General features: G+C 43.5%; 10 protein-coding genes and 2 non-coding genes across 33 annotated transcripts; 7 read left to right on the forward strand and 5 right to left on the reverse strand.

Annotated features, from left to right (window-relative positions):
* Nucleotides 1-41440: 41440 nt before the first annotated feature.
* Nucleotides 41441-44484, reverse strand: LOC106563106 (zinc-binding protein A33-like). Its single transcript, XM_045689912.2, has 2 exons — nt 44319-44484; nt 41441-44022 (listed from the first exon to the last, which is right to left on the reverse strand). Exon 2 carries the CDS (start codon nt 43832-43834, stop codon nt 42413-42415), a length of 1422 nt encoding a protein of 473 aa, XP_045545868.1. The 5' UTR covers nt 43835-44022; nt 44319-44484; the 3' UTR covers nt 41441-42412.
* Nucleotides 44485-49685: 5201 nt separating this feature from the next.
* Nucleotides 49686-51354, forward strand: LOC106563105 (complement C1q-like protein 2). The gene is made up of 4 exons (XM_014128330.3): nt 49686-50075; nt 50403-50444; nt 50554-50688; nt 50918-51354. Exons 1-4 carry the CDS (start codon nt 49775-49777, stop codon nt 51205-51207), a joined length of 768 nt encoding a protein of 255 aa, XP_013983805.2. The 5' UTR covers nt 49686-49774; the 3' UTR covers nt 51208-51354.
* Nucleotides 51355-84776: 33422 nt separating this feature from the next.
* On the forward strand, nt 84777-122155 carry LOC106563031 (ceramide transfer protein). Of its 2 annotated transcripts, XM_082958128.1 has the most exons (16): nt 84777-85432; nt 88713-88847; nt 103573-103689; nt 107832-107913; nt 112653-112756; nt 112842-112977; nt 113866-113949; nt 114159-114409; nt 114553-114639; nt 114760-114852; nt 115629-115724; nt 115887-116019; nt 116151-116221; nt 116352-116480; nt 116715-116844; nt 119913-122155. In XM_082958128.1, exons 1-16 carry the CDS (start codon nt 85316-85318, stop codon nt 120038-120040), a joined length of 1893 nt encoding a protein of 630 aa, XP_082814254.1. In that variant the 5' UTR covers nt 84777-85315; the 3' UTR covers nt 120041-122155. The 2 variants fall into 2 exon arrangements, with proteins under 2 accessions (XP_082814254.1, XP_013983713.1); XM_014128238.3 differs by lacking the exon at nt 107832-107913 and having other exon boundaries at nt 112649-112756.
* Nucleotides 122156-127010: 4855 nt separating this feature from the next.
* On the forward strand, nt 127011-139438 carry atp6v1g1 (ATPase H+ transporting V1 subunit G1). The gene is made up of 3 exons (XM_014128235.3): nt 127011-127240; nt 137734-137834; nt 138676-139438. The coding sequence occupies exons 1-3, from the start codon at nt 127159-127161 to the stop codon at nt 138847-138849; spliced, it is 357 nt and encodes a 118-aa protein (XP_013983710.1). The 5' UTR covers nt 127011-127158; the 3' UTR covers nt 138850-139438.
* A 4085-nt stretch (nt 139439-143523) lies between these two features.
* slc31a1 (solute carrier family 31 member 1) lies at nt 143524-157465 on the forward strand. 5 transcript variants are annotated; one of them, XM_014128234.3, is made up of 6 exons: nt 143534-143759; nt 144980-145088; nt 154083-154206; nt 154466-154538; nt 154693-154861; nt 155317-157465. In XM_014128234.3, exons 3-6 carry the CDS (start codon nt 154096-154098, stop codon nt 155516-155518), a joined length of 555 nt encoding a protein of 184 aa, XP_013983709.1. In that variant the 5' UTR covers nt 143534-143759; nt 144980-145088; nt 154083-154095; the 3' UTR covers nt 155519-157465. The 5 variants fall into 5 exon arrangements, with proteins under 5 accessions (XP_013983708.1, XP_013983709.1, XP_045545869.1 ...); XM_014128233.3 differs by lacking the exon at nt 144980-145088 and having other exon boundaries at nt 143524-143759; XM_045689913.2 differs by lacking the exons at nt 143534-143759; nt 144980-145088 and adding an exon at nt 146468-146689.
* Nucleotides 157451-158947, reverse strand: cdc26 (cell division cycle 26 homolog). Of its 2 annotated transcripts, none has more exon segments than NM_001140845.2 (3): nt 157451-158091; nt 158257-158357; nt 158845-158919. In NM_001140845.2, coding segments are annotated over 2 exon segments (267 nt in total). In that variant the 5' UTR covers nt 158338-158357; nt 158845-158919; the 3' UTR covers nt 157451-157905.
* Nucleotides 158948-159002: 55 nt separating this feature from the next.
* prpf4 (pre-mRNA splicing tri-snRNP complex factor PRPF4) lies at nt 159003-170740 on the forward strand. Of its 6 annotated transcripts, XM_082957507.1 has the most exons (15): nt 161038-161358; nt 162166-162343; nt 165357-165563; nt 165650-165836; nt 166106-166193; nt 166304-166383; nt 166497-166590; nt 166684-166778; nt 167190-167248; nt 167392-167515; nt 167775-167864; nt 168082-168204; nt 169075-169182; nt 169378-169496; nt 170164-170740. In XM_082957507.1, exons 3-15 carry the CDS (start codon nt 165404-165406, stop codon nt 170355-170357), a joined length of 1521 nt encoding a protein of 506 aa, XP_082813633.1. In that variant the 5' UTR covers nt 161038-161358; nt 162166-162343; nt 165357-165403; the 3' UTR covers nt 170358-170740.
* LOC123725287 (small nucleolar RNA SNORA47) lies at nt 168782-168918 on the forward strand. The gene has a single exon (XR_006757788.1). It is a non-coding gene; the product is annotated as a small nucleolar RNA SNORA47 (small nucleolar RNA).
* On the forward strand, nt 169893-170026 carry LOC123725286 (small nucleolar RNA SNORA47). The gene has a single exon (XR_006757787.1). It is a non-coding gene; the product is annotated as a small nucleolar RNA SNORA47 (small nucleolar RNA).
* Nucleotides 170741-170970: 230 nt separating the features above from the next.
* Nucleotides 170971-186206, reverse strand: LOC106563026 (uncharacterized). The gene is made up of 4 exons (XM_082957562.1): nt 186074-186206; nt 184978-185314; nt 172626-172902; nt 170971-171553 (listed from the first exon to the last, which is right to left on the reverse strand). Exons 1-4 carry the CDS (start codon nt 186204-186206, stop codon nt 171254-171256), a joined length of 1047 nt encoding a protein of 348 aa, XP_082813688.1. The 3' UTR covers nt 170971-171253.
* pisd (phosphatidylserine decarboxylase) lies at nt 183562-238991 on the reverse strand. Of its 8 annotated transcripts, XM_045689915.2 has the most exons (10): nt 238761-238991; nt 237135-237205; nt 233325-233500; nt 206168-206333; nt 201980-202216; nt 196043-196190; nt 195602-195751; nt 194217-194377; nt 185818-193033; nt 183562-185442 (listed from the first exon to the last, which is right to left on the reverse strand). In XM_045689915.2, the coding sequence occupies exons 3-9, from the start codon at nt 233333-233335 to the stop codon at nt 192809-192811; spliced, it is 1098 nt and encodes a 365-aa protein (XP_045545871.1). In that variant the 5' UTR covers nt 233336-233500; nt 237135-237205; nt 238761-238991; the 3' UTR covers nt 183562-185442; nt 185818-192808. The 8 variants fall into 8 exon arrangements, with proteins under 8 accessions (XP_045545871.1, XP_082814256.1, XP_013983696.1 ...); XM_082958130.1 differs by lacking the exon at nt 206168-206333 and having other exon boundaries at nt 183562-185314; XM_014128221.3 differs by lacking the exon at nt 206168-206333.
* An 11679-nt stretch (nt 238992-250670) lies between these two features.
* Nucleotides 250671-271662, reverse strand: LOC106563022 (uncharacterized). 4 transcript variants are annotated; one of them, XM_082958131.1, is made up of 9 exons: nt 271533-271662; nt 261389-261774; nt 261242-261302; nt 260637-260966; nt 258402-260376; nt 254997-255207; nt 254397-254530; nt 254115-254186; nt 250671-253143 (listed from the first exon to the last, which is right to left on the reverse strand). In XM_082958131.1, exons 2-9 carry the CDS (start codon nt 261764-261766, stop codon nt 252873-252875), a joined length of 3432 nt encoding a protein of 1143 aa, XP_082814257.1. In that variant the 5' UTR covers nt 261767-261774; nt 271533-271662; the 3' UTR covers nt 250671-252872. The 4 variants fall into 4 exon arrangements, with proteins under 4 accessions (XP_082814257.1, XP_082814259.1, XP_013983692.3 ...); XM_082958133.1 differs by having other exon boundaries at nt 254997-255204; nt 271297-271659; XM_014128217.3 differs by having other exon boundaries at nt 271297-271659.
* Nucleotides 271663-288358: the final 16696 nt, after the last annotated feature.

Below are 288358 nucleotides of genomic sequence, written 5' to 3' on the forward strand. Positions count from 1 at the left end.
GTCATGTGTGTGTGTGTGTGTGTGGGCTTGAAATGAGGGGTAGGGGCCGTTTTTGAGAAACGCTAACGCGCGCCACACACACACACACACACACACACACACACACACACACACACACACACACACACACACACACACACACACACACACACACACACACACAAAACACCTGTGGGTGTAAAAAGAGGGGGTGATAATTACATATTGCTGGTCCTCTTGTTTGCCAAAAACTCTCTTCGTGTCTCTCTTTACTTCCAACCCACCGCACTCACACAGTTTCCACACATAATAAACTCATGGCAATAAAAAACTCAACCCATCTCTCAATGCATCAAAGTAAATAGTTTGAGGTCATCAATACCATCAGCTTCAACATAATTGCTGCGTTCAGATAGCCCGTATCCTATAGGGGCGGCAGGTAGCCTAGTGGTTAGCGCTTTGGGCCAGTAACCAAAAAGTTGGTAGGTCAAATCCCCGAGCTGACAAGGTAAAAATTTGTCGTTCTGCCCCTGAACAAGGCAGACCCACTGTTCCTAGGCTGTCATTGTAAATAAGAATTTCTTCTTGACTGACTTTCCTAGTTAACAAAAATTCTGTTATGAAAGCCACTCTGTTGATAAAACTGTCAATTCATTAATACATCCATATATGTTGATATCGATAGTGTGTTTGATCTCTGTTCATCTGTGAATTCATTTTTCTTTCCTCTTAATGTGAAGAGGAAGCTTTAAGCCTCCAGCACTTCACCTCTGACTCCGTGATATTGTAGTGCGCGTACTGAACTGACAGACACTCATCACTATCCGGCAATGCTGACAAAACGATAGAGCCTTCCCTCCAAAAAAATAGATTTGAACCACTAGCTCTAAATCTAATGTAACCGTACTCCTAACCAACAGTGAACGAGTTTTAAGAACAAATAGCATGTACCTGCTACTCACTTCTGATTACAGTCTGCTAGTGATTACAGAGAGGGTCACAGCGAATAAAATCTACATTCCCATTCACACCAAGGCTCCTTGATGGGTGTTCCCATCCATAAATTCCTATGTTCCTTCAGCCCATCATTTCCTATCCACCTCTAGCAGGCATTTGATCCATCGCTTTCCTCATTCCACAGTTCCCAGACCAGGGCCTATAAACAAGCCTCTGAAGGCTGAGTGATGCATACATAGCGTTAAGTAGTGAGACAAGCGGCACTATAGGATAGCAGCTGGGGGGGGGGGGGGGTTACAGCAAGGTTAACTACATCTGTTAACACCCAGAGGTCCAGAGTCACTGAGGAGGGGGAGGAGAGAGGAAGGGGGGAGTGTGGAGGAAGAGAGGAGAATAAAGAAGGAGGGCTGTGGAGGAGGGAGAGAGGAATAGAGATGAGGAGAAAGGGTGAAGGGATCAAAAGGAAGGCGATAGATCTCTTCCTGTCTCTCTTTTTCTCTCTCCCTTTCAGCAGTCCTTAGAGAACAGAGATGTTATGTAGTGGTGGGGATGTCCCTGTTCCTTTTATTTTCCTCCAGAGGCAGAGAGACACATTGCTGCTTTAAGAACCAGACAGAGTCACAGAAGACAGCTCTTTAGAACAGTAACAGACTCAAGAGGCAGCCTCACTATGCAACACCGAGCAGTCTGTCAGACAAATGTTCTTTATACGTGTGTATCCACATCATGCATATCATTGATATTTTTCTCCACTGAGGTGAGTGTGTGTGTGTGTGTGTGTGTGTGTGTGTGTGTGTGTGTGTGTGTGTGTGTGTGTGTGTGTGTGTGTGTGTAACTCTAACCCTTTACATTTGCGAACATGCTATGAATTAATTACTTACATTTAACATTTACATTTTTTTTACATTTAAGTCATTTAGCAGACGCTCTTATCCAGAGCGACTTACAAATTGGTGCATTCACCTTATAATATCCAGTGGAACAACCACTTTACAATAGTGCATCTAAATCTTTTAAGGGGGGGGTTAGAAGGATTACTTTATCCTATCCCAGGTATTCCTTGAAGAGGTGGGGTTTCAGGTGACTCCGGAAGGTGGTGATTGACTCCGCTGTCCTGGCGTCGTGAGGGAGCTTGTTCCACCATTGGGGTGCCAGAGCAGCGAACAGTTTTGACTGGGCTGAGCGGGAACTGTGCTTCCTCAGAGGTAGGGAGGCGAGCAGGCCAGAGGTGGATGAACGGAGTGCCCTTGTTTGGGTGTAGGGCCTTACAGACACAGAGAAACATATCGATGCTTCATATGCAGTCTTCTCTCACAGACTTGTCATTGAACAGCTGTGAACAAAAACGCTTATTCATGCTCCGTTCTGGAAAGTTCCATGACAACAAACAATTCACTCTGAGCGATGTGATATTTAGCATTGTCGCATTTCTAAACGTTAAGGAGAGAGGATACTTTTGTCCGAGAGCATTCTGGCTCTGCAAATGCCAAAATGTCAAGCAGCTCCCAGAGGTTTTCCTCCAGACGTCAGCAGCTACTGGTCCAGAAATAACAACAAAGATACATTCAACAGATAGAAGGATGTTTTTACCTGTCTAAATGTGTGTGTTGCTTACAATAATTGGCTAATCTTATGGCCAGTATACATAGCTATAGGTCTGGTTTATAGCTTCTATTATTTGCCTATTATTAGTCTTTTTTTATACATACAGTGAAACATAACTTGTAAAACTATGTACATATATATATATATATCTTTCTCTCTCCCTTCTCTTTCTCTCTTCCTCTCTCAGGATTGTTGTCATCTTGTGCTCTGTATCTTTAGATTTGCAACAATGATCTCACTCTGTGTCTGAGTTCTGAGTAACAGAGTGGTGTGTGTGTGTGTGTGTGTGTGTGTGTGTGTGTGTGTGTGTGTGTGTGTGTGTGTGTGTGTGTGTGTGTGTGTGTGTGTGTGTGTGTGTGTGTGTGTGTGTGTGTGTGTGTGTGTGTGTGTGTTTCTGTGTGATATGCAGTGAGTTAAGGTCATGTTGGCTGTTGCTTGTCCTATTTTCCTTTCTTCACCAAGGGAACTGAGCATCTTCTTTCATTCATTATCCATCATTGCCTAAAGTAGAACAAAACACATTACACTCATATGTGGTCCATAACCATACTTTCTTTTACACATGTACCGTATTTCGACAATCACATGTAACAATAGTATCTAAACTACTGCAATGAGCTAAGTACATATTGGCTGGCTTGACATCCTGGTTTTATAGCTACAGTGTGTAATGTATTTCAACTAATGTATGGTGTGTCTGTCCTTCCTAATGCAATCCCAATGGGAGACTGTAAGGGACTATACAGTGAGCTGTGAAAGGACCATCTCTCACTACAACACAAACCTGATGATGCTCAAATATCTCCCTAGGGGATAACCTCTCTTACGCCCTGCCCTCTCTTTTCCCCACTCTCCCTTCCTCTCTTTCCCTTCTCTATCTCCTATCTCCCTCTCTCCCTCTCTTCTCCCATTCCCTATTTCCCTACTGTCTTCCCCCTCCCTCTCATCCCTTCTCTTCTTCTCTCCCCCCATCTGCCGCTTGTCCCCATTCTCCTTATGTTCTCTCTTTTTCCTCCCATCACCAGTAAGGAGGGAGGAGAGGGGATAAAGGAGATGAGGCAAGACGAAAGGAAGGGAGTAGAGGGGAGAGGAAGAAAGAGGGGGATGGGAATGTGGTGAAGAGGGGAAAAGAGGAAATTAAAGGAAGTGGGAGGAAATGAGAAGAGGAGTGGAATCCACCTCAGGCTGTCCAGTCTTCCTTTACAAAATCCAACAACCACGGGAAGCACTTAGCTTAATGTATGACCTGCAGGAAGAAAACTACTGGTGTGTATGTATGTGTGTGTGTGTGTGTGTGTGTGTGTGTGTGTGTGTGTGTGTGTGTGTGTGTGTGTGTGTGTGTGTGTGTGTGTGTGTGTGTGTGTGTGTGTGTGTTTCCACCAGGGTTTCCCAGTTAGCACCACAATATAATGTGTGTGTGGATTCTCCACCGGTGTCCCATACAGCCGTGGGTAAGTGAGGGTAGTAATGTGAAATGTAATGCAATGAGGCAGGAGTGGGTGGTGTGGCTACTAGTCATATGAGGGACACATCAATCATCACTATTGTGTGTTTGATCAGATTGGATCTCTTCACTTGACCTTTAGGTGCAACGTGGTCTCAGGGAAATTCTTCTTATTCTGTACGTAAATCTGTGACACTCTATTTAGTATGATATATTACCAGTGCTTAATTTGAGCCGGAACCTGCTGGAACAGCATCCAGCACCTCTCAGTTTTGGTCTGTTTCGTTCCAGAACCTGTTTGGCCGGATCCGGTACCTCTCGTGGGGTAAAAAAATAATTTTCACTGTTTGCATAATAAATATTCTAATAAAAACGATCAGAGTTAATTTGAGTTGCCTCCTCGTTAATTCTCCTCCCCCCTAAGAAAATGCCATGTGATAGCCCGCGCCTGATAATCTAAGAATTTATTTGGGTTAGGCCACCCATGCTTAGGTTTGCGTAACATTTTATCCATGTTTAAGACCTCAGGCGTAGCCATTGCGTTAACACAAGAGATCCACATAGCATGTTGGGGGAGACTAAACAACGATAGTCTTCATTTTCAATGAAGGAATCAAAGTGGGTGGGGGACCATTGGGCGAGGCAAGCATGGGCAAGGTACCTGAACAAGGCAGGACCAAAGTTGGGGAAAGCTGAACTTTATGCAAATACTCCACAACATTGCTTTGATATTGACCAATAGAAGCTCGTTATAATTTCCAGCCCCTACAGGATTGGCTGTTGGTACCTAGCACTAGCTAGCCTACTTGTTAGCCTGCTAGAAACAACATGATGGCAGAACAAGCGTGGCTATCCGAATTTACAAGTTAAGAGGATCTCAGCCGTAAGAGAGAGAAGCGAGACAGCATCTCTCTCACAGAACTAGAATGAGATTCACTTTCTTCGATCTCTCTCCTTCTCTGTTCTAATAGACAGGAGACTGCAACTCTAATTTCTCCAGCTTTGCAATTCAATGACATAGTGATTACATGTTTTTAGAGATTTTAGCAAATTTGTTTTTAATTGTAATCCAGAAATATTTGTTTTTAAGGAACTCAGTCCGGCTTTTAACTTACTCCTGAAAGTTGTAATAGTAGAATGCACAAGGTGCAATTTGTAAATTGGGTAGTACATCATCAGTTCCTCTTGTCATGTCAGCCATTGCAGACCTTACAGAGTTAACCTTAACCATTTTAGCTAACCCTTCCCCATAGCTCCCTTCGCCTGTCCTCCCAGAGTTGCCGTTCCATCTCCCATGTCCATCCTTCCCCCAGATGCTAAACCACACTCCTTGGTCTTCTGTTGGTGGGTAGTTCTGTAACGGGTGTCGTAGGGATTAGACCAAAACGCAGCGGGAACGTGTAAACTCATCTTCTTATTTTATTAAAGGAAAACAAAAGAAACACGTATACAAAAACAACAAATGACAGCTAAACAGTCCCGTCAGGTGCACGAACACAAAACAGGAAATAACCACCCACAAACCCCAAAGGAAAACAGGCTGCCTAAGTATGACTCCCAATCAGTGACAACGAAGTACAGCTGTCCCTGATTGAGAGCCATACCTGGCCAAAACAAAGAAATACAAAGCATAGAAAAAAGGACATAGAATGTCCACCTAAATCACACCCTGACCAACCTAAATAGAGACATAGAAAAGGCTCTCTCAGGTCAGGGCGTGACATACATCACAGAAGACTGAATTATAACAAATCTGTTTCACATAGAACACCGGATTTTCTGTGTTTTTTTATTTATTTATAATGTTGATCAATTATAAAATTATGACAAATATTAATAACATTCCACCCACGAGGCCACTAGGTCATTTGACTGCATGAAAGGGCTACGGATTCATGACTGTTGGGAGTGTCAGTGGCATTATCTTTAGCTCCCAGGTGCAGCAGAGCCATCCTCTGGCTGTTCTCTAGACAGGCAGTGTTTGTGGCCACGTCACCTCCTTCAGAACCAGTGAATATCTCCAGGTTCTTACAGTGGGGCATCAGCATAATCTATAGAGAGGGCAGAACAATACAGGAGATGGAATTACATTTAGTATGGAGTCGAAGTCCCAACCTGAAATCCTTGTACAATCCATAGACAAAAGGTAAACAAAAGTAGGGAACTGGAGTTTGAGGAAGGTGGAGCGATACATATGTGCTCAGTTGTGTAAGGCGGAAGATGAGTTGGTGACTGGTCCAAACTTGGTGTCCTCTGCCTCGTTGGTGTAGTGGTCCAGGGCAATGAACTAGAAGCCTGACTCTACCTGATCAAACGTGTTCCCTCTACACACACTGACCTGTCTCCTGAGAACAGCTGGAGTGAGAGAGAGAAGAAAGTAAGACGTCAGGAAACGTAACAGACAAACTTCAATTGGAGTTTAAATGTCTTAATGCTACATTCAAGGTAACAGTCCATTTTAAGACTGCTGTTGCTGTATCAAAAGAGGCAACTATGGATAACCATTTAGCCAAATAAGTGATAACACACAATGTGGAACTGGACTGAGCAGAGCTGTAGGGCAATTCTACGGTAACAGGGTGATGCTGACGCTCAGACTTTTCACATTAAAAATGATGTCAAACAAAAACCAATGATCCTAGTGAAGCAAACCAAACATATTACAGACACACTTATCCAGAGCAACTTACAGTAGTGAGTGCATACATTGTCAAAAAAATGTTTTATTTCATACTGGTCCCTCATGGGAATTGAGCACACAATCTTAGTGCCATGCTTTACCAACTGAGCCGCACAGGACAAAATCTATGCACAAGGTCTACATTTCACAATTTGCAATCATTTGGTTTGTTTGACATACATTTTAAAGTGACAAATAGGAGTCTCAGCATAATTTTGTTATCATGGAATTGCCCTGTACCAACCCACACCACTTGTCAGTCAGCATGGCTCAGTATTGAACAGCCTGCTGTCATTTCAGGCCCAACCCACCTCGTGGAGAGCTATCCTCCTATTGGTTTTCCCTTTATCCCTTACCTACACTACTCATAGAGTTAAGCAATGACTATCACAAACACTACATGAACACCTGCTCGTCAAACATCTCATTCCAAAATCATGGGCATTAATATGGAGTTGGTCCCCCTTTGCTGCTATAACAGCCTCCACTCTTCTGGGAAGGCTTTCTACTAGATGTTGGAACATTGCTGCGGGGACTTGCTTCCATTCAGCCACAAGAGCATTAGTGAGGTCAGGCATTGATTTTGGGCGATTAGGCCTGGCTCGCAGTCCGCCAAACCCAGATTTGTTCGTCGGACTGCCAGATGGTGAAGCATTTCCACTGCTCCAGAGTTTTACACCACTCCAGCCGATGCTTGGCATAGCACATTGTGATCTTAGGCTTGTATGCGGCTGCTCGGCCATAGAAACCCATTTTATGAAGCTCCCGACCATTAGTTATTGTGCTGACATTGCTTCCAGCACTACACGCTTCAGCACTTGTTGGTCCCGTTCTGTGAGCTTGTGTGGCCTACCACTTCTCTGCGAGCTTATTCTGTATCTAAAGGTAATGTTAGCCTATTTATTATGAATATATATATATTTTTTAAAACATTTTTACTAGGCTATTCAAAATCAAATACAAATTCGGTAGACTATATATTGTGTAATGGCGCAATCATTATTTTAATTCAGATTTGTTTTTCAGGCTTAGGCTGATATATACTGTAGGCCTATGTTTATGCATAAGCTCTAATATGCATATGAGGGTTTTGAATGAATCATCACCTTAGAAAGCGCTGTCCATTTCATTGTTTTAGGCTTTGAAACAACATCCACAATGACCATATTTCCCACTCCATTTCAACCTGTTGGTGAACTTTCTTCAAATTGAGGTGAGTTTTAAAAGCGCATACTGTTTTGATGATAAGTGCTTGATGTGATTATCCATTGCATTTGCATTGACGTCAGAGTGGTTAGAGGGACAACAGAGCCCTGAGTACCCGGCCATAAGGACCTGATGATCCTGAGCCAGTTGGGTACTCACGACTAACGCATGTCCAGAGTGCATAAAATGAAATTACCGTGACTCAACGGTCATGACTCATGACTGCCGGTGTGGCGGTAATACGGTCACCGCAACAGCCCTAGGTATGCACACATCAACTCCATCATTCCAGATAATAATTTATTGCCACCATGGCCCGCAGGTGTAACCGTTAACCTCTATGGGCTAGGTGGGACGCTTGCGTCCCACCTACTCAACAGCCAGTTGAATCCTGTGGCGCGTTATTCAAATACCTTAGATATGATATTACTTAAATTTTTCAAAAATATGACTATTTTACACCATTTTAAAGATAAGACTCTCGTTAATCTAACCACACTGTCCGATTTCAAAAAGGCTTTACAACGAAAGCAAAACATTAGATTATGTCAGCAGAGTACCGAGCCAGAAATAATCAGACACCCATTTTTCAAGCTAGCATATAATGTCACATAAACCCAAACCACAGCTAAATGTAGCACTAACCTTTGATGATCTTCATCAGATGACAACCCTAGGACATTATGTTATACAATACATGCATGTTTTGTTCAATCAAGTTCATATTTATATCAAAAACCAGCTTTTTACATTAGCATGTGACTAGCATGTGACTAGCATTCCCACCGAACACTGCCGGTGAATTTACTAAATTACTCACGATAAACGTTCACAAAAAGCATAACAATTATTTTAAGAATTATAGATACAGAACTCCTCTATGCACTCGATATGTCCGATTTTAAAATAGCTTTTCGGTGAAAGCACATTTTGCAATATTCTCAGTAGATAGCCCGGCATCACAGGGCTAGCTATTTAGACACCCAGCAGGTTTAGCACTCATCAAAGTCAGATTTACTATAAGAAAAATGTTATTACCTTTGTTGTCTTCGTCAGAATGCACTCCCAGGACTTCTACTTCAATAACAAATGTTGGTTTGGTCCAAAATAATCCATCGTTATATCCAAACAGCGGCGTTTTGTTCGTGCGTTCTAGACACTATCCTAAAGGGTAAATAAGGGTGATGAGCATGGCGCAATTCGTGAAAAAAGAATTCTAAATATTCCATTACCGTACTTTGAAGCATGTCAACCGCTGTTTAAAATCAATTTTTATGCCATTTTTCTCATAAAAAAGCGATAATATTCCGACCGGGAATCTGCGTTTAGATAAACAGACAAAGGAAAAGAAAGCATTCGGTCGAAGCGGGCACGCGCCTATGCCCATAGTACTCTGAGTGGCCACTTGCCAAAAGCGATAAAGTGTTTCAGCCAGAGCCTGCCTCGATATCGTTCAACGTTTTCCCGGGCTCTGAGACCCTATGGAAGACGTAGGAAGTGTCACGTTATTGCACAGATCCTGAGTCTTCAATAAAAAGAGCCAAGGTGAAACACTACTTCTCAGACAGGCCACTTCCTGCTTGAAATCTTCTCAGGTTTTGGCCTGCCATAGGAGTTCTGTTATACTCACAGACACCATTCAAACAGTTTTAGAAACCTTAAGGTGTTTTCTATCCAAAGCCAATACTTATATGCATATTCTAGTTACTGGGCAGGAGTAGTAACCAGATTAAATCGGGTACGTTTTTTATCCAGTCTTTGTCAATACTGCCCCCTAGCCCTAACAGGTTAAACTGCTTGCTGTACACTGTACTGCGTGATTGTAAAGGGTTTTCCAACGTGTTAGTAGCTATGTTGACTATGACGTTAACTAATATGGTGACAACAATTTAGGCTGTGTGTTACGGTTAGTGGTTATGGTATGAAGGTTTGGTTTGGAAAGTTTTTTTTGCCTGGTCACAGACAGCTGTTGTGTTGTGCTCAAGTGAAGGGCACAGGTGAGAGGTGGAGATGCGAGAAGGAATTATACAACGAGCAAAGTCATCATCCTGTTTGTATAGGCCTGCTATGAAAGTGAACTGTGTTTGCGGGTGATCAGGGGTGTATTCATTCCGCCGATTCTGTTGAAAAACATTTCTTAAACGTAAGCAAACGGAAAGAAACAGAGATAAACATACCTGAATTAGTCCAATAGAAACTCTCGTTTGCAACTGTTATGACTATGATTACACCCTAGATCAGCTAGACGCAGGCGAGAGTGTGCAAGGCGGTACTGAATGTGTGTCACGCCCTTGAGCCCTTGTTTCTCTATGGTGTAGTAGGTCAGGGTGTGACTAGGGGGTATTCTAGTTTAAAATGTCTATGTTGTGTTCTAGTTTTATTTTCTATGTTGGTTCCCAATTAGAGGCAGCAGTTAATTGTTGTCTCTAATTGGGGATCATATTTAAGTAGATATTTTTACCACCTGTGTTTGTGGGATATTGTTTTGTGTTTGTGCATGTGCACCACGTAGTCACGTTTCATTGTTCGTTTATTGATTTATTGTTTTGCTTAAGTTTCACTTTGTAATAAATATGTGGAACTCAACATCCGCTGCGCCTTGGTCCCGTTCTTACGACAACCGTGTCAGAATATCCCACCTACAAAGGACCAAGCAGCATGAAAATGAGGTAAGGGAGTTTTGGACTTGGGAGGACATGAGAGGACATGAGACCCTTCCTTGGCGGGAGTCGCCAAGGAGCATAGGGGGACAGCAACGACGCCGGGGACCGCGGCCACAGAAACCCCAAGATTGTTTTTGGGGGGGGACATGGAGCTGGCGGCTGAGCAGAGGGAAGAGCCAGAGACCGTCAAGGAGGCGATAGAGAAGTGGTCGGTCGACCCAAGGAGAGTGCCAGAGCTCGCCTGGGAATCGATGGAACAGTGTGAGGAAGGATACCGGAGAATGAAGTTAGCTAGGAGTATGCGGCAACGCAGGCGTTTGGAGGAGCGTGTCATCAGTCCGGTGAAACCTGAGCGACGGTCAATGGTCCGGAGAGTCCAGGCATGGCGTCCAGTCCAGCTCCAGGGCAGGAGCCTTCCTCTGCGCCGGTGCCAGTCCAGGCACGGTGTCCAGTCCCGCTCCAAGGCCGGAGCCTTCCCCTGCGCTGGTGCCCAGTCCAGGCATGGCGTCCAGTCCAGCTCCAGGGCAGGAGCCTTCCTCTGCGCCGGTGCCAGTCCAGGCACGGTGTCCAGTCCCGCTCCAAGGCCGGAGCCTCCCTCTGCGCCGGTGCCCAGTCCAGGCACGGCATCCAGTCCCGCTCCATGGCAGGAGCCTCCCTCTGTGCCGGTGCCCAGTCCAGGCACGGCGTCCAGTTCCGCTCCATGGCAGGAGCCTCCCTCTGCACCCGGTGCTCAGTCCAGGCACGGCGTCCAGTCCAGCTCCAAAGCCGGAGCCTTCCTCTGCGCTGGTGCCCCAGTCCAGGCATGGCGTCCAACCCAGCTCCATGGCCGGAGTCCTCCGGGGTCTGGGCGGGGGCTACGACCTACACCGGAGCCGCCACCGACACTAATCACCCCCCCTACCCTCCCCATTTGGTTTCAGGTTTTGCGCACCTTTGGGGGGGGGGGGGGGGGGGGGGGGGGGTACTGTCACGCCCTGACCATAGAGAGCCCTTGTTTCTCTATTGTGTAGTAGGTCAGGGCGTGACTAGGGGGTATTCTAGTTTAAAATTTCTATGTTGTGTTCTAGTTTTATTTTCTATGTTGGTGTTTTGTATGGTTCCCAATTAGGGGCAGCTAGTAATTGTTGTCTCTAATTGGGGATCATATTTATGTAGCTATTTTTCCCACCTGCGTTTGTGGGATATTGTTTTTTGTTTGTGCATGTGCACCACGTAGTCACGTTTCGTTGGTCGTTTATTGATTTATTGTTTTTGCTTAAAGTTTCACTTTGTAATAAATATGTGGAATTCAACATCCGCTGCGCCTTGGTCCCGTTCTTACGACAACCGTGACAATGTGTCAATGTCTGTCACCTTGACTACTCAAATTTCTCTCGACCTGTGCACCTACGTTGTAAACTTTCATTCGTAGGCTAGGTTGTAGCAACCTCATGATGGACATAGGGAAACATTTTGTTACGTTGAGCTGGGTGATCGGAATATGCATGACAGTCATCCAATATGCTGTAATATAAATAAGGCCATGTTCATAATTTTTTTATCTTAAGCCATGTTCATTAAAAATAATTCTTAAACGGCGTGTACACGCACGCACACACACAAACATACAATCTTAATTTACGCTGCCGCTACTCTGCTTATCATACATCCTGATGCCTAGTCACCTTACCCCTATACATATCTACCTCCATCACTCCAGTATCCCTGCACATTATAAATATGGAACTGACCCTGTATATACCGGAGCTTCTTACTTTCTTATGTTCTTCTTATTTCCTACTTAAATTCCTTGTGTGTTTTTGTTCTACCTTGTTATTTTTAGTACTACACTGATGTTGATTACTGCATTGTTGGGTTTAGAGCTTGCAAGAAAGGCATTCACTGCAGATGACATTAAAACATGAAATTTGGAATCAGTAGAACTGTCAGGTGTGCTCCCTCTCCGGCCTCTAGGTCACCAGGCTGCTCGTTATGGCGCACACCTGTCACCATCGTTACGCGCACCTGCGCGTCATCAGACTCAACTGGACTGCATCACTTCCCTGATTACCTTCCCTATATATGTCACTCCCTTTGGTTCCTTCCCCAGGCGTCACTGTTTCTGTTCCAGTGTCATGTCTGTGCGTTGTGTTTCCTTGTTTTGCATTTAGTTGTGTTTATTTATTAAAACTCTCACTCCCTGAACTTTCTTCCCGACTCTCAGCGCACTCGTCACAAGAACAGGGGTCAGTTTGGGGTGTAGCTCTGTTTAAACTAATACTATTCCTTTTCAAAGGTCACGTGGAAACTTGTAATAACCTATACATGCTTGGTTAGATCAGGGGTTCCCAAACTTTTTCACTCAGGTCCCCCTTCCACCCTTCTTTCTGACCACCATATGACCAGTTTGTCCAAATTGTGACCTCTATCTAACCAGCTGGTCATAATTCTGACCACACTATTATGTACTGGGGATAGTTAAGACCTAATCATAACCTGGTAATAACCACCTGACTACAGCTTATTACCTACTGTAAAACGTATTGCCGAGGGAAAAGTTGGATATTGAAAAAATGGTTGATTACATTTCAATTTGTTTCCATAGGCACCAATTAAAGTTTAAATCTGCAACATGTTCTTACATTTAAAATAGATCAAGCAATGGCAAAAAACGAATCTACATCGCAATTTCTTGCCCATCTGCATGCAGTAATTGTTTCATAATTCACCCACAGATATTACATGCATTGAAATACTGGGACACAGAGTATATGAAGGCCCATTGTTATATTTGATGAATGATTAATAAGAGTGGTGTGATGGGGTAGATCCTCATCAAGGACCTCTGAGCACAGAAGTTGACCTGGAGCCTAATGGCCCTCTTAAAGAGTCATGTGATGGGTCAGATCTGCAGTGAAGACAATCAGTGATTTTGAAATAAAGGACATTCCTGAAAAAACTTTGTGGACTCAGCTGGCTAAAAGTATTTCCATGGAGGACTCTAAGTTGAAGAAGGTTGTGGCAGTTAGAGCTTAGAGATGTCTTCGAAAAATAGCAACTTGCTCATATACCTACTTTTTCGTCCTCCTCCACCACGGTGGTAAGAGGCATATTTAGGACTTTCCAGAAGGCCCGCAACACATCAACTTCCTGAGTTTTCTGGCTTTTCTGAGGTGGCAGGTAGCCTACCGGGGAAAAAAAGAGTTAAAATAGGATTTTATTTGCTTTACAAACTAATATTACTAGAAGTGGTGCTATTTCAATTTACTTACACTAAAATCAGGTAATCATGGGCAGATGAATAGCATGCCTCTTGGGGAATCCACTCTCTGAGACCTGATGCAGAGCAAAAACATTAATGATCATCAGCATAGCTATTACATACCTAGATCTTACCAAGCTGGTTAGTGAGAATCAATACACATTTAAGATCAGATGATCTGGTAACTGAGTGGGTGGCCAAGCACTACTGTAGAGGCCATGCATCAGGTCATTGACATGTTTCTGGAACTGTAAAGACAGAGAAGAATCATGATTAACCACTACCTGGCCTCTAAGCATTACTGAACCGTTTCATTACGCACACCTGGTTCCCATTTTCCTGGATTAGTAGTTGTATAATTGTGCCCTTTGTTCACAATTGTCTTGGTCGGCTATTGTTTCCATGTCTGTTGGTCTTGTGAGTACCTGTGCTTTGTTGTTTCGGCTTTCGTGCTGCCTGTATTAATGTGCACTTGTTATTACAGGTCTTGTCCCGTGTATTTATTAGAGGTTTAACCTCGCTCTTTTGTTTGGGTCCCTGTGTTTTTGTATACGTGTTTGTTTTGGGCTTCGTATTTAAAAAAAAATAAAAAAAATACGATTACGATTACGATTACGTATTCCTGCGCCTGTTTCCAATCATTTATACAACGTGACAGGGAGGTTACTGTATTCATACACTAAAACATACCACTATCCAATGAATACACAATTCCTACTATAGATTCAGCTGGGGATTTGTGCATCTACAATAAGGAGGTGGTTGATGTGACAGTTTTAGCTGTTTCTAAAAGCACATCAAATGTGCTTCTAGGAGTGTCCACTTGACTTTGATGTGGAAAGATCCTGTCACTCAACCTTACACTGAAGCCCACATAGTCACACACGCGAACACACTTTCAACTAGGTGTTTGGACATGTGTTCATGTCTAATCTACTACAAAAGGTGACTTGAACAACCCAAAGAGGACTTGACATGTTCTATGCTATGTGTTGAAAACACAGATGTGTTGTTTTGAATCACTCTTCCCACAGTGCCTCTCTAACCTCCTCTTGTCCTCTCTTTTGTTTCTTTTCAAGTAGCCTTGAAGCACATAGCCAAGGCTTTATGTTTACTGCATGTACCATCTGTTGGCTGAATCAAACATGCAGGGTTCCACGCCAAGGGAAATGTCTTCAGAAGTACTACTGAGTAGCTATGTGCCCAGAAAGGAAAGATGAGAAGAGATGGAACAGTACAGCCTTGATAGGGTAGAGAATCAATTGGTCCATGCGCAGGTTACCTTAAGCAAAATGTTACAAAGGTTGCCATGGGCTAATGTGAAGTTGAAGGTTCATATTCTGTATAACAGTAATATCTGCTAATCAATCGTGTTTACAAAACTACACAAGGAAAGTATTGTTCCTCTGTAATGCTGTTTTTCAGTGTATTAGTTGTTGTCCAGATGGACACGGACACACACACACACGCCGAGTGGGTGGAGGACTGTGATGTCCAATGCACTCCATAATTTGTCATCTTCCATTAAGGTGTTGGTTAATAGATAGTGACACTGACGATAATTGCCTTTTTCTGTGAGCTAGTGGTGGGAGAGAGAATGAGTGAGAGAGAGAGATGGAGAGAGGGAGAGAGAAAAGGTGGAGAGTAAGACACTTTACAGATCCCCAATCTGCTTCTCTCATTTCTCATCTCTCAGACATCTCTCCCTTAGTCTCTCTGAATATGAGCCTCTTCAGTCTCTCAGTTGGAGGTTACTTTGCCATTCTCTTTCTCGTTCTAAGTTCCGTGCTGTCCCTTTCCACCTCCCTATATCCTCTCTTTCTCTCTACCCTCACTATTGTTCTCTCTCTACCACCATTTAACCCCCCCACCCTTCCTCCCGATCTCCCTCCCTCTCTTTCTCTGTGTGTAAGCAGTTGAGTAATGTAATATGTGATCCTGCATCTCTCTAATCTCATGTGTTATTAAGTCTCTGCATGGCAGCGTGTGTGTGTGTGCGCGCGTGGGTGCGCCTAAGAGACAGATCTAGGATCAGCAACCCAGACCACATGACCTTTTTTTTCAGCAATTACCTTATGTGCTGTTGTTGCGCTTTGTGGGGTTGGGTTACCATGACAACAGAATGAGACTTCACTGCGTTGTTGTCGTGGGAGAGAGTTTAGTTGACTCGGAGACTGAAGGTGAGTCACCTGGGTTTATAAAAAGGTACCGGAGAGAAGCCTTGAGCAGTTTAGCTTACTGATGCACGCAGAGAAATCATCCAGCATGACTGAATGACTGCTGGGGTCTTGGGTTGGGTTTTGCTCACACCCATACGTCACTGGAATGAGTAGACTGACGTCATCGCTTTCAATGGAAGAGAAAGAGCGGTTGGCTTTAGTTGGTGAAGAACATTAGCGGTGGCTTCAGAACAGTGCCCCTGTCTGTCTAGAGGAGCCCAGTTATTGGGTCATTGCGTATGGTGAATTTGACTTTGAAACTGCGCAGTCACGCTGTCTGCTCTAAACAGCACCCAACCCAACGCTGCAGCGGTTTGAGCCATAATGGACTCAGGGCCGGCCACTCCAATCTCTGTCGCTCCCTCTTCCATACAGTCAGTGAAGCTGCTCTGCAACATGGCAGAGCACAATGAATCTCCCCGCTGTTGTCATTAATAGGACACAGCTCCAAATGTAATTGAGTACTACAGCCTTTTTGAGTCGTAATGGACCCAGTGGCAGCTGCGCCTATCTCTCAGCGGCTCTGCCCGTCTCTTTGACTGAGCTGTGGTTAATGAACAGCCAAGAACACTCTAAGAAAAAAGGTTCCAAAAGGGTTCTAGGCTGTCCCCATAGGAGAACCCGTTTTGGTTCCAGATAGAACTCTTTCAGGTTCCATGTAGAACCCTCTTTGTAAAGGGTTCCAGATGGAACTTAAAAGGGTTATACCTGGAAGAAAAAAGGTTCTACCTGGAACCCAAAAAGGTTCTCAAAGTGTTCTCCTATAAGTCAGCTGATTAACCCTTTTAGGTTCCAGATAACACCTTTTGTTTTGTTTGTTTGTTCTGAGAAATGAAGGCTATTCCATGTGAGAAATTGCCAAGAAACTTAAGATCTCGTACAAAGCTGTGTACTACTCCCTTCACAGAACAGCGCAAACTGGCTGTAGCCAGAATAGAAAGAAGAGTGGGAGGCCCCGGTGCACAACTGACCAAGAGGACAAGTACATTAGAGTGTCTAGTTTGAGAAATAGATGCCTCACAAGTCCTCAACTGGCAGCTTCATTTAATAGTACCAGCAAAACAACAGTCTCAACGTCAACAGTGAAGAGGTGACTCCGGGATGCTGGCCTTCTAGGCAGAGTTGCAAAGAAAGAGCCATATCCCAGACTGGCCAATAAAAAGAAAAGATTAAGACGGACAAAAGAACACAAACACTGAACAGAGGAACTCTGCCTAGAAGGCCAGCATCCCGGAGTCTTTTCTTCACTGTTGACGTTGAGACTGATGTTGAAGATCAGCAGAGTGGAGGGGATGTTTCCTACCTTCACCACCTGGGGGCGGCCCGTCAGGAAGTCCAGGACCCAGTTGCACAGGGCTGGGTTCAGACCCAGGGCCTCAAGCTTAATGATGAGCTTGGAGGGTGCTATGGTGTTGAATACTGGGCTATAGTCAATAAACAGCATTCTTACATAGGTATTCCTCTTGTCCAGATGGGATAGCGCAGTGTGCTGAGTGATGGCGATTGCATTGTCTGTAGATATATTGGAGCGGTAAGCAAATTGAAGTGGGTCTAGGGTGGCAGGTAAGGTAGAAGTGATATGATCCTTGACTAGTCTCTCAAATCATTTCTTGATGACAGAAGTGAGTTCTACAGGGCGATAGTCATTAAGTTCAGTTTCCTTTGCCTTCTTGGATACAGGAACAATGGTGGCCATCTTGAAGCATGTGGGGACAGCAGACTGGGATAGGGAGAGATTGAATATGCCCGTAAACATACCAGCTGGTCTGCGCATGCTCTGAGGACGCGGCTAGGGATGCCGTCAGGACCGGCAGCCTTGCAAGGTTTAACACGTTTAAATGTTTTACTCACGTCGGCCACGGAGAAGGAGAGCCCACAGTCCTTGGTAGTGGGCCGCGTCGGTGGCACTGTGTTATCCTCAAAGTGTGCGAAGAATGTGTTTAGCCTGTCCGGAAGTAAGATGTCAGTCTCGGTGACGTGGCTGGTTTTCCTTTTGTACTCCGTGACTGTCTGTAGTCCCTGCCACATGTCTCATGTCTTAGCCGTTGAATTGCGACTCCACTTTATCTCTATACTGACGTTTAGCTTGTTTGATTGCCTTGCAGAGTGAATAACTACACTGTTTATATTCTGCCATATTAACACTCGCCTTGCCATTGTTAAATGTGGTGGTTCCTGCTTTCAGTTTTCCACGAATGCTACAGTACCATCTATCCACGGTTTCTGGTTAGGGTAGGCTTTAATAGTCACAGTGGGTACTACATCTCCTATACACTTCCTTATGAACTCAGTCACTGTATCTGTGCATCTGGTTTATTTTTCAAATGCTACCCAGAACATATCCCATGTGATCAAAACAATCCTGAAGCGTGGATTCTGATTGGTCAGACCAGTGTTGAATAGTACGAAGCACGGGCACTTCCTGTTTGAGTTTCTGCCTATAGGACGAGAGGAACAAGATGGAGTTGGGGTCGGATTTGCCGAAAGGAGGGCGGGGGAGGGCCTTGTAAGCATCCCGGAAGTTTGAATAGCAATGGTCGAGAGTCTTAGTAGCACGAGTAGTACAGTCAATATGTTGATAGAATTTCGGCAGCCTAGTCCTCAGATTTGCTTTGTTAAAATCCCCAGCTACACTAAATGCAGCCTCAGGATATGTGGTTTCCAGTTTGCATAAAGTCCAGTGAAGTTTTTTGAGGGCCCTCGAGGTTTCGGCTTGAGGTGGGATGTAAACGGCCGTGGCGATGACAGAGGAGAATTCTCTTGGGAGATAATATGGTCGGCATTTAATTGTGAGGTATTCTAGGTCGGGTGAACAAAATTACTTGAGTTCCTGTATGTTCCTAGAATTACACCATGAGTTGTTAATCATGAAACACACCCCCTGCCATTCTGATTCCTGGAGAGATATTTATTCCTGTCTGTGCGATGTACTGAGAATCCTGCTGGCTTTACTAACTCCGACAGAGTATCCCGAGAGAGCCATGTTTCTGTGAAACAAAGTATGTTACAGGCCCCGATGTCTCTCTGGAAATACTTGCTCTAAGCTCATCAACTTTGTTATCCAAAGACTGAACATTAGCGAGTAATATACTCGGAAGCGGTGGGTGGTGTGCGTGCCTCCCAGGTCGAACCAGCAGGTCACCTTGAGTGCCTCTCTTCCGCCTGCGATGTTTTGGGTCGGCCTCTGGAATAAGTTAAATTGCTCTGGGGAGAGTGAACAAAGGATCTGCTCCATAGAAGTCATATTCCTGGTTGTAATGCTGGTAGTTCTGGTGAGTTACCGCCTCTAATATCCAATAGTTCTTCCCGGCAATATGTACTGACACACAACATTTCCTGAGCTAATAATGTAAAAAATAATACATAAAAAAAAAAATAATACTGCAAAGTTTTCTAAGAGCTAGTCGCGATGCTGCCATCTCCGTCGGCGCCATCTTAACATCACCATTAATCAAAGGGCTATTTTCAGATAGTCTGTTCTTTTTCCTTAAGACAATTCAAAACAACACCGTGTCCATGTGATTTATTATAGCCCCCAAAAAATGGAATACAGATGTACAGCAACACGTTAGCTGGGTGTTAGGCCTATGCAGTAGTACACTGCCAGAGAGAGAAAGAGAGAGGTTACGAACACTGCGAGGACAGAGTTGATATATGACTAGCAGCAAAATGACAGCAGCTGTATGAGGTATTGACCACTCCGTCAGTCCTCACTGAGACTTGCACCTGATTTACACACTGAGGCGGACGGTGGGGGGGGGGGGGGGGGGGGAGAGACATGGAGAGTATAGGGCGAGGAGAGGGGTGGGGGGGACTGAATGAGGAGAAGGTGGGGTGAGACAGAGTGTGGGTGATGTTAGATAGGGAGTAAACAGTAGCGAGCTACCGTAGTGATGTAGAATATTAATCTTCAGAGAGAAAGGAAGAGGAGAAACAAAGAGAAAAGACGGAGAGGCGAGAGCTATGCCTCTTGTCATCCATTAGCTCCATTTTCCTGTCAACTACCTCCCGCTCAGGAACTGTGTGTGTTTCCTATCAGATTGAAGAGCAGAGAGTGTGCATGCGTTAATATGACCATACAGTGAATTCAGAAAGTATTGAAAATGTATTACATTTAGATTTTGTGTCACTGATCTACACACAATACCCCATAATGTCAACATGGAATTATGTTTTTAGCCATTTTTACAAATTAATAAAAAATGAAAAGCTAAAATGTCTTGAGTCAATAAGTATTAAACCCCTTTGTTATGGCAAGCCTCAATAATTTCAGGAGTAAACATTTGCTTAACAAGTCAGATAACAAGTTGAATGGACTAACTCTGTGTGCAATAATGGTGTTTAACATGTTTTTTGAATGACTACCCAATATCTCTACCCCACACATCAAACTATCTATAAGGTTTCTCAGTCAAGCAGTGAATTTCAAGCACAGATTCAACGACAAAGACCAGGGAGGTTTTCCAATGCCTTGCAAAGAAGGGCACCTATTGGTAGATGGGTAAAAAGAAAAGCAGACATTGAATATCCCTTTGAGCATGGTGAAGTTATTCATTACACTTTGAATGGTGTATCAATACACCCAGTCACTACAAATATACAGGTGTCCTTCCTAACTCAGTTGCCGGAGAGCAAGGAAACGGATCAGGGATTTCACCATGAGGCCGATGGTGACGTTAAAACACTTAGCGTGGATGTGATAGGGGAAAACTGAGGATGGATCAACAACATTATAATTACTCCACAATGCTAACCTAAATGACAGAGTGAAAGGAAGGAAGCCTGTACAGAATGAAAATATTCCTGTTTGCAATAAAGAACTAAAGCAAAACTGCAAAAAATGTGGCAAAATAAATTAACTTTATGTCCTGAATACAACGAGTTATGTTTGGGGCAAATCCAATGCAACACATCACTGAGTTACCCCTTTTTTCAATCATTAAAGACTGCTTTTCATGAATCTGTGCTTTTCAATCTTAAAAACTTACCCAGAAAGACTCACAGCTGTAATCGCTGCCAAAAGTGGTTATGTCAGATGTTCTATGTGATGTCAGGAGGTAAGGAGAAGCCACATTAGAATAGTGAGATTCCCTCCTTAGGGTCAAGTTGGGGCACGTGTGTATGTGTGTGTGTGTGTGTGTCTCCTGTGGTGAGACGTGACCCAGCATGGTCCCTGTGCATCGTGACTGGAGTGGGCGGGAGAATCTGCCCTGCGCTAAACACGACCCCGGAAACGCCGAGTGCGTTTCATTTTCTACTGCCGGTGACTCTTATGTGTCCCACCTCCACACACTCTCCTCTCCCTCATCCCTCTCTGTGTCGCTCAGAGAAGAAATCCTCAGTGACATCTAAATCAGCCCCATTCACCACCATGCTGAGTAATGGCGGCCCGGAGGGATAGAGGGAGAGAAAGTGAGAGGGAGAAAGAGAGAGAGGGGGAGGGACAGAGAGAAAGAGGAAGTCCCCTCTCACAGAGAATACTCCCCTTCCTTTCTCTCTCTGACACACTCTCACAAAGAATACTCCCCTTCCTTTCTCTCTCTGACACACTCTCACAAAGAATACTCCCCTTCCTTTCTCTCTCTGACACCCTCTCACAGAGAATTGTCCCCTTCCTTTTTCCTGACACACTCTCACAGAGAATACTCCCCTTCCCTTTCTCTCTCTGACACCCTCTCACAGAGAATTGTCCCCTTCCTTTTTCCTGACACACTCTCACAGAGAATACTCCCCTTCCCTTTCTCTCTCTGACACCCTCTCACAAAGAATACTCCCCTTCCTTTCTCTATCTGACCCCCTCTCACAGAGAATACTCCCCTTCCTTTCTCTCTGACACTCTCTCACAGAGAATACTCCCTTCTCTTTCTCTCTCTGACACCCTCTCACAGAGAATACTCCCCTTCCTTTCTCTCTCTGACACCCTCTCACAGAGAATACTCCCTTCCCTTTCTCTCTCTGACACCCTGTCACAGAGAATACTCCCCTTCCTTTCTCTCTCTGACACCCTCTCACAGAGAATACTCCCCTTCCTTTCTCTCTCTGATACCCTCTCACAGAGAATACTCTCCTTCCTTTCTCTCTCTGACACCCTCTCACAGAGAATACTCCCCTTCCTTTCTCTCTCTGACACCCTCTCACAGAGAATCATCTCTTTAACATTTTATCAAGCTCACTCTCTTTCCACAGAGAAATGGGCTTTTTATTATCACAGTCCAATGAGAGAATATCACTCTCTTTCTGTCAATTCCCTACCCCCGTTTCCCATCTCTCTCTCTCTCTCTCTCCCTCTCAGAGACTCTATTAATCTTTCCCGCTGTGCTATTCGTAATTCATAAGGATTCCCCGCATGTATCTACTACCATGTGTGACTGAATTCTGAGTACCCTGCATCCTTGTCTTTTTGCTACTGAGAGCAGTGATAGGGTAACAGGTACTAACTGTTGAAGTCATATTCCTTGAATAACAGTGTGCAATAAGGAGAAAAACTAAAGATCTCAGCTAGTTACATCTGTCACAGTGTTGGCTACGGATAAGTGAATTACAGGGATGTGTGGGAAAGTAAGCTTTGTGTGTGTGTACGTGTGTGTACGGGGCATCTGTGAGGGTGTATCAAGACCTCTCTTCTCTCTGTCTGAGTCACTGTTATTTAACCAGTTGTTTTAGTCATCCACCCTCTGTCTATCCATTGTGTTAGTCTGTGCACTTGAAGTTACTTTCAGTTGTGTTTCATATGGTCTGCTTGAAAAGTCCATGTTCAAAACAGAATAAACAATGTGTTTCTTTTGAACTTAGTTGTAAGAGTACAGCCCATCTCTTTTTCAATGAGGCTATATTAATTTAGATACTGTTTCATCTCTTTTGAAAGAGATTCCTGTCCTGATGAATAAGGGTGGTCTTGCTAGGAATGAGAAGGGATATTGGAGAATATGGTAAACTGCTAAACGCTAACATGACAAATCCACTCAGCAGCTTAGCGAAATATTGTCTCTGCATTACTCAATCACTCAATTTCCACACACACACTATAGACACTATACAAACTATACACACTATACACGCTATACACACACACTATACACACACACACACACACACACACACACACACACACACACACACACACACACACACACACACACACACACACACACACACACACACACACACACACACACACACACACACACACACACACACACAGTCTTTTACAGCTAACCTTGTGGGGACACAGAATCCAGTCCCATTAAAAATACTATTTTCCCTAACCCCTAACCCTAACCTGTAACCTTACCCTTACTCTTACCCTAACCCTAAACTTAACCTTAACCTTAACCCAAAACCTAACATTAACCCTAACCCTAGCTCCTAACCCTAAAACTAACCCTAGCTCTTAACCCTAATTCTAACCCTAAACCCCATAGAAATAGCATTTGACCTCGTTGACTATTCTTGTGGGGACTTCTGGTCCCCGCAAGAACAGTTAAACACGTCCACACACACACACACACCACACACACACACACACACACACACACACACACTGCTGCTCACACTCAGCAGTGTCTTTGGCCCTCAGAGAGAGGGATATAATGGAGTGGATTCATTTCTTGTAGTTTGCAATGAAACCATCGGAAACGGTCAAGTCAATCAAATGGAAATCAGCAGGCCTAGTTGAACGGAATGGCACCATGCGGACCTACATACTTGGATATGTCCCCAGTCTGGCCTAAGCTCCATCTCCTCTGACCTACTTGGCTTTAGCCAAGGGGCTGAACGGGCGAGAGATACTCTGCGATCGATAGCATTGTAATCTAGAGATATGGATGCTGGCTGCTTATGCAGAGTGTTTCATTCATGCAAACATTGATCTGTTTACTATGGCAATACTACAAACACAAACCAAACCAATCCAGCAGAACGTTTTCAGAGAGTCTCCAAAGAGAAATCTGGCCCCAGGAGCAATCTTAACATAGACGTTCTACAGGGGTGACATGGCCTTCAGGTCACTTCAGCTTTGAGAGAAGTAGAGTGTTGAGGTGTTTATCTGTAACAGAAGATGCCAGATAAGGAAGTAAAGAGGTTTGATTATTGTTGATGGTCAAAGTAAAAAATTCGAACTGCTTCAAGTGCTATTCTGTTTCAGAGTGGAAGAGGGGAAATGCAAGGGCAGTATATTTCCATGGTAACGGAAGTTGTTGAAGCATTTGTTTTTTTCTGGTGTTACTGTGGGGACAATAGTAATGGTATGGTACAACAAACACACACACACACACACACACGCATAAACACACAAACAGCCACAGGTCATGCCTAGATGTCCCTCTTAATTATGTGGATGCTGAGTTATTGTAGGCTGAAATCAATGGCTGTCATCTCTGGCTGAGTTGACTAATGTGTACAGGACGCTGCTGGAAAATATGGCACGTATCGCCTTTACCTAATGCTGCACCCACACACACACACACACACACAAACACGCACACAATACAGAGTTTCAGACCTTTATCTATTATTAGCCAGGTAACTGCAGCAGCAGAAGACGGAGCCTGGGTCTTGTCATTTTAGTATGGCTAGGTCTCCTTAGTACACAGCGTTGTACCAGAACTTCAGTTTCTTGGCAGTTTCTCGCAAGGAATAGCCTTCATTTCTCAGAACAAGCATAGACTGAGTTTCAGAAGAAAGTTCTTTATTTCTAGCCATTTTGAGCCTGTAATCGAACCCACAAATGCTGATGCTCCAGATACTTAACTAGTCTAAAGGCCAGTTGTATTGCTTCTTTAACTAGAACAACAGTTTTCAGCTGTGCTAACATAATCGCAAAAGAGTTTTCTAATGATCAATTAGACTTTTAAAACGATAAGCTTGGATTAGCTAACACAACGTGCCATTGGAACACAGGAGTGGTGGTTGCTGATAATGGGCCTCTGTACGCCTGTGTAAATATTCCACAAAAAATCAGCCGTTTCCAACTACAATAGTCATTAACAACATTAACAATGTCTACACTGTATTTCTGACCAATTTGATGTTATTTTAATGGATAAAAAAAAAGATTTTCTTTCAAAAACAAGGACATTTCTAAGTGACCCCAAACTTTTGAATGGTAGTGTGTATCCCGTGCCGGCTCCGCGGTGCCTACAATATGACTTAGCATCGTTTCGACTTGGAGAAGAAAATCTCTCAAGTCTAAAGGTTTTGGCTAGAACAAGGGTCTAGTGTCTTTCGCTAAAGCAGTGATCAGTGATATCCATAACCTGGCCAGACTACCAGACAAATGTGTGGCTGGTGATTTCTTAGCAATGTAAAAAGTCCCTCTGGTGGTATACAGTAGTTCACTCCCCAGACCAGGTAGACAGTTAACCTTTGAGCCTGTCCTGCTTGTATACAGCGCCTGGATTTAATGCCTCGTCTGTAACGATCTGGTGGGATGTCATCAAGCCATCTTCCCTGGTCTTTTGGTCGTTAATCTTGTGTCCTCTGCTTGGTCATTTAATTAAGATTGGATCAGAATTAGACAATCTGCAGAGGAGAGGAGAGGCCATGAGCCTACGCCCCTTCGTCTATGCCCCTTCGTCAGTGATTGGTCAGCAGTACTACTAGTAGGATTGGGAACAATGGACTGGATTCTTCAATGAAGTGTTTGTTGTCATTCAACGAGAGGCGTCTAGTTTTCCTGCTCATTTTTTAACTTGAGAAACACTGCACCAAACATCTTAGTTAATGTAAAATTGTGTGACTAAGACCTCCTTGGCAAAACGTGAACATGTATTACAGATTTTTTGATTGATCTTAGATTAATTCTGACTATTTTGAGGAAGTGTATACTAGATATGTTGTTGCTACGGCGTCTCAAGAGGGACAAACAGTAATATTGGCGCTTTTTTTCTCGTTTTTCATTGAAGGGAGTATGCAAGGCATAGACGTTCCCTTAGCCTAGCCGAGTTCTGATAGGAACAAACCGAACCTGGTATATGGGCACCTTTAATAATACACTTTCTTCTTTTCCCCTGTAAAATCAACTCACTTTATTCTTAAAGTAGACAATGAAATATGTTATTCTTGTAAAATATATCATATATTATAGAATAATTGACTACAGAGTTGTTCCATATGAATTCAATATCTTTCCAACTGAACCCCTTTAGAGTTGAACAAAATCTTCCAAACATGTCCTCCGTCGTTAACACGTGGAAAGTGCGTGGGCGACAGAGAGAAACAAAATAGTGCAGTTTGAGGGCATGTGGTCGGAGAGCGATGCGGACAATGGAGATGGGGGTGTGAGCAAGTAGGTCTGGGCAGGGATGATGATGTGGGTGTTTGTGATCGTCTGTATGGTGTCATTTGTATGTGTATGCTTTGTATTGCAAAAAAAGAACAAAAGAAAGTGATTGAATCATATGGAATGACCTTACAGTATACAACTTTGCATATACAACTGTTTTCATCCTGAATCTTGGCTCTGTCTCTGTGTCCTGGTCTGTTTGTATCCTCCTGCCCAGGGTGGCAGGCTGGCGGAACGGCACTACAAGCTGGGTTTAGAGAGGTGTGTGTGTGGGTCGGGTGGCAGGGCCTATTCAGGGCCCGGTGGAGGCAGAAGGTGGAGAGGGAGAGCCACGACAGGTCAGAACAGATCTGTTGACAGCTTGGCTGAGGACCACAACACCAGGATGGAAGAGGTAGGGAGTCTTATTTATATTGATGTGTGTACATTGTGTGTACAGTATGTGTTTTTGCCTTCAATTGTGTGTGTGTGTGTATGTAGTGTGTTAGACACGAACACGTTACCCGTGTGAGTGAATCCCCAGAACACGACACTCATCTGTGTGGAGTCTCCTCTGATGAATGGCTGAAAGGCCCAGAGAAAAGAAGAGGATGAGAAAGTGATGAAAAAAGAGTGCAAGAAGGCCGCGATGTAGACAGGTGCATCAGCAACCTCGGTGAATTTAAAATGACTTATTTTCTTTTCTCATTCAGTGGTTAGAAACTAGAAAAAAAAAGCGTGAGCTGGCGCACACCCAGGGACAATTATTCAGTGTAGAGGTGCTGACTAACGGCGAATAAACTGTAAGCTACAAAAACTAGAAACGAGAGGGGAACACGCAAGTTTGCGGAGAGAGGGAGAAAGAAAGAGAGAGAGAGAGAGAGAGAGAGAGAGAGAGAGAGAGAGAGAGAGCAGAGAGAGAGAGAGCAGAGAGAGAGAGTGCAGAGAGAGAGAGTGCAGAGAGAGAGTGCAGAGAGAGAGAGTGCAGAGAGAGAGAGTGCAGAGAGAGAGAGTGCAGAGAGCGAACAGTGCAGCAGTGTAGCCTAGTGGTTGTTCATTAATGCGCACCACTACTGTCTGGCATAAGGAGTTGCATGTTACAGACTGGTACCCAGACTTACTCGCCTCTGCACATGCGCTGACGTATGATGTACAAATACTAGTGTAAATGTGATGCTGTCACCAACAGAGGAACTCAGCCAGGGGAAGACCATTGACTTTAATATCCAACACTCACAGTGGGTGGCATCATACAGGTATAGGTAAGTGCATGAGCATAATATACACACTTCAGGAAGCACACAGGCATTATATAGTAACTATAGATTCAAACACATCATTAACATATACAGTACCAGTCAAAAGTTTGGACACACCTACTTATTCAGGTTTTTATTTTTACTATTTTCTACATTGTAGAATAATGGTGAAGACATCAAAGCTATGAAACAACACATTTGGAATCATGTTGTAAACAAAAGTTTTAAACAAATCAAAATATATTTTATATTTTTGACTCTTCAAAGTAGCCACCCTTTACCTTGATGACAGCTTTGCACCCTCTTTGGCATTCTCTCAACCAGCTCCACCTGGAATGCTTTTCCAACAGTCTTGAAGGAGTTCCCACATATGCTGAGCACTTGTTGGCTGCTTTTCCTTCACTCTTCGGTCCAACTCATCCCAAACCATCTCAACTGGGTTGAGTTCGGGTGATTGTGGAGGCCAGGTCATCTGATACAGCACTCCATCACAGCACTCCATCACTCTCCTTCTTGGTCAAATAGCACTTACACAGCTTGGAGGTGTGTTGGGTCATTGTCCTGTTGAAAAACAAATGATAGTCCCACTAAGTGCAAACCAGATGGGATGGTGTATTGCTGCAGAATGCTGTGGTAGCCATGCTGGTTAAGTGTGCCTTGAATTCTAAATAAATCACATACAGTGTCACCAGCAAAGCACTCCCACACCATCACACCTCCATGCTTCACGGTCGGAACCATACATATGAAGATCATCCGTTCACCTACTCTACGTTGCACAAAGACACGGTGGTTGGAACCAAAAATCTCAATTTTGGACTCATCAACCAAAGAACAGATTTCCACCGGTCTAATGTCCATTGCTCTTGTTTCTTGGCCCAAGCAAGTCTCTTCTTCTTATTGGTGTCCTTTAGTAGTGAAGCATTTATTGGGCTGCAATTTCTGAGGCTGGTAACTCAAATGAACTTATCCTCTGCAGCAGTCCATAATATGGACTTGGTCTTTTACCAAATAGGGCTATCTTCTGTATACCACCCCTACCTTGTCACAACACACCTGATTGGCTCAAACGCATTAAGAAGGAAAGAAATTCCACAAATTAACTTTTAATAAGGCACACCTGTTAATTGAAATGCATTCCAGGTGACTACCTCATGAAGCTGGTTGAGCGAATGCCAAGAGTGTGCAATTTTATTTATTTATTTTTATTTCACCTTTATTTAACCAGGTAGGCTAGTTGAGAACAAGTTCTCATTTGCAACTGCGACCTGGCCAAGATAAAGCAAAGCAGTTCGACACATACAACAACACAGACTTACACATGGAATAAACAAACATACAATCAATAATACAGTAGAAAAATCTATATACAGTGAGTGCAAATGAGGAAGGATAAGAGAGGTAAGGCAATAAATAGGCCATGGTGGCGAAGTAATTACAATATAGTAATTAAATTGAATGTGCAAGTAGAGATACTGGGGTGCAAAGGAGCAAGATAAATAAATAAATACAGTATGGGGATGAGGTAGATTGGATGGGCTATTTACAGATGAGCTATGTACAGGTGCAGTGATCTGTGAGCTGCTCTGACAGCTGGTGCTTAAAGCTAGTGAGGGAGGTAAGAGTCTCCAGCTTCAGAGATTTTTGCAATTCGTTCAAGTCATTGGCTGCAGAGAACTGGAAGGAGAGGCGGCCAAAGGAAGAATTGGCTTTGGGGGTGACCGGTGAGATATATCTGCTGGAGCGCGTGCTACGGGTGGGTGCTGCTATGGTGACCAGTGAGCTGAGATAAGGCGGGGCTTTACCTAGCAGAGACTTGTAGATGACCTGGAGCCAGTGGGTTTGGCAACGAGTATGAAGCGAGGGCCAGCCAACGAGAGCATACAGGTCGCAGTGGTGGGTAGTATATGGGGCTTTGGTGACAAAACGGATGACACTGTGATAGACTGCATCCAATTTGTTGAGTAGAGTGTTGGAGGCTATTTTGTAAATGACATCGCCGAAGTCGAGGATCGGTAGGATGGTCAGTTTTACGAGGGTATGTTTGGCAGCATGAGTGAAGGATGCTTTGTTGCGAAATAGGAAGCCGATTCTAGATTTAATTTTGGATTGGAGATGTTTAATGTGAGTCTGGAAGGAGAGTTTACAGTCTAACTGTAAGGGGTGCGTAACTGGTGGCAGAGTCAAACGCAGGAGAGCAGAACTTGGTGAATAGCCGGAGCAGTTTAATATATAAAACTAATGGCATAAAAAACAACAAACACATGGGTACAAAACCCGTAGCGCACCAATAACACATAGCATGAGTACTTACAAAATAAACAATTCCTGACAAGGACATGGGGGAAACAGAGGGAAAATATACAACATGTAATTAGGGAATTGAAACCAGGTGTGTTGTGAAAACAAGACAAAACAAATGGAATGTGAAAAATGGATCGGCGATGGCTAGAAGACCGGTGACATCGACCGCCGAACACCGCCCGAACAAGGAGAGGAACCGACTTCGGCAGAAGTCGTGACAGACTCCCCCTTGACGCGCGGCTCCAGCAGTGCGCAGACACCTGCCTCGGGGACAACCCGGAGGGCGAGGTGCAGGGTGATCCGGACGGAGACGGTGGAAATCCCGCAGCATAGAAGGTTCCAACACGTCCTCCTCCGGAACCCAGCATCTCTCCTCCAGACCGTACCCCTCCCAGTCCACGAGGTACTGAAGGCCCCTCGCCCGACGTCTCGAATCCAGGATGGATCGAACTGAGTACGCCGGGGCCACCTCGATGTCCAGAGGGGGCGGAGGAACCTCCCAAACCTCAGATCCCTGGAGCGGGCCAGCCACCACCGGCCTGTGGAGAGACACATGGAACGAGGGTTTAATACGGTAATCGGGCGGAAGCTGTAACCTATAACATACCTTGTTCACTCTCCTCAGGACTTTAAATGGCCCCACAAACCGCGGACCCATCTTCCGACAGGGCAGGCGGAGGAGCAGATTTTGGGTCGAGAGCCAGACCCGATCCCCCGGTGCGAATACCGGGGCCTCACTGCGTTGACGGTCAGACGGCGTGCTGAAGATGGACATGGGCTGCATCCCATGTTTCCTCTGCGCACCGGAACCAGTCATCCACCGCAGGAGCCTCGGTCTGACTCTGATGCCAAGGAGCCAGAACCGGCTGATACCCCAATACTCACTGGAAAGGAGAGAGGTTAGTAGAGGAGTGGCGGAGCGAGTTCTGGGCCATCTCTGCCCAGGGCACGAACGCTGCCCACTCCCCCAGCCGGTTCTGGCAATAAGACCTCAGAAACCTACCCACTTCCTGGTTAACTCTCTCCACCTGCCCGTTACTCTCGGGGTGAAAACCTGAAATAAGGCTGACCGAGAACCCCAGACGTTCCATGAACGCCTTCCAGACCCTCGACGTGAACTGGGGACCCCGATCAGACACTATATCCTCAGGCACCCCATAATGCCGGAAGACGTGAGTAAACAGGGCCTCTGCAGTCTGTAGGGCCGTAGGGAGACCGGGCAAAGGGAGGAGAGGACAGGACTTAGAAAAACAATCCACAACGACCAGGATCATGGTGTTACCCTGTGAAGGTGGAAGATCGGTTATAAAATCCACCGACAGGTGCGACCACGGCCGTTGTGGAACGGATAAGGGTTGTAACTTCCCTCTGGGCAGGTGCCTAGGAGCCTTACACAGCCTTACACACACACCAAGCAGGAGGAAACATAAACCCTCACATCCTTAGCCAAAGTGGGCCACCAGTACTTCCCACTAAGACAGCGCACAGTCCGACCGATCCCAGGATGACCAGAGGAGGGTGACCTGTGGGCCCAATAGATCCGCCGGTCGCGGACAGCAGACGGAACGTACAGATGCCCAGCTGGACACTGAGGAGAAGCGGGCTCTGCACGTGACTCCCGCTCAATGTCCGCGTCCAGCTCCCACACTACCGGCGCCACCAAGCAAGAGGTGGGGAGTATGGGAGTGGGATCCATGGGCCGCTCCTCTGTGTCATACTGCCGGGACAGTGCGTCTGCCTTAACATTCTGGTAACCTGGTCTGTACGAAAGGGTGAAAACAAAACGGGTGAAAAACATGGCCCACCTTGCCTGGCGAGGGTTCAGTCTTCTCGCTGCCCGGATGTACTCCAGATTGTGGTGGTCAGTCCAGATGAGAAAAGGGACAATGTCTCCACGCCTTCAAGGCCTTGACGACAGCCAACAGCTCCCGGTCCCCCACATCATAGTTTTGGTGGTGTACCCGAGCTTCGGTGGTGTACCCGAGCGCTGAGAGAGCACCGCTCCTATCCCAGCCTCGGACGCGTACACCTCCACTATGAACAAAGAGGGATCCGGATGGGCCAGCACGGGCGCCGAGGTTAACAGAGCCCTTAGCTGCCCAAAAGCCCTGTCCTCCTCAACTGACCATTGCAGATGTACAGGACCCCTTTCAGCAGTGAGGTAATGGGAGCAGCCACCTGACCAAAACCCTGGATAAATCTCCAGTAGTAATTGGCAAACCCTAAAAATCGCTGCACCTCCTTTACCGTGGTGGGAGTCGGCCAATTACGCACGGCTGAAATGCATTCACTCTCCATCTCCACCCCTGATGTGGAAATGGATACCCTAGAAAGGAGACAGCTTGCTGAAAGAACAGGCATTTCTCAGCCTTGACGTACAGGTCATGCTCCAACAGTCGTCCAAGTACCCTGCGCACCAAAGACACATGCTCGGCGAGTGTAGCGGAGTATATCAGAATGTCATCAATATACACAACTACACCCTGCCCGTGCAGGTCCCTGAAAATCTCGTCTACAAAGGATTGGAAGACTGATGGAGCATTCATCAACCCATACGACATGACGAGGTACTCATAAGGCCCTGAGGTGGTACTAAACGCCGTCTTCCACTCGTCTCCTTCCCGGACACGCACCAGGTGGTATGCGCTCCTGAGGTCCAGTTTTGTGAAGAAGCGTGCCCCGTGCATTGACTCAATCGCTGTGGCGATAAGAGGTAGCGGGTAACTGTACCTCACTGTGATTTGATTGAGACCTCTATAGTCAATGCACGGGCGCAGACCTCCATCCTTCTACTTATTTGAATTCTATGACCGCGTAGAATTTGCATATAACCGCATCCAAATTCAAATACAAAGGTTTACAAACACAAATGTTTATGGCTCACTGAGGAGTGTGGCTTTAAAACTCAGGGACTAACAGGAGAGATGATAGGAGGGGCTGAGTTTTTATCGCCATTATTGTTATAAGGGCGGAACCATGCATAGAGTTTCTCAGTGAAGGTGCAGCCAGTGAAAGAGTAGATCTGAGACCTGGCCTCCACATCATAAAAGGAGACCATAATCTACAAATACCCCCACCTTCTGGGGCTTTTCTCTCAGGGGGCAAACAGGAGTGGAGGTATTGGCGTGGCACTGATTCCATTCCTCAGCCACACACTCCAGTATCCATTCTGAGGGCTCAGTGTAATCTGCCCCTTCCCGTTGCTGGACTCTCTGGTCACTCCTAAATCCCAGTCAGTCTACCCCTTGATCATCACCTCATAGTAAAATCTCCCTGAGGAGAAGCCCTTCTTTCCTAGGATACCGGTACATGAGGAAAATGTCTTCGGGTTGATAGGGAGATTCTGTCTTCTGTCTACATGCCTCACTTGTTTCCTATACTCAGACCGGTTGAGACCAGAATTTGCTGTATCAGGGTCCAGAGTCATATCCACTGCATAAAGCTGAACCCTCTTCATTTCAGTATCACAAGTCAACTTCTTCACTTCACTCCACTCCAGAGTGTCTGCTCCAGCTTAGACACAACTCTCCGCAGTTTCCCCACACCCAGACCTGCACACCATCTGATATCTCTCGCTCTGCTTCTCTCTTGCGGAGGTCTATTGAGTGTATGATCTACTGAACATTCTGCAGTACTTCTGCCTCTGTCTTCCCTTGCTGAGCCTTCCTCTCCCCACACTGTTCCAGTACGGCAGGGTTTCCCAAACTCGGTGAACATTTTAGTTTTTTCCCTAGCACTACACAGCTGATTAAAATAATCAACTAATCATCAAGCTTTGATCAATTGAATCAGCTGTGTAGTGCTATGGCAAAAACCAAAACGTGCACAGAGTTTGGGAAATGCTGGTGTAGAGGGACAGTGTAGTGAGTCTTGTGATCTGTTTTCATGCACAAGACACAAACACGTCTGGTCAGTCCTACAGAACAGTTCCAGGAGTTTGTCATGCTCCTTACACATCCTGTATTCCAGGTTCTCCACAGGGTCGATCAGCTTGTGTCTCTTCAGGGCTGGGACTATGTGAGGCTGCAGATGAGTCTCTAAGTAAGAGTTCAGATATTCCAGGCCGGACTGCAGGGCCTGGAGCTTCGTTCCCATGCAGACATCACAGGCCACTCCTCTAAGCTCGGTAGGGCAATGGTCTGGGCTGCTGGTAACTTTCACTTGAACTGACTTCCTGAACTGAGCAGCCATCTCAGAAAAAAAAATATTGACAAAGAGATCTGGTCTCCTATCAAATATCTTTTACACATTGGACACTGGCACAAGTCAGTGACATCGCAGTACTTTCTAATACAGATCTTGCAGAAGTTGTGTCCACATAGAATGGCTACAGGCTCAGTGAACGCATCCAGACAGAGCACAGGAACTGCTCTTCAGACAGACTGCTGGCGGACGCCAAATCTACACACCTGTGTTTGTGACTGTTCTCTCGGTTCTGTCCCACTGGGCCCACACTGGTTCAATCAAGTTTGTCTCCATGTCATTTTAATAAAATTGCATTGAACCAAAGTGGAATAGACGTGGTGGGGGGGGGGTCTGTCTGTATTATCAAAGGAGGTTGCGAGACCGTTCTTCTGTGAACAATACACACTCCGTCTCTTGACGTTAATATACTACTTACTCCCCATCTGATACTGTTATGCAGTTTCACTGTTCTTCCTGGGAGACGGAATCCTTCACATGGGTGAACCCTCTTTGATAATCTGGTTTAATAGATTAGTTCTTCTTATCCATCATTTTCAATCATCTTATGACACACAGAGAGAGGGGAAAATGTAATGAAAAAGAAGAGAGAGAGAGAGAGAGAGAGAGAGAGAGAGAGAGAGAGAGAGAGAGAGATGACAGTGCAGCAGTGTAGCCTACTCTAGAAAGAGGCACGATTTCCCGACTTGCAATTTCGAGTTGGATGACCGTTCAACACGTATCTTCCCAGTCAGAGCTCGACTTTGTCTGAGTTCCCAGTTCTCTTGAACTCACTGAAGTCTGTGATTTCCCAGTTCTAAGTTTCCAGCTGTTTTGAATGTGGCAAAAGTCTTGCTGGATTGACAGCATGGCCAATGTTGAATGTTAATCCTTTAAAGCTTGGAAAAGAGACCCTTAAACCCGGACTTGGACCACACACCCACTCCACTGAATAGCTGGCTAGTGATGGCTTTGCAATGCTTGCAGTTAGCCACTGATTCCTTCCAAACAACTCATTGTTGAATTTGCGATTTCCAACTTGTTGTGTAATGTTCATGCCCAATGGCCGATGAGCACCGATACATTTGATCTATAATTTCTGTTCCTTATTTCTCTTCATGTGACAACGATTGAAAAGGGTTGGCCTGTAGATTGTCAACTTGATTCATGATGATGACTGCTAGATTGTTAGCTAAGATTGTTTTAATTGTGATGTTGACATGATCAGTCCAATCAAAGCTACTGTAGACATAACGTGATTTGACATCATTTTATCTGTGGCCAATGACCTTGAGCCTTCTAGGATGGGCACTTCTAATGTAACTCTATGGCAGCTTGAATTTTCGAGCTCTACCCGTAGATTTTGTGGTGACATAGAGAACATTACCAACCCTGACACTCCATATTTTCTGTTGGCTGCCCCACCACCACAGAAAGCACTGAGCTGGGCTGAAACACCTGCATTTTGGAGCTGCTTTACTCAAGAAAGAAAACAAGAGACGAAGTTTGTATGTGGCTTTATTAATTCAATGATTTGCAGGTGTACTACACAGAAGGTTGGTAGCACCTTAATTGGGGAGGACAGGCTCATGGTAATGGCTGAAGCGGAATTAGTGGAATGTTGTCAGATACATCAAACACATGGTTTCCGTGTGTTCGAGGCCATTCTATTTGCTCCGTTCCAGCCATTATTATGTACTACTACAGCTCTTTTCCGCAAACACTGGCTTTACCGGCTCTCTCCCACTAGGTGGCACCACATCCACTGTCAGACATGTAAGAGTCACTGGTTGTGTACCAAATCTGTCTTGCCACTACTTACTAAAAATGCACTGTTTAGTAAAAACGTATGAATTAAGCAACAAAACATACTTCTCATTCATACTGAGAAGGCGTCATCTAATGCATAATCCCGCTTCTTCCCCATCATGCGTTCGTTTTTGTAGAGCTCGTCCCCTATTCAGATTATCAACTGTTGTCAACAGCATGTTGTCAAATTTCACATAGCCAGGGCTGCCAACTTTTGAAGAAAGCTTGGAGTGAGATTTGCTATGTGAATTTCATTGTCCCCTGGCACAACCCCTAGACAAAAAAAATTATACTGTTTTAAAGATAATTTCCTGCAATTCTACTTATTTTGATTACACTTAGGCATATGACCAGGGTGGAAAATGTAAAAATAAAATCCACAGGTCAGGTGTATTCAGGCTGCTTCAAGCATTAAATTAACACTCAAAATTAGACGACTTTGTTACTTTGAGATTTTTTTGGGGGGGGGTGAAATTTAAAGTAACATTTTTATATGAATGGTCGATGACAGTGGGTAATCAAATCGTAGATTGCAGTCTCCTTATCCATAGACTGCTTTCAAGTTAAGGACACAAACATTTTGTAATTTGGGTGACCTATCTCTTTAAAATGGGGATGGAAGAAAAGAAAGAAGTGCTGGCTGTTTGAAAATGTTCTTGTTGTAACAATTAATTTCTCGATTCAAAAGGCACTCGCACATCTGAGCAATCTTGTTGCAGGTGCATGGCAACAGTTGAAACAGGATGAAGGAAAAAAGGAAACCGCACACTGCTCTTGATAGTATCACTGATATTTAATAAGCTTACGTATCGGCCTAACGGCCTTCGTCAGAGCTTTTGTGAATTTTCTGAAAACAGCACTTCTATGTAGACCTAGCCCCACCCACATCCGTTCCACGTATGGAAAGGAGTTGGAGGCAAAGGAAAAATAAATAAGTGCTACCAAACATAACAATATGCATTTCACAAACACTACAAAACTGTATAGACAAGACGCACCGAACACGTCCATAAAATCACAACGAGGACATAGCAAGTTTTCATTAATCATTGGGTACATCATACGGAAAAACTAAGTAATCTTAAATAGGAACATATTTTAAATTCACAACATAACATACATAGGCATTTCATCATTAAGTCCTTTAGGAAATAATGTCTGGAGGGTGAAAATCCAGAAACATTCTCTTTTGCTCAGAGTATTACTAATATCACCTCCCCTGTCTGATATCTTGACTTTCTCTATACCACAAAATCTAAAGGTAGAAATGTCATGCTTTAGGTCATTAAAATGTACTGCGACTGGATAATCCCTGTCGTTTCTCCTGATTGAACTTTTATGTTCACTAATTCTCTGTTTGAGAGAGCGGGAGGTTTTACCGACATAGCAGAGCCCACATGGACATTTAATAATGTAAATAACATGGGTGGTGGTACACGTGATGATATCGTTAATTTGAAACCGTTTTCCTGTGTGGGGGTGGCAGAAATATTCACACTTCATCATATTGTTGCACTGTGCGCATCCTCTACATTTATAGCTACCATTTGGTAGAGGGCGTAAAAGAGCCTGGATGATTTTCTTTCGTGGCTGGCAGTTGGCATGAACCAATTTATCGCGTAAATTGCGACCTCTCCTATACACAATGAGTGCTGGATTCTTAAATTCAGCCGGCAAAGCTGGGTCCGATGATAAAATATGCCAGTGTTTCTTAACCACACCTCCCACTTTTCGCGAATTCAAAGTATATGTGGTTGTGAACATAACGGAGTGTTCTTTTGCTTTAGCGGGTCTTTTTTGTAACAATTCATCTCGTGTTTTTCCCAATGCCAAATGAAGGGCTTCATCCACACATTGTGGTGAATAGCCTCTTCTTAGAAACCTAGTGCGCATCTCCGCTGCTTTTTCTAGATAATCATCATTGGAGTAGCATATACGGCGCAGTCTGAAAAACTGGCTTCTAGGAAGTCCTCTTTTTAATGGCTCAGGATGGAAGCTGTCCCCCTGTAATAGAGTATTTCTGTCTGTTTCTTTTCGATACAGAGTTGTAAACAGGGTTCCATTTGATTTCTCAATCCACATATCGAGGTAATGAACGCGTTGAGTGTCACTTTCAATAGTAAATTTGAGATTGGGATCCATGTCATTGAGTAGTGCCATAAAATCTGACAGCTCTTGTTCAGTTCCTTCCCATATGCAAAAAATGTCGTCAATATATCGATACCACTTCAGGATTTTATTCAAAAATGGATTTTCTTTTTTGTTATTGACAAAACGTTCTTCAAATAGACCCACATAAAGGTTAGCATAGCTCGGAGCGAATGTGTAGCCCATCGACGTTCCATTCGTTTGGAGGTAGTATTCATCATCAAACCTAAAATAGTTATACTGGTGGGAGGTACTACTAATCTCACTGCAACTCCCCTCCAAGTCTCCGATCACTACCTTGTATCCTTTTCCCTCTCGCTCTCCTCCAACACTACTCACTCTGCCCCTACTCAGATGGTATTGCGCCGTCGCAACCTTCGCTCTCTCTCTCCTGCTACTCTCTCCTCTTCCATCCTATCATCTCTTCCTTCTGCTCCATCCTTCTCCAACCAATCTCCTGATTCTGCCTCCTCAACCCTCCTCTCCTCCCTTTCTGCATCCTTTGACTCTCTATGTCCCCTATCCTCCCGGCCGGCTCGGTCCTCCCCTCCTGCTCCGTGGCTTGACGACTCATTGCGAGCTCACAGAACAGTGCTCCGGGCAGCCGAGCGGAAATTGAGGAAAACTAGCCTCCCTGCGGACCTGGCATCTTTTCACTCCCTCCTCTCTACATTTTCCTCCTCTGTTTCTGCTGCTAAAGCCACTTTCTACCACTCTAACTTCCAAGCATCTGCCTCTAACCCTAGGAAACTCTTTGCCACCTTCTCCTCCCTCCTGAATCCTCCTCCCCCCCCCCCTCGTCCCTCTCTGCGGATGACTTCGTCAACCATTTTGAAAAGAAGGTCGACGACATCCGATCCTCGTTTGTTAAGTCAAACGACACCGCTGGTCCTGCTCACATTGCCCTACCCTATGCTTTGACCTCTTTCTCCGCTCTCTCTCCAGATGAAATCTTGCGTCTTGTGACGGCCGGCCGCCCAACAACCTGCCCGCTTGACCCTATCCCCTCCTCTCTTCTCCAAACCATTTCCGGAGACCTTCTCCCTTACCTCACCTCGCTCATCAACTCATCCTTGACCGCTGGCTACGTCCCTTCCGTCTTCAAGAGAGCGAGAGTTGCACCCCTTCTCAAAAAACCTACACTCGATCCCCCCGATGTCAACAACTACAGACCAGTATCCCTTCTTTCTTTTCTCTCCAAAACTCTTGAACGTGCCGTCCTTGGCCAGCTCTCCTGCTATCTCTCTCAGAATGACCTTCTCGATCCAAATCAGTCAGGTTTCAAGGCTGTTCATTCAACTGAGACTGCTCTTCTCTGTGTCACGGAGGCTCTCCGCACTGCTAAAGCTAACTCTCTCTCCTTTGCTCTCATCCTTCTAGACCTATCTGCTGCCTTTGATACTGTGAACCATCAGATCCTCCTCTCCACCCTCTCCGAGTTGGGCATCTCCGGCGCGGCTCACTCTTGGATTGCGTCCTACCTGACAGGTCGCTCCTACCAGGTGGCAGGGCGAGAATCCGTTTCCGCACCACGTGCTCTCACCACTGGTGTCCCCCAGGGCTCAGTTATAGGCCCTCTCCTATTCTCGCTATACACCAAGTCACTTGGCTCTGTCATATCCTCACATGGTCTCTCCTATCATTGCTACGCAGACGACACACAATTAATCTTCTCCTTTCCCCCTTCTGATAACCAGGTGGCGAATCGCATCTCTGCATGTCTGGCAGACATATCAGTGTGGATGACGGATCACCACCTCAAGCTGAACCTCGGCAAGACGAAGCTGCTCTTCCTCCCGGGGAAGGACTGCCCTTTCCATGATCTCGCCATCACGGTGGACAACTCCATTGTGTCCTCCTCCCAATGTGCTAAGAGCCTCGGCGTGACCCTGGACAACACCCTGTCGTTCTCCGCTAACATCAAGGCGGTGACCCGATCCTGTAGGTTCATGCTATACAACATTTGCAGAGTACGACCCTGCCTTACACAGGAAGCGGTGCAGGTCCTAATCCAAGCACTTGTCATCTCCCGTCTGGATTACTGCAACTCCCTGTTGGCGGGGCTCCCTGCCTGTGCCATTAAACCCCTACAACTCATCCAGAACGCCGCAGCCCGTCTGGTGTTCAACCTTCCCAAGTTCTCTCACGTCACCCCGCTCCTCCGCACACTCCACTGGCTTCCAGTTGAAGCTCGCATCTGCTACAAGACCATGGTGCTTGCCTACGGAGCTGTGAGGGGAACGGCACCTCCGTACCTTCAGGCTCTGATCAGGCCCTACACCCAAACAAGGGCACTGCGTTCATCCACCTCTGGCCTGCTGGCCCCCCTACCTCTGCGGAAGCACAGTTCCCGCTCAGCTCAGTCAAAACTGTTCGCTGCCCTGGCACCCCAATGGTGGAACAAGCTCCCTCACGACGCCAGGACAGCGGAGTCAATCACCACCTTCCGTAGACACCTGAAACCCCACCTCTTTAAGGAAAACCTGGGATAGGATATAGTAATCCTTCTAACCCCCCTCCCCCCCCCCCCCAAAAGATATATAGATGTACTATTGTAAAGTGGTTGTTCCACTGGATGTCATAAGGTGAATGCACCAATTTGTAAGTCGCTCTGGATAAGAGCGTCTGCTAAATGACGTAAATGTACATACAAAAGACCATTGTTTGCACAATAAGTTGGAAACAAATAAAATATCACAGCAACAGTATTGGTAAATATATTGGTTGTCCTTTGTGACAACAGATATGATTTCCCAAGTTAGATTTGATCTCTCTTTTGAAGAACATATCAAGACTGTTTCAAGGACAGCTTTTTTCCATCTACGTAACATTGCAAAAATCTGAAACTTTCTGTCCAAAAATGACGCAGAAAAATTAATCCATGCTTTTGTTACTTCTAGGCTGGACTACTGCAATGCTCTACTTTCCGGCTACCCGGATAAAGCACTAAATAAACTTCAGTTAGTGCTAAATACGGCTGCTAGAATCCTGACTAGAACCAAAAAATTTGATCATATTACTCCAGTGCTAGCCTCCCTACACTGGCTTCCTGTTAAGGCAAGGGCTGATTTCAAGGTTTTACTGCTAACCTACAAAGCATTACATGGGCTTGCTCCTACCTATCTTTCCGATTTGGTCCTGCCGTACATACCTACACGTACGCTACGGTCACAAGACGCAGGCCTCCTAATTGTCCCTAGAATTTCTAAGCAAACGGCTGGAGGTAGGGCTTTCTCCTATAGAGCTCCATTTTTATGGAATGGTCTGCCTACCAATGTGAGAGACGCAGACTCAGTCTCAACCTTTAAGTCTTTACTGAAGACTTATCTCTTCAGTAGGTCCTATGATTAAGTATAGTCTGGCCCAGGAGTGTGAAGGTGAACGGAAAGGCTGGAGCAACGAACCGCCCTTGCTGTCTCTGCCTTGCCGGTTCCCCTCTTTCCACTGGGATTCTCTGCCTCTAACCCTTTTACAGGGGCTGAGTCACTGGCTTACTGGTGTTCTTCCATGCCGTCCATGGGAGGGGTGCGTCACTTGAGTGGGTTGAGTCACTGACGTGGTCTTCCTGTCTGGGTTGGCGCCCCCCCTTGGGTTGTGCCATGGCGGAGATCGTTGTGGGCTATACTCGGCCTTGTCTTAGGACGGTAAGTTGGTGGTTGGAGACATCCCTCTAGTGGTGTGGGGGCTGTGCTTTGGCAAAGTGGGTGGGGTTATATCCTGCCTGTTTGGCCCTGTCCGGGGGTATCATCGGATGGGGCCACAGTGTCTTCTGATCCCTCCTGTCTCAGCCTCCAGTATTTATGCTGCAGTAGTTTATGTGTCGGGGGGCTAGGGTCAGTCTGTTACATCTGGAGTATTTCTCTTGTCTTATCCGGTGTCCTGTGTGAATTTAAATATGCTCTCTCTAATTCTCTCTTTCTCTCTTTCTGTCTTTCTCTCGGAGGACCTGAGCCCTAGGACCATGCCTCAGGACTACCTGGTATGATGACTCCTTGCTGTCCCCAGTCCACCTGGCCGTGCTGCTGCTCCAGTTTCAACTGTTCTGCCTGCGGCTATGGAACCCTGACCTGTTCACCGGACGTGCTTGTTGCACCCTCGACAACTACTATGATTATTATTATTTGACCATGCTGGTCATTTATGAACATTTTAACATTTTAACATCTTGACCATGTTCTGTTATAATATCCACCCTGCACAGCCAGAAGAGGACTGGCCACCCCTCATAGCCTGGTTCCTCTCTAGGTTTCTTCCTAGGTTTTTGGCCTTTCTAGGGAGTTTTTCCTAGGGAGTTTTTCCTAGCCACCGTGCTTCTTTCACATGCTTTGCTTGCTGTTTGGGGTTTTAGGCTGGGTTTCTGTACAGCACTTTGAGATATCAGCTGATGTACGAAGGGCTATATAAAAATAAATGTGATTGATTGATTGATTGATTGATTGATTTGGAGGTTGCAACTCAGTCTGTGTATTCGACAGGACATATGATCAGAGGGATTGAGTTTTTACCACGATTGGAAAAATAAGGACTGAAGTATGGATAGAGTTTCTCAGTGAAGGTGCAGCCAGTGAAAGAGTAGATATGAGACCTGGCCTCCACATAATAAAAAGAGACCTGACCCTCCTCATAATCCACAAACACCCCCACCTTCTGGGGCTTCTCTCTCAGGCAGAGGGGGACAACAGAGTCTTCATTAGCATTATACTCGTTCCCATTCCTCAGCACAACAGCCCAGTATAAATCAAGAGGGCTCAGACAAACGTCTCCCTTCCTGTTGCAGGACTCTCCGGCCACTCCTAAATCCCAGCTATCCCCTTTCACTTGTACCTCATAGTAAAATCTCCCTGAGGAGAAGCCCTCCTTTCCCAGCACACTGGAACACTTGGAAAACCTATTTGGGTTGTCACGGTGATTGTTTGGTGTGTTTGACTGTCTCACTTGTTTCCTGTCCTTAGACAGGATGAGACACCTGTTTGCTGTATCAGGATCCAAAGTCACATCCACTGCATACTGCTGAATCATTTTCAGCTCAGCATCACACAACTTCTTCACTTCACTAATGAGTGTCTCCTCCAGCTGAGACACTGCTCTCCTCAGAGTGCCCACGCCCTGACCACTGTGAACACTTATCTTAGACCTGTCCTTGGTGGGGGGAAGGCTGCAGAGGGATGTGGAGCTCTGGAGGAGGTGGAGGTGGTCCTCAGTGTGTGACAGCTGCTCTAGCTCAGTGCGTCTCCTCTGTAGCTCAGTGATTTCCTGCTCCAGTTCTTTAATGAGGCCTTCGGCCCGCCTCTCCGCTGCTTTCTGCTTCTCCTCGACCACCTCAATGAAATCAGCCTGGCTTCTCTCAATGGAGTGCACCAGAGCAGTGAAGACCTGCACGCCGCCTGCTATCTCTCTCTCTGCGTCTCTCTTGCAGAGCGCTATTGAGTATTTGATGTCCTTAACCTTCTGCAGTTGCTTCTGGATCATCTGCTGCACTTCTACCTCCGTCTTCCCCAGCCGGGCTTTTTTCTTTCTGTACTCTTCCTCTAGAGGGACGGTGTAGTGAGTCTTGTGGTCTGTTTTTATACACAAGACACAAACACACGTCTGGTCAGTCCTACAGAACATCTCCAGGAGCTTTTCATGCTCCTTACACACCCTGTCTTCCAGGTTCTCCACAGGGTCGATCAGCTTGTGTCTCTTTAGGGCTGGGGCTATCTGATGAGCCTCCAGGTGAGTCTCACAGTAAGAGGCCAGACACACCAGGCAAGACTTCAGGGCCTTGTGCTTCGTCCCAGTGCAGACGTCACAGGCCACTCCTCTAAGCTCAGAAGGGCAATGGTCTGGGCTGCTGGTAGCTTTCACTTGAACTGACTTCCTGAACTGAGCAGCCATCTCAGAAATGAAAGTATTGACAAAGAGATGTGGTCACTGGCACAGGTCAGTGGTATCCCAGTACTTTCTGATACAGGCCTTGCAGAAGTTGTGTCCACATAGAATGGCTACAGGATCAGTGAACACATCCAGACAGATAGAGCACAGGAACTGCTCTTCAGACAGGAGACTGCTGGAGGACGCCATATCTAGACAGAGACCAAATGAGAAATCATGAGACATTTAATAGAATGAGTCCACTCACAAGACATTATGTTGGTCATAGTGCATAAGCTGATGTAAAGTGTCTTTGAAAGGCACATACAAATACAATGTAGCTTCAACTCTATAGTCGTCAAGGTGGCATTATGATACACTAACTTCCCAATTCTAATAGATATTTTACCATGTTGCACAAGGAATAATCCTGAAATAATCTCAAAGAAAACAGGTGAAGACATAAACACTAGTTAATCAGTTCTACATCTGTCCATGTAATACTTACCTTTCTTTAACTGGAGCTGCTTTCTCAGCTCTTTCTGTTTGTAGTATCAAACAAGGCCTGGAGATTGTATGCAGTTATTCCCAAAAAGATTTGTGAAGAGAACGCAAGACTGTGCTCATGTGTACAATAAGTCTCTTAAATTTCACTTCAGCATAGTGAAACTAACATGCTCCTCCCCAACTGATACTGTCAAGCAGTTTTTCTGCACTTCCTGGTAGACTTAACCCTTTACATGTTTAGACTCTTTGACAAGCTAGTTTAACCAGTTAAATGTAACTAAATGTCATCAAATGTAATCTAAGTCATCCCCAAAAGTAATTATTCATCATGAGAACAGTGGCGGTTCTACACCATTTCAGCTGGGGGGGGGGGGGCCAAGCTGGGGCCAGTTGTACTGTTAGAGGGGCCAGTTACATTAGATGTTATTGTTGTCATATCGTTATCTTCAGGCAAATGACCAAGTTCATAATCATCATCGTTGCCACTGTCTAATAACGGATGTAAAAAAAGAACGATAGCAAAATTAGTTGTGTAAAAATTATTTCATACTCCACATTTAGGGGGGCCACAAGGGGGTCCAAAATTGTCACAGGGGCACTGCCCCCCCCCCCCCCCCTCCAGAACCGCTAGTGCATGAGAGGACCATAAACATGAACTAGTAATGCTGCACACTCAAAGAAAGGTTAAAATCTCAGGTTTCCAGTGTAAATAGTTATAAATTGCTGTGGCGTAGTCACCTTTGAGGACACAAGCTCAAGTACACAGTACAAATATGGTGAAAATATGAAATGTTTTGTGTGATGTATTTCCTATTCAACAAAACACCCTAAAAAATTTAAATAAAAAGAATGTATGAATAAGGCTTGACATGACTTATGTGCTTTATAAATATAGTGTAATCAAATTATAAAACTACTAACTATAATATTTCACCTTTCACCTTATAACTGTAAAATACATATTATTTGTATGTTTAGTGTTAGAGAATATTTGCATATTTTCTAAAGGTCCCTCTTGATCAAAACATCTGCCCCCATCGCTGTGAACGTCTGACAGAGCTCCTGCTTGGCTTCCTGAACTCGTTAGGAACTCGCCTTTCATCTCATATTAATCTTGTCTGTTTATGACAAACAAAGTGTTTTTTGTTTAATATCTATAAATTATTTAAGGTGAATGGCTATAAATCGATCTCGGAATGTCCGACTGTGATGAAACCACTCTCCCCTGCTAAGCTACGATGTAACGATTGCAGGCGTGGGTTCAGCCAGGAGTTGGACAGTCGGAAGAGCGAATGAAATGGTAGGAGGGACATCCCAGGGCTCTGTGCAGGCAAGTTCTTACACACCGTTCTCAACAAACCATTTCTGTATGGACCTCGCTTTGTGCACGGCGGCATTATCATGCTGAAACCGCAAAGGGCCTTCCTCAAACTGTTGCCACAAAGATGGAAGCACAGAATCGTCTAGAATGTCATTGTATGCTGTAGTGTTGTAACGAGTGCGCTGAGAGTCGGGAAGCAAGTACAGGGAGTGAGTTTTTTAATAAATAAACAAAACAATATACACAAACCACCAACAACGTACCGACATGAAACAGAGTCAATAACACCTGAGGAAAGAACCAAGGGGAGTGACAGATATAGGGAACATAACCAAGGAGGTGATGGAGTCCAGGTGAGTGTCATGAGGCGCAGGTGTGCTTGACGATGGTGACAGGTGTGCGGGATAATCAGCAGCCTGATAACCTAGAGGTCGGAGAGGGAGTATACGTGACAAGTGTTAAGATTTCCCTTCACTGGAACTAAGGGGCTTAGCCCGAACCATGAAAAACAGCCCCAGACCATTATTCCTCCTCCACCAAACTTTACAGTTGGCACTACGAGTTCTGGGAGCAAACGTTCTCCTGGCATCTAGAAAACCCAGATTCGTCCGTCGGACTGCCAGATGGCAGAGTCCAATGGAGGCGAGCTTTACACCACTCCAGCCAATGCTTGGCATTGCGCATAGTGATCTTAGGCTTGTGTGCGGCTGCTCGGCCATAGAAACCCATTTTATGAAGCTCCCAACGAACAGTTCTTGTGCTGATGTTGCTTCCAGAGGCAGTTTAGAACTCGGCGGTCCCGTTCTGCGAGCTTGTGTGGCCTACCGCTTCCTCGGCTGAGCTGTTATTGCTCCTAAACGGTTCCACTTCACAATAACAGCGCTTACATTTGACCAGGGCAGAAATTTGACGAACTGACTTGGTATCCTATGATGGTGCCACGTTGAAAGTCATGTAGTGTATAATACAGTGGAGACATGGCCTCACTTATCCAATGACCTACAGATTAGTTAAGAGTTAGGGTTCTTTGAGAAAAGTAGGAAGTAGCCATTCGTTGCACACAACACAAGTTCTTATCATTTAGTCATTATGCTCCATTCCACCGTCCACTGTTCTGATGGTCGCTAGGCAACTCTCCTTTATGGTTGGACGTGAAACCATATTGGCCCCCTCTCTCTCTGGGTGATTGGTTTGTGTACTTCCATGTAGACAGGCGGTCTGGTTAAGTGGTGTGTGTGTGTGTTAGGGGACCTGTTCTCACTCATGCAGGTGAGGAGTGTAATTCAGTGGGAGAGGCAAAGTGCTGAGTGGGCTGGGCCTGGTTGGGAAAGGTCACAGTGCTCCCTGTCAGTGACAAACCCTCTGTACTCCACACCAACACCCACTCACTGGCCTTACACACACACACACTCTCTTACTCTCTCACACACTCATACTCACCCACACAGACTTGCGCTGTCATACACATACCCACACGCATACACTCACATTGTCACACACACAGATTCTCTCACACTAATATTCTTTCTCTCTCACTCACACACACACACACACACACACACACACACACACACACACACACACACACACACACACACACACACACACACACACACACACACACTCCTGTACACACTCTTCTCCCAGACAGCGGAGCCCTGCAGCGTGAGGGGACAGTCAGTGTGGTTGTGGTTCATCTAGCTGGACAGCTCCTCGTTACTTCTAATTAACTCCTCATTAATCATCCACTCAGCACTATCTTATTCTCTATCATGACAGACTACGTTTTGATTTTCCTTATTTTTTTTGTTCTTTTTTTTTTTAACGTTGTCCATTAAAAGGTTGGTTATATCTGTGGCCTCCTCCTCTGAGCTCAACCTTGGGCTCTCCTCTGACTCCTCTGTCACACACAGACACTCACCACAGACACTCGCCACAGACACTCGACACAGACACCCGCCACAGACACCCGCCACAGACACCCGCCACAGACACCCGCCACAGACACCCGCCACAGACACCGCCACAGACACCTGGCACAGACACCCGGCACAGACACCCGGCACAGACACTCGCCACAGACACCCGCCACAGACACTCGCCACAGACACCCGCCACAGACACCCGCCACAGACACCCGGCACAGACACCCGGCACAGACACCCGGCACAGACACCCGGCACAGACACCCGGCACAGACACCCACCACAGACACCCACCACAGACACTCAGCACAGACACTCAGCACAGACACTCACCACAGACACCAGTGATTGCAGCCCTCTACTGATTATTCTACAGATTTCACCTTTGTTTAAACCACAAGAATCTCTTTAGGTTGAAACACTATTTTTCGAGAGAGAACCTGGCTAGAAACTTACTAAAGACGTGGGATGAAGAGGAGCGTTAGGGTGGGAGATGCACCCCGATGTGCCCACTCTGTCGTCAGACTGTGAGGACAAAACTGACTTTTTGCTACAACCTAGAAAACATATCATTGGTTGTGATTATTGGTATGTTATTAATCACTGTTAATTCTTTGCTTTCTGCCCTGCATCTCTCATATAGTGATGTCCACCACCTCTGAGGCAGGGGGAGAATGAAAGGGAGAGGAGGAGAGGAAGGCACTTCCAGCACGTGTGCAACGCCTGGCACACAGATCTTCTCCTGACACACTGGCTTTACCGACTCTCGCCCACTAGGTGGCACCACATCCACTGTCAGACAGGTAAGAGTCAGTGGCTGTGTCCGAAATCTGTCTTGCCACTACTTACTAAAATGACATATCGTGTACTAATAGTACTACATACTATTTAGAACGTACTGTTTAGTAAAAATGTATGCATTAAGTAACAAATATCAACATACTTCTCATTCATACTGAGAAGGTGTCATCTAATGCAACCATCCCACTTGTTCCCCGCAATGTGTTTATTGTTGTCAAACACGTGAGTGTGAAAAGACGATTCTCTTCCTCGAAGGAGTGCAGCGAATTCTACTTGATGAAAAGTTGGAATGACATCCTGGCATTTGAAGACTACTCAATTTTCGAAATTTCACATAGCCGATTATAAAACGTTCTATTTTCATACACACAAAAAGCCTACCATTTAGAACTCAAGCAGCGTACTGTTATTCCCCATATGGTGCAGTTTAAAATAGCTGATGATCATTTAGGACTACTATGAAATCATACTATGACATAAGGAGGTCATATGTGCTCATGACAAGTCTTACATTACTGTATCATAACGTATTGTATGTTTTGGCTGTAGTGTTACATTACTTGCAGACAGCAAATGAGGAACGCATAAACTGGAGTGTATCTGTGAATCGACTTTGCTCTCTCTGAATCAGCTGGCTGTCAGTCAAGTGGTGGTGGGTAGGTTTGGCTAATCAGCACAGCCAATTCAGAGCCCCTCCCGCACCAACAGGACACACCCCTCTTCCGCACAAATACCCACCATCAAAGTAGTGAAGTAAACACACACACACAGCACATGCACATAACTTGTGTATACCTCTGTACACACGTTATGTATACTCTGCACCTCACACATCGCACACACAAACCAAACTACAGCTATAACACTTGTTTGTTGACATTTCAGGTGAGTATACCTTTTTCCAGACAAATGAAGCATGCACAGCTTAAATGTTGTGTGCCGGAATAATTTGGTCCAATAACATTACTAGTATCTTGTGGATACCATGATCGCACATATAAACAATCTAAAACATAGATTTCTAATGTTCTACAATAAATGTGAAAATATTCCATGAAAAGGGTTTTAAAGTTTCCGGAATTTCACAACCCTCCACAGACACAAACCTGACAGGTTGGCAATATATAAACACAAGAAGTGTGCTTGGAAATTGGGGAGTTTTTGTTCCTGCCTCATATGTTCAGGAATTACACTTAATTACATTAAAGTAGACGAGAGTTTCTCAACCCTGCACACACATACAATGTTATCACAACATAACTTTGAGTGACGTAGTCCTCTCTGTCGCCAGCCCCCTTTATAACCCTGGGTAGTGGGACAGCATAAAGAGGAGCACTCGAGCTACGCAGAACAGTCAGTTCTTTAAGACTACGCAGAACATTCTAGTCTTTTGCAGAATATATAATAAGAATGAAGGAAGTTCTAGCCTTGCTACTGCTGTCTCTGTGCTGCTGCCTGTCCAGGGGACTGGGTGATAATCGGGACAGTGAGGGGTACCAGGGGACTGGGGCTAGTCTAGCTGTCTGTCTGCCCGACACCTGTGCCCTGTTCAGGGAACTTGCAGCCATGAAAGAGAGATTAGGAACCATGGACCAGACGCAGGCTGCCCTGAAGGAAAGTTTTGGGGCCATGGGACAGAAACTGGGAGCTGTGGAGACCAAGCTACAGGGCAGTGAGAGTCAGGTGGAGGAGCTGAAGAAAGTGAATACAGGTAAGTAGCACAGAGATTTAACAAGCAAAGCATTCTGTGAAGTGATATACAGCTTCATACACTTATTCTTATTTCATTGATTTTAACTTTGTCTTATTGATTACTATTTTGAATACGATTCCCATAGGGCGGTGCACAATTGGCCCAGCGTTGTCCGGGTTTGTCCGGTGTAGGCTGTCATTATAAATAATAATTTGTTCTTATTTGACTTGCATAGTTAAATAAAGGTTCAATTTAAAAAAAATGATAATAATAATAAAAATTTGTTGAGTCTTTACTACACTGTAATGTTGAGGTTTTATTACGAAATATTTTCTGTTATAACAGCTCAAGAGGAAGAACTGAAAGCCTTGAAGAGCTTATCACCTGGTAAGAGCAAGGTTCCACTCTTCCTCAAAGTGGCATCTATCTATCGATGTCCTTCTTGATATCTACTTGACTGTTCGTTCATTAATTCATTCCTTCATTCGTTCCCCAGCCCAGGCAAAAGTGGCATTCTCTGTTGCTCTCAGAGACTCTGGCGGTGGGAATATTGGACCCTTCACCACCAATACCCCTTTACAGTACAAAAGAGTCTTCTCCAACTCCGGCAGTAGCTACAATCCTGCTACAGGTACTGTGTGTGTGTGTGTGTGTGTGTGTGTGTGTGTGTGTGTGTGTGTGTGTGTGTGTGTGTGTGGTGTGTGTGTGTGTGTGTGTGTGTGTGTGTGTGGTGTGTGTGTGTGTGTGTGTGTGTGTGTGTGTGTGTGTGTGTGTGTGTGTGTGTGTGTGTGTGTGTGTGTGTGTGAGTGTGCGTGTGTGTGCGTTGTCAATCAGGTAGTGTTATTTATCTTCCTTCATAGGCATCTTCACAGCCATGGTCAGAGGGATGTACTGCTTCCGCTACTCCATGTACAGCAACAACTCCGGCCGTCCCAACTCTGTCGTGTCTCTGATGAAGAACAGTGAGAAGCTGGTTACTACATGGAACACTGATGACAGTATGAATGTCCACGAAAGCGCTAGCAACGCAGCGGTAGTGCAATTGGAGGTGGGAGACAGTGTTTACATCCAGCTCTGGGCTAACAGGGTCGTCTACGATGACATTAATAACTATAACACCTTTACTGGGTTCCTACTGTTCACCGTGTAACAAGACCAGTTGATTTAACTGAGGTTTTGTAAAGATTAGACTTGATTGACAAGATATTCATTTGGCCACACGGTATAGGTTTTCAAAACAAATACATCATAACTGTATAAGAGTGAAACGAAAATTAAAGTGAATTGGCTTACTGTATTTTATCTGGTGGTTTTCTGGCCCCTTCCTGACTAAAGTGTTGAAGCAGATTTATTTGGATCTGTAAATTTCTCCTGAGGCCACTAGCTAGGGCATTACCTAATGTAATGTTATGAGAGGGTATTAGTGTGCTGCTGGTCCCTGTGCTGTGACAGTCAGTTGACACCATGGAAATCCTGTGGGCTGAGCTGCTCGCTGCTGCTGCCAGAGAGGCTGAATCAACGACACGACGTCTAAACAACAGGCCCGCTGCGGCCAAGGCCATTGTCTTACCTTTGTACTGACGTTGTGTGTGTATCCTGTGGATGCGCGTGCACACGTCATATATCACCACAGAGGAGCCATAATGACAAGCTGCAGGAACACTGAATGCATATAGTCGCTGGTGAAAGTCTACACACCCCTTGCGCAGTCTTAACATTTTGCTGCCTTCAAAATAAATCTTTAAAGGGATTCAATTCAACAAAAAAATCCTACCAATATACACAACCTACTCCACATTATCAAAGTGGAAGAGAAATTATAGAACACCCCCCCCCTCCCCCCCAAAACAATAATGTCTATATTACGTATGTCGTCACACCCCTGAGTTAATACTTGCTGGAAGCACCTTTGGCAGCCATTACAGCTGGGAATCGTTTTGAATACGATTGTGCCAACTTTTCACAACTCTTAGGGCAACATAAACTCAGCAACAACAAAGAAAATGTCCTCTCGCTCGCAACTGTGTTTATTTTCAGCAAACTTAACATGTGTAAATATTTGTATGAACATAACAAGATTCAACAACTGAGACATAAACTGAACAAGTTCCACAGATATGTGACTAACATAAATGGAATAATGTGTCCCTAAACAAAGGGGGGGTCAAAATCAAAAGTAACAGTCAGTATCTGGTGTGGCCACCAGCTGCATTAAGTATTGCAGTGCATCTCCTCCTCATGGACTGCACCAGATTTGCCTGTTCTTGCTGTGAGATGTTACCTCACTCTTACAAAAGGCACCTGCAAGTTCCCGGACATTTCTGGGGGGAATGGCCCTAGCCCTCACCCTCCGATCCAACAGGTCCCAGACGTTGCTCAATGGGATTGAGATCCGGGCTCTTCGCTGGCCATGGCAGAACACTGACATTCCTGTCTTGCAGGAAATCACGCACAGAACGAGCAGTATGGCTGGTGGCATTGTCAAATCTGACCATTACCCCTGCCTTGAGACAAAACCGCGACTCGTCAGTGAAGAGCACTTTTTGCCAGTCCTGTCTGGTCCAGCGACGGGGGGTTTGTGCCATAGGCAACGTTGTTGCCGGTGATGTCTGGTGAGGACCTGCCTTACAACAGGCCTACAAGCCCTCAGTCCAGCCTCTCTCGGCCTATTGCGGACAGTCTGAGCACTGATGGAGGGATTGTGCGTTCCTGGTGTAACTCAGGCAGTTGTTGTTGCCATCCTGTACCTGTCCCGCAGGTGTGATGTTCGGATGTACCGATCCTGTGCAGGTGTTGTTACACGTGGTCTGCCGCTGCGAGGATGAGCACTGTCTCCCTGTAGTGCTGTCTTAGGCGTCTCACAGTACAGACATTGCAATTTATTGCCCTGGCCACATCTGCAGTCCTCATGCCTCCTTTTAGCATGCCTAAGACATGTTCACGCAGATGAGCAGGGACCCTGGGCATCTTTCTTTTGGTGTTTTCAGAGTCAGTAGAAAGGCCTCTTTAGTATCCTAAGTTTTAATAACTCTGACCATAATTGCCTACCGTCTGTAAGCTGTTAGTGTCTTAACGACCGTTCCATAGGTGCATGTTAATTAATTGTTTATGGTTCATTGAACAAGAATGGAAAACAGTGTTTACCCTTTAAAATGAAGATCTGTGAAGTTATTTGGATTTTTACGAATTATCTTTGAAGACAGGGTCTTGAAAAAGGGACGTTTCTTTTTTTGCTGAGTTTATATCCATTGTTTTTGTCAAAATGTCTCATATTTAGTCAATTTGGTTGGGAATCATTGATGGACAGCGATATTCAAACCTTGTCTCTGATTTTCAAGCAGATTTAAGTCAGGACTGTGACAAGCACATTCAGGTACACTCAACAACAATTGGAAAGCCATTCTGGTGTGTCTTTGGCACTCACATTTGCATAATTGTCCTGCTGAAAATTGTAATTCTATCCCAGGGTTTTCAGAAGACTACGGCAGGTTTTCCTCTAACTTTTTATCTGGGCTTTGCTCCTCATATTTATTTTGATCCTGACAAACTCCCCAGTGTCTGCAGGTGATAAGCATACCCATAAAATGATGCTGCCACGACAATATTTGAAAATACAGACTATCAACAACATTGCATTCACTCCTCACTACTGGCCTGTATGACAAAGTGAAAAAAAGGAGGCCTGTGTTAATAAAATCCATTCCAAATAATAAATTATGTTTGCATCAAAGACATTAAGTAATACTGCAAGACAACACAGCAAAACAATTACATTTTTGGCCTAAATGAAAAACTACAGGTTTGGGCCTGTAGTACTCAAGGAAGACTGGTGGACAAAAAAAGGGATTGATTCCACCAGTCAGCAGGGTATTGAGGAAGAGAGGCCCTTCACCAGTGGAGATTAAAACCATGTATCTCTTTCTTTCTCTCTCTGGCCCCCATGGAGCAGCAATCTAAGGCCATCTCCAAACAAAACAAAAGAGATTAAGAGAAAAATGGATGGAAAGAGAGATGAGGAAAGAGTCACTGACTGGGACCGTAGAGCGATCACACATACGATGGTATAGTAGATGTGCTGGTGTGTCATCTCTCTCTTCCTGCAGTGATGTAGCCCAGACTGATACAGATCAGCGACATGGTTAAAAGATACTGAAAAGAGTATAATCTGCACGTTACATTTCAGCCGTACATCATTATTCCCACATCGTCAAACCTGTTATTCTATCTAGTTTAAAACATTCCCTTTTTATGCCGGTTGTACTCACATATTGGTTCTTATACCAGATATTGTTAATTGTATTTGTCTGTATGTGTGTGTATCCAGGGGGGGGGGGGGGAATCCTTTGTGTCCCCTGCCCAGACTTGCCCTGGTCAGACATTGGGGTAATATTGGCCAAACATTCCCCTCACCAATGATGGAGATGTGGAAATTACTATCAAGAATCCATAACGTATGAGTCCACAGAAATGGATCTGATTGGCTAGTCTGAGTGGACAGAAGGCAATTTATGGTTTGTTCAGAATTGGGGGCAATATTTCCAGCCTGGCTTTCCCATGCCACCATAGCAGCCACCCCCAGCCTCTGCCCCTCTCCTCACACAGACATACACAAACCAACACCTGTCCCTCCATGCTCACCCCCCTCACTAGGGAAATTCTATACTTGTCCCTGTCTGACCGACCGGCCGCTCCGTTTGGCTGGTCGCACTAGCAACAGCCTGCTCGTTGCCAACGGCAGCAGAGGATAAATAAAGTGTGTGTATGTGGGATGAGGATGAATGAGGCCGACAGACAGCCTTGCCATCGTCAGTAAACAGAGAGAGAGAGAGGGAGGGGGAGAGTGATAAACACAGGGCTGAAAAGTGCAGGAGCAAGACAGAAAAGGGGGGGAAGGGGGGGGGGGTGTTGCTAAAGATGAGGATATTATAGATGGCTGTATTTCCTGTCTCTACTGCTGTGTCGTATACAATACACATAATACATCAAGGAGGTAGAACGGAAAGGGAGATTCCACTACATTTTTCTAGAAATTAGGCAGATGCTATGGCCATAGAAATCTAACCCAGCTGCTCCCAAATGGATTATGTAAACCAGTTGCATTATCACATGATGATGAGGATGGCTGGCTGTAAATTACAATGAGAAGAAAGTTTGTGGTGTGCTATGCAGACATAGATTATCCCAACTGTTTCCTCTCACTACCTGTGATTCTGACTGGGTAACATCTGGTGTCTTCATATCGGGCAATGAGGCCACATGCACGCAACACACACACACACACACACACACACACACACACACACACACACACACACACACACACACACACACACACACACACACACACACACACACACACACACACACACACACACACACACACACACACACACAGTGCAACAAGGTTTTATTTCATCCCTCTGTCTTGCCAAGTCAATCAGCTCAGTGATGTAATCGTGTCAGTGTGCCTATGCAGGATTACTGCCACAGCTGTTGTACCTTACTGAGATCCAAAAATACACACACAAACAAACACACACCCTTTCAACTAGACATAGGCTACAGTAAAAACAAAGCGCTGATAAACGAATGCGCACATCTCACACCGACGGAGAGTGAAGATGGACAGTAACGCTCACGTTCCTGCTCAAGGATGTAGACTCACTCCCCATCAATGATTACATCAACAACAAAACAGCACCATCCCAGCAGTGTGAGAACTAAATAATATATCTTAGGAGTAAGGGGCATAAGACGTGTCTGAGGAGGGTTGGTGTGAGGTTCTCCTCCATGCTGTGATCGTTTAGGGAGGGTTAAAGAACCCTAAACACCCGCTGGGTGTGAGTCATTAAGCAGGAGGAGTGTGTGAACACACACATACACACTGGGCCCAACAGCCAGGAAATGAGGAATATGCAATAAGAGTGGGGGTGTGATTGAATCAGCCTGCTGCCTCTTGGCTCCCAGCTCTTGACTCACAGCCCATAACTGAATAACAATGCCAGGGAGTCCAGGGTGATTTGCAACTCATGGTGATTGATTCAGATTCCTACTCTCATCCACTCTACTACAACACAGCAGGTAATTTACGAGCGCTCCCGTTGGCTATACTATCAGTATCAGTACTATCAGTATTATTAGATTTTGGGAGGATTTTTAGTGGCACAAAAACTAGAGCTGACCTCAGAATTTGGAGAGGTGGTGTGTCTCACTCTTCTACCATGAACTCTGGCCTGAAAATAGTTTTTGGATTGCAAACATTCACCCTGGCTTGCGCTGCTCCTTTCTTTCTCTCGCTCTCGCTCTCGCTGTCTTCCCCCCTCTCAATTCAATTCAAAGTTCTTTATTGGCATGGGAAACATACATTATGTTTACATTGCCGAAGCAAGTGAAATAGATAAACAAAAGTGAAATAAACAATAAAAAAATGCACAGTAAACATTATACTCACAAAAGTTACAAAGGAATAGAGACATTTCAAATGTCATATTATGGCTATATACAGTGTTATAATGATGTGCCAATAGTTTTGATTTAAATTTGATTTGAAGTACAAAAGGTAAAATAAATAAGCATAAATATGGGATGTATTTACAATAGTGTTTGTTCTTCACTGGTTGCTCTTTTCTTGTGGCTACGGGTCACAAATCTTGCTGCTGTGATGTCACACTGGTATTTCACCCAGTAGATATGAGTTTTCCAACATTTGATTTGTTTTCAAATTATTTTTGGGTCTGTGTAATCTGAGGGAATTATGTGTCTCTAATATGATTATACATTTGGCAAGAGGTTAGGAAGTGCAGCTCAGTTTTCACCTCATTTTCTAGGCACTGTACACATAGCCTGTCTTCTCTTGAGAGCCAAGTCTGCCTACGGCGGTCTCTCTCAATAGCAAGGCTATGCTCACTGAGTCTGTATATAGTCAAAGCTTTCCTTAATTTTGGGTCACTCACAGTGGTCAGTTTTTAGGGCCTTCCTCTGACACCGCCTGGTATAGAGGTCCTGGATGGCAGGAAGCTTTGCCCCAGTGATGTACTGGGCCATACACACTACCCTCTGTAGTACCTTGCGGTTGGAGACCGAGCAGTTGCCAAACCAGACAGTGATGCAACCAGTCAGGATGCTCTCGATGGTGCAGCTGTAGAACCTTTTGTGTATCTGAGGACCCATGCCAAATCTCCTGAGGGGGAATAGGTTTTGTCGTGCCCTCTTCACGACTGTCTTGTGCTTGGACCATGTTAGTTTGTTGGTGATGTGGACACCAAGGAACTTGAAGCTCTCAACCTGCTCCACTACAGCCCCGTCGATGAGAATGGGGGAGTGCTCGGTCCTCTTTTTCCTGTAGTCCGCAATCATCTCCTTTGTCTTGATCACGTTGAGGGAGAGGTTGTTGTCCTGGCACCACACGGCCATGTCTCTGACCTCCTCCCTATAGGCTGTCTCATCATTGTCGCTGATCAGGCCTACCACTGCTGTGTCATCGGCAAACTTAACCTCTCTGGGCTAGGTGGGACGAAATCGTCCCACCTACGCAACAGCCAGTGTAATCCCGTGGCGCGATTTTCAAATACCTTAGAAATGCTATTACTTCAATTTCTCAAACATATGACTATTTTAAACCATTTTAAAGACAAGACTCTCGTTAATCTAACCACACTGTCCGATTTCAAAAAGGCTTTACAACGAAAGCAAAACATTAAATTATGTCAGCAGAGTACCAAGCCAGAAATAATCAGACACCCATTTTTCAAGCTAGCATATAATGTCACAAAAACCCAGAAGACAGCTAAATGCAGCACTAACCTTTGATGATCTTCATCAGATGACACACCTAGGACATTATGTTATACAATACATGCATGTTTTATTCAATCAAGTTCATATTTATATCAAAAACCAGCTTTTTACATTAGCATGTGACGTTCAGAACTAGCATACCCCCCGCAAACCTCCGGTGAATTTACTAAATTACTCACGATAAACGTTCACAAAAAAAACATAACAATTATTTTAAGAATTATAGATACAGAACTCCTTTGTGCAATCGAGGTGTCCGATTTTAAAATAGCTTTTCGGTGAAAGCACATTTTGCAATATTTTGAGTACATAGCCCAGCCATCACGGCTAGCTATTTAGACACCCACCAAGTTTAGCCCTGACCAAACTCCGATTTACTATTACAAAAGTTTGATTACCTTTGGTGTTCTTCGTCAGAATGCACTCCCAGGACTGCTACTTCAATAACAAATGTTGGTTTGGTCCAAAATAATCCATCGTTATATCCAAATAGCGGCGTTTTGTTTGTGCGTTCAAGACACTATCCGAAGTGTAAATAAGGGTCACGAGCATGGCGCAATTCGTGACAAAAAAATTCTAAATATTCCATTACCGTACTTCGAAGCATGTCAACCGCTGTTTGAAATCCATTTTTATGCCATTTTTCTCGTAAAAAAGCGATAATATTCTGACCGGGAATCTGCGTTTAGGTTAACAGACGAAAGAAAACAAAGCATGAGGTCGACTCGGGCACGCGCCTGAGTCTCACAGTACTGTAACCAGCCACTACCCAAACGCGCTACTTTTTTCAGCCAGGGCCTGCAAAGCCACGATTCAGCTTTTTGCCGCCTTCTGAGAGCCCATGGGAGCCGTAGGAAGTGTCATGTAACAGCAGAGATCCTCTGTAATGGATAGAGATAATCAAGAAGGGCAAGAAATTGTCAGACAGGCCACTTCCTGCATGGAATCTTCTCAGGTTTTGGCCTGCCATATGAGTTCTGTTATACTCACAGACACCATTCAAACAGTTTTAGAAACTTTAGGGTGTTTTCTATCCAAAGCCAATAATTATATGCATATTCTAGTTACTGGGCAGGAGTAGTAACCAGATTAAATCGGGTACGTTTTTTCTCCAGCCGTGTCAATACTGCCCCCTAGCCCAAACAGGTTAATGATGGTGTTGGAGTCGTGCCTAGCCATGCAGTCATGAGTGAACAGGGAGTACAGGAGGGGACTGAGCCCCTGTGTTGAGGATCAGCGTGGCGAATGTGTTGTTACCTACCCTTACCACCTGGGGGCGGCCCGTCGGGACGTCCAGGATCCAGTTGCAGAGGGAGGTGTTTAGTCCCAGGGTCCTTAGCTTATTGATGAGCATCGTGGGCACTACGGTGTTGAACGCTGAGCTGTAGTCAATGAATAGCATTCTCACATAGGTGTTCCTTTTGTCCAAGTGGGAAAGGGCAGTGTGGAGTGCAATAGAGATTGCATCATCTGTGGATCTGTTGGGTCTTCAAATTGGAGTGGGTCTAGGGTTCCTGGGATAATGGTGTTGATGTGAGCCACGACCAGCCTTTCAAAGCTCTTCATGGCTACAGACGTGAGTGCTACGGGTCGGTAGTCATTTAGGCAGGTTACCTTAGTGTTCTTGGGCACAGGGACTATAGTGGTCTGCTTGAAACATGTTGGTATTACAGACTCGGACAGGGAGAGGTTGAAAATGTCAGTGAAGACACTTGCCAGCTGGTCAGCGCATGCTCAGAGTACACGTCCTTGTAATCCGTCTGGCCCTGCAGCCTTTTGAATGTTGACCTGTTTAAAGGTCTCACATCGGCTGCAGATGTTACGCCCCTGAAAAAGGGGAGAAATAATCATGAGAGTGATACGGTATTGTTTCCTCACTGAGAACTTTTACTGAAATCATTTTACAAAAGTAACACATTTTACAAAACAACAGATCTACAGGAAAGAGCTAGTGTTGTAGGGTACAAGGCTTATTCAAGCCACAACTGTATACACTGTAATTCACTGAAACATACACTAATTTCAATATAACTGTCAAGCACAAAGCTTTAACTCAGTAAACCATAACTCAATTTATCAACAGTCAATAAAGTGTTTGAAAAACCATTATACAAATAACACCGCAAAATATCTTATTAACAACGCACATGTTCATTCACGATCGACATAAAATGGCAGCTACTCTCAGTACGAAGCTAGCCTTCGCTGCAACCGAGCAGGGCTCATATTACTCTCAGCAAACTTAACTCTAACTTCCTCAAGATGTTACTAAGACACACCTTAAACACTCTTGACATGTTAGTGAGTTATTACATTTAAATGACTCTGTAATCAATATAACGTTTACACATTCCTTTTACAATTCTTACCCTTTGTACGCTTGATGGATTTTAACTTTTTAACCCAATTATATGAATGTTATCAATCTCTATCAACTAATACAGAATGCATGATCTTTTTAACCTTAGATGTTTTAAGATCCTCACATACTATGAACTTACTAATACTTTTTAATGTATAACAGGCTATGAGTATTTCCTTTAACCTGTCACACTCTCCCCGACAAAATAAATGTTGTCCCAACATTACCAACATTGTCTTCAACAGTCTGTATGCACTGGACTTGGGAAATCCTCTTCTGTAAGGTAGTACTTGAGCAGAGGTCAAGGGTCACAGTTCGAATATAACTAACAAGTTATTTTCACAGTCCATATCTGTTGACCAGCTGTATAAACAGTCCATAAGCAGTCTTTTCTCATACTATTGATCAACAATCCATCAATTTTAATGATCTATATGCATAGTCTGCAAATTGTCTCTTGTGACAGTCTGTGAAATCAGTCAGTAGTCCATGGTCAAACATGTCAACTCTGTAGCCTCATGTTTGCTGAAGCCCATACATGTAAGGTGGCTGAAAGTAACATTGCTGTAGTGATGGCAGCCATGGAACCATTCCTGGTGCAGAGTAGACAGGGAACAACTGTGGCTGTGGCTGGATACTGTAGCAGGAAGGGATACCAAGCTGATCATAGGTGATACGTCTTGGAGGGTGTCTCTCTCTTTGTGGCAGCTGGTAGGCTGGTTCCTCAGGTTCAGCAGCAGCAGTTAATGAAGGAAAGGCACTTGGTGGACGATTATCAGGCAAATTTTCAGCAGGCAAGTTCAGCTCCTCAGCAGGCAGATCTTTAACTGTTGTTGTCTCCTCCAGCCGCTTTTCAACAAGAGGCTGTGCTGGTAGCGTATCAGGGACTGTCACCGCAACTGTCTGTTTCACTGGTGGGGGCCTGTGTTCCCACTCTCTCGCTGGTTCAGCATTCCTCTCCTCAGGTACTGTAGGAGATGTGGGAACCTGTAGCGGCTCATGATGAAGGTCATATTCATCCCCGCTGTCTTCATCAGAATCTAGAGGCTCTGATTTAGCCTGATGTCTCCTTTTTTTCTGACTTTTGTCATTTTTGGTCATTTCTGGTTGTGTCTCAAAAGGTAAGTGGTCACAGGACATGAGCAGGTTTCTGTGCAGGACCCTGGAGCGTCCCCTACCCTTTTCTGGTCTCAATTCATAAATCGGCAGGTCTGAACCCATTTGTTTCACTACTGTGTGAATTGTATCTTCCCAATAGTTACGGAGTTTTCCTGGTCCTCCTCTTGGTGTCAGGTTTTTAATCAGAACTCGCTCGCCAGGCTGTAGCACTGAACTCCTAACTTTAGTGTCATAGTACTTCTTACTTCTTTCAGCGGCTTTCTGAGCATTTTCATTTGCAATGGCGTATGCTTCTTCCATCCCTCGTTTCCAGTTCTCCACGTAGTCTCGCTGGTTACTGGAACCTGCCTCTGTGCACAATCCAAAGAGCATATCAACTGGAAGCCTGGGTGATCTCCCAAACAGAAGATAAAATGGTGAATAGCCAGTCACTTCGCAACAGGTGCAGTTATAGGCATAAACCAGTTTGTTCAGAGACTCCTTCCAGTTTGACTTTTGTGTCTCAGTTAGTGTCTTTAACATTTGCAACACTGTTCTGTTCATGCGTTCCACTTGACCGTTCCCCATCGGGTGGTAGGGTGTTGGTCTGGACCCCGCCAAGCCCCTGAGTTTCTTTAACTGATGAAACAACTGATTTTCAAATTCTCCCCCTTGGTCATGGTCATGGATGCGGGACGGGAACCCAAACTTCACGGCAAAGTCATTGAAGATGAGATTTGCAGCAGTTTTACCTGACTTTGATGTGGTGGTATAGGCTTGAGTGAAACGTGTAAAATGATCAACAATCACGAGGATGTACTCATATCCCCCTTTGCATCTGTCGAGATGAAGGAAGTCTATACATACCAGTTCAAATGGCTGTGTCGTCACAATGTTTGTCAGAGGAGCTCTTGTTTCATGGGCTGGCTTTTTCTGCTTGACACAGCTACAAGTTTTAGTCACATAGTGCACAATGTCAGATTGCATATATGGCCAGAAGAAGCGGTCACGTACTAGTGATACAGTCAAATCAAATCAAATGTATTTACATAGCCCTTCGTACATCAGCTGATATCTCAAAGTGCTGTACAGAAACCCAGCCTAAAACCCCAAACAGCAAGCAATGCATGTGAAAGAAGCACGGTGGCTAGCAAAAACTCCCTAGGAAAAACTCCCTAGAAAGGCCAAAAACCTAGGAAGAAACCTAGAGAGGAACCAGGCTATGAGGGGTGGCCAGTCCTCTTCTGGCTGTGCAGAGTGGATATTATAACAGAACATGGTCAAGATGTTAAAATGTTCATAAATGACCAGCATGGTCAAATAATGATAATCATAGTAGTTGTCGAGGGTGCATCAAGCACGTCCGGTGAACAGGTCAGGGTTCCATAGCCGCAGGCAGAACAGTTGAAACTGGAGCAGCTGCACGGCCAGGTGGACTGGGGACAGCAAGGAGTCATCATGCCAGGTAGTCCTGAGGCATGGTCCTAGGGCTCAGGTCCTCCGAGAGAAAGACAGAAAGAGAGAAAGAGAGAATTAGAGAGAGCATATTTAAATTCACACAGGACACCGGATAAGACAAGAGAAATACTCCAGATGTAACAGACTGACCCTAGCCCCCCGACACATAAACTACTGCAGCATAAATACTGGAGGCTGAGACAGGAGGGATCAGAAGACACTGTGGCCCCATCCGATGATACCCCTGGACAGGGCCAAACAGGCAGGATATAACCCCACCCACTTTGCCAAAGCACAGCCCCCACACCACTAGAGGGATGTCTCCAACCACCAACTTACCGTCCTAAGACAAGGCCGAGTATAGCCCACAACGATCTCCGCCATGGCACAACCCAAGGGGGCGGCGCCAACCCAGACAGGAAGACCACGTCAGTGACTCAACCCACTCAAGTGACGCACCCCTCCCATGGACGGCATGGCGGAGATCAGTTGGGTCAGTACAGTGCGGTCAGTACCTTGGTGTCCCATGTTATTGTGCAACTCTTCCATTACTTTACCTTTGTACTGCTCTGGTAGAACTAACTGCTTGCGGGCTGTAGTGATTCTGTACAGAATGCCATCACTGTCTATTGTCAATTTGTCCCATTCTCTGAATAGGCATTTTGTCTTTGGACTGGATTCCTTTTGCTCTTTAACTGGCGGTTTGGAACCAGACAGTTTGAAATTGAGCACAGGACGGATGACCGGATCAGATTCTTGTGCTTCTCTTATCCCATCTTTTGGGATCGAGCTGATTGTTGCAGTGGTTGTCTCACCTTCAGCTGATACTGCCATAGATGCAGCTGAAAGTGACCAAGGTACAACAGCCTCTTTCTGTACCTCAACTGCTTGTATCGTGGTGGCAATGGTGTCTGGTGGAAGCTCCTCAGAACATTCTTCCATCAGTGACTACATCCAGTGGCATCCTTGACAAAGCATCGGCATCACCGTTCTCTCTGTCTGGCCTGTACTTTATTGTAAAGTGGAAATCAGCCAATTCTGCAACCCTCCTGGAAGTGGTTGCGTTCAGTTTTGCAGTAGACAGAATGTAGCTGAGGGGGTTGTTATCGCTGTATACAGTGAAGGTCGGAGCATAGTACAAATAATCATGGAACTTATCAGTGATTGCCCATTTTAGAGCTAGAAATTCTAGCTTGCCCGAGTGGTAGTGATAGTTCTTCTCAGCTGCTGTTAAGGTTCGAGAGCCATAAGCAATGACCCTAAGCTTCCCATCTTGCTTTTGATACAGAACTGCTCCCAAGCCTTGGTGTGACGCATCAGTGTGTACAACAAATGGCTGAGTAAAATCAGGGAAACCTAAGACTGGTGGGTGAAGCAAACACTCAATCAGCTGTTCAAGTGCCTGTTGATGCTGGTCAGTCCACAGGATTGGCTTGTTTGAGGGCACCACATGACTTACTTTCTTTGTTTTTGTTTTCCGTGGGTGGTCAGGTAATTTCTCTGAATCTGCTTTCAGGAGGTCATACAGGCAGCTGGCCCTCCTAGAAAAGTATTTGATGTACTGTCTGTAGTAAGTGAGTAAACCAAGCATTTTTCTGAGCTGGCCCACAGTCTCTGGTCTGATTTCTTTCAATGCTCTTACTGCTTCAAAATCGGCTGGGTCAACTCGGCTGCCCTCTGCAGACACTATTCTGTCAAAATACCGGACCTGGGGTTTAAAGAGATCACACTTACTTGGTTTGAGTTTAATGCCATACTCTCTGAGACGCTGCAAAACTTTTCGCACATCATTCACATGGCTGTCGAAGGTTTTACTGAAAACTAGCGTGTTGTCCAGATAAGGAATGCAGATGTTATCCCGGAGCCCTTCCAAACACTCCTCCATACACCGCTGAAAAGCTGCAGGAGCGTTCATGAGGCCGAATGGCATATGTATCCACTCATAGAGTCCCCATGGGGTCACAAATGCTGTCAGTGGTCTGCTTTCTTCAGAGATGAACCCCTGGTGATACGCTTTTCCCTGATCTAGGAGGGAGAACCAGGAATTACCACCTAAACTGTCCATGATGTCTTGGACCCGAGGGATAGGCTGGCGGTCGGGATGTGTCTTTCTGTTCAGGTCTCTGTAATCTATACACAACCGGAGGGTCCCGTCCTTCTTCCGAACGCACACGACAGGTGAAGAATATGAAGAGTTTGACTTCCTAACCCAGCCCTGGGCTATGAGGTCATAAAGGTAACCCTTCATCTCCTGATACAGTGGCCTGGGCACTGACATGTATGTGCGCTTGACTGGTTCAGAGTCCTTTAGAGAAATAGTCATTTTCAATCGTTCAATGCCTAACAATTTACTAAATTACTCACGATAAACGTTAACAAAAAGCATAACAATTATTTTAAGTATTATAGATACAGAACTCCTCTATGCACTCGATATGTCCGATTTTAAAATAGCTTTTTGGTGAAAGCACATTTTGCAATATTCTAAGTACATAGCCCAGCCATCACGGGCTAGCTATTTAGACACCCGGCAAGTTTAGCACTCACCAATATCAGATTTACTATTATAAAAGTTTGATTACCTTTTGTTGTCTTCGTCAGAATGCACTCCCAGGACTGCTACTTCAATAACAAATGTTGGTTTGGTCCAAAATAATCCATCGTTATATCCGAATAGCGGCGTTTTGTTCGTGCGTCCCAGACACTATCCGAAATGGTAAATCAGGGTCGCGCGCATAGCACAATTCGTAACAAAAAAAATCTAAATATTCCATTACCATACTTCGAAGCATGTCAACCGCTGTTTAAAATCCATTTTTATGCCATTTTTCTCGTAAAAAAGCGATAATATTCTGACCGGGAATGTCCATTTAGCTAAACAGAGGAAAGAAAACAAAGCTTTCGGTCGACGCGGGCACGAGCCTGAGTCTCACAGTACTGTAACCAGCCACTACCCAAACGCGCTACTTTGTTTCAGCCAGAGCCTGCAAAGCCACGATTCAGCGTTTTGCCGCCTTCTGAGAGCCTATGGCAGCTGTAGGAAGTGTCACGGGACAGCTAAGATCCTCACCCTTTAATAAACAGAGACAAGAAGAACGACACCTTGTCAGACAGGCCACTTCCTGCATGAAATCTTCTCAGGTTTTTGCCTGCCATATGAGTTCTGTTATACTCACAGACACCATTCAAACAGTTTTAGAAACTTTAGGGTGTTTTCTATCCAAAGCCAATAATTATATGCATATTCTAGTTACTGGGCTGGAGTAGTAACCAGATTAAATCGGGTACGTTTTTTATCCAGCCGTGAAAATACTGCCCCCTAGCCATAACAGGTTAAGCTTCTCTAGCAAAACCTCATCTGATGTTTCGCTATCTAGCAGGAGAGGCTGCATGTCTATCCAGATACTGTCACTCTGGAGACCTGTAAGGACTGTGTGTAAACACATGTGCTGGACTAGAGCAGGGTCATACTTAAGCCCTGATTCTGACTCCTGGGATGCAAACAGTACTTTCTGCCTCAAATCTAAGACACGCATCAGGAAGCTTTGAGGGGTCTCCTTGCTATGCTGTGCTTCTGAAGCTAGCTGTTTGTAAAGCTCTGTTGCACTCTTCTCTTGGAAGTGGGAATGCAGGATACATCTAACTGTGGGAAGAGTTAGCTGGGGTTTACCTTCCAAGTAGCTGCGTAGCTGTGAGCCTGGAGAAATAGCCCTGACTACTGCGTCTACTATTTCTACCCCAGGATAGCCTCTGTTAAGTCCATTCTCGATCTGATGGGCAAGGCTGGAAAAAATCTTTCTGGCCCGGTTCACCTATCTGACCATAAATTTTAAACTCTTTGCGCCAGTATGAGCTGGGCTGTGCACTGGGTGAGAGCGGCACGCTCACCTGAAGATTAGCATGGGGTTGGGGCAGACGCAGAGAATCACTGGCTTTGGCTGCAGTAATCTGCTCAGTTCCCACCCCTTGTTGTAGGGTTGCAGTTCTCAGTTCCTCTATTCTGTGATGTGTTCCGGCTGTTTCAATATCATGGTCAGTTTGCCCTGTTTTGTTATCTATGCCACTGATCATCTCTGTCATTTTGTCTTTAAGTAGCAACAATTCCGATATGTCGCCACCTTCTAACTCTGCAACTTCCTCTCTTTCAAGGAACATCATAATGTGAGTCATCAATGATAGCTCTCCTCGAACAGCAACACTATCCTCACTGCAGCCTGCCTGATTTGTCTTGAACATCTCTTCTCTGTTCGCCTGAGATGTCAAGGAAATCACATATCTCTAGTAACTTGTCTTTAGTCAGGGTGTGCAATTCTCCTACTACCTCTTCCTGTAGTTCTTCCAAGGCGGTCGTCATGTTGACAGAACAGGAGGAACTTTTACTGTGCAGGAGTTGACTCTGAATTAGATGGTCCTTACTGTCTCTGATGGTCGGTCAATGGCCTCAGCTGACACGTACTTAACCACCAACTTCCAGCTCTCCTCGAACAGCAACACTATCCTCACTGCAGCCTGCCTGAGTTGTTATGTGGGGATTTAGCTGGCTCGGAATTCAGCAACATCATAATGTGAGTCATCAATGATATGCGGGATTTGTCTTGAACATCTCTTCTCTGTTCGCCTGAGATGTCAAGGACATTGACACCTACGGAGAAAGGATATGCACAAATTGAAACGGAGTGCCTAGTCATAGTGTTAACCTGTGAGCGTTTTGATCAATACCTTCATGGTAGGGACTTTATCACGGTGCACACTGATCACAAGCCACTTGAGGTTATCTTCAAAAAACCTCTTCTGTCTACCCTGAAGCGACTTCAAAGGATGATGCTAAAGCTTCAGCATTATCGACCACAGGTAGTATGCAAGAAAGGAATAGAGCTTCACATTGCAGATTTCTTGTCTAGAGCAGCACTACCAACAAGTCACCCGCAATATCGGACAAATTAGACGGTATATGCTGTACAAGCTGAGTTTGAAGATGTGAACCATGCTACTGATCAAAACCTCTCCCCGCAGACACGGGATGCTATCAAAGCTCATTCAGCAGAGGACAAAGACTTCTCGAATGCTTCAGTCTTTTATCCTAAGAGGCTGGCCGGACACAAGAAAGAGTACGCCCATCCTGGTGAGGGACTAAGACGAACTCACAATGCAGGGAGAGGTTGTCTACAAAGGCGACAGGGTGGTAGTGCCAGAAACTCTACGCCCAACGATTCTGTCTCGTATCCATGCAGGGCACTCAGGGGTCGAAGCCAGTCTCAGGAAAGTCAGAGACTCAGTATTCTGGCCGAACATTACCCAAGAATTGAAACATTTTGTGGCTGTGTGCAGCATATGTAATGCTAATCTACCTAAGCAGCAAAAGGAAACACTGCAGCCACATGACGTACAGTACCAGCACGTCCTTGGTCTAAAGAGGGAATAGATCTGTTCACAGTAAAGAACGTTCCTTTTCTGATTATAGTGGACTACTATTCAGATTTTTGGGAGGTGGAGAAAGTGATTGACACAACAGCCGCTTGCATCATCGACTGTAATAAGCAGCAGTTTAGCAGCAGATATGGCATACCTGACAGTGGTATAGTTCACGAGTAGTGGCCCCAGTTCACGAGTCAAGACTTCGCTTTGTTTGTGCCCTCTTCACCATACCACAGTCAGAGTAATGGTGAGGCGGAGGTCAGCAGTGAAAATAGCAAAGACTCTCATCACTAAGGCTATGAGGGAAGGCACAGATGTGTGGTAAGCCATTTTGGCATGGAGAAATACTCCCACAGAGGGCTTCAGCAGCAGTCCAGTACAGCGCTTAAAACCTCTTACATCTAGACGTTCCGCTAGCGGAACACCTGCTCCAATATCCAATGATAGGCGTGGCGCGAATTACAAATTCCTCAAAAATACAAAAACTTCCATTTTTCAAACATATGACTATTTCACAGCATTTTAAAGACAAGACTCTCCTTTATCTAACCACACTGTCCGATTTCAAAAAGGCTTTACAGCGAAAGCAAAACATTAGATTATGTCAGCAGAGTACCAAGCCAGAAATAATCAGACACCCATTTTTCAAGCTAGCATATAATGTCACAAAAACCCAGAAGACAGCTAAATGCAGCACTAACCTTTGATGATCTTCATCAGATGACACACCTAGGACATTATGTTATACAATACATGCATGTTTTGTTCAATCAAGTTCATATTTATATCAAAAAACAGCTTTTTACATTAGCATGTGACGTTCAGAACTAGCATACCCCCCGCAAACTTCCGGGGAATTTACTAACAATTTACTAAATTACTCACGATAAACGTTAACAAAAAGCATAACAATTATTTTAAGTATTATAGATACAGAACTCCTCTATGCACTCGATATGTCCGATTTTAAAATAGCTTTTTGGTGAAAGCACATTTTGCAATATTCTAAGTACATAGCCCAGCCATCACGGGCTAGCTATTTAGACACCCGGCAAGTTTAGCCTTCACCAAAATCAGATTTACTATAACAAAAATGTTATTACCTTTGTTGTCTTCGTCAGAATGCACTCCCAGGACTACTACTTCAATAACAAATGTTGGTTTGGTCCCAAATAATCCGTCGTTATATCCGAATAGCGTTTTTCCCGGGCTCTGGGCGCCCATGGAAGACGTTTTTCCCGGGCTCTGGGCGCCCATGGAAGACGTAGGAAGTGTCACGTTAGAGCAGAGATCCTTTGTAAAAGATAGAGATGGCAAAGAAGTTCAAGAAATGGTCAGACAGGCCACTTCCTGTAAAGGAATCTCTCAGGTTTTGACCTGCCATTTGAGTTCTGTTATACTCACAGACACCATTCAAACAGTTTTAGAAACTTTGGAGTGTTTTCTATCCAAAGCCAATAATTATATGCATATTCTAGTTACTGGGCAGGAGTAGTAACCACATTAAATCGGGTACGTTTATTATCCAGCCGTGAAAATACTGCCCCCTAGCCATAACAGGTTAATGTCTAGATGCACTCGCTCTCTGTCGCCAACAACTCCCAAGCTCCTCGCACCAAAGGTCATTAGGGATGTTCAGGCCCACAAACGTGCACGTCAGGACAAGTCAAAACATTTCTATGGCCAGCATGCAAAACATCTGCCTGTAATAAAACAAGGCCAAGCTGTCAGAGTGCTCCGGTGTGGGCAGGACACATAATGAGGAGACGGGGAAGACCCCACCAGGGCAGTTCTCTGCCGACCGTGCCTCCACAATTTCAGGAGGCTGTGGAAGAGGAAGGAGAGGCCCTAAGGCTCCCAGAGGTGCCCAACATCCGAGAGGTGCACAATATGCTACTAGTGCGACACACTAGGACAAGGGCGAACATAGGGCGAACATCCATTAAGAGATGAACAATAAAAAATGTTTCTTATGTTTTGGTTTTATTTAAGTGTTGAAAAGGTAAATAGGTATTTTCACTGTGGTATTAAAATGGTATGAAGTGCTCGAGCTAATTATACATGAAAGGAAAATGTTAAGATAAATGGGTATAATGCCAACCCAGAGATGGCGCTAGTGGGGCACCTATCTAAGATATATAAACAGGTGCATTATGAGTGTTTGATTAGGATGTCATGACCTGTAACATGTAATAACTGAGTAAAGGATTATGCAGTGGTGTAAAGTACTTAAGTAAAAATACTTTAAAGTACTACTTAAGTCATTTTGTTTGGTATCTGCACTTTACTATTTTTATTTTTTCCAACTTTTACTTTATTACATTCCTAAAGAAAATAATGTACTTTTTTACTCCATACATTTTCCCTGACCCCTGAAATTACCCGTTACATTTTGAATGCTTAGCAGGACAGGAAAATGGTCCAATTCAAGCACTTAGAAAGAGAACGTCCCTGGTCATCCCTACTGCCTCTGATCTGGCAGACTCACTACACAAATGCTTTGTTTGTAATTATGTCTGAGTGTTGGTGTGCCCCTGGCTATCCATAATTTAAAAAAGATAATGGTGCCATCTAGTTTGCTTAATATAAGGAATTTGAAATGATTTACACTTTTACTTTCGATACTTAAGTATATTTAAAACAATACTTTTAGACTTTTACTCAAGTTACATTTTACTGGGTGACTTTCACTTGAGTTATTTTCTGTTAGTTATTTTCTATTCCATTTCTTTTTCAATTTTTTTCAATTCAAATTTTTCAAAACTCGTCATAGTCAGCATTACCAACATGCATATTGACGAAACAGTTAATCTCACATCCAAAACTCACTCAAACCACCAAAACACTTCATACAGGTCTCAAAATAAGCTTGTTCGTCCATAACACTGGCAACAATTCTCACTCGGAAAGCATGCATCACTCATATCACACTGACCTAAAACACACTAACAGGTAGCAATACATAAATGATGAACTTCTCTTTGAAGTTTGAATGATTTTTCACATAAATCAGTATTTCATTATAGAATAAGAATAACACTGTCACGTCCTGACCATAGAAAGATGATATTTTCTATGGTAGAGTAGGTCAGGGCGTGACAGGGTTTTTTTCCCTATGTTTTCTATTTATATGTTTAGGTTCTAGTTTTGTATTTCTATGTTGGGGTTTTGTTTGGGATGATCTCCAATTAGAGGCAGCTGGTCCTCGTTGTCTCTAATTGGAGATCATACTTAAGTAGGGGTTTTTCCACCTGGGTTTTGTGGGTGATTAATTTTGAGTTGTGTATGTGTTCATCTCTGTCACAGTTTGTTTTCATTCAGTGTATTTATGTATTGCATACAGTATAAATAAAATGTGGAACGACACACACTTCACTTTGGTCCTCTTCTCCTTTTGACAGCCGTGACAAACACCTTATCACTTTATTGACTGTAGTAAAGTATATGTAACAAGAATGAATCAGAAATGCAGCAATTTGCTTCAATAGCCTTTATTTGTTCTATATCTTTGCAAATAGTCATTTACTTGTGAAAAATTTTTTAAATCCTGAAATTCCAGGGCCGCAATAATAATTACAAAACAATCATCAACATATATAGTATAATCACTCATACTGTACAGTGCTGTGAGGGTTCTAGTTCTCCCTCTCCCCTGCATTTGGCCACAAGTTCTCATCAACATCACATCTTATGTCTTCTCTGGCAATGCATCTTGGAAAGTATCTTCTGGAATGTCTAATCCAACCCTGGCAGTCTTCAGGAGAAGTGTCTCCACACCCCGCATTCATGTCCAGTGAGGACATCTGGTCATGTGGAGGGTGGTCATAAACCTTCCACCTCCACGCAGAGAAAAACTCCTCTATGGGCTTTAGGAAGTGGGAGTATGGAGGCAGGAATAGTTCTTACATCCTGGGATGTGCAGCAAGCCAGTCGGTGACTGCAGCAGAGCGGTGGAATGCCACATTATCCCACACCACAACGAAGGTAGGGGAGTTTCTTGCCCCTCTCTCCTCCGCTGGCACAAGTCAATCGTGCAGGTCATCCAGAAAAGAAAGAGAGCCTGTCTGTATTGTAGGGGCCAATGAGTGGTTTGTGTAACAGCAAACCATCATTGGATAGTGCTGCACTCATTGTGATGTTAGCTCCTCTCTGGCCTAGGACATCCACGGTTGCTCTCTGTCCAATCACATTTCTTCCCCTGCGTCATTTTTGCCAGGTTGAATCCAGCTTCATCCACAAAGATGGAAGCCAGGCAAACTGCACATACATTCATCTCCATTACTGTAAAATACAGTAAATCCAGTACTTTACATTATGCATAGCTGTGTATGTACCCTGTTTGGTTATTGAACACACATCTTACCTGGACATATTGATACCGGAGTTCTTTCACACGTTCACAGTTTCTCTCAAAGGGTACAGTGTAACAGATCTTCTTAGAGAAGTGGAGGAGTCAGGCGCAGGACACAGGGATGAAGGTAAACAAAACGTGTTTACTAAAATTATTCAATCCATCTTCTCATAAAAATACATAGTCTGGAGAAAACAACTCCAACTACACTAAACGGACAAACAATCACCGACAAGACAAACAGGAAATGCAGAGGTTTAAATAATGAACATAATTAGGGAAACTCAAAACAGGTGTGCACAATAAAGACAAAACCAAACAAACAGTGAAACATCGATCGGTGGCAACTAGTAAGCCGGTGACGTCGACCGCCGAACGTCGCCCGAACAAGGAGAGGGGTCGACTTCGGCGGGCGTCGTGACAGTACCCCCCCCCCCCCTGAAGCCCGGCTCCAGCAGCGCGCGACACCGGCCTCGGGGACGATCCGGAGGACGGAGAGCAGGGCGATCCGGACGGAAGCGATGAAAATCCTGGATTAACGATGGATCCAGGATGTCTTCCGCCGGTACCCAGCTTCGCTCCTCCGGGCCATACCCCTCCCACTCCACGAGGTACTGAAGGCCCCTCGCCCGATATCTGGAGTCCATAATGGCTCGTACGGTATATGCCGGGGCCCCCTCGATGTCCAGAGGGGGCGGAGGAACCTCCCGTACCTCCGACTGCTGGAGCGGACCAGTTACCACCGGCCTGAGGAGAGACACATGGAACGAGGGGTTAATATGATAATCAGGCGGAAGTTGTAACCTATAACAAACCTCGTTCAATCTCCTCAGGACTTTAAATGGCCCCACAAACCGCGGACCCAGCTTCCGGCAGGGCAGGTGAAGGGGCAGGTTTCGGGTCGAGAGCCAGACCCGATCCCCCGGTGCATAAACCGGGGCCTCACTGCGGTGGCTGTCGGCACTCGCCTTTTGCCGCCTGATGGCTCGTTGCAGACGTACATGGGCAGCATTCCATGTCTCCTCCGAGTGCCGAAACCATTCATCCACCGCAGGAGCCTCGATCTGGCTCTGATGCCATGGTGCCAGGACCGGCTGATACCCTAGCACACACTGAAAAGGGGTAAGGTTAGTGGAAGAGTGGCGTAAGGAATTTTGGGCCATCTCCGCCCAAGGGATAAATGATGCCCACTCTCCCGGCCGGTCCTGGCAATAGGACCACAGAAACCTACCCACCTCTTGGTTGACTCTTTCCACCTGCCCATTACTCTCGGGGTGGAACCCTGAGGTAAGACTGACCGAGACCCCCAGGCGTTCCATAAACGCCCTCCAGACTCTAGACGTAAATTGGGGACCCTGATCAGAGACTATATCCTCAGGCACCCCGTAGTGCCGGAATACATGGGTAAATAGGGCCTCCGCAGTCTGTAGGGCCGTAGGGAGACCGGGCAAAGGAAGGAGACGGCAGGACTTAGAAAACCGATCCACAACGACCAGGATCGTGGTGTTCCCCCGTGACGGGGGAAGATCCGTCACGAAATCCACCGATAGGTGTGACCACGGTCGTTGCGGAACTGGAAGGGGTTGTAATTTCCCTCTGGGCAGATGTCTAGGTGCCTTGCACTGTGCGCATACCGAACAGGAGGAGACAAAAACCCTCACGTCCTTGGCTAACGTGGACCACCAGTACTTCCCTGTAAGGCAGCGCACCGTCCGACCTATACCAGGATGACCAGAGGAGGGTGATGTGTGGGCCCAACAGATCAAACGATCGCGAACATCAAACGGCATGTACACGCGCCCAACGGGACACTGGGAGGGAGTGGGTTCTGCACGTGACGCCCGCTCGATGTCCGCGTCCACCTCCCATACCACCGGTGCCACCAGGCATGAGGCTGGAATTATGGGAGTGGGCTTTGTGGACCGCTCCTCTGTATCATACAGCCGGGACAGTGCGTCTGCCTTGACGTTCTGGGAACCTGGTTTATAAGAAAGAGTGAAAGAAAAGCGTGTGAAAAACATAGCCCACCTAGCCTGGCGAGGGTTCAGTCTCCTCGCTGCCCGAATATACTCCAGATTTCGGTGGTCAGTCCAAATGAGGAAAGGGTGTCTAGCCCCCTCAAGCCAATGTCTCCACGCTTTCAGAGCCCCGACAACAGCTAACAACTCCCTATCCCCCACGTCATAGTTTCGCTCCGCCGGGCTGAGCTTCTTCGAAAAGAAAGCACAGGGGCGGAGTTTTGGTGGGTTACCCGAGCGCTAAGATAGCACAGCCCCTATTCCAGCTTCGGATGCATCCACCTCAACTATGAACGCTAAGGAGGGATCAGGATGCGCCAGCACTGGAGCCGTGGTAAACAGAGCCTTCAGGTTACCAAAAGCTCTGTCCGCCTCAGCCGACCACCGCAACCGCACCGGTCCCCCCTTCAGTAAGGAGGTAATGGGAGCCGCCACCTGGCCAAAGCCCTGGATAAACCTTCGGTAGTAGTTGGCAAACCCTAAAAACCGCTGCATCTCCTTTACCGTGGTTAGAGTCGGCCAATGAACAGTGAAACATCGATCGGTGGCAACTAGTAAGCCGGTGACGTCGACCGCCGAACGCCGCCCGAACAAGGAGAGGGGTCGACTTCGGCGGGAGTCGTGACATACAGTGTACAACTGCTTCATCCTTATTTTATGTTTCTCTAGGACTCTGGCATTCGTCATTGTGCTGACTGTATTCACATTCCCAAAAGTGATAGTCTGCCAGCACTCTGTCCCGAATTTCCCCCAGTTTTATTTTATTGTTGCCAACTACCATTTGAACAATGGCAATTTCCTGCACATCTGATAATATTCTGCCTCTCCCTCCTGTGGGAGGCAACCTTTGGATCCTACTGAAAAACACAAAACAATCAATATATTTCAAAATGTCAGTACATGTAAAAATGTGAACATACTCTATTGTACTGTAATATGTAATATTATCATGTAATATTATCTGTAATATGTAGTACTGTAATATGTAATATGCCAGAAAATTCATACTATTGATGCAACTGTTGAACGCTGCAGATTTGGTTGCACCCTTAAACTGGCCTCTCTCAAAGAGAGACGATGGTTTACAACATGGTCAATAATTGTGGCCCTTATCTCATCAGTGACCACCTCTCTTGCTCTCCTTTGTCCTCCACGCATTCTCCCTCTCCCTGCCACTCTTCTTTCCCCACCAACCTGTCTTCCTTGATCCATGTTTCCAAACTAAACCATTCCGAAGCCGTCCTCTTTTGTCTGTATGGTAACGAGACTTAAAACAGGACACTTGGGTGGGCTTTTAGCTGAAATGTGTTTTTAACAGTTTTGGAAACAGTGTGTTAGCATTTGAAAACATGTGCTGCAAATATATCGTTTTGCAGGTGTTGAAGTATGAATGAGAAGAGTTCATGGATTTCGAAGAATGTGGTCATTGAATGCATTTTGTGTGAAAGCAATGAAAAAGGATTTACAGTTTGGTCCACATACACTTCTGTTTCGCGGACTGTGTGAAGTTTTGACAACTGTAACATATCTTTACTTTTACTCAAGTATGACAATTGGGTACTTTTACTACCACTGGGATTATGCTTGCATTTTACCAAACTCTCTGACGTGAGTTATCCACATAAGCATAATAACACTAACGTTGCTAATTTATGCTGAGCTTTGCCTGGAATCCACAGAGCTGGAGGGAATCTGCTGCTTCCTGTGAAGAGGGATGGTATTGTTGTTTGGCTAACAGAGGTGTGTGTGTGTGTGTGTGTGTGTGTGTGTGTGTGTGTGTGTGTGTGTGTGTGTGTGTGTGTTCAGCTAATGGAGGTCTTGTGGTTTCCTCTCACAGGTCTCATGATCGCACTGAGCTCCAAGTCAGAGCCATGGAACCCATGACACAGCTACATGGTGACCTGCTAGTAGAGGAGAATGCCCTCAGGCTCAGAACTAGGATCAGTTCACCCTCTCTAAATGCCCGTTTTAAATCCACAAAACTGACCCTAGATCAGTGTTTATGGGTAATTTAAACACAAACACGTACACACACTTGGCTGCATACCACTGTGATATACCACTGTGATATACATATGGTTCTAAGTAGAATAGAATCAGAGGGACCCATCTAGCTGAGCCATTCTGGAAATCATAGCGTAGCGTAGCATAGGCCATCTCATCTCAGACTGGAGGAGAGAATAAGGATAGGTATATCACTCAGGCGTGTGTGTGTGTGACAGGGAGAGCAGCCCAGCCGAGCGAGCATGGATTGTCACATGACTGTGACTTATATTTAAAACTCTCCTTTGAGTCAGCTCATGTGTTCTTACCAATATGACTGGTACAGTGAGGGAGGGACAGAGAGGGAGGGGGTGCGACAAGAAGATGAATGAACTTGGGGCTTTGGGGATGTCATTGACGGTTAGAGGGAGGGCTTTAAGAATTGAGTAAGGGATGTTGTCAGTGGGTAGGCTATTTGTGTGTGTGTGTGTGTGTGTGTGTGTGTGTGTGTGTGTGTGTGTGTGTGTGTGTGTGTGTGTGTGTGTGTGTGGTGTGTGTGTGTGTGTGTGCTTCTACATCTGCATTGCTTGCTGTTTGGGGTTTTAGGCAGGGTTTCTGTTTAAGCACTTTGTGACATCCGCTGATGTAAAAAAAGCTTTATGAATAAATGTGACTGGTTGATTGATTACTAGGCTCACATAAATCACTACTTTCCACTTATATGACAACACAGGTATTATAAAGGTAGGTGTAGGTTTCCTCAGTGGGTCTGTTCTAATGGGTTGTTACTGAAACACAAACACACTAATCTACTGTCATCAACAAATAGAGGTGTACTGTTCCATTCATACCAGGTCATACTGATCTCAAGTGACATTTTAATTTACAAAACCTGTTTGTTCATTGAGATTGTAGCAAATAGCTAACTAGGGCTTGACCCTTGACCAGGTGACCCTCTGGGCTAGTCACTCCCACCTGTGCCATGAAAATCCAGACCTCTTGGCAGATGTTTGTTTGTCTGTCCTATAATAGACACATAAGATCAAATGGAGCATGGCATGTGAATGAGAAACAATGCATATTTTTATTTTATTTATTTCACCTTTATTTAACCAGGTAGGCTAGTTGAGAACAAGTTCTCATTTGTAACTGCGACCTGGCCAAGATAAAGCATAGCAATTCGACACATACATCAACACAGAGTTACACATGGAATAAACAAAACATACAGTCAATAATACAGTAGAACAAAAGAAAACAAAAAGTCTATATACAGTGAGTGCAAATGAGGTAAGTTAAGGCAATAAATAGGCCATGGTGGCGAAGTAATTACAATATAGCAATTAAACACTGGAATGGTAGATGAGCAGAAGATGAATGTGCAAGTAGAGATACTGGGGTGCATAGGAGCAAGATAAATAAATAAATACAGTATGGGGATGAGGTAGGTAGATAGATGGGCTGTTTACAGATGGGCTATGTACAGGTGCAGTGATCTGTGAGCTGCTTTGACAGCTGGTGCTTAAAGCTAGTGAGGGAGATATGAGTCTCCAGCTTCAGAGATTTTTGCAGTTCGTTCAAGTCATTGGCAGCAGAGAACTGGAAGGAAAGACAACCAAAGGAGGAATTGGCTTTGGGGGTGACCAGTGAGATATACCTGCTGGAGCGCGTGCTACGAGTGGGTGCTGCTATGGTGACCAGTGAGCTGAGATAAGGTGGGGCTTTACCTAGCAGAGACTTGTAGATAACCTGTAGCCAGTGGGTTTGGCGACGAGTATGAAGCGAGGGCCAACCAACGAGAGCGTACAGGTCGCAATGGTGGGTAGTGTATGGGGCTTTGGTAACAAAACGGATGGCACTGTGATAGACTGCATCCAGTTTGTTGAGTAGAGTGTTGGAGGCTATTTTATAGATGACATCACCGAAGTCGAGGATCGGTAGGATGGTCAGTTTTACGAGGGTATGTTTGGCAGCATGAGTGAAGGATGCTTTGTTGTGATATAGGAAGCCAATTCTAGATTTCATTTTGGATTGGAGATGCTTAATGTGAGTCTGGAAGGAGAGTTTACAGTCTAACCAGACACCCAGGTATTTGTAGTTGTCCACGTATTCTAAGTCAGAGCCGTCCAGAGTAGTGATGCTGGACGGGCGAGCAGGTGCGGGCAGTGATCGATTGAATAGCATGCATTTCGTTTTACTTGCGTTTAAGAGCAGTTGGAGACCACGGAAGGAGAGTTGTATGGCATTGAAGCTCGTCTGGAGATTAGTTAACACAGTGTCCAAAGAGGGGCCAGAAGTATACAGAATGGTGTCGTCTGCGTAGAGGTGGATCAGAGAATCACCAGCAGCAAGAGCAACATCATTGATGTATACAGAGAAGAGAGTCGGCCCGAGAATTGAACCCTGTGGCACACCCATAGAGACTGCCAGAGGTCCGGACAACAGGCCCTCCGATTTGACACACTGAACTCTATCAGAGAAGTAGTTGGTAAACTAGGCGAGGCAATCATTTGAGAAACCAAGGCTGTCGAGTCTGCCGATAAGAATGTGGTGATTGACAGAGTCAAAAGCCTTGGCCAGGTCGATGAATGCGGCTGCACACTATTGTCTCTTATCGATGGCGGTTATGATATCATTTTGGACATTGAGCGTGGCTGAGGTGCACCCATGACCAGCTCTGAAACCAGATTGCATAGCGGAGAAGGTACGGTGGGATTCAAAATGGTCGGTAATCTGTTTGTTAACTTGGCTTTCGAAGACCTTAGAAAGACAGGGTAGGATAGATATAAGTCTGTAGCAGTTTGGGTCTAGAGTGTCACCCCCTTTGAAGAGGGGGATGACCGCGGCAGCTTTCCAATCTTTGGGAATCTCAGACGATACGAAAGAGAGGTTGAACAGGCTAGTAATAGGGGTTGCAACAATTTCGGCAGATCATTTTAGAAAGAGAGGGTCCAGATTGTCTAGCCCGGCTGATTTGTATGGGTCCAGATTTTGCCGCTCTTTCAGAACATCAGCTATCTGGATTTGGGTGAAGGAGAAAAGTTGGGGGCTTTGGCGGGTTGCTGTGGAGGGTGCTGGGCAGTTGACCGGGGTAGGGGTAGCCAGGTGGAAAGCATGGCCAGCCGTAGAGAAATGCTTATTGAAATTCTCAATTATAATGGATTTATCAGTTTTAACAGTGTTTAGTGTCCCAGAACTTTTTTGAGTTAGTACTACAGGATGCAAATTTCTGTTTGAAAAAGCTAGCCTTAGCTTTTCTAACTACCTGTGTATATTTGTTCCTAACTTCCCTGAAAAGTTGCATATCACGGGGGCTATTCGATGCTAATGCAGAACGCCACAGGATGTTTTTGTGCTGGTCAAGGGCAGACAGGTCTGGAGTGAACCAAGGACTATATCTATTCCTAGTTCTACATTTTTTGAGTGGGGCATGCTTATTTAAGATGGTGAGGAAGGCACTTTTAAAGAATAGCCAGGCATCATCTACTGACGGGATGACGTCAATGTCATTCCAGGATACCCCGGCCAGGTCGATTAGAAAGGCCTGCTCGCAGAAGTGTTTTAGGGAGTGTTTGACAGTGATGAGGGGTGGTCGTTTGGTCGCAGACCCATTACGGATGTAGGCAATGAGGCAGTGATCGCTGAGATTTCGATTGAAAACAGCAGAGGTGTATTTGGAGGGCGAGTTAGTTAGGATGACATCAATGAGGGTGCCGGTGTTTACGGATTTGGGGTTGTACCTGGTAGGTTCATTGATAAATTGTGTGAGATTAAGGGCATCAAGCTTAGATTGTAGGATGGCCGGGGTGTTACGCATGTCCCAGTTTAGGTTACCTAGTAGCATGAGCTCAGAAGATAGATGGGGGGCAATCAATTCACATATGGTATCGAGGGCACAGCTGGGGGCAGAGGGAGGTCTATAGCAAGCGGCAACAGTAAGAGACTTGTTTCTGGAAAGGTGAATTTTTAGAAGTAGAAGCTCGAATTGTATGGGTAAAGACTTGGATAGTAATACAGAACTCTGCAGGCTATCTTTGCAACACCGCCCCCTTTGGCAGTTCTATCTTAGCGGAAAATGTTATAGTTAGCGATGGAGATTTCAGGGTTTTTGGTGGTTTTCCTAAGCCAGGATTCAGACACGGCTAAGACATCCGGGTTGGCAGAGTGTGCTAAAGCAGTGAGTAAAACAAACTTAGGGAGTAGGCTTCTAATGTTAACATGCATGAAACCAACGCTTTTATGGTTACAGAAGTCAACAAATGAGAGCACCTGGGGAGTGGGAGTGGAGCTAGGCACTGCAGGACCTGGATTAACCTCCACATCACCAGAGGAACAGAGGAGAAGTAGGATAAGGGTACGACTAAAGGCTATACGAACTGGCCGTCTAGCACGTTGGGAACAGAGAGTAAAAGGAGCAGGTTTCTGGGCACAATAGCATAGATTCAAGGCATAGTGTACAGACAAAGGTAAGGTAGGATGTGAGTACATTGGAGGTAAACCTAGGCATTGAGTAATGATGAGAGAGATATAGTCTCTATAGACTTTTAAACCAGGTGATGTCATCGCATATGTAGGAGGTGGAACAACATGGTTGGTTAAGGCATATTGAGCAGGGCTAGAGGCTCTACAGTGAAATAAGACAGTAATCACTAACCAGGACAGTAATGGACAAGGCATATTGATTTTAGAGAGAGGCATGCGTAGCCAAGTGAACATATGGGCAGACCGGGGCTAGCAAGTTAGCCTTTGAGGGACGTCACGATGGGGGTAAGTCTGTTTTTGCCTCTTCGTGCGGTGACGTCGATAGACCAGTCATGGAATTAGTAGGGTTCCAAGTAGCTCTAGGTATCTAGTAGGCCGCGGTTAGCAGAATGGGCCTTCAGCGGACGTCGCGCCTGTGGGGCCTGTTTGAATCCTCTGGCAGATTATGTCGGTATTCCAGTCGTAGAGGATCGGCGGGGTTCCGTTCCCCGTACCGGCAGTAGAAGGGGTCCGGATATTGTAGCCCAGCAGTGGACTTCAGTGGTAGCACTGGAGCCCTGGCCGGGCTAGCTTCAGGCTAATTGGTGCTTGCTCTGGGATGGAAACGCTAGCCAGGAGTAGTCACCCGGGATTGCAGTTAGCTAGTTGCGAAGATCCAGATTAAAATGTTCAGAGTTTGTGGTAGGAATCCGGGGATATGGGGGGAAAAAAATAATAATAATAGGTCCGTTATGCTCTGGTTTGAGTCACGATGTTCGAACTGGCGAGAGCTTTCCGAGCTAAAGGTTAGCTGATGACCGCTAGCAATGATTTGCTGACTGATAGCTGGTAGGTAGTTAGCTGGCTAGCTTCAGTTGAGGGATTCCAGATCCAAAGTAAATAGAAATACTTTAGAAAAAAACCCAGATCCACACCACATTGGGTGAGGCGGGTTGCAGGAGAATATTTAGGAGTTGAGGTTTAGGAAAATATTTTAAAAAGATATGCGAAGAAAAATATGTAAAAAGATATATACAAGGGACACAACAGGACAAAGACAAAGACGTCTGACTGCTACGCAGTCATTGACATGATGTGCCATGCTATTTAGGCCATATCTATTGATTGCTGCAGCTGTACATAGCCCATTGAGTGGCTGCTGCCAACATACTGACTCAACTCTAGCCACTTTAATAATTGAAAAATTGATGTAATAAATGTATCACTAGCCACTTTAAATAATGTTTACATACCCTACATTACTCATCTCATATGTATATACTGTACTCTATACCATCTACTGCATCTTGCCATCTTGATGTAATAAATGTATCGCTAGCCACTTTAAACAATGGCGCTTTATATAATGTTTACATACCCTACATTACTCATCTCATATGTACAGTATCTCACAAAAGTGAGTACACCCCTCACATTTTTGTAAATATTTGAGTATATCTTTTCATGTGACAACACTGAAGAAATGACACTTTGCTACAATGTAAAGTAGTGAGTGTAGAGCTTGTATAACAGTGTAAATTTGCTGTCCCCCTCAAAATAACTCAACACACAGCCATTAATGTCTAAACCACTGGCAACAAAGGTGAGTACACCCCTAAGTGAAAATGTCCAAATTGGGCCCAATTTGCCATTTTCCCTCCCCTGTGTCATGTGATTCGTTAGTGTTACAAGGTCTCAGGTGTGAATGGGGAGCAGGTGTGTTAAATTTGGTGTCATCGCTCTCACACTCCCTCATACTGACTGGTCACTGGAAGTTCAACATGGCACCTCATGGCAAAGAACTCTCTGAGGCTCTGAAAAAAAGAATTGTTGCTCTACATAAAGATGGCCTGGGCTATAAGAAGATTGCCAAGACCCTGAAACTGAGCTGCAGCACGGTGGCCAAGACCATACAGTGGTTTAACAGGACAGGTTCGACTTAGAACAAGCCTCGCCATGGTCGACCAAAGAAGTTGAGTGCAGCATCATATCCAGAGGTTGTCTTTGGGAAATAGACGTATGAGTGCTGCCAGCATTGCTGCAGAGGTTGAAGGGGTGGGGGGTCAGCCTGTCAGTGCTCAGACCATACGCCGCACACTTCATCAAATTGGTCTGCATGGCTGTCGTCCCAGAAGGAAGCCTCTTCTAAAGATGATGCACAAGAAAGCCCGTAAACAGTTTGCTGAAGACAAGCAGACTAAGGACATGGATTACTGGAACCATGTCCAGTGGTCTGATGAGACCAAGATAAACTTATTTGGTTCAGATGGTGTCAAGCGTGTGTGTCGGCAACCAGGTGAGGAGTACAAAGACAAGTGTGTCTTGCCTACAGTCAAGCGTGGTGGGAGTGTCATGGTCTGGGGCTGCATGAGTGCTGCCGGCACTGGGGAGCTACAGTTCATTGAGGGAACCATGAATGCCAACATGTACTGTGACATACTGAAGCAGAGCATGATCCCCTCCCTTCGGAGACTGGGTCACAGGGCAGTATTCCAACATGATAACGACCCCAAACACACCTCCAAGACGACCACTGCCTTGCTAAAGAAGCTGAGGGTAAAGGTGATGGACTGGCCAAGCATGTCTCCAGACCTAAACCCTATTGAGCATCTGTGGGGCATCCTCAAACGGAAGGTGGAGGAGTGCAAGGTCTCTAACATCCACCAGCTCCGTGATGTCGTCATGGAAGAGGACTCCAGTGGCAACCTGTAAAGCTCTGGTGAACTCCATGCCCAAGAGAGTTAAGGCAGTGCTGGAAAATGATGGTGGCCACACAAAATATTGACACTTTGGGCCCAATTTGGATATTTTCACTTAGGGGTGTACTCACTTTTGTTGCCAGCGGTTTAGACATTAATGGCTGTGTGAGTTATTTTGAGGCAACAGCACATTTACACTGTTATACAAGCTGCACACTCACTAATTTACATTGTAGCAAAGTGTCATTTCTTCAGTGTTGTCACATGAAAAGATATACTCAAATATTTACAAAAATGTGAGGGGTGTACTCACTTTTGTGAGAAACTGTATATACTGTACTCTATACCATCTACTGCATCTTGCCTATGCCGTTCGACCATCACTCATTCATATATTTTTATGCACATATTCTTATTCATTCCTTTACACTTGTGTGTATAAGGTAGTTGTTGTGAAATTGTTAGGTTAGATTACTTGTTAGATATTACTGCATGGTCGGAACTAGAAGCACAAGCATTTCGCTACACCCGCATTAACATCTGCTAACCATGTGTATGTAACAAATAAAATGTGATTTGATTTGTAAATAGCCCTTCCAACTACCTACCTCATCTCCATATTGTTTTTATTTACTTTGTTGCTTTTTTGCACACCAGTATTTCTACTTGCACATCATCTGCACTTCTATCACTCCAGTGTTCATTTGCTAAATTGTAATTACTTCGCTACTATGACCTATTTATTGCCTTACCTCCTTACTCCATCTGCACACACTGCATATAGATTTTTCTATAGTGTTATTGACTGTACTTTTGTTAAGCCCATGTGTAACTCTGTGTTATTGTTTTTTTGTCGCACTGCTTTGCTTTATCTTGGCCAGGTCGCAGTTGTAAATGAGAACTTGTTCTCAACTGGCCTACCTGGTTAAATAAAGTTTGAAATAAATAAAATAAAATAAAAAACGATGTAGTATACAAATAAATTACTCTATGTAGTACACGAAGGAGGTACTTGCTTTATTTTTCGGGAATAGTTTAAGTGACGTCACCCCAGCAGCCAGCGCCCCTTCCACACAAGCCCTAACTCGCTCTCCACTCGAATTCTACAGGCGTGTACATGGTGTTTGGTAGAGCTGTCAGCCGCAATATAAATACATATCTACTGGTATAGAGCGTTTCTTTTTTTGTCGTAGTAAAGTAGGGATTACATTACCAAATCAGTTAGAAGAGCGACATTCTTTATTAAAACGAGCTACTCGTGTTTTGAGTATTTCAAACTGGACCGTTTGCCGCTAGAAGAAGTAACATAAAGGGGCGGGTGCGATTCATTGCTGGCTCCAGTCCTGTGCAACACCTTAGCTAATCTGACGTTACAGTCTGGTGAGAAATACTGTCACTGAGCCTGCCAGGTGAAGAGCCAATTTGGACGAACACTAGCGGTGAAATAATTATCTAGGACATTTTTATAGCTATATGTGTCTTTCCTAACACCGAGGTGTCACGCGGATGATATTGCGCTGTCATTATTTGACTTTCATTTTTTGATATCTGTATTTATTCCATTGGCAGTCAGATAACGTTAGCTTGTTAGCAAGATAGCTAGTTAAACAACAACAATGTCGGATAACCAGAGCTGGAATTCTTCGGGTTCCGATGAAGATGTGGAGACGTCGGACTCGGGAGTCGGGCAGCCAGTTGTTGGTATCGCCGAGCTCGGTGGAATCATCAGCAAGGTAACTTTAACGTCTAAACTGGTTTTAGGCTCACTCCCCCTCTTCATAAGATACAAAAATTATACAGGTTGATGATTTGAGGGTACTTCGCCTGTACGGATGTGGGCTCGTTCAACGAAACAGTGTTGGTTTCCCCCCTCGGCTCACGTAGAGCCAACTGTGGGCGAATGTAACCGCTGAAAGATGTTACATGAAATATTTTCAATAGCTAACTAAGCCTTATAGAATCAGTTATTGCCTGATTGATTTTATTTTGTTTCACCTTTATTTAACCAGGTAGGCAAGTTGAGAACAAGTTCTCATTTACAACTGCGACCTGGCCAAGATAAAGCAAAGCCGTTCGACAACATACAACAACAGAGTTACACATGGAGTAAAACAAACATACAGTCAATAATACAGTAGAAAAATAAGTCTATATACAATGTGAGTAAATGAGGTGATATAAGGGTGGTGAAGTAAATACAATATAGCAATTAAAACACTGGAATGGTTGATTTGACAGTAGATGAGTGTGCAAAGTAGAAATACTGGGGTGCAAAGGAGCTAAATAAATAAATACAGTAGGGGAAGAGGTAGTTGTTTGGGCTATTTATAGATGGGATAATCTAATTGAAAGGTGTGTCGGGTTGTCATTCTAAAGACATTGTATGCCTGACCTGCTAACCCAAGCATGTTGAGAGCATAAAAATGTAATTAATTAAATGGGGTTGGAATCTCTAACCCTGACAATTTGACTGGTAAACTCATGGGTACACTTGCAATGGCTGCCTGGTATTTCCATGATAATGTAGAATGTTCATTCAAATTATGCTAACTAATGTGGCTCATGCAATGGAATGTATACTGAACCAAAATATAAACGCGGCATGTAAAGTGTTGGTCCCATGTTTCATGAGTTGAAATAAAAGATCCCAGAAATGTTCCCTAAGCACAAAAGCTTATTTCTCTGAAATGTTTTGCACAAATTTGTTTATATCCCTGTTAGTGGATATACCTTTGCCAAGATAATCCATTTACCTGACAAGTGTGGTATGTCAATAAGCTGATTTAATGGCATGATCATTACACAGGTGCACCTTGTGCTGGGGACAATAAAAGGCCACTCTGAAATGTACAGTCTTGTCACACAACACAATTCCACAAGATGTCTCATGTTTTCAGGGCGTGTACAATTGGTATGCTGACTGCAGGAATGTCCACCGGATCTGTTGCCAGAGAATTGAATATTAATTTCTCAACCATAAGCAGCCTCCAACGTCGTTTTAGAGAATTTGGCAGTACGTCCAACCGGCCTCACTACCGCAGACCACGTGTAACGACGCCAGCCCAAGACCTCCACATCCAGCTTCTTCACCTGCGGGATGGTCTGAGACCAGCCACCAAGACAGCTGATAAAACAGTGGGTTTGCACAAACAAAGAATTACTGCACAAACTGTCAGACACAGTCTCAGGGAAGTTCATCTGGTTCTCGTCGTCCTCACCAGGGTCTTGACCTGACTGGAGTTCGGCGTCGTAACCGACTTCAGCGGGTAAATGCTCACCCTCGTTGGCCGCTGGCACGCTGGAGAAGTGTGCTCTTCACCGATGAATCCCGGTTTCAACTGTACCAGTCAGATGTCAGACAGTGTGTATGGCGTCGTGTGGGCGAGCGGTTTGCTGATGTCAACATTGTGAACAGAGTGCCCCATGCTGGGGTTATGGTATGGGCAGGCAGGCATAAACTACGGACAAGGAAAACAATTGCATTTTATCAATGGCAATTTGAATGCACAGAGATACCGTGACGAGATCCTGAGGCCCATTGTTGTGCCATTAATCCGCTGCCATCACCTCATGTTTCAGCATGATAATGCACGGCCCATGTCGCAAGGATCTGTACACAATTCCTGGAAGATGAAAATCGCCACGGTTCTTCCATGGCCTGCATACTCACCAGACATGTCACCCATGGAGCATGTTTGGGATGCTCTGGATTGATGTGTACGACAGCGAGTTCCAGTTCCCGCCAATATCCAATAGCCATTGAAGAGGAGTGGGACAACATCCCACAGGCCACAATCAAGTCTGATCAACTCTATGCGAAGGAGATGTGTCCTGCAGCATGAGGCAAATGGTGGTCACACTAGATACTGACTGGTTTTCTGATCCACACCCCTAACTTTTTTAAAGGTATATATGACCAACAGATGCATATCTGTATTCCCAGTCATCTGAAATCTATAGATTAGGGCCTAATGAATTTATTTCAATTGACTGATTTCCTTATGAACTGTAAAATCTTTGAAATTGTATTTTTGTATAGTGCATTTTATGTAATTTGAGTTGATTCAACAAATTACAGCACAGATTGATGGGTGTACTTTCTGCTTTTACTTCCTGCTTTGCTCCTATGGGCTAGTTGAAAGATGGCAATGGGATTCTAATATACCATAATTCTGCAAAAATGGGACCAGCTTTGCTAGTTAGCAGCGTTGCTAGTAGTTATCAATAAAGGTCCAATAAATGTGTTTTATTTTCTAACGCTGCTGCATGGAATTATTACATTGTCTTAACCTGTATATTTTAGACCTAGCCTAGTATGGGCGCACATAACAATGGCCGCCAGTCTTCCCTTTATGCCGTCATTGACTTGAATGGGGACACCCGTTCTATTCATTCTATTTCTATGGCTTGGGAGATTATTGCACGTCGTCATGCTAAACTCACCTGCGCGGTCATAGTGAGCCCCTTACACATGATACATGAGTTTTAGATGGATGAACATTACATTCCTTATATTCTCGTGTGTGTGTGTGTGTGTGTGTGTGTGTGTGTGTGTGTGTGTGTGTGTGTGTGTGTGTGTGTGTGTGTGTGTGTGTGTGTGTGTGTTTGCCACAGATTGTTACCTCAGATTGTTGCCACAGTAGACGATTGCAACAAATGCATTTTGTCAAGAATCGGATATGAATGTAGATGTTATAGACTTAGCCAGAGAGCTCAAAGCACAGTAAGTTTACGGTTTGTGTCCCCGACTGGCTATCCTAATCACGACTCTCCCTTCCTAGTGTTTTATCACCTACCCGTTGTGTGATTTGAAATGGTTGTTTTCATCCAATTCAAATGTCTCATTTAGTGGGGGGGGGGTTTCTCAGATTGCTTGAATTGTCAGTGTTTCTGTTGTAGCCAACTAATGTGTTCCAGACTGTCGTGCGCATCCTCATAACATTATCACTTTGTAAATTCCTCCCTCATAGTGAGGTAACTTTTTATTTATTTTACGTTCTCCTCTCCCTTCAGTGGACTAACTACATCCACGGCTGGCAGGATCGCTGGGTGGTCCTGAAGAACAACACTCTGAGCTACTACAAGTCTCAGGACGAGAGAGAGTTCGGCTGCAGAGGGTCCCTGTGTCTCAGCAAGGCTGTCATCACTGTGAGTATGCTACCCTGTTCTATAGACCAGTGGTTCCCAAACTGAGGCGGGCCCCCTAGCAGGGTTCTACGCTGACCTTAAAAAAAAAAAGAAGGGGGGGAAAAAAGGAAAGTTTTTTTTTTTTACTACAAGGTGTGCGTCTAAGTTGAAAAATGTAGGCGCGCATAAAGAAATTTACGAGCACAATAAAAAATATTTGAGGTAATAATTGGGTGCACCTAAATAAAAATTCCAGGTCGCACAGCGAAATATTTAGCATATGCTAATAAAATGGTCATACTGTGGGGGGGTCGATGGGTAGGCGGGGGGAATGGTAGTGCATCTGCAGCTTTCCTCTTGTCATGTCAGTCATTGCAGAACTTAGAGCTATTTATAACTTGTCATAAATGTCCAGATCAATTAGCCCATGTCAGCTAATGTTTTTAAGCTAGGTTTTTTAGCCCATTGCTTTTGTTGTAATGTTTGAGTCACTGATATCACATGAACACACACAAGAAATTCCAAAATGTGTAAAATTGAAGGAAATGAGCTTTGTTGGCTGGCGGGATGTTCCCCAATGATGGAGGGGGGCCTGAGTGGAAAGGTTTGGGAAACACTGCTATATACTTTAGTATGTTACTATACTACTTTATAAATGCTGAAGACGAAGTAAAGAACTGTCCGACGACAGAGAGACAGTTCGGCTGTAGAGGTTCCCTCTGCCTCAACACGGCTTTTGTCCCTGAGTACATATAATAGGTAATACTGTACCACATTACTATTCATGGTTTCTGATCTACACTGTTACGAAGAGAGCAATAGAGAACAGCTGTAGAGGGTCCCTGTATGTCAGCAAGGCTGTCCTCCTTGTGAGTAGACGTCCGAGCTCAAACCTACAAGACAAATTCTGCCGTTTTACGGCATGACAACAAAATTCTGAGGAATGGTCTGGCTTTGGGACATTGGCCAACAGATCTGGACCTGGCTAGCACAAATGGCAATGTTCCAAGGTGTAGAGATGGATGGATGGAGCCAGCCGAGCAAAGATTAGGTGCACAGTGGTATCTCCTGACTCAAGCTGCCTGCCAAGTCAACACACACACAGCGTGGCGTGTGGAAGTGCGTTTGGGTCAGAGAATGACCTGACATGTCTAGCGCTGTGCCAAGATCACAATTCAGCACATACTTCTGAGCTCTTGTTGATTTCTGACTCCAGTTGAATTAGTGGGTATGTGAATGATCTGGACGTGGTATTTTATGGGCAGCGTAACGAGCTAGCGAGGGATCAGCTATTGACAACGACAGTACATTTAACATGGACTCTGAGATGTGCATTGGATCCTGAATTTGCCCTCTTAATCAACTGAGGAAAAACTAGCTACCAAAAGCATCTTATGGCTCAAGTTCATAATTAGAATCATATGGTTCTAAAGATTAACTTCAACTTAAGATGCCCTTGGGGAACTGGGCCCAGAGCTATAGCTGAGTGTATGACTGAGCAGAAGAAACTGTTTTCATTTAAAAACAAAAACAACACAAAACTCCTGATTGCAACTTAGTGCTGGAGGGTAAGTAGCTCATCAGGTGACTGCTGGTTTCAACACAACACTCTGAGCTGGGATAAACTTAAGCCCTACTCAGACCTACTCAGATCCTTTCACAATGCGTCTTTCCTCCCTTCCTTGAAGTAATCACTGATCTAAGGCCTAGATTCAATCAGATCGAGCGTTAAACGGTGATAGCCGACACAAGCATAGCTGATGTTTTGGTAGTGTCGGAGGTTTAACTGCGTTGGAGCTGTCAAATTGATGAGCAGCTGATTGTCACGAAGCTACACCCATCCCACTCGCCTCAGAAGTTAAGAACGAGAAAGTGACGACTATAGGCCTATAGAAATAATGATGCGAAAATTGAAAATCGTTCAACGAAATAATGAGGATTTTCTATCAGCCTAATTGAGGTGTAGATCACATCTCACATTCCAGTGTTCGGACTTGTAAACGAGGGGAAATGGGATTTCTCTTAATGCAACCCCGTGCAGCCAATGGCAATGTCCACTTTAGGTATAACACCGGGAGCCACTTGTGGATTTGACAGCTCTAACGCAGTTCCACCTCCGACACCGCCAAAACAACCATTCTGTCGTCTAACGCAGATCTAGCCCTAACACTATTTGAGCAAGGCAAGGGGGAAAGCTATCATAGCTTTTACCAATCCAGTCATGTCATCCACTGACCATAGCAGGATGATGACATGAATGAGAAAAAAAGGATGGGTTCAAAGGTCAGGTTGTCATGGTAACTGATGAACGTTGAAGACTGATTCCTCAGGGCTTTGAACCCTGTGAACCGTCACTGTCCTGTAACTGGCAGCTCAGTGGTTTGCCAAGCACATTATCATATCCCACCACCACACACACACACACACACACACACACACACACACAGCATGATGAATGAGTGACTGTTCCCAGGCTGGTCAGAGTGGTCAATCTATTCAGTCTGTATTTATTCAGCTTCATCCATTCTCTACCACTGTAAATATTAACTTCCACTGTGTGTGTAAATTAGTCTATGTTCCAGACCTGGGGAGCAAACTTTCCATAACGGAAGCTTCCATTTGATCATAAGAAATCAACAATGGAAACAAACAAAACAAAATATTCCCCCTGGCTCAGACACAATATGATTAGAATGTAAAATGTTTGTGTGTGTGAGAGAGAGACACTCGCCAGTAGAGCTGTCCCCCGACCCAAAACATTTTTTAACCTTATTTTTCCCATATAGACAGACACACCCAATGTGTTTGAATAAAATCAACTACATATGTATGCACTGAGCTTGTCTGATGCTTTAAGCATACTGATATATTAAATAACTAAGACGCACAAAGGACTCAAGAGCCCGATAGTCACACTGTTAAAAAAATGACAGCGAGTGCCTGCGAGGCTGGCGCACGTTGTCTCGCTCTCCTCCCTACTGCATCGAAAAAGCACCACAGCAAGTGTTTGTGCTGAAGCTCAACATTTCAGTCATTTAGTTTCTTGCTTGTTTCTGACTGAAAGGTTCTGTTACCAAAATCTGTAATTTGTTTAGAAAACCATTCCCTCAACCCTTGCTCTCTTCACGTGATATGTATGCATCGCATGCATGTGGCCAATAGGGCCTTGACCTATAGGGCCTTGACCTATAGCCTATCATAATCACATTAATAAATTGGTTATAACCAAACTCCGAACACAGTAACAAGTGACAGCAAAATGGATGCAGAGGACGTGAAAAAGAAACGCAAAGCGGGCGAATGTTTACTGGTTGCTCAGGAGGGAAAGGGGAAGTCAGATGTGTGAAAGACATTTGACTTAGTTGTGGAAACTACTGGGGATCCAGATAAAGTAGGGTATAGGAGCAAGCGTTGTGTGAGTATTATATACGCCCAACAGTTGCTGTTAGATTACAATATTATACTTTTTTATGACCATTTGTAACAGTGTAAACGGCACTAAATTAATAAGTGTATGAGAGTCTGTTAAAACAAAATTATAATGCCTTTATTACAGCAGACTAGAAACGGTTGCATTGCATTCGTGAATGTCTGTTTTATGAATTGTTTAGGATAATTATTCAAAGCTCTCTTTATTTAATTTTAAAACTAAAATGCTTGATTGCATTTCGAAGCATGAAGGTCTCGTATGCTGTGAGATGGCATGAACAAATGATTGATTGATACAGTAGACTATATATTGAAATATAGGCCTAAGTAAGTTACGGTATTAAGACTAAACAGGCCTACAGCACGATGGTTACACAAGGATACTATACCAAGCGTACTAATGATAACGACATCACTGATGATTATAATGATGATCATCATAATAATTGGAATAATAACAATAAGGAGATCAAGAAAAAGGAGGGTATAGGAGCGAGAGCTGTGTGCATATTATGTGACAAACAGGTGCTGTTAGATTAAAACAATTTTTCTTTATGTAATACTGAAATATCGCATTTACATAAGTATTCAGACTAATGCACCGCTGTGACATTTTTGGCTGATATCCGTTATTTTCCTTGCCCAAAAAATATATACCGATATCCCAAAATAAAACATTTTTGCAGCCTTTTAAGCATTCTAGTACAGTTAAATAGTTAACACATGGACGCAGCGGTCTAAGGCACTGCATCTCAGTGCTAGAGGCGTCATTACAGACACCTTGGTTCGAATCCAGGCTGTATCTCAACCGGTCGTGATTGGGAGTCCCATAGGGCGGCGCACAATTGGCTCAGCGTCGTCCGGGTTTGACCGGTGTAGGCCGTCATTGTAAATAAGAATTTGTTCTTAACTGACTTGCCTTGTTAATTGTTAAATACATATTTTTTTTAAATGCAGGAGAAATCAATTTATTGATAAAATATTTGATAATTTCAGTATCACATCTTACATGCTGACCAGACCACTTGTGCGTCATCGCGAGCATGTTGATTTTGTCCACCCACACCAGACGTGATCAGGACATGCAGGTTTAAATATCAAAACGAACTCTGATCCAACTATATTAATTTGGGGACAGTTGCTAGCTAATTTGTCCTGGGATATAAACATTGGGTTGTTATTTTACCTGAAATGCACAAGGTCCTCTACTCCCATAATTAATCCACAGATAAAACCGTAATCCAAGTTTGTTTTCTAGTGATCTTTCCTCCTTCAGGCTTCTTCTTCTTTGGACTTTATATGGCGGTTGGCAACCAACTTTAAGATGCATTACCACCACCAACTGGACTGGAGTGTGGACCTCAGTTCATCTTTCAATCACCCACGTGGGTATAGAGTGAGGGAAAAAAGTATTTGATCCCCTGCTGATTTTGTACGTTTGCCCACTGACAAAGAAATTATCAGTCTATAATTTTAATGGTAGGTTTATTTGAACAGTGAGAGACAGAATAACAACAAACAAATCCAGAAGAACGCATGTAAAAAATTGTATAAATTGATTTGCATTTTAATGAAGGAAATAAGTATTTGACCCCCTCTCAATCAGAAAGATTTCTGGCAGGTGTCTTTTATACAGGTGTCTTTTATACAGGTAACGACCTGAGATTAGGAGCACACTCTTAAAGAGAGTGCTCCTAATCTCAGTTTGTTACCTGTATAAAAGACACCTGTCCACAGAAGCAATCAATCAATCAGATTCCAAACTCTCCACCATGGCCAAGACCAAAGAGCTCTCCAAGGATGTCAGGGACAAGATTGTAGACCTACACAAGGCTGGAATGGGCTACAAGACCATCGCCAAGCAGCTTGGTGAGAAGGTGACAACAGTTGGTGCGATTATTCGCAAATGGAAGAAACGCAAAAGAACTGTCAATCTCCGTCGGCCTGGGGCTCCATGCAAGATCTCACCTTGTGGAGTTGCAATGATCATGAGAACGGTGAGGAATCAGCCCAGAACTACACGGGAGTATCTTGTCAATGATCTCAAGGCAGCTGGGACCATAGTCACCAAAAAAACAATTGGTAACACACTACGCCGTGAAGGACTGAAATCCTGCAGCGCCTGCAAGGTCCCCCTGCTCAAGAAAGTACATATACATGCCCGTCTGAAGTTTGCCAATGAACATCTGAATGATTCAGAGGACAACTGGGTGAAAGTGTTGTGGTCAGATGAGACCAAAATGGAGCTCTTTGGCATCAACTCAACTCGCCGTTTTTGGAGGAGGAGGAATGCTGCCTATGACCCCAAGAACACCTTCCCCACCGTCAAACATGGAGGTGGAAACATTATGCTTTGGGGGTGTTTTTCTGCTAAGGGGACAGGACAACTTCACCGCATCAAAGGGACGATGGACGGGGCCATGTACCGTCAAATCTTGGGTGAGAACCTCCTTCCCTCAGCCAGGGCATTGAAAATGGGTCGTGGATGGGTATTCCAGCATGACAATGACCCAAAACACACGGCCAAGGCAACAAAGGAGTGGCTCAAGAAGAAGCACATTATGGACCTGGAGTGGCCTAGCCAGTCTCCAGACCTTAATCCCATAGAAAATCTGTGGAGGGAGCTGAAGGTTCGAGTTGCCAAACGTCAGCCTCGAAACCTTAATGACTTGGAGAAGATCTGCAAAGAGGAGTGGGACAAAATCCCTCCTGAGATGTGTGCAAACCTGGTGGCCAACTACAAGAAACGTCTGACCTCTGTGATTGCCAACAAGTGTTTTGCCACCAAGTACTAAGTCATGTTTTGCAGAGGGGTCAAATACTTATTTCCCTCATTAAAATGCAAATCATTTTATAACATTTTTGACATGCGTTTTTCAGGATTTGTTATTCTGTCTCTCACTGTTCAAATAAACCTACAATTAAAATTATAGACTGATCATTTCTTTGTCAGTGGGCAAACGTACAAAATCAGCAGGGGATCAAATACTTTTCTCCCTCACTGTATGCTCATAAAAACCTATGGGAGAAGCGGGACTTACAGAGTCTCAAGTGTCACAAATAGAACCAAGTTCTATTTTAGCGCCTGGCTACGCGGACGCTCGCGAGCATTGTGGGCGCAATGAAAAAAACTGTGCACCATGGAAGAATTAAAAAAATAATAATAATTGCGACTGCTCGACTAAAGAAATCTCGGTCGACCATAACGTTTTTAACCAGTCAACTAAATGGGCCCAACCCTACTCGCCAGCTAGGCAGTGGAGGATGGTTGGCAGTCAGGACAATTGGGTTCCCAGTTATTGTGACCTGGATCGAATACGATCTACTGCTCTCAGCTCTATTCAATTGAACTGATTCCATTTATTCTGGAATACACCAGGTTTTTCTCGCTCGGTCTCCCTCTCCCTGTATATATGTCCCTTTCTATATACGTCTCTCCTTTATGTATATAATATCTGCCCTTGCTACTCTGCATGTGGCTCTGGCGTACTCCCCTTGCCTTGAAATCACTGAGTGACTCCCAAAGAAGGTCCACACTCCCCAGTTACACAAAGTGTGTCTGTCTCTGTCACGCTCACTGAAGTGGAAGACGTCTGCTGCTTGCCTCAGGCTGGTTCGGCAGGCAAAATATATATATTGTCATTCTCCAGTGCTTAGTGATTGTCACCAGTCAGGTTAGGTCATGCAGAAATGTGGCTTTACTTCCCTGTCAGTGTTAATAGACATGTTATCATGTCATTGAAAGACACTGAGGTAGGTGTGTGTGTGAGAGTGAGAGAGAGCGGTCACAGGGTTCCGCTTCAGATGAAATCGCATCGTGCAGTGTGTGTCCGTTCCCTGAGGGAAGCAGAGAAGACAAAGAAGAAAGAAACGACCCAGGGAAAGAGGGAGAAACTCAGAGGGGGCTGACAATGGGTCTGTCTGCCGTCTCCGCTGCTGCTCTGCACCGATTCAATGAGCTAGCTTTTTTTTTTTTTATCCCCTCTCTCTCGTGTGTGTGTGTGTGTGTGTGGTAAATCAGAGATTTGAGCCAGTATATCTGTTGAGTGGTCAAGCAGCACAGATCCTTGTGGATCTGCAGCATGGGAAGTTCTCTAATTCTCGCTCGTCATTTTTTCTCTCTCTCGCTCTTTTCACTCCCATTCTCTCTCTCTCCTATATTCCTCTCTCATTCAGTGGGGATTATATGTTCAGTTGAATGCTATTAAAACGTGACTGCTCATTGTCAGGCCACTGCTTAAGATGTCTGCATGTATCATGACATTTCTTCAAGCTGAAGTCGGTAGCCGAACTCTACGCCCATTTGTCTGTGATTGGTCAACAGTAAGGATTCTTCAGTAAAGTCTTTGTCATTCATTTTCATGCACATTTGTTTTCATTTACTGCACCAAACATCTTGTAAAATTGTCCAACTAAGATCTCGGCCCAAAAAAAACGTCAAAACTCAAGAAATCTGAAATCTGTCATTGACTATTTTGAGGAAGTTTGTACTGGCTACAGCGTCTCACAATAGACAAACCATACTACTGCCTTTTTTTTTCAAGTTTTTGAAGCGTATGTCTTTTAAGGGAGTATGCAAGCACACTTGATCACATAGCCGAACTGAAGCATGCTGACACCTTTAGCCAGTGCATACAAACGACTGAACAGAGCCAGAGTGTGTTTGTGTGTGTTGGTCAACCAGTTGGTCAACGAGTTTCTGTTAGAACTAAAACTGGAGTTGCTCAAGCCCACTTCAGCCTGCTGTCCTGGCACACACACACATTCCATCCGTTAGACATTGAGGACGAATTTCAAGGAAAGCACCTTTTCTGTTGTCACTCTCGCTTTTCATAGCCTTCCTAGAAAAGCAAACGTGAAAATAGTAGGCATGTAAATATTACAGCCATTCAACTAACATTACATAATAATACCGTAATATGCAGCTACTGGCTGGATGTTTTGGGACTTTGGCCTATTTGTTTTTTTCATTTGAGTGGTCCATGAATTAAAAGGGTCCATTTGTTGTTATTTTCTCAGGACAATGGGGAATAGAATGTGTTTGTGTGTTTTAGGAGTTAGTTTACCCTGCTTAAGACAACAACAACAACAAAAGGACACTTTAGGTAGCCTTGCTTGTAGGAGCGTTGGGCCAGTAACCGAAAGGTTGCTGGATCAAATCCCCGAGCTGACAAGGTAAAAATGTAATTCTGCCCCTGAGCACGGCAGTTAACCCACTGTTCCCCGGGCGCCGACGACGTGGACGTCAATAAAGGCAGCCCCCCGCACCTCTCTGATTCAGAGGGGTTGGGTTAAATGCGGACGACACATTTCAGTTGAAGGAATTCAGTTATCCAACTGACTAGGTATCCCCCTTTCCATTTAAGGATCAATTCCTCAGTTCAAAAGGCTGGAGAGTAGCCTAGAGCCCTAAAGTAGTAGACCTGGCCTTTAGCCTCGCCACTCAGAAAGCCACGAGCATCCATTATTAGCTCCAGATTTAGCTTCAACTCTCCTCTCTGCTCCCCTCAGGGGCTTGGAGACAGACCACACAACAGGGAGGGTCTGTTGATTGGTTCTCTTTCTCTCTGGTTCTTTCTCTCTCGTTCCCTCGCTCGTTCTCCTTCTCTCTCGTTCTTTCAATCTCTCGTATGTTCTTTGGTTCTCTCTCTCTCTCTCTGACGTTCTCTTCCTCTCGCGTTCTTTCTTTCCTTCTCTCCCTCTTTCGCCATCTTCTCGTTCTTTCTATCGTGCTCTCACGTTCTTTCGTTCTCTTACTTTATCTTCTCTTTTTCATTTTTTTCTGGCATTCTTTTTCTCTCATGTACTTTCTTCACTTCTCTCTCTCTACATCCTCTTTTTTCTCTTTCTTTCTCTCGTTCTTTCTTTCCTTTTCTTTCTCGCTCTTGTTCCGCTTTGCGCTCTACCTTTCTTTCTTTCCTTCCCCCTCTCTCTATACATCCATCTCCCCCTTCTCTGACTCTCTCTGCATATTTGATAAAGCCAAGGCCATTGGCAGTGATACTCTGAGGAAGGATGGCAAAGCAGAGGTCAAGATAATTGACAAATGTAAATTTGTGCAAAATCAGACATCTTCTCTTTGCCCACCTCAAACCCTTCAGCCTATTTATGTTGCTATTGCAGAAGGAAGCTCTTTGATGGGTTTAATCTGTCCAAGGAATGGCTGAATCTGTCGTTTATTCAGTGATATTGCAGTTTGAGGGAGATGGGGTGATGGGGAGGAATATAAGGGACAGGGGCAATCAGGGTTGATTTTCAAGGGTTTACTAAGAGAGATTGGAGGGTAGGATGGAAAAAAAGAGGGCGAGACAGAGACCAACAGAGAACCGGAGCGACAGACAGGCTATGGGGGGAGGTGTTGAAAGTGTTAGAAAGTGTTAGTTGAAACAGGAAATGGGTCTCTTCATCCTGTCTGGTTCTCATGTCATCCTGTGGGCTGATATCACAGGAGACGAGTCGTCTCTGGCCCACTGTCGTATCCTGCTCTCTCCCGTCCTGTCCTATTTTTATTTATTTCACCTTTATTTAACCAGCTAGGCAACTTGAGAACAAGTTCTCATTTACAACTGCGATCTGGCCAAGATAAAGCAAAGCAGTGCGACACAAACAACAACAGAGTTGCAGTCAATAATACAATAGAAAGGTCTATATACAGTGTGTGCACTGTATATAGACAGTCCTGTCCTATTCTGCTCTCTCCCGTCCTGTCCTATCCTGCTCTCTCCCGTCCTGTCCTATCCTGCTCTCTCCCATCCTATCCTGCTCTCTCCCGTCCTATCCTGCTCTCTCCCGTCCTATCCTGCTCTCTCCCGTCCTATCCTGCTCTCTCTCGTCCTGTCCTATCCTGCTCTCTCTCGTCCTGTCCTATCCTGCTCTCTCTCGTCCTATCCTATCCTGCTCTCTCTCGTCCTGTCCTATCCTGCTCTCTCTCGTCCTGTGCTGTCCTATCCTGCTCTCTCTCATTCAGCTAGATCAGTGTCTTCCATTATAGTCTCCTTTCCCCAGTGACCCCACCCATCTACCCTTTTAGGATTTGAGTGTTTGTACCAGAACACAGATTTATGCTCAGTGTTGTATACACCGCAGTAATACTGTCTGTGAAATGCTGGAAGTCTTGTTTATATATGTAGATTGGTTTCTCTTAGTGATGTTAACGGTTTACTGTTAATCGGTTAGACGGCGAAAATACATTTGAGCGTCATGCTTATTGATCTATAGGATAATTTGCATAATTGAGTGGAATTAAATTGATGGGTGTTGTTTTCTTAGTTTATCATGTAAATTATTTATCACACGCACACAGCATATGTTACAGAACCTAGTAGCCCATGAGCTGAATAATATCACCTGTCGGACAGTGCAGCTCTCGAACAGCTGGATGCTGCTGGAGTGAAAAGTGTTCTAATTCGAAGCCCAGTCATTGTGCAACAATTCTAAATGCAATCGCATGTTAAAAACAGGTTGGGCCGGCCGCTGCAACAGCACAATGGGGAGTTTGTCTTGGGAAAGAGAGGCGTGAAAGAGGCCTCAGCCTTAAACCTGTCCTTTAGAAGTTTCTGGACTCCTCCCTACATGCTTCAGACAGAACTTTTAAAGAGAACATTGGAGGAGAGTGTAACTAAGTATTCACTTGCGTGTGTATGTCCGTCAGCTGAGAGATCCACTCTTTGCCTCTTCCAGAGGAATGGGTGTTTATTTTAACCCTGCTTCCCAGTATACCCTCCCAGTTTACCCACGCCCGGCAGACCATTCCAAGTAGCCCTCTCACCATATTCTCCCATTCCTAGCACCCTAGAGTATCGTCTGTCGGGATATTTGAAAATAGCCACGGGATGTTTTTAATACCGTCAATACTGTTGAAACTATTTTGTTGATGTTTTTCAGTACATTTTCATGTTTGTAGCTACTTTTTAAGTAAATACCTGCAGTCAACTTGTGCAATACGTTAGGAGATGAAGCAGATTGCGTTCTTCATTTCACCTGTCACATTATTTTACATTAGGAAGCTTACTGTAGTTCCCCAGAACAGTTGAGCCAGTCATGTTTGTTTTAAAAACAGCACAACGGGAGGAAGCAGGAGCAGATGAGTCCATCTGTGTATTTACAGGGGTTGCGTTTTTATATTAAAAGTCAAGTGTTTTGCTTCGAGTGATCAGGGAAGTACAGCTATAGTTTTCCTTCACAGAAAATACATTAGTGCAAAACATTTGGCTGGCAGCCACACAAGTAAATGAGCTTACAATTGAAAAAGTACGGTCTTTATTTCCCCAAAAACGATGCACGGCCATCATATTTCTAATGTTTATCGTAGAAATAATGTAGACCAATATACATTTCCTAATGTTTTGCTTAAATTTAATCTTGCATAAGTCAGAGCGCTGTTTGCTGATATGCCCGTTCGTGAATTCTCATCCGAGTGGAGAAGTGCATCTGAGGCACAAAATCAGTCCGATGCCGAGCAGAAATTACAATAAGAAGCATTTTCGATCTGCGTTTACAGAACGCAGCAAGATATTTCTTATGCGTTTTTTTAACCTTTTTTCTTTCCTGCGTGAAAAAACGAAGAATTCTGCGTTAACTAGCAAGTTATATTTAGGGGTCGCCTTATCTAAGAAAGTATCTGAATTATTAAGGGGACGGGGCATCATAATGTGTTAGCTTTCTGCCATGTTTGAGAAGTCAAAGCCCTTTTGGATGAGTTATCTGTACAGCTGCCACTGCTATATTTTGGATTTCCTTACGCTCCTCCCCCGTCTTCTCCGAGCAGGCGGGCTCCCGAGTGGCGCAGCGGTCTAAGGCACTGCATCGCGGTGCTAGAGGTGTCATTACAGACCCTGGTTCGATCCCGGGCTGTATCACAACCTGGCTGTGATCGGGAGTCCCATAGGGCGGCGCACAATTGGCCCAGCGTCATCCTGGTTAGGGTTTGGCCGGTGCAGGCCGTCATTGTAAAATAAGAATTTGTTCTTAACTGACTTGCCTAGCTAAATAAAAGTTGCCCTAGCGAGTCCAGACTCCAAAGCTAGTACTCTACTTCCTTCAGATAAACACAATGTCTCTCGTTCACATTCACTTGTAAATGTCCAAACTCACCAAAAATAACATTCGGTAGCTCTTTAATTTCCCACGCACGCACGCACGCACGCATAGTCACTTTAACCATATCTACATGTACATACTACCTCAATCAGCCTGACTAACCGGTGTCTGTATGTAGCCTCGCTACTTTTATAGCCTCGCTACTGTATATAGCCTGTCTTTTTACTGTTGTTTTATTTCTTTACCTACCTATTGTTCACCTAATACCTTTTGTGTACTATTGGTTAGAGCCTGTAGGTAAGCATTTCACTAAGGTCTACACCTGTTGTATTCAGCGCACATGACAAATAAACTTTGATTTGATATATAACTTTATGAGCTGGATTGCCTGTCTTTGCAATTTGTTTATTTTCATTTGCGCTCGTTAGCATATTTAGCTAGTAGCCTCCATGGAAATTCATTATTACTTGTGCTAATTTTGTTAACATTCTGGTAATAGATGGCCAATGGGCTTTTTTTGTGTCTTTTGAGGCCCCATGCGTGCTAAACCGGTAATACCATAAATCCCGGGATGAGAGAAAGACGGTATGATGATATGAAAATCTGGATACCACCCCTTCTCCTCTCCCCTCAAACACACAGGTTTTCTTTAAGGCTAATGGTAGATTATTAGTAAAAAATAGAGAACAATAAAGGACCAAGACTGCTGCCTTGCAGAATACCACACTTTACATGTTTTACATTAGAGAAGCTTCCATTAAAGAAGACCCTCGATGTTCTAACGTATAGATGGCTCTCAACCCATGATATGGTAGAGAGGATGTAAAGGCCATAACACTTAAGTTTTTCCAATAACAGACTATGGTCAATAATATCAAAGGCTAACATTATAGCTCCCACAATCTTATCAATTTCTTTCAGCCAATCATCAGTCATTTGTGTCAGTGCAGTACACGTTGAGTGCCCTTCTCTATAAGCAGGCTGAAGGTCGGATAAATTGTTCACAGACAAGGTTTGGCTAATAGTCAATCAGTCACTGAGTGTCAGTTGGTGTGTGACGTGGGGCTGAGGCTACTGAGCAACACGAAGACTGGAGATTGACGTTCTGCAGACTTCAGAACGTTAACTTCAGTAATGGACAGCAACGTTGAACGTGTGTTTTGTATGCCATTTACTATTACGTTATTTCTCACCCAAACTGAGCATCTGGTCCTATCCTCTTTCCTGTCCAGGTTTCAGCACAGCTAAATTAGACTCTTTCACTGAGCCCCCATTCTATAGAGCTGATGCTGGCTGGCTGGGCTAGAATGACTCTGCCAACTCACTAAAATAGTCCCGTTCTGCTGTGATGCACACACACTCTCTCATTCCATTAGATCTGCCAGTGTGAGGTGTGGTATTGGAAGTGGGGTGTTGTAAAATAAATTGACCATCTTACGAGGTACTAGTCTGGAGGGGCTTAACATTAGTTCACCCCCAAATAAATGTTTTTTGCCATAGCTCTCCAAGAATGTCTGAGCCTACTGTCAGTGTTTACAATTTATGTGGGATTGAGGCATGTAGATTTCTACTAATGAATGAATTACAGAACAGGATTATAAAACCACTTTTAATTAGCCTAATGTCTGACGTTCAGAATTTGGACAGGTTTTAGGGGTAAATGAAGGAGCCATCTTATGTTGTAGCTTGGGGATGTGGACATTTACCTTACTCTCTATCACTCGCTGTCCTAAACTGCCCTTGACCAAACCCACCCCTCACACACACACACACACACACACACACACAGTCCTCTGGCTGTGATTAGCCCTGGTTTGTGATTTAGCGTTTGGCTCCTAGACTCTCACTGCAGATGCGTCCTTCAGAGGGCCTGAAACGGCTCATAAACGCCACAGAGAGAGAGAGAGGCAGTGCCAGCACATCAGTTTCTCAGATTTGAGCAATAGGGAGAGGAAGGCCACTGGAGAGACATTAGGGGTCTGTTCACTTCTGCTGATCGGCTACTTCAAAAGCCCATTTGTCTCTCGCCTGCCTCATAAAATGGAGGATGTTCTGATTTTGAACTCTGATTTCTCTCTCTGCCTTTTTTCTCTTTCTTTCAATGGCCTGCTATATAAGCTACAAAACCGTACAGCTTCACTGTCCCGTGTGAATCGCAAATAAGTATGTTATTCCCAGGACTATGGCTTGTGCAATATTTAAGTGTTTTGTTGCTGTACATTTGACAGTTTTTCCTCCCATTCTCTTTCCTCCCTTCGTCTCTCTCTCACTCCCTCAGCCCCATGAGTTTGACGAGTGCAGGCTGGACGTCAGTGTTAACGACAGCGTGTGGTACCTGAGGGCCACAGACCCAGAACACAGACACCAATGGATCAACTCCATCGAACTACACAGGGTAAGACTTATAATAATAAACACACACACACACCACTGGAGTGTTCAATATGTCTTTCTGTTTTACCTAGGCTGCATGTTTCTTATCGTCACATCTTATGAGTGCCAGGTCATAAGATATGTAGGTCATGGTTGCACACAGTCCAATCAGAGATGTGGTACATATACTGAACACAAATATAACCGCAACAATATTTCAAAGATTTTACCAAGTTACAGTTCATATAAGGAAATCAGTCAATTGAAAGAAATTCATTAGGTCCTAATCTATGGATTTCACATGACTGGGAATACAGATATGAATCTGTTGGTCACAGATACCTTAAAAATACATTTTTAAAAAGTAGGGGGCGTGGGGAGGGGACGGTCAGTATCTGGTGTGACCACCATTTACCTCATGCGGTGCGACACATCTCCTTCTCATAGAGTTGATCAGGCTGTTGACTGTTACCTGTGGAATGTTATCCCACTTTTCTTCAATGGCTGCGCAAAGTAGCTGGATATCTGCGGAAACTGGAACACGCTGTCGTACACGTCAATCCAGGGCATCCCACACATTATTAATGGGTGACATGTCTGGTGGTGAGTATGCAGGCTATGGAAGAACTGGGAGATTTTCAGCTTCCAGGAATTGTGTACAGATCCTTATGTTATGGGGCTGCAGACCTGCCAACATGCACGCATTTTGCGTACCAACTACACAATTCTCTGTACATGTACGAGATTCGAGTTAAAAGTACGCAGAAATGAATAGCGCCTAATTTGTTTGTTTTTATTTAAAACATTTTAATAAAAAATAAATCCACTGAGTAAATCTGACATCCGATTCTCGAGCTGCAACACGCAGATGTAGGAGTTTGTGCCAACCGACATGGAGATTAACCTCTAGGGGACCCCTTCCCGTTCTTATCCCGTTAACGGGATTGATTTTGACAACAGCCAGTGGAAAATCAGAGCGCCAAATTCAAAACAGCTAAAATCTCATAATTCCATTTCTCAAACAATCAACTATTTTACACCATTTTAAAGATAAGACTCTCCTTAATCCAACCACATTGTCCAATTTCAAAAAGGCTTTACGGCGAAAGCATAAAATTAGATTAGGTTAGGACAGTTCCAACACAAGAAAAACCACACAGCCATTTTCCTAGCAAGGACAGGCGTCACAAATACCAGAAATTCAGCTAAAATTATGCACTAACCTTTGACGATCTTCATCAGATGACACTCCTAGGACATTATGTTACACAATACATGTATGTTTTGCTCGATAAAGTTCATATTTATATCCAAAAACAGCATTTTACATTGGCGCGTAATGTTGAGAAATGTTTTCCCTCCAAACCTACCGGTGAATGAGCACACATATTACAGAAATACTCATCATAAACTTTGATCAATATAGAAGTGTTATGCACAGAATTATAGATACACTTCGCCTAAATGTAACCGCTTTGTCAGATTTCAAAAAAGGTTCACAGCGAAAGCACAATTTGCAATAATCTGAGTACAGCCCAGAAGACACCAACAACAAGCAAACAGAAACCCGCCATCTTGGAGTCAATAAAACTAAGAAATTACATTGTAAATATTCACTTACCTTTGATTATCTTCATCAGAAGGCACTCCCAGGAACCACAGCTCCACAATGAATGTTCGATAAAGTTCATATTTGTCCAAATAATCAATTTTCTTCGCGCGTTAGGTTCACTATCCAAATCCACAACGCGCATGCTTACTTAGTCCAGACGAAAAGTCAAAGTTATACTACAGTTTGTAGAAACATGTCAAACGATGTATAGAATCAATCTTTAGGTTGTTTTTATTATATATCTTGAATAAAATTCCAACCGGACCTATCTGTTCTCTTTAGGAGTGAATATGAACTCAGCTCGCTCCCAAGTCCTTGCGCGTGACTGAGCCCATGCCTTATAATGGGACACCTACTTCCTTGTGCTGTTATTCCTATCAAATTCACCATAGAATTTTCAAACACCGTTCTAAAGACTGTTGACATCTAGTGGAAGCTTTAGGAAGTGCAAAATGAACCCTAAGTCACTGTATACAGTCAAGGCAATCACTTGAAAAAACTACAACCTCAGATTTTTCACTTCGTGCTTGACTTTCTCTCAGGTTTTTGCCTGCCATATGAGTTATGTTACACTCACAGACACCATTCAAACAGTTTTAGAAACTTCAGAGTGTTTTCTATCCAAATCTACTAATAATATGCATATTCTAGTTTCTGGGCCAGAGTAGTAACCTGTTCAAATTGGGTATGTTTTTCATACTGCCCCCTAGCCCCAACAGGTTTTAATACATAATTATTCAACGTAGTTACCCAGTGTCTGCCCTTCCTCCTGTTTGTTGTGTTGCTGAGTTTGCCGACTGTCATCTGTACGTAAACACATGGACAAATCCCTTATCGGCTCCGTGTGTTGTGGAAAGGTAAACGTTAGAGAAGCTAACGTAAGATGGACATTCAGTGGGCTCTAAAGTGCCAGCAGTTCACTCACGTTTGCTAGTAAAATAAATTAAATGCAAATACGAAAAAGAACTGGACGCATTTGTGCGAGTGTGATACATTTCATTCTACGTCCCGTTAGTTGTATTTTCCACGTAACATTATGAGGATCACCCAACCTGATAGACTAACTAATTATGATCCACGTCACAAAAAGCATTATAAAAGTATAATCAAAAATAAATCTAAACATCTTGGCATTAAATGGGGTCTGGAGTTTAGAAGACTGTGCAATGAAGAGTGAATGAGTGTCCAGTATTAACTATAGAGGCAATGCTTTTAAAATGCCTTTGCGCCAGATTTGAGATTTTTCAAATTTCTAAAATCTGAAATGATGTATGCGCTGCAAAGAAATCCAATAGGTACCTTTTACATAGGCTGAAACAGCGGACTTTTCAAGCGATCAGCGGTCAGATTCCCTTTGCGCTAGCCTACTTAAGCTTTGTGTAGCCAGTTTGCAGTCTGTGTCGACGCGATCATTTGTTTTTATGTTTTCAAAATGATTTGCTTTTATTTGTTGATTAGGAACCGTGTCTAAAAAGCCAATACTTGTGATTGGCCCTGTTTGAGAGGTGACAAGCTTTCTTCTACTATAGAGACTAAACTTGGGGGCATGTGCTAAGAAAAACATTATAGATACTTATCTCCATTCTACACTGTACATTTAATGGAATAAACATAGACAATCTGTGCTAATTCCACAAAACATATATTTATTTTATATGTCCTGTACTTAGCAGTATGAATCTTTTTTATTTCTGTTTTGTAAAATACCTTTTCAGAGGACTGAACTGAACCACGTGTGATCCATAATGTTTGTCAAAGCACAATTTGCCACACGCGACAGGGTTGGCAGGTCTGGGGCTGTGCATTATCATGCTAAAACATGAGATGGCAGCAGATGAATGGCACGACAATGGGCCTCAGGATCTCGTCACGGTATTTCTGTGCATTCAAATTGCCATCGATAAAATGCAATTGTGTTCGTTGTCCGTAGCTTATGCCTGCCTACACCATAACCCCACTGCCACCATGGGCACTATGTTCACAACGTTGACATCAGCGGACCGCTCACCCACACGTCTCCATATACGTAGTCTGCGGATGTGAGGCCGGTTGAAAACGACGTTGGTAGAGAAATTAACATTTAAATTATCTGGCAACCGCTCTGGTGGACATTCCTGCATTCAGCATGCCAATTGCATGCCCCTTCAAAACATGAGACATCTTTGGCAATGTTGTGTGGCAAAACGGAACATTTTTGTGGCCTTTTATTGTCCCCAGCACAAGGTGCACCTGTGTAATGATCATGCTATTTAATCTGCTTCTTGATATGCCACACCTGTCAGGTGGATGGATTATCTTGGCGAAGGAGAAATGCTCACTAACAGGGATGTAAACAAATTTGCGCATACAATTTGAGAGAAATAAGCATTTTGTGCATATGGAAAACTTTTTTTATTTCAGCTCATGAAACATGAGACCAACACTTTACATGTTGCGTTTATATTTTGGTTCAGTGTAGATGGTTGAGTTGTTTCATTCATTTCGTATCAACCTAGCACTCACTCCCTGTTACAGTTGTGTGTGTTTTACCTGTGTGTGTGTGTTTCTATCAGAGTCTAAGAGAGGGGAGGATAGACAGTGGAGTCATCCAGAGGACATCACTAGTCCCTCCAGCAGCAGTGTGTTTAATGGCAAGTCTACCTATACTAAACCAGCTACTGTGTGTTCTACTACCATTTAGCACAGTGCCCTCAATCTAGTGTGTGTGTGTGTGTGTGTGGGTGTGTGCGCGCTTTATCCAGACTTGTCATTTTCTGTTCTCACCATTGAAAGCAGGTCAGGTAATGAGTGGCACCTATTGTTTACACTCCGGTGTTAAAGGATAAAGTTCCAAGGGAGGGGTTCTCACTGACACATGCACATACGCAGTAATAGCTTGTACAGGGCTCTGCATCACTGATCCAGTTTATAATTGTTTCCAAAGACGCTCTGATCCTTCTGGAATTAGGTCCTGTTACTCATCAGAGAGGGGGGAGAGGGAGGGAGGGAGGGAGGGAGGAGGAAGAGAGGGAGGGTGAAAGAGGGAGTTGTGGATGGATTAGCATAGAGTGTAGGATAGAGAGGAAGGGTGGGGGAGAGGCAAGATGTGGAGGAGGAAGAGTGTATGAGTGGGAGGACAATAATAGACAGAAGGGATTCCTTACTGACAGTCTGAGGCTATCTTCTAGGGAAGGGATATGCTTACGCAATGGTAATGGGTTGTGAGAAGGCTTTGGTGGGATTTACGGTATTACTGGCATAGCAAACAAGGGGGCGCTAAAAATGCAATAAAAGCCCATTGGGCCTCGATTACCAGAATGCTAACAAAATGAGCACAAACTAATAGTGAAATCACATACACTGTTAGCTAAATGCTAACAAGTGAAAACAAACAAACTAATTCCAAAGACAGGCAAATTCAGCTCAAAGTTATACAAGCTTAGCTAGTAGCTACCACAAGCCGAAGTGAACGAGAGAAATTGTGCTAGTGAACAAAGTTGTGATGCTTTTCTGAAGGACGAGCAGCATGTGTACATGAAGCAGAGGGGAGAAGAACGAAGGAGGGGAAAAAACGCTAGTAGGAAGCACAGGGAAAAATGGCAACTGTACAGACAACTCATCCAGAGCTCTTTGGCAAAAAACCAATCTAAGATATCTGATGGCAAAGATTTTACTAGTGAATTGCATACAAGCGTAACTTCATCACCTCATGTGCGCCGCTCAGCAGAGACTCGCTGATAGATAGAACACTACGGACTCACCAGCTCCCGCAGTCTCCCGTTGTGCTATTTACAAACAAACACGTGACTGGCTCAACTGTTCTGGGGAACTACGGCACGCTTCATAATGTGACCAGTGAAATGAAGAAAGCAATATGTTTTTATCTCTTAACGTATTGCGCAAGTTGACTGCAGGTGTTTAAAAAAATTGCTACATATATTCACATTTTATTGAAAAACATCAAATAGTTTGGACGGTTTTGAAAAACCATCCCGTGGCTAAATACCCTGATATACGGCATACTGCCCAAGCCTAGTTGTGAGGTCGCAGATAGTTTGAAGGAAAGGGTGTTTGTGAGAGCCCGGAACACAGCAGAACAAATGGTAGACCTTGTCCTATGACCATGTAATGAACATATTTAAATAGTGAACATTGTGTTTGTATGTGGTGTCGGACACTAATGCTTCAGAACATAATGCTGAATTTGTTCTTGAAGGCAGAGTAGCCACCCTTAAATGGATACTTGGGGATTTTGACAATGAGTCCAGTATGAAGGAAATTTCGCCAGCCAAAGCCCGCACAATGACTGGAAGTCAATGGGTATCTGCTAGCGCGCTAATGCTAGTTAGCCGTTGCACTAGTGCCGGCTAGCGACTTCCTTCCAGCTGCACGCAGAGACATACAAATGGTATCCGCCGAGTTCGTCTGACTCTGGGGAAGAAGGAAAAAAGGGCATCATTCTCAAAATCCCGAAGTATCCCTTTAAGGTTTTTTTTCAGCTGTTCGTGCACACATTTTGTCTCGAGGCATGCTGAAGTCTATGCCCCCTTCGTCGGTGATTGGTCAACCGTAGGGATTCTTCAATAAGTGTTTGTCATTCAATTAGAGACGAATGTTTTCATGCACATTTTTCCCCTTGAGAAATACTGCACCAAACATCTTCATGTAAAATTGCGTAAAAATGTATGACAAATTTCTTGGGTTATCTTAGATGAATTCAGACTATTTTGAGGAAGTGTATACTGCCTACAACATCTCAAGATGGGAAAAACGAAACTTTTGCAGCTTTTTTTCTCGTTTTTTCAAGCGAAGGTCTTTTCAGGGAGTATGCGAGCACACTCGTTGGGTTCGCCTAGGATGGGCGCCAGCTGAACCGACGCATGCGGAAGGCTTTCTCCTCTCCCTCCCTCCTTTCCTCGCTCTCTCCTCTCCTCCTGACACATGCTAGTCATTCCTGGCAGTGGGTTTTGGGAAACCCCTCTGTCACACTCTCCCCCTTCCTCTTGTTCCTCCCAGCCCCAGGGTGACCCTCTGACTCAGCCAGAGCAGGAAGGAATGAGTCACACACACACACACACTACACCACACCTTCTCCCCACAGTGAGTCACCAGTCAGAAACTCTCGGCCTGTGAGGAGGCCCTTCTGTCCCCCTCTCTCTCCCTCGCAATCTGTCTCCCTCTGATCACTCTTCAGACTCACAGCAAAGTGTCAACTCTCGCTAGAGGAAAAACAATCTGGTGAGGGCTAAAATGTAAAATTTAAACAATTTAAAAATGTATATAGTAAATAATATTATGTATTGCTCTTTGCTTCATGAGTCAACATGGTCTGGGTGTGATTGTATGGAAAGTTCCACGTCTGTCCTGTAAAATATTCTTATCTGTTAGTATTCCTTGAGAGACAGCTAGTTTTAAATAATCAGTCCACATCTCTCTCTCTCTCACACACACACATCGACACAGACGTTTTAGTACTGTAGCAATGTGTGTGTTTAAGTTATATTCAGACTCGGGGCATTGCATATTTACTCTTTCTCCCTCTCTGTCCTCTTCTCCCTCTCTCTCCTCTCTCTCCGTCTCTCTCTTCCCCATCTTTCTTGGTTCTTGAGTGGCACAGCAGTCTAAGGCACTGTAACGCTACAGACCCGGGTTCGATCCCGGGCTGTATCACAACCGGGAGTCCCATAGGGCGGCGCACAATTGGCCCAGCGTCATCCGGGTTAGGGGAGGGTTTGGCCGGGGTAGGCGGTCATTGTAAAATAAGAACTGACTTGTCTAGTTTAAAAAAATGAAAATACAATTTCTGTTGAATGTGTTTGTATAGACTGATATCAAACACACCGCTTCTTTGGCTTCTTTGATCCTGTGGGCGATTGTCTTTATCAACCAACCAGATAAGAAACTGCATTATATTCAATAGCAGCTCTGCGATTTGGCAGATGGCGGCTGTATTGAACGGTCATTGTTGAAATGGGTACAGCTGAGAGGGCGACAGTAGTATTGAAAGCTCTGGTGGAGGCAGGAAAATGGTTACTCCTGGTCATTGACCGACAGTAAGCTCTGGGTGGGTGATGCAGGGCTAGGCAGCACCCATGGGAACAGTCTCCCACCTGGTGGTGAAGAATGGAAGCACATGCCGTCTTCATCTTCGTTGGAAATACTTAACTAGGCTACAGGGCTCGGTTCCACTTGAACCCTTAACCCTGTGTTATGGCCCCACACAGTGTCTGTACTCTTTTCTGAGTGCTAATTCACACAGGGTGAATCACTATGTCCTCTCCAGACAGATCTTCCCTCTTTTCCCACCTTGCTCGCTCTCTCTATTTTAAGTATCGGGGTTAGGTAAGAAGTCAGAGCTGTAGAGACCAGAGAGCTTCTATCCTCTGTTAGAGGATGTCACCCAATACTCCATTCTGTGACAGTGTTCCATGGTCGCCGTGGTCACTGTTGCCATGGTCCCACTGTGTTGCTGTGTCAGGGTCATAGAGAGAAGTCTCTGTGTGGTCAGGGTGATGTTGTTGCGCACACACTTCTGAAACACAGGGGTGGTAGAAGATTTTACATTTTTTACATTTACATTTTTAGTCATTTAGCAGACGCTCTTATCCAGAGTGACTTACAGTAGTGAATGCATACATTTCATTTCATGCATTTAAAAAAAAAATAAAAAAAATTGGACTGGCCCCCCGTGGGAATCGAACCCGCAACCCTGGCGTTGCACACACCATGCTGGCATTGCAAACACCATGCTCTACCAACTGAGCCACAGGGAAGACTGGATGTGTTCCTCATTTAACTTAAGACGTTGTTTTCAAGTGAAGTATAGCGGCGTTATAACACATTTTCTTAAACAAGATGTATTAGCTAAACCTTGTTTACCACACCCGTAGAACCGTGGACATATGAAAAGACACGTGAATAACATGCACACAGAAGAAATAGTCATGGGAAAATGTGTCGTTACCTAATCACAGAGGAAGTTACATTTGATTCATGACTTGTCAGAAACACAGGAAGTGATTGATTGGGAGGAAAGGATAGAGGGAGGGATGGGACAAACGGAGAACAGAAATGGGGACGGAGAGTGTTTAACTCTGTCCCAGTGTGACAAGTAGCGGGGAAGGTGCTTGGGGGATCAGGATGTTTACTGTCGGAAGTGTTTGACTGAATACACCATGGGTCTGTCTGACTGGGTGATGGGTGAGTTTAGGTGTGTTACATGTGGTGGTAGATATAGTGGCGTGATACGGTGACTTGTATGTCACCTCCCCATGCTGCTGCTGACGAAACGCTTAGGACACTTCATGTTTGGCTAATGTGTTAAGTTGATAACAGATAAGTATATATCCACATCGTTAACGTCTCTCTCTCTCTCCCTCCCTGTGTCTAGGCAGAGTCTGGGTATGGGTCAGAACCCAGTCTGAGGAGACATGGCTCCATGCTATCTCTCACGTCTGCTACCAGCGGCTACTCTGCCACTTCCACATCCTCCTTCAAGGTGAGACTTGACCTAACACACAAACACACACACACACACGCAGAGTGTTTGCTGACCTTGCCGTTCCTCTGTTTGGATCCGAAAGGGTCACAGCCTGAGAGAGAAGCTGGCAGAGATGGAGACGTTCAGAGACATCCTGTGCAGACAGGTGGACACGCTGCAGAAATACTTTGACGGCTGCTCCGATGCTGTCTCCAAGGACGAGCTGCAGAGAGACAAAGGTAAGACGATTTAATTAATCAGTCAATCAATCAGATGCTTATGTCAGACAATAAAACCTTAAGTGCTGGACAGCCACAGGTCTACGATCCTTTGTGTAACCGTGGAGGAAGATGCTTCCACATGCACTCTGTGACAGCAAAACCAACACGTTCCTTCCTACATATTGCTTGACTTGCAAATGAACAGAAAACACCTCAACAGCTACCTCAAAAAACAATGGCAAAGTGCCACAAAATGCCTCTAAACGTTATTTGGTGTTCCCAGCAGAAATGCTAAGCATGTGCTTTGGGGAAACATTTGCAGAATCTTCAACGGAATGTTTTCCGTCAGCCCCCTCATTGAGATGCAGTCATTTCACTTTCCCTCTCTCTCCCTTCCTCACTCTCTCTTTCTCTCACCCTCCCTCTCATTCTCTTCCTCCACTCCCCCTCTCTCTCACCCTCTCTCTCTCTCCCCCTTTCTTTCTCCCCCTCTCAACCTCTCTCCCCCTCTCTCTGTCTGCAGCCAGAACATTTGCTCATGGTGGAGTTTGCGCTTTGTCACCGTGCCGAACGACGGCTCTGGATGACCACGAACAATCAAACCGTTCCTTTGTTACCCATCAAATCCCTTCCTCGTTCCCTCCTCTCATGCCCCCTCCCTCAGTCCGTCCATCCCTTACTCCTAAGAGGCCAGGCCATTGTTGTTGTTCTGAGGACAGTAGAGTTCTGTTAGCGTGCCGTGCTGGGTGGCTGCATAGGCGACTCTTGGCACTACTCGGGCTCTATTGATGACTCTTTGCAGGGGCTTTGTCGGGACTGGTGTACTACTGTTTGACGATTGCCGATCTCTCTCTCTCCCTCTCGCGCTCTCGTTCCCTCTTTTTCTCTCCCTCCTTCTCTCTCTAGTTGTTGAGGATGATGAGGATGATTTCCCCAACACTCGGTCAGACGGAGAGTTCATCCACAACAACAACGGTAGCAAGGAGAAGCGTGAGTACAGTAGAATCACTTCTATGGAAAGGTTACATGGCTTGCCAGGTTCAACCTTTTTGAGGCTATTTGTGCTTTTGAAAACCATTGTTGAAAATGAAAAACAATTTCTAGTCCATGTGTGTATGTACGTAGTAAGCATGAAATAAATGTTTCAAAACACCTAGCTATGTTAAAACGTGTTTTTACACACACATTCCTCTGTGCAGTGTTCCGATCTCTGAGCCCTAAGGGCATCAATGGAATAGACTTTAAGGGCGAGGCGATCACGTTTAAGGCCACCACAGCTGGGATCCTGTCCACCCTGTCCCACTGCATCGACCTGATGGTGAAGAGAGAGGACAGCTGGCAGAAGAGACTGGACAAGGAGACGGAGAAGAGGAGGAGGATAGAGGAGGGCTACCATTCCGCTCTCTCTGAGCTCAAGAAGAAGTCTCACTTTGGAGGGCCTGATTACGAGGTGAGACGACTGGGTCGGTTCTGATGGTTTTGAGCCAGGTGGAAAAAGACACCTGTCATTCCCGTTCTCACTAGGTAATGAGCGCCGTGTTGCTCTTCCCTTTTCTTATCCTTCTTTTCCTCCTCCCTCTCCTCTTCCTCCAGGAGGGGCCTAACAGCCTGATCAATGAGGATGAGTTTTTCGATGCCGTTGAAGCAGCTCTTGACAGGCAAGACAAGATGGAGGAACAGGTACAGGAGCCAGGGCAAAATTCCTCCGCTTCTATTGATAGAGATGAAATCCAATTCTATGATAATAATGATCAATCTTCGTATTACATTGAGTGTTTCATCCTGGCCGTGTGTCTCTAGTCTCACACCGAGAAGTCGAGGATACAGAGATCCAGTCCAGTTCCCCCGGGAGATGTCTACTCCACCATAGGATCACACAGATTCGCTGACAAGGTAATTCACCTCATTTAGTCCATGAACACGTTACTTGAACAGTCACCATCACGCTATGCTCTCTCTCTCTTCCTTTCCCCCCTCTCATCTTTTTCTCCTTCCTTATCTCACTCTTTTTTTTTTTTTTTGGTTGTGTGTCCTCTTGTTTTCCTTCCTCATCCCTCTTTCTTCTCATCCTCCCTGTAGCCCCATAGTCACTGTCCTCTGATACTCACTGCCCCCCCCCCCCCCCCCCCCCCCCTTGCACTTCGTGGCAGAGCAATAGCGCCCCCTCCACTACTGGCTGACTTACTGCCCCCCGCCCCCCCATCGCATCTGTCTAGCTGCTTTCTTACCTGGGTGGGCAACTCCAGTCCTCGAGGGCCTGATTGGTATGTCACTTTTTCTCCATCCCTAGCAAACACAGCTGATTAATCAAATTGCATTCTAAACTGAAGATTGTGATTAGATGATTATTGGAGTCAGGTGTGTTAGCTGGGGCAAAAGTGTGACACCAATCAGGCCCTCGAGGACTGGAATTGCCCACCCCTGCATGATATTATTGGTTGCCACCCTGAGTCACTACACTATATTTAGCTAGCATGCTTTTGTCTTTCTGTTAGTACAGAGATTGACTGGCCTTTGCAGTTTGCATGTCATAGCTGTTACCTCACCACAGTACAATTGGTGGTTTGTCTTTTCTTTAACACGTTTGTGTTTGTCAGTGAGCTGTTATTTCCATCTGACATTTAACCCCATCTGTCCCTCCTGTTCCTCTTCCTGGTTGCTTTTAATAGGTGGAGGAGATGGTGCAGAATCACATGACCTACTCGCTGCAGGATATGGGCGGGGACGCCAACTGGCAGCTGGTGGTTGAGGAGGGGGAGATGAAGGTAGGAGGGAGGAGAGAGAGAGAGCAGTGATTTGATTTATGCATGTGCCTTATGTGAATGAAAGAACCTTTGTGTTGCCAGCACTTCAACTAAGCCATTCTGTCTTCAATCCCATAGTTGAAGTAAAGTAGTAACCACGGTACCCCTCTCTGTTTTGTGTAGGTGTACAGGAGGGAGGTAGAGGAGAATGGTATTGTCCTGGACCCCCTGAAGGCCACCCACTCTGTGAAGGGAGTCACGGGACATGAGTTGTGTCACTACTTCTGGGACACGAACGTACGCAACGACTGGGAGAGTAAGTCTCATCTGAACAATGTAATATAGTGGAGCAGTATTTTAAATTCTGTCATTTCTTGCTATGTTCCTTATTTTTAGTGGACATGTTCTAATTTGTTTCTCTGTTCGTCTCTCTTTTCATTCATTCAGCCACCATTGAGAACTTCAACGTTGTGGAGATGTTATCGGACAATGCTGTAATCGTCTATCAGACACACAAAGTAAGAGGGAACGTATAAAACACACACACAATCTATGGGCTCTGAGAAACGATTGGGTTTTTAAAGGAAGGAGACAAAGCCAAAACCTGAAGACTTGTGATGTAAAGCATACATGTGAACTGTATTGCAGAGGGTGTGGCCAGCATCCCAGAGAGACGTGCTGTACTTGTCTGCTATGAGGAAGATCCTGGCTAACAATGAGAACGACCCAGACACCTGGCTGGTCTGCAACTTCTCTGTGGACCACGACAACGCCCAGGTCATTTGACCCATCCTACCACTTATGAGCTCAAAGATTTTTGGATGTTGTATTGATTAATTAAACTCTTATTCATGTCTGTCTTTGGCCAGGTCTCTCTGGCAATAAATATTTTTGTCTCAATGGGACAACCCAAATAATGACAACAAAATGATGCTTAATTAAAATATTAAACTTGGTAAGAATCTCCTATGCTTGTAATTGATCTTCCTCCATGTCATTGTCGCCCTGCAGCCCACCAACAGGTGTGTTCGTGCCAAAATCAACATTGCCATGATATGCCAGACCCTGGTTAGCCCACCAGAGGGCGACAGAGAGATCAGCAGAGACAACCTTACCTGTAAAATCACCTATGTCGCAAATGGTGAGCTCACCTCTTTAACCGCTCTAATAGGCACTAGAGATGGCCATGCTGGAACGGACAAAATAAGCAGTATTACAATAGCCATGTAGTACATTGCCAGTAACTACGTATTCTTCAATTAGGATTTGAGTGACTTCCTTTTCCGGAATAATAAGGTTAGGGTCCGGGTTAATGTTATAGGGTTAGTGAATGTTAGGCAAGCCAACAAGCGCCGAGGCAAGCTAGCTACTACTAGCTATTCCTGCCTCCCCGCGGTGGCGTTGCTTGGGGTAGCTCTCTTGTTTAGTATATGTAGCGTTAAGTCTCTTGGTTATTCTAAATGGGCCGCGCTGCGGTCAGAGGCTAGCTAGCTTAGACCAAAGAGCCTCCTGGCTAACGTCCGCTAGCATGCATAACTTCCGGTGAATGAAGCTTATTAACATTCCCCCAGCGCTATGGCAACCCTATTCCTATTTTAAGTTCCTGGAGTTGGAGGGATTACATAGAGCAGGCTTTTGCGCGTAGCCCCCCTGAGCAGCTGCACCGCTACACAAAAACACAGCTGCGATGACCGTGCCCCCCCCCCACTTTTTATTACAGCAAACGGGGCACTGAGTCAGCCGGGCTTCATGCAGGCTACACAGTCTCACGGAAGCACAACGTGTTTTGGAAGTTTGTCCATGTTTAATTACCCTCTGGCACCCTGCATTCCATGATGTTCACAGGGTTCATCAATCTCCCCAGCGTGGAAGTAATAAATTGGGCAATTTGCTCTGTGTCCACAAGGAGGCATCCTACTCCATGGGTGGTTCATCACTGGGATTTATTGTGGATTCCTGCCTTTAGCTCACTAGTCCGTATGAGGTGTCCAGGGATGCAGGTTATGGGCCCTGTAGGCGATTGGTGGTTGGTAGCGGAGTTGAGGGAACAAGCAGGGTTGGACACAACGATGCTATTGTCCCACACGGTCTAGGTGGTTCATATGAACCCTGAAATGAGCGGTCTTTCTCCAGTTTAGCGCTTTTCATTCCTGGGAATTAGATTTGATTATGAATCACCCCTAAAGGTTACCATTCCAAGCTAGGTTACAAGGCGCTTTGTCGCCAGTACCTTTGACTGGTCAGTAGTGTAACCTCTGATGTTTTTTTTCACTGGGTCTATTTTACATTTTTTACCGGAACGCATCTTACCGGTTTAGGCGGTAATCGGGGTACGTCACTGATCTCCGGAGCCCTTGTACCCAGAGTGGGCCGAGCTTTAGGGAAACCTTGGTACATAAAATTCTTTTCAACCTCAAGTTCCATAGCGGTCATGTGACAAAAGTGTTCTCTCTCGCATGTGAGTTTGATGAAAAGTGTTCCTTCTCCACGTTCAGACACACTTTTCACAAGAGTGGTGAAAATGGAAGAATAAGCAATCTCTCCTAGTCCACAAGGTGGTGTCACACCCTTTCCGATGGCACTTCACGGGAGGCTCGCTGTCTGCTCCGACCAATGGCAAGCATGCGCACTGTCGCCCTGGATCGTCCGAACAGTGACGTCATGGTACAGGCTACAATTTGTTGTGGATCCCCCACGCTTCTGCAGCTTCACCACGTCGGCTGTTCCTGAGGCCTCGGCACCCGTTTTGAGGTAGGAAAGGTCCTCCCGTCTCCAGAAGCAGGCAATCCAAATGGTTTCTCGAAGATCCAGGATGGCTGGTACAGACGGTATTTCCTGGTTCCGAAAAGGGAAGGGACTTTGCGTCCCATTCTAGACCTACGTGCCCTCAGCGAGCACCTCAGTCTACAAACTCAGAAAGCTCACGAGCCGCCGGCTATTACAGCTGATTGGTTGGTGGTGGCAGAATCGAGGGGGCAAACGGTGTTATACACATCCATGCTACTGTCCCGTATTCAGTCTCTACGCTTCATAAGAAACCAGAAAAAGAGCTGTCTGACGCCATCACAGCACATTCTGTTTCTGGGTCTCGAGCTAGACTCACTTGTGGCTCCCCGTAACCCAGGCAGCCTTGGTTCGCTGAGATCATTCGCCTTTTAGGTGAAGACCGTTGTGCAGGGACCTGTTGTCCCAGGAGCACAAGCAGGTTTGGCAAGCGAGGCCGGAGATTTGGTTCCTACGGGCCTGGCCCCTGAGTGCCAATCTGATAGCTAGAGGTTTACCTCCGAATGTTATTGCTACCATTCAGTCTGCAAGGGCGGCCTCCACGAGAGGGCTGTATACGTATAAGTGGCAAGCATTTTGAGCTCTGGTGTCAAGATAAAGGACTTCCATTTCGGTGTTCTCTGAGGTTCATCCTTATGTTCCTACAGGAGCTTTTCGAGCAGGGACGGGCATTCTCCACGTTAAGTGTACATGGCTGCTATCTCAGTCCTGGTTGTGCAGTTCCTGAAAGGTGTACGTCGTCTCAACCCGATCTCAACCTACATGGGACTTGGCGCTGGTTTTGGATGCACTGTGTGAGCCTCTGGAATCTGGATCTCTGCAAAACCTCTCTGCTCACCTCTCCTGCAAAACCTCTCTGCTCATGGCTTTGGCCTCAACTGAACGTTTTGGAGACCTCCGCGTTATCAGGTACTCAGTTCGCCCGGGGCGACTAAGGGGATGTTGCATCCAAATGGGCAGGTTTGGCAAGTCATGGATATGTCCTACAGGTCCTTAGCTTTTGAGCTATAATTTTTTCACCTCCACCGTTTGCTTCTCAAGAACAGCAGAGGTTACATGGCCTGTGTCCTTTGTGAGCTTTACGCACGTAGATTGAACGGACCCAGAATATCCGGTTATGTGACCTGTTTTACTAATCCAACTCGCAGCATGGCACTCCCTAAGCAGCATCTCTCCCACTGGATTGTGGAGGCTATCTCTCTAGCATATAGCAGCAAGGGTTACCTAGCGGTGTACGCACCCACTCCACCAGGGGTGACTATAGGAGATATTTGTACTGAGGCAAGTAGTTAACCACAGAAAACCATGTGATTAACTTGATTCTTTATCGTTTGACAGCCCTAATTAAATATGAAGGTGTTGTGAATTCAACTGTTCTCTGTGATATCCTGTGTAACGTGCATTTCCTCTTCCTGTCTGTCACAGTGAACCCGGGAGGCTGGGCTCCTGCATCAGTTCTGAGGGCTGTGGCCAAGAGGGAGTACCCCAAGTTCCTCAAACGCTTCACCAGCTATGTCCAGGAGAAGACAGCCGGGAAACCTATCCTCTTCTGAGTCTCACAGGACTCACAGCACCCCTGTCCACACAACAGACTGTTCCGAACATTGTGTACCATTGCAACCCAACTCTAGCTAGCCCTCATGCTAAGTGCTAGGGTACAGCTAGGCCTTTTCAGACTAGCTTCCATGCGAGCTCTCTTGCTCGGTCTTCAGCTAGCTTCAATATAAGGCCTCATGTTAACTTCAATGCTAGTTTCCCATTCTATACCTCATGCTAGTTCTTTATACTAGCTCGCTCCTCATGCTAGTTTCCTATACTAGCTCTCATGCTAGTTTCCTATACTAGCTCTCATGCTAGTTTCCTACGCCAGGTCTTATGCTAGGTCCTTTGCTAATTCTCATGCTAGTTCTTATGCTAGCTCCCATGCTAGTTTCATTAGCTAATGCAGAAAGACCTGTAAGAAAATGTCAATTGCGTTCCCTTTTCTGGCAGAGATATATTAATATAATATATAAATGTATGTATATGTCATAAGAAATTTATAAGAAAGCCGTTTTCAAGACTGGAAGACAAAACATTACTCTATTTTAGTCCTGCTTTTTGTAGTCCTTTTTTAAGAGATGGAGTTTGTTCCTATTTTGTGTTGATTTAGCTTTTTATAATAATCAGTGGTTACAGCTTATTCTCACGCTGCTAATTGTCTTAGTACAACAAAATCGGATCGCCTTTTTTCCAGAATGATCGTCTTGTTTGTAAGAAACAAAAAACGACAAAATTCCAGAAGGCTGTCATTGAACTATGACCCCTATGACATAAGACTTTTTGTTCTGTCTCTCTGGTGAAAACACTACTTTGCTGGTACTGATGGAGGGACGAGGCTAAAAGTTATTTTATTTTCAAATATTGAAAATGTATTATCTTAACATTTCTTTATTTTGGGGTTGTACTTGGGTTTCAATGTTACACTATAACACTTTCGATTTTAGATATCTGGATTATGATTGTATATAATGTCAACAACCATTTCTGCTTCACAGCCAGCTGTAAAAATGTTTGCAAATGCTTTTTGTGACTGAATTGACTCTATGCCTTAGACTGGGGGAGATGATACAATACGTTTTGGGTAGGGGGAGAGGGTGCTGATAGACAGTACACCCATATTAAATCACTAGAGACGTGCCAGGGGCCTAGTTCCAATACCTGACTATCGTCCCTTTCCCTCCTGCCATCCCTGATATGACTGAGTGGAAACCTGAAACTTGACCCTTATCCAATCAGAATGATGTCAGGGCTGTTATTAGTAGGAAGGGAGGAAGTAAGGAGGTCCTTTTTTAAGCAAGGCATGGGTGGCAAACTCATTCCATGGAGGGCCTAGTGTCTGCAGGTTTTTGGTTTTTCCTTTCAATTAAGACCTAGAGGACCAGGTGAGGAGAGTTCTTTACTAATTAGTGACCTTAATTAATTAATCAATCAAGGGAGGAGCGAAAACCCCCAGACACTCGGCCCTCCGTTTAGACAGTTTCTACATTTTACAGCAGACTGAGGCTTTGTCGCCTGCTGGGTACTTCAGTGAAAACAATGATGGTCTCCACACAGTGAAGACTTGTCTTTAATTTCAGACTACCTATTTATATGAAACTAAGGGGTTAATACGATATCTAAATTAATTTCATACCTTTTTAATTCAAACATTGTGATATTGCAGTCAGCAGAAACTGATGTTCACCGAAAGGCCAGGTCATTGGAGGAGCTATATGCCAATCAACTTTTCTGCCCAATTGAGAGATTGGTTCAAATTCTTAGAGGATGATGGTGTGGCCTGTATGCTGGCTTTCATTCCAACTGATCCTTGATTTGGTCAAGTGATTTTACCTTTATGTTCACCCCTTTGTGAAGAAGTCCAATAAATTATTTCTAGACTAATGTATAAAGCCACGTGGAGAAATACCTGGTTAGAAAGACATTTTAAAGGCTGGTTTCCCAGACTCCCAGATTGAGCCTACTTCTGGACTAAAAGCATGTTCTACATACAATTTAGTCCTGGAATCAGCATAATGTGGGTCTCGCAAACTGTCCCAATAAGTTGTCCCTCTCCTACGAATGAAGTTACATTTGCACTGAATGTAAAATGTTTGGAAAATTGTGTAAATAAAAGTGTTCACGCTAAAGCTGTTGGGATTGACTAAACTGTACTGTGAAATTGTGGCACTTATTTAGTCCTGTTTAGAAAGAAATGTTTGACATTTCTCCAGTTTGGTGTGCTTTGAATCATTGTTTTCCCTCTTCTCTCAGGTTCTAAAAACTCAGGATTTCACTAATTATACAGAAAGCCAATCAGTTAAGGTTTTGATTGGAAACATATTGCATTAGTGTTTGTTTTTGTGACAAAATACATTTGAGTAGAAAACCAGTTGACAGTGACATGGATTCCGACATAAGCCGTAAGGCCAAGTGTCCCAACAATCGATAGGCCACTAGCGAGCTACTTTACTTTGTAAAAAAATTAATTGCAATCATGAAACCTTGTCATTGTCCAATAAATAAAGTAAATGTCTATTGTTGGAGCCAATTTGGGTGTATCTTATAGTCTGGTAATATTCAGGCAATTACACTACAGACCACTAGTTGCAGATAAATGGTGGTGGTAAACACACATCAGGTGACGTGTGTGTGAGCTCATGGTTTTTACCGCCAGGGTGGCACCTCACTGGGGACATGCGCCGCCCCCCCCCCCCCCCCCCCACACACACACACACACATTCTGAAATTGCATTTTTGTCCCCCCCAGTTCTATCATTGGAATGTGATCCAAAACAAGGCAATGGTGTGCTTTAGGACCATGCAGACGCCACCGAGCGGTCGGGTAGGCTGTTCAGAGTGTTTATCCGACTGGATTTAGGACCACGCAGACACCTGAAGGCAAAGCTTCTGGAACGCTGGCTGGACCAGCACGGGAGAGTTGAGCATTCAGTGTATGCGTTGCACTCTTTCACGAGATGTAAAAAGAACAGAAACGGGCTACTCTGTAGTTAACTGATGTAGCTGGCAAGGTAACGGCTGTTTAACTTAACAAAAGAAAAAAACTAAACTAGTGTTTGCAGTGCTGAGCTAATATTGTAACTGACGTAACTTTAGCTAATGTTTCATCCCCTCTCGACTGAGGTGAATGAATAAGCTACGCTAGTGAGTAGCTACCACAGCCAGGGCAGCTCTAGCCTCTAGTTATCTGTCCGATGGTGATTATTGTTGTCTAACAGCCGTTGTTTGTATGGACGTTTTGTAGCTTCTTTTTTGTCACGTTTCAGAAGTAAAAAAACTTGGCAAGCTTTCGCCAGTTGATGTACTGTTAGAGAAAGAGCTGGCCAAAAGTTGGATTACATTTGTTATTATTTTTGCCTTAATCAAACTAGACCTGAATCAAATGATGAAACCATCAGCCAAACGATTGAAGATTTGATATTCTGATGTTTTTTCAGTGCAATGTGAGTTGTATTACTCAGTATGCCAATGTAACGTTACTGATCTGTCAGTTTCCCTAGCCAATTCCCTACTTTTCACAGTGACACAGTAATAAATTGTAAATATATATAATTATAAATGTAAATAAACAGCTCTAACATTACAGGCTTCACTGTCATGGTGCACAGTAAAAGTCTGCGGGAAGATTTCTTCATCCTGCCCGCACCAGCTAGCTTCTGCAAGAACTGGTCCCAACGGTTGTCCAGCAATGATATTTTAGGCGTATTTGACACAGCTCACTTGCCAGCCACGGTCCCAGCAATTTTGTGCCCTTTAATAAGCAATATCAAATGTGCAAAAATAGATTCTCACATGGCCCTTACATTGTATTACTGGGCAATATCAGCCAATATGCTAGATGTAGTTTGAAGAGAGCAGAGTTGGAGAGACTTGCACTTTCTCTTGAGCTATTTTTATAACCTACCTTTTAGGAGTGGGAAGATTTTCAGACTGAGAAATATGGGTGATCAATATTTAGGCGTATTTCTAGGCAATGTAGTAAACTATAGCCTAATCATAGGCCTATTTAGGAAGTACATTTCCATGGAAAGATGACTGTCCTGTGATTCTTTGCCCATGTACAGTGCATTCGGAAAGTATTCAGACCCCTTGAGTTTTTCCACATCATTCTAAAATGAATTGTTTTCCTCATCAATCTACACATAATACACTATAATGACGAAGCAAAAACAGGTTTTTAGAAATGTTTGCAAATGTATAAAAAAAAAATAACAGAAACCCTTTATTTACATAAGTATGCAGACCCTTTGCTATGAGACTCAAAATTGAGCTCAGGTGCATCCTGTTTCCATTGATCATCCTTGAGCTGTTTCTACAACTTAATTGGAGTCCACCTTTGGTAAATTCAATTGATTGGACATGATTTGGAAAGGCACACACCTGTCTATATAAGAGCCCACAGTTGACAGTGCATGTCAGAGCAAAAACCAAGCCATGACTAAAGGAATTGTCCGTAGAGCTCCGAGACAGGATTGTGTCGAGATCTGGAGAAGGGTACCAAAAGATTTCTGCAGCATTGAAGGTCCCCAAGAACACAGTGACCTCCATCATTCTTAAATGGAAGAAGTTTGGAACCACCAAGACTCTTCCTAGAGCTGGCCGCCCGGCCAAACTGTCAGGGAGGTAACCAAGAACCTGATGGTCACTCTGACAGAGCTCTAGAGTTCTTCTGTGGAGATGGGAGAACCTTCCAGAAGGACAACTATCTCTGCAGGACTCCAACAATTAGGCCTTTATGATAGAGTGGTCAGAAGGAAGCCACTCATCAGTAAAAGGCACATGACAGTCGACTTGGAGTTTTCCAAAAGGCACCATGAGAAACAAGATTTTCTAGTTTGATGAAACCAAGATTCAACACTTTGGCCTGAATGCCAAGCGTCACGTCTGGAGGAAACCTGGCACCATCCCTACAGTGAAGCATGGTGGTGGCACCATCATGCTGTGGGGATGTTTTTCAGGGGCAGGGACTAGGAGACTAGTCAGGATCGAGGCAAAGATGAACAGAGCAAAGTGCAGAGATCCTTGATGAAAACCTGCTCCAGAGCGCTCACCTTCCATCAGGACAATGATCCTAAGCACACAGCCAAGACAATGCAGGAGTAGCTTCGGGACAAGTCGCTGAATGTCCTTGAGTGGCCCAGCCAGAGCCCGGATTTGAACCCGATCGAACATCTCTGGAGAGACCTGAAAATAGCTGTGTAGTAACGCTCCCCAAAGCTTGAGAGGATCTGCAGAGAAGAATGGGAGAAACTCCCAAAATACAGGTGTGCTAAGCTTGTAGCATCATACCTAACAAGACTTGAGGCTGTAATCGCTGCCAAAGGTCCTTCAACAAAGTACTGATTACTTATGTAAATGTGATATTTCTGTTTTTTTATTTTTTATAAATTAGCAAACATGTCTAACCTGTTTTTGCTTTGTCATTATGGGGTATTGTGTGTAGATTGATGGGGAGAAAAAAACGATTTAATCAATATTAGAATAAGGCTGTAACCTAACAAAATGTGCAAAAAGTCAAGGGGTCTGAATACTTTACGAAGGCACTGTAGGTCAGATAATATATCTATACTTTAAAGTATTTAGGTGTGCTTGATATACATTGGTTAAAATTCTTGTTATTAATCAAAGAAATTGAAATTATGTCAATTATGAGATAAGTTAATCCTGTCTCTACCAATGGGAATAGATTCCTTTGTTTCCGGGCTTGAGCACCATTGGTCTGTTTTTCAGGCTTGTAAAAGGCATTAGCTGGCATGAGCTGACTACCTGAAAGTAAACTGTAGGCTATAGAAATAAAAAGTCACACACTATGCTCCCAGAAATGTATTGGGTAAACCACCCACGTTTCAGCATCACATTGCCTGCTTTAGGCTTAGAGTTTTTCACCCTCCCTGAAGAAGAAAATGTGATGCCGAAACATTGGTGGTATACCCAATACATTTCTGGGAACTTATAAATAGTGTGCAACTCTCTTTATTTTTTATTGCCTACTGTTTATTCAGGCTGCAATAAGTTATGCATCCTCCAGGTGAGGCTGTTTCATATAATTTTACAATATTAGTCATTCTTTCAGTCTTTGGCTGTGCATACAATGTCCATAATGTGTTTGTTACAGTATAAACTGCATTCTGTTGACAGTTTAGATTACTGTACTCTATTTCAGAAATGCTTGTTTGTAGCCTATTCGAATGGATGCTGAATGAATGTACACAATCTGTGAAGAAACCCTATTTATTAAACAAACATTTTATGCTGAAGAAAGTCAAGGGAAACATTGTTGGAACAATGTTTGTTATGAGTGGGGGAAGCTACTACTGCTACTCAGGCTAGATTTTTCTGCCCCAAACTGATGTAATATGGCACCTGCACCCACTGAAGGGATAAATCAACAATATCCAGCTGCAGCCCCTTTCCTAGATTCCTTTACTCCTTTCCTCACTCCCTTTCTTGTCCTCCTTTCCTAGCTTCCTTTCCTTCCTTTCCTTCCTTACCTCCCTTTCGCGCCTCCTTCCCTATCTTCTTTCATCTCCTTTCCTAACTCCCTTTACTTGCTCCTTTTCCTCCTTTCCTTGCGCCCTTTCTTTTCCTCCTTTCCTAAGATTAACCACAGCCAGTAGAGAGGAAAGTAAGAAGGAAAGGAAGTTAAGAAATTAAGCTAGAAAGAAGGAAAAGAAAGGGAGCAAGGAAAGGAGGAATCTAGTAAAGTAAAAGAGTTCACATGTATGTGGTAGGGATTAACCACAGCCAGTAGAAAGGAAATGAGGAAAGGAAGCTAGGAAAGGAAAGGGAGCGCTGAAAGGAAGCTATGTGAGGAAAGGAAAGGTGGAAAGGAATCAAGGAAAGAAAAGGTGGTGTTCACAAGTATGTGGTAGGGTTTAACCACGGTCAGTATATGGTTATAGTATTGGTTTTAGTGACAAGGCTAGATTTAGTCACAGGCTGCTGCGGGGTGCATCTCGGATACGCCGGGGGGCAAATCGACCGCACTCCCAGTCACGTGGTTTGAGCATGACAAAGGTATGATGCGTTGTCAGCTGACTGCAGTAAATTCACCGACCTTCTCTGCAAACACAGACCAGCAGCTGGAACACCATCTTCTTGTCCATCTAGACCTCTCTCTCCGAACCGAATAATGGCTAGCCAGTCCCAAGGTATCCAGCAGCTACTGCAAGCTGAAAAACGAGCTGCAGAAAAGGTAGCAGAAGCCCGTAAACGTAAGTTAAAATCTGATATTCAACGGTTTAGGTAAACTAGACTAGCTCGATTGCAGTTAACTGACTTTAAATTGATTGGCTAACATTTTGCTGGAAGGTAACGTTAGCTAGCTAATGGCATAACAAACAGTTTATCAATAAATAGCTACTCGAATATACCCCAGATTAGATGGGAATACATTCATTGATTGGGTAACGGCAGAATGTGGCGATGTACAGATGGCCTACAAAGCCTTGCTTCAATCCAAGCTAACTAGCTAGCAACATCGGATAGCTAAGTTAGCTACCAGCGGTATGTTTATTTATTTTTATTTTTTTAACCTAACTAGCTAACTGTTAAGGTCTCTGTGGTTTGTTTTTTTTAGCAAATGATTGCCACCTGTAGTAACTTAGACCTTTACTAGAAATAACAGTAGCTATCTATGCTCAAGGGTGTCGTGCACATGATGGATGCCAACCAAATAGGCCTAGTGCTGTGTTTTTTTACAATTGGCATTGGCTGGCTGTTCCATATCATACACAACTGAGTTAGTAAGATGTGAAATGTTCTATAGTGGTGGCAATTAAGCGACAGCAATTGGTGTGTACGGGTAACTCACCTATACTGTCCCCTTAGTAAATTATCTTGGGAAAAACACACCTAGCCTACATCTAGTGAAGATACGTAGATCTCATCTGATCTCACACTTACCATATGCCTAGCTCTCAAGAACCTGGTAGGAGGCCTGTCAGACCTAACGCTTCGATCACACCGACAGCGTCATTGCATTTTGGTACACCAGATCGTGGACCACAGGAAAAGGCAGGGTGAACAGACCATTTTTTTTCTCACCTTTATTTAACCAGGTAGGCCAGTTGAGAACAAGTTCTCATTTACAACTGCGACCTGGCCAAGATAAAGCAAAGCAGTGTGACAGAGTTACACATGGAATAAACAAACAGTCAATAACACAATAGACAAGTCTATATACTGTGTGCAAATGAGGTAAGATTAGGGAGGTAAGGCAATAAATAGGCCATAGTCGTGAAATAATTACAATTTAGCAATTTAACATAGGAGTGATAGATGTGCAAGTTAACCATTAACATCGACAGGGCTGTAGTGGAGCGGGTCGAGAGTTTCAAGTTCCTTGGTGTCCACATCACCAAAGAACTATAATGGTCCAAACAAACCAAGACCGTCGTGAAGAGGGCACGACAAAATCTTTTCCCCCTCAGGAGACTGAAAAGATTTGGTATGGGTACCCAGAAGGCCAGCATCCTGGAGTTGCCTGTTGATGTTGAGACTGGTGTTTTGCAGGTACTATGTAATGAAGCTGACAGTTGAGGACTTGTGAGGCGTCTGTTTCTCAAACTAGACACTAATGTACTTGTCCTGTTGTGTACCGGGGCCTCCCACTCTTTCTATTCTGGTTAGAGCCCGTCTGCACTGTTCTGTGAAGGGAGTAGTACACAGCGTTGTACGAGATCTTCAGTTTCTTGGCAATTTCTCGCATGGAATAGCCATAATTTCTCAGAACAAGAATAGACTGACGAGTTTCAGAAGAAAGTTCTTTGTTTCTGGCCATTTTGAGCCTGTAATTGAACCCACAAATGCTGATGCTCCAGTTACTCAACTAGTCTAAAGAAGACCAGTTTTTTTATTGCTTCTTTAATCAGAACAACAGTTTTCAGCTGTGCTAACATAGTTGCAAAAGGGTTTTCTAATGATCAATTAGCCTTTTAAAACGATAAACTAAGATTAGCTAACACAACGTGCCGTTGGAACACAGGAGTGATGGTTGCTGATAATGGGCCTGTGTAGACATTCCATGGAAAAAAAAAAAAAAAACGAATAACAGCCGTTTCCAGCTACAATAGTCATTAACAACGTCTTCACTGTGTTTCTGATCAATTTGATGTTATTTTAATGGACGAATTTGCTTTTCTTTCAAAGACATTTCTAAATGTCCCCAAACTTTTGAACGGTGGTGTACATTTTTTATTTATCAGAATTGTCTGTGATTACACTAAAGAGGGTTTTTATTCTCTCTTATTGTAGAGAACACTTGGTTTGGTCAATTTTCTGTTGAGTTGAATTTCAAGAGCTGGATTAAAAACTAGCTCCGTTTATGGTATAAGCTATTGTCACATTAAGTTGACTAAAATGGTGCAGATCTCGATTCCTTAAAGCTTATGTTCACTGCTCCTACGTTTTTGACTCATCCTGCAGTTTATACTTTTTTGTCTTTGTCTATAGTTTCGCTTAATGCTAGGGGGTTACGAAACAATGTGAAGTGCAAGGCCTTTTATTTGCTAAACAACTTAGAACAGATTTATTATTATTATTTTTATTTTTATTTTTTTGAAGTCTCTAAATTTTGGCTGATGCCAACTTCTGGAAGTCACAGTGGGGCAACGATATTTGGCTTTCTCGTGGCTCTGAACGCTCCGCTGGGGTAATTACAATGAAAAATACCTTTGGGAATATTCTACACTTGGACTGTGTCACTATTTGTCTTGTAATCAGTTCAATGACATTATGCTCATTACTGTCAACTTCTACGGGTACAACACCAAACATGAGAATGAGTTGCTTGAATCTTTAGAGAAACAAACTTCATTGGTTATCTAAATGTCCAAATTTGTTATCATTGAGAGGACTTTAATATTACTATAGATAATTCAACTGATAGATGGCCCCCAGGTAGGCCAAACAATCAGAATTTGGGTTTAATACTTTTTATGGGAAAGTTTAATCTTACTGATATATGGAGAGAGGTTTCTGGCCGACAGATCATTCACTTGGATTAACAAAACAGGTTCCTTACAGTCCAAAATAGATTTGTCTTCTGTCGAAATGGATTGATGGTGAATGTGTTGCTACAAATATTTGTACTACTCCCCTCAGACCATAGGGCCATTTTTTTATATTGATGTCAAAAATATTTACCCCTGATACTACCCTTGGTAGAGCATCCTACTGGAAGCTAAATAGCTCCTTATTAAATAATGATATAGTTAAGTTTGAGGTTAAAGGTCTGCTCTCACACTTGGGAAAGAGCTTGTGACGAGATCTTATTACAAGAACCGGGAGCTCTTTAAATTTGAAATGGCCAAGTACCTTAGAAAATATGGTAGTAATCTTGCGAAGACCAGAAGGGCTGAGGAGGAAAAGGTGATCATTTAACTTCCCTTTTCTCAGAGGTCCCCAGCCAGCCTGTCGGGAAGAGGACATGGAACTGAGTTACAAAATAAACTGTTTTTTTTTTATATATATATATATAAAAAGCAGAAGAAATCTTTTATTAGATCTATAAAGGGAAAAAATGGCTTGAGGGAGAACAGAATTCATCCTATTTCTTTAGACTTGAGAAATGTCACTTTACAAATAACACTATCCATAATTTAAGCATTTATTACAGAGGACCAAAAATTAATCGCTAACTACTGTAGCAATTTTTACAGGAAATTGTATAACTCTACGTACTGTCAGGAATCCAGATGTTTTTTGCCTCCCTGAATAATGTTCACTCTATCAGTGATATAAAATCTAAACTGTGAGATTAACCCATCCTAGTTGAAGAGATTATCGAGCCTATCAAACATCTAAAGAACAGTAAATCCCCATATATTGATGGAATTATGGCAGAATTGTACAATTTATTTTCTGACCAAGTAGCTACTTGAAGTCTTTTTACAGTATTAAAACAATGTTCTCCCTCCTACAATGAATCGGGGGTTAATAACACTGATACCTAAGCCTAAAAAAGAACTGCTGCTCATCGATAGCTGGCGTCCAATTTGTCATAGTCATTATTAAAATATTAGCTTTACTACTTGCAAAAATAAAGAAGTCCTAGATGCAATCATTGAAACGCAATCTGGCTTTATGAGGAACAGACATATTTCTAACAATATCAGACTAGTATTACGCATACTTGACTACTCAGACCTAATAACTGAGGATAGCTTCATATTTTTAGGTTTTTATAAAGCATTTGACAGTGGAGCATTAGTTTCTCTTCCACTCCCTTGAGAAATTTGGCTTTGGGGAAGTTTTCTTCTGTAAGGCTAAGACTATAGTCTATACGAATGGTAAACACTCAAACTGAAACATGGCACCTCACCTAGATTTAAGTTTAGTAGAGGAATTAGGCAAGGTTATGTCTCACCGTATCTATTTTTATGAATCACCCAACTTCTTACAAATGCTTAATAATAATCCTGTACAAGGTATTTCCATTTCTGTTAAAGAAATTATTATAAGCCAGTTGGCTGACGATGCTAACCCATTACTAAGGATCAGAAGTCTAGAGGCTTACTAAATTTTAAACCTCATATAACAAAACAGAAGCTAAATCAATGGCTACAGAGGGACTTACCTTCAGCCTTGGTTATTAGGGCTCTTCCTTTTAAAGATATCTCTAGAGAGCGGCATGTTAGTCTTTATATCTTGACGGTAAAATAAGCAAATAGCGAGACCAGATGCTTTTCAACTTTCTGTGGCAAAACCGTACCCATTACATTAGGAAAACTGTTGTAATGAACACTTATGAGTATGGTGGGCTGGATTTTTGAGCTTTACTACCGTAAATAACACTGAAGATCAATTGGATAAAACAATTCCTAAGAAGACCCACTTCTATCTGGGACTTTATTCCTCATGTCTTTACTTTTGGTGGCCTTAACGTCATGTTGGTTTGCAATTTTAATATTGACAAAGTTCCAGTGAAACTCTGCTTTCCATCAGCAGGTGTTCTTGTTATGGTCCTTAATTCATAAGCATAATTTTCTGCACACAGATATTATAAACTCAGCAAAAAGAGAAATATCCCTTTTCAGGACCCTGTCTTTCAAAGATAATTTGTAAAAATCCAAATAACTTCACAGATCTTCATTGTGAAGGGTTTTAAACACTGTTTACCATGCTTGTTCAATGAACCATAAACAATTAATGAACATGCACCTGTGGAACGGTTAAGACACAGTTATGAAAACTTAGGACACTAAAGAGGCCTTTCTAAAAAGGAAAAGATGCCCAGTGTCCCTGCTCATCTGCGTTAACGTGCCTTACACGGAACCCAAACCGGCTGCGCTCAAACTCTGAACCATGACAGTAATTTGGGGACAGGTTGAAAAACATTAAACATTTATGGCAATTTAGCTAGTTAGCAAGTACAAGCTAACTTGTTCTATTTAGCTAGCTTGCTGTTGCTTGCTAATTTGTCCTGGGATATAAACATTAGGTTGTTATTTTACCTGAAATACACAAGGTCCTCTACTCCGACAATTAATCCACAGATAAAACGGTCAACCGACTCGTTACTAGTCATCTCTCCTCCTCCCAGGCTTTTTCATCTTTGAACTTATATGGTGATTGGCATCTAAACTTTCATAGTATTACCACGACAACCGGCAACACAGTTCGTCTTTCAATCACCCACGTGGGTATAACCATTGAGGAGATGGCACGTGGGTGCCTGCTTCTATAAACCAATAAGATGGGAGAGGCAGGACTTGCAGTGAGATCTGCGTCAGAAATAGAAAGGACTTCTATTTTAGCCCTTGGCAAAGCAGACGCACTCAATTATTGAATAACATAGATTTCAAAAATGATTTTGCAATGCTCACGCACGTGAGCGGTGTAGTCAGGGTATTAGGCATGCTGCAAGGAGGCATGAGGACTGCAGATGTGGCCAGGGCAATAAATTGCAATGTCCGTACTGTGAGACGCCTAAGACAGCGCTACAGGGAGACAGGACGGACAGCTGATCGTTCTCGCAGTGACAGACCACGTGTAACAACACCTCCACACGATCGGTACATCCGAACATCACACCTGTGGGACAGGTACAGGATGGCAACAACAACTGCCCGAGTTACACTAGGAACGCAAAATCCCCTCCATCAGTGCTCAGACTGTCCGCAATAGGCTGAGAGAGTCTGGACTGAGGGCTTGTAAGGCAGGTCCTCACCAGACATCACCTGCAACAACGTCGCTTATGGGCACAAACCCACCGTCGCTGGACCAGACAGGACTGGCAAAAAGTGCTCTTCACTGACGAGTCGCGGTTTTGTCTCACCAGGGGTGATGGTCAGATTTGCATTTACACCGAGGCCTGTACTCTGGAGCTGGATCGAGGTGAAGGGTCCGTCATGGTCTGGGGCGGTGTGTCACAGCATCATTGCCTGCAATGACAAGCTCAGTCCAATCTCAACGCTGTGTGTTACAGGGATGACCACCTCCTCCCTCATGTGGTACCCTTCCTGCAGGCTCATCATAACATGACCCTCCAGCATGACAATGCCACCAGCCATACTGCTCGGTCTGTGCGTGATTTCCTGCAAGACAAGAATGTCAGTGTTCTGCCATGGCCAGCGAAGAGCCCGGATCTCAATCCCATTGAGCACGTCTGGGACCTGTTAGATTGGAGGGTGAGGGCTAGGGCCGTTCACCCCAGAAATGTCTGGGAACTTGCAGGTGCCTTAACATCTCACAGCAAGAACTGGCAAATCTGGTGCAGTGCATGAGGAGGAGATGCACTGCAGTACTTAGTATCTGGTGTGGCCACCAGCTGTATTGACTGTTACTTTTGATTTTGACCCCCCTTTGTTCAGGGACACATTATTCCATTTCTGTTAGTCACATGTCTGTGGAACTTGTTCAGTTTATGTCTCAGTTGAATCTTGTTATGTTCATACAAATATTTACACATGTTAAGTTTGCTGAAAATAAACACAGTTGAGAGCGAGAGGACGTTTCTTTTTTTGATGAGTTTATATGGAATACGCTGGACATATTGTTGAAATATATTGCTCAAAAAAATAAAGGGAACCCTTAAACAACACATCCTAGATCTGAATGAAAGAAATAATCTTATTAAGTACTTTTTTCTTTACATAGTTGAATGTGCTGACAACAAAATCACACAAATAATCAATGGAAATCCAATTTATCAACCCATGGAGGTCTGGATTTGGAGTCACACTCAAAATTAAAGTGGAAAACCACACTACAGGCTGATCCAACTTTGATGTAATGTCCTTAAAACAAGTCAGAATGAGGCTCAGTATTGTGTGTGGCCTCCACGTGCCTGTATGACCTCCCTACAACGCCTGGGCATGCTCCTGATGAGGTGGCGGATGGTCTCCTGAGGGATCTCCTCCCAGACCTGGACTAAAGCATCCGCCAACTCCTGGACAGTCTGTGATGCAACGTGGCGTTGGTGGATGGAGCGAGACATGATGTCCCAGATGTGCTCAATTGGATTCAGGGAACACTTAAACAACACAATGTAACTCCAAGTCAATCACACTTCTGTGAAATCAAACTGTCCACTAAGGAAGCAACACTGATTGACAATACATTTCACATGCTGTTGTGCAAATGGAATAGACAACAGGTAGAAATTATAGGCAATTAGCAAGACACCCCCAATAAAGGAGTGGTTCTGCAGGTGGGGACCACAGACCACTTCTCAGTTCCTATGCTTCCTAGCTGATGTTTTGGTCACTTTTGAATGCTGGCGGTGCTTTCACTCTAGTGGTAGCATGAGACGGAGTCTACAACCCACACAAGTGGCTCAGGTAGTGCAGCTCATCCAGGATGGCACATCAATGCGAGCTGTGGCATGAAGGTTTGCTGTGTCTGTCAGCGTAGTGTCCAGAGCATGGAGGCGCTACCAGGAGACAGGCCAGTACATCAGGAGACGTGGAGGAGGCCGTAGGAGGGCAACAACCCAGCAGCAGGACCGCTACCTCTGCCTTTGTGCAAGGAGGAGCACTGCCAGAGCCCTGCAAAATGACCTCCAGCAGGCCACAAATGTGCATGTGTCTGCTCAAACGGTCAGAAACAGACTCCATGAGGGTGGTATGAGGGCCCGACGTCCACAGGTGGGGGTTGTGCTTACAGCCCAACACTGTGCACGACGTTTGGCATTTGCCAGAGAACACCAAGATTGGCAAATTCGCCACTGGCGCCCTGTGCTCTTCACAGATGAAAGCAGGTTCACACTGAGCACATGACAGACGTGACAGAGTCTGGAGACGCCATGGATAACCTTCTGCTGCCTGCAACATCCTCCAGCATGACCAGTTTGGCGGTGGGTCAGTCATGGTGTGGGGTGGCATTTCTTTGGGGGGCCGCACAGCCCTCCATGTGCTCGCCAGAGGCAGCCTGACTGCCATTAGGTACCGAGATGAGATCCTCAGACCCCTTGTGAGACCATATGCTGGTGCGGTTGGCCCTGGGTTCCTCCTAATGCAAGGCAATGCTAGACCTCGTGTGGCTGGAGTGTGTCAGCAGTTCCTGCAAGAGGAAGGCATTGATGCTATGGACTGGCCCGCCCATTCCCCAGACCTGAATCCAATTCAGCACATCTGGGACATCATGTCTCGCTCCATCCACCAACGCCACGTTGCACCAGACTGTCCAGGAGTTGGCGGATACTTTAGTCCAGGTCTGGGAGGAGATCCCTCAGGAGACCATCCGCCACCTCATCAGGCGCATGCCCAGGCGTTGTAGGGAGGTCATACAGGCACGTGGAGGCCACACACACTACTGAGCCTCATTTTGACTTGTTTTAAGGACATTACATCAAAGTTGGATCAGCCTGTAGTGTGGTTTTCCACTTTAATTTTGAGTGTGACTCCAAATCCAGACCTCCATGGGTTGATGAATTGGATTTCCATTGATTATTTTTGTGTGATTTTGTTGTCGGCACATTCAACTATGTAAAGAAAAAAGTATTTAATAAGATTATTTATTTCATTCAGATCTAGGATGTGTTGTTTAAGTGTTCCCTTTATTTTTTTGAGCAGTATATTATGTTTTCCATGTACTTTTTGTATTGATTTGTTGTTAATGGCCTTCCCTGTGGCTCAGTTGGTAGAGCATGGTGTTTGCACACTCTTTCTGTGCTTTTAGGGTCCTTAATGCAATTCGTCAGAAAATGGGCATGGCTTCGCATCATTTTCAGATTTGAAGAAAATGGCGTAAAATATGCAGCCGATGTCCGAGAGCGGATACCAATTCATTGCTTTAACTAATTATGACAAATGTTGAGCAATGTAATGACTTTTCAAATAAGGTACCTTACACATTATGTTGGCTGACAATTTGTTAGCTACACTATCCGTACGAACCACATAGCATATCATTACAGCAGTATGTGGCGGTGGGTTAGCTCGCTACCTAACGTTAGTTGGCTACTAATACAAACTTGCCAGTATATGAACTATATGCGATCTAACTACCTAACGTTTGACTTGATTATTCATGTCATTCTTAGTTTAGCGAAGTTGTATAGTTGAGTGTTCTCAATGGACATTTGGGTGCTTTCGTAAATTCGCTCTGGCTGTCTGCTCTGATGTCAGAGCAGTCTTGTCTGACTGTACCGGAGCGCAGAATAACTGAATTTACAAACGCTCAACACCTGCTGAATTTGGCCGGTGTTGGCAAAAAAAGCGTAAATAAATTGTTGCCAGCAGCACAGTTAGTCACCAACCCTCTGGATAACATAACAGCCTAACCAGCTCTGATAGGGCAAGTAAAATAGTCAGTGAGGTGTTCTCTCATTTGTGCCTGGAAGTAGCTAGCCAACGTTAGCTTGGGTGCTTGACTGCTGTTGTAAGGTCAGAACGCTCGAATCAACCCTAATCCGCGGCATGAGCGTCCAGTGTGCGCTCTGAGAGAGAAACGCCTTAAATTTGCAAACAGCCAATCTGACAATGCTCTGAATTTATAAACACCCAGAGCGCACTCTGGCACATGCGAAGTTGTAAAATGTCTAGCTAGTAATTTGTTATGCTAGCAAGATATTGCATAGCAACAGCATCAACTTCCGGTAGACAGGCGAAGCGGTAGGACGCTCAACTGAAAGGATACCGTTTGTTTGCAGTATACTAAAATGAACTTGTAGTATGGGTATTCAACTACAGCTTACATACTGAGCAGACCTGACCAGTCCTGGTAATACTATGAAAGTTTAGATGCGATCACCATATAAGTTCAAAGATGAAAAGGCCTGGAAGGAGGAGAGATGACTAGAAACGATTCGTTTGGCCGTTTTATGTGTGGATCAATTGTCGGTGTAGAGGACCTTGTGCATTTCAGGTAAAATAACAACTCAATGTTTATATCCCAGGACAAATTAGCTAGCGACAGCAAGCTAACTAGCTAAATTGCCATAAATGTTTAATGCTTTTCAACCTGTCCCCAAATTAATGTCATTGGTTCAGAGTTTGTTTTGATATTTCAACCTGTGTGTCGTGATCGCGTTTGGTGTAGGGGGACAAAATAAATGTATGCACGATGGCGCACGCGCACAGCCGGTTTGGATTCCGTGTTGGGTCTCATTTCCCTAACAATAGGATTTCCCACTTCCTCTGTTGCCAGGAAGCACACAACCAACTGCATAGTTATGGTAGACTTCATGGGACTGGGAATTCAGTGTCTGCTCCAATGCATTTGACTTACTAAGCCTAAGTGCAGATTTGTTTGTTTTGATCAGGTAAGAACCGTCGGCTGAAGCAGGCCAAGGAGGAAGCCCAGGCAGAGATTGAGCAGTACCGTATGCAGAGGGAGAAGGAGTTTAAGACCAAGGAGGCTGCGGTGAGTCACTGGGGGGACGGTTTGAATTGGCAAAGGAGAAACGAGGCATATGCTTTCCTAGTCAAGGAACTGTAGTTGGTAGCGATCAGAGTGAGGGAAGCAGCAGATAAGCTAATTGTTTTTGCTACTTTATTAACCAGAGCTACGGAGAAAGGGAGAGGAGGCACAGAGCGAGCAGCTGTCGCTACTAGGGAGCAGGGGAAGAGGTTTGAATGTGGAAGACGCAGGAGGTTCAGATCACCAGAGGAAGAGAGACAGCAACCACTTAACTTCTTGCTAGTTATTTATCATCCCATCCGATTACATAATACCTGTCTTGACAGGTACTTTCGTTCTCATTTTCCATTGATTAGAAATCTCTTGACTTGCTTGCTACACAAGCATAGCAGCCATGCAATTCTCTGTGGGAAGCGCAACGATCAGAGCGCATGCCCTTTTGCAACTTTTTCCAAATCATCAACAGAGTAGCATCATGCAGCCCATATGTTCTAAAACATTGTTCTATCACAACTAAAGTTACCAATTAACTTTGATTTAAGTGTAGCCTATAAGACCTGTTTCAAATTATATATATATTTTTTGTGATCGTGTATATTAAATGGATTTGACTGTTTTAAAATGGATATGTTCCAAATGTGCGCACCAGCAGCTTGTATACATAGAAGCCTGGAGATGCTAAATGTGTGTTAATTTATGGTCAATGAACATTAGACTGCCAGTCATTTGACTGAGTTACCTGTTGACTTTCATGACTGCCACAGCCCTACTTTATACTCACTGTATGTTTGTGAAGTGGTTTGTCTTGTTGTAAGGTGGCCTTAATTACTAATTTCTCCATTAGGCTCTTGGATCCCATGGTAACTCTGCTGTGGAGGTGGACAAAGAGACGGTAGGCAAGATGGGCAGCATCCAGACTAGCTACCAGCGGAACCGCGAAGGGGTGCTGGGCAATCTGCTGAAGATGGTGTGTGACATCAAGCCAGAGATCCATGCCAATTACCGTTTTGCTGGTTAGAATCCCCCCCATCCCTTAAACTAAGGAAGCACTGACACCCTCCCATTGCACTGCCATCAGTTTACATGCTTCATTGATAAGTCTACTACACCCATGGAGCAAACTCCTTTCTCTGCCTACTCACTTGAATGCTCTATTCATAAGTCTTATTTTCTCTAGAAATTGAATCATCAGATGGGTATAAGATTCACATAGGTAGGCTATACATTTATCTAGTCTAATATAAAGCATATTGACTCAATTAGTTAATCGAAGCAGGCAGAGGTTGTTTTGGTCTGATGCAGTGCAATGTCTCTGTGGTTCTGTCTTATTGGCTTCTAGTATCAATGTGTTTCTGTGATGGTTAGTGTATATGTGTGACATCTATTTATATGGACTTATTTGTGGAGATGAATAAAGTACTAATTCTAATTAATAGAATTTTAGCCCAAAAATAAGCAATTCAATTTTGAAAATCAATCTGTTTTGTTTTAAGTGTTTTCGTGCTATGAATATAAGATCCTGTGTGTGTGTATAGTGGACATTCTTCTGTTTAGACATTGTGACATTATGAAACTTTAATAAAGTGTTCTGGTGACTTTCATCTCAATTGCTGAAATGACCATATGTGGTTTTCTTAATTTATACTCAACAAAAATATAAACACAACAATTTCAACAACCAAATTCTCAAATGAGGGCGAAATGAACATTAAATTCTCAGGCAACAGCTCTGGTGGACATTCCTGCAGTCAGCATGCCAATTGTATGCTCGCCAACTTGTGACAACTGCAGATTTTAGTGGCCTTTTGTACCCAGCACAAGGTGCAATGATTATGCTGTTTCAGCTTCATATGCCACCTGTCAGGTGAATGGATTATCTTGGCAAAGGAGATGCTCACTAATGGATGTAAACAGATTTGATTTGTGCACACAATTTGAGAGAAATACGTTTTTTTTTGTGCATATGGAACATTTCTGGGATCTTTTGTTTCATGGAAAATAAAATGCTGCTGATGCTCCCAGGTGATAACGTTTCCACCCTTATGTCTTCATCTTTTATTTCAGCTCATGGAACATGGGACCAACACTTTCCATGTTGTGTTTATATTTTTGTTCAGTAGATTTCCTCAGGCTACCTTACGGGCTATTTGTTTCCTAGGTTACAGCTAATGTAGAATTAGCTAAAGGTTGTGAGATTTCTCCCTCCAAGTACCTTGTGGAACCAGCCAGAGGGGTAGCCTATGAAGCAGGTTTGAGGAGTTAGCGAGGTCATTTTCATCAACTCGTGATAACCGGTAATACGAAAGTGGCTCACCTTTTTAGCCAGGTAAATTTCATAGCCTGCCCCGGAGCAGTTTAGTTTATTAACTCCACTTGGTCAGTGTTATCCAGAATCCTTGGGACATCTTTACCTTAATCCTTAACCATTTTAAATGTCAACCTCAATCAGGTATAGACCAACTCCACTTACCTTGAATTAAATGACTGAGCCACAAGTTTGACAACTCCCTGCCTCTTGCAAAGATTTTCATAATTCCCTTCATTTGAGGACTATAGATTTAAACATTTTATTAATCAAATGTTTTTTGGGTTAAATAGTAATGTTAATCACATTTAGTAATGACAGAATGCATTTTAAACTTAACGCAATGTAACACTTGTATGATTTAATAAAAAAAATCTATAGGATTGGGAAAATGTGCTTGTGCAAAGGCGGCATTAACGATAAAATAAAGACAGCACTTTTAAAAGCCTATTTCACACCATAGCCTCATTGCATTTGAACGAACTTTAATTTTGATTTGGGCACAAATTAAAATGTGGCGCTTAATCACCCATGGATTGATGTTTCACCACTGTCTCAATGAAAATAGCTTGGAGTTCGGCTAGCCACGTGTGACATGCACGTGCAGTTACAAGCCTGGTAGAGTTAGTGGCCTGGTGGATTAGCAATATCCACCGTCGTAGTACAAAGGGAGCCTGAGCTGGAATCTGAAGCTGGTTAGCTTTAGAAAATCCTGAGTAGATCTAGCTTGCTATGTAGGATACCCCTCTTGATTGCTGTGTTCACTGAAATAGAATGGTGAATGCAGTGATCAGGCTGCTTCCTCCAGGCTATTGTTCAGCAGCCCAATCCAGGCACACAGGAACGGACCAAAGAAAGCAGAACAACTGCAGCCATGTCTGTGACTTATAAGACAATTTGTTATGTACATCTAGGCAAACTCAATATCTGCCCCTGCTGAGGTTTACATGCCACTGTTGTTCTCAACTATTCAAGTACCCAAATAGTTCCTCCAGAGGTCACTACAACTTGCCTGACGACTCAAACTAAATTCTTCTACTGCTCTATTTGTTACATATGTCAGTGAGACTGCCATCATTTAAGTCGTTTGTGGTGATGTCAAAAAGAGGGGTGTTGTACAAAACAAAGTCATCAGCGATTGGATCAGCTCTAACCAATCAGAGTATCAAAGCCAATGACACATTTTCAAAACTCTGCTTTACCCACGTGTTCTGGCCCAAACCAATCAGAACGGTTAGAATGTGTTTGCATTCTTGGGGGGGTACTCGGATCCAGACTCAACTGCGGAGAAGAAACTAACGTCTGTGGTTGTGGCGCAGCATTTGGCCGGAGCCAGTTGGCCCAATTTGTAGTTCCAACAAAGACAGTACAGGATAAAGATAGGCAGAAATCAAATAGAAATAGAATCAAAGAAACTGCTTCAATAGAAATCTCCAACAATGCTTGTAGGTGATATCATGGCAACGTTGGCTAGCTAAGCCACAGAAACGTAATCGGGGTCGATGCATATGCATTTTGTTTTGCCGGATGTTTAGCCTGCATTTTCCATACTTGACGCACATGTGCTTCGCTTTTCAACTAGCTAAACCCTAGCTAATTGGAGTGGTGTGTGTACTTCTGTTTGTACCACCGCACGGTATTTTAAAGGCTTAATTTTAGGGGCTTAATCTGTGTCCGGGAAACCTGCCCTTAATGAGCAAGTACCCCAGACACCAGTCGTGGGGTCAATACCAAGTGCATTTGACTGCTTAGCATATTGTTTACACAGTAAATTATGTGAACTGATGTATAGTACATGTAGTCTAATCCTTTTCATATTGTTTAACCAGTAATTTATGTGACCTGATGTACATGTATAGTCTAATCCTTTTCTGTACAGTGAGTGTTTTGTACATGTGATTGAATCAAATTCTGTTCTTTACATGTTTACTGACAAAAGCTACATAAAGGTTAAAAATTACTGCCGGCTGTAGTGATGCTGACATGCAATCAATTACCGTACAGTAAGAATATTTGTGGACTGTTACAATTCCATGTTGCACAATCACAAATAATAATGAGGAAGGTGCAAGGGCATGAAGTAATGGCAAACCCATATGCGGCAAATCCCATATGCTGCAAAAACACCTCTCATTCTAGTAGCCTATGCACTCACTACTACCTGGTTATATTTTGAGAAAACCATCACAAACATACAAAACAAGTCTTGTGAATGTTAGAAAGAGTTTGGGCTGGTATGTAATTTCCTTATTAAGATATGCATGTCTTGGACCGTGTTGTTCATGTTCAGCTTCGTGTAGGAGAAGTGGAATTTCGATGGCATCCACTTCATCGGCAATAAAAAAGGCGAATTCCATGTCTGCCATTTAACATTTCCTAGAAAAAAACAGAAGTTGTCAGACAGCAAACTGTCAGTGCATAAATATGTACCTCCCTGACTTTACTCGTTGACTTACGTCTACAGTCGGTTTACCACTCAAACGCGCACATTTACTTCTCAATCCTAGGCCTGGTCTGTCTGCTTGGTCTGTGTCGCAGGCATTCCCGGAAGTCTCACAATGTTATGCTTCTGGTTTAAGAACGCAGTAGGCCAGCGGTACTAATATTGGTACTTGAAATTATTCTCATCATATATATTTGTTAAAATGAGGTAATTTAAAATGTGGAGTGAAGCAGCCTGGTCTCTAGATGTAACATAGTAAAAGTAAATCCGGAATTCTAAAATAGCATTATATATTGTGTTTAATATGGTTACATAAAACAGATGGTTACTTGAGGCAAAACGAAAGTAGATTGGTTGTTCTGAATGGGTGTACAATGCAAATGAATAGCAACCCAAAGATTGTAAATTCGTATCTCTCTGGACAATTTAAGCTTTTTAGCTAATTAGCAGCTTTTCAACCACTTACCTACTTTGCAACTATTTATTATGTTAGTTAACCCTTCCCCTAACGTTAGCCAGCCAGCTAGAATTAGTAACATATCATATGTTTTGCAAATTCGTTACATATTATGTTATGCAAATTCGTAAAATATTGTACGTTTAGCAAATTGGTAATATATCATACGAAATGGGTGATGGAGTTCTACAAATTAATACATGCCATATGAAACGTAACATATCATCCTAAATGGAGTGTCTCGGATTTACATACAGAATAATACGAAATACTCTGAGACCAGGTTGCCATCCAACCCAGCCATTGAAGAGACCACCACGAAAATACACACATTTTCTGAGAATATCTGTGAATAAAAAAAAATACATTCGGTGGTATTTTGAGGGCTACATTAAATGTAAAATACACACAGGAGATGTTATAAGGCGTTATGTAGGCTTACGGGCTGCCATGTGGCGGCGGAAGTGCCTACCCTGAACGGGGTCGCCTGATAAGCTACTACATGAAAACATCCGTGCTACGTCTACATTTTCCTGCGCTGTCAAATGTCAGCTTACTTGGGCTGTCTGCGTTTTGCCAGTAGAATAAACGTGAGTCTGAAAGCTCATAGTTAATGATTAGGTTGTGAGTTATCTTGGCCCAAGAAAATCACGCTGGAACCACAGCTTTTCTGAACGTACTGTACTGTCGACGTTGCAGGCACCGTGTTATCTATATTGTGAGGTAAGCGCGTGCGTGCTTTCCCAGACTAAGTTAAACTTGTTCTTTTGGACTTGTTTGACCTCTGTAGCTACTAGATAAGCTAGTTGGCTAGCAAGTACAGCGACTATCTAGTTCATTAGTTAGCAAAGTCGTTTTTTGGTATTATGCAACTTGAGCCATCTCACAATTTCAAACAAATGTGCATATGTTAGATCCCATTTTTTAAATGTGTGTATATATATATATATATATATATCTCATTTCTTTTTTTTCTTTTTTTAAGACAACCCCATACAGCTAGTTAGCTGCCACCAAAACAGATTTCTAGCCTTTGACTATAATTTTACTATGCAGACGGTCAGTTGTTGAGAAACACTTGGCTTTTGTATTTGCTACACAGCTACAGTACACAAAACTCTACATTGTTTGCCAAAGACTCATTGATCTTAGTCTCTCCACTACCTCAAGGTTTTACTGTGCTCTTTTTCATCATACTCTCATATTGTGAAACAATTAAGCTATCAATATCTATCACATTGTCATGCTCATGAACTTGTCATGAAGCACAAACGTGCAATATTCCCTATTCCAATGTCTTACCTGTTCCACAACTAGAAATTAAGCTACAAATATGCAAAATAATATTTTTTTTCAAGCTATTTCAATTGTAGCCTTTTCAGAGCATTGTGTTGTGCGTTGATGATGATGCCGAAACAGAACCAATTGTACTGTGGTCCTTTTATATACTCTTTTCAATTACAGCTTTGAACACATTACCTGTCAGTTATCCCCTTTATAACAGAGAAAAAAAAGTGAGCCTCTCTAGAGCCAGAAAGTTCCATGACCTGGTAGTCATTATTTATGTCAATCCAAAAGTACATCAAAAAATGGTCAAGGCTGGTCAACCACAAGAAATGTATGGAACTTTTATCTCTCAAATGGTCGGTGCTCACTGATCTTATTGTGGGAAGTCTGCTATTGAGTGGCACTCAACAGCCACGACAAACTCTGCCACAAGACTTGAACCCCAATGCACAAAAATCTATGCAACTTAGATGCTGTTATAAAGATCTGCTTTTCACTTTTGGATTTCGCTTTCAATTCGACTGCTCTGGGAATAACAGGGTCACTCATAGTTAACTGACTTTGTTATATTTTCATTTACTCACAGATATGTGAATGGGAGGAATGTTTATGAGTGGGTCTGAGTGAAACAGTGCCCAATTGTCTTTATGTATCAGGAGGACAGGGACAGTATCCAATGGGCCAGGCTGTCCTCCAGCTATGCTGCTGTAGTTGGCCCTCCTTCCCTTTGGCATCACTCCTACATGACTGAACCGTGTTTGCCTGGTAAGGGTTCTCATTCTCAACAACCAGTTTACTTTACAGACAGACTTATACTTAGGCTAGTTGATGATGAAGGCGGCAGGGACCAAGTGTATTTGAATACAACTTGTCAGACCTCCGCCAAGCTTAACTGACCACCTTAAAAGTTGAAGTGGATTGTAAGTAATTGTTTTGATCTTGGTTATTGATTGAGATTGCGTCATAGTTACAGTAGAGAAAATCAATCCCCTCCTGGACCAAGATCCCTGCAGCCTAAATTTGTTTTTCTTACACTTAAAGTAATAGCGCCCCTTGTGTCCACTGCCAGTAATACAGTATACCCCGGGATGCTACAGGAACGGTATGCAAATCTGGTGACCGCCCAACCCTAGTCACATACAACATTCCATGAATGGAAAGCAGTGGATTGATAACACAGACATGACAGGTAAAATAAAACAGGGCTAAAACAACACCTGTAAATCAAAGATGGATTGATGAGAACATGATCAGAATCTAATGGAGAAATTCAAGTTTGAATTGACAAACTTTTGGTTATTGTACCTCAACCTGTATTGTTCTGTACCATCTTGTTTTAAAAGTCGGAAAGTAGGCTAACTTTGCCATTGTACACTCTTAGCTAGCCTGTGTACCCTTTACTGTACTGTATTTGCATCAGGTAGTGGGTCTTGTGCATTCATTAGGAATGTGTTTAAAGTCTGGCAATTATGTAGCAAAATTAGGTCAGTGGTGTACTGTTAAATGTGAAAGAATTAGGCTTAGGTCTACGTGATCATGTGAGGCCAGTTAGGGTAACTGATGGCGATATCATACAGTTTATTTATTTAGATAAGACTGATTAATTGCACACTTTCAAATTGCAGGTCAAGGGTTATCTTTACTGTCCACTGAAGTGATTAGTGAATTAGGCAGGCCTTTCCAAATGGCATGTTGCCACATTGACAGACACAGGCAGAGAATGGTTTTGAACGTTGTCTTCTCTACTCAGCCCTTCTTTGTTCCATCAAGGTGTTGAACTTGATGCAGCTTTTACTAAAGGCAAGAGCTGAAGAAAGTTAATCTCGCTCTCTGAACAAAGCTACAGTGTACACACACCACACACACACACACACACACACACACACACACACACACACAAACTGTTGAGTAAATAGTAGGCTTCACTGAGTAATCATCACCTCTGACCTCTAATCACAATGTTTGAGTTGCACAATCATGGAATGTTTTGTTGGTCAGTGGTTGTTGATGCTCTTTTTTCCGTTCCGTAATTTTGTACATTGTGCTATTTACTGAACATTTCATCATTGCTTCAGTCACTTTAATCTTCGGCGAGGATTATTATGAGCCCGTTTTATCAGCGCCTATGGCTTTCATATAATATGCCTACGTCGGCCTTGACTTGACATGCACTTTTACGTCGTGTTCCACAAAGCTGGAGGTCGGACTGTTCTGTCACAGTCACACTGTAACTCATTTTAGACTAAAGGTGCAAGTACATTACATGTACAGTGCCTTCAGAAACAATTTGGCGGCAGGTAGCCTAGTGGTTAGAGCGTTGGACTAGTAACCGAAAGGTTGCAACATCAAATCCCCGAGCTGACAAGGTAAAAATCTGTCATTCTGCCCCTGAACATTACATTTACATTTTTACATTTTAGTCATTTAGCAGACGCTCTTATCCAGAGCGACTTACAAATTGGTGCATTCACCTATAATATCCAGTGGAACAACCACTTTACATGGCAGTTAACTCACTGTTCCTAGGACGTCTTTGTAAATAAGAATTTATTCTTAACTGACTTGCCTGGTTAAATAAAGGTAAAATAAAAAAACGTTACTTTTTCCACATTTTATTGTTACATTGCTTAAACTTGAGGTGTTGTGTTACTGATCTACACACAATGCCCCATATTGTCAGTGGAATTTTGTTTGTAGAACATTTTCCAAATTGATAAAAAATGGAAAGCTAAAATGTCTTGAGTCATTAAGTATTCAACCCCGTTGTTATTGCAAGCCTAAATAAGTTCAGGAGTAAAAAAGTTGGTTAAAAAATCACAAGTTGCATGGACTCATTCTGTGTTCAATAATAGTGGTTAATGTCTTTTTTGAACGATACCCCATCTCTCCCACATACAATTATCTGTAAGCCCCCTCAATCGAGTAGTGAATTTCTAGCACAGATTCAACCACAAAGACCAGGGAGGTTTTCAATGCCTCGCATTTTTCATCCACTTTGACCTTACAAAGTATTTTATGTAGATCGTTGCCCAAAAATGTCAATTAAATCCATTTTAATCCCACTTTGTAACACAATAAAATCTGGAAAAAGTCAAGGGGTGTGTATACTTTCTAAAGGCATTGCATCGCTGCAGTGTATCCATTATCCTTTATCTTTGTCTCCGATTGGTCGCCATAAAGTCTAATGATTAACAATTCCCTGTACGTGGACCCAAGCACAGGAAATGGCATTATTAGTTGTGTTCTATGCATCAGCATTCAGTTTATGATCAATTATTTTGATCAGGAAAGTGTTCTTGTGTTACTGTATAGGCTAGCTTATGTGGGTTTTACCGAACACTGATGAACACAAGCCTACACTGTTTGGTCCTGACTGTTTGTCTGGTCAAAGGACAGTTTTATGAAATATAAAAGATTGTCTGAGCAGCAAACAAATAAGTGAGTGGACATCCCATTATTTCGTCAGCTAATGTATGTTTTGTCCAGCACTTGTAGGGTATGTTTTGGATGTGTTTTAAAGTATTTGCTTTTGAATTGGCTCTTTTCCTCATTGGGGGGGGGGGGGGACCCATGTGATTGGCTGGATCAGAGGAAATAAGAGGCAGATGAACAGTCACATGAGGAGGGCAGTCATGAGAGAGAGCAGTTTATTGCACAACACACAGTCACTTTCCCAGACTCAAGCAGGAGAGCACACTCAGGATCAGACCACACACCTATACGCATTGATAGGTTGCATGAACACACACACATTGACAAGTATCTTGTCATTGATTTGGCTGTAACAGAGACATTTGGGTAAGTTTTAATGTGGTGAGACATTTGGGTAAGTTTTCAAATTGGGTGAGATTTTATCTGGAATGAAACTATTTCATATAAATTATCGAATCAAGAATGTTTAGGCTACCATTTAATAATGTACATGTTCCTTGTATGAAATGTAATTCAGCTGTTTTTACTTCTGCATGCTCCAAACAGTCTGACTGTTCTGGGGGGGAGCATGGACTCTGTTAATTATGTGTTTCCTGTTTTTATGTCTAGCTCAACCGAGTAAGCGAATATATGCAGGGTTTAGGCTTTTAATTTGTAAGTCGCTCTGGATAAGAGCGTCTGCTAAATGACTTAAATGTTAAATGTTTTATCCACAGTACTTTGAGAGCAGTCGTTTCTAATGTGAGTCCTATCTATATGATGATCACCGTTGTTTTTTATTTAAGGGGCTAGATCAGCTTTAATTTTGCAGAAAATGCTGGGTTCTATCAATGTCATTTTTGGCATAATTTCCAATCCCCCCCCAAAAATATTTTTTTACATTTCCATATTTTTAATTTATTTTACCCTAACCCTCCCCTAATTGGAGTAAACCAAGGACAACTATACTTAGGCATCTACTTCCAGCTTATACATACTAAATACATTTTACAGACACAGTAAATTTTTTTATATTGGTTTACTTTTTTCATTTTTATTTCATCCTTCAGCCACCCTCAACCCCTAAAAACTATCCAGTCTTGACTTATTTCTGCTGTGCTGTTTCACAAAAGTTCTGAACCTTTCTATTCTCAAGTTTCCACAGATTCTAAATGAAAGATGAACACCTTTACTAAAAGTACAATTATATTATTGATCGACTGACCATGGCTTTTCAAGTCACCCAGCAGTGCTATTTGCAAAGATAGATTTAAGTAAATGTTGTGATTTATTTTTGTATTATTTTTCTCAGCCATTCATGAACCTGCAACCAAAAACAAGCTACATAGGGGCAGTACCAAAATAAATGATCTAATGATTCTCTCCTCTGCACGGCCAACAATCTGCAGACGCCTCCGGCGCCATGGTTGTATCCTCCATATGAACTCAGCAAAAAAACAAACGTCCTCTCACTGTCAACTGCATTTATTTTCAGCAAACTTAACATGTGTAAATATTTGTATGAACATAAGATTTAACAACTGAGACATAAACTGAACAAGTTCCACAGACATGTGACTACAATAAATGGAATAATGTGTCCCTGAACAAAGGGGGGTCAAAATGAAAAGTAACAGTCACTATCTGGTGTGGCCACCAGCTGCATTAAGTACTGCAGTGCGTCTCCTCCTCATGGACTGCACCAGATTTGCCAGTTCTTGCTGTGAGATGTTACCCCACTCTTCCACCAAGGCACCTGCAAGTTCCCAGACGTGTTCAATGGGATTGAGATCCTGGCTCTTCGCTGGCCATGGCAGAACACCAACATTCCTGTCTTGCAGGAAATCACGCACAGTACGAGCAGTATGGCTGGTGGCATTGTCATGCTGGAGGGTCATGTCAGGATGAGCCTGCAGGAAGGGTACCACATGAGGGAGGAGGATGTCTTCCCTGTAACGCACAGCGTTGAGATTGCCTGAAATGACAACAAGCTCAGTCTGATGATGCTGTGACACACCGCCCCAGACCATGACAGACCCTCCAACTCCAAATCGATCCAGCTCCAGAGTACAGGCCTCGGTGTAACGCTCATTCCTTCGACGATAAACGCAAATCCGACCATCACCCCTGGTGAGACAAAACCGCGACTCGTCAGTGAAGAGCACTTTTTGCCAGTCCTGTCTGGTCCAGCGACGGTGGGTTTGTGCCCATAGGCAACGTTGTTGCCGGTGATGTCTGGTGAGGACCTCAGTCCAGCCTCTCTCAGCCTATTGTGGACAGTCTGAGCACTGATGGAGGGATTGTGCGTTCCTGGTGTAACTCGGGCAGTTATTGTTGCCATCCTGTACCTGTCCCGCAGGTGTGACGTTCGGATGTACAAATCCTGTGCAGGGGTTGTTGCATGTGGTCTGCCACTGCGAGGACGATCAGCTGTCCGTCCTGTCTCCCTGTAGTGCTGTCTAAGGGTCTCACAGTACAGACATTGCAATTTATTGCCCTGGCCACATCTGCAGTCCTAATGCCTCCTTGCAGCATGCCTAAGGCATGTTCACGCAAATGAGCAGGGACCCTGGGCATCTTTCTTTTGGTGTTTTTGAAAGTCAGTTGAAAGGCCTCTTTGGGGTCCTAAGTTTTCAGAACTGTGATCTTAATTGCTTAGGAGTGGGACGCCCCGGTGTACAACTGAGCACGAGGAGAAGTACATTAGTGTCTAGTTTGAGAAGCAGAGTTGCAAAGAAGAAGCCATATCTCAGACTGGCCAATAAAAATAAAATATTAAGATGTGCAAAAGAACACACACTGGACAGAGGAACTCTGCCTAGAAGGCCAGCATCCCGGAGTTGCCTCTTCACTGTTGAGACTGGTGTTTTGCGGGTACTATTTAATGAAGCTGCCAGTTGAGGACTTGAGGGGTCTGTTTCTCAAACTAGACACTCTAATGTACTTGTGCTCGGTTGTGCACCGGGGCCTCCCACTCTTTCTATTCTGGTTAAAGCCAGTTTGCGCTGTTCTGTGAAGGGAGTAGTACACCGCTTTGTATGAGATCTTCAGTTTCTTGGCAATTTCTCGCATGGAATAGCCTTAATTTCTCAGAACAAGAATAGACTGACGAGTTTCAGAAGAAATTTCTTTGTTTCTGGCCATTTTGAGCCTGTAATTGAACCCGCAAATGCTGATACTCCAGATTCTCAACTAGTCTAAAGAAGGCCAGTTTTATTGCTTCTTTAATTAGCACAACCGTTTTCAGCTGTGCTAACATAGTTGCAAAAGGGTTTTCTAATGATCAATTAGCCTTTTAAAATGATAGACTTGATTAGATAAACAACGTGCCATTGGAACACAGGAGTGAATGTTGCTGATAATGGGCCTCTATACGCCTATGTAGATATTCCATTAAAAATCAGCCGTTCCCAGTTACAATAGTCATTTACAACATTGTCTACACTGTGTTTCTGATCAATTTGATGTTATTTTAATGAACAAGAAATTTGCTTTTCTTTCAAAAACAAGGACATTTCTAAGTGACCTCAACTTTTGAACGGTAGTGTATGTAAATAAGGTATCTGTTTTTGTATTTTTATAAATTTGCAAACATTCTGAAAACATTTTTACGCTTTGTCATTATGGGGTATTGTGTGTCGATTGCTGAGGATTTAATTTTTTTTTTTAATCAATTTTAGAATAAGGCTGTAACGTAACAAAATGTGTAAAAGTCAAGGGGTCTGAATACTTTCCCGAAGGCACTGTACGTTTGTGTAATGGCTAACTTCTCGCTGTGGTAGTAACTGAGTCTAGCAGAGCAGAACAATATGAGGCAACAGATGTTTTGACTGGAAACCAGCAGTTTAAAAGATGTGGTTTTTGTGTCTTCATTTAGATTCTCGATGTCTGTTTTGCTGATGCCATTGGTTTCCCCCTCTGGGTGTTCCAGGCCTTTTTCATATATCTTGTGTTTCTCAAATTAATTGACATTGTCCATTTAAGTGGGCATTTATTGTGTTATAAAGGCAGTTTTTACAGATGTGGCCTTGGGTTGTTTAGACATTAGATTAGTAAGGGTCCTAATGGCGCTCTCGACTCAAGTGGCTAATTCTTCCTCTTCGAATGATTGCTCTCTTAAGTAGGGAGTGAAGGTGATTTTCAAAGTGACATGTATAGTAGATTTAGATTTAACCTGAAGCCGTGTATGAAATAGCCTTGGCACACACTGGTCCGAACTGGCTTCACAGGGACCATGTTGTTCTATCTGTAGCCTAATATGTGTCTGTTCTTTCCTCAATTTAGGTACTCTTCAGATCTGACAAATGCAACTATAATTAGCCTAACTATTATAATTGCATTATCAATAACTCGATTACAAAATGGCAACGCTGTAATCGTTATTTTGACCTATATACGTTTATGGTCTGGATACTGTGCTTCCTTTTGCACGTACTTAATGTCCAAGAAAACCGTTTCAATTAGCGTTTACAATAGACCCCGGCCACCAGTGGGTTCAGTACAGTAGGTTGAGGTTCATGGTTAAAACACCTCTCAACTGAATCGCACCATCACCGTCTCTCCATAGCAATAACACTGGGTACTTTGGAGACTTTGACTGACTCGTTTTAATTACGGTCCTAACTTTTTCAATCGGTGCTAACCAAGGAGCATTAGAGAGGATCTGGGGCTTGTCCTCAGGCTAGTGGCATGGTGCCAAGCCAAGGACCAGGCTACTCCAATTCTGAGGGATTACCCACTTCATCCCTCTTTAAGCTCACAGTCAAACACGGACCTGTGTCCTTACAAACCTGGAAAATTTAGCTTGAGAGGACCTAAATTCGACGTGCAGGCCTACACCTGGAAAATTGCACACTATGCATTTTTCCTAGACGATAATAAGCAGGAGTCCTACACTGTGCTGCTAAGGGTGGGGCAGTGTTCCCTCTAAGCTGTGTGCGTGCGTGGGGCTGCGCAGCTCCCCGGGACTGCTGTGCAGAAGAAATATCAGCCCACAGAGAGAAGCATGAGATTTAACTTGACTTGAAATAAGGGCTGTGTTTCATGTAGGCTTACCCTGGCATGATGTTTTGATAACCATGTAAATCTCTCTCAGACAAGGGGGACTTTTTTATCAATATATTCGTCTATATTTCCGAAAATGCTAATTAGCATCAGAGTAGACATCATGCAAGACTACAAATCCCTGCAAGCTCCTGCACGTCATCTCTAGCTGACACCTTTGCTAACGGGTATTGTGTCAATTAAAAACTTGCACAAGACAGTTCATAGAATTGTCAATTTAAAGAAATATTTCCAATTTATTAATTACAAAATGTAGCTAACTTTACATAGTTAATCCAGAGATTCTTACCTTTGCCTTGAATCAGGCTGTCGCATCCAGATCATGGCATTTGTTATAGCCGCATTAGCAGCTAATTTAGCATTTCAATTTTGGGGGGTAAATACAGGGAACTATGTTGATATAAATCACCTTGTCCTAGAGAGATTTACACTTATCAAAACGTCATGCCAGGGTAAGCCTACACGAAACGCAGCCCTTATTTTAAGTGTTTCTAAAATCCCCTATAGGAAAAATGAATGGTGGAAAAACGATTAGACCCATTTCCTTGTTTGACCCCAAGGTTTTATGGGTATTATGACTCAGACTCTGGTACTCTATAGGCAGCAGGTAGCATAATTTGTCTGATTCTCTGTAATAATGGAATGGGCATAATGCATTTTATTTTGTAAAGTGGTTTCCTGCATCAAACAACACATTTTCAGTCACCTCCTTGTCTATTGGACAAGTGGATAAACAGGTTAATATCAAGCCTTGCATGTTTTTTTACATAAATCTCAAGGAATGTAGGCCTACATTGAACACACCACATTGGCTGCTACTGTAGGCTGAATGATAGAACAACTATTTCCATGTTAAAATGTTAAGGGATGCATTTTTCTCCATTGTTTTCAATGGTAGGCCACTCTGGTAGCACTACATTATGATCAAATAGCCACAGTAGCCTACTTGGCCACTGTTAAAACTGTAACTTAAAGCGGGTACAGCCTCAGTGTTCACAGTAAACGTGTGTTGGAAGTTGCACAGAATTTTCACAACGTTCAAGTTTGGGCTCAGCAGACCTTAAATGTGCTCAGTGCCCAATTTATTTTTAGTGAACATTTGGGGTGGGGTTTGTTTTATTTTTGGCTTGATGTCTGTTTCCGTCTTGTCTTCACAAGAATTTTCTGAACACCTTTGGCACTGCCAAATACCTACCACAAAAGCCACCTGTCGTGGTCTGTGTGGAGATGTGAAGTGTGTGTGACTGATGTGTGTTTTGTCTCTGTATTTCCTGGTTCTTGCAGTCCTACAGTACAGATGAACATGGACATGCACCATGATCACCACAACCACGGCACCATGGCTCCTCCCACGGGGACAGACTCCCATGAGGATGGAGCAGTACACTGTGCAGGAGGAATGATGATGGTGAGTGGGCCTGGCATTCAGAAATATGTCACACACTAATTTCTCTCTGTTACAGTGTGGGATTTACTTAGGCTTGGCACCCTGTCACTGCACTTTCTACCACCAAAGTTGCAAATCTGATTTTAAGATGAATGGTTTTAAACTCTTAATTCAAATGGCCTGCTTGACATTTCTCTCTGCTGTGTGAGCTGAATCACTGTAAACCCCTTGGCTCTGTAGATGTGTGTGATACAATTTGTTTTCTGTTCCTCTTCTGAAGCAAATGACCTTCTACTTTGGCTACACAAACGTGGAGCTGCTGTTTGCCGGTCTTGTCATCAACACACCTGGAGGTAAGAGTGTGTGTGGTTTCCAGGATGCATTTGTAGACTTGAAATGTAGTGCAAAAAGTATTTTATGACCATGGCCATTAACGATTCATTATTATCCCCAAAAAGAAGTTGAATATCTAACCAACATTAACATCTCAATCATGTCTCCTCTCAGAGATGGCAGGGGCCTGCATTGGTTGTTTCCTGCTGGCTGTGCTCTACGAGGGGCTGAAGATCGGCAGGGAGTTCCTGTTGAGGAGGAACCAGGTCAACGTGCGCTATAACTCCATGCCTGTCCCGGGAGCAGACGGTACCATGCTCATGGAGACCCACAAGACTGTAGGGTAAGTGAGACCAAATATGCAACAGGCCTCCTCACTAAACGGACACACAGTAGTACTGCAGTGAAGTGTTCCGATTTATACCCCAAATGTGAGACTTCTAGACATGGCAGCCAAAAAGGGCTACTGGCTCCACATTAACTTGTAGTAGGACATTTTGAAGCTTATTTGTCCCATTTCACACATGTACACATGTGTATTAATACACGTGTGAATTGTAAATGTGTTTTTTTGCATATCCCAACTCTCCCTGAGACACACTTGTAGACTGGCCCAATGCTCTAACCACTAGGCTACCTGCTGCCCTGCCTTACTGTTTGTGGGGAATGTTGTAGCCATAACAGGAATTTTAAAAATGTCTAAGTAGCCACTAACACCCGACTTGCAGAGTGCTGTGAATGAGTTGATTGAAAACATGACTCTCTTAATATTCCTGTTTCCTTCTCTCTCCCCTGCAGCCAGCGGATGCTGAGTCTGTCCCACTTGCTGCAGACTGTGTTACACATCATCCAGGTGATGGTCAGCTACTTCCTTATGTTGGTCTTCATGACCTACAACGCTTACCTGTGTATCGCCGTGGCAGTGGGGGCCGGGGTGGGATACTTCTTATTCAGCTGGAAAAAGGCTGTGGTTGTTGACATCACCGAACACTGTCACTGACACCCCCACCTGGTCTATTCATCCTACCACACACGTAAAACACACACACACATACAGGCATTCTCCTTTCAATCCCCATCGTCATGCATCCAGTTTGTTTTGTTGCATGTATCACATTTAGACAGTTCACTTTGTCACACTAACGCTTGATGGTAAATCTAAATTATGACCACGAGCTTTTACATTTGTGAGTCTGTCCTATTGGTAGCTCTAGATGACTACCCGTGTCACCGTAACACGATGTTGGTATTCCAAATTCTTACGCCTCCTGTCTCAATCTCCACGTCTCTGTCAAAAGAGCTGAACGTTCACTCTTCCCCCAATCGTGCCATTCTTAATCAGTATTTTTATTATTGCACAACAATCGGTGCACGTTCATTCTTACAGCATCGGACCTAGGGTTTTCTGCTCACACAGGGCATTTGTGACATTTACAACTACTTTCTCCTTGAAGAACAGTGTGCTGGTACAAGCAGTCATATGAATAGGGCCTACAGTATCTCCTGACCAGGGAACAATGCTGGGCCCTAGTTGAAGCATTCTGAAGCCAAGTCCTCTGCATTCCATCTGACAGTCCGGTGGGGGCCATACATAATCAGTGTCTCACAACAGGAGTCAAAGGTCATACTTGAGATTGGCTGTATAACTGAGCCTTAGTAAACCCTTTGCCTTAGAGGAAAACATGTGACAGCCTAGGCCAACTGTAGACAGGACCCATAGTCTACTGATAAGTGCGAGCACCATTTTAAAGAAGTTTGTCCTTGTACTCGTCACGTGATTATATTAATTAGAATATAATGCAGCAGAAAGTGACAACCCTTAAAACCCTCATGATACACACTGCTATGCAATGTTCAATTTTGGATAGATTAATTTTTTTTAAACTCAGTATTTACAAATAACGCTTCACTTAAGCATAGGCTTGATCTGACCCATAAATGTACAATAAAAATGTGCTCTTGCACATTAAGAAGCCAATGTAATTACAATATGTACATGTCAAACAGACCTACTGCTAGTATCACTTCCAATGAAGATCATTTCACATCTAAATTCAAGTGTCTGCCTTTCTAAATCTTTACTACCATAAATTGTTGCTGGACAAATCTTTAATTTGCTTGTTTCAAGAAACGAATTCATGTTGAACAGATTACTGGGTCTAATCTGAGCACATAAGGAGGTCCCTAAAACCTCAACCTAAAAAGAGTTAACTTTATCACTTCATGAAGTGGGATTCCCCGCTATAATTAGGGAGTAACTTTTGGTGTGTTCATTCAATAGGCTTAAAGTAGTGCATGTCAACACAACATGGACACTAGTGTCCTTATTGGAGCAAGTGCTCAGGTCCCAAGGACAAGCAGAGAACTGGGAAAGTAGCAGGCTGGATCCAGTGCTTTCTCAGACTGGCCTAGTAACACATGATTTCTGCACTACTTTGTGACCCATCAGTGTCACACACTACAGACCGTACATACTTTGACAGAAGGGTGATTTCTATGAAGTAGAACCTAAAAGAGAAAATATTTCACTTATATAGGTATGTCTTTTTAGTTTCTTAATGGTGTACCTTTTTTCCATTTGAGATAAATGACTGTAGTACATTTATCCGTTGCCTGAGTGACATTGTGTTGTGCCTGGTTTGGGGATCAAATTCCCAGTTGCTATAACTGGATTTAACAGCCACGTGTTCTCATTACATTACAATAAAGCCAGGGACATTAGTATATACTTGAACATAACCGTTTCTGCTTTACCATGTGGGATCATGTATAAAGAGGATATATTATGGTCTACTGTACAAATGGAGTGAATTGGCCAAAAACAACAGTGGGAATCTGACCCCCAATCCAGCACAGCCTCAGTGTGAACATGTCTGTATAGTTTTACATATTTATAGTGCTGTAATCTTTTTAGAGAAAACAAGTAATAAATGGTATCATTCAAGAACTGTATTTGTTCAATTCTGTTGCAGTCTCCTGTCCTTGACAACACAGCCTTGAAGGCAAATAAAAGTACAATCATACCATTGTAAGTAATGACTGATTTAGTTAGTCCATTCAGTTAATCCGTCTTTCCACAGATGCTACCAAGTCCGGATGTTTGTAATAAAGGAGGAAACCACTGTACACGACCCCTCCCATCAAACATGACATTGTACAATAGGCTACCCTTTGCATCACAAGTCATAACTTTTCAGGTAAATGTAGCAACATTACTTTAGACTTATGAATGCAATATGATCCTCAAAATACACATTTCTTTGTAGAGATAAACTTCTCAGGTAAACAAATACCCCTGACCATGTCAAGAGCAGTCACGGTGCCAACCACACACCAATGCTGGAGGGGCCAACCATTTTAGCGGTCTCTAATGTGCCCATTAGGAACCTAAAATTGCAGGTTTCCAAAGAGCGATGGCAAGGTGTTGGGTTTAGGATGGGGCTTGTAGCCTATTCTCTCATTGATCATCTGTTCCCGTGTCTTCCCATCCCCTGTTCCACTACCGGCCCCCACCATGTCACTCGACATCGCCACGCCAACAACATCCACCTCATCTCGCTGTTTCTTCCGACTCTGAAAGAGGAAAGTGTGGGTGGTAGTTAGACACATGGAAGTTCTGCTAATCATCAAGCTTTTCTTGCAAAGTTAATAGGGAACTGCATTGTTCATACACTAATAAGATAGCATTTTATACCTGCAAATACTATAGAGATTATTCATGATGGTGTGGCTACTCACCTCAAGCTCTTTCTTGACACTCTCAAACTCCTCCGTGTCGTCCAACTTCAGCTCCAGACGGGTGGGCTTTCTGCGCAGCATCTTCTACCCACTAACGTTAGCTGGGAAGCAGATGTGCCGTATCAATGAATACTTATTCACACAAGTGCCATAGGAAACTGTTGTACTATTATAGCTGGCTAAAGATAGAGAGAAAAGGTGACAAGTCAAGTGCTGAGTGCAATAGGTAACGTTAGCATTAAATCACTTAGTGCTGCATATGAACATATGAAATTACAGAGTAATTGTTAACTCTGCATTGTTGAAAAAGGACACGTAAGTATGAATGTCACTGTTAGTCTAGACCTGTTGTTTACGAAGCATGTGACAAATAACATTTGATTTGATTTAGGCTGCCAAAGAAATTAATTGCACTAATATCTCTGCAACGTCCTACTCCTAGCTAGCTAAATAGCAAGCTGGCTAACTAGAACTAAGACTACAGTGACGGACCAAACTTGGCAAAGGAGACCAAAATAGCGAGCTTCCCACGTCAATACTTTGTCTCTGAGACCCAATGAAACAAGCAAATCGTTCATATTTACTTACATTTTGTTGTTTATTTGGATAGTAGCTAGCCACGCTCTGTAGAATCCGCCATAAATTGACGAAGAGCTTCTGGGTAAAGTAGTTTTTCAGCTGTGCCTTGCTTCGGCGTGTTTGACCCTTGATTACAGTCAGTCGGCTTGTTCGACATAGAGATCGCCATCTTGTAGTCCTAAAACCCAGAAATTAGTTACCTCTGGTTCGTTCAGCCATACATATGGCGAAAATGAATTGGAAAGAATAGGGTTTTGGGATCAATGCCGAAAATAATGTCTGAGGTTAACACAGGCTTAATATCAGTCAGTTAACATGACCTTTATGAATTCTTTCCCCATACATTTTTGTCATTTGAATGGCTGAACGAACCAGATGTAACTCATTTTCGGGTTTTTGGATTACAAACTGGCGAGCTCTATTGCAGCCGACTTTAAAGGTGAGTCAAGACTGACTTATTTACAAATCACCTTATAACCAGTGGTGTAAAGTACTTAAGTAGCACTTTACTATTCATATTTTTGACAACATTGACTTTTACTTCACTACATTCCTAAAGAAAATAATGTACTTTTTACTCCATACATTTTCCCTGACGCCCAAAAGTACTAGTTACATGTTGAATGCTTAGCAGGACAGGAAGATGGTCCAATTCACGCCCTTCTCAAGAGAACATCCCTGGCATCTCTACTGCCTCTGATCTGATGGACTCACTTAAACACAAATGCTTTGTGTTGGAGTATGCCTCTGGCTATCCGTACATTTCAAAAACAAGAACATTGTGCGGTCTGGTATGCTTAATATAAGGAATTTGAAGTGATTTATACTTTTACTTTCAATCTTTAAGTATATTTTAGCAATTTCATGTATTTTTGATACTTAAGTATATTTAAAACCAAATACGTTTAGACTTACTCGAGTAGTATTTAAGTGGATGACTTTCACTTTTACTTGAGTCATTTTCTATTAAGGTATCTTTACTTTTCCTCAAGTATGACAAATTGGGTACTTTTTCCACCACTGCTTATAACTTACTCAATGGGCGCGCGAAAGTAGACGACTGTAGACAGAAGTCGATGAATGAACCAACTGCAAGTCGGACAACTTCAACTGTTTCTAGGAAACGTGACAATGGCAGACATGGCATTCGCCTTTGTTATTGCCGATATAGTGGATGCTATCAACATTATACTTCTTCTACACAAAGCTTAACATAATCAACATGGTTCAAGGAATGAATATCCTGATGATAAAGAAATTAGATACCAGCCCAAGCTCTTTCTAACATTTACAAGACCAGGTAGTGAGTGCATAGGCTATTAGAATGAGAGGTGTTTTTGCAGCATATAGGACATGCTCTGTTGTTTGCCATTACTTCATGCCTTTGTACCTTCCTCATTATTTGTGATTGGGCAACATCAAGATTCAACACCAAGATTCTTACTGTATGGTAATTGCTGCATGTCAGCATCACTACAGCATGCAGTGTATGTCTTTAATACTCAACCTTTATGTTGCTTTTGTCAGTAAGCATGTAAAGAACAGAATTTGATTCAATCACATGAAAGACAAAACACTCACTGTAGAGAAAAGTATTAGACAATAAATGTACACCAGTTCACATACTGGGCAAACAATACGTATACGATCACTTCATATAAGTTACTGAGTAAACAATATGCCAAGCAGTCAAATGCACTTGGTATTGACCCCACGACTGGTGTCTGGGGTACTTGCTCATTAGGGACCGGTTTCCCGGACACAGATTAAGCCTCTAAAATTGCCAGTGTAGAAATGCATGACAATAACCCATGTGTAGCCTACAATATGTATTCAATTTTATTCACACTTAATAGACAATCAACCAATTACAATTTGTTTGGTGACAACAATATTACAAACAAGACAATTGTAGGCTATAACATTGGACACATTACAGTAACATCTAGATAAATACATTAGCTAAATTGTCACAAGTGGGATATTTTATTTATGTTAGAAATGTGGATCACATGTAGGCCTATGCAATTAGCGAATCCAAGATGGCGTAGTAGTCGGACATGCGTGTTTGTCTTGTCCCATGTAAATAGTCGGTCTCACTGTTTTTTTTTCATATATATTTTAATCTCACTTTCCACCTAAGATCTAAATATACTTTCCTGCAACCCGCCCCATCCATTGTGGTACGGATCTGTTATTTTTATACGTTATAACTGGAACCTCCATCAGAAGCTAGCCAGTTAACTAGCTAATAGTCACTGTTAGCCCTGCTAGCGGACTTAATCTTTAGCTCGGTCACCAGCCAGCTTTAGCTCGGTCAATACCTGCAAGTCTGCACAGCGCGATATCAGACTGCTTTTCTCCACCATGTCATCGGATTCCTGCTGCAAGCTCTGAGCCATTACACCGGATCATCGCAGCTAGCTAGCTGCAAATGATTGGCTAACGCCTCTGTCCCGAAGCAAGCACCAGTTAGCCTTGAGCTAGCCTCGAGCTATGCCCATCTCCCGGCTAGCCGAAGAGGTATACCCGCTAATTCATGGGCTACAATACCTCTTTTGCCAATTGGCCTGGACCCCTTTATTGCCGACACGGAGCCCCGCCGGTCCATCACGACTGGTCTGCCGACGTAATCATCCGATGTGGTTTCAACAGGCTTTTCCGTTGCTTTGTCACTGAAGACCCTTCTGCTATCCCCGGCCCGCTACCTTTCTGAACGCCGTGCCTCCCGCTCGCCTAGCATAGTAGCGACTACCGAACGGCTCCCGGACTCATCTATTGCTGCTCATTGAACCCTATGGTCACTCGGCTACACATGCCTCTCTAATGTCAATATGCCTTGTCTTCTGCTTTTTCAGTTAGTTATTGTTTTATTTCACTGTAGAGCCCCTAGTCCAGCTCAACATGCCTTAGATTGCTCTTTTGTCACACACCCCACACATGGGGAGACCTCACCTGGCTTAGCTGGTGTCTCCAGAGATGCAAGCTCTCTCATCGTCACTCAATGCCTAGGTTTACCCCCACTGTACTCACATCCTACCATACCCTCGTCTGTACATTATGCCCTGAATCTATTCTACCACGCCCAGAAATCTGCCCCTTTTATTCTCTGTTCCCAACGCACTAAACGACCAGTTCTTATAGACTTTATCCTACTCGTTCTCTGTTCCTCTGGTGATGTAGAGGTTAACCCTGGCCCTGTAGCCCCCAGCATCACACCTATTCCCCAGGCCCTCTCATTTGTTGACTTCTGTAACCGTAAATGCCTTGGTTTCATGAATGTTAACATCAGAAGCCCCCTCCCTAAATGTGTTTTATTCACTGCTTTAGCACACTCCGCCAACGATGACGTCCTAGCCGTGTCTGAATCCTGGCTTTGGAAGGCCCCCAAAAAGTCTGACATTTCCATCCCCAACTACAACATTTTCCATCAAGATAGAACTGCCAAAGGGAACGGAGTTGCAATCTACTGCAGAGATAGCCTGCAGAGTTCTGTCATACTATCCAGGTCTGTGCCCAAACAGTTCGAGCTTCTACTTTTAAAAATCCACCTTTCCAGAAGTAAGTCTCTCTCACTGTTGCCGCTTGTTATAGACCCCTCTCAGCCCCCAGCTGTGCCCTGGACACCATATGTGAATTGATTGCCCCCCATCTATCTTCAGAGTTCGTACTGTTAGGTCACCTAAACTGGGAAATGTTTATTACCCCAGCCGTCCTACAATCTAAGCTAGATGCCCTAAATCTCACACAAATTATCAAGGAACCTACCAGGTACAACCCTAAATCAGTAAACATGGGCACCCTCATAGATATCATCCTGACCAATTTGCCCTCTAAATACACCTCTGCTGTCTTCAACTAGGACCTCAGCGATCACTGCCTCATTGCCTGCGTCCGTAAGGGGCCCGCGGTCAAACGACCACCCCTCATCACTGTCAAATGCTCCCTAAAACACTTCAGCAAGCAGGCCTTTCTAATCGACCTGACCCGGGTATCCTGGAAGGATATTGACCTCATCCCGTCAGTAGAGGATGCCTGGTTGTTCTTTAAAAGTGCTTTCCTCACCATCATGCCCAATTCAAAAAATGTAGAACTAAGAACAGATATAGCCCTTGGTTCACTCCAGACTTGACTGCCCTTGACCAGCACAAAAACATCCTGTGGCGTACTGAATTAGCATCGAATAGCCCCCACGATATGCAAGTTTTCAGCGAAGTCAGGCACAAATATACACAGTCAGTTCAAACAGAAATTTGCATCCTGTAGCACTAATTCCAAAAAGTTTTGGGACACTGTAAAGTCCATGGAGAATAAGAGCACCTCCTCCCAGCTGCCCACTGCACTGAGGCTAGGAAATACTGTCAAGGCCGATAAATCTACAATAATCGAGAATTTCAATAAGCATTTTTCTACGGCTGGCCAAGCTTTCCACCTGGCCAGCCTTACCCAGGCCAACAGCTCTGCACCCCCCGCAGCAACTTGCCCAAGCTGCCCGCACCTGCCCGCCCGCCTAGCATCACTACTCTGGACGGTTCTGACTTAGAATATGTGGACAACTACAAATACCTAGGTGTCTGGTTAGACTATAAACTCTCCTTCCAGGCTCACATTAAGCATCTCCAATCCAAAATTAAATCTAGAATTGGCTTCCTATTTCGCAAAAAAAGCATCCTTCACTCATGCTGCCAAACATGCCCTCGTAAAACTGTCTATCTTACCGATCTTTGACTTCGGCGAAATACAAAATAGCTTCCAAAACTCTACTCAGCAAATTGGATGTATTCTATCACAGTTCCATCCGTTTTGTCACCAAAGCCCCATATACTACCCACCACCGTGACCTGTATGCTCTCGTTGGCTGGCCCTCACTACATATTCGTCGCCAAACCCACTGACTCCAGGTCATCTCTAAGTCTTTGCTAGGTAAATCCCCGCCTTATCTCAGCTCACTGGTCTCCATAGCAACACCCAACTGTAGCACGCGTTCCAGCAGGTATATTTCACTGGTCACCCCAAAGCCAACATCTCCTTTGGCTGCCTTTCCTTCCAGTTCTCTGCTGCCAATGACTGGAACGAATTGCAAAAAATCACTGAAGCTGGAGACTTATATCTCCCTCATTAACTTTAAGCATCAGCTGTCAGAGCAGCTTACCGATCACTGTGCTTTTACACAGCCCATCTGTAAATAGCATACCCAACTACCTCATCCCCATATTGTTATTTATTGTTGTTGCTCTTTTGCACCACAGTATCTCTACTTGCACATCATCATCTGCACATCCATCACTCCAGTGTTAATGCTAAATTGTAATTATTTCGCCACTATGGCCTATTTATTGCCTTACCTCCCTAACCTTACTACATTTGCACACACTGTACATAGATTTTTCTATTGTGTTTTTGGCTGTACATTTGTTTTTCCTATGTGTAACTCTGTGTTGTTGTTTTTGTCGCAATGCTTTGCTTTATCTTGGCCAGGTCGCAGTTGTAAATGAGAACTTGTTCTCAACTGGCCTACCTGGTTAAATAAAGGTGAAATACTTTTTATTTTATTTTTATTTGATTGTAAGGATAAAGATATACTTAAGCTCTAAATAGTCATCCATCTAAAACAGTAAACATGCACTGATAATAACCAATGATAGTTATGCGACATCAACCATTTATGAGCATGTAGTGCCCTTTGCTTCCAAAAAACAGAAGCCTGTCTCCTACAATGCTTTAGTTCCGACTTCATGTTGCAGTTGGTGAGGGGCAAATGCAGAAATTTCCAGTTGACTGCAGTCAAAAGTGTATTACCTTTGATCACATGGTTGTTGTAAAGGTCATGCAGTCGACATGTCATCGCAAATCTGACCTATACCCATAATGCAACACACTTTCAAAAGTGGTGACCAACGTTGGTCAACGTGATCTGCTTGTTTCTAGATCAATCAGTCAGAATTTACAGAATTTAACGTCACGGTTTGGATGCTCTCGAACACGCCCATTGATTTGACCCAGAGGAAAATATTTGGTTTGACTCCTTTACACTAGATGTCGCTGTGAAATTTCTAACCAACGTTTTCGATTAACAACTTCCTGTTCCCAGACCGAGATACAACGCGGCTACCACTTCTGTAATTTGATTTTGATAGTTACTTTTCTTTTGTAGTTGCTTTGTTATTTGAAACCCAAGACTGAAATACAGCTAAACCAATCCCCGTAATGTTGAGCATTTTGTTTGGTTGGGGATGCTTTTGCTGTTGGCAAACTCTTGAGTATTGTTTGCTAACGTTAGCTAGCCAGTTTAACTAGCTAGGCTATGTCGACGTGCTCTTGTATAGGAAGGCAGCACGAACTCCCAATATTTTGTCAATGCATCTTATCCATTTGATTTACTGATTAGGGACTTGGCTATTGTTGGTCACCAAATTGCTTGGTTTAATAGCTTTACACTTTGCCTCATTAACTATAGCGATTGAGGTGGTTGGCTATCAAGTACTCAAATCATTAATCTGCGTATGTCTTGTCTATTCCAGGGCAGTATCTTTGTGGTAAACAGTGGGACTATACATAAGGACCAGAGATGTCTGACGATGAAGAAGCTCCGCTGGTGAAGAAGACCAGGATCTTCTATGGCAGTTTGGAGGAGAAGGAGAGGGAGAGGCTGGGACGAGAGGCCTCTGGGTCAGGCAAAGATTCTGTCAAAGCAGGAATCGAGGCTGGCAACATCAACATCTCCAGTGGTTAGTATACCAAACCCAAATCTGTATTTGAAAAGAGTTATGAAGAGTTTGTTGAGGTATCATCTAACTTCTCCTCTCCCCTCAAGGCGAGTCCCTTGAACTTGAGGAACGTGTGACTGAGCGCCAGTCTGAGGTATTGGCTGACTTTGAGCGCAGAAAGAGAGCAAGACAAATCACAGTATCCACCGACGACGCAGAGGTCAAAGCCTGCTTACGGGCCCTCAGGGAACCAATCACACTGTTTGGGGAGGGGCCTGCTGAGAGACGAGAGAGGTGAGGGACACAAGCATGGCTCTGTCCACCCCTTCAAATATTTGAATGTGTGAATCAACAATTAGACAACAATCCACACATCTGTGACCCTTTGATGCTTTTACAACATGTTAACTCACCATTTAAAACAGCCGTTTTGAGGAATTGCCCTAATGCTTTAACACACTGTATCGATAGTTATTTCACGTGCATTATGTCCACCTTTTTAATCATTGCTCACAATCTCTCTTCCCCTCTCCTGCTCAATTTGTACTTGCTCTCTTTTCCAGGCTAAGGAATATCCTCTCTGTAGTGGGTCCAGATGCATTGAAGAAATCGAAGAAGGACGATGAGAAATCCAAACGCTCCCAAGAGGAGGTGTGATATGTGGCTTGACTCTCCTATATCTTTCTCTCACTACTACAGTCCGTATTCATGCAATATGGAGACACACGCGTTTGATGTCTTCTCCTGTTCCCCCCTTTCAGTGTCAGCAGACATGGTACCATGAAGGGCCGACCACTCTTAAGGAGGCAAGGCTTTGGTTGGCCAGATACTCTCTGCCCAGGTACAGCTTGATTCTAATGTTGGACCATAGTTACCATGATGACAATGATAGTTTCAAAGGTTGTTTTGCAGCAAAATCGTATTGATAAAAAAGCGCGCGCGATGTCTCAACAGGGCCGTCAAAAGGTTAGAAGATGCCAGAGCTCACAGGGAGATCCCAGAATCTACACGGACAGTCCGGACGCAAGAACTTCACAAGACGCTCAGGGTACGTCCTCCATCAGTCTCCGAAAGCATTAAAGGACTTGTCTTGTTTGTGAAAAACAGTTGTAGAATGACATGATTTTCTCTGTCTATCTAGAACCTGAATAACTTCTGCAGTCAGATCGGTGACGACAGGCCTATATCCTTTTGCCAGTTCAGCCCCAACTCCAAAATGCTGGTGACCGCGTCTTGGTGAGTCCCTTCTCTCACTCCTCTCTCAGTGCACCGCACAGGCAGCAGTGAGCATGATTACGTGCACACAATAATACGATTATTGTGGATAGTAAGATGAATATAATAGTTTGTTTTAAAATGTTTACGTACTTCTCCAAACTCACTTCACTCGCGCACAAGAGGAAGGCTTGAGCTACCGTTGCAGGCACATGCACAGATCAGATACACCGTTGGAACGCTGATTTTATTAAAGCTGTTTACATGTCCTAATAATTCTAAAGATTGTTCAGAAAACCGTTTTAATATCAAATTGTTCGTTTGCATGTAAACGTACTGTTTGACTTTGGGTGTTTTTTGTATTTAAAATGTTGCCATCAATAAAGGTATTTGACTTTTCCTCATCTCTTCCTGACTTGTTCTTTTCTCTAGGAGTGGCCTGTGTAAACTGTGGAATGTTCCTGACTGTACCCTTGTCCGTACCCTTCGAGGTAAGAAGGATCTCTTGTTTTCCTCTTTCTTATCCCTTTGCAATTCCTCTTTGCTTGGGCAACGGTAGTCCGTAATAATTGTAAGTATATCCAACCCTAATACATCCTTATCATCGCGTGATCTTCTCTTTCCCTTCCCACAGGCCACAACACCCATGTGGGGGCCATCTGTTTTCATCCTCAGGCCACTCTGACTCTGGAGGACTCTGATGTTAACATGGCCTCCTGTGCTGCCGACGGCTCCGTCAAACTCTGGAGTCTGGACAGGTCTGCTCCGATTGCTATCGTTACTGTGTTTCTGTCTTTATTGCCATCTGTCAAATAAGGAAGGCTACCAAATATTATTCAGGCATAAAAGGGTGAGGGGTCGACCAAGAGCAGTGAAGCTTATTCCCAAATGTTCCTCGGGTACCGTCATAAACAGTAGCTGAGGTTGTGGAGTGAGCTGCTGAAATCAATGGTGGCCATTTAAAAAAAGAAAATGCATGTTGATGTGTTGTAACCGTGGTAACCCCTCTCTTCACAGCGACGTGCCTGTCGCTGACATCGAGGGCCACTCCATGAGGGTGGCAAGAGTAGCCTGGCACCCCTCTGGAAGGTTCCTGGGCACCACCTGGTGGGTGAATTTATTCCCAAGCATTATTTAATCCGGCAACGCCAGTTGAGAACTTGTTCTATTGTTTTTAGAACGGCCCATCCAGGCAATACAATAAAAACAAACATGATCACTTGCCTCCACCATAGACCATAGATAAATTGTATTCTGGCCGGGCTTGTGTTGTTCAAAGTGAATCTAAAGTGGGGCTTAATCCTCTCTCCCCTCTCCCTGGCAGCTATGATAATTCGTGGAGGCTGTGGGACCTGGAGGCCCAGGAAGAGATCCTGCACCAAGAGGGACATAGTAAAGGAGTCCATGACATGCAATTCCACCCTGATGGATCTCTGGCAGCTACTGGGTAAGATCTCACTGGATATGCTATGAAAGTCAATGTCGGTTGTCAATATTTGTTCACAATACGTCATTATTGGAGAGACGGTTGAAAATATCTCTGAAACGTCTAAAACAAATCGCATTCATTTCTGTGTTCTCTTTTGCTTGTCTCTGTTGCAATGTATGTTGCCAGTAAATCTAGCACTTTTGGAGAGTATTACCCCATTATTTCTACAACAAACCTTGGCTTCAGATAACTGGGATCTGTGTCCTCCCCGAAACGAAAGTACTATCTAGAAAAGGCTTTAATCAACCCCGTAATTGAAGTGCTGTCAGGTCAAAGAGCAGATCTAGATTAGCCTATTAAAGGGAATGGTTGCTATAGTAAAACAATGGTTGGATTCAGTAGTCTGTTTTAATGAAGGCCAGTAGATGTCCACCCAGTTTTCTCAATTAGAGGTTTGGCAGAACGAGAGCCTCTGTGGCTGGCTTGGTCTGAAACATACAGGGATGTTCCCTTCATGTCCCCTAATGATAACATGCTTCCTTACACACACCCACACACACGCTACTCTTTCAGTGCACATTGTTGCTGAACAATTTGGAGGACCGAGAAGGTTTAGCAGCTTGTTCTGTGCTGTTATAACTGGTTATAACCTCCTAAATGGAAAATTAGGCAGATGCAACAAACCGGCTGCATGTTACACATTAGAGCTGGCGTTGTGTTTGTGTACAGATCCATCTTATTGTTTGTTGTAAAGCTTCTTGACAGGTGCAATTCAGCACAGAATCATTTACAGTCGAAAGAATTACAGATCCCTATTTACCCCTCATCAGCAGTACTGTTGGCTGAATCCTAGTTTGCCTCAGTACACAATATTCATCTCTCTCTCAGGGGTCTGGATTCATTTGGCCGTATTTGGGACCTTCGGACCGGGCGCTGTGTGATGTTCCTGGAGGGCCACCTCAAAGAGATCTACAGCATCGACTTCTCTCCCAACGGGTAAATGACATGGAAGATGTTGTGTTATTCATATCTTATGGATGGGGTCAGATATTCCTCAAACATATGATCTAGAACTACAGCCTGGAGTTATTCAATGGTCAGGAAGAACTCCTGGCCCTACGTATTGATGATGATGATGATAAGCCGGAGTGTGTTTATAGGTCCACTAATGAAACCATCTTCTCCGTTTAGCTACCACGCAGCAACAGGAAGTGGGGATAACACCTGTAAGGTGTGGGACCTGCGTCGCAGGAAGTGCATCTACACCATCCCCTCCCATCAGAACCTGGTGTCCTCTGTCAAATTCCAACGTGAGTTTCTCCAGGTCCCACAGACCTCCATTTTTTAAAATATTTAATCAAGCAATTGAGTAATCACAGGGTTCAAAGTTGTTAGTCACTGCGACGGATTTCTGCCATGTGGATGACCCGTCAGGTTTAAAACGTCTACAACTGGTTAGAAAGTATGAGGAAATGAGGATGGACCTATATATTTTCAAATAGCTGCCGTTTTCTGGCCTGCAAATCCAATTTTGACCGATAAATCGGACATAAAGACATCTGTGCTGCCCTATGTTGAATTGTGAAATCCCAAATGTGGTCCTCAAGCCAAAAACGTTTGAGATGGACTTGTTTGTCATGGGATTTTTTTTAGATATATTTTTTGCGTTAGACTGAGCTGATTACAGGGGTTATCTCACACACTTTTGGAGGACTGAGAAAGTTTAGCAGCTTGTTCTGTGCTGTTAACACTGGTTATAACCTCCTAAATGGAAAATATGGCAGACACAACAACCGGCTCTGAGACACTTAAGAACTGATGTTGTGTTTGTGAACATCATTTTGGACTAGTAATACCACTGTCTTTAACCAGTTTAAAAAGTCTGGACTGAAAGTCTAACTGGATTTATAAAAAGAAAAAAAGTTTGTTGCAATATTTCTGTGCTCACATTTCCCTCCATCAATCTCCCTCTGTTAGCCAATAACGGTCACTTCCTCCTGACTGGGGCCTATGACAACACAGCCAAGGTGTGGACCCACCCGGGCTGGTCCCCGCTGAAGACCCTGGCGGGCCACGAGGGAAAGGTGATGGGCGTGGACATGTCCCCTGACGGACAGCTCATCGCCACCTGCTCCTACGACCGCACCTTCAAGCTCTGGATGTCAGAATGAGGAGGGGAGGGAGGACAACTCGTAGAAATAGAATGTACCATAGAATGTCATTCTATTTCTATGGCAATACCTGACTGTCATTCCATTCAAGTAGAAGAATGTTGAACCAAGATCTGTAAAATGTTAACTTCTCGATTGATGGATTAATCTGAACATCCTAAATATTCGGAATTTGTCTTGACATTTAGTAGATTGTTCGATTTATTATTGAACAACATTTGAGGCTATTAATATCTACAACTTTGAAGTTGTGGGTATACTTTGTCCTTTCTCCCAGATATTTTTGTTTGTTAATAACATTGTTTTAGGTGATTTTTAAACACGAGTAATTTGGTGTCAAGTTGATCCAATTGCCTTTTTTTAAATAAAAACAAACTCACTAATATCTTTCATTATTTTACACTTGCACATGACAAAATGGTTACATATATTCATTAAACACACTTACAAATAGTACTATAACTCAACAAGGTGTGCATATAATGATTCAACAGTTGACTCCCACAAGGTACCAATAGCCCATATGTCCAGTTGCCTATTTGAAAGGAGGCAGCAGAGGATTCTTTGGGTTGTAGGCGAGCTTAAAAATGATGTCCTTATCAAGCATCCCATTTTGAGTGCTGAAACATTTTTCTAGGAGTCTTCAAATCGTAAACGGACAACAATGTAAAAAAAAAAAAAAAAAGTATCTTTGTAAAACGACAGACTCAATGTTGTCTCCCACACAACTAAGGCCTGTTGTCTTGGTTAGGTCGGGCAGACAGGCCCTAGGTATTTTCCACTTTGTAGCCTTGGAAGCCCAGGCATCCCTATAATCAGCTGCAGGAGGTATTGTAATGGGAACTCTTGGCCAGATGCTTTAACCAACTCCTGTCATTCATACATGCCTGAGCAGCCTAGCAGCACCACCAGCAGCAGAAGAAGCGCCTGCAGCAGGGGCTCCTATGGAAGCGAGGCTCAGCCAATCCTCCATGGTTCCAGGTGGCCTGAGGCTGCTCTATGATGGACTGCTTCCCAAAAGAGGGCTTGTGCTCCAGCTGGGTGCCTAGCTCTCTTCCTCCCTGCCGTGAGCAGGACCTCTGGTTTTCCATCTCGGCCTTGACCCCCAAGAAGGCTACTAGGTCCAGGTCCAGGGCTGTAGCACCCCCGCGTGGGAGGGGGGTGTTCTGCCGACACTGTGGACAGGGGATCCACATCTGCTGGGAGTAGAAGAGAGGGCAGGGTAAGGGTTGTCACTTGGGACACGTTAGTGTCAAACTGAACAGACCTCTTTTCTAAGGTTTTCTAAGTGGTCTGACTGTTGTGCTCAATACAGAGTCCCTCCTTAGAAAAGTACAGCTGAAGTCAGAAGTTTACATACACCTTAGCCAAATACATTTAAACTCAGTTTTCACAATTCTTTTGCTGTTGTTCTGGGATTGATTTGCACTTTTCGCACCAAAGTACGTTCATCTGTTTGGAAATTGCTCCCAAGGATGAACCAGACATGTGGTCTACAATTTTTTTCAGAGGTCTTGGCTGATTTCTTTTGATTTTCCCATGATGTCAAGCAAAGAGGCACTGAGTTTGAAGGTAGGCCTTGAAATACATCCACAGGTACACCTCCAATTGACTCAAATTATGTCAGTCTATCAGAAGCGTCTAAAGACATGACATAATTTTCTGGAATTTTCAAGATGCTTAAAGGCACAGTCAACTTAGTGTATGGAAACTTCTGACCCACTGGAACTGTGATAAGTGAAATAATCTGTCTGTAAACAGATCATGTTGGAAAAATGACTTGTATCATGCACAAAGTAGATATTATAACCGACTTGCCAAAACTATAGTTTGTTAACAAGAAATGTGTGGAGTAGTTGAAAAACAAGTTTTAATGACTCCAACCTAAGTGGATGTAAACTTCCTGCTTCAACTGTATCTTGACGCGGCAGGATCTATTGTGGGACCGGTGTCGTGACAGTCAGTCAGACCCACCTGTTCATTGAGGATGGTGTCGTGACAGTCAGTCAGACCCACCTGTTCATGGAGGATGGTGTCGTGACAGTCAGTCAGACCCACCTGTTCATTGAGGATGGTGTCGTGACAGTCAGTCAGACCCACCTGTTCATTGAGGATGGTGTCGTGACAGTCAGTCAGACCCACCTGTTCATTGAGGATGGTGTCGTGACAGTCAGTCAGACCCACCTGTTCATTGAGGATGGTGTCGTGACAGTCAGTCAGACCCACCTGTTCATTGAGGATGGTGTCGTGACAGTCAGTCAGACCCACCTGTTCATTGAGGATGGTGTCGAGGCGTCTCAGGCAGGCCTGGCAGAAGGTGTGGCTGCAGTAGAGTTTCCGTGGCAGCCTCTCAGTCAGGTTGAAGGCACAGTAGCAGATGATACAGTCCAGTTTACGGCTGTCTCTGGATGGCTGAACTCCCCCTCCCTCCACACCACTCTCTACTGGGGGATCTTCTGGGGCCTCTAGGTCAGGGGACTCCGCTGGGTCCTCTGAGGCAAGAAAGTCTGGGGCATTAGGAACTGGGGCTTCCTCCTCGTCCATCCTGTACAGGAGAACAGATTAGGAATGGGTGCTTATTGCTATGGCCCAGAGTTTCTCCTGGTTAGGTTGGATTCTCAAGAAAAACTCAGGGCCCTTTAGTGACATTACTACTACTACTACTACTACTTTATAGTTAGCATTTCAAATAATCAAACACACATGCAACCATGATTGAAGTAAACAGTTACAGTTGATTAATACAAAAATAGAGATATTGAATTGCTAATAAATTTAGACTCAAGAAAAGGATTGAGACCCAGATGTTTGATGTTAGCTGTGAACTTCTGTTACGACATTCTCTGTCCGTTCAGTCAGTTGTGGGATGATACAACACAACAGGTTGGTTGTAAGCAGAGACACATATCTATTTACTGGCTGAAACGATGTCACTGAAAAGGGGAGATGGTTATCCTGATGTGCTAGGCTAGGTGCTTCTCCCTTTCTGCCGTGTCCGTGTCTAATACTTCATTGAAACGTTCATACTATTTTAAGTATTTTTAAACTCATAGCTAACAATCTGTTGGAAATGTATTCAATACATTTGGACGTCAACTCGGTGAGAAAAACGTGTTAGAAAATCGAATGTGTCAGTCACACTCAGATCTTCTTTACCACCTGTTGATAGAAAACTGGCCTCAACCAAAAGCATGCGTAACAGAACTGAAAACCTCCATAACAAAACATGACATACCTTCTAGTTTGTCCTCCAAACCCCCTGAAGGTCCTTGGTAGTTCTCTGGAGTCCTGCCATGGCTTCTGTTTTCAAAGCAACCTCCTTCCCAGGACTAATCCACTGTAGTTTTCCTTTACCAGTTTTCATTATGACAAACTAATGCTACACTACTGATGTACATTATAGGATCAGATAGTAGCGAGAGAAACTTATTACCTAGTCCCTGTGGATCCCTAGCACAGCTCACTAGAGGGTACGTCCTCCCTTTATCTCCCCCGCTGCTCTGCTCTGCTCTTCCACAGAAACTGCTCTCCTCTCTAATGAAGGGCAAACAATGCGAGCCTGCAGCAGGTCATCAGGCCCTTTAATATTTCAGGCCGCCCTTCCGTGTGAACTCCCGCTCATAGGCCTGTCAATGGAGCGGGTTACATATTAAAGAGGCCCCAGAGAACAATGGGGTTCTCCGGGGGAGAGGGAGCTTATTATCCGCATCTATGGGACCCGATGGGATGGGCCCTCTGCTTCTCTGCCCTAGCATGTATACAATCCAGCGCACATTGGCACAGGTATGCACATTGGCACGTGCACGCAAACACGTGCGTGTGTAACCGATGTGAAATGGCTAGTTAGTTAGCGGTGGTGCGCGCTAATAGCGTTTCAATCGGTGACGTCACTCGCTCTGAGACTTGAAGTAGGGTTGCCCCTTGCGTTGCAAGGGCCGCGGCTTTTGTGGCGCGATGGGTAACGATGCTTCGTGGGGTGTCAGTTGTTGATGTGTGCAAGGGTCCCTGGTTCGAGCCCGGGTTGGGGCGAAGAGTTGTTACACGTGCTAACAACACTCACACACACGCGGACGGACGGAGCTGGTTGTGTGACAAGTCCTTTTCCACCTCCTACTTCTTGTTGTGAGTATCCCAACAGTCTGGCCAGCTGAAAGGCGAGCCAGGCTCACGTTCCTGTATGGAGGGAGCAGGCAGCAGATCAGCTTACACTGGCAACAATAGACAAGCAGAAACCCTACACTCTCGATCCACCAGCACTCACAGGAGCCAGTTGCCAGCACAGTGGGTTGGCCAGCTGAGTCCATAAGAACCAGTCACCCAGGGCCATAAAGCAAAATACTGCAGGTATCCTAAAGTAACCTTTACAATGTGATATTGCCTTGTCCAGGCTGAAAATCACCCTAGCCCCCATTAGCCTCTTCTCCCAGCAAACCACATTCAGTTCTGAAGAGACTGGATAAGTGAAAGCAATTATATGGCGATGGACTTCATAGAACTTACACCTATCCAGTTCCTAGTGATCTGAAAACACCAGTGTCAGGAACAAGGTTACCCTTCATTAGGTTACCCTCTTGTCTATGCCGTAAACTCCCTTCTTGTCTATGTTGTAAACTCTAGGTTTGTTCATAATCAATGTACAATATAGACATGCATACAAGTACAAAGCATTGTTTAATTGCAGGCTTGAGGAATGTTTTAAATGGACTGTCATGAAAAAAAAAACGGTGCTTGATATGTTGGTGTTCAGACACTAGATGGTAGCAAAGATTAGATAGACAGCCAGAGATGTACATTTCAAGCCAACTCCACAGCATGTTCAGGGATGTCGGCGGCCGAGCTGAGTGGAAGATGACCGCGACAAATGGACTGTCTACACAAAGACTGACCACTGCAACATATGATTGAGGGAAGTTACTGTTGTTTGTTGTCGAGTGCGTTCCTTGCTTGTGACCGTAAAACAGGTCTATGAAAGATGAGTAAAGGATGAAAACGGTTGATTCTCATCTTGGTCTTTCCCTGTCCCTCTGAACTTCTGTAAAGTTTCAGTTCTCACCAAGTTTTCCCAGAGAGTATATTGTAGGTAGTTTATTAGCTTACTGTAGGTTATTGTACTAGATTAAATTGGGATATATATTTTTTTTTTATAGCGGAACAGTCCTTCATATAACAGAAATATGATTAATTTCCACCATATACTGTCTGCTATGTGATGGAAAAACATTGTACTTGATTTTTAATATATATTTTCAATGAAGCCAATGTTCCATCCTACAAAGTAACACCCGAATAGCACTGTTAATGTTTGATAGACGGTCACCTCCAAAATTATTGGCACCCTTGATAAAGATGAGCAAAAAAGATTGTATAAAATAAATAATACAAATACTGAGCTATATTTTATGCTCAATTTTATTTTATACTAACGCAATTGCTCAGAGAACGAGATTTTGTCTCTTTCTTTAAATGTAAAAAAAAATCTAAAAGATAGGTGTAAAAAGTATTGGCACCCCTGTTTTCAATACTCCGGCACCCTCCCCTTTCGAGGATAAGGGCAATGAACCTTTTTCTGAACTGTTTTTTTTTTTAGATTGGAGAGGGATCTTAGTCAAGTCGTCCGTACAGAATCTTCCCAGAGCCTTGATATCCTTCAGTCTGCGTTCATGGACTGCCCTCTTCAATTCAAACCACTGGTTTTCATCTTGTTACTGTTGTCTGTGAGATAGCGTTGCAAAATATTGATTTTGTGGTCAATTAACCATTTCTTTGTGGATTTTGATGTGTGTTTGGGGTTATTGTCTTGCTGAAAGATCCACTTGGGCCAAGTTTCAGACTCTTTTAGTATCAGGAAATATTCCAAATGTGTGCAAAGCAGCTTTTGTGCTACCATTCCATGAGGGTGGGGATAGTAGTGATCTTGATAATTATTGACCCATTTCCAGGCTCCCTTGTCTTGCGAAAATACTAGAATCACTGGTTAACAAACAGCTACGTTATTTTCTATCTGTAAATTGTAGTTTTACTGTTAATCCATCCGGATTCAGACCTAAACGTAGCACCACTACAGCTACGGTGCTTGTTGTAAATCACGCGTCAAACTCATTCCACGGAGGGTCGAGTGTGCGGGTTTTCGCATAATTGACTAATTAAGGTCACTAATTAGTAAGGAACTACCCTCACCTGGTCCTCTAGGTCTTAATTGAAAGGAAAAACTAAAACCAGCAGACACTAGGCCCTCCGTGAAATGAGTTTGACACGTGCCTTAGATGATTGAAATAATTGTGCTGCCATGTTTGTAGACTTGTCAAAAGCTTCTGATACTGTACACCATGTTATTCTGCTGAATAAGATGTCCACGATAGGGTTGGGTACTGTTGCTTGCCAATGGTTTCATAATTATGTCAATGACAGAAATCAGGCCATCAAGGTAGCTGGGGTCAAATCTGAGGTCATTGAGTTACATAAAGGGCTTCCCCAAGGTTCGATACTTGGCCAACTACTGTTTGCAATCTATATAAATAACATTGGTAATGCTGTAAAAAAAATTATCAATATTCATTTGTATGCAGATGATGCAGTGTTGTATTCCATTGCTCCATCGTTTGACCCGTTGCTCCATCGTTAATCTCATCCCAGATCAGTGGTTGGTTGGGCACAACTTCTCCCTCAGTCCACGTCAAACCTTACCCGTCACGATCTCCTGTACTGCACAGCTGAGTGAATGAACGGCTAACACACCTCACAAACTTTATTACGAAAGAACCGACCAAGGGTACTTCCAGTGCAGCATGTGTGCTAGTGTCATGGGGAGGAGTGTTTCAGTAGCTGGTGAATTGTATATTGAAACTCGTATTTACCAACACTTAAACAGGCTTTACATGAGCACACAAAGGACAAAATGTGAGCTAGTGATGATTCCCTAATGTAAAACACATTCATGTATGAAACATGTTGTGAGCCAAATAGTCCCTATACTGAGAGATTTATACCCACATTGGGTCAGCAAAGATGAAATGTTCAACTATCTCATTTGTTAATCATTTACCCATACAGACCACCCAATTTCTTTATTTGCTTATTTGGATCCCCGTTAGCTTATGCAGAAGCAGCAGCTACTCTTCCTGGGTTCCACAAAAAAAAACAAAAAAAACCCATGACAAGTAAAAAAACACTGATAGACAAGGACAGTCACACAAATTTACGCAAAGACTGGTCCAAATTGTCAACCCCTAATAACTTCTAGGTCTCAATAGCTAATAAGGCAGCAAGAGCTTCTGTTTCTGGGAATTGCCAAAAATAAAAACCCTGACTACCATTTCCCCAGTCACGTGAGGTGACTGGAGGCCGTATGTGGGAAGGACCGTCAACTGACTGGCCAAGACCAGTATGACCACCATTTCTTTCAAATATGAAACCAGTTGAAATAAAATGCAGATTAAAAGCATCACAAATCTTAACTGATCAGGGTGACCTATGTTGTATTGAATGCAAATGTGAATCGTGACGTCATCTTGAGTCTTACTCCTGCCACAGAATTTGACTGTACAATCAAGCCACTGCCGATTGGCTTTGGCATCACAGAGATTCATAACATATCCTATAGGCTGTGTGTGGGTTGCTCCACCAATTTGGTGCCTTTTGAGAAGTGTAACTTGGTAAAAACATAAAAAATATGTTTGATGTCACCTAATTTAAACCATCTGTCATAAAGAACACATGGTCAACTTCATAAAAAAAATGTTTTTTCCATTTCAAGAGGTTAAATTTAAAAAATGACTAGAATAAGTGCCAATTAAAGTAACAGGTTGACCATAACAGGGTTGCGATTTCCTCTGAAATCAGCCACGAATCCTCTTGTGACAGAGGAAATGGAAGCGTCTTGTGTGCAACAAGGATGGGTAATTGAATGCAAGCTTAAATGTATTTTATTGTTAAAGGTCCAGTGCAGTCAAAAACTTTATTTCCACAATATGAGGTTGGAATAATACTGTGAAATTGTAAAATGCTGATAATGCCCTTTTAAGTTTAAGCCTTCCATGGCGACATCACAATGCGGTAAAATAGTTAATAGACCAATAAGAAATAGAGTTCCAAACCCATAGAGACCCTATACAATTATGTCTAAACCTCTCTGCCAATAACAGCACATTTAGATTTTTTTCTTTCCTTACCTAGACCACTCCCTGACAATCCTATCAAAATTCTTGCTTGAGAAATTGTCCTTTGCTAAGAAGCTATTTTTGTTTCTTATTTTCTACCATTTTAATTGAAAATGCACACAGAAAAGTATTTAATGGTTACCCAGAAATGATTTGATATTGACCTCGTGAAGATACCATTGGACCTTTAAAACATTTCTAGCCTGTCTATCTATGGGTAAGAGGGTTGACTTGTTATGCTTGACCCGGTCAGTTTTCTACCGTAAAACAACAGAAAATGGCCAAAAAAAGAGTAGAATCAGCTCACCTGCTTTTACACTAGTTGACTATTAGATTTTCAATGTTCGTTTTGAAAATAATACTTAAATATGAATAGTTTCACCATATTAAAATGAGAGTTCAGTTTGCGTAGCTGGGTTGACTTTAAAATGAGGGACAGACACTAATCACTAATCACAAATAATACTCTTCAGAAATGACTTAATAATAACAAAATAACTAGAGCTTTACAATGATGGTGAAAATGTAAAACATTTGGGGGTTAAAGTGGGTTAAAATCTTTCTAGAAGTCACAGATGGTGCACGGACAGACATGTCTAAATGCAGAATTTTGGCACTTTAGCAAGTCTTTATTCATATTGAAAATCAGATTTATTGAATTCTCCAGGTGATCTATATTAAAGGGCACTACGTTTAATATGACAGATTTGAAAAATTCAATATTGGTGCACAGTTGCTACTTAAAATATCAAAGGGACGCAAAAGGCACTCATTTTGTGGAAGACCCAGTTACATTGATGGACATATCCTCTGTACTTTTACATTAAATGTTGGTAAATGTTATCTTTCTGGGTTGTTGTATGTGTACAAGCAAAACAGACTTCCCTTACAGGCACAATAACGTTGTATATTATTGTCTTGTTGTATGATTACTGTGAAATGTAGAGATCTATAATGTATGATGTTGTGCACGTCATGAGAAGTACATTGCATTTGGTGGATGTTTTCTGGTGTGTTATTATTTTCTAGCTATGACCTAACTCTGTTTATACTGTCAACCATCTGTGGGAAGTAGAACAAATACACTTGCCTAACCCTTTTTTCTCTCTTTCTCTCTCTCTGTGTTGCCATGGATACAAATGGTTTTCACTAGCACTTAAAGAACCTATTAATCTTGGTGCCACTGATAGCTACAATACCTGATCTAACAGCATGTACACATAAACATAGAGGACACTGTGAGAGAAATTACATCTTATTATGCAAATGTCTATATCGCCCACAACCGACCAATGATAGGTGTCTTTGAGTCGACTAACTCTCAGATCATCCTTCACTGACTGGGCCCTGTTTACGCCTCCAAGGTGCCCCCTCACACAGGAATACACACTCAGAGCTTACATAACAGAGGCTTTTCTTAAAAACTCCACTTCGCGTGTTTCACTCACCTCTTTCTTTTAAAAAGAAAAACTAAGTTCGAGATGTGGTATCCACTCGCATCTCTGCCTCTCAGAACATGGGTGGGTCCATCTGCTCCGTTCCCAAAGTGTGGTCTCCCTGAGATCCCAAGTTTGAAGGATCCCTCGTCTACGATTTACCCAAGTCGTCATGAGCGGTCACCAAGTGAAGATTCACATCAAATCAAATCAAACTTTATTTGCCACATGTACCGAATACAACAAGTGTAGACTTCACCGTGAAATGCTTACTTACAAGCCCTTAACCAACAGTGCAGTTCAAGAAGAAGAAAATATTTACCAAGTAGGCTAAAATATAAAGTTATAAGAAAAAGTAACACAATAAGAATAAGGCTATATACAGGGGGCACCGGTACCGATATCCCCATCCCCGTCGCCAAATGTGGTGGTTAATCTCTTTATTATTAAATGAGGAGAGACGAACTTATCACACAAGTCAGTTATACTTAAACTAAATCTTTATTCACTTGTTAATAAGGGAGCAGGTCAATACAACACACACATATAAAGTGAATCGATTGAGCGCTCTACGTTAATGATGGCTGGTCGACGAATTGAGAGGCCCGAGACAAAAGTACAAAGGTCTTTTATAGCAAAGATACACCCCCTTCAGGCTACATGACAAACAACAGATGTATGGAATGGGTCACAAGGTTAAGATTAGTATGAAAGATACTGTCTGCTGTGAATTATAAGTATCTCATTGTATAGAGACCAGGGTCTGGCCCTGGGGTCATCTCTCCCTGGTACCTTATAGAACAGAAACATTAACTCATGTTCTGGAATGCGGTATCACCCAAAGACATCGTAAATCTTCTAGAGGCCCATCCTCAGTAGAACACACACACAGATGAGCGTTCTAACAACCCATTATTCTGTTGCATAAAACAACCATTTGATGCAATAACAGCATTATAACATCATCTTGTAATTTCTCTCACAACACTGGCGTAGCTAGCTCGTTGCAGCTGCAACATTTTCTCTCAGCCTCATGGCAAAATGTGTAGCTAGATTAGCAGGAAATGAGCTCTAAAACAGCAACATTTTCTCTCAGATGAATGGCAAAATGTGTAAAATAGGTTTTGCCTTGCGAAACTGTGCTACGCCACTGATAGAGGACAGAACATTCCATGTTGACCAGACTGAGGGCAGGGGCCTATGGGCAAAGAGCAGGTAAGGCCAGTTATTCCAGTAAGTATCTTGGTGGAGAGACTTGTAAGGCATGCATGTCATAGAAAACAGACACACCAGTGGCCTATCCGGTTCCACTAGCCGGGACCGGGATGTAGATACAGCCGTATATAGTACACTCTACTCCAGAACACTTACATATTACTCAGGAATCACAACCTCTGATGGAATGTGTGAGCTGGAACAGGTGCATTAATTGTTCTGTGACACAAGCTTCCGAGCAATGCACTCAAACCTGTTATTGGTACTCTGACAGCTCACTGAAATGAGTTGAGGACCATTAAGGACAGGAATGCATTCTTGTACTCCCACAGACACATTAGTAAAATGGTCTGTTGCTAACAAGTGACAAAGTTACTGTAAAGGGTGAACGAAAATGGGGTAGTAACTCCATAAATTCAACAAGTCGTGCATTTCAGTATCCTCATAAGTGCAGTACGACATAATGATCATAATTATAATCACCAATAATGTGAATGAATGGCAGTAGAAGTAATAGATTCATCTGTAGCTCACTATTTCTGAGGAGCTTAAAAGGCTGGAATTCAATGTTTACCCACTGCCTTTATTTACAAGTGTCTACCTGCACAATGTCTACCTATTATTTTGAAAAAACATTAAGCCTCAACTTCCTGCTTTGAGAAGCACAGCAAGTTCAACCTAAACTGGTTCTGTCGCTGCCGTCACCATCCTGTGACTGTTACACCTTAACCTCGCCATGGGTAGAAAGAAGACAGGGGTAACCTTTTATCTGTCAGTGTTTGACTGAATCACACACCATCATGAAAAGGACCAATATTTGGGTCAAACAATAATTCTATTGGGTTACCTGACCAGGAAAAGCTCTAAAAACTCCTATGAAAAAACCTATACTAATGCAGTTATGTATACTGAACAAAAATAGAAACACAACATACAACAATTTCAAAGATGTTCCTGAGTTACAGTTCATATAAGGAAATCAGTCAAAGGAAATAAATGAATTAGGCCCTAATCTATGGATTTCACATGACTGGGAATACAGATATGCATCTGTTGGTCACAGATACCTTAAAAAAAAAGGTATGGGCGTGGATCAGAAAACCAGTCAGTATCTGGTAACCACCATTTGCCTCATGCTTGCAGGACACATCTCCTTCACATAGAGTTGATCAGACTGTTGACTGTGGCCTGTGGAATGTTGTCCCACTCCTCTTCAATGGCTGTGCGAAGCTGCTGGCTTTTGGCGGAAACTGGAACACGCTGTCGTACACGCCGATTCCGAGGATCCCAAACATTTTCAAATGGGTGACAGGCCATGGAAGAAATTGGACATTTTCAGCTTCCTGGAATTGTGTACAGGTCCTTGCGACATGGGGCCATGCATTATCATGCTGAAACATGAGGTGATGGCGGTGGATGATTGGCACGACAATGGGCCTCAGGATATCGTCACGGTATCTCTGTGCATTCAAAATTGCCATCAATAAAATGTTAACTGTGTTCGTTGTCCGTAGCTTAAGCCTGCCCATACCATAACCCAACCACCAACATGGGGCACCCTGTTCACAACGTTGACATCAGCAAACCTCTCGCCCACACAATGCCATACACCCTGCCATCTGCCTGGTACAGTTGAAACTGGGATTCATCCGTAAAGAGCACACTTTTCCAGCGTGCCAGTGGCCATCGAAAATGAGCATTTGCCCACTGAAGTCGGTTATGACGCCTAACAGCAGTCAGGTCAAGACCTTGGTGAGGATGACGAGCACGCAGAGGAGCTTCCCTGAGACGGTTTCTAACAGTTTGTGCAGAAATTCTACAGTTGTGCTAACCAATAGTGTCATCAGCTGTCCAGGTGGCTGGTCTCAGACCATCCCGCAGGTGAAGAAGCCGGATGTGGAGGTCCTCAGCTGGCGTGGTTACAAGAGGTCTGCGGTTGCGAGGCCGGGTGGATGTACTGCCAAATTCTCTAAAACGACTTATGGTAGAGAAATTAACATGGCAACAGCTCTGGTGGATATTCCTGCAGTCAGAATGCCAATTGCATGCTCTATCAAAATGTGAGATATCTGTGGCATCTATGTTGTGTGACAAAACTGCACATTTTAGAGTGACCTTTTACTGTTCCCTGCACAAGGTGCACCTGTGTAATGATCATGCTGTTTAAATCAGCTTCTTGATATGCCACACCTGTCAGGGGGATGGATTATCTTGGCAAGGAGAAATGCTCACTAACAGGGATGTAAACAAATTTGTGCACATTTTAGAGCAATGAGAAGCTTTTTGTACATATGGAACATTTCTGGTATGTTTTATTTCAGCTCATGAAACATGGGACCAACACTTTACATGTTGTGTTTATATTTTTGTTCAGTGTAGTTAATACCACAGTCCCAATTATCATTCGTATATGCTTTATTTAAAACATTTTATTCCACTTTATCATTACACAAAATCAAGCATACATAGTGTCGACCTTTGCTATACATTCCTTTAACTGGGTCCTAGTAACCTACGGAGCTTTGCTGAGTCATTGCAGTCCACTGCTGACTGGAGAAACAAATACCAGTTCACCCATTGAAGTTCTAACTCCTACACGTCATGTCATCCTGTTGGGGGATTAGGGGCTTGAACTAAGAGGGGCTTTTATACATGGGACCAGTTCATGAGGTGACCCTAATATGCTGTACAAGTTTGCAAAAAAATTTTTTATATCGAATTTCTAAAAACGAACAATGCAGAGTAGAGTTTCAGTAATCGTTTCACAAGGCTAAACTACGGGACGCACAGTGGTTGTGTAACTCACACAAACAAGACAGCATGAGCATGGCCATATCACATTTCAATTCTCATCCAGTCAGGCCTCGCTTTCAACTCTTTATGGTCAGGAGGGACAGTGAGGTACTGTTTTACCACATACACAGAGCAGAATGACTGGGGTTGGAGCTGGGGCTGCGGGGGCCTGTGGCCTGGTTTCCTGGGACCCAGTTGCACAAAGGCAGCATTGTAAAGCAGCAGCAGCAGAGCAACCAGCCCAACAGATGGATCAGCAGGACGGAGGGGTGTGTTATGGTGTGGTATGGGTTGGGAAGACTGGACTCAGTAAGACCCATAGAAACTAACCTAGCCTCTGAGCTAGCTGCCCCTCCTCTAGATCCACCTCACTGGTTCGGTCAGGTCTGTCCGTGACAAATCAAAAAAGGCCTAGCATGTCATCTTTTGTGACGGGTTGGTTTGACAGAGGAAGTAAAAGGTTGTTGCATATTAATTCATTGACATGTGTACTGTAGCATTTGTCTTACTCTCTACCACTCCCTGAACACTGGCTAGTTGCATCATCCACCCAAGTGGCCTTTTTGACGTCATTCAAACACTGACAGATAAAAAACTAATAAGGCATAAAGACATTAGGGTATAAATATTTAACAAAAAAAACCATAGCTAAATATAGTCGACAGTCTTGTCGACTAGAAGAAAAAAAGCAAGCATACAAAGTCGTAAGTGAAAGGCTTATGTAAAACACTTCTGTTTCAAAGGCAGATTCTGCCATAGTGGCTGTGAGTGCATCTTGCATCCAATCTCAAAAAGAATCCCTTTGGAAATTGCATAAAATTTAAATGATACCACTGATGAATCCTTCAAAAACTATACGTTTCACCAGTAATGGCTTTGGCTTTTAATCCAGCTGGTAACACCAGGTTGGACAGTGTCTGCCGACAGTGTCCCTTGATTGTCTTAGTTCCTATACCCTGAACCTTTGTAGCCGGGCGTTGTTTGACGGTTTCCTGATCCGGGTGGAAGTTGCCAGTTCACTTCCGTCGGCAGCGCAGGCAGCAGGCCCGAGAGCGACCCACCTCCTCTTCCTTGTCTTCCTTCACTGTGTAGGAGGACTGGCCGTTGTTGCGCGGGGGGTTTGAGGTGTCACCATCCCCATCCTTGGTAACTTCTGAGGGGCCTTGCGACTCCCCATTGGGTTTGAAGGCACCGTACGGGTTGAGGGAAGAGTTGCGGTTGCTGTAGGTACTTCCAACGGCCATGGGGTTGGTGATGATCGTGCTGTCCTCTGCAGAACGTAGCTTGGCCCGAGGGATGGTCACGTCTCCATAAGAGCTGTCCAGAGACAGATTCATGATGGCTGGTTTATAGAAGGCTGAGAGGACGAAACACAGGTAGATAGGGTCTGTGACTGTCAATGTCTTAGATCTCAGACATGGTATTGAGGCTCTGAGACTCTGATCTGAACATTAAGCTTTGCTGTCACCATTTCCAAGAATACTCCTGTAAAAGACAGATTGAAAAACAACTGTATAGTTATAGAGAATTCTGAAACTACAAAAGCTCTGGTTTTGTTCTGCTTGACATTTGAGAAATTTGGGGAAGAGGAGTATCACATTAGAGTAAAATAAAAGTCATTTTCAGTCCCTCTGCTTCATAATGTTCCTGCATATTCCTGATCCAAAGCTCACTGTAGGATCTTTCTCACTTTCGGGTTTATCCATTAACTCATCTTACTGCTAGAATTGTTCTGTCCCATTCTCTTTCCAAATCATTTTCATGATCATATGTCACGTCGACACTGAAACGTCTTTTATATGGAACTTTTAAAAATACAAAATACTTCACCAGTAACAAGCACTGATTGTTCACGCTTACCTCTTCAACTTGTGGAGTTCCTCAGCAGTCAAGTGTTGTATGACATCCAATGTCAATTCCCCTGGTCTTTAGATGGCTCATACAATCCAGTGAGTACTTAAAGGTTTAATGGTTGTCTCTTGAAGATCCTTCTAGGCGTACTTCCTCTGTGTCTCTTTACAGGAAAAGGGAGCCACACCTGTAGCAGTGTGTGTCAGAGTAAAGACTGAGATGGCCCACACACATGCTCCGGTGAGGTAGAGTGCTGTTGCTGTACCTGGGAGCCACCTGACCCCACCCCTATGAGAACAGAGCAGACGCCCGAAACCCTGAGAGGGTGTGGTGACGCCTGGCAGCCTCAGTCCTGGAATGTCATTCCTCTCGCTGCTCAACACGGGTGCATTTGACATGGTGACCAGGTCACTCCTCTCCCTTTGTCTCTCACAGTATCTCAAATAGTATCTGTAGCCTGCTGCTAAACTACACCGCCCATCGAAATATGTAACTGGTAAATGAGTGTGACCACTCAAAGCTATAATCACACAGGTAGTGTGTCATAGTGACATGACAGTCTTGTTTGTTGTATTTGATACTTTTTGAGTTGCAGATAGTGGTCTATAGAGACCTCAAGTTCAAACCATGATACTACAGTACCTGTATGGGTTTTGTTGAATTTGGGTTCATTCCAGTGTTACATATGAAACACATTCAAGTGGCTATTTATTCTGCTTTCACCAAGAACCTTTACATTTGTATGATCAGCATGTTTGTGAAATGAGTCAAAGTGAACAAGCGCATGCAGACAAATGGACACACAAATGCAAACACACACAGTCTTGTATAACTAACCTTGTGGGGACACACAATTCAGTCCCATTCAAAATCCTATTTTCCCTAACCCTATCTCCTGACTCTAATTTTAACCTTAACCCCCTAGAAATAGTATTTGACCTTGTGGGGACTGACAAAATATACCCAGTTGGTCAATTTCTTTTTTCATTTACAAGTGTTGTGGGGACTTCTGGTCCCCACAAGTATAGTTAAACACAACCGCAGTCACTCTCTCACACACATACGTACAAGCATGCACACACACACACGTCATGATTTTGTAAGATAACAATTCTATGGCCCTTTGTTTCCCTCAAGTGGTTTTACTGGTCAATGCGTTTCACTTTACAGCAACTAAGGTTCCGTACTTTTTTTGTGCATTTATGCTATTGAGTATATTATTCTACATTACAGTTGAAGTCGGAAGTTTACATACTTAGGTTGGAGTCATTAAAACTCGTTTTTCAACCACTCCACAAATTTATTGTTAACAAACTATAGTTTTGACAAGTCGGTTAGGACATCTACTTTGCGCATGACAAGTAATTTTTCCAACAATTGTTTACAGATTATTCCAGTGGGTCAGAAGTTTACATACACTAAATTGACCGTGCTTTTAAACAACTTCGAAATTCTAGAAAATTATGTCATGGCTTTAGAAGCTTCTGATAGGCTAATAGACATAATTTGAGTCAATTGGAGGTGTACCTGTGGATGTATTTCAAGGCCTACCTTCAAACTCAGTGCCTCTTTGCTTGACATCATGGGAAAATCTAACGAAACCAGCCAAGACCTCAGAAAAAAAAAAATGGTAGATCTCCACAAGTCTGGTTCATCCTTGGGAGCAATTTCCAAACACCTGAAGGTACCACGTTCATCTGTACAAACAATAGTACGCAAGGATAAACACCATGGGACCACGCAGCCGTCATACTGCTCAGGAAGGAGACGCGTTTTGTCTCCTAGAGATAAACGTATTTTGGTGCGAAAAGTGCAAATCAATCCCAGAACAACAGCAAAGGACCTTGTGAAGATGCTGGAGGAAACAGGTACAAAAGTATCTATATCCACAGTGAAACGAGTCCTATATCGACATAACCTGAATGGCCGCTCAGCAAGGAAGAAGCCACTGCTCCATAACCGCCATAAAAAAGCCAGACTATGGTTTGCAACTGCACATGGGGACAAAGATTGTACTTTTTGGAGAAATGTCCCCTGGTCTGATAAAACAAAAATAGAACTGTTTGGCAATAATGACCATTGTTATGTTTGGAGGAAAAAGGGGGAGGCTTGCAAGCCAAAGAACACCATCCCAACCTTGAAGGGGTGGCAGCATCATGCTGTGGGGGTGCTTTGCTACAGGAGGGACTGGTGCACTTCACAAAATAGAGATGGCAGCATGAGGAAGTAAAATTATGTGGATACATTGAAGCAACATCTCAAGACATCAGTCAGGAAGTTAAAGCTTGGTCGCAAATGGGTCTTCCCAAGCATACTTCCAAAGCTGTGGCAAAATGGCTTAAGGACAACAAAGTCAAGGTATTGGATTGGCCATCACAAAGCCCTGACCTCAATCCTATAGAACATTTGTGGGCAGAACTGAAAAAGCGTGTGTGAGCAAGGAGGCCTACAAACCTGACTCAGTTACACCAGCTCTGTCAGGAGGAATGTGCCAAAATTCACCCAACTTATTGTGGGAAGCTTGTGGAAGGCTACCCAAAACGTTTTACCCAAGTTAAACAATTTAAAGACCATCCTACCAAATACTAATTGAGTGTATGTACATTTCTGACCCACTGGGAATGTGATGATAGAAATAAAAGTTGAAATAAATCATTCTCTGTACTATTATTCTGACATTTCACATTCTTAAAATAAAGTGGTGATCCTAACTGATGTAAGACAGGGAATTTTTACTAGGATTAAATGTCAGGAATTGTGAAAAACTGAGTTTAAATGTATTTGGTTACGGTGTATGTAAACTTCCGACTTCAACTGTATATTTCAGTTTTTCACTTTCAGAATTAGCCTCAAATTCTGGGAGTTACACTACAAGTATGTGGACACCTGCTCGTTGAACATCTCATTCCAAAATCATGGGCATTAATATGGAATTGGTCCCCCCCTTTGCTGCTATAACAGCTTCCAATCTTCTGGGAAGGCTTTCCAATAGATGTTGGAACATTGCCGCGGGGACTTGCTTCCGTTCAGCCACAAGAGCATTAGTGAGGTTGGGCACTGATGTCGGGTGATTAGGCCTGGCACGCAGTAGGCTTTCCAATTCATCCAAAAGGTGTTCAATGGGGTTGAGGTCAGGGATCTGTGCAGGCCAGTTAAGTTCTTCCACACCAATCTTGACAATTTCTGTAAGGACCTCGCTTTGTGCATGGGGGACAAAGTCATGCTGAAACAGGAAATGGCCTTCCCCAAACTGTTTCCACAAAGTTGGAAGCACAGAATCGTCTAGAATGTAATTGTATGCTGTAGCATTAAGGGGCCTAACCCGAAACATGAAAAACCTGCCCCAGACCATTATTCCTCCTCCACCAAACCTTACAGTTGGCACTATGAATTTATACAGGTAGTGTTCTCCTGGAATCCGCCAAACCCAGATTCGCCTGTCGGACTGCCAGATGGTGAAGCGTGATTGATCACTCCAGCGAACGCGTTTCCACTGCTCCAGCGGTGTCGAGCTTTACACCACTCCAGCCGACATTTGATCTTAGGCTTATGCTCAGCCATGGAAACCCATTTCATGAAGATCCCTACAAACAGTTTCTTTACGTGCTACAGCACTTTGCGTTCCCGTCCTGTGAGCTTGTGTGGCCTACCACTTCACAGCTAAGCAGTTGTTGCTCCTAGATGTTTCCACTTCACAGTAACAGCACTTACAGTTGACCGGGGCACCTCTAGTAGGGTAGAAATTTGACGAACGGACTTGATGGAAAGGTGCCATCCTATGACAGTGCAATTTTGAAAGTCACTGAGGTTTTCAGTAAGGCCATTCTACTGCCAATGTTTGTCTATGGAAATTGCATGGCTGTGTGCTCGATTATGTGTGGCTGAAAATAGCCGAATCCACTCATTTGAAGGAAGGGGAATCCACACTTGAACCGGGTGTTTTTACACTTGGTTACTTTTAGCACGTTTGTGAACTTAATTTTTTGTGCAGTGTGACCACTCCAAAGGAACTCAGACCCCTCAAAAGAACACCCGAAGGGAATCAAACTGAGTCCATCTTGAGGTGATCGGAGTTCAGTTTGATTGAATTCTGAAGTCTGGTTCCCTTTTTTAGCGCAATGTGAACAAAGCTCCATGTTCTCGTCATTATTCCCGCACCACACACTAGACTACTGCAACACCGTTTCCCCTGACATAAACCCTCACATTGTTGCCACAAGAGAGAAGATATGCAGGTTTGCGGAAAAAACGTGTGCCGTTTTGGGATATTGATTACAATTGATGCACAGAAAGTGTTTTAATTCAGATTATTTGTTTGCAATATGTGATCTATAGGCTAAGAGTGTCCTAGGTGGTTTATTCAATTGTGGGGTTTGAATAGTGTGAGAAGAAAACATTGGGTAAGAATCACATCATAGAGCTAGAATTGATTTTGTACCCTTAACGGGGAAGTAGCCTACATTGGGTGTACAACTTTCAATTAGCTTCCAAACTAAGTAGTTATATCAAGCTGGCCAATAAAGCAATCTGATGGAATGGCTTATCTTGCACTTTGTAAAAACCCAGAGTGCATTGAGTGAACGTTGGAAAAATATCTATCAACATTAGGATAGGAGAATTTGATCCTAAATCTGTGGTTTAGGGTAACTTCTACCTCAAGCTAATTTACATAGCAGACCATTGCTACCAATAACCAATATGACCTTTGGGACATTTTTCCTTGTGCTCCAATCAAATCACTCTTCTAACATTAAAATTGAGCAGTGGTTAGCTCCAGAGATCAACACCAATACTATAATATGTGAAGTACATATTTTCTTGTCACACACATACACAAAAATATATTTTTTAAAGAATACGCCAAAATTTATTAGACATGTTTTCCTGTATCTAAAAAAAAGAAAAAGAAGTGAGATTAAAGTCTATGCAGTGTTGAATGAGTCACATGATTCAAGTATATTACAATGTACATATAAAAACAAGTGTGCAGCACGCAGTGGCCAGGCCCTGGTGTTTGGTTTCTGTATGTGACACTATTTGTGGGACGACGATGTAGCCAAGGGGTTTGGTGTCACCGGCATCTCGCCGGTCCATCACGTCTGTGACCACCGCTCGTCGTACGCAGGAGGTCAGAATTCCTTTACCGAGGGGTCAGAGTCAGAAGAGGTCGCTACCCCCTCAAAACAGAGCAATAGTTCAGCAGCAGAAACACAAAAAGCACCAGGAAGTCTACATTTGTTCAAAGCAATTTTTTTTGAATACATCGAAAAACAACCCAAAAAAACGTATTTTTGGCACTACTAGAAAATCTAAAACAGAAGCACAGAAAAAAAAAATAGCTTTAAATAGCTCAGCCCTGGGTATCTGAAGGGTGTCACAATCGTTAGTATCGATATCAGCATAAGTTTTACAGTCTTAAAAAGGTTTAGCCCAACTTAATTGAATATTATCACAGGCAGATAACTTCCAGTTTAACAACTTATTCAAATTCAACTGAACAGCAGAAGATAAAAAGTAAGTTACCAGTACCAGCTTGCACATTCTCTCCCATGATCCTACCACCAGTGCTGCACTTCGGCATGGGTTTGTTTTTGTAATGATGGTCAGATGGCTGTATATCAGCATAACATTAATGGCTCCATTCAGAGGAATACATCAGGATTTAGTCCATTGACGAATTGGGTTAGATTAACACACGTCATCGTAAATCATCTTCACTGAAGTCATCATCACATGTTAATGTCTACTCTAAAATGTGACATACCCCTTTTGGAAGTCATTTACGGTTAGGGTTACAGGAGAAGTAATTGGCAGCAGGCAGCGCTTCTAGCTACCTCTAATGATGATGAATAATGCATGGCTGTGATGGCAGAGATCGTACACCATGGGCTTAATACAACAGGGAAGTTTTCATTAGGGCACACCATAGCAAAACATATCTTTTTTTCCCATCACACACTGAAAATAAGGAGGTTCCTATTGGACCAAGTCCAGGTACTCCTGGCTGGTTTCAGACAGTTATCTCCCTGCAGGTGCCTAATGAATACAACCCAGACACATTTGACTGGGAGGAATCGTGCCAGTCTTTACCTCCATGACAGGAAGGGGGAAGAGTCCACATAGTCACCCCAACACAAGCACCTTCTCTGGGGATGGCAGAAGAGGGAGAGCCAGCAGTGCGGACGGAGAGTGTAAGAGACAGGAGAGGAGGAAGGCGCTCAGTATCAGAGTGAAGGAGGGAGGGAAAGAGAAGAGGGTAGCTCTGTATATAGTCTCTGGTACATTCCTTCTTCATGGTGTGTTTACTGTAGGTGTGTATACTATATAGGGAAGCCTGTCCACATGATAGTGGCTTAGTGTGACAGGGGTAACCTGTGTGTGGATGCGTCTCGCAGCTCGCTAGCCTAGTCCCAGATCTGTTTGTGATGTATGGCCAACGGACAAAGGAGTTGGGCTACACGGCACTAAGCAGATCTTTAAAATCAGGCTAGTGCTGCTCGTGTCTGAAACCTCAGAGAAACTCCCCATTGACGAGGAGACCCTGACAAAAGGCAATATGGGTAAAATGTATCAAAACAAAATAAAAGATGCTAATAAAATGTAAAAGCTATGTTATTCTTATGGAACAAAAAAGTAACTAATTGCTGTAAACTATCTTGCTTTTGCTGGTCGTAATCAATTGTGAAAATAAGTAAATAGTTAATTGAAACTAGTCGATGGAGCAGGGAGACCCCTTTGTTAGTAAAGCAACAGTGGTGGCTTGTGAGTTTTTGCTGTGAGTCAGTCAGTGCATCGTATGGTAGCTGTACATCTCTCAATTTCAATGTACAGTACATTTACTGAATGTCAGTGTATGAATGAGTGTGTGTGTGCGTGTGTGTGTTTGTTTGTGCGCACGCAAGTCCCCTTGGATCTGTACACGCACGTTAGCGTGTCCATCAGTTTCTTATAGTTTAGTCTGTTTCCCCCAGAAAGCGTCTCTCTGGTCAGCCATCTTGGCTCACATAGTCCCCAGGGGTTCTCCGTAGCGGATCTTCTGGCCGGCCTTCAGGTTGAAGGTGAAGTCGTGCGGAGCCTCGAAGAGCAGGACGATGGTGGAGCCCAGGTTGAACTCTCCCAGGTGCTCCCCTTTTCTCATGCTCACGCCCTCCTGGTTGTTGTTAGACAAGTAGCTGAAGTCGTTGTACGAGCCTTTGCTGTAGCGTGGGCTGTTGGTCCGAAGCTCCTGGGGGGGAAGTGGGGCCAGTTTAATAAATCTATAATAATGATCATATATTGGTTATAGAGCATAGCTTTATACCCCCCCCCCCATAAATTCAGTGTCCATCCCCATCATCTTTCTCGCCTCTCCTCCCACTCACCTCTACTTTATCCTCTCTTCCCACCTGACGAATTGACAAGGAAAACTGTAGGGCCTAATCTCATGACAACTGAATCCGGAATCCTATGACTAGGACCCCAAAAAAAGATGGAGTATTTCCTGGTCAGGTCATAAGGTAAGGAGAAACTCCTGTATCCATCTACTTCAGATGAAACAGGAGACAGCAGGCTGCGCCAGCCAGCAGAACGTCCCATTTTTGGTCTGCTCTCTGTTGACTGACCCAGGTAGGCAGCCCAGTGGCGAGCGTTGATCCAGAGGACCAAACGCATTAGCCTGTCTGCTCCCGAAGCCAAGATCCTATTGACCTACAGTAGGGAAGTCGGAGGGAGGGCTTTTAAAACGTCCACGTCAATTTAAGCCTCTGCTCTAATCAATGGGAGTCTACAGGACATCAGTCAGTTTGAACAGTGAGTGTGGAGATTAAATAGGCCTACCAGTGTGTGTGTGTGTGTGTGTGTGTGTGTGTGGGCAGCTTAGGGAAATGGCTTGACGTACAGGTAAGTGAGACAGGAAGCAGAGGGAGCTTAATGAAGTGATAAGAAGTGTAACATGGCTCAGAGAGAGAAGGGGTCAGAAACCCTGAGTCAGGCTGGCCCACTCTCAGCTTTATGTCACACTGACTTTGTACTGCATGTACTGTTATGTCCTAATAGGTTAAGCAGGTGACCCTTGTCTGTTCTCACAATATCAGAGAAAGAGATCGCCATCAGTAATACATCGAACGGCAGTTTAAAAATGTGTACGCACACAATAATTGCACAGCTTGTGAACAGTATAGAATTGTGGTGTAAATACATGTTTAAGGAACAATAGCAGGACCACTAACTTCGATGCTCCCATTCAGAACTTCCTCCATGTATGGACAACGCCAAGGTCCCTAAATACTCTGACGTGGAGAGACATTGATGCTGCACTATGCACCAGCCGGCGCAAAATGGACGAGTGAGTAATTATATACTATGACAGAACCAGAACAGGTTCAGACTAGTGAAACATCCAACCTAAGTGGGGTTCAGCTCCAACCAACCTTGTCAAAGTAGATGCGTATGGAGCCCACGTTGGTGGCTCCTACAGCGGTGAGGGAGAAGAAGCCGTGCGTCCACTCTCCGCTCAGCACCACTCTCTCGTTATGGCAGAACAGTTCTTTGATCCAGCGAGCCACGCCAGGGTTCACTGACATCAGAGAGCCTGGCAGGGACACAGAGGAAGCAGAAAGTAAATACACAGTATACCGACACAGATACAAAACACAATACAAACACTGCAAGCAGCACTATACACCAGTTATTAGGTACACCCTGTTCATGAAAATGGTTCGCGCCTACAGACCGTGAGTCACGTGGCTGTGGCTTGCTATATAAAGCAGGCACTCAGGCATCAAGGCATTCAGTTACTGTTCGATTGAACGTTATAAAACGGGCAAAATTAGTGACCTAAGCGACTCAGAGCGGTATGGTTGTTGGTGTCAGGCGCGCCGGTTCCAGTAACTATGAAACGGCCAGCCTGCTGGGCTTTTCACGCACAACAGTGTTTAGGGTTTACCGAGGATGCTGGGACAAACATCCTGTCAGCGGCAGTCCTGTGGGTGAAAAAGGCTCGTTGATGAGAGGTCGAAGGAGAAGGCCAAGAATCGTGCCAGCTAACAGATGGGTCACAAAGACGCAAATAACGGCGCAGTACAACAGTGGTTTGCAGAATGGCATCTCGGAATACACTACTTGTCTGTCCTTGTCACAGATGGGTTATTGCAGATGACCACACCGGGTTCCACTCCTATCTGCTAAAAACAAAGAGAAGTGGCTCCAGTGGACACGCAATCAAAAACACTGGGCAACTGAGGACTGGAAAAACATTGCCTGGTCTTGTGAGGCGTCCTAGAACAAAACGACCGACATGTTTGTAAAAGGGGTCATATTAGTGTGTAGCCCAAACTCTTCGGACGGTACAGACAGAAGTTGGCAGAAGAGGCTGTAACGAATTCAGATGTTTTTTTTTTAAATGATGTTAGATTTCTGCGTGGCCACGGAAATTGTAGGAGAAAGGTTAACAAAATAACCACCGGTCAGGAGGATACAGACAGCTCAGCTCAAGAGGTATGCTTAGATATGTAGAAAAACATACATATGTATTATCTTATTTACATAGAATGAAGCATAATGATTATTGCTCTAGATTGCAGGAAGCCGTTTCTGGTTTTCGAAAAACAATACAAATTCTCCAATTTACCAGCCCCAGCCATCCTCACATACTTTGTGCCTCCACATGTTTTGGGGTGCATGACGCCCCTGATTATGATGTGTGTGTCCTGAACGTCCTGGGATTGTCCTAGCGTAGCGGAGTAATTCTGGTGTTTAATATAGGGAAATTTCAATGTCGAATGTATGAGCAGGACAGTCCTAATAGCGCACTGACCAGGGAAGTGTCTTCTGTGGGCCACTCTCCAGTCTGTGGGGGAGTGGAAGCAGTGGTAGTCTCCTGGAGCCAGGTACACCACACAGTGGAACAGCTCATTCCCCTCTTTAGTCACCAGCAGGTCCTGGAATGAGCTGGGGTCCTCTTCATCTGGGAAACCCACACATAATTATGGTCAGCAGGCAGGGTGGTAAGGTGCATCATACAAACCAATCCTAAATCTCTAGACTCTAAACAAAACAGGATTAGATGTGTCTAATTCTGATAAGATGTATAAAAATTGTTGGGAGCAAGGTGGGCCTATTAGGTCTACAACATCAGTTATACTGTATTTACCTGCCCAACCCTTTGAGATCAACAAGTCTCAAAGGGATTAAGGAATTGAATTAGGATTAGGTATTAGATCCCATTAGACCGGGGGGGAAGGGAAGAGGTACTCACTTGATGGCTTGATGGTACAATTGATGGCCTCAGCCCAGGTGTGGGGTCCCAGGAAGGTCTCCAAAGAGTAGGTGACTCCTTTGACTTGCTCCACCTCACAGTTCCGCACCCGCCCAAAGTGCAGGATCTTCCCGTCTGCTGGGCTGATCTGAAGAGAAAAAAAAAGACTCCAACATTTACGGCTTAAGCCAGGGATCTACTCCTCCATGTCTAGAATATACAGTACCTTCAGAAAGTATTCATACCCCTTAACTTCACATTTTGTTGAGTAACCGCTTGAATTCAAAATGGATTAAATATAGTTTCTCACTCATCCACACACACAAAATGACAAAGTGAAAACATGTTTTGAGAAATGTTCGCAAATGTATTGAAAATGAAATACAGGGATCTCATTTACATAAGTATTCACACCCTGGAGTCAATACATGTTAGAAACACCTTTGGCAGCGATTAATTAAAGCTATGCGTCTTTCTGGGTAAGTCTCTAAAAACGTTGCACAAATGGATTGTACAATATTTGCACATTTTAAATTCTACAAGCTCTGTCAAGTTGGTTGATCATTGCTAGACAGCCATTTAAGTCTTGGCATAGATTCTCAAGCCGACTTAAGTCAAAACTGTAACTAGGCCACTCAGGAACATTCAACGTCATCTTGATGAGCTTGTGAGCTGTACATTTGGCCTTGTGTTTTAGGTTATAATCCTGCTGAAAGGGGAATGGGTCTACCAGTGTCAGCTGGAAAACAGACAACCAGGTTTTCCTCTAGGATTGTGCCTGAGCTTAGCTCTATTCCGTTTCTTTTTTATATATATATAAAAATGCAGAGTCCTTGCCGATGACAAGCATACCTATAACATGATGCAGCTACCACCATGCTTGATAATATGAAGAGTGGTACTCAGTGATGTGTTGGATTTGCTCCAAACATAAAGCTTTGTATTCAGGACATGAAGTTAATTTCTTTGCGACATTGTTTGCAGTTTTACTTTAGTACCTTATCGCAAATAGGTGTCCTCCTTTGCGAGTCATTGGAAAACCTCCCTGTAAAACTCCCTGTAGATGATTCTGTGTTTGAAATGTACTGCTCAACTGAGGGACCTTACAGATACCTCATCTCTGTACCCCACATATCGGTTATCATAAAAAACGACACACTTATTGCACATACCGAGCCCATGCAACTTGTGACTTAAGCAAATTTTTTACTCCTTTCCATAACAAAGGAGTTGAATACTTACTAACTCAATACCTTTCAGCTTTTCATTTTTTATTAATTTGTTAACATTTCTAAAAACACAATTCCACTTTAACATTCAAATCAAATCTATTTGTCACATACACATGGTTAGCAGATGTTAATGCAAGTGTAGCGAAATGCTTGTGCTTCTAGTTCTGACCATGCAGTAATATCTAACAAGTAATATAACCTAACAATTCCACAACAACTACCTTATACACACACACACACAAAAGTCTAAAGGAATGAATACGAATATGTACATAAAAATATATAAATGAGTGATGGCCGAACGGCATAGGCAAGATGCAGTAGATGGTAATAGTACAGTATATACATGAGGTGAGTAATGTAGGGTATGAAACATAAAGCGGCATTGTTTAACGTCTATGGGCTACGTGAGACGCTAGCGTCCCACCTGCGGGACACAGCCAGTGAAATATCAGGGCTGCAAATTCAAAACAACAAAATGTCATAATTCAACTTTCTCAAACATACACTTCTCCTTGATGTAACCACATTGTCCGATTTCAAAAAGGCTTTACAGCGAAAGCAAAACATTAGATTATGTTAGGAGAGTACCTGGACAAAAATAATCACACAGCCATTTTCCAATCAAGGACATGTGTCAATAAAACCCAAAACACAGCTAAATGAAGCACTAACCTTTGATGATCTTCATCAGATGACACTCCTAGGAGATTATGTTACACAATACATGTATGTTTTGTTCAATAAAGTTCATATTTATATCCAAAAACAGCATTTTACATTGGTGCGTGATGTTCAGAAAATGTATTCCCACCAAAACTTTCAGTGAATGTGCACATCAATTTACAAAAATACTCAAACGTTGACAAAATATATAACAATTATTTAAAGAATTATAGATGGACTACTCCTGGATGCAACCGCTGTGTCAGATTTTAAAATAGCTTTACGGAGAAAGCACATTTTTCAATCTTCCGAGTACATAGCTCAGCCATCACAGCGAGCTATACAGACACCCGCCAAGTTCGGGGCAACCTAAACTCAGAATTAGTATTAGAAATATTGTCTTACCTTTGCTGATCTTCGTCAGAATGCACTCCCAGGACTGCTACTTCCACAAGAAATGTTTTTGTTCGAAATACTCCATATTTATGTCCAAATTCTCAGTTTTATTCGTGCGTACAGATCACTTATCCAAAGGCATAACGCACGAGCGCGGAACCAGAGACGAAAAGTCAAAATGTTCCATTACCGTACTTAGAAGCATGTCAAACGCTGTTTAAAATCAATCTTTATGGTATTTTTAACGTAAAATTGCGATAATATTCCAACCGGACAATAGCATATTCATTCAAGAAGAAAAAGAACGAACAGTGCACTCGCGGGATCGAGCATATCCAATCCCTTTGTTGCCAGGCAGTCCACTCAGTAACTGAGCTCCTATTATCTGTCCAGTGACAGGGGAATGCTCAAACCACTTTCTGAAGGCTTTAGACAGCCAATGGAAGCCTTAGGAAGTGCAACGTCACCCCACAGACACTGTAGTTTCGATAGAGAATCAAAAGAACTACAATTCTCAGACTTTCCACTTCCTGCTTGGATTTTTCTCAGGTTTTTGGCTGCCATATGAGTTCTGTTATACTCACAGACACCATTGAGTGTTTTCTATCCAAATATACACATTCTAGTTTCTGGGCCAGAGTAGTAACCCGTTTAAATTGGGTACGTTTTTCATCCTGCAGTGAAAATACTGCCCCCTACACCCCAACAGGTTAAAGTGGCTAGTGATACATTACATCAAGATGGCAAGGTGCAGTAGATGGTATAGTGTACAGTATATACATATGAGATGAGTAATGTAGGGTATGGGAACAGGGTGGTACTCAGTGATGTGTAGGCCAGTAACACAATCAAAATTAAATCCATTTTAAATTCAGGCTGTAATTTTTGGGGAGGAAGTCAAGAGGTGTGAATACGGCACCTTTACGGCACTTTTCACACCATGACGTTTTTCAGTCAACTTTACCAATGCCGCCAAATGTTTCCGCATTTTCTTTATATATCTGCCGGTAACAAAGCCTGTACTTTAACTTCCACCAACCGACCTAGCCACGATTGCGGTAATGCATTTAAAAGTCCTGTTGGGTGTTTGAAAAAGAAAGTGCGAGATGGTGTGATCACATCCAACGTGGATCAATAAAGAAACTTTGATATCATCCTACAGAGGTTCATCCAGGTCAAAATTGTTTGACCTGGATAGAGCAAATGCTTCTATAGCAAAAAAACGAGGACATGGGCTCAAAAAAATGTTGGGCTCCGTTTTGAAATAAAATGACAGCGGTTCCACACATTCAAAATATTTTTTTCTATTTTATTCTGTTATATTCCATTATATTAAATCTTACTATAAAATAGTGTTGACTGATCAGGGCAGGGGAAAGTAGGCTAAGTGTGTCTCTTGTCTGTTTAATTAACAAAATAAGAACTATTGATTTCATTTGCCTTGCACAGCTATGGGTTGAACAGACCAGTAGCCTATCATTAAACTCAAAATATACTATTCTATTGAAAATAAAAATGGTTATTAGTCTTCTGTCTTAGGACCTGCATAAACACATTTATAGATTTGTCTATCCACCTCATAATTACCAGAACATCTGACAATGTTTTGAATAGCCAACTTTTTATTCACCATAAAAAGAAAATACAAATCATTATTTACAATTATAAACTTGGTGGTTCGAGCCCTGAATGCTGATTGGCTGACAGCCGTGGTATATCAGACCGGTTTGTGGTATATGGCCAATATGCCACGGCTAAGGGATGTATATAAACACTCATTTTGTACAGCGTGACATCCATAACGGTCAATTTTCCTCTAAAGTATGACAATTTTTATATTTTCATCATTGTTTTTGTGTGTAGCCATGCCTTACTATCAAAGTGGCTATTAATATTTAACCCTAAGACTTTGAGATTCACACTTCTACAGAGGTGTCCATTCTCCACACGATGTGTTTACAATACTGCGTCGCTAATAAGGCATTATTTGGTCAACAGAATTGGAGCATTTGAAATAAGATCAAGCTCAAACGAGAAGAATAAACATTTAAAAAATATATATATATTTTTTAAACATCTTTGATACAGATGTTTCTAGCAACTTCTGGGGTAGCTAGCTTTAACTTGGTACCTAGCACCAATGCAACCAGCCTGAAAACAATGACCAGTAGAAAGTGCATTCATTGTCAATATTCTTAGCAATGATTTAGAAATCCATGTAAGTATTAGCTAGGTAGCCACTTGTTCTCTAATTGAAATCCAACCTCAGTTCATGGAAATAAAGCTAGATAACGAACCCCAGGCTAACATAAGCAGCTAGCTAGCTTCATCTGGCTAGTGTGGCTTGACCGGTCCGGGTTATGTGTTGTGAAGCTAGCCACAATAAGGATTAGCCACAAAAGTGGAATTCGCGGTTCGACTTCAAACAAACCGCAAAAAAGTCCCTCTTTGGAAGTGATGCAAATGGTTACAATTAGTGAAATCATGCCATATTTAGACTAGATAATGTTAAACAACGTTGGAGTATTGGAATGTGGAGCAATGAAATTAGGTATCAGTCTACTTGGTGACACCCACAGAACATAACTGAAGAGTTCACACAAATATTAGCATCTTAGCTCCTATTGCCGGAGTTTGACTGTGGGAAATGAAATATCAGTCTGCTCAGTACCCAGGTGTGTGCCCCCCCAAGTCCTCCACGGAGTTATCAGACTCCAAAACATCCACGTTGTATTGTTTTTCCTCTGGAATAGTGTTCAATCCAAATAGTAGGTTGACTGGTATAATAAATGTTGCTTATTTCACAGTGGTTTCAGAGTCACGCAATAAGAGCTACGATGCTAATGTTCTCTGGATGTCACGGAGCACACTGATGCCCCATGCCATTGACCCATAATCCATAGGCTGTACAGTGAAATAAGTACGCCCCTAATGCAATTCTCAAGTTTAACACATGATTTGTCAAATTAACAAAGTCTCTTTGTTGAATTTATATAACATTCGAACATCGTTTAGCATGATCTATTACATTATGGCATGATACCACTATTTGTGTCACTTTCAATTAGAGACATATTTTGAAGGTGAACCGCAAATTCCACTATTGTGTCTACTCCTTATTGTGGCCAGCTTCACATAGGTGGGTCTAAAACCGACACTGGAGTTGCTTCCCAAGAAGACAGTGAACGTTCCTGAGTGGCTGAGTTACAGTTTTGACTTAAATCTACTTGAAAAACAAATGGCAAGACCTGAAAATGGTTGTCTAGCAATGATCAACAACGATGACATAGCTTGAAGAATTTTAAAATTAATACACATGCAAATGTTGCACAATTCAGGTGTAGTAAAGCTCTTAGACTTACCCAGTAAGACTTGCAGCTGTAGTCACTGCCAAAGGTGCTTCTACAAAGTATTAACTCAGGGGTTGAATACTTATGTAAAATAGACATCTCTGCATTTCATTTTAAATACATTTGCTAACATGTTTTCACATTGCCATTATGGGCTATTGTGTGTAGATGAGTTAGAAAAAAAAACATTTTATCCATTTTGAATGCAGGCTGTAACACAAAATGTGGAATAAGTAAAGAGGTATGAATACTTTGAAGGCACAGTACACACACGCACGCTTACACACACTCACCACGCAGTGCGAGTTGCACACGGGCCGGAGAGCCGGTTTGAGTTTCCGTCTAAAGAACTCTCCCAGGTTCCTGTATTGAATTAGGTCTTCCACAGCCGCCTCCTGCATGTTGACGCCAAACGTCCAGATATACAGACTATAGACTGGCTTTCTCAGCCAGGTCGGTAGTTCCACCTGGTTCAGGCGACCCCAGGCCCGAGACAGCAGCCGTGTTGGGATGGTCTTGTACAGAGCAACCTGGGCCAGGGAGTGAGAGATGATTGGGTTAGTCTACACATAGTTAAACTGCATGTTCTCACATTGGCTGCATCCTGGCTTATCCCAGATCGGTTTGTGCTGTCTGGCCAACTCCTATGCTCATTGTTACACCAAACAACCATAGGAGTTGGCAAGACTACACAAACAGATGAGACAGGGCTACTACTTCTCTACTGGGTGAACTGTAACAGGAGAAGCTAGAACCATGGCAGACGTGGCTATAAAGTTGACTAGATCACTAAGCTTAAGGCAAGGCGCCATCTCAATTCTGAAAATAGCATTAAAAGTCAACTGCATCAAGGCCATGTGCAGGATAGGTAGCAAGCGAGAGTTGACAGTGTTTTAACGCGCCTGAATAGATTGAACTTTTGCACTCCTGAAGTACGGTCTTCGTTTACAGGTGCATTGTAGAAGCCAAACGTGAACCATCAGAACTTGCATAGATCATGTACATTTGCAAATTAAACTTAGTTTAAGTCGCATTGAAAGCCATCTTGTCACGGCCTTAGACACCTTCCAGAAAATTGGAACGGAAATGGCGCTAGACCAAACTGGAAGTCTTCTGACTAGCTTGGAAAGACCGTAATGTGCAGTATCAAAAGAGCCCTCACTGCTGCTCGATCATCCTATTTTTCCAACTTAATTGAGGAGAATAAGAACAATCCAAAATTTATTTTTGATACTGTCGCAAAGCTAACTAAAAAGCAGCAGGATGGCTTTCACTTCAGCAGTGACAAATTCATGAACTTTGACGAAAAGATCATGCTCATTAGAAAGCAAATTACAGACTATTTAAATCTGCGTATTTCTCCAATGCTCAGTTGTCCTGAATCTGCACAACACTGCCAGGACCTAGCAAATGTTTTACTTTTAAACTGACAAAAACAGATGCTAGTTCTAGGTCCCAAGAAAAAGAGATCTTCTGTTGGATCTGGCAATTAATCTTGATGGTTGTACAGTCATCTCAAATAAAACTGAAGGACCTCGACGTTACTCTGGACCCTTATCGCTCTTTTGATGAACACATCAAGAATACTTTAAGGACAGCTTTTTTCCATCTTCATAACATTGCAAAAATCAGAAACTTGCTGTCCAAAAATGATACATTTTTCTGCATCTATGCTTTTGTCACTTTTAGATTAGACTACTGCAACGCTCTACTTTCCGGCTACCCAGATACAGCACTAAATTAACTTCAGTTAGTGCTAAACACAGCTGCTAGAATCTTGACAAGAACCCCAAAAATGTGATCATATTACTCCAGTGCTAGTCTCTCCACACTGGCTTCCTGTTAAGGCTAGGGCTGATTTCAAGGTATTACTGCTAACCTACAAAGCATTACATGGGCTTGCTCCTACCCATCTTTCCGATTTGGTCCTGTAGTACATAACTACACGTACGCTATGTCACAAGACGCAGGCCTCCTTACTGTCCCTGGAATTTCTAAGCAAACAGCTGGAGGCAGGGCTTTCTCCTATAGAGCTCAATTTTTATGGAATGGTCTGCCTATCCATGTGAGACTCATCTCTTCAGTAGGTCCTATGATTGAGTGTAGTCTGGCCCAGGAGTGTGAAGGTGAACGGAAAGGCACCGGAGCGACGAACCGCCCTTGTCACCTCTGCCTGGCCGGTTCCCCTCTCTCCACTGTGATTCTCTGCCTCTAACCCCATTACGGGGGCTGAGTCACTGGCTTACTGGTGCCCTTCCATGCCGTCCCTAGGAGGGGTGCGTCACTTGAGTGGGTTGAGTCACTGACGTGAACTTCCTCTCCGGGTTGGCACCCCCCTTGGGTTTGTGCCGCAGGGGAGGTCTTAGTGGGCTATACTCAGCCTTGTCTCAGGATATTAGGTTGGTGGTTGAAGATATCCCTCTGGTGGTGTGGGGGCTGTGCCTTGGCAAAGTGGGTGGGGTTATATCCTGCCTGTTTGGCCCTGTCCAGGGGTATCGTTGGACAGGGACACTGTCTCCCGACCCCTCCTGTCTCAGCATATGTATGCTGCAATAGCTTGTGTGTCGGGGGGCTAGGGTCAGTCTGTTATATCTGGAGTATTTCTCATGACTTATCCTGTGAATTTAAGTATGCGCCCTGTCACTCTCTTTCCTCCCTCTCAGAGGACCTGAGCCCTAGGACCACACCTCAGGACTACCTGGCCTGATGACTTCTTACGGTCCCCAGTCCACCTGGTCATGCTGCTGCACCAGTTTCAACTGTTCTGCCTGCGGCTATGGAACCCTGACCTGCTCACTGGACGTGCTACCTTGTCCTGTACCTGCTGTTTTGGACTCTCTACCGCACCTGCTGTCTCTAACGCTGAATGATCGGCTATGAAAAGCCAACTGACATTTACACCTGAGGTGCTGACCTGTTGCACCCTCTACAACCACGGTGATTACTATTATCTGACCCTGCTGGTCATCTATGAAGGTTTGAACATTTTGGCCATGTTCTGTTATAATCTCCACCCGGCACAGGCAGAAGAGGACTGGCCACCTCTCAGAGCCTGGTTCCTCTAGGTTTCTTCCTAGGTTCTAGCCTTTCTAGGAAGTTTTTCCTAACCATCGTGCTTCTACATCTGCATTGCTTGCCGTTTGGGGTTTTAGGCTGGGTTTCTGTACAGCGCTTTGTGACATCGGCTGATGTATAAAGGGCTTTATAAATAAATTATTGAATTCTAATTTGTTAACTGTGCACTTTAGGGATCGGCCGCCTGGGGATCTTCCCCACCCCTTATCCCTGCCGAACAGCTGAAGCCCATAATGATATTCCATCTCAAATCCAACGCGGCTACGAACGGACCGCCGGCACAAAAAAATGCATTGGAATAGCCATTTCTTTATATGGCCTCAGATGCGAGGTCAGGGTGACACATGTAGAAATCAGATTTAAAATACGCCTGCAATAGAATAGAAGTTTAACAGGTAGGTAGGAGGATTCGAGGGTCTCAAAAAGCCATTTGACCCCAGGATTAAAAACCTTAAAGCTGATCAGAGTTCAGACTTTAAAACAGAGAAATACTGGAGCTTATTTCGGAGCTTAACATTGCCGATAGAAATATAATGTATAGATCAAAACTGACAAACCGATTAAATGTGCACAATAGAGACAAGCATGTCTGTTCTACAACATTTCAATGCAAATTCTCTGGAACTTTGCGCACCCTCCTGAATTTAAGCCAAACCGGTGCTGCATGCTGAGCCTGGACCCACACACATAACTCATAGGCAGTAAAGTCCTGTAGCTCCAGAGATGATCTTGTCCAAACTGCAGGAAATAGATCAGCTGAGGAGATGGGTGGCAGACAAGTTCTATCTCCATGATTAAGTATCCACTTTGATTAATAGGCCAAGGGAGGCGGAATAGGTCAACATTTCATTAATAACATTAAATGCTTATTGGCTGATGGTAAGGGAGAAACAGCATCCATTGAAACTTAAGCCACTCACTCGCCCCTTTACCGCGACAATGTGAGCGAGCACAGCAGGAGAAGAAAACAAAGCATTCCTCCCGTTATTGTGTGGATCACACAAAGGGCCTTTGATAGGCGTTACGATAGAGCCTGGGCCGAGATCAGAGCACTGCAGGTCCATATGGGTCCGGCCATCTGTGACGGGGGAGGGGGCTCACCTCACACATCAGTGGCTCTAACAGAGCACTTCTAGCCAAGAAAACCTAGTGCCACGACACAGGGGAAACAAACTGTTTGGTAGGAACTGTAATGACCATAGGGGTTATTCGAGTGGATTTAAAGCGCCTTTTCAAGTGTTCCAGCTGCGATTTACTTTGTATGGGAGGAACTGGTATCCTACTCAACTAGTATTATAGGACTTGGTACCTCTGGATGCTGAGATTGACATTCATTCATTCTCTCACACACAAACAGAGAGAGAGAGAAAAACGCTATAGTAGCTCGTTATTAGGAAAGTACTCACCCTGCTTGTTGGTCTCCAGCCAACCTTGGCCAGGGGCTTGAGTGCACCGAAGGTCAGGAAGTAGTAGAGGAAGCTGAGCGGCCATGAGCGCAGCCGCAAGACGGGCCGGGACATGCAGCTCAACTGGCCAAGACGACGCCGCAAGGCCAACTGAGGGAACTGCAACCTGTGCAACCATACAAAGCCCTGGGTTGGCACAGATATGGCAGTGTACACACAGAGTCTCCGACTCACAAACACAGGCAGGACAGAGACTCACATTCACAGACACCCACAGATATCTCTCACCCACGCACACCCACAAAGCACGTTAAAAATGACAGAATGCACAGGCGTGTCCACGCAAAGACGTGGGTAAATACATGTATAACGGGAACTAAATGACACGACAACAAAGCACAAACAGAAATAGCTGACAGATGATGCTCTCTTACATTATACTGTTCAAACACAGCACATAGCCATCAGGGAAATAGGCTACTGAGCCATCACACGTTCTGACTGCACAACCTCCCCAGAATCTCCTCAACCACACAGATCTTCTACAGTATCTCATCTAAACCCCCACGTGGTTAGTTTCCTAAAAATGTATATTTCATGCAGAATCCACTCTACTCTTCAGGCTGCTTTTAGTCAAGTCAACTGTCTCTCCTTAAAATATCCTCATTTCTAACTCCCATCCATCCAGATCTCTCAATATGCCATGTTAAAAAATGCATCACTTTACTCGCTTAGCCTTAGGCGATAAACGCGGAGAGGGATTTTAATGACAAACTCGGTGCTCGAAGTGTGGGCGGTAAACACACAGCTAAAAATGCATAGAAAACAGCATATCCACCCAACAGTCAAATCCATAATCTGTCCATGACTATGCCTGGCCGCACTGCATAGGTCTATTAAAATAGGCTTCAGTGATGCTTGTGTTGTCCTGACTCTGTACAATAGGAACAACTAGGGCAGCAGTGCTGCGGTGGACTGGACTCTAAGGGGGAGACCAATGTTATCTCAACAAGGGACATCCAACACACACAAATGTACAACACCAAAGGCTTTTATATGGGATATGGGGGGTATAGCTAGTTCTCAGCCAAGTGACACATGGAGGTGCTGCAGCCTTAGCTCTACAAAGTCCAGACTTGTGAAAAGAAAATGAGCGAGTGAGAGAGTCCAGATTTGAGAGAAGAGGTGGTATAACACAGGCTAGCTGTATAGCCTCTGTGGGGCTATCTATAGGCCTAAAGAAGACCTGTCCACTCTAATCAGGATAAGGGCAAAGCGTGAGGCTATGCATGGTTTAGCCACTGACACCCTAACGGACAGCCGTCAGTCAGCAGCACCTTATCGCCACAATCGGGCTGGAAACAGTTGACCGACGATCTCTCACACATGCACACAATCCAGAGACACCGATATTACGCACACTGACATGAGAGAAAAAAGGGGTGTAGTGACTGGTGTACAGTAGGTTACATAGGTCATCTCCCGTGGCGTCTATATTAATCCCTGTGTTATTATAGACCTGTTTGGCCTCTGCGTTGAATCAGATCAATTGAATGGTGCTTCACAGGCTGGTGTTGATGCCCCCTTTTGTGAAACTGCTGCCAGTGCCGAGTGATCGTGTCTCAGCACAGCCGTACAGACAACACTGCCCATATTGTTCATCTGAATACACATCTGAGGATGGCCTATAGATCCGGAGCAGCGTGTGGGGCTGTGCGGTTCAGTGGGTCCGCACAGACAGCCGCACACCCCACCACCACACGGTGTCATTTCTCAAGGGTTTGATGACCACAGCACGGCAGTCGTGAAAGAAAAGGCTATCATTAAACACATCTGAATGATCCACAGCGATTTAAGATCGCCCCATTCTGGAAATCTGGACTGAAATTCCTGATTCATCAGGGAAAATCCCATCTCTGATTACTTTGGCTCCACGGTAGCTGGGTACGGGATTACTTCCACCAAGGCACACTGCTGTATGGTGCCTAGTTTACTGGAGATAGCGACTGCTCTCCTCAGTCACCGCTGGCTGGCTGGCCTAGTTTGGACTGCAGAGCGTTAGACTGGGCCACTCATCCTCTAAGCTCTAAAAACAGGAAAGCAACGTTTACTACAGAGCCTGGCCGGGTACACAGCCTATAATTAGATTCCAGCTAATGGCGCTAATATAGATTTAGGGCAATTCCACGATAACGGAATTGCACCGAGACTGAGATTTCTCGCTTAAAATGCCAGCAAAACAAATACCATTGATTTAAAAAAGGTTTAACAAAACCATACAACTCTGTGCACAAAGACTACTTTTAAAATGTTGTATAAATTGTTACAAAAAACATTTTAAAAAAAAGAATAACTCTGCAGATGCAAAGTTGGGTACATTTATTATAATTTTTTTTTTTTAAGTCCACGGTTTCCAATAACTGCTCCAAATTAACATTCAAAATATAAAATGAAAGAAAAAAAATGGGGTGTCAGCTATGACATGACACATTGAATTTAATGAACTACAGTAAGTGAAGTGGATTTACACCCGGTAACGGAATTGCTTCATGGCTCCCTGATCTGTACTACACAGAAACACGTAATTATGGATATGAATGTAACTCTTTATAGAGATGTATACTAAATAGGTACAAAAAAAGGTTGAAATATGCAATATCCATTGCATATTTCAATATTATTCTACACACTGGCTCTTATTTTAATGAGCCCCCCCCCCCCCAAACAAGACAACGTTTGAACCATCCTATATGTTTCACAAGTTAAACATCAAAGTACAGCAGAGTATAGTTCAGTACAACTCTAGTGTGCTCTACTGAACTTTACAATACTGTTTAACTCTACGCTGCTTTTCTTTACTGTACTGTGTTGTACTGTCAAAACTTGTGAACCAAACTGTGGTGTGACTGATTTTCCATCGCAGCCAATTCAATTGCAGAATGTCTGTTACTGTTTTTTCAGAAATTCTTTGAAGATTTGGTAACGGAATTTAGAGGTCACTTAATTCATCAACAAAATTGATATCAGTAAAAACACTAAGTAATTGATAGACCTTCCTTCACTTGTTACTTCTGTAAACGTTCATTATCCTCCCCACATGAGGAAGAGAAATTGGAAAATATCTTAAAGACACACTATATACACAAACGTATGTGGACACACCTTAAAATGTGTGGATTCAGCTTCTTCAGCCACACCCGTTGCTGACAAGTGTAAAAATCGAGCACACCGCCATGCAATCTCCATAAAGAAACATTGTCAGTAGAACGGCCTTACGGAAGAGCTCACTGACATTAAACGTGGCACCATCATAGGATGGCACCTTTCTAACTAGTCAGTTCTGACCCGGTCAACTGTAACTGCTGTTATTGTGAAGTGGAAATGTCTAGGAGTTACAACGGCTCAGCAACGAGGTGGTAGACCACACAAGTTCACAGAACGAGGCCGCCGAGTGCTGAAGCATGTGGAAATAGTCTGTCCTCGTTTGCAAGACACTACCGAATTCCAAACTGCCTCTGGAAGCACTGTTCGAACGGTTTGTCGGGAGCTTCATGAAATGGGTTTACATGGCCGAGCAAAAGCCTAAGATCACCATGCGCAATGCCAAGTGTCAGCTGGAGTGGTGTAATGCTCGCCGCCATTGGACTCGAACAGTGGAAACACCTTCTCTGGAGTGATGAATCACGCTTCACCATCTGGCTGTCAGACGGACGAATCTGGGTTTGGCGGATGCCAGGTGAACGCTACCTGCCCGAATGAATAGTGCCAACTGTAAAGTTAAGGTGTAGGAGGAATAATGGTCTGGGGCTGTTTTTCACAGTTCGGGTTAGACCCCTTAGTTCCAGTGAAGGGAAATCTTAATGCTACAGAATAGAATGACATTCTGGACAATTCTGTGCGTACAACTTTGTGGCAACAGTTTGGGGAAGGCCTCTCCTGTTTCAGCATGACAATGTTCACAGGGGCAAAGTGAGGACAAAAATAGAAATGGTTTGTCGAGATCGGTGTGGAAGGACTAGACTGGCCTGCACAAAGCCCTTACCTCAATCCCATTGAACACCTTTGGGATGAATTGGAACGCCGACTGTGAGCCAGGCCTAATCGTCCAACGTCAGTGCCCAACCTCACTAATGCTCGTGGCTGAATGGAAGCAAGTCCCCGCAGCAACATTCCAACATCTAGTGGAAAGCCTTCCCAGCAGAGTGGAGGCTGTTCTAGCAGCAAAGGGGGGGGGACCAACTCCATATTAATGCCCATGGAACGAGATGTTTGACGAGCAGGTGTCCACATACTTTTGGTCATGTAGTGTATGTGGGTTTTTAGGTAATGGAATTTCAAGGCACTAGGACATGTTTCTTAAACTTACCGAAGGGAGAAAGATTACTCCTAAACTAAATGTGTTGATATTAATTGGCAGGGGTCTTTACTTCAAAATTATGTATTTCTAATACCTTAACACTTCTTAGTAGATGTTTTCTAAAGACCACTTTTCCATCTGTTTGACCAGAAATCAAAGCCTTTACTTATTCCTAATATTTATGATGGAAAATGGTAAAAGAAAAAAGAAAAGAAAATCTATCATTTCTCAAAAAAGCTTAAATTTGACACCTAATCTGAGATGCTCCTATGAACTTTACGTTGGTCCTTTTACATGGAAATTACCCTGAAAGTCATTCATTTGATGTAATTGAATCTCAATTCTCTTACAAGTCAACCAGTGCAGTATCATTTAAATATTATTTACCGTAGCCTGTCATGCACCTTGGTTTCAGCAATCGCAAAGTATTGCTAAATATCCCAGCCAACCACAAAAACGCAACAAAAGTAACAAAAAGCCAACACGTAAAGAATACACTTCTGTAATTGTTTTATTTCCCGGCTATCCAGTCTCCCTCGGCCACAAAACGCAGGCTCCAACAGCACCCCCCCCTCTTCAATGCAGGCACATATTAGCCAATCACTGGCTGCATAGCATTCTCTCTCTCCTGCCTCGCTCTATCTACATAAACAGAGTCTCTCAGCCGCCACACAGATCTCTAAAACTCCATCTATCCCTCACTTCTTTCAGGCCCACTTCCGAGGTTGGCTGGGTAAGGCTAGCTAACTGGCTGCATAGGGCTGGCCTTGGCCTGGCCCAGATACATTGTTCCTCCTTAGACTGGCCTGCCTGGATGGGGCTTAAGGGCATTACGCTGCAATTAGGCCAAACAGAGGCTTTGTGCTGCCTGGGACAGAGAAAGAGAGAGAGAGAGAGAGAGAGAAAGAGCGAGAAAGACAGGGCTTTGGGAGAGCGGGCCGACTGTGGCCACTCAATATTCAGCCCCTCGGCTCACGGTTGTCCCTCTCCTCATGTAGCAGCTCAACACGCGACGTGCACACAACCCCCCCACTCACAAACCATAACTGCTCGAGCTTCAATCTCACAGCAGAACATTACATTAATCATCCCCTCTATGCTCGCTCTGGTCATCCCTCATTCGCCTTTAATCCATCTCTCACATACTGTAAACAATCACTTTATAGGCTGAAAAGCATTCGTTCTCCCTCCGCGTCAGTCCTGTCTTTGTCATGTCATGTCTAACAACCATGTTATACACATGCTAAGGCATCCTGTGGTCATTCATCTCTTGTTCTCACTCTCATTCTCTCAGCATACCTGAATCGGTTCCTGTGGCTGAGTGCTTGGGCCCCGTGGCCTGAGACGTTGCCGCCGTTGCTTCCCCCCTGCTCCCCGGCAGCTCCTGTGGAGCTGATCGTCCGGAGCCGGCGCACATCAACCCTAACTCTGTGGAGATTGTAGCAAGACGGAGGGCTGTGCAAAGACCTGCAGCATCTCACCATTTCCCTGAGCTCTGCGCTGCCGCCCGCTGAAGGCTCCTGTTCTGACACATTATCACTGAAGGCGTGGGGGGGGATTACAGATGCTTCTCTCTCGCGCTCACTGGGGCTGCCGCTCTCGCTCGGTGTGCGCACTTCTGTTCTCTTGCTGGATCTCGTTCTCTCGCTCTGCTACTCTCAAGCCCAGCCCCTTCTCTGGTAGGACGGATGTGACGTGGTGGAGGGTAATCCGTTCGCTCCTCTTCTCTCTCAGGGATCCAAGGGCCTCTGGAAGTGATTTTGTACTAGAGAATGGGAATCTTCTGGGTGGGCTGACTGTTTCACGGCTGACCTGAGAGGAACTGCAGGAGACTGGTGACGGTGGAAGACTGGAGGAGGACTGGTCTGTCTGGGGGAGGGGCAACTTGATGATAGGAGGGAAATGCGACAAGTTCGGTTTGCGATTCCTATGGTCGTTGATGTAAAGAATATTTTCTGGTCCGTGGTGTGTAATGAGGAGTAACCAGATGCTGCACTTGACACATTCATGATATTGCTTATCCCAGTTACTAATAAGCATGCACCCTTTAAGAAAATGACTAGAAAATGTTAAATCCCAAAGGATTGATAAGGAATTGAAAAACTATGGTTGAGAGGGGTGTGGCAAAAGAGATGGCAAATAGGTCTGGCTGTACAACCGATTGGCAAACGTACTGCAAATTGAGAAATCATGTGACTAAACTGAATTTAAAAAAGTAGTAACTACACTATGAAAGACAGATACATGACTAAGAATGATAGTAAAAAGATTTGGAGCACCTTACAAAAAAAACGTTGTCTATCAACAATGACAAGCCACTTGGATGGAAAATTTGTGAGAACATTAGCGGACAATATTGCCACTCCTACTTACCATATCTTCAATTTAAGCCTACTGGAAAGTGTGCGTCCTCAGGCCTGGAAGGAAGCAAAAGTCACTCCCCTACCTAAGGATAGTAAAGTCCCCTTCACTGGTTCAAATAGCAGACCAATCAGCCTGTTACCAACCCATAGTAAAGTTTTGGGAAAAAAATATAGTGTTTGACCAGATACAATGCTATTTTACAGTAAACAAACAGACTTTCAGAACGCTTATTGGGAAGGACATTCAACAAGCACAGCACTTACACAAATTACTGATGACTGGCTGAGAGAAATTGATAAGATTGTGGGGGCTGTTTAGTTAGACTTCAGTGTGGCTTTTGACATTATTGATCATAGTCTGCTGCTGGAAAAACTTGTGTTATGCTTTACACCCCCTGCTATATTGTGGATAAAGAGTTACCTGCCTAACAGAACACAGAGGTTGTTCTTTAAATGGAAGCCTCTCAAACAAAATCCAGGTAGAATCAGAAATTCCCCAGGGCAGCTGTCTAGGCCCCTTACTTTTTTCAATCTTCACCAATGACGTGCCACTGGCTTTGAGTAAAGCCAGTGTGTCTACGTACGCGGATGACTCAACACTTCAGTTGCTGTGGTAGCTGACATGACTAACACTTAAAGAGCTGCAGTTAGTTTCAGAATGTGTGGCAAGAAATAAATTAGTCCTAAATACTTCAAAAACAAAAATGTGTATTTGGGACAAATCATTCACTAAACTTCAACTTAATCTTGTAATGAATAATGTGGAAATTGAGCAAGTTGAGGAGACTAAACTGCTTGAAGTAACCCTGGATTGTAAACCGTCATGGTCAAAACATTGATAAAACTGTAGCTAGGATAGGGAGAAGTCTGTCCATAATAAAGTGTTACTCTAACTTCTTAACATTACTATCAACAAGGCAGGTCCTACAGGCTCTAGTCTTGTCGCACCTGGACTACTGTTCAGGCGTGTGGTCAGGTGCCACAGAGGGACTTAGGAAAATTGCAATTGGCTCAGAACATGTTGAATGCACCGAGCTGCCTGTCTGAACTTCTGGCACACAGACACCCATGCATACCCCACAAGACATGCCACCAGAGGTTTCTTCACAGTCCCGAAGTCCAGAACAAACTATGGAAGGGGCACAGCACTACATAGAGCCATGACCACATGGAACTCTGTTCCACATCAAGTAAATCAAAAAGAATTCCACCTTATGGAACAGCGGGGAATGTGAAGCAACACACAGGCACAGACATGCATAAAAACACTAACACGATAACATGCGCACTATACACACACACACTAGTACACATGGATTTTGTGTTGTGATTTTGTGGTAGTAGATTAGGGGCCTGAGGGCACACTGTTGTGAAATCTGTTATACAATTTTAAAACCATTACAATACATTCATAACTGGCTTAATTTTGCTGGACCCCAGGAAGAGTAGCTGCAGCCTTGGCAGCAGCTAATGGGTTCCATAATAGATACAAATAATCCCATCAGCTATAGTGTTCACGGACCCTGTTATAGACTCCTGGCAGCTCCACTATACTGCTGATCTGTATCGTTTTGTATTACAGTATCTTTTTGGCATTCATAAGCATGCCATACCTTGTTTTTCTCCTTAGGTTTTGGCCTGATTTAGGGAGCCTGGAGTCCACTGAGTCCTACCTTATCCTATCCTACCATCAGCAAAGCTCAGTGTGTGTGGGGGGGGAGTTAATCTATTCACTATCTGCTGTTTCGTCAGTTAATCATTTCAGAAAGGTAAGCGTCATCATTACACATTGTTGCCTGACTGGTCATTTTTTAAGTAAGATTTTAAAAGGCTACTCAAGATGCAGTTCCAGTGTTTCCCCTATATATAGCCCACCTCTGCTGCAAAAGACATGTAATTTAAAAGATACAGTACCAGTCAAAAGTTGACAGCTACTCATTCAAGGGTTTCTTTATTTACTATTTTCTACATTGTAGAATAAGTGAAGACATCAAAACTATGAAATAACACATAAGGAATCATGTAGTAACAAAAAAAAAAGTATTAAATCAAAATCTATTTTACATTCTTCAAAGTAGCCACCCTTTGCCTTGACAGATTTGCACACTCTTGGCATTCTCTCAACCAGCTTCAAGAGGTAGTCACCTGGAATGCATTTCAAATAACAGGTGTGCCTTGTTAAAAGTTAATTTGTGGAATTTCTTTCCTTAATGCGTTTGAGCCAATCAGTTTTGTATACAGAAGATAGCCATATGTTAAAATACCATATTATGGCAAGAGCAGCTCAAATAAGCAAAGAGAATGACAGTCCATTACTATAAAGACATGAAGGTCAGTCAATGCTGAACATTTCAAGAACTTTTCAAGTTTCTTCAAGTGCAGTCGCAAAAACCATCAAGCACTATGGTGAAACTGGCTCTCATGAGAACCGCCACAGGAAAGGAAGACCGAGAGTTCCCTCTGCTGCAGAGGATAAGTTCATTAGAGAGTTACCAGCCTCAGAAATTGCAGCCCAAATAAATGCTTCAGAGTTCAGACAGACAACTGTTCAGAGAAGACTGCGTGAAATAGCAAAGAAACCACTACTAAAGGACACCAATAAGAAGAGACTTGCTTGGGCCAAGAAACATGAGCAATGGACATTAGACCGGTGGAAATCTGTCCTTTGGTCTGATGAGTTCAAATTTGAGCTTTTTGGTTGCAACCGCCGTGTCTTTGTGAGACGCAGAGTAGGTGAACGGATGATCTCTGCATGTGTGGCTCCCACCGTGAAGCATGGAGGTGGTGGTGTGATGGTGTGAGGGGGGTTTGCTGGTGACATTGTCAGTGATTTATTTAGAATTCAATGCACACTTAACCAGCATGGCTACCACAGTATTCTGCAGTGATACGCCATGCCATTTGGTTTGCGCTTAGTGGGACTATAATTTGTTTTTCAACAGGACAATGACTCAACATACAGCCAGGCTGTGTAAGGGCAATTTGACCAAGGATGAGAGTAACGGAGCGCTGCATCAGATGACCTTGCCTCCTCAATCACCGGACCTCAACCCAATTGAGATGGTTTGGGATGAGTTGGACTTTTAGCGCGAAGGAAAAGCAGCCAACAAGTGCTCAGCATATGTGGGAACTCCTTCAAGAATGCTAGAAACGCATTTCTCATGAAGCTGGTTGAGAGTGTGCAAAGCTGTCAAGGAAAAGGGCAGATATGTGGAAGAATCTTTAATATAAAATATATTTTGATTTGTTTAACACTTTTTTGGTTACTACATGATTCCATAGGTGCTATTTCATAGTAGAGTTCTTATTCTACAATGTAGAAAAATCCTTGAATAGGTGTTCAAACTTTTGACTGGTACTGTGTGTTTTTCAACCACTCCACAAATGTATTGTTAACAAACTATAGTTTTGGAAAGTCGGTTAGGACATCTACTTTGTGCATGACAAGTAATTTTTCCAACAATTGTTTACAGAGATTATGTCACTGCATCACAATTCCAGTGGGTGAGAAGTTTACATACATTGAGTTCACTGCCTTTAACCTCTCTTGGGTAGGGGGCAGTATTTTGACGTCCAGATGAAAAGCGTGCCTGTAGTAAACTGCCTGCTACTCAGGCCCAGAAGGTAGGATATGCATATTATAGTAGATTTGGATAGAAAACACTCAAGTTTCTAAAACTGTTTGAATGATTTCTGTTATACTCACAGACCTCATATGGCAGGCAAAAACCTGAGAAAGAAATCCAACCAGGAAGTGTGGAAATCTGAGGTTTGTAGTTTTTCAAGTGATTCCCTATCCAATATACAGTGTCTGTGGGGTCATTTTGCACTTTTTAAGGCTTCCACTAGATGTCAACAGGCTTTAGAATGTTGTTTCATGCCTCTACTGTGAATGGGGAGAGAATAAGAGGTCTTGGAATCAGATACTGAGAAAATGACATGAGCTCAGTGGCGCACACTCCCGCGAGAGTAAGCCGTGTTCCTTTTCCTTTTTGAAGACAAAGGAATCGTCCGGTTGGAATATTATGGAAGATTTATGATAAAAACATCCTAAAGATTGATTCTATATATCGTTTTACATGTTTCTACGAACTGTAATATAACTTTTTTGACTTTGTCTGAACTTACTGCGCGAGCACAGTGCATTTGGGTTACTCGACTGAACGCGCGAACAAAACGGAGGTATTTGGACATAAATATGGACTTTATCAAAACAAATGAACATTTATTGTGGAACTGGGATTCCTGGGAGTGCATTCCGATGAAGATCATCGAAGGTAAGTGAATATTTATAATGGTATTTCTGACTCCACAAAATGGCGGGTTTGGTTTTGTGACTGAGCGCTGTACTCAGATTATTGCAAAGTGTGCTTTCGCTGTAAAGCTTTTTTTTTTTTTTAAATCTGACACAGCGGTTGCATTAACTTGTTATGGATAGGGGGCAGTATTTTCACGGCCGGATAAAAAAAACGTACCCGATTTAATCTGGTTATTACTCCTGCCCAGAAACTAGAATATGCATATGATTAGTAGCTTTGGATAGAAAACACTCCAAAGTTTCTAAAACTGTTTGAATGGTGTCTGTGAGTATAACAGAACTCAAATGGCAGGCCAAAACCTGAGAAGATTCTGTACAGGAAGTACCCTGTCTGACCATTTCTTGGCCTTCTTTGTCATCTCTATCCAAAACAGAGGATCTCTGCTGTAACGTGACACTTTCTAAGGCTCCCATAGGCTCTCAGAATGCGCCAGAACGTTGAATGATGACTCTGCTGTCCATGGCTGAAAAACAGTAGCGTATTTAGTAAGTGGTCGATCTGAGAACAATGAGACGGGTGCGCACGTGCACGTGAAGAGTCCATTTTACATTTTCAGTCTTTGAACGAAAACAACGACTCCCGGTCGGAATACTGTCGCTATTTTACGAGAAAAGGTTGCATAAAAATGTATTTTAAACAGCGTTTGACATGCTTCGAAGTACGGTAATGGAATATTTTGAAATGTTTTGTCACGATACGCGTCCGTGCGTCACCCTTCGGATAGTGTCTTGAACGCACGAACAAAACGCCGCTATTTGGATATAACTATGGATTATTTGGAACCAAACCAACATTTGTTGTTGAAGTAGAAGTCCTGGGAGTGCATTCTGACGAAGAACAGGAAAGGTAAAAACATTTTTCTTATAGGAAATAGGATTTTGGTGAAGGCTAATCTTGCCGGGTGTCTAAATAGCTAGCCGTGATGGCTGGGCTATGTACTTAGAATATTGCAAAATGTGCTTCATCCGAAAAGCTATTTTAAAATCGGACATATCGAGTGCATAGAGGAGTAATGCATCTATAATTCTTAAAATAATTGTTATGCTTTTTGTGAACGTTTATCGTGAGTAATTTAGCAAACTGTTAGTAAATTCCCCGGAACTTTGCGGGGGGGTATGCTTTTTCTGAACGTCACATGCTAATGTAAAAAGCTGTTTTTTGATATAAATATGAACTTGATTGAACAGACATGCATGTATTGTATAACATAATGCCCTAGGTGTGTCATCTGATGAAGATCATAAAAGGTTAGTGCTGCATTTAGCTGTGGTTTGGGTTTTTGTGACATTATATGCTAGCTTGAAAAATGGGTGTCTGATTATTTCTGGCTGGGCACTCTCCTGACAATCTAAATCTAATGTTTTGCTTTCGTTGTAAAGCCTTTTTGAAATCGGACAGTGTGGTTAGATTAAGGAGAGTCTTGTCTTTAAATAGCTGTAAAATAGTCATATGTTTGAGAAATTGAAGTAATAGTATTTCAAACGATTCAAAAATCGCGCCACTGAATTCAGGTGGCTGTTACGTAGGTGGGACGAATTCGTCCCGCCTTGCCCATAGAGGTTTAAGACCCTCACAAGTCTGGTTCATCCTTAGGAGCAATTTCCAAATGCCTGAAGGGACCACATTTATCTGTAAAAACAATAGTACGCAAGTATAAACACCATGGGACCATGCAGCCATCATACCGCTCAGGAAGGAGACGCGTTCGGTCTCCTAGAGATGAACGTATTTGTGCGAAAAGTGCAAATCAATCCCAGAACAGCAGCAAAGGACCTTGTGAAGATGCTGGAGGAAACGGGTACAAAAGTATCTACAGCCACAGTAAAACAAGTCCTATATCGACATAACCTGAAAGGCTGCTCAGCAAGGAAGAAGCCACTGCTCCAAAACCACCATAAAAAAGCCAAACTACGGTTTGCAACTGCACATGGGGACAAAGATCATCATGAGGAAAATTGTGTGGATATTTTGAAGCAACATCTCAAGACATCACTCAGGAAGTTAAAGCTTGGTCGCAAATGGGTCTTCCAAATGGTCAATGACCCCAAGCATACTTTCAAAGTTGTGGCAAAATGGCTTAAGGACAACAAAATCAAGGTGTTGGCGTGGCCATCACAAAGCCCTGACCTCAATCCTATGGAAAATGTGTGGGCAGAACTGAAAAAGCATGTGCGTGCAAGGAGGCCTACAAACCTGACTCAATTACACCAGATCTGTCAGGAGGAACGGGCCAAAATTCACCCAACGTATTGTGGGAAGCTTGTGGAAGGCTACCCGACACATTTGACACATGTTAAACAATTTAAAGGCAATGCTACCAAACACTAATTGAGTGTATGTAAACTTCTGACCCACTGGAAATGTGATGAAAGAAATAAAAGCTGAAATAAAATCAGTACTATTATTCTGATATTTCACATTCTAAAAATAAAGTGGTGATCCAAACTGACCTAAGACAGGGCATTTTTACTAGGATTAAATGTCAGGAATTGTGAAACGTTTAAATGCATTTGGCTAAGGTGTATGTAAACTTCCGACTTCAACGTGTGTGTGTGTGTGTGTGTGTGTGTGTGTGTGTGTATGCGTATGCATGTATGCATGTATGCATGTATGTATGTATTCTTCCAAGACACGCTTTTAAATGGATAGTCATTGGCTCAATGACTGGATGTCTATGGGAACAGCTAGCATGTCATTATGCTAAAGCTAGTAGCCGCACACTATAGGCCTACTATACTCCCAACAGTGTGCAACTATTTTCTTAATATTGTTTATCCAGCAGTCTGATGTTGGACTTTAGGGGTGAGTTCCTACTCTATTAGTCTCTCAACCAACCTGTCTTGACTAAACAGGAAGGCGGTCCCTAAAAGCCGCAAAAAGCAGGAAACAGGACCCACTTCCTTATCTGAAACACTGATGCTACAGACTACGTATCCTGTGAGATGACTCATCTAAACAGTTACCGTAAAGACATAGGAACCGTCCAAATAAAACTTCAGTACAGATTGTTTATCCCTAAATTCACTTAGGTTTTTGACCACTTTACTGTAACAGTTCCATATTAAAACACTCTTCGGTTTAACTAGAATACATTGAATAATTTCCATAAACAGTTACGCATTTCAGCTAATGCATTATACAAAATTCAAACAGTATTGAGCTTATTTTAAAAAAGAAACTCAGAACCTTACCTTCTCTTGGTGTTGTCTGAAATGTGAATAAAACTGACAAAGGCAAAGTTAACTAGCATACAGTGAGAGACTTAACGGTGAAGGCTCTACTCTCACAATAAAGTGCTGCATGCTGGCTAGACAAGCCCTTTAAGAGACTAGAGGTGGGTGGGCAGATATCACATTCAAAAGACTGTCATTGGTGGGTGATGTCATCAGAAAAAGTAGCCTGATGGTCCAAACACACAACTCTACTGTAGCTGTACAATATCTCATCATTCATCAAGTTTACAGCAGAGCTAAGTTAAAAGCTAGAATCCTTAATTGATACAATAAAGTGTTCTGCTATGGGTACAAGGACTGACCATCCATGATATCATGGCTGGTCATTTAAGAACATTTGAACATCTTGGCCATGTTCTGTTATAATCTCCACCCGGCACAGCCAGAAGAGGACTGGCCAGCCCTCATAGCCTGGTTCCTCTCTAGGTTTTGGCCTTTCGAGGGAGTTTTTCCTAGCCACCGTGCTTCTACACCTGCATTGCTTGCTGTTTGGGGTTTTAGGCTAGGTTACTGTACAGCACTTTTATATATCAGCTGATGTAAGAAGGGCTATATAAATTTGATTTGAATCGCGCAGTCAACAAGTCAAGCAGTCATTTGAAAGAGTAACATTTCAGCAAGACAACTCAACACCAAGATAATGGAATTCATTGCCCTTGACAATCAACCGTTCTGTCGTGGGTGATGTTGGCTTTCGCCGACTGGTCGAGCACCGGTACACGTTGCCCTACCAGAGTTACACAGTAATAGCATCACTGCTATTAGCTTCACGACATACTATGAAACACTGTTTGGGTCTTTACGTGTCAAAAAAAGATGCATGTCAAATAACAGTTCTATTATAGAATGTTGTGTGTTCTGAATGTGCACGTGTAAGCCAAGCACCACCACTACAATCAGTAGCACGATCAAAGCTGTACAAAAAGTCTGCAAACAAGCAAACACCGGCCACGAACGATGTGTTTACAATACGGCCTTGGAAATAACTCATTTGTTAGACCGCAACTTCTGGGGTAGCTAGCTTTAGCTTGGTACCTAGCTAGCACCAATAGCCTGAAAACAATGACCAGTAGAAACGGCAGACATTTCATTTTTCTTAGTTATGATTTAGGAATCCTTGTAAGTATTAGCTAGGTAGCCACTTGTTGTTCGCCTATTGAAATTGAACTTCAGTTCATGAAAATAAATAGCTTGCCAGCTACTTATAACGATAGCTTTGGGCAACCGGGTTAAGCAGCCAGCTAGCTTCATCTGGCTAGTGAGGCTCGACTGGACCGGGTTGTGAAGCTAGCTACAATAAGGTTTAGGCACAATAGTGGAATTTGCAGTTGGCTTTAAAAATAAAAGTACCTATTTGAAAGCAATGAAGGTTACAATTGATGGAATCATGCCATATTTAGAATAGATCATGTTAAACACGGTTGGAATGTGAAGCAATGAAATGGGCTATCAGTCTACTCGGTGACACACACAAAACTGAAGAGTTTACACAAATATTAGCATTGTAGCCATTGCAGGACTGTGAAATCACCTCCCCAGTCAGCCTATTGGGTGTATTGACATTCATATCAGCTATCCCTTAGCTCGAAAAGCTATGACCAGTTTTGTACAACGCGACTCAGACCAGAGCATACCGGACCTATTTTCTCTCCATATCTACCGCAAGCTCTGGACATTTACACCTGGATCTTGCAGCTAGCTAGCTGCTATCCGAGTGACTATTGGGTAACGTCGGTCCCGTAGCTAGCATCAATTATTCCGGAGCTAGCCAGCTGAAGAGTTCCATCAGCCACTCCTGGGCGACAATCACCTATCCGGACCCGTTTACTGCCGATGTGGAGCCCCATCGGGCCTTCACGACTGGACTACTGACGTTATCTGCCCGAGGGAGTAATCCAACTGGCCCCTCCGTCGCGACATAACCTCAACGCCCATCTGCGGCCAGCTAATCGTTAGCGGTCTTATCTGCTGCCATCTGAATAGGTCTATCGGCCAATTTTCTTGGGCCACTATAACTATATTGCCAATTGGATTGGTCCCCTCTACCATACGGAACCCCACTAATCTACCGACGGAAACGCACGAGGTGGCTAAAAACAGACCATCTTCTGCCAACTTGCTACCCATGGCCCGGCTAGTTGTTTGAATCGCCGTGACCGCAACCGACCTCACTACTCACTGGACCCTTTTGATCACTTGGCTAAGCATGCCTCTCCTTAATGTCAATTTGCCTTGTCCATTGCTGTTCTGGTTAGTGTTTTTGTTCCGGACGTCCTAGATGACCAATTCTCATAGCTTTTAGCCGTACCCTTATCCTACTCCTCCTCCGTTCCTCTGGCGATGTAGAGGTGAATCCAGGCCCTGCAGTGCCTAGCTCCACTCCTATTCCCCAGGCGCTCTCTTTTGATGACTTCTGTAACCGTAATAGCCTTGGTTTCATGCATGTTAACATTAGAAGCTTCCTCCCTAAGGTTGTTTTATTCACTGCTTTAGCACACTCTGCCAACCCGGATGTCCTTATCAATGAACCTACCAGGTACCACCCCCAAAGCCGTAAACACGGGCACCCTCATAAATATCATCCTAACCAATTTGCCCTCTAAATACACCTCTACTGTTTTCAACCAAGATCTCAGCCTCATTGCCTGCGTCCGTAATGGGTCAGCGGTTAAACGACCTCCACTCATCACTGTTAAACGCTCCCTGAAACACTTTAGCGAGCAGGCCTTTCTAATCGACCTGGCCCTGGTATCATGGAAGGATATTGACCTCATCCCTTCAGTAGAGGATGACTGTTTTTTTTTTTTTTTTTTTTTAAATGCCTTCCTCACCATCTTAAATAAGCATGCCCCATTCAAGAAATTTAGAACCAGGAGCAGATATAGCCCTTGGTTCTCTCCAGACCTGACTGCCCTTAACCAACACAAAAACATCCTGTGGCGTTCTGCATTAGCGTCGAACGGCCCCCGTGATATGCAGCTATTCAGGGAAGTTAGAAACCAATATACACAGGCAGTTAGAAAAGCCAAGGCTAGCTTTTTCCAAGCAGAAATTTGCTTCCTGCAACACAAACTCCAAAAAGTTCTGGGACACTGTAAGAGCAGAATAAGAGCACCTCCTCCCAGCTGCCCACTGCACTGAGGATAGGAAACTCTGTCAACACCGATAAATCCACTATAATTGAGAATTTCAATAAGCATTTTTCTACGGCTGGCCATGCTTTGGCTACCCCAACTCCGGTCAACAGCACTGCACCCCCCACAGCAACTCGCCCAAGCCTTCCCCATTTCTCCTTCTCCCAAATCCAGTCAGCTGATGTTCTGAAAGAGCTGCAAAAATCTGGACCCCTACAAATCCGCCGGGCTAGACAATCTGGACCCTTTCTTTCTAACATTATCTGCCGAAATTGTTGCAACCCCTATTACTAGCCTGTTCAACCTCTCGTGTCGTCTGAGATTCCCAGAGATTGGAAAGCAGCTGCGGTCATCCCCCTCTTCAAAGGGGGACACACTCTTGACCCAAACTGCTACAGACCTATATCCTACCCTGCCCTTCTAAAGTCTTCGAATGCCAAGTCAACAAACAGATTACCGACCATTTCGAATCCCACCGCACCTTCTCTGCAATGCAATCTGGTTTCAGAGCTGGTCAAGGGTGCACCTCAGCCATGCTCAAGGTCATAAATGATATCCTAACTGCCATCGATAAGAAACAATACTGTGCTGTCGTATTCATTGACCTGGCCAAGGCTTTCGACTCTGTCAATCACCACATCCTCATCGGCAGACTCAATAGCCTTGGTTTCTCAAACGATTGCCTCATCTGGTTTACCAACTAATTCTCTGATAGAGTTCAGTGTGTCAAATCGGAGGGCCTGTTGTCCGGGCCTCTGGCAGTCTATGGGGGTGCCACAGGGTTCAATTCTCGGGCCAACTATTTTCTCTGTATACATCAATGATGTCGCTCTTGCTGCTAGTGAGTCTCTGATCCACCTCTACGCAGACGATACCATTCTGTATACTTCTGGCCCTTCTTTGGACACTGTTAACTACCCTCCAGATGAGCTTCAACGCCATACAACTCCACTTCCGTGGCCTCCAACTGCTCTTAACCTGTTGGGGATAGGGGGCAGTATTTGCACGGCCGGATAAAAAACGTACCCGATTTAATCTGGTTACTACTCCTGCCCAGTAACTAGAATATGCATATAATCCAAGTAGATTTGGAACGAAACCACTAAAAAGTTTCTAAAACTGTTTGAATGGTGTCTGAGTATAACAGAACTCATATGGCAGTCAAAACCCTGAGACAAATCCTAACAGGAAATGGAAATCTGATGTGTGGAATCACTTCAAACCTTTGCCATTGAAACACACGGACTTATTAATCATTTAGCACTTCCTGAGGCTTCCACTAGATGTCAACAGTCTTTATAAAGTGGTTTGATTCTTCTATGGTAGAAACTGACCCAAAGAGAGGCTTGGGAAGTTGGTCACAGGGAGAGGGCTATTACTACTATGACGCGGGCCCCCATGGGAAACCTTTTGTTCCTAAAGGTTTAGTAAGACAATGCAATCGTCCGCCTTGAATATTATTGAAGCTCTGGTTGAAAAAGGCCCTAAAGATTTGTTAAACAACGTTTGACATGTTTGAACGAACGTAAATAAATATTTTTTTACACATTCGTGACGACAAGTCCCGCGCTCTTCAGTACATTATGAGTAGCCTTCGGAACGCGCTAACAAGAAGGAACTATTGGGACATAAATTATTAACTTTTCAAAAACAAAACTACATTTGTTGTGGATCTGGGATACCTGGAAGTGCCTTCTGATGAAGATAATCAAAGGTAAGGGAATATTTACAATAGTATATTTGATTTTAGATGGTTCCAAGATGGCGCTAACATGTATCGCCTAGCCTATTTTTCTGAACATACCACGTCGTTTATTGCAAAGTGTGATTTCGCAGTAAAGTTATTTTTAAATCTGGCAATGTGGTTGCATTCACGAGATGTTAATCTATAATTCTTTGAATGACAATATTACATTTTAACAATGTTTTCGAATAGTAATTTTGTAAATTGTAGCGCTGATCCACCGGAAGCATTTGAGGGAAAATATTTTCTGAACTTCATGCGCCGATGTAAAATGCTGTTTTTATATATAAATATGAACTATCGAACAAAAAATGCATGTATTGTGTAACATGATGTCCTAGGAGTGTCATCTGATGAAGATTGTCAAAGGTTAGTGCTGCATTTAGCTGTGTTTGGGGTATTTGTGATGCATCTAGTTGCTTTGAAAATGGCAGTGTGATTTTTTTTTGCCAGGGTACTCTCCTAACAATCTAATGTTTTGCTTTTGCTGTAAAGCCTTTTTGAAAATCGGACAATGTGGTTCGATTCAGGAGAGGCATCTATAAAATGGTGTAAAATAGTCACATGTTTGAGAAATTGAAGTTATAGCATTTATGGGGTTTTGTATTTCGCGCGACGTGATTCCACTGGCTGTTGACTACCACGTTCCCAGATGGGTTAAATACAAGTAAAACTAAATGCATGCTCTTCAACCGATCGCTGCCTGCACCTGCCCACCATCACTACTCTGGACGGTTCTGAATGAGAACATGTGAACAACTACAAATACCTAGGTGTCTGGTTAGACTGTAAACTCTCCTTCCAGACTCACATCAAACATCTCCAATCCAAAGTTAAATCTAGAATTGGGTTCCTATTTCGCATCAAAGCATCTTTCACTCATGCTGCCAAACATACCCTCGTAAAACTGACCATCCTACCGATCCTCGACGATGTCATTTACAAAATAGCCTCCAATACCCTACTCAATAAATTGGATGCAGTCTATCACAGTGCCATTCGTTTTGTCACCAAAGCTCCATATACTACCCACCACTGCGACCTGTACGCTCTCGTTGGCTGGCCCTCGCTTCATACTCGTCGCCAAACCCACTGGCTCCAGGTCATCTACAAGACCCTGCTAGGTAAAGTTCCCCCTTAGCTCGCTGGTCACCATAGCAGCACCCACCTGTAGCACGCACTCCAGCAGGTATATCTCTCGTCACCCCCAAAGCCAGTTGCTCCTTCGGCCGCCTCTCCTTCCAGTTCTCTGCTGCCAATGATAGGAACTAGAAAAATCTCAAACAGGAAACACTTCTCCCTCACTAGCTTTAAGCACCAGCTCTCAGAGCAGCTCACAGATCACAGCACCTGTACATAGCCCATCTATAATTTAGCCCAAATAACTACCTCTTCCCCTTCTGTATTTATTTATGCTTCTTTGCACCCCATTATTTCTATTTCTACTTTGCACTTTCTTCCACTGCAAATCTACCATTCCAGTGTTTTACTTGATATATTGTATTTACTTCGCCCCCATCGCCTTTACCTCCCATCTCACCTCATTTGCTCATTTTTTATAGACTTATTTTTCTACTATATTATTGACTGTATGTTTGTTTTACTCCATGTGTAACTCTGTTGTATGTGTCAAACGGCTTGCTTTATCTTGGCCAGGTCGCAATTGTAAATGAGAACTTGTTCTCAACTTGCCTACCTGGTTAAATAAAGGTGAAATAAATATTGCACTGTACAGGTTTACCTAAGGATTGGGGATCAATGCAATGGGTTATCAGTCTACTCAATACCCAAGATATTTTTTCCCAACGTCATCCTCAGAGTTATCAGACTCCAAAACATCCATGCAGTATTGTTTTCCCTCTGGAAGTGTTCAATACACAAAGGTCGACAATACATGTGGCTCATCTCAGTTGTTTCAGAGTCCCGCAATAAGAGCTACGATGCTAATGTTCTCTGGGTGTCACCGAATAGACTGATGCACCATGTCATTGATCCACAATCATAGGTAAGGCTGTACAGTGAAATAAGTATGCCCCCAATGCAATTCTAAAGTATAATACATCCAGTGTGATTGCAACAGATTGTCATCAAATTATTGTCTTATTGATTTTATAAGACATTCCAACCTCGTTTAGCATGATCTATTCAATTATGGCATAATTCTACCATTTATATTCATTTGCATCACTGTTAATGAGGTACTTTTATTTTGAAGGCTAACCGCAAAGTCCACTATTGTGGCTAATCCTTATTGTGGGTAGCTTCACATAGATGGACTCCCAATCACAGCCAGATGTGATACAGCCTGGATTCAAACCAGGGAGTGTAGTGACACCTCTTGCACGGAGATGCAGTACCTTAGACCACTGCGTCCGTGTGTGTGTGTAGCTATTTAACAGTACTAGAATGCTTAAAAAGGCCGCAGAAATGTTAAATAATCGGTATCGGGTTTTTTTGGCAAGGAAAATATCGGAAACGGCCAAAATTGTCATATCGGTGCATCACTAGTTAGAGCTACGGTTAGTAGATATAGTTGAAATCTTACTGAGTCTGTAGAGCATCTACAGATGGACTATCAGAATAAGGTGTTACGAAATATTTAAATGTTCAAGATGTATCCATCCACACAAATGTAAGATAGGTTACACCAATACACAATACCTCAGTGGCACTCTTTACAGACAGATTTAGCTGTTCCTATTTGGGTAGAGACTAGAGAGTGAGACAAACAGTGAATTCTTCTATCCCTGTAGCTGGCTCAGAATTGTGCATGCGTCTTTGGCTTGTCCGAGGGAAAAGTGAGGGCCCCTCTCCAGTCTGCTCATTACCATTCCAGTCACGTCTCAGCCCAAATTCATCCGGAGAAAAACTCAGGCCATTGTTAGGAGGGCATGTGCATTTGGTTCTTTGAGAAGCGTGGGCCAAACTATGTATTTGTTCCAATGGGTTGTGTGTGTGTGTTGTCTAGGGCTGGGCGATAAACTGTAAAAACTATAACGGTATTCATTCACGGACCAGTTTGGATTTTTACATGACCTTCTATAAAAACGGTATTTTTATGTTTTATTTGTCACATTAAATATTTCAGAGCTGGGCAAAAGATACATCAAGATGTATCTTGTTACAAACACAAGACACTAAAGACCAACATATCAAACCAAAACACTTTTTCAAAGTATTGTATTACGATTAAATACAGGTATATTGGAGGTATTTAGTCATTTCGAAATACATTTGCAACATTATCAGCAACAACAAAAAAAACTCAGTTGCTATGTCTGTGATTGTTTATCTACCTTAGTCGAATGCACTGACTAAGTCGCTCTGGTTAAGTGTGTCTGATAAAATGACCAAAACGTAAACATGAACAATTCCAAAGCACACTGGTTATTATTTTAGGCCTTGTTTCAGGGGTATCATTCAAATAATACCCAGCGTGCGTTGCAAGTGTTCATTTAGCAGACACTTATCACACCATGAGACTTTGATACGAATGCAGGGTGAAATGGTGCCAGAAAGTTGTGAATTGCACAACAACAAAAAGTATAGAAAACTATTTTGAAAACAAATTACAGTTTTCGGAAATATCTTGTTACAAAATACATTGGATTGTAGTTCAGGCCGTAAAAATCTACTTTACAAAATACTAAAGTAATTTAAATACGCATTTCAAAATACAAATACAGTATGAAACTGCCAACAGCTGAGGACTGCTAGCAAACTTGCCAGCATAACAAGTCAACAACTTCAGGAAGGTACGCTTGCCAAATAGAGACGCCTGGAATTCCCTCGTGGCAAAAGTAAGAACCGCAATTGAAGCCGAACATGCAGTCAAAGGATAATTATTGTGAATGAGAAATGTAGATATTTTATCATTCCGAAAAAAGAATAGGACCAAATACTGTAAAGAAAATTAGGAAAGTACCATACGATGTATTTTGGCCATGTCATCCAGCCCTAGTGTTCACATTTCACTGTGTGTATGTGCGCGCCCAGGTGTGTCTGCATGTGTGTGTGTTCACAATCAGTATGTGACTGTGCGGGAAGTTGAGCTGCCAATGCTGGCCTTGACCATAGAACCTTGCTAAGCACTTTCTGATCGTTGCATGTTGTACTGAACAGTTCACAGGGGGTGGAACCGAAAGTCCATCATGTTTGCTGTTCCATGTTTATTTACAATATAGCGAGAACTTCATTTGCAGTCAAGGAAATTCCCTAAAACAATCCCCCATACCATCAATGAGCTTGCATTTCCACTGGGAACCTCACCCCACACTCGATTCATTGCAAAGCCCTATTGAGCAAGTCTGCTGGCCAGGCCCCCCAAAGAGTATATTTCACAATAAGCAAAAATGTATTACAGTTTTGGTGAATAAATAATCGCCCTTTTGTAGCTACAGCAAATAAGACCACCAAACTGTCAGTTTACAGATGTTTTGTCAGGTCGAATTTTGTCAAAAGAAAGTCTCTCGCTTAACAGTACAGTAGTAGGAAAGTATAAGAGACTTAAATGGGCAAGGTGGGACGCTTGCGTCCCACCTACTCAACAGCCAGTTGAATCCTGTGGCGCGTTATTCAAATACCTTAGATATGATATTACTTCAATTTTTCAAAAATATGACTATTTTACACCATTTTAAAGATAAGACTCTCGTTAATCTAACCACACTGTCCGATTTCAAAAAGGCTTTACAACGAAAGCAAAACATTAGATTGTCAGCAGAGTACCGAGCCAGAAATAATCAGACACCCATTTTTCAAGCTAGCATATAATGTCACATAAACCCAAACCACAGCTAAATGTAGCACTAACCTTTGATGATCTTCATCAGATGACAACCCTAGGACATTATGTTATACAATACATGCATGTTTTGTTCAATCAAGTTCATATTTATATCAAAACCAGCTTTTTACATTAGCATGTGACTAGCATGTGACTAGCATTCCCACCGAACACTGCCGGTGAATTTACTAAATTACTCACGATAAACGTTCACAAAAAGCATAACAATTATTTTAAGAATTATAGATACAGAACTCCTCTATGCACTCGATATGTCCGATTTTAAAATAGCTTTTCGGTGAAAGCACATTTTGCAATATTCTCAGTAGATAGCCCGGCATCACAGGGCTAGCTATTTAGACACCCAGCAGGTTTAGCACTCATCAAAGTCAGATTTACTATAAGAAAAATGTTATTACCTTTGTTGTCTTCGTCAGAATGCACTCCCAGGACTTCTACTTCAATAACAAATGTTGGTTTGGACCAAAATAATCCATCGTTATATCCAAACAGCGGCGTTTTGTTCGTGCGTTCTAGACACTATCCTAAAGGCTAAATAAGGGTGACGAGCATGGCGCAATTCGTGACAAAAGAATTCTAAATATTCCATTACCGTACTTCGAAGCATGTCAACCGCTGTTTAAAATCAATTTTTATGCAATTTTTCTCATAAAAAAGCGATAATATTCCGACCGGGAATCTGCGTTTAGATAAACAGACAAAGGAAAAGAAAGCATTCGGTCGAAGCGGGCACGCGCCTAAGCCCATAGTACTCCGAGTGGCCACTTGCCAAAAGCGATAAAGTGTTTCAGCCAGAGCCTGCCTCGATATCGTTCAACGTTTTCCCGGGCTCTGAGACCCTATGGAAGACGTAGGAAGTGTCACGTTATTGCAGATCCTGAGTCTTCAATAAAAAGAGCCAAGATGAAACACTACTTCTCAGACAGGCCACTTCCTGCTTGAAATCTTCTCAGGTTTTGGCCTGCCATAGGAGTTCTGTTATACTCACAGACACCATTCAAACAGTTTTAGAAACTTTAGGGTGTTTTCTATCCAAAGCCAATAATTATATGCATATTCTAGTTACTGGGCAGGAGTAGTAACCAGATTAAAAATCGGGTTCGTTTTTTTATCCAGCCGTGTCAATACTGCCCCCTAGCCCTAACAGGTTAAGTCCATAAATAGTGTGAACAAAGGCACTGAATCTACAGAGGGAAAGAGAATAGAAAATGTCCTCATATTAAAGAAATAGCATTTTATTTGGTATATTTAGGACGTCTTGGGGGTATGATATTTGTGTGTGGACCCCAGGAAGTGTAGCTGCAGCTTTTGCAACAGCTAATGAGGATCCTAATAAAATACCAAACCTGACTGAGCTTGAGAGGATCTGCAGAGGAAAAATGGGAAAAACTCCCCAAATACAGGTGTGTCAAGCTTGTAGCGTCATACCCAAGAAGATTTGAGGCTGTTATCGCTGCCAAAGGTGCTTCAACAAAGTAGAGTAAAGGGTCTGAATACTTATGTAAATCTGATAAACATTTATCTATATATAAAAAAAAGTCTAAAACCCCGTTTATGCTTTGTCATTATGGGGTATTGTGTGTAGATTGATGAGGGGGGAAAAAACGATGTCATACATTTTAGAAAAAGGCTGTAACGTAACAATGTGGAAAAAGCCAAGGGGTCTGAATACATTGTATGGAATCGTGACAATCGCAATACATATCGGCACCCAAGTATTGTGATAATATCATGAGGTCCCTGGCAATTCCCAAACCTACCTTTCAGGCTATCACTTGACCTCAACTGTACACATTGCTTTATGCCTAGTGCCTACACACACACACACACACACACACACACACACACACACACACACACACACACACCTCTCGCAAATACAATACTGCAACCTGGGCTTTACCCATGATAACTTGCGCAAGAAGTGAGATATATATTGCTTCATGTATAGGCTACGTTATTGCTGCATCTTGTCTCTGCAGCGCTGTGATCCTCTTGAACTTCATGTAGGTAAATGCCCTGAAGGCTCCAAAATGGACCGTTAAATAGATAGGTGATTTTAAAAAGTCGGCCTTGTACAGTATCTAACACTCATGGTAAGATGATTACACTACAGAAAGAGGAGAAAAAGTCCCTGAAACGGCATGGAAAACAGGCTTATAACCTATGCTTAGCCAATCCGATCTGATGTTACGGAAGTTATCTGCAATGACATCACCTACGGTGCCACTTGGCTCTCTCCCATGTTAAATAGCCTAAGCAAACAATAGGCTTTGTGAAGCCTGTTGTGATTATTCCTATGGCACACAGACAAAGGGCCTGTTTTGATTACTCCTATATGACACCAACACTATGGACACTAAAAACACGGTGACCCTCCTCACGTGTCACAAATCGAACAGTAAAATCTCACAGAATGAGCCTCAGTATCACTTCTGGATCAGGTTCGCTAATCCAGCTGTTCCAAACCAACTTGATTAAGTCAAAAACGTGTAAGGCGTTAGAGGCCCAAATAGGCCTTGTTCTGTACTCAGAAAAACAGAACTAAACACGGAGAACATAAACTGATGAAGCCAACATACCTGGCATCATTCAAAGCAATGTTGTGTTCTCAGCAAACAATATTTTGCCTACATAGGCTAGATCATAGGTGCAACAGACCTGAAAATGTCTTCATGTGAAAGCAATTCATTTCACAACAGCTGCTCATCTTGAACATGAGGGTAAGTACTTTCCAACTATTGGGGAAGGAACAGCGTTATGGCGACACAAACATATTCCCTGTGGAGCCACAAAATACAGACAACGCAAAATAGAGCAACAGAACACAGACAATGCCAGCAAGCAGGAAGAAAAGAAAAAGAGCGGACAAACACGTAGGAGCTCAATCATCCATAACAAATTCTTTGAGTCTTAGATCTGTACACACTTCTCAGCATCCAGAGGTGTCAACTTGAGGTTGTGCATTGGTCTTACATGGAGGGACTGAAAAACCACGGTGCTCAATCATACCAGGTGTGGATTTTCCTTGCTGGCGAGTTGCAATTCGAGTAAGCTACTCAAGTCCAACCAATAAACAGTGCACTGAATTAGTGTTGACAGCAAGCATAAGACAAGTGATATTCTTCTGCACAATACACATCCTGGTAGCTGGGACCATGACCAGGTCCAAAGATACAGTACAATAGAATTTATCCTACCTGGGTTTCATTGGCGATGCGTGGAGGCACCTCGATGCCAATCTTTGTTAACTCGCGGTCCTTGTAGCGACCGTACTGGTCGTATCCCATGTACCCTCCGCCGGTGGCGATGAGGAGGGGAAAGGGCCTGACACGAGCCTGAAGGCCTAGAGAGGCTGCATTGAAACGCCCTCGCCCTGCATATACACAGAGGTTTATATTAGGAACAGTTTAAGCATTTCCCATAACAAGTATTGCATATCCAGTACCAGTCAAAAGTTTTCAGACCTACTCATTACAGGGTTTTTCAATATTTTACACATTGTAGAATAGTAAAGAAATCAAAACTATGAAATAACACATATGGAATCATGTAGTAACCAAAAAAAAAAGTGTTAACCTGTCTGGGCTAGGGGGCAGTATTTTCACGGCCGGATGAAAAACGTACCCAATTTGAACAGGTTACTACTCTGGCCCAGAAACTAGAATATGCATATTATTAGTAGATTTGGATAGAAAACACTCTGAAGTATCTAAAACTGTTTGAATGGTGTCTGTAAGTATAACCAAACTCATATGGCTGGCAAAAAACTGAGAAAAATACAAGCAGGAAATGAAAATCTGGTGCCTGTAGGTTTTTCAAGTCATTGCCAATCGAACACAGTGACTAAGGATTAATTTTGCACTTCCTAAGGCTTCCACTAGATGTCAACAGTCTTTAGAAAGTTGTTTGAGGCGTCTATGATGAACAGAGACCGAATGAGAAGGCTGGGAAGTTGGTCACCCAGGGAAGGACATCACTTCATTGGCGCGCATTCACGAGAGAGGAAGCTCTGTTCCAAAACGTTTTTCAAGACACAGGAATGTTCAGGTTGAAATATTACTGAATCTTCACGTTCTAAAGGCCCTAAAGATTGATGCTATACAACGTTTGACATGTTTGAACGAACGTAAATAGATTTATTTTTTTACTTTTCGTCGTCACATTTTCCGCGCGCTTCCTACATTCGGAGTAGCTGAACTGAACGCGCAAACAACAAGGAGTTATTTGGACATAAATTATGAACTTTATCGAACAAAACATTTGTTGTGGAGCTGGGATTCCTGGAAGTGCCTTCTGATGAAGATTATTAAAGGTAAGTAAATATTTCTAATGCTATTTATGCATTTAGATGACTGGCGGGTATCTGTATTGCGTAGTGTATTTTTCTGAGCACAGTACTCAGATTGCAAAGTGTGCTTTCCCAGTAAAGTTATTTTGAAATCTGTCAATGCGGTTGCATTCAGGAGATGTTAATCTATAATTCTTTGAATAACAGTTTAATATTTTATCAACGTTTATGACGAGTATTTTTGTAAATTGTAGTACTGATTCACCGGAAGTTTTGGGGGAAATACATTTTCTGAACGTCACGCGCCAATGTAAAATGCTGTTTTTGGATATAAATATGAACTTGATAGAACAAAAAATGCATGTATTGTCTAACATAATGTCCTAGGAGTGTCATCTGATGAAGCTTGTCAAAGGTTAGTGCATAATTTTAGCTGGTTTTCTGCTTTTGGTGACGCCTGTCCTTGCATTGAAAATGGCTGTGTGTAATTTTTTGTCTATGTACTGTCCTAACATAATCTAACTTTATGCTTTCGCCGTAAAGTCTTTTTGAAATCGGACAACGTGGTTGGATTAAGGAGATGTTTATCTTTCAAATGGTGTAAAATAGTTGATTGTTTGAGAAATTGAAATTATTCGATTTTTGCTATCTTGTCAAGCAATCCTGTTACCGGGATGAGAACGGGGTCCGATAGAGGTTAAATCAATATATTTTATATTAAAGATTCTTCAAAGTAGCCACCCTTTGCCTTGACAGATTTGCACACTCTTGGCATTCGCTCAACCTGCTTCATGAGTTAGTTATCTGGAATGCATTTCAATTAACAGGTGTGCCTTGTTAAAAGTTAATTTGTGGAATCTCTTTCCTTCTTAATGCGTTTGAGCAAATCAGTTGTGTTGTGACAAGGTAGGGGTGGCATACAGAAAGACCTATTTGGTAAAAGAGCATGTCCATATTATGGCAAGAACAGCTCAAATAAGCAAAGAGAAACAACAGTCCATCATTACTTTAAGAAATGAAAGTCAGTCAATACTGAAAATGTAAAGAACTTTGAAAGTTTCTTCAAGTGCAGTCACAAAAACCATCAAGCACTATGATGAAACTGGCTCTCATGAGGACCACCACAGGAAAGGAAGGCCCAGAGTTACCTCTGCTGCAGAGGATAAGTTCATTAGTTACCAGTTCAGAAATTGCAGGCTAAATGAATGCTTCAGAGGTCAAGTAACGGACATCTCGACATCAACTGTGCAGAGGAGACTGCGTGAAAAAGGCCTTCATGGTCGATTTGCTGCAAAGAAACCACTACTAAAGGACACCAATAAGAAGAAGAGACTTGCTTGGGCCAAGAAACACGAGCAATGGTCATTAGACTGGTGGAAATCTGTCCTTTGGTCTGATGAGTCCAAATGAGATTGTTGGTTGCAACCGCCGTGTCTTTGTGAGACGCCGAGTAGGTAAACGGATGATCTCCGCATGTGTAGTTCCCACCATGAAGTATGGAGGAGTTGTGTTGGTCTGTGATTTATTTAGAATTCAAGGTACACTTTACCAGCATGGCTACCACAGCGTTCTGCAGCGATACGCCATCCCATCTGGTATGCGCTTAGTGGGACTATCATTTTTTTCAACAGGACAATGACGCAACCCACCTCCAGGCTGTCTAAGGGCTATTTGACCAAGAAAAGTGATGGTGCTGCATCAGATGACCTGGCCTCACTGTCTCTGAATTTGCTACCTTGGTGTCAGAGGTGAGATGGCGACCCTGTGAGGCCATTGGAGGATATGCATATTATTGGTACCATTTGAAAGAAAACACTTTGAAGTTTGTAGAAATGTTAAAATAATGTAGGAGAATATAACAGATATGGTAGGAGAAAATCAAAAGAAAAACCAAGCAGATGTTTATTTTTTTGAGAGACCATCCTCTTAGAAATGTAAGAGAAAGCTCATATTGTAAAATAGCTCCCTGGACGCAATTCCTATGGCTTCCACGGGGTGTCAGCAGTCTGTTCAAAGTTTCAGGCTTGTAACTTCAAAAACAAAGAAATAAGAGTTTTTGTATGTAAACAGTCTTGAAAATCCGTGTCATCGCGCGCCATGATGAAGTTGCGCACCTGCTAAAATTGGACATACTTCTTTCCGAAAGATATATTATAGTTTGATTACATTTTAGGGTGTCTGAGGAGTAAATAAACATATTTTGACTTGAAACAAAGTTTAGGGGTAGATTTTCGGATTCCTTTCCCTGCTAGTTGAACGAGTGGATTAGTCAAATCAATTGCGCCAACTAAACTGACTTTTTGGGATATAAAAAAGATGTTACCTAACAAAACGACACTACATGTCATCTCTGGGACTCTGGAAGACAAATCAGAGGAAGATTTTCAAAAAGTAAGTGAATATTTAATCTTTATGTGAATGTATGAAACCTTTGCCGGTGGAAAATATATTTTGATGTGGGGCGCCGTCCTCAAACAATCGCATGGCATGTTTTCGCTGTAATAGCTCCTGTAAATTGGACAGCGCAGTTAGATTAAAAGAAAGTTTGTAAGCGATACAGAAGGGTAGAGGGTAGTAAAGCTTGTGTGTTCATCTTATTTATTAGCACAGGGACTAATGCGAAGGTAGCCTAAGAGTGTGTCACAGCCTCAGTCACCAATATGTAGGTTGTAAAAACCTGGGTCAGGTCTGGGACTGAGGATGTCAGTGTGAAACTCACCACTGGATAATGAACACCATGGCCACTGCTGAAACTGCCGGGCTCTTTGTGCTCTGAGGAGGAGCCAGTCACTGCAGACAGACAGAAGCAGCACATATTGTAAATGTACCCAATGAGATGGACTCCAAAATGTAGATTTTCCTACTTGTCTGTGTCAACAAACTTATTGGCATTATGATACAATACCCAAACCAAAAACCATTGCAAACTATACCAAGAACTGAGAAGTGGCAGTTTGACAGTCAGATGAGGTCAAAAAGGAACATAAACGGCAACCCTCCTGTTCGGGTTGGACATGTCTGTAAGGCTATTAATATTAAGGCATGTTCCAGAAACAGCACTACACCAGAGCATATTATTGGTGCAATAAAGCTACTATTTTGCTGGCGGTGCAACAACTAAACTGTGTGACACTGTCACTGACAGTTTGACAGAGACAATGCAGAATCATAAAGTGGTGTGGTACACTTAAGCAATAAGGCACGAGGGGGTGTACCTGGATACAGCCCTTAGCTGTGGTATACTGGCTATATACTACAAACCTCCGAGGTGCCCCATTTCTGTTATAAACAGAATTACAACAGTAAAACAAATGTTTGTCATACCAGTGGTATAGGACACTTTTTTGCCAATTCCGGGCTCAAACCACCCGGTTTATATAAGTATATAATATACTATATTGCTGACAAGTAGATTTGTTGACACGAGTAACACGACATTGGCATCATAAGATAAGAGCTTGCTAGTTAGCTAACACTAGCTGGCTAGCTAATGTTTGCTGCAAGAATTTATGAAATGAGCAAACCAGTATTAATTTTCTCCTACCAAGACAGCTACTGTGTCTTACGACTCTTCCAATAGTGTGAAGCTACCACACATTGAAAAAGCAACGTATATTACCTGCCACATCTCCCTGCAGTCAGTGGCAGCTGATAAGAGCACACCTTTCCTAAGGACGCTGCCATCTTGTGAGTGTGTAGAACGCGAATGTTCTTCTTTGAAAGCGTTATGGCAGACAACACCTATCGATGTATTGCCGCCACCTACTGTACGGGGTCTTTAAGAAATATATTACTCCCCAAACAAATGCTATAGGTGCATGCTGCCACCTACTGTTTGTTGTATTTCAGGCCAAATAATTCAAATAAAACTAAAACAAAATAAACGATGTACTCCTTTATTTCAGAATAAACTGTGAACGCCCATCCCTATAGGAAGAGCATCTTCGGACATGCTTTGCAATGTTTCAGCAGTGAAGTCCTGGATACTCAAACTTTTCAGCCGCAGATACTGTATCGTTACAATGTCCAGTTTTTCCTTTGACTTTTTGTTAAGTACAATTAATCATATGTGCAATAAACACCATTAAAAAAAATCCACCTTCACGATCAGCATATCAGTTTCCCCTCAACTGTTGAACACTGAATCTACGGTCTGCGGAGCATCCACCGCCACATTTTCAGCTCCCTTCGCTCCTTCAACTATTTCACTTGTAGCCCTGGTCACTTCACTCGTGTTAACCCTAAGCGGGAATTGGGAATGTGGTTTCCATCACAATTACAACAGCGAACACTCTCAGATTCTTCAACAACATTGCTTCTGCACACACTTGATACATGTCCATACCTTTTGCAATTCCGGCAAAACAACGGATTGGACACAAACGTTCTCGCCGAAAATCTAACACATCCCATCTTCACATGTGAAGGGAGATACTCTTCGTCAAACATCAATAATACCAAAAGGCTTTTTAATTTCCTCAAATCCACTACAAAATTCCAGCGTGCTTCAACTACTCCTTGTATGCTCCTACATAAACCATGCGGCCTCCACATCCAACGCGACGCCTAGAACGCTAGCGTTAACAACCAATCATAACTCGGTATTGAGGAACGCTGCTGTTAATTATTCTTCTTCTTCGGGGTTTATCGGCGGTTGGCATCCACGTGTGGTGCGTTACCGACACATACTGTACTGGAGTGTGGGCCAGAGACCGGGAGAAACTAAATCCTACCTGCCAGCTCCATTGCTCTTAAACAAAGATAACATATTTGAGACTATATCTAATGACGTTCTACTCAATATACTCTGATACTAGATATCAGCCTCTCTCTTTCCCTCTGGTACTGCCCTCCACACTGTAGTAATACATGCTCCATGGTCTCTGTTTCCTGGCAATAATCACACTTTCCTGTTGGATGCTTTCCTATCACATTTAAAGTCTTATTCAACCGGCCGTGTCCCACCCTTCATCTTGTAAAAATATCCTCTTCTCTTCTGTCCCTTCCTGCTGTCCTCCCCTCCCTGACGTTCCGCTGTACTTTAAATAAATGCCTGCCTTTAGTATCTCTATTGCACTGCTCCTGCCATCTCTGCACCATCACTGTCCATATCAGGCTTTTCCCCTCTGTCTTGCTTATCACCTCCACATGGGGTAGCATCCAAGTTAATCTGATCTGTATACCCATCTGTCTAATCCTGCCATGGATTTGTAGCACCTCAAAGCAGGTTGTGTCTGCTATGTGAGCTAAAGGACTGGAGACACATCAACACTGCACATGAATCAGAGCAAACAACTACTCTGTCTGGCTTGACTTCCTCCACCCACTGCAAGGCCAACAGTATGGCCATCAGCTCCGCCGTATATACAGCAAGATGATCTGTAATATGTTTCCTGACTGCCACCCCACATTCTTACACTACAAATGCTGACCCAGTACGTCCTGTTCTTGGATCTTTTGAACCATCTGTGTAAATGGCCACAAAATTCTGATACACAGTATCCAGATGTCTCTTAAACAAATCAGATGGATCAACACCCTCCCTATCTTTCTGTAGTCTCTCCAACACTTCTAGATCAACTACTGGAGGCGGGAGTAGCAATGGTGGATTTACAGGAATTTACAGGAATAGCTACTGTTGGACTTAACTCCGTTTCATACAGTCCCATCTCCTTCACCTGGGTATTACCCACCCACCAAAAGCTTGTGTTCTGTCTTCACTCATGTTCCCAGCATGCCTGTAAAATCCCTTTTGCCGGATGACACACCCCATGTCCCTGTAGGTTGACCCAATAATTAATTTCCAGCTGCTGTCTCCTAATCTGCAATGGCATATCCCCCATTTCCACCTATAGTGCAGCCACTGGGGACATCCGAAACGCCTCACTACATATTCTGAGTCCTTGCCCCTGTATGACATCTAGCCTTTCCAATCATATGCTATACTGCCATAGTCTATTACAGATCAGATCAATGCAACATACGTGGTCCTTACCGAGGAACACCCAGCCCCCCACTCCTTCCTTGTCAGACAGCGCATCACATTTAACATTTACATTTTAGTCATTTAGCAGACGCTCTTATCCAGAGCGATTTACAGTAGTGAATGCATACATTTCATACATTTTTTTTCTTCTCCGTACTGGTCCCCCGTGGGAATCAAACCCACAACCCTGGCGTTGCAAACACCTTGCTCTACCAACTGAGCCAAACTCTCTCAATGTGTTCTGCCCAGATCATCCTAGTGTCAAAGTACACCTCAAGGAACCTGAAGGCCCCCACCCTCTCCAAGTTTCTCCGAAATAACCTCATCTCCCAATAACCTCATCTCCCACCTTCTTTCTGGTAAAGAACACTGTCTCAGTTCTCTACAGAGAACCTGAATCCTCACATTAATGCCCACCGCTCTACCTCATCAATTGCTTCCTGTACCTTCCTGACTACGTAAGGGACATTTCTTCCCCTCTTCCATAAGGCCCCATCATCTGCAAATAACAACCTCCCAATATCCGGCCGTACCTGAGAGTAAACTTCATTGACCATGATTGATCTTCCTCCTACCCTTATTATATCAAGCATGAATTTTATTTAATTTATTTCACCTTTATTTAACCAGGTAGGCAAGTTGAGAACCAGTTCTCATTTACAATTGCGACCTGGCCAAGATAAAGCAAAGCAGTTCGACACATACAACAACACAGAGTTACACATGGAGTAAAACAAACATACAGTCAATAATACAGTAGAAAAATAAGTCTATATACAATATGAGCAAATGAGGTGAGATAAGGGAGGTAAAGGCAAAAAAGGCCATGGTGGCAAAGTAAATACAATATAGCAAGTAAAACACTGGAATGGTAGATTTGTAGTGGAAGAAAGTGCAAAGTAGAAATATAAATAATGGGGTGCAAAGGAGCAAAATAAATAAATAAATACAGTAGGGGAAGAGGTAGTTGTTTGGGCTAAATTATAGATGGGCTATGTACAGGTGCAGTGATCTGTGAGCTGCTCTGACAGCTGGTGTTTAAAGCTAGTGAGGGAGATAAGTGTTTCCAGTTTCAGAGATTTTTGTAGTTCGTTCCAGTCATTGGCAGCAGAGAACTGGAAGGAGAAACGGCCAAAGGAGGAATTGGCTTTGGGGGTGACAAGAGAGATATACCTGCTGGAGCGCGTGCTACAGGTGGGTGCTGCTATGGTGACCAGTGAGCGGAGATAAGGGGGGACTTTACCTAGCAGAGTCTTGTAGATGACCTGGAGCCAGTGGGTTTGGCGACGATTATGAAGCGAGGGCCAGCCAACGAGAGCGTACAGGTCGCAGTGGTGGGTAGTATATGGGGATTGGTGACAAAACAGATGGCACTATGATAGACTGCATCCAGTTTATTGAGTAGGGTATTGGAGGCTATTTTGTAAATGACATCGCCGAAGTCGAGGATCGGTAGGATGGTCAGTTTTACGAGGGTATGTTTGGCAGCATGAGTGAAGGATGCTTTGTTGCGAAATAGGAAGCCAATTCTAGATTTAACTTTGGATTGGAGATGTTTGATGTGAGTCTGGAAGGAGAGCTTACAGTCTAACCAGACACCTAGGTATTTGTAGTTGTCCACATATAAGTCAGAACCGTCCAGAGTAGTGATGCTGGATGGGCGGGCAGGTGCAGGCAGCGATCGGTTGAAGAGCATGCATTTAGTTTGAATATGCATTTAGAATGAATAACAACCCCTCCTTCCACATCATATCATAGGTCTTCTCCACATCAAAAAAGACAGCTGCAACAGTCTCCTTGTTCACCTGAGCCTTCCTGACCTCTGCTTCTAAGCAGAGCACTGGGTCCATAGTTCCCCTACCATTCCTGAACGCACTCTGATCTGGCGATACTAGGCCCCTGCTCTCCAAGAAGTAAGTTAGCCTCTCCGTAATCATACGTTCCATAATCTTACATGTGATGTTAATGCTATTGGCCGATGGCTTGTTGGCCTCAATGGGTCCTTCCCTGGCTTCCGGATTGGTACCACTACCGTCTCCTTCCAGCTGCCTGGTAGTTTCCCCTCCTCCCATACTATGTTGTGCAACATCAATACATTATCCAGTACCTCATCACTAAGATGGGCCAACATAACATAGCCCACCTCATCTTTCCCAGGTGAAGTTAACCCAGCCTTACTTATTGCCCGTTTCACCTCTGCCATGGTAAATGGTGCATTCAACGCATCATTTACATCCTCCCTCCTATCCAGCACTCCTGGATGCTCCTCTCTCATTCTCTCTCTCCCCATCTGCCCCATTTACCAAGCTATGCACTTAGACAAATGCTTTGGCCATCATCTCTGCCTTCTCCTCATCTGCCACTGCCACATCCTTCCCACTCGTCAACACTGGATAATCCCACTCCCTTCTAACCCCACTCATCTGCTTAATCATCCCCCACACTTCTCCCACAGGTATCGCCCTTCTAATGGTGTCACAGAACCAACGCCAACATGACCTCTTTGCCTGACGGATAGTTCTCCTCACCAGGGCCTGGGCCTGCTTATACTGAATCAGATGTTGGAAGTTATGCGTCCTTTTCAGTACTTTAAATGCCCTGTTCCTACTCCTCACCATTGCCCCACACTCCTCTGTCCACCATGGGACTGCTTTCCTCCTCCTCCTCCCTGAACTCTTAGGTATAACCTCAGTAGCTGCCACCACTAACGCTGTTCTCACCCAGTTATTCATACTATCCACATCCCTTCTCATATCCACCCGAGCCATCACCTGCTCACTCAGCTCCTGAAACTGATCCCATTTTTCCCTTCCAAACACCCACCTGCCTACTCTATCCACTGACACCTCCTCCTCCCTCTGGCCTACTGTGCATACTATGGGGTAATGGTCACTCCCTACTGTCGACTCCTCCCATACCTCCCACTCACAGATTCCTGCCATTGCACTAGTTACCAGAGTGAGGTCCAAGGCAGACTTTCCCTGTGGCTACATTAATACTTATCCCTCGGCCATCATTCAGGCACACCAGATCTTTCCTTTTTATCAGATGCTCCATCACTTGGCCGTTTCCATCCATCTCCACACCACATTACCTTACTTCTATCCTGGCCCTCCACCCTCTCCAGCACTTCCAGGTCCAATATCTGACACGGAGTATAGTAGTTCACTACCACTAGCTCCACACGTCTCAACCACACCTGCACCACCACATATTCCTGTTCAATACCTTTGCCTAGCATCCTGTAAGGAAGTCCTTGCTTTATGAACGTGGTACATCCCCCTCTAGCCTACATCACTGTCCCTACGAACCACTACATATCCCTTTATGATAAACTCCACCGTCGGTTTGAGCCATGTTTCCTGACAAATTAAAGGGATAGTTCACCCAAATTACAAAATTATATTTGTTTCCTTACCCTGTAAGCAGTCTATGGACAAGCTATCACCCCATAGCGCTCACTTCTGTCATCATGAAGTGCTTTGAAAGGCTAGTTAGGGATCATATCACCTCAACCTTAACCAACACCCTAGACCCACTAAAATGTGAGTCTGAACCCCACCCTGTGCAACTGGGTGCTGGACTTCCTGACGGGCCGACCCCAGATGGTGAAGGTAGGCAACAACACCTTTGCTACGCTGATCATCAACATGGGGGCCCTACAAGGGTGTGTGCTCAGTCCCGTCCTGTATTGTACTCCCTGTTCACCCATGACTGACTGGCCACCCATTTCTCCAACTCAATCACCAATTTGCAGATGACACAACAGTCGTAGGCCTGGTTACCAACAACTATGAGACAGCCTACAGCAGCGGTTCCCAAACTAGGGGTTGCGACCCCATGTGGGTTTGCCTGATATGAAAATGGGGTCACGGGAGAATATCCAAAATCCTGAAGAAAAAAACGTACCTACAAAAAAAGATATACCGTCTTCGTATCTCAAAATCATTGCAATGTGGTTAACCTTAATCTAAATGAAAATGATTCAAATCTAAAAGCTCAAATTCAACTAGAGAGCGTCCTTAGATAATGGGAAAAGGCCGCACTTAGCCGTTGCACTTGAATCATTCCCACGGTGAATGACAAGGCACTGTGGCAAAGAAGGGGGTCGAGTGATAAATGGCAGATATGTGAGAGCAGAACTAATAAACGGGCTCTGCCCGATCCCTAAAATGGCCACCCCGATCAGAATTACAGATCACAAAATGGCCGACTGCCAAAACTACAATTCCCAGAAGCAAGGGGAACCCTCAGAAGGTGGAGCCGACCCACAGATAAAGGGTCAAGACAAACCAGGAAGGGAGAAAGAGGGCTGGAAGGATCTATGAACTATAGAGAAAGAGACAATATATATTGGCTGGATTTACCATGTATGAGCTGGACTGTTTTGGACTTACCTATTGGCGTTTGGACCTGGACCTACCGAGAACCAGATTCGTGTACCGAACCCTGCTATCCTTGACCTTGCCTGCGGCCTGGGTGGACCAGGTGGAGAAACAAACACGTAGGTACTGTCACGTTTGATAGAACTTTCATTCTGGGGTGATTTTGGTGACAGTTTCCCACTTAATTTGTGAAAAACGCTCCTAACCTTGAAGAGGTTTGCCACGTGGTGGAGAATGCGGGCAATGGACTAACCATACCTCTGGTTAGGTAGAAGAAGAAAAACATGTTTAGTTAGCACTCCAAAGGGGAGTCAGGTTTTTTTTGTGGCTTTGTTTGGTTAGGACAGTTTCTCAGGAAAATGAGTATGGAGGGAGCCATACAGGCCCTGTTACAAGCGACGGCCGCCCAACAAGAGGCAACTAGAGCTCAACAAATAGCTCATCAGGATGCAATGCGAATGTATCAGGACACGTTACAGGTCCAGCACCGCACCAACCAGCTGCTCAGAGAAGAGCAAGAGAGAAACACCCGGGAGTTAAGAGAAGGCCTAAAGGGGCTAGCTGACCAAATTGGGGCTCAGTTACCAGCTGCAAATACCCAGAGGCGGGCCAATCATTTTCTTCAAAAAATGACAGCACAGGATGATGTGGAAGCATATCTTACCACCTTCGAAAGGACAGCAGAGAGGGAGAAGTGGCCGAAAGAAGAATGGGCTGGGCTTCTGGCACCATACCTGTCAGGGGACGCTCAAAAAGCGTATTTCGACCTGGAGTTGAAAGATGCACAGGATTACGATAAACTAAAGGGAGAGCAGCGTGGGGCCATGAGGAAAGAATCAGAATCTGGCCGAGACACTAAGGAAAAAGCCGGAAACCAGGACCGGGGGTCTCCCCGCCGAAACCCTATTATCTGTTACAATTGTAATCGACCGGGACATATTGCAGCCTATTGCCCTATTAAAGAAGAGCCAATGCAATGTAACCTCGGTGAAAAAGAAGATGAGATATGGTATGAATGTCCTGTGGTAACCACTGTACTTGAAAGATCAAGAAACAAACATATGTGCAGGGTGAAGGTTGAAGGGAAAGAGGTTGAAGCACTGCTGGATTCCGGCAGTATGCTAACCCTGGTCGTTGCAAACCTACTGCCGACTCATAAACTGGATAAAAGTCAGGATATCAGTGTTACGTGCATTCATGGGGATACCTGTCTGTACCCCAAAGCCTTAGTGAGCATACAAACAGAGGACGGTCTGCTGGATTATGAGGTCAGCGTGGTCCAGCAGATGCCATATGATGTAATATTGGGTAGATACTTTCCTAACTTGCGAAGTTAGGCCAAAAGAACGGCATATTTGAGAAGCCAACAACCCTGACCAAGCAGGAAGAAGCATGGGGCCTTCAACCAAAGCCAAGAAAAGAGGTCTCCCAGGGGCCAACCTCACAGGTACTAGTAGGGGAGGATGAGGATGAAGTGGCAAACCTCGTTGATAACGAACAGCCCGGTACTAGTGGGGCTGGGGTCGATCTGAATCCAGAGGACGACTATCTAGAACCAGCAAACCTGGCAAGGTCCATGATCGGGACGGCCCAAAACCAGGATCCAACCCTGCAGCAAGCCAGAGCAGAAATGCAGGTCGTAGATGGTACTCCCATAAATGATGGGATGATGCCTAATAGTTTTCCCCACTTCATCATGAAAAAGGGTTTGGTGTACAGAGTCTCAAAAATAGGGGTTGATGTGGTGGAACAGTCGTTGGTCCCCACCCGGTACCGGAGGACAGTACTGGATCTAGCTCATGGGCACATTCTGGGTGGACACCTTGGTATCGATAAAACCCAAGACCGGATTGTATGGAGGTTTTACTGGCCAAGAATTCAGGCTGAAGTGGCTCGGCATTGTGGAGAGTGCCCAGAGTGCCAGTTAACAGCTCCCCGATCAGCTGTTAGAAGTCCGTTAGTGCCACTCCATAATCGAAATGCCATTTGAGAGGATAGCGATGGATATAGTGGGCCCTCTACCCAAATCCGCAAGAGGGTACCAATACAATCTGGTGATTCTAGACTATGCCACTCGCTACCCAGAAGCCATTCCCCTTCGGACGATGGCTTCCAAAAACATTGCCAAGGAATTAGTGCTCTTGTTCACCAGGGTAGGGGTTCCAAAGGAGATCCTTACTGACCAGGGGACCCCCTTTATGTCCCGCCTTATGGCGGACCATTGTAAATTGTGGCAGGTGAAACAGTTGAGGACATCGGTTTACCATCCTCAGACGGACGGGCTGGTTGAGAGATTCAACTGGACCCTGAAGTCAATGCTCAGGAAGGTAATCGATAAGGATGGGAAAAACTGGGATTGGATGTTGCCGTATCTGATGTTTGCCAATAGAGGTTTCTCAAGCCTCGCTGGGGTTTTCTCCCTTTGAGCTGGTATATGGGAGGCACCCCCGGGGAATCTTAAACATTGCCCGGGAAACCTGGGAGCACCAATCCACCCCGTATACTAGTGTCATAGAGCACGTCACGGCAATGCAAAACAGGATAGCCACAGTCATGCGCATCGTCAGAGAGCACATGAGACAAGCACAAGAGCACCAGCAGCACACTTATAACCGGCAGGCTACCCTGAGAGAATTTCAACCGGGAGATAAGGTGTTAGTGCTGATCCCCACAGTAGAGTGCAAACTGCTAGCCACATGGAAAGGACCATATGAAGTGCTGGAGAGAATAGGAGAAGTTAATTAGCCAGGTCGACGGCCAGGTCGACGGTCCCAGGAACAGATTTATCACATGAACCTGTTAAAAGCATGGAGAGAGAAACACTAATGGTCACGTACCCCACACACACTCAGGAGACAGCCAAAGTAAATATTTCACCTACTCTGTCCCCAGCACAAGTACAGGAAGTAAAGACCCTGATCCAGACCCTGATCCAGTGTTTTCAGAGGTACCCGGCCGAACTGAGGATACGGCTCATGATATCGTTTCCCTACCAGGGAGAAAAGTGAGCATGAGGCCATATCGTGTACCCGAGGCTCGACAGGCCGCGATTAGAGTAGAGACGGAGAAAATGTTGACAGCTGGAGTGATCGAAGAGTCACATAGTGAGTGGACTAGCCCAATTGTGATGGTCTCCAAGCCCGATGGGACTCTGCGGTTCTGTAACAACTTTTGGAAGGTAAATGAAATCTCCAAGTTTGATGCCTACCCCATGCCCAGAGTAGACGAACTACTGGAGACAATTGGTAAAGCTCGGTACATTACGACCCTGGACCTGACAAAAGGGTACTGGCAAATTCCTCTGACCCCCAGGGCCAAAGAAAAGACAGCAGATGGAGCACGCCCCCATCCACATTGATGGGCTGCAATGGAGAGGGTGAAAATCTTCATGTTCCTCGATGTACACATCACTGACAACCTGAAATGGTCCATACATAGACAGTGTGTTGAAGAAGGCGCAACAGCGCCTCTTCAACCACAGGAGGCTGAAGATATTCGGTTTGGCCTCTAAGACCATCACGCACTTCTACAGATGCACCATTGAGAGCATCCTGTAGGGCTGTATCACTGCCTGGTACAGCAACTGCACTGTCTGCAACCGCAGGGCTCTCCAGAGATCGGTACTCAACCCTGCACCTTAGAAATTGCTGCCGATAGTCATTGTAAATATCATTAAAGTGACCACTTCATACTGTTTTACCCACTTCATATGTATATACTGTATTCTAGACAGGGCTCATCCTATACAACTAATGCTGTACACAGCTTTTCTATTATTAATATACTATACACACAATCATATACATTTATATTACGGACTCCGACATCACATTTTTGGGATTTGCGTATATTGTTAGGTATTACTGCACTGTTAGAGCTAGGAACATAGGCATTTCGCTACATCCTGTTTCCATTGATCATCTTGAGATTTTCTACAACTTGATTGGAGTCCACCTGTGGTAGATTCAATTGATTGGACATGATTTATAAATGCACACACCTGTCTATATAAGGTCCCACAATTTACAATGCATGTCAGAGCAAAAACCAAGCCATAAGGTTGTTAGAGGTTCACCTAGGGGTCATGATTGGGGCTGTACCAAATGTTTGATGTATTAGAATAATTGATTATGCTTATGTTGTATTAATAGAAGGGGAGGGGTTATAAGACCCCTCCCTCCTTACATTTATAGGGTCCTAGACTACAGATTAACAATATATATACATTATGAGGTTTAATATTGTTCCACAGCACTTTTCTAGGCTCTCTGCCTCTTATGAAGAAACTGTCTGAGAAATGTGTGACTGTGAAGACAGAACTCTGCAGGGGAGTGTAAGAGAGGAGACTAGTCAGACGTTCCACTATAAATCAAGTTGGACATTTACTGCTAAGCTTTTAGATAACACTAAAAGCCTTGTTTATATAGCTGTGTAAGCATGGTTTTGGTCTCATGAGTAAAAGGTAATGACGTAGGCAGTGACATCACTAAGGCTCGACTTCGGGCTTAATAAAAGCAACTTGGGACCTTTTTCTATTTTGCATTACTTACTCGGTAACATGCGTTATGTTCCTGTTGTCAACTTCTGTCTGCAATTGCATTAATAAATGTTTTTGAATGATTTAATTAAAGATAGTCATAATGCTAATTTCACCAATGATTGACAAGGAACAATGAACAAACCCCAACAAGGTCAAAGGAATTGTCCGTAGAGCTCCGAGACAGGATTGTGTCGAGGCACAGATCCGGGGACCACCAAGCCTCTTCCTAGAGCTGGCCACCCGGCCAAACTGTGCAATCAGGGGAGAAGGGTCTTGGTCAGGGAGTTTGCCAAAAGGCTAGATTCTCTGGTCTGATGAAACCAAGGTTCAACTCAATGCCAAGCGTCACGTCTGGAGTAAACCTGGCACCATTCTTGCAGTGAAGCATGGTGGTGGCAGCATCATGCTGTGGGGGTGTTTTTCAGCAGCAGGGACTGGGAGACTAGTCAGGATTGAGGCAAAGATGAACGGAGAAAAGTACAGAGAGATCCTTGATAAAATCCTGCTCCAGAGCACTCAGGACCTCAGACTGGGGCGAAGGTTCACCCTCCAACAGGTCAACGACCCTAAGCACACAGCCAAGACAACGCAGGAGTGGCTTTGGGACAAGTCTCTGAATGTCTTTGAGTGGCTCAGCCACTCAGCCAGAGCCCGGACTTGAACCCGATCGAACATCTGTGGAGAGATAAATAGCTGTGCAGCAACACTCCCCATCCAACCTGACAGAGCTTGAGAGGATCTACAGAGAATGGGAGAAACTCCCCAAATACAGGTGCCAAGCTTGTAGCGTCATACCCAAGAAGACCTGAGGCCATAATTGCTGTCAAAGGTGCTTCAACAAAGTACTGGGTAATGGGTCTGAATACTTATGTAAATGTGTTTTTTTTATTATAAATTAGCAAACATTTAAAGTTTTCACTTTGTCATTATGGGGTATGGTGTGTAAATTGATGAGGAAAAAAACCTATTTAATACATTTTAGAACCTGACAAGGTCAAGGGGTCTGAATACTTTCTGAAGGCACTGGATATTAGCATTTTCACACTTCATGTCCAAATCTATGATTTGTAACTTAATTTAGTTACACAATCAATTTAACATACTTTAGAATGTTTTGGACATGACGTGTGAAAATGCTAATATGATTAATATGACCACTGATTTTCATTGGATTTGTCCCACAACAGCAGCAAGGTAAAGCATGGATTTCTGTCATACCTTGTCCATAAACTGCTTACAATACATGATGAAATGGTCTCACTTCTAGATTTCTCAAACGGAGCAATGGTTTCAGCCAAACAAATAAATCAGTTCTAAGCACATTAAACCAACTAAGAAACGACACATTTCAATACCATTTTATTCATAAAAATATATTACAATAATTGACAATACTAACCTTCAGTCTGAGATACATTTCCGCAGTAAGCACCCATCCCTTTTAACAGAGGATGAAATAAGGAATACGAGGGATTTAATGAAAAACACAATATAAAATTCATATTTTCACAGACATATGGGATCCCAAAGTGTGTCTCTTCTTACACTGCACACCAGTGTAAACACAAATAATCCTCTGCTACAGCTAAATTAAAAGAACTTGTTTCTACAATTCAGTCTCTGGCCTAAAGAGGTCAGAGGACAGGAGAGAATGTGCAATAGAACACTTCACATGGTCTGCCTCTGGCTCTTTTTTGGGGGGGGGGGGGCGTCAATAAGTGAAGACTTCTGCCACACAAGAAAAGCTACTGGCAAATAGGTCCAGGGAAGCAGAAAAGTATACAAACAATGATTGCAATCCACATGAGGGCTCTCTTAGAAAGTAACCATACAAAAGAAAATGAATTTAAAAAAAACATAAGAAAAGTATGAACAGTATTATTTGGCCGTTAAATACAAACCCCATTAGATCACTGTCAGATAATGACACTTTCATTTTGTGCTGAACAATTCAAGAGAGGATTATGTCAATGTGTGTGGCTGCGGAGCTGAACGTTTCCACTTCAATACGCACCAAGACCTGTCTGATATGTAATGATGACTGACCACAGTTCAAAAACTCAAATGATTCACCTGAAATTAGTGTTTCATAACAAATGCTGACATAACAAAATGCAAAAAGTGGTACGCAAACACTACAAAAAAATAGTTACAGCCTGGTTCCCAGATAAGGATATTGCTAAAGCATAAACGTATCTTGACAGTCATTATGCAATGTGAAAATGAGATTGCACTAAGGCCAGACTGTTTGGTATGACAACGCTAGAAGTATAAACAGATCTGGCAACCAGGTTAAGTCTTCCAATCTAAGGCAGTTTATTTTATAACTTTGCCAAAAATGTCTAAAAACCTGTTTTTTTCTGTGTCATTATGGGGTATTGTGTGTAGATGTGTGATGAAAAACATTTAATACATTTTAAAATAAGGTTGTAACGTAACAAAATATTGAAAAAGGGAAGGGGTCTGAATACTTTCCCAATGCACCGAATATGACTATGGATCACGTGGTTTAAAAAATAAAACGTATGTTCTGAACTTTAAGATAACATCTATAATATAATTTAGCAATGTACTAGGTAGGGGGTATAGCAGCAATAGGAATTAGGGAAATAACTACAGGCACACAGCCCACACTCTCACTGCACTCGAAGCACGGACCACTCAGTGCACATAACTTGAACTCCTCAAACACCCCCATCCTACGGAAAATGGTTAAAGACAAGAGTTTTTCCTAACCAACAAAGATTCTGGGTCTTATCTATAACCCAGAGTTTTTCCCAGTACAGGTCACATGGTCTGAATAAGGTAAGAAGGAAAGTGCTCAGGTATGGGTTGGTGAACTTGTTATCCATGTGCTTGTGTAGTCTACAGTGTTCATATGCAAAAGTTTCATGTGTGTGCATGTGTGTGAACGAACGCACACATTTAGGTATCAGTGTTCCACATTCTCCGTTTCAATTATTAGTTCCTAAGAAGACAGTTATTGTTCAACCACTATTCATCGTCTATCAACAAAATCATATCTTTGCTGGATTGAGGGATTGAGGTTAAACTTCCACTAAGGCATGCATTAAAGCTGGAATCCATAGCGGTGAAGCTGCAATGTCCGTTTGCGATATTACAATACTATACTTCAAACAACGAACACTGCCCCCCCCGGACATCACTGTATGCGCAGTAGAACAGCACAGTATGTTCAAATATATTTAATTTTAAATGATGCCGAATGCTCATTTCCTCAAAACAATAACAAATGCGCCTGGGCTGGCCAGTGGCGCGGCTTGCCTTTGCTCTTTTCTAGCTCTTCAAATGCTAGCAGTTATAAAGCAATAATGTGAATGGCTGGGTATTTCAAGTACACCTAACAAAACTTAAAAAAACTGAGAATGAGGAACTGTGTGCAATGCATGTGTAGCATGTCACAAATGATACTATGTTTGTCCCGGTGGGCTTGGGTCAAAAGTAGAGCACTATATGCTGAACAGGGTGCCATTTGGGACACAGACTGTGCATTTGGCTGTGAAGGAGGGGGTATTGAGGGACTGCTCAGTCCTCCAGGCCTTGGCAGGTGAAGAAGTCCTCCAGCTCGCTCAGCCTCTCGATGAGCATAATGTCCAGGTCGGAATCGTCGGGCCTCCCCCTCCGGCCCCGGCCCCTGGGGCCCTTCACGCGCAGGGGCAGCAGGTTGGCTCTGGCTTTTCGTTTGCGCGGCAGTGTGAAGTCTTGGAAGTCCAGCACGCGCTTCCTCTTCTGGTGGCCGATGCAGACCAGCGAACCGTTCTTCTCCTTGGGCTCCTCAAAGATGGTCTCTAGGCTCCTGGTATGGGAAAACAATATGATTAAACCATATACTAAAGAAAATATGAACCATATAATAAAATAATATTACGGGTAAAATGTGTATTTTGAGCATAATGAGAGAAAGACAAAGAGATTCTTCAGTGCCTTCGACACATATGGGCAATACAAAACATTAGGAACACCTGCTATTTCCATGACAGACTGACCAGGTAAAAGCTATGATCCCTTATTGATCTCACTTGTTAAATCCACTTCAAATCAGTGCAGATGGAGAGGAGACAGGTTAAATGTTTTTTTAAGCCTTGAGACAAAAATGGTGTATGTGCAAGACAAAATATTTAAGTGCCTTTGAACAGGGTATGGTAGTAGGTGCCAGGTGCAAGTTTGAGTGTGTCAAGAACTGTAACGCTGCTGGGTTTTTCATGCTCAACAGTTTCCCATGTGTATCAAGAATGGTCCACCACCAAAAGGACATCTAGTCAACTTGACACAACTGTGGGAAGAATTGGAGTCAACATGGGGCCAGCATCCATGAGGAAAGCTTGACACCTTGTAGAGTCCATGCCCTGAAAAATTGAGGCTGTCCTGAGGGCAAAAGGGGGTGAAACTCAATTTTAAGAAGCTGCGCCTAATGTTTTGTACACTCAGTGTACGTGTTGTGGCCCTAAAATGGCACACCTGATTCAATTTGTCAACTAATCACCAAGCCCTTGACTAATTGAAACAGGTGTTCCTAATGTTTCGTACACTCAGTGTATGTGGCCACCGTGTACATATAAAGTATGTATAAAGTAAGCCAAGCATCAGGTCTAATATCATGAGCCAAGGTGGCTGCAAGAGGAGATCTCTGGGCAGCGATGAGAGGTATAGACTACAGTAGATATGCCCATTTAAAAACAGCCTACTGACTGACAAAGTGTTTCAATAAACTGTGCGTTGTCATGCTCAACTTAAGGTACAGTTTGAATAATAAAAATGATGACTGACCTGTTGGGAGTGGGTGATCTATAATTCTTGTTGGTGTAAATCTCCTCCAAGCTGAACTCCTTCTTCTTCAGTCTGATGCAATGTACACACAAATAAAAACATGTGAAACACAGTTGAGACACAGGAGGATAGTTGATCAAACTACTAGTTCGACATAACGGCCCTGTTCAGACGCATCTTCCAGCTTGACTTAAGTATTTACTATTGGCAATCTGTGTGATCACACGAGCCCCTATAAAATCAATAATCCTGTTGTTTTGTTAGTTACTGTTTCCCCCTCACCTCTTTGGTTTGGGCAGGCCCATGGGCGTGAGGTTGTTGTCTGGTTTGGGAACAGTCTTCCGAATGCGGATCTGGGAAACCCTCTTGGAGTGCTGGCCTGGCTGGGCCCCCACATTCGCCTCATACAGACCTCCCTGCAGGGCCACAGAAAGAAAAAAGTGAACAAGGTCACAGAACCCGGAAAATATTTGTATTTTAATATGGCAAGGAAGTCACATGGGAGAGGTACAACTAACTGGATTGCAAGCGTTTGTACGAAAACAAGGGAAGAGGTGCTCAAAGGGAATAAAAGATATGTATCCCTCTCCATGGAGAAAAATGAGCATCCTCATTAGTCAACACCAAAATGGTGTTCCCACTGTCCCACGGCATTCACCAGCCCCCTTAGGACCAGGGCTAGACTGCAGAGACTGCAAATGAGATTTCGCTAAAATCTGCTGGAATGTTTGTTGAGCATGGTCCCAATAAATTGTTAGGATAGTACATAGCATCAGAGCCACACCTATATTGAGTAGAAGGCTTTGTATAGTACAACCAAACAAAGCCCAGGCTAAGAGTATAGTGTAGGATGTGTACAGTTACTGTATATGGCAGGCTCACCTCTCTGGATGGGCTGCAGCCATGCCCATGCAGACCTGGGTATTTGACGTTGGCAGTAGCGATGGCAAGACTGGGTACAGGCTCAGGCAGGTTATCCAGACGCATGGTCTTGGGGCTGTGCCCATGGCTGGTTCTGGGTTTGGAAAGGGCCCGCTCTGGGGTGAGTCTGACCCTACATTGCTGTGTGGGTTGAGACGTGAGAGATGTGCTGCTGGGGCAGGACAGGAAGGAGAAAAACAGTTCAACTGTTAGAAAAAGTATTTTTGATCAAATTCATAGGTTGTGCACCGTTACAAATCATAGCCACGGGAAGTAGGTGTGCTGAAGCACCTGCTCAAAAATCGGAATTAACTAAAAATCTTCATTACAAAATCAATCCAAAAATGAAACAATGATATAGCCTGTAGTGTGGGTGTAGGAAAAAAACATTCTACCCCCCCCGTCGGCGAAAGAGTCACCGCACCCCCACCCCCCAAAATCTTCCCGCTGCTATGATTACAACATTGTGTTTATATTTCAGATGCCACTGACAAAAGAAGTAAAGGATGCAATGTACAGAGTGTACAAAACATTAAAAACACCTTAATATTGACTTGAACCCCCCCCCCCCCCCTTCCCTTTTCAGCAGCCTCAATTCATCGGGGCATGGACTCTACAAGGTGTCGAAAGCGTTCCACAGGGATGCTGGCCCATGTTGACTCCAGTGCAGTTGTGTCAAGTTGGCCGGATGTCCTTTGGGTGGTGGACCATTCTTGATACACGCGGGAAACTGTTGAGCATGAAAAACCCAGAAGCGTTGCAGTTCTTGACACAAACCGGTGCGCCTGGCATCTACTACCATACCCTGTTCAAAGTCACAAAACTTTCGTCTTGCCCATTCACCCTCTGAATGGCACACATACACAATCCATGTCACAATTGTCTCAAGGCTTAAAAATCCCCTCGTCTACACTGATTGAAGTGGATTTAACAGGTGACATCAATAAAGGATCATAGCATTCACCTGGTCAGTCGATGTCATGGAAAGAGCAGCCAATACCTAATGTTTTGTACACTCAGTGTAATCTGGCCACATTGATATTTAATCCAATCCGTTATTACATTGTGTGGTGGATCTGCATTTTATGGAGATTCAATACTGTCCCACGTCTAGACAAAACAGGCATTCATCATACTGAGTGGCTTGTTGCATGTGCTGATCACCTTGCTGCGGTAGAATTAAGCAATAAGGCCCGAGGGGGTGTTGTATATGGTCAATATACCACGGCTAACAGAGGCTCCTCAGAGGAGGAAGGAAAGGACCATCCTCCTCGGTGAAATGTAATTTAGAAAAAGACAACAAAAAAATAATACTATACTAATATATTCATATGTCACCAAATAATTGATTAAAATACACTGTTTAGCAATTATATTTTTTGGTTTTTAAATGTAACCTTTGTTTAACAAGGCAAGTCAGTTAAGAACAAATTCTTATTTACAATGACGGCCTACCCCGGCCAAACCTGGACGACGCTGGGACAATTGTGTGCCGCCCTATGGGACTCCCAATCACGGCCGGATGTGATACAGCCTGGATTCAAACCAGGGACTGTAGTGTCGCCTCTTGCATTGAGATGCAGTGCCTTAGACCGCTGCGCCACTCGGGAGCCCCGAGGGTCTACAGTAACTTCAACATCACTGTCTGGGCTAGCACCATGGTGTCCATCTGGTCAGGGTAAACTAATTGGTAACGTTATGTATTTATAGTCAATTTGTGTGTAGGGAGAAAATATGAATGTGATCAAATTTAGTTTATATTCAAAATTGGGCTGGCTAGTCTGCCTATGCGTTTTTTTTAAATCCAAAATGATTAACTGGAACTAATCAATCAACATAGTGATGACAGATGTTAAGTCTGTTTTTTATAAGGCCTACAGTTGCATAGGCCTGCATGATGTAAACACGCATAAAGCTCAGCCTGGTGAGTTCTATTGTCTATCAGTTGTTGTCTATGTGTCTGGGTAGAGAAAACCCCCATCCTAATCTAGTCTAAATATAATGTATATGAACAAATATAAGGTAGCTGCAGTTTGACAGGGTTTTCATCTTCCCCAGGGCCATACATTTTTTTCAGGAGTTTTTTAAAACCAATTTGTAAGTCGCTCTGGATAAGAGCGTCTGCTAAATGACTTAAATGTAAATGTGACCGGATTAGGAAAAACGGGTCCCATTATAGCCCATATAAAACCTTTTTACAACTGATTAATCACTGTCGTACCTTATTAGGGTCCAGAGTTTTCCTACTTAGGTTAACATATAAGGCAAAACCCCAGGGGGTAAAAACTGCCCCACGACAGTGGGACCTATGGTGCCACCAGTCTGCTTGCAGGACTCAGTTATCGTCAGGTATGTGGATGATCAGGGCTTTATTCAGGAATGTTTCTTGGGATACTTTGATTTGTCAAGTGGGCGCGATGCGTAATCTGTGTTTGACTTTATGAATTTTGAGACGTCTGAGTTTAACTTCATAGAGCAAATCGTTGTCCAAACCTACAATGGCACAGCTGTAAAATAATGTATCTGCTATTTGTATTTACAGTCAAGTCCCCTCCTGTTCCCTGATTTAAGAGGTGATGACCACTCCACTACCATTGTCAACTTTTCCTGACATTAACTGAAGCCACATCTCATGTGCCCGCTCATCCACTGGTACATTGAATGTTTCCCCTCCAAATAGTGAGTACCCCTATCAATTTTCTCTCATGTATGTAGAGTCAATCACATAGACAAAACACATTACACATCAATGATGTTACCTTGCTGAGACTCATTCTTAGCTCTTTTGTCTAACAGTGTAGTGTCTTGTGTTATTGTTTTTTGTCTTCTAAGTCAAATCCTGTCCTGCACTGGTCACACCTCTGAACACCTCAACTCATGCCTCATTCAATCACTGCTCTCATTTCCCATAATATTGTACTATAAACGTCTTTATTAAATGCTTTAGGTTAAAATAATTAGTCTGCCGATTTTGACACATTTTGTTGTATCCGTGCATTCGGCGCTTATACCGTGGGTCTCCCATCCTCTTCAATTATTCAAGTCACCAGCCTCCACTGACGGCTAAGGTGCCTTAATGCGATTATAAAACTGGTTACCAACGTTATTAGAGCAGTAAAAATACATGTTTTGTCATACCCGTGGTATACAGTCTGATATACCACGGCTACCAGCCAATTAGCATTCAGGGCTCGAACCACCCAGTATATAATTCCTGATAGAGGAAGTATCCTGACAACAAGGCCGAGCATAACTACAAATACAAACAAGAAATCAGATGAGTTTCTTCAAACGCTACCTCTAAATCCCTCATTATCTCAGAGCATCACGTCATTTTCACAAGTCAAGATCACGTTATAGACTGACCTGTGGTCATTGCCCAGGCCAGGAGGGCCAGTGTAGTCCTTGAGGGGCAGCAGGGGAAGATGCATGTACTTCTTCCGCGACTCCATGATCTGACACACCACAGTCTTCACCTCCGTGGCCGACAGTCTCATGAGGGGAGCGGGGCGCTTGTGTCTGAACCAGTGGCGGAAGGAGGTCGGGGAGGAGGCGGCCAGCACAGTGCTCAGACCCCCCTTGGAGATCTTAGAAAAGCCCATCTGGCTGAAGAGGGACATGGGGAACTGGCCAGTGGCGTGGAGTAGGCGGGAGAGACCACGCTGCAGGGTAGAGGTGTCTCCGTTCAGGAGTTTGCTGCAGCAGCGGGAGAAGGTCTGGGCTAGGGACGCCAGCTGCAGGGGGGAAAGAAGCAAGACTGGGCTGCCTAGAATCACCAGTGGCTGCCAGTGGTGCTGCGACGTCTCCTCCTGCAGCTCCAGGAGTGTCATGGCTAGAGCGCCACCAGTGCTGCTAATACCTTTTAGCTGCCGCTTCTTACAGGAGGGCCGGTCCTTATCCCAGTGGCGCTTGAGCTTGGAGTTGAAGAAGTGCGGGAGGTTCCCCCGTCTGCTTTGACCACCATCCGGGGGTGAGGGGAGCTCCGGAGAGGGGCTGGCAGCTATGAGGTGGTTGGCTGTGTCCGACAGCTGGAGCAGGAGGGTCTGGCACTCATGGTGGGTGGATTGAACACCAACGATGAGAGATTTACAAGAGCCATTTCGGGGAGAGGGGAACTTGGAGGCCACGGAGGTGTCCAGAGAGGGGCTGGTAGAGTGGAATGGCAGGAGGGCTTGTTTGCCCTTCTGAGGGTCCATGTAGCCAGTCATGGGTGGAAACCAGGAATACGGCACAAAGACTGAACCTGATGGTGATGATGATAGTCGGTCTGGAGATTTAAATTGGGCATGGCACAATGGAGAGTGTTGCTGATTAGTAGGTACGGTTAATCTAAGAGAGTGATTTTCTTGTCTGCCGTATGACACCCTTATACTCTCCACAAACCTCTCGTGTTGTTGACTCCACTGCTTCTCATCGGCTGTCTCCCTGCCCACACCAGCCTGCGGTTGATCCTGTACCTGGGCGGAGAAGCTACCCTTGATGGACATGGCGGCAGTGGAGTCGAACTCACCAACCGGGTGTGCCTTTGCTTCCCTCTTGTTCCGCGTCTTCCTCTCAGGCTTCCGGTCTTTCTCTGCCTCTTTGGAGGACTGAGTGTAGGCCGTGTGGTCAGTGCGAGGTGGGCTGGTGATTCTTCGCTGGAAATCAGTTGGAGCTATTCTGCCTGTGTGCTCGTACCTAGATGAGCCTACGACTTTAACAGAATGTGCCAACAGAGAGCAAGCTCCTATAGGGCTCAACTGGACCACCTCAGAAAATGCAGCCATAGTCCGACCCTTACCTAGAATTGGACACGTTGGGACCTCAGTGCTTTTGGATTGGCCTTGTGATTGAGTGGGGACGTGTATATGAGGAGGGTGTGGATGTGTCTCCATACTCCCTCTCCTGTTCCCTTGAGTGTCCCCAGATTGTGCCTTCCAAGGGGATAGAAGGGTCACTTCCTGGCTGTCATTAGACTCTGTGTCCACCAGGGCAGAATTGACCAACCAGGTGGGAGCGTCCCGCCACTTCTCGCCAGCCAGCTCCATGTCCAGATCCTCAAAGTCCGACATGGGGGAGTAGTTTCCCTGTATGCACCCCTCTGTGACCGCCTCTTTTCCGACAGAGGATAAGAAGTGTCCTGACTCTGTCTTTTTCATTTCCCCACCTAATCCCTCATCGTGGTCACAGTGCCGGGCCGGACTGTGGCTAGGTGAAAATGTAGTCGCCATCCTCCATTGACATCCAGTGAGGCTCCCCTTGTCTGTTCCAGAGCAGCCCATATTGCATGAAGGGTTTGGACCATGTGGTAATAGCTTGGTGAAGTCCAACTTTTCTTCGCTCAGCGCTCTTGGTTCCTTTCCTGTACCAACACAAGAAGCCAAAACATTACTCACCAACAAAATATTCAATCAAGTACTTAAACACAGCAGCATCTAGCACACAGACAACAACCTAGCCTTTCATATCCTGTGTGTGTCAGTATGACTTAACGAACGATCGATATGATCCACACTCATCTTAAAAACAATTAAACATTACTTTATAAAATGTAACAGGGGAGCATGCACCCACTTTTTAGTGTGGTGCCTTCTAATCTTTAGCGCGTCAGCCTCAACTCACCCAGACCATGGAGAGGTGACAAGTCCTGTTTGGTGGTGGCGGTCATCCTTCTCGCCAGCTGGCCCACCTGGGTGTTGAGCAGGGCCAGGCTATTGCCATGTTTTGTTCCCTGCTCGTAGAGCTCCTCCATCCTCCTCTCCACCACCTGTAGCCGCTGGCACAGGGTGCCCAGGGCACCCGTCAGCAGCCGCTTCATCTCTGCCTGGTGGGGTGCCAGGCAGCGCTCCAGGATGCCCAGCTGCTCACCTGTGGGGCTGGCCGGAGGAGCAGGGCCAGGGGGGCTGGCTTGAAGCGGAGGCGAGGCCCTGGCTGAGGCTCTGGAGGTAGGCTCTGTGTACAGAACACACAGTCACAGATAGGTGAGAAGCTGCGTGGGGACTGGGGAGGTAGGCGGTTTGGGTAGCTGAAGGATTTGGTTGCACTGTTTGAGATTTGGCATGGTGGCTAATGACCAAATGGGAACGGCATCTCTAAAACCTTGGCAGTGCTCAAATGAAATTCTTAGATTCACTGATTCGCCTCCTTGACTCATCTGATGTCTGTACTATGTAGTGTCATCACTGCTGTTTCTATATAACAGACTGATATCAACAATGGTACATTACCTAGTTGTTTTGGATTAACCAAGACATTGCCTTTGTTGCCGGGTCTTTGAAAGCCTTGGACCTGAAAATGTCAACACACAAGTTTACACAAGACACACACATGCAGAAACATAATCATACACTAAAAACAAGACACACATTCCACACCTGGTCTGACACTTGTCTCTCTGTCCTTCTGAAGTCGGCAGAGCCAGCAGTCCCATAGACATGACCTCTCAGACTGGAGACTGAGCCCAAAGTGCTCTGCCTGTGCTCCACCGGGATCTGTTGCTCTCTCCCACCAGAGTCCATCCCAAGATTACCATCTCTAGCTTTGCTCTCTGCTGGTCTGAGAGACATGGTCATCAGAGGTCCTACACCCGCCGCAGCAGTCTTCTGGTCCTTGCTAGTCTCTCTGCACCCTGTGGCCAGTTGTTCATGGTACAACTGGGAAAGAGGGGGGATTGGATTCACCAGACCCACCGACATGGTGCTGGGTATCTGCTGACCACCTCTTGGACCAGCCGGAACAGATGACAACATCATCACATGGGCTGAGAGACCAGTACAGGGAGAAGAAAGGGGACAAGAGTGGTACCTGGGTCAAATTCCAGTTCAGACAATTGTATGGCCAATACAGCATGGTTGATAGATATCTTGGTCTAAGACATTATGATAGCTGGATAGTCAACTTCATGTAATCCAAAACGTCATACATCTACATTTTAAAATGTCTAAAATAAGATCAGATTTAAATCTTATTCTTGCAGGGAACCTAGTGGCCAATACCAAATAAATTCACTATTATTGCCCAAAGCAGTGTGATACATTCTCTTCATATAGCTATCGTTACCTTACCCCACACATAATTCTTGATTGCTGCAACAAGTAAACTGATTCGCTGCACGCACAACCTATGTTTTGTGGTTTGACGGATTGAATATACAAGCATGACCAAAACAGACACCAAACATAAATAGCCCTACGAAGCTCGCCGTCACGTATAGAGTTATAACAAGCTAGGACTGTCCCCGAATCTTGGTCGACCGAGAGTCATCGGTTCTTTCAACCAATCAATTGGTCCAAATTTTTAAACATGTATTTTTCCATATATAGACACACCCTATGTTTGAATAAAATCAACTATATTGTGCACTTGGAAAGTATTCATACCGCTTGACTTTTTCAACATTTTATGTTCCACAGCCCTTATTCTAAAATAGTTTCCTCCCCCCTCAATCTACACACAATACTCCATAATGACAATTTGGACATTTTTGCAAATGTAATCAAATTTAAAAACCAAAATACCTTATTTTCGTAAGGGTTCAGAACCTTTGCTATGGGACTCAAAATTGAGCTCAGGTGCACCCTGTTTCCATTGATCATCCTTGAGATGTTTCTACAACTTGATTGGAGTCCACCTGTGGTAAATTAAATTGATTGGACATGATTTGGAAAGGCACACACACGTGTCTATATAAGGTCCCACATTTGACAGTGCATGTCAGAGCAAAAACCAAGCCATGAATTTGAAGGAATTAGCCATTGAGCGCCGAGACAGAATTGTGTTCAGGCACAGATCTGGGGAAGGGTACCAAAAAATATCTGCAGCATTGAAGGTTCCCAAGAACACAGTGGCCTCCATCATTCTTAAATAGAAGAAGTTTGGAACCACCAAGACTCTTCCTAGAGCTGGCCGCCCAGCCAAACTGAGCAATCGGGGGAGAAGGGCCTCAGGGAGGTGACCAAGAACCCATTGGTCAATCTGACAGAGCTCCTCTGTGGAGCTGGGAGAACCATCCAGAAGGACAACCATCTTTGTAACACTCCACCAAATCAGGCCTTTATGGTAGAGTTGCCAGACGGAAGCCACTCCCCAGTAAAAGGCTCATGACAGAACGCTTGGAGTTTTCCCAAAAGGCACCTAAAGGACTCTCAGACCATGAGAAACAAGATTCTCTGGTCTGATGAAACCAATGCTGAACTCTTTGGCCTGAATGTCAATTGTCACATCGGGAGGAAACTTGGCATCAACGGAGAAAAGTACAGAGACACCATAGTGCCCTCGAAGCTCATCCCTAAGCTAAGGACCCTGGGACTAAACACCTTCCTCTGCAACTGGATCCTGTCGGGCCGCCCCCAACTGGTAAGGGTAGGTAACAACACAGCCACCACACTGATCCTCAGCACAGGGGCCCCTAGGGTGGGTGCTCAGTCCACTCCTGTACTCCCTGTTCACTCATGACTGCACAGCCAGGCACGACTCCAACATCATCATTAAGCTTGCCGATGACACAACTGTCATGACGTTGGCCTCTTTTGGTACAGGGAGGACAGTTGACCCCCTCCCCTTTGTACCATTTCCCAACCTACCTTCCCCCCACCCAGTCCCTGTGTGAAAGGGTTGCAAAAACCCTAAGAGGAGAATCTCCTACCACATGTTTCATAGAGAGACAAAGGAAATTCTTCCAACTCATAGGATTGAAGAACCGAGCGACATGTGTGTTTGGGAGAAGGTATGGAAGATTGGTGAAGAATCCAGCTACGAACTGATCCGCTTGGTACAATTTTGTGATACTCAGAAGAGACAATATTGCCATATTACCATAAAACTGTTTATATAATAGCATCAGCTTGAGACTTGCATCATAATGGTTGTATAGAATGTATTAATAATGATAAAGCTTTTGTAAGACATTGAGATGCTATGTACTGATGTAATGTGATAGAATTGTATTTCTGTAACCAAGTCTAGCTCAGTCATCGGCCCGCCCCCAGGGACACATACAGGACCAGGCGTCATTTGACAAGCCTGTTCTATGGGCACTATAAAACACCCCCTGATTTACATTTCCCCAGACCAGGCCTCGACTCCATGGCCAATAGGTTTTACCATCCAATTCCTCTACTGAAAGTGAACCATACCACGTGGTTAACTTTTAGACTATTGATACCGACAGAATAAGAACAAGTCTTTGATATTAATTATTAGTCTGCAGCTAAGTAAATTATATCATCGAACGCGAAGACCAACGAAACAACCATTCTATGACGACATTAATGAATGTCGCTCTGAAAGATCCATTCTAACCGGAGAGAGAGAGAGAACGCGGAGAAAACTTCCCAACAGAACCGAACTCTCCAACAAAGAACGACGACACACTGAGCGTAAATATATATTGATTGCAATTGTTCCCGAATGAGTGAGCCTTCAATTGTCAATTGTTAATATTAATGAACTCTGTGTAACTTCTCAGCTGACCGTTTATGACCCATTGTCTAACAGACCAGCCATGCCTGTTAGCCATTAGCGCATATTACTATACCAATCCTTTGTGACGATAATTACTGTTTGTATGTTTTTCTGTTAATTACTTAGTGTAGTAAATAAATGATTTTAAGACAATTGATGTATGGATGATTTTAGTAAAGACTGGGTTCGTGCAGATACAACAATTTACGACGTTTGGAATGAGACTGGACTAAAGGTAAAATACACCATTTAAACCAGAAGATAATCGGCCTATACTATAATAGAATAGAATATTATAGTACAGGAAAGTTATATTAGGAAAATTATAGCTTTGTAATCTGAATATTCTCCTTGGTGCCCCGATCTCCTAGTTAATTACAATTAAACGATTAATCAGTTTAATCGCGTGATAATAATTACAGGGAGCTAATTGATAAACATATCTTCAGTTTAATGGTACCCCCAAAGACACGACACAACAGTGGTAGGCCTGATCACTGACAACGATGTGACAGCCTATAGGGGAAGTCAGAGACCTGACCGTATGGTGCAAGGGCAACAACCTCTCCCTCAACGTGATCAAGACAAAATGAGATGATTGTGGACTACAGGAAAAGGAGGGGGCGAGCACGCCCCCATTCTCATCGGGCTGTAGTGGAAAAGGTTGAGAGCTTCAAGTTCTGTGGTGTCCACATCACCAACAAACTTTCATGGGCCAAACACACTAAGACAGTCGTAAAGAGGGCACGACAAAGCCTATTCCCCTCAGGAGACTGAAAAGATCTGGCATGGGCCCCCAGATTCTCAAAAAGTTATACAGCTGCACCATCGAGAGCATTCTGACTGGATGCATCACTGCCTGATATGGCAACTGCTCAGCCTCAAGGCACTACAGAGGGTTGTGAGTATGGCCCAGTACGTCACTGGGGCCAAGCTTCCTGCCATCCAGGACCTATATACCAGGCGGTGTCAGAGGAAGGCCCTAAAAATTGTCAGACTCTAGCCACCCTAGTCATAGACGGTTCTCTCTGCTACCGCACAGCAAGCGGTACTGGAGTGCCAAGTCTTGGTCCAAAATACTTAACAGATTCTACCCCCAAGCCATAAGACTCCTGAACACCTAATGAAATGGCTACGCAGACTATTTGCACTGCACCCCCCTTCTTTTACAACGCTGCTATGCTCGGTTTATCATCTATGCATTGTCACTAACTCTACCTACACTACCGTTCAAAAGTTTGGGGTCACTTATAAATGTCCTTGTTTTGAAAGAAAAGGCAATTTTTTGTCCATCAAAATACAGTGTAGATATCGTTAACGTTGTAAATTACTATTGTAGCTGGAAACGGCAGATTTTTTATGGAATATCTACATAGGCCTATTATCAGCAACCATCACTCCTGTGTTCCAAAGGCACGTTGTGTTAGCTAATCCAAGTTTATAATTTTAAAAGGCTAATTGTCCTCTTGCTCAGATGTGCACCGGGGCCTCCCACTCCTCTTTCTATTCTGGTTAGTGCCAGTTTGCGCTGTGTCTGGAGACACCTGAAAATAGCTGTGCAGCAATGCTCCCCATCCAACCTGACAGAGCTTGATAGGATCTACAGAGAAGAATGGGAGACACTCCCCAAATATAGGTGTGCCATGCTTATAGTGCCATACCCAAGAAGACTGATTACTTATCTAAATGTCATATTTCTGTAAAATAAAAAAAATAAAAAGTTGCAACAATTAATAAAAAACTGTTGCTTTGTCATTATGGGGTATTGTGTGTAGATTTGAGTAACATTTTTTATTTAATCAATTTTAGAATAAGGCTGTAACGTAACAAAATATTGAAAAAGTCAAGTGGTCTGAATACTTTCTGAATGCACTGTATGTAGGCTATTGAGCTTGTCTGTTGCTTTAGCTGATGTAACAAGGCTATAGAAATACATTTGATTTGACTTTCAGCACTGCCATTCAAAATTAAGACGGAACGGTTCCGTATTTCACTGAAAGATTAAACGTTTTGTTTTCAAAATTATAGTTTCCGGATTTGACCATATTAATGACCAACGGCTTGTATTTCTGTGTTTTAATTATATCGAACCCACAACCCTGGCGTTGCAAACACCATGCTCTACCAACTGAGCCACACGGGACCTACTACCATACCCTGTTCAAAGGCACTTAATCTCTTAAGGATTAGCCCCTTAAATCTTTTGTCTTGCCCATTCACCCTCTGATTGGCACACACACGTGACATCAAGGGATCATAGCTTTCACCTGGATTCACTTGGACAATACATTGGAGATTAAAAAAATTACAAGTACTGGAAACAATAGAACACTATGAAAAATCTGGGAAACCAGGCCAAGTATTCATAGCTGACTTTGAAAAAGGCTTTTGATATAGTACGACTGGAATTTATATATAAATGCCTGAATCACATTTGGTGAAAGTTACGTATAGTAATCCTAGGTGTAAAATAGAAAATAATGGCTACTTCTTAGGAAGTATTAAACTGTAAAGAGGAGTAAAACAAAGGATGTCCATTATCGGCATATCTATTTGTTATGGCAATCGAAATGTTAGCTATTAAAAATCTTTAAAAAAAAAAATCAGATCCAACAATATCAAGGGGCAAGAAATCCAGGGCTAAAAAACTAAGGCGTCATTGTACGCTGATGATTCAGGTTCTTTTAAATACACAACTTGGATCCCTCCACAGCCTCAGAGGATCTAGATATTTTTTCTGGACAATTTAATGTTTCACTATAAAAAAATATATAAAAAACTGAGTAGGATGGTCGTTCTTAGGGGTTGGGCAGTATCCAGATTTTCATAGTCATTACCGTCCTTCTCTCAACTTCGGATCTACGGTATTACTGGCTTAGTACACATGCGCCAAAAAATGCAAAAAAGCCCATTACCTGAATGCTAACAAAATTAGTACAAGTAATAGCTAATTTCCAGAGGCTGCAAACTAAATATGCGAGCGCAAAGGAAAATAAACAAATTGCAGACAGGCAATCCAGCTCATAAAGTTATACATTTAGGTAGGCGCTACCGAATGTCGTTTTTGGTGAGTTTGGACATTTACAAGTGAATGTGAACGAGAGACATTGTGCAAATGAGCAAAGTTTTGACACATGCAGTACTGTCTCTTCAGCAGTATGTCTACATGTTGTGTCTGTGTGGAGTCTGGAGTCACTAGGGCAACAGACCTGCCTGCTAGGAGAAGAGGGGGGATGAGCCGATGGGCTGAGAACTGAGGGGAGGAGAGGACTTGCCTAGTTAAATAAAATAAAAAAATGTAAAGAGACAAAACACAAGGAAATCAAGATAACAGTGGCAGCTGTACAAATAACCAATTTTGACTTCTCAAACATGGCAGAAAGCTAACACAATATGATTCGCCGTCACCTTATTAATTCAGACACTTACTTAGATAGCAAGTTAAACTAGGGGTCGTGTTAACGCATAATTCTGCGTTTTTTCACACAGGATAAAAAGATAACCCACAAGAAATATCTTGCTGCATTTTATAAATGCATATCTAAAATGGTTATTTTTGTAATTTCGGCTGGGCGTCATACCAATTTTGTGCTTCAGTTGCACTTTTCCACTCAGATGAAAATTCACTAATGGGCATTCTATCAGCACACAGTTCTCCGACCGGTGTGGTTTATTTTCTGCAGTACTTTTCTTGTGTAGCCAGCCTATTTTTCTCCGCTAAAATGCTAGATTAACTTTAAGCAAAACATTAGGAAATGTAGCTGGCTACCTTCTTTCGATGATAGGCCTAAACATTAGAAATAATGATGGCCATGAATCATTTTTGCAAAAAAGACCTTGCTTTTTCATTTTAAGTTAATTTACTTGTGTGGCTGCCAGCCAAATAGCGTTGCACTTCTGTCATCTGATGAAAATTAAGCTATTTTCTGCCGAATGTGTTGCACTAATGTATTTTCTGTGAAGGAAAACTATAGCTGTACTTCCCTGATCACTCTATTGAAGCAAAACACTTGACTTTCAATATAAAAACGCAACCCTTGTAAATACACAGCTGGACTCACCTGCTCCCGCTTTCTCCTCTTCTGCTATTTAAAACAAACACATGACTGGCTCAACTGTGCTGGGGAACTAAGTAAGATTCATCATGTAAAATGTGACAGGTGAAATAAGAACACAATCTGCTTTATCTCCTAAGCACAAGTTGACTGCAGTTATTTACTTGAATTTCAACAAATATTAAAACGTATTGAAAACTTAAGTTTCAGTGATATTGACTTTTGAAAAACCATCCCGTGGCCATTTCCAAATACCCCGGTATATACATACTGCCCAAACATAGTCCTTCCCTTCCTCCTCTGAGGAGCCTCCACTGGATCACTTGACTTGTATCTGCTCTGTGAGTTAACGTTACAGACTGCAATGCTGTATTGGATGAGTTATTTGTTTGCCCCCAGTAACTCTGGTATGTATGTTTACTCTTTTCCCATATATCGCACAGTTTTTGTAAAGGGATTTTTCATCTTTTGAATGAATGGTTCAATACCTGAGATTTTTGTAGCTATTCCAACGTTTGGAACCACCATAACCAGAATGCTGTTGAAATTTGTATGCTAAAAATGAGTAGCCATGCCAGTTCCTGGAACCATAACCGCAGAAACAGGGGCGCCCGTAGCTGCCCTCTAGCAAGCAAACTATATAGAATTAGGCTTGGCTGCAGTGATTTCAATGATAAAATATTGCTTCCGTACCACACTCGTCCCCACTTGCGTGAATTTAGTTGAAAAAGTCACTTTGCCATGTGGACATAGGGGCGAGGGAGCGTGAACAGGACCGGACCTAAGATGGGGTGGGGGGGCAATCTTTATGCGAATATACCACATTCATTGCGGCACGCTTGACCAATTGAAGCTCACTACAGCCCCTACTGGATTGGCAGTTGATACCTAGCACTAAGAAATAACGACACACATAGTTTACATTTCTTTTGTATTAGAACTGGATCATTGCTCCCATCAAAATGTTGTGAATGACATATATTCCTGTCATAGTCACCAGTCAACTCCATTACACTCAAAAGTTACTTCAACCAGTGAATACTAGCGATGGCTAACTATTCTACCTGTCGGTCTTAATGAGTGTTAGCACGCTAATAGCAAACCTTGCACACAAAAAGGTATATTTTCTCAAGGGGAATGTAGTAGTTTGCTGGATTGAATCCCTGAGCTGACAAGGTAAAAATCTGTCGTTCTGCATCTGAGAAAGACCGTAAACCCACTGTTCCCCGGGCGCCAAAGACGTGGATGTCGATTAAGGCAGCCCCCCGCACCTCTCTGATTCAGATGGGTTGGGTTAAATGCAGAAGACCCATTTCAGTTGAATGCATTCAGGTTGTACAACTGACTAGGTATCCCCTTTCCATAGTTTAATAATGACACCACCAAAGTATGTTTTATCAGACATTTCAAACATTCCCAGCTAATAAGAAAACAGTCATGGTATTTCATTTAAGAGAATGAACAAGGCAACCTTGGGGCTAATTTGTATGGGCACCTATGGCCGATTGAGGGACTTTTGAATCCGTATCCCAGTACGGCCCACGTGACTGCAACTCCGCGAGGGGCTGTGCTTGCGTCGCCCAACGGTCCCCCCGCCCACTTCGCTCATTGGAAAAAAATAAATGGGACAATGTTGTTTCATCGCCCCAAACGTGCTCTACGGATCTTGGCTGGTACATATCATGTTAACTATTAGCAAAAATGTGGATAACCATGCTAGCATTGCCCTCATGTAGGTTCTAACAAGTTAGCAAGCATAATAGGTCATGCTAGGTATCAACAGTAAATTCAGTAAGGCCTGGAAGCTATAACTTTGATTGGTCAATAGCGCTCGGATGTCATGTCATGGAGTATTTGCATAACGTTCAGCTTTACCCAACTTTGGTCCCACCCATAGAGAATGATGGAGAAAGCATCCCCATATAGTTCCTTTTATGCCATCTCTGAGTGCACTGGCAGATCAATTTTTAAGTAGTCAATTATCTTCACGATTGGCTGACCCATCCTGATGACCCGGTTGCACATGACTCCAACAGGGTGATCAGGAGGGATCAACCCATAAAGTTTAAAGTCCCACCCAGTTGACTACATTAAAATGGTGGAAGCCCACAATGGCACTGCCCTTGCTAAAACAGCCTTTTGGCCTCTATCATTCTCTATGATCCCACCCTGTTCATGTACCCTCGCCCCCCTCTATCGTGTTCAGTGAAGAGGTACCGATAGACCCGGTTAATTTATACATTTAATAATGAATAAAACGGTGTCTAAATGTGGGTTACGCACATAATAGCTAGTCTACTGAAACGATACAATTGTTGAAACACTGAATACACTCTATAATAGTACGACTGGCTACACTTTGTATATTATAGCTAGAAATTAGTTTAACCAGAATCTGGGTTTACATGAGACGTTGAATATGGCGATTATCCTTTAAACCCAGTAAGCAGCCATTCAACTTGGCATTCACCAGCTTTCAAGTTGAATAATGTCACATTACATTTTATACTTACCAAAGAATGGAGTTACTCTGTGCAACTATCGTTATTATTGCTGCCACGGCCAATATGTGGTTCTAAAAAAGGTGTAGATAAAAAGTTACACGCAACCGAAAAATGGAGAATCGCCATATTCAATGTCTCCTGTAAACACAGATTCTGGTTCACAATGCGATCAAAACGATGTGGAAGGGCACGTGCTACACGTCTCTCGCTCTGTTCAAGCATTTTAGCCGGCAGGTTTAGAAAATTGTAATTATACCCTACCTCGGCCGGAGCTCTGCGCCCGCTGTGAATATTTGGCGTTATCAAGTGTGCCCTACAAATTCCTAGATAAAAGTCCAGTTTGCTGTTCCGTCCCGTAAAGACTTCATTAGTTCGCTAACCGCTGCGCATACGGTGGAAGCGGATCTTGTCGGACAGGAGAAAGGCAGGTTATTACATTTCAGAACCGACCCCCTTATAAGCCAGTTCAAGAAGTCTGTTTAATATATCTAGATTACCTTATACCGGTATTTGGCAATGTTTGTTGGCAAGAAATACATATTTCTTTACGAAAAAATAACTAAATTAGTCTCGGATCAGGGCGAGACAATTGACAGGATTGGATTCTAACTTCCTTACGAACGACTCAGCCATTGGCGGAGAACAACGGGCTAGGCGTACTCAACTCCTATTGGTGCATCGATGAGACATTGCATTATGGGTTACCAAGATATTAACGTAAATACAGTAGGCATAAGCAGTTTGCCTAATAATGTGGCCCAGTGGCCACTAATCATTTTTGAGCCGTGAGTCAAAATGCAGGCCAAGATCTACAGCTCAGATAAAAAAATAAAAAAAAAAACGTTTTAAAAAGCATAAGCCGATGCAACGTTAACCTATTAAAAACAGTTATGTAGCCATGATCTAGGTTTGTTCAGTAGGCTATAGGCTCAATACATTATCATTGCATATTGGCTATTATTGAATTGCCCTGCCAATGTTGTTCTCAGACCATTATTAAATAATATTTCAAAACGTGGGGTATATGATTACACTGGTAATATATCATTTGTTGTATTACTTGTGAGGCATAAATTGAAATAATTAACGTTTTTATTTTACTGAATTGATGGTTAGGCTCTCTCTCAGCTCATCCTCCCTCCGCTGACTGGACGAAAAGGGATACAGTCTTCCAGCTGATGGTGAAACTTAAATCGCAGACACGATTATCTGAGCTATCTAATTGGCCAGTGGTAGGCCTATAGGTGCTCTTGATTTGCTCTTCGGAAGGCGGAATTTGTACCTTCTGAGACACATGAGATGGTTCAAAATGGGAAAACTCCATTAGCTTAAGTATTAAGGCAGTCGCATGCTTCCCAGTCGAAACAGTTCACGCAAATATTGTGCCGGAATTGTGTGACGTTTTTGTTTGTTTTGGTGTTTGGCAGATTTTTTATTGTTTGGCTGTTTACTGCGCACAGCATATTGGGCGCGTTTCTTTCCCCGAGCGTTGACCATGTGTCGCTGACGCCTACCAGATCTTACAATGCCTGGATATGTATTTTATGTATCAGCTAATCACAGTATGTTATAGCAATCTGTCAGTTGAGGACGATGACGTGCATGCAACGTCAGAGCAGGGAATGCAACTTTTTCTTGATTGTCTATTATATTGACAAGATAGTCAAGTGACCGCTCTCACAATGGAAATGCATGTCCTCAAAGATGGAATGCAGGCGGAGGAGGAGAGATCAGGTGGGACCATTCTAGCCAATGAGAGGGCAGAAAAGCATGAGAACAACAGATGGATAGAGGACTCCTCTTTGTAACTGTGCCATGATAGCGTCTGTTAGCCTTATGGGGCGGCAGTTAGGCTAGCGGCTAGATCTTTGGCCCAATAAACAACAGGTTGCTAGTTTGAATTCCCAAGCAGACTAGATGAAAAATCTGTCGAACTGCCCTTGAGCATGACTCTTAAACCTAACTGCGCCAGGGTCGCCATCAATAATTGCTAATCCCTGGCCGTGACCCCACTCTCTGAGGGTGTCTCAGGCAGAGAGGGATTTGCAAAAACCACATTTCCATTTTCACAACACACTTGTACAGGTTACACACTTATATCAGTGCATTCATAACAACCTAACCATTGCAAAACTTTTATTAGAATAAAATAAGTCAACATTTTATTAGCCAAAGGCCGCGTTCTCTTTTGTCAAGTTGTTGACCGTCGTTGGTCACCACCTTTCAAAGTGTGTAGCATTCTGGGGCAAAAATTGTCAGATTTACATGTCGACTGCATTACCTGTTCAAAAATCATGTGTTCAAAGGTCATGACGTTTTGACTGTAGTCAACTGTAAGGTTTTGCAGTTGCTCTTCACCAACTTAATCCTGCAGCCATCACCTGCATTGTGGGAGGCTCAACTGTCAACCATGTGTACAGTAAATACTGTATATACAAATACATGTGATATTTGAGGCTCTCTCACTAATTGATTGTATAATGTACACATATGATTTCAGTTTGTGAGTGTTTGATATGTTTTGGATTCGATTTTTATTAATTATGATCCCCGTTACACAACACCAATAGCGACAGCTAGTCTTATTGGGGTCTGACACATTACGAAAAAGCCAGACAAAAAAAGACTACAATTTACATACATTTAAAAAAAGTAATATGTAGTGTGTGTGTGTGCGTGTGTGCGTGCGTGCGTGAGTGCATCTATCAGTTACACATACAGTACATTCGGAAAGTATTCAGACCCCTTGACGTTTTCCACATTTTGTTACAGCCTCATTCTAAAATAGATTCGATTGTTTGTTTTTTCCCCTCATCAATCTACACACAATACCCCATGATGACAAAGCAAAAAAAATGAATAAATGAAGAATCACATTTATATAAGTATTCAGACCCTTTCCTCAGTACTTTGTTGAAGCACCTTTGGCAGCGTTTACAGTCTTGAGTCTTCTTGGGTATAACACTACAAGCTTGACACACCTTCTTCTCTGCAGATCCTCTCAAGCTCTGTCAGGTTGGATGGGGAGCGTCGCTGCACAGCTATTTTCAGGTCTCTCCAGAGATGTTCGATCGGGTTCAAGTCCGGGCTTTGGCTAGGCCACTCAAGGGCATTCAGATACTGGTCCCAAAGCCACCCCTGCATTGTCTTGGCTGTGTGTTTAGGATTGTTGTCCTGTTGGAAGGTGAACCTTTGCCCCAATCTGAGGTCCTGGGCAATCTGGAGCAGGTTATTATCAAGTATCTCTATACTTTGCTCCATTATTCTTTCCCTCGATCCTGACTAGTCTCCCAGTCCCTGCTGCTGAAAAACATCCCCACAGCATGATGCTCCCACCACCATGCTTCACCGTAGGGATGGTGCCAGGTTTACTCCAGATGTGACGCTTGGCATTCCGGCCAAAGAGTTCAATGTTGGTTTCATCAGACCAGAGAATCTTGTTTCTTATGGTCTGAGTCTCCCTTAGGTGTTTTTTGGCAAACTCCAAGCGGGCTGTCATGTGCCTTTTACTGAGGAGTGGCTTCTGTCTTGCCACTCTACCATAAAGGCCTGATTGGTGGAGTACAGCAGAGATGGGAGAACCTTCCAGAAGGACAACCATCTCCACAGAGGAACTCTGGAGCTCTGTCAGAGAGACCATCGGGTTCTTGGTCACCTCCCTGACCAAGGCCCTTCTCCCCTGATTGCTCAATTTGGCCAGGCGGCCAGCTCTAGGAGCATTGGTGGTTCCAAACTTCTTCCATTTAAGAATGATGGAGGCCACTGTCTTCTTCTTATTGTAAATAAGAATTTGTTCTTAACTGACTTGCCTAGTTAAATAAAGGCTAAATAAATAAATAAAATAAACATACACACAACAAGTAGATCACATGGGTGAGAGGCGTTGTGTCGTTAGGTGTTGCTTTATTTGTATTTTGAAACCAGGTTTGCTGTTCACTTGCGTAATATAAGATGTAAGGGAGTTCCATGCGCTCAAGGCTCTGTATAATCCTGTACATTTCCTTGCATTTGTTCTGGACCTGGGGACTGTGAAAAGACCCCTGGTGGCATGTCTGGTGGGGTAAGCGTGTTTCAGAACTGTGTGTAAGTTGACTATGCAAACAATTTGCAATTTCCAACACAATGTTCCTTATAAAAAGAAGTGAAGCAGTCAGCCTTTCCTCAACTCTCAGCCAAGAGAAACTGGTATGCATAGTATTAATATTAGCCCTCTGATTACAATGAAGAGCAAGACGTGCCACTCTGTTCTGCACCAGCTGCAATTTAACTAGGTCTTTCTTTGCAGCACTTGACCAAATGATTGGACAATAATCAAGATAAGATCAAATTGAGCCTGCAGGACTTGCTTTGTGGAGTGTGGTGTCCAAAAAGCAGAGCATCTCTTAATTACGGAAAGACCTCTCGCCATCTTTACAACCATTGAATCTATATGTTTTGACCATGACAGTTTATAATCGAAGGTAACACCAAGTAATTTAGTCTCCTCAACTTGTTCAACAGCCACACCATTCATTACCAGATTCAGCTAAGGTCTAGAACTTAGGAAATAAGTTGTACCAAATACAATGCTCTTAGTTTTAGAGATGTTCAGGACCAGTTTGTTACTGGTCACCCTTTCCAAATCAGACTGCAATTCTTTGTTAAGGGTTTCAATGACTTCATTAGCTGTGGTTGTTGATTTGTATATGGTTTAATCATCGGCATACATGGAAACACATGCTTTGGCAGGTCATTGATAAAAATAGAAAAGAGTAGAGCGCCTAGAGAGCTGCCCTGCGGTACACCACACTACATGTTTGACATTAGAGAATCTTCCATTAAAGAAAACCATCAGAGTTCTATTAGATATACTGTAGCTCTGAATCCATGATATGGCAGATGTTAAAAAGCCATAACACAAGTTCTCAACAACAGGTTATGGTCAATAATATCGAAGGCTGCACTGAAATCAAACAGTACAGCTCCCACAATCTTCTTATCAATTTCTTTCAACCAACCATCAGTCATTTTGTCAGTGCAGTGCATGTTGAGTGCCCTCCTCTATAAGCATGCTGAAAGTATGTTGTTAATTTGTTTACATGGAAATAGCATTGTATTTGGTCAAATAGAACATTTCTTCCAAAAGTTTGCTAAGAGCTGGCAGCAAGCTGATGTTTGACCAAATACAATGCTACATCTTAATTGGAGACATGTTTATTTCAACATTAAAAAGGAAACCTTTTATAAACAATGGCAACACTGCCATGTTGATCTGAGCCTTGCAGTTGGAAACCACATTAGTTAGTCTCTAACTTTCGACTATCGCTGATGCACCTCCCCCGACTTCACTCCTCGACTTTCGTCTACAGTCAGTTGCTTTAGCCTTACCACTCAAACACGCCCAAAGTCTACGCCCCTTTGTTGGTGATTGGTCAACAGTATTACTCCTAGTAGGAGTTGGAACTATGGATGGGCTTCTTCTATTAAGTGTTTGTCATTCAACGAGAGGACTAGTTTTAATGCACATTTTTTCACTTGAGAAATACTGCTCCAAACATGTAAAATTGTAAGACCTCCTCGGCAAAAACTTTGATCTGTCTTGGAATAATTCAGACTATTTTGAGGAAGTGTTACTGGCTATGTTGTTGTTATGGCATCTCAAGAGGGACACACAGTAATATTGCCATATTACAATATTTTCAAGTGAAGGTCTTTATAGAACCCCACAGTGGACGCATCATAATACCCATAATACTTAGCGGTCAAACAAATGGTTCCAATCGTTTTCACCATACATTTTTCCCATAGGGGCTTTTAGAACCACTTCAAACAAGGTCTGTGTTTCCTGTAGGCTTTCCCTAGTGTGACGTTTCGATAACCATGGAAATCTCTCTCGAATAAGGTGACTCATCATTATATTCGGCTCTATTTACTCTGATTTGAAAATGATAATTATCATGCAAGACTACAAATCCCTGCAAGCTCCTGCACACCATCTCTAGCTGACACCTTCGCTGTTAGCTAGCTAGCTTCTAGCTACCTTGATTCAAAATGAAAGATAAATTGAACATTTTAATTTACTGTTCCATATTTTATTTAACTAATATTTGTTGGCTTATTTATGCGTTTGGTCTTGGCTTGTACAGAATACTATCCTAGTTGCAGTCATATATTTACGATGCGCCATGAATACTAGGCTAGTTTTTTGCAAACAAGCTAGCTAGCTACCTAGATGATATTAGCAACATACGCATATTGTTCTGTTGCAGATTCAAAACCAGATTAACTCATTGCAGAATGTATCCATAATCATGAATGAATAAGCATTTATTTGACAAGAATGTACCTAGTCACCCATCAATCATGTCAAACACCTGAAATCCATCAATGATTATTTTAAACAAATCAAAGTAGTAAACAATGCATACATATGCCTTTTATCAGTGCATGATTAGGCAGGAGCTCAACGGAGCTGATTACCGGCACCTTATATTTTCTACTGCTTGAACTGCTGTTCCTCTTAGAATATTAGCTCAATAGTATTCTGGAGCACCTGCCCCTAAATACTGTATAAACAGTACAGGCACCTATTACAGTCCATGTCAATCACTGCCTTTTATACATATAAACATCTGACTTGAAGTAAAGATTACATTATTTATTCATCAATGCCACAAATCTTGGACATTAAAGAGGCATACACCATATTAACTATTATTTATCTGAGAGAGCACAGATTTTTCAGCTTTTCCATTTTAGAAATTAGACCAGCTCAAATAACACCAAATGTAAAACCAGCATTTTGTGATTTGTTGTGGGTGAGTTATAAATGGAGAAAGAACTGGATGTGTAAGGCATGTTTAATATAAAATATTAGGTAAACTCCAGCAGAATAAGAAACACTTAACAGATTCAAAACAAGGAAGCCATGCCTAAACGCATCTATATCAACACCCTTCTTATCAATTTAACAGGTCCATGTTGCTGGTGTGAATTGTGAGTAGCAAAAACAAGTAACCTAACCTTTTATTGTAATTGAAATTAGTTTGTACTAGTTAAGTGCTACCTCAATCGCGTCATGCGATATAGAGTCTTTATGGATGTGTTATGAATGACCGAAGTTGTATCACTTCATACAAAGTATTACAGGACACTAGATAAAGTGTCCTTAAATAGGTTATTAAGGTTCTGATGATTTATGACGGACAGCCACAGAGTCATAATTATGGCTAATCACTGGCCATTTCCTCAATTTATCTGATTCAAATTTCATTTGAAACCTAACCCTAACTAATGAAGGCCAAGTTTCATGCATTGGTCCACTAGACCTTCTGCGCGTTTGGGCAAAAGTGTCTGGGATCGGGATTAGGTGTAATGTGACTAACATGACTTCACTTTTGCGCATGTGCCATCCTTCAGCACGACATGTCACCCATTATAAAGCAATTGATTATATCATATTCGACATAAGTAGGTTATGTCACATTTGACATTGGTGATTATGTAACACAGTTATGCCACGTTTATGAACCCTTTATAAAGCACGACATACGGTTATAGATGCTTTGTAACACTTGTGTTGTGCTTATGAAGGCTTCATAAGCAGAACGTCATTTAAAGCAGGACCACATTTAAACGTGTTACTGATTCTAGATGTTATCAGAAGAACAAGTGAAGGAAGCAGCATAGCAAAAATCGGTGAAGGTAGGGTGGGAAGATGGATAGTTCCAAAGTGTCTGAAGTTGAGGGGGCATACACGGCATAGTGTGGAATAAGGGGTAGCTAGTGGGATGGTTGGCCATGAAATAACATAAGTTGGGGTGCTGGTGTGCCTATGCACCCCTTTTAAGTCGTTGTCACAGATATCCGGCCCATGTCCAGTCATACTCGGTGTCAGCGTGTGTCCCTCAATGTTATTCCATCTCAGTTGCAGCATTCAAATTGTGGTCATCGTCTGTCTTAAAATCACAACATTTAAGACGATGATTTATCACAGCATTTCCACAGATTGAGCCAAACACAATACAACTTTAAGCATTGAGGACAGCATTTTGTTGACAGGATGGTAGTTTACACTGTCTACTGTGTGTGAATGATGGAAGAATCTTACCCCAGCAGTTGGTCCATTTGGTCCACTTAGGCCAGCACATCAACCAGTACTGGGATCCCAGTACATCCCAGGATGCTGTGCCACTACATTATCATTATGCCCATCTGCATTGACCTCAGCCTGGGGCTGTGGATCATCCATGTTGGTTGTGTGTATCGGGGATCCTGCCGACTATGCCAAAATGAAGTTGTCACCAGAGAGGAAGGACTGAATAACCATCCTACTACTGCAACCATAAATTCACAGTTATTTTGGTAAGACGAATAGTACACACAAAACGGCCTGAACGCCTATGATAACCATTATATTACTCAATGTCGTAAGGCCTGACAGCTATAACACACAAACCTACTAAATGTTTCATAAGGCCTGTAACTCCTGTCAAAAAGGGCAACACAGCATCCCCCACTGGGCATTCGGGAACTCGTGAGAAAAACTCCCAAAATAGTGGTACTGTATAGGGATTATTCGAGGCATAGACGTTCACTGCGCCAAGCCGAGTGACGAAAAAAACATGCAACCACCCCCCTACAAAATTGTAATTTTAATTAAATAGTAGGTAATATTAAATCCCTTTTTAGTAGGGTGTCAATGTTGCTGTCATTATTTCTGTCAAATCAAACAGTGGTTGAGAACCACTGCATTATTCATACCACATTCATGTTAGAGGGTGGCATTTACCAATGTCACATCCTGACCAGTAAAAGGGGTTATTTGTTATTGTAGTTTGGTCAGAACGTGCAGGGGGTATTTGTTTTATGTGGTTCGGGCTGGTTGTGTTAGTAGTTGGGTGTTTGATTTATTATTCCGGGTTTTTGGGCACTGTTCTATGTTTAAGTATTTCTATGTTTAGTCTAGTAATTTGTAGTTCTATGTTTAGTTAATTGGGGGTTGGACTCTCAATTGGAGGCAGGTCTTTTCTAGTTGCCTCTGATTGAGGGTCCTATAAATAGGTATGTGTTTGTTAGTATTTTGTGGGAGATTGTTCTTGTTTAGCTATGTGTGCCTGACAAGACTGTCAAGTTCGTTTTGTGTTTTGTATACGTTTTTGGTGTTTTTCCTTCTTCACTTTAATAAAAGAAGATGAGTGTACATTTTCCCGCTGCGTCTTGGTCTCAACCCTACGACAACCATGACAACCAATTTAAGCGTTGAGGGCTGTCCGCACCAAGGACGATAACTATAACAACACATTATACATAACTGTAACACATTGGAAAGCATCCACACTAAAGGAAAGTTCACCGTTCTACAGTAGCCTACACCTGTCAGTCAACTGATCAAAGCATCCTACTGCTCGCTGTAAGCCTATTAATAAGGTGATAACATAGACCATTCAGTGCTTCAGAGTGTGTTCATTGTCATAGTGACAACAGCAAATAATACTTGTGGTCAGGAGTTGTGTTCGGTAGTTGTGGTCAGTAGTTGTGGTATGTAGTTGTGTTGTTTTGGTCAGTTTTTGTGGTCAGTAGTTGTGGGGTTGTGGTTATTGTCTAAACTACAGTTGCTGCTTGTGAAAACTGAAAGAAGTGCAATGAGAAGTGAACAGGTGAAATATGAAGCCAGTGAATGGTGGCAGTTGTTGCTAGGCAACTGTCTTGGCAGGCCTGATCCCTCCATGGCTAAAGCCAGTGTGAGAAAGATACTAACAAAACTTTATGCTTTAAAGGAGAATAGAAACACTTTGGGAAGTAAATCTTACAAAAGAGATACAGTGGGGAGAACAAGTATTTGATACACTGCCGATTTTGCAGATTTTCCTACTTACAAAACATGTAGAGGTCTGTAATTTTTATCATAGGTACACTTCAACTGTGAGAGACGGAATCTAAAACAAAAATCCAGAAAATCACATTGTATGATTTTTAAGTAATTAATTTGCATTTTATTGCATAACATAAGTATTTGATACATCAGAAAAGCAGAACTTAATATTTGGTACAGAAACCTTTGTTTGCAATTACAGAGATCATACGTTTCCTGTAGTTCTTGACCAGGTTTGCACACACTGCAGCAGGGATTTTGGCCCACTCCGCCATACAGACCTTCTCCAGATCCTTCAGGTTTCGGGGCTGTCGCTGGGCAATACGGACTTTCAGCTCCCTCCAAAGATTTTCTATTGGGTTCAGGTCTGGAGACTGGCTAGGCCACTCCAGGACCTTGAGATGCTTCTTATGGAGCCACTCCTTAGTTGCCCTGGCTGTGTGTTTCGGGTCGTTGTCATGCTGGAAAACCCAGCCACGACCCATCTTCAATGCTCTTACTGAGGGAAGGAGGTTGTTGGCCAAGATCTCGCGATACATGGCCCCATCCATCCTCCCCTCAATACGGTGCAGTCGTCCTGTCCCCTTTGCAGAAAAGCATCCCCAAAGAATGATGTTTCCACCTCCATGCTTCATGGTTGGGATGGTGTTCTTGGGGTTGTACTCATCCTTCTTCTTCCTCCAAACACAGCGAGTGGAGTTTAGACCAAAAAGCTCTATTTTTGTCTCATCAGACCACATGACCTTCTCCCATTCCTTCTCTGGATCATCCAGATGGTCATTGGCAAACTTCAGACGGGCCTGGACATGCGCTGGCTTGAGCAGGGGGACCTTGCGTGCGCTGCAGGATTTTAATCCATGATGGCGTAGTGTGTTACTAATGGCTTTCGTTGAGACTGTGGTCCCAGCTCTCTTCAGGTCATTGACCAGGTCCTGCCGTGTAGTTCTGGGCTGATCCCTCACCTTCCTCATGATCATTGATGCCCCACGCGGTGAGATCTTGCATGGAGCCCCAGACCGAGGGTGATTGACCGTTATCTTGAACTTCTTCCATTTTCTAATAATTGTGCCAACAGTTGTTGCCTTCTCATCAAGCTGCTTGCCTATTGTCCTGTAGCCCATCCCTGCCTTGTGCAGGTCTACAATTTTATCCCTGATGTCCTTACACAGCTCTCCGGTCTTGGCTATTGTGGAGAGGTTGGAGTCTGTTTGATTGAGTGTGTGGACAGGTGTATTTTATACAGGTAACGAGTTCAAACAGGTGCAGTTAATACAGGTAATGAGTGGAGAACAGGAGGGCTTCTTAAAGAAAAACAGGTCTGTGAGAGCCGGAATTCTTACTGGTTGGTAGGTGATCAAATACTTATGTCATGCAATAAAATGCAAATGAATTACTTAAAAATCATACAATGTGATTTTCTGGATTTTTGTTTTAGATTCCGTCTCTCACAGTTGAAGTGTACCTATGATAAAAATTACAGACCCCTACATGCTTTGTAAGTAGGAAAACCTGCAAAATCGGCAGTGTACCAAATACTTGTTCTCCCCACTGTATATTCAATTCATTCATACCAAACATGTGCATTTAACATAACATCTCTATATTTAGTATTTTGATCGTCGACAAGGTGTATTTGAGCTATGGTCAGCGCCATTTTAAATTGCCATAGTAACCACTGACGCCTGTGTGTCACTGGCAGGAATCAGCAAATTCTGTGGTATTGAGTTTTCGCGCGGAGAGTGAATCGAAGAGAGTGGGGTTAGGTGCGGACAACAACAAGTAGTAAATTCAAAAGAACTGTATAGTGCCAGACTGTGCGAATTGGCTCCAAAAAAATTCCTTGGTAAAAGCTACCATCGGCTGCCCAATGACCCACAACTTTTGAAGAAGTGGTTCCATGTCCTGAAGTGGAAGGATGTGCCAGCTCGAGCTAGCAGGATCTGCAGCCAGCACTTTGCGGAGGAAGACTTTGCGATGAAGGGCACTTTCGATGCGGCAACACTACCTTGAAGCCCTCTGCTTGCCCCTCAATTTTCAATGTCAAGGGTTAGGGTGTAAGGGTTACTGACCGACCATCATCAACATCGCTGACTTCGGAGTCAAGCCAAAGCCGAATTGAACGGAGGAGGCGACCCGGGTAATGGAGCCTGACAGGCTGACTACATGCGAGTGTTGCAAAATAAATGTAGAAATCTATATTATTCAATTATTGCACCCACACTGCTCGCGCGCGCCAACGAGCATTGCCAAGGGCTAAAATAGAAGTCAGTTCTATTTCTGACGCAGATCACGCTGCAAGTCCTGCCTCTCCCATCTCCTCATTGGTTTATAGAAGCAGGTACTCACGTGTCATCTCCTCATTGGTTATACCCACGTGGGTGACTGAAAGAAGAATGAGGTCGGTGGCGGTAATGCACCTAATTTATGAAAGTTGCCAATCACAATATAAAGTCAAGAGAAGAAAAAGCCTAGGAGGACAGATGAATAGAAACGATTCGGTTGACCGTTTTATGTGTGGATTAATTGCCGGAAGTAGAGGACCTTGTGCATTTCAGGTAAAATAACAACTCAATGTTTATATCCCAGGACAAATTAGCTAGCAACAGCAAGCTACGTTGCGTTTGCTGTGGGGGGACAAAACACATTTATGCACGATGGCACAGCCGGTTTGGGTTCCATGTTAAATAGAAGCCAGTTCTATTTGTGACGCAGATCGCGCTGCAAGTCCTGCCTCTCACATCTCCTCATTGGTTTATAGAAGCAGGTACCCACATGCCATCTCCTCATTGGTATACCCACGTGGGTGATTGAAAGACGAACTGTTTTTCCGGTTGTCGTGGTAAGTGTAGATGGATCACCATATAAGTTCAAAGATGAAAAAGCCTGGAAGGGGGAGAGATGACTAGAAACGATTCGGTTGGCCGTTTATGTGTTGATTAATTGGCAGAGTAGAGGACCTTGTGCATTTCAGGTAAAATAACAACTCAATGTTTATATCCCAGGACAAATTAGCTAGCAACAGCAAGCTAGCTAAACAGGACAAATTAGCTAGCAACAGCAAGCTAGCTAAACAGGATAAATTAGCTAGCAAGTGCAAGCTAACTAGCTAAATTGCCATAAATGTTTAATGCTTTTCGACCTGTCCCCAAATTAATATAATTTGTTCAGCTTCCACCTCAGATAATCAAGTAATACATTTTACTGAGATTTGTTTTTGGAACGCTTTGATATCTGCACCTCATTTAGCTACACTGAATGAGTTACATTCAAATCCATGTTATTTCTCAAGCTATTGTTTATTTCAAGACACAATCTGTTATCCCTGAGGCCATTTTGGATATAAAATGGACAATATACAGTATATGCAGTGATTCTTGAATATAACTATAGCCTAATAGATGCCTTAATTTTTTTCTACCAACAGGAAAGAACGGTTAGTACAGCATGCCAAACTGACCCCTGGGTGCCTGAGTGTTCCTCTGCTGCGGTGGAGAAGAGGTCCACCGGGACCATCACTAAAGAGCTCGAGGCCCAGCTAGATTGCACTGACGACCATCAGTATACAATCGAGGCCTGCCCCTATACGCCACAGATGGTGCTGACGGAGAGTGAGATGAGTGAAGACCAGGACTCGCTGTATGAACCTGAGAGCTCAGAATCACAATCATCACAGTGCGAGCCAAGAGATACTATCGAAGAGTGTGTGCAAGATCTGAAATACATAGTCTTTGATAGCAAGCTGAAAGAGTTGTTCAATGTCGAGCAGGTGTCATCAGTTCATCCCTGGAAATAAATGTTTTTGCCACATCACCATAGAGACATCACAAACAAAGGAGCCCTTACAAAAAAAAGATTGCCGTTTTGAAACTGCAGTAAAAGTGCAATAACTGCAGTCATATAGGTGTGAGGTGTGAGGAAACAGCTGGTGACCATAGGGAAGCCAGAGGTACTGTCATATATTTTATAGTAAAATCAGAACTATATAATTATGATGATTCAAGTCAGTGACCCAGGTGTCTAATTTATTCCCTGCATCTCAGGTACTTCCATGGGTGAGGGCATTAATGCACCACCTGTGGACTGTGCCGCCACTGCTGGTGGGAGCGTCCAGGTGCTAAAAGAAAACTACCTATTTATCTCTAGTTACATGAATTAGATATTTCATTTTGTAGGTGACGAAGTGTGTTCAGACAGTTGAACTCAAGAGTGTACATGCCCTGTACACTAAATACGTGCCCAAGAGGAAAAAGTTCAGCCAGCAGGGGATGGCTGCAAGACTCCAAGTGGCTGACTTGGACCACAATTATTCAGTGGACAGACAGAAGGCTACAAGAAAGGAGGGAGTGCTCAGTTTCAAGCAAAAGTACAAGATGGCTGCCAGGGTGTTTGTGGTGAAACCCATCAAGGAGAAGACATGGTGTTTCCTGTCTGAGATTCTACATGGCATCATTGACCAATGTGCCAATGGTAAGTGTACTATATTATGTCAGATGTAGACATATAGAGAGAGAAATGACCTAAAATGATTTGTGTAACTTATACCTGGCACTAGGGCCAGCGGACTCTCCTGAGTGCCCAAAAAGAGAGAGTGGCAGTCACTTTGGGGGAGCGGGCTGGTGTTCCGAAAATGGAGAGAAGGAGCAGGCCATTCAACAGCGAATTCAAAGATAGACCATCCATAGAGGGAATCCATAGAGGGAATCGCTCTCTCGGACCTGCTGCCTCGACCTATGAATGCTCAGCTATGAAAAGCCAACTGACATTTGCTCCTGAGGTGTTGAAGTGTTGCACCCTCCATAACCACTGTGGTTAATATTTTGATGTAAAAAGGGCTTTGTAAAATGTATTTGATTGATTGTTTGCTATGCTGCGTGCTGTGTATTCACGAACTGTCTGAGTGATGTGCCATTTTTATAGTATCTGTAACATATTTTGGTGTGTACTTAATCTGTAACATAACTTCTTAAAGTGGCGATCAGCAGTAGAAACAATAACAAAGTGTCCTCCCTGCTCCTCTTTCAGTAAAAATCTGAGTGATGGGGCTGGAGAAATGTAACCACTCTCAAAATCATTGACAGAGCTATGGATGCAAGGACTGACCATTTTGAGGTTATATTGTGTTTGTTTCTATTTTCTTTGTTTACAAACATTGGGTATTTTGGTTTCCGATCTTGTAGGAAAGTTGAACTATGCTCATGAGGCATTTACAAGTTAGATTCAAGAATAAATGGTTAGATATCATTAATTTATAAGTGCAAAAATGAATGTAGCAACTGCCTCTTTCAGGTAAGGTACAGTTGTAGTGTCTATTGATCTTGTGCATGAGGCAAAGACTTGCAATCACAATACTTTCCTGTGAATCCTCTTCTTGTTTCATTAGAACTTGTAAAAACACCTTAGTAACCCTGTAATTGACTATGTGTTTTTGTAATCCTGTTTCTATGATTTGTTTCCACTACCATGTACCCGGTTTGCTTTGGATAAAGGCATATGCTAAATGGCATATATTACTGAAGTCTCATTTGACTCTGCCAACTAGCTGCCCAGTGTAGTTACCTTTCCTTTCCAATAGATGGCAGCCAAAGTAAATGAACTGGTTTTCAAATCAAACCCCATGTAAATGCCACTTAATTCTTATGGAAGAGACGACACGCAGGGATGACATGCCGTACACCTCGTCCAATTCTCCCTTGTACCCATAGGGTGAACTGGCGATAAACTGCCAGTCTGTATGCTCTGCAAACAAAATCATAAGAAAAGTTAGTCTGATACCGAAATTAAATCACAATGTATTTATAAGGAGCACGCCCCATTAATGGTTAGAATGAGATTTCATGAATCACGATGATGTCTACGATTCGAACTAGTAATCTAATCAAAAGGTTAATGTGTTACCCTCGCGCCAAACAGCGCTTGTTATAAATATCGTTATAAATGACTGATTATATATATTAAGCACCTACCCACTACTGATGTTAGCTTTAAACAATTTATAATCAAGGTACATTTCAGAAATTATTTCACTGGCACATTGGCTGATGACTGGTCGAGTAACCTATTCTGCCAGGAAATCCATAAGGATTAGTGACAAGTCCAATACATCGCCATCCAGACAGACTGGAACCTCTGACTGGATGTACTACAGCCACCATCCGCTGGGATTTTGTGCTGTATCACCACCATCTTCTGATCCCTCCTGTCTCAGCCTCCAGTATTTATGCTGCAGTAGTTTATGTGTCGGGGGGCTAGGGTCAGTCTGTTACATCTGGAGTATTTCTCTTGTCTTATCCGGTGTCCTGTGTGAATTTAAATATTCTCTCTCTAATTCTCTCTTTCTCTCTTTCTGTCTTTCTCTCGGAGGACCTGAGCCCTAGGACCATGCCTCAGGACTACCTGGTATGATGACTCCTTGCTGTCCCCAGTCCACCTGGCCGTGCTGCTGCTCCAGTTTCAACTGTTCTGCCTGTGGCTATGGAACCCTGACCTGTTCACCGGACGTGCTTGTTGCACCCTCGACAACTACTATGATTATTATTATTGACCATGCTGGTCATTTATGAACATTTTAACATCTTGACCATGTTCTGTTATAATATCCACCCTGCACAGCCAGAAGAGGACTGGCCACCCCTCATAGCCTGGTTCCTCTCTAGGTTTCTTCCTAGATTTTTGGCCTTTCTAGGGAGTTTTTCCTAGGGAGTTTTTCCTAGCCACCGTGCTTCTTTCACATGCTTTGCTTGCTGTTTGGGGTTTTAGGCTGGGTTTCTGTACAGCACTTTGAGATATCAGCTGATGTACGAAGGGCTATATAAAAATAAATTTGATTGAAATTTGATTGATCTCTCAACAACACACACACTCATACTCCCTAGCCATTATCTGGAAGCATCCGCACTCACACCAGTTTGTCACCGCTATGCCGATCCTCCATGGCTGAGATGTTTTAGGCGGCATAGCTGTGTTGTTACTGCTACGAGAACGAACTCTCTGATCTGGGGCAACGATCGGCTCAAACACGAACGTCTTCATATGTGTATTGGCTCCCTAACTAATGTTATTTCATCCTCTGCCATAAACTCAGACCCGGAGATTCTCTCGGTAAATTCAGCCGTTTTTTGGGAGTTACAAAATGTTCTCTCCTGCCAGCGATGCAACAATGTCAATATGGCGATTTACAGTTAGCTGGCGTTTTAAATCCTAGTGTTTCAATTCCCCTTCAAATACTAAATACCACTGCACTCTAATCCACCAAAATGATTTGCTAGATTCATGGTAGTGTTGTTAGCAGTGCTTATTTTGTAAATCAGGAGGTGCCGGAACAAAAAATGAGAGGGGGGGAGGTGACCTAGGGAGTTCTGAGGTACCTGAACACACAAGAAAATAAAAATAAAAAACACCTTTGTAATAAAAAATGGCATGAATATCATCGCATTTGCGTAGTGGCATAGAGCATTACGCTTCGAACACACC

The sequence above is a fragment of the Salmo salar genome, chromosome 11 (genome assembly GCF_965601325.2).
Source record: "Salmo salar chromosome 11, fSalSal1, whole genome shotgun sequence".
Classification (NCBI taxonomy): domain Eukaryota; kingdom Metazoa; phylum Chordata; class Actinopteri; order Salmoniformes; family Salmonidae; genus Salmo; species Salmo salar.

Coding starts and splice junctions, on each gene's coding strand:
- slc31a1 (XM_014128233.3), top strand. CDS start 154,096: ATGAACATGGACATGCACCATGATCACCACAACCACGGCACCATGGCT. Junction 154,539..154,692: donor TGTCATCAACACACCTGGAG/GTAAGAGTGTGT, acceptor GTCTCCTCTCAG/AGATGGCAGGGGCCTGCATT. Junction 154,862..155,316: donor GAGACCCACAAGACTGTAGG/GTAAGTGAGACC, acceptor TCTCCCCTGCAG/CCAGCGGATGCTGAGTCTGT.
- pisd (XM_082958130.1), bottom strand. CDS start 238,969: ATGTGGAGGCCGCATGGTTTATGTAGGAGCATACAAGGAGTAGTTGAA. Junction 237,206..238,760: donor TTTTGCCGGAATTGCAAAAG/GTATGGACATGT, acceptor GTCTGTCTGCAG/TGACTGGCTCCTCCTCAGAG. Junction 233,501..237,134: donor ATGGTGTTCATTATCCAGTG/GTGAGTTTCACA, acceptor GTGTATATGCAG/GGCGAGGGCGTTTCAATGCA.
- prpf4 (XM_014128188.3), top strand. CDS start 165,404: ATGTCTGACGATGAAGAAGCTCCGCTGGTGAAGAAGACCAGGATCTTC. Junction 166,591..166,683: donor AACTTCACAAGACGCTCAGG/GTACGTCCTCCA, acceptor CTGTCTATCTAG/AACCTGAATAACTTCTGCAG. Junction 166,779..167,189: donor ATGCTGGTGACCGCGTCTTG/GTGAGTCCCTTC, acceptor TCTTTTCTCTAG/GAGTGGCCTGTGTAAACTGT.
- LOC106563106 (XM_045689912.2), bottom strand. CDS start 43,834: ATGGCTGCTCAGTTCAGGAAGTCAGTTCAAGTGAAAGCTACCAGCAGC.
- LOC106563105 (XM_014128330.3), top strand. CDS start 49,775: ATGAAGGAAGTTCTAGCCTTGCTACTGCTGTCTCTGTGCTGCTGCCTG. Junction 50,076..50,402: donor GCTGAAGAAAGTGAATACAG/GTAAGTAGCACA, acceptor CTGTTATAACAG/CTCAAGAGGAAGAACTGAAA. Junction 50,445..50,553: donor CTTGAAGAGCTTATCACCTG/GTAAGAGCAAGG, acceptor TTCGTTCCCCAG/CCCAGGCAAAAGTGGCATTC.
- cdc26 (XM_014128193.3), bottom strand. CDS start 158,337: ATGCTGCGCAGAAAGCCCACCCGTCTGGAGCTGAAGTTGGACGACACG. Junction 158,092..158,256: donor GTGTCAAGAAAGAGCTTGAG/GTGAGTAGCCAC, acceptor TTCCTCTTTCAG/AGTCGGAAGAAACAGCGAGA.
- LOC106563026 (XM_082957562.1), bottom strand. CDS start 186,206: ATGTCAAATGCACCCGTGTTGAGCAGCGAGAGGAATGACATTCCAGGA. Junction 172,903..184,977: donor TGCCTGCGCTGCCGACGGAA/GTGAACTGGCAA, acceptor TCTCCTGTACAG/GATGGACGAGGAGGAAGCCC. Junction 171,554..172,625: donor ACACCATCCTCAATGAACAG/GTGGGTCTGACT, acceptor TACTCCCAGCAG/ATGTGGATCCCCTGTCCACA.
- atp6v1g1 (XM_014128235.3), top strand. CDS start 127,159: ATGGCTAGCCAGTCCCAAGGTATCCAGCAGCTACTGCAAGCTGAAAAA. Junction 127,241..137,733: donor GGTAGCAGAAGCCCGTAAAC/GTAAGTTAAAAT, acceptor TGTTTTGATCAG/GTAAGAACCGTCGGCTGAAG. Junction 137,835..138,675: donor TTAAGACCAAGGAGGCTGCG/GTGAGTCACTGG, acceptor TTTCTCCATTAG/GCTCTTGGATCCCATGGTAA.
- LOC106563031 (XM_082958128.1), top strand. CDS start 85,316: ATGTCGGATAACCAGAGCTGGAATTCTTCGGGTTCCGATGAAGATGTG. Junction 115,725..115,886: donor TTGAGGAGGGGGAGATGAAG/GTAGGAGGGAGG, acceptor TGTTTTGTGTAG/GTGTACAGGAGGGAGGTAGA. Junction 116,222..116,351: donor TCGTCTATCAGACACACAAA/GTAAGAGGGAAC, acceptor ACTGTATTGCAG/AGGGTGTGGCCAGCATCCCA.
- LOC106563022 (XM_082958131.1), bottom strand. CDS start 261,766: ATGATGTTGTCATCTGTTCCGGCTGGTCCAAGAGGTGGTCAGCAGATA. Junction 254,531..254,996: donor GCTGCAGCCCATCCAGAGAG/GTGAGCCTGCCA, acceptor GTGGCCCTGCAG/GGAGGTCTGTATGAGGCGAA. Junction 253,144..254,114: donor AGATCACCCACTCCCAACAG/GTCAGTCATCAT, acceptor TTCCCATACCAG/GAGCCTAGAGACCATCTTTG.